The 288,358-nt window shown below is 42.8% G+C and overlaps 1 protein-coding gene and 1 pseudogene across 3 annotated transcripts; one reads left to right on the forward strand and one right to left on the reverse strand.

Moving 5' to 3' along the window:
* Nucleotides 1-2,642: 2,642 nt before the first annotated feature.
* CCBE1 (collagen and calcium binding EGF domains 1) lies at nucleotides 2,643-240,584 on the reverse strand. Of its 3 annotated transcripts, XM_023647906.2 has the most exons (11): nucleotides 239,337-240,584; nucleotides 238,780-238,860; nucleotides 42,271-42,323; nucleotides 35,231-35,365; nucleotides 32,972-33,124; nucleotides 24,293-24,396; nucleotides 16,595-16,715; nucleotides 9,408-9,547; nucleotides 9,275-9,310; nucleotides 8,499-8,534; nucleotides 2,643-6,809 (listed from the first exon to the last, which is right to left on the reverse strand). In XM_023647906.2, exons 1-11 carry the CDS (start codon nucleotides 239,465-239,467, stop codon nucleotides 6,576-6,578), a joined length of 1,224 nt encoding a protein of 407 aa, XP_023503674.1. In that variant the 5' UTR covers nucleotides 239,468-240,584; the 3' UTR covers nucleotides 2,643-6,575. The 3 variants fall into 3 exon arrangements, with proteins under 3 accessions (XP_023503674.1, XP_070131905.1, XP_023503675.1); XM_070275804.1 differs by lacking the exons at nucleotides 238,780-238,860; nucleotides 239,337-240,584 and adding an exon at nucleotides 46,997-47,128 and having other exon boundaries at nucleotides 3,917-6,809; XM_023647907.2 differs by lacking the exon at nucleotides 35,231-35,365 and having other exon boundaries at nucleotides 4,173-6,809; nucleotides 239,337-240,527.
* Nucleotides 146,419-147,686, forward strand: LOC102148614 (protein hinderin pseudogene; annotated as a pseudogene).
* Nucleotides 240,585-288,358: the final 47,774 nt, after the last annotated feature.

The following is a 288,358-nucleotide window of genomic DNA, read 5'->3' on the forward strand; positions in this document are numbered from 1 at the left end:
CCCAGCTAAAGCGGATACTCCCACCCTCCATCACTCTCTATTCCTCTACCCTAATTAACTTTTCCCCATAGCTCCTTTTAATACTGATATATATTGTGATGGTCAATTTTATGTGTCAATTTGGCTAGGCCACAGTACCCAGATCTTTGGTCAAACATTATTCTAGATGTTTCTGTGAAGGTATTTTTTTAGATGAGATTAACATTTAAATCAGTAGACTTTGCATGAAGCAGATTACCCTCCAAAATGTGGGTGGGCCTCATCCAATCAGCTGAAGGCCTTAATAGAAAAACACTGACCTACCCTGCAGAAGGAATTCTGCCAGCAGACTGCCTTTGGACTCGAACTGCAACATCAGCTCTTCTTGGGTCTCCAGCCTACCCTACAGAGTTTGGACTTGCCTGCCTCTATAATCACATGACTGAATTGCTTAAAATAAATCTTTGTATACATGTGTTTATATATACACACACCTATATCTATTTATCCACATACATACAGCCTATCGGTTCTGTTTCTCTGGAGAACTCACATGTTTCTGTTTATCTTCCTGGACCAGAAGGCATATTCCACAAGAACAGGGTTTCATACTATCACTACTCTACTCTTGGCCCTCAACAAATTTTTACTGAATGAAGTGCACAAGGATTTCAGATTGGAAAGCATGCTATTAAAGGAAATAAGCAGGGTGACAAGAGTCAATGGACAGGGAGAAAATTTCCTTCTTGTACTGGGTTGAATAGTGTCCCCCCAAAATTCCTACCTACCTAGAACCTCAGAATGTGACCTTATTTGGAAATTGGATCTGTACAGATACAGTTAAACTGAGATGAGGTCATGCTGGATTAGGGTGGGCTCTCATCCAATAAGTAGGGTCTTTGTAAGAAAAGACAGACACAGAACACACAGAGGGGAGATTACCGTGTGAAGACATGGAGACACAGACACAGAGGTAGAGTGGCATGTGACGTTGGAGGCAAGCAGCACCAAGGATGGCCGGCAACCAATGGAAACCGAAGAGAGGCATGGGATGGCTTCTGCCTCAGAGCTTCGAGAAGGTACCAACCCTACTGACACCTCTTGGACTTCCAGCTTCCAGAACTGTGAGGAAATAAAATGTCCGTTGTGGATGCCCCCTTGTTGTGCTCCTTTGCCACGGCAGCAGGAGGGACCCACACACCCCTCTTCCTCACGTCTCTCCCAGTCCCCCAGAACCCTGCAGTCCACTGCAGTTGTCCCCACATACCCTTGAAGAGTTACCTTTTCCTCATGGACCTCCCCAGCGGCTGAGTGCAGCTGCCACTTGTAACCGGGTATCTAGATGTGAGCAGGTGGTAAAAATCTGCACACACAGTTGAGGGTGTTTCAAAAACACAGTGAGCTTTTCCAAAACTTTAGCATCCTGGTTGGAAGAAACCAGCCTCAAATTCTGCTGGGAATTGAGACCGGAGCACATGAGGTTACCATCCAATCACACAAATGGGATGTCCAAAGGAACGAGGAGTGTTCATCCTCATTCCATCAAAGCTGGAGGGAACCCAGCGTTTGGTTCATTAAGCTGCTTTTTAAATTAAGACGACTGGAAAAACTATACATGAAGTGGTCTCCCAGATTTCTATCGACTGCTGTGTCACCCAGGGGATTCGTGATGCTTTGCCCTTCAAAGGTCTTGTGTGGCTCTGGGGCGACCGGCCGCGGGGGGGCTTCACGCGGGTGTGACTTTGGGAAGGAGCGCACGGGGAGCGGAGGGTGGCTCCTCCTGGCACGAGCTGTCATTGGCTCCTGCAGCACTTTTCCTTCACAGCACTTATCACAGTTTGTAATTGCATATTTATGTGATTAATGTATTTTGCCTGGAAGGATTCCTGTCTGTTTTGCCAAAAATCCCTTGGAGGATGGGGATTTTGACATTTTTGCTCCCCATCGTGTCTGCAGTGCATAGCACAGTGTGCAGCTTACAAGCATGTGATAAATATTTGCTAAAGGAAAGTGGGATGTATACATATGGGTTAACCTCCAGACGCTAAAGGCACCCTGCTAGAGTGCGAAAAATCTTAGAGGCATCCTCCTTTTTATTGTATGACTCTGCCTCCCGTATGGCCCAACCGATGAAAATTCCCTTCCTCTCGTGTTCACACAGAGGACTTTGGCTACCAACTCATCAACTCCTCGGGCTTCCTCCCCGCAGCTCTATTTAACTTTTTTAGGTAGTCAACTTTTTTTTCCCCTCCAAAAGAAACTTTATGCAGAATTCTAATCTGAAACCATTTGAAAACTGAGTTGCTTGTGGTGCAGTGGGTACCAGGTGGAACCCTCACAGGCCTCCCCTTCGTGAGCTCCGAAGGCGCCTCCAATGATCCTTAGAGAGTTCTTGGTTTGGAAACCCCATCCTGAGGGTTGCAGAGGATCCCCCCAACTGGGCACTTGGGCCTCTGAGACTGCGATTCAGTGGAACATGGGCCTTCAGACCTTGACTCAGACTCAAATATTGGGGCCACACTTGGCCCCAGGAAGTGGTCTACCCAGAATGCAGGTTCTGGATCTTAATCAAAATCTCTCTCTCCATCTCCTTATATTCATCTTGTGAAAAGACAACTTGTGCCACAGGACTGGGTGTCAGGACAAAATACAGGACAACCACATATAAAAAATAACTTTGTTATTAAGCATATTATAATCTTATCAAAAGTACTTCATAGTGTCACATCCATGACTATTTGAATACTAGTTCAGCCGTTACATGGACCTGTTATCAATAACGAACGTAGCTACTGAAGGATATGACTAGTCACTGGCAAATAAAAACAGCCACAACACATGAAATTCCCCAAGGCACTTGCTCTGGGGATCTCATAAAGAATACTGAGGTCCCTGGGGGATGTGTAAAAGGGTCTTTTTTTCTATGAGTCCCTAAAGCAGTTAAGATTTGTTGAAGGAGCCCGTGAAGTTCAACATTTTATTCAACAACAACGGTCACGGTTTTTTCTTTTTCTCAAATGGAAAGTTATTTTTTGATTTGTTGTGAAACATACATGCTGACTGTGCCAGGAAAAATTTCATCTATTTCCCTGAATTCATTATTAATAGCTTTAGATGGCTCTGTTCTACTAATTGTTTGGCCTGGATTCCTGCAAATAATTTTCCTTTTCAGGAAGGTTATCTGAAAGATGTAAGGTTGCACAATGAGGCTGCTGTCTCTCTCTGTGACAGGCTGCAGTGGGGGAAGAGAGGGAGAAGGTGACACCAGAGTATGATGAGGGATCTGTTGTCAACCCAAGGAGATGCCTGGCACCTAGCCATGGTGAATATCTTCCCTTGCATGCCTGGATACAGGGCTCACAGGGCCAACAGTAGTTATGAACCCTGGAAAGGCAGCATGACCAGACCAGGGTGCCCTTTGCCTGGTGTTTGGTGGGGCAACCCCTCCGCTCCCCATGCCAGTGTGCATCTATTATTTACCTGCGTGGCTATGGACACACTTGTCTGAGTTTATACAGTAGAAATTACGTCGGTTGGTCGATTCATTCTGTGGCAGGTGTCGAAATTATCTCAGGAGAGAGAAGACAGCATTCCCTTTGTAGCTCCGTACCCTTTGGCACAGTAAAACTTAGAATTTCTCCCTCTGGATTGGGAAGGGAGGAGGCATTTTCCTAAATTAAAATGCATGCCCTCCCGACACTACTTTCCACAGCAGACTTTTCTTCCCACTGCTTTCCAAAGACAGGAGCAACCCAGTAAGTCCTCTTCTAAGTTCTGCTTACCAGGGTACAAAAAAATGCACGTCCATATTTCTGCTAAATGGTTGAGGAGGTGTCCAAAGATCTTTTTCCCCAGGAAACATGAAGAGGTTTTGCAAAACTATATATAGCAAATTTCACACCCCAAAATGGCGTTTCTGTTAGGTTTTGAGCATAAGTTTTGTTTAGACAGTGAATCTTTAGTTTTTTTATCAATAACTAAAAGATACATTAGGAACAACAGTGCCTTCTTACGTCTTATCTTTGAAAAATATAATCTGGGCATACAGAGTACATATTTAGTCCTGTGGTAGTAGTCCAAGTTTTGAAAATATGATGAATAATTATTTTACAAATTGATCTGCTTTAGCAGACCGAGATAAAATACAAATTATTGTGTGTTTTGCTGTCAAATATTTAGAATAGTCTCAGAAATCCCAGATATTACTACCTTTAATTCATTCTGTTAATATATTACCCTAGCCTCTGGCCAAACGTGCAGTTTAGTTGCATTTTATGAGCATTTGACAATAAAGAAGATGATTATTTTTCTAAATACAGTTCACTGTTAAGAAATAAAATTCATTTAAAAAAAATCAAAGGCAGATCTAATCATTTCTCATACAGCCTGTACGTTTTTTTTTTTTTTTTTTTTTTAGCATTCATCCATTCACACCCTTTAAATACTGCCTTCCACAAGCAGGCGAACATTAAATATATTCCAGATGGGAATTGACAGTTTCTCAGTTCATCTCTTCCTGAAGCTGTGGTCGGCGAGGCCTTCTGCTGTGATGACTAGATTCTGGAGAGACTGGAGGGGCAGGAAGGATGCTAGAAAACCAGCATTGGGAAAGTGTTTGCTTTCAGCTCTAACATTTTGGTGGACAGACACTGGGGATTTTGCATGAGGAAGAAATAGTGTGGTAAAGTGTTGGTGAAAAACAGTCACGGATGATTGTCTGGAGTCCTGGGTTTCTAACCTGATGGGAACGTGGGAAGCAAGGCTGTTGTCACTTGAGATTCACAAACAGAAGCTCTTCCCGTCACTGTGAAGCAAGCAGATTGAAAGTGGCGTACAAACCCAACAGTGGTTCTCTTTAAAAAATGATGCAGGCTAAGGAGATAGAAAAAGAAAACTAAACACAAACTTCCCAGAGATATAGGGGGAAATTGCAGGATGGGAAATGGGAACCCTAACATGAGCAAACAGGAGTTGTGACAACGATCATTTGTGAAGCCCAATACAAGGGTGAAGATCCCTGAACAGGTAGATAAACAGCCATTCTGATGTCAAATGAGAAAGTGGACTTGAAGAAACCTGTAAGCTGCTCATTAAAACCAAGAGGTTCCCCAACAATATGACAAAGGAGCAGACGCTCCTGCTGGTCTCTGGAACACTCACTCTCAATCTCGCTCCTGTGTCTGTGGATCCAGAGAAAGCCTTTTCCAGAACATGCTTCCCTCTGGGACCCAGGGGTGTTGAGTAAACACTGGTTCGGTGGGAGGTTTGGGAAGATACCCCTTTCCCGATTGCTTCCCACTGTTGCTGAAGGGAAATCCAGGAGAAGTCCTGAAAGAACTAGAATGTGGACTAAATTATGGAAACTAAGGAAAAATGGGAATAACGGGAAGGAAATTTCTGCCAAACAAGGAAAACTTGGTTTTTCCCTCCCCATCCAAGAGAACTTTCAATAGTGTATGATTCTCTATGATGGCAAGCTTGGCTGGCCCCACACAAGGACTTCTAATTCCCAAGGAGCAAATTTACCTGCCTCTGCTGATTCAGTGGGGTCCCTGCTCCCGGCTCACCAAGAACCCAAGCCAGCAACCTCCTTCCAGCCCGGAGCTCCACTGTACACCGTTCAACCTGGATCACGGGCTAACGGCACCTTCTGGGTGCCCGGTCACGGCCTGGCCATTCTGCACCTCTCCCTAAGGGTCAGCCACTCTTAGTTAACAATAGTCTGTGCTTTACAGACCAAGACTGCTCACTTGATCAAAGAGCTTTAAAATATCCTGGCAAACCAGGAGCCCATTGTTCTAATGTGAATCAGGGCACTGTATCCACTTATTTTGTTTTGAAAAGAGGATTTATTCCGATAGCCAGAATAACTTTCCTTATAGATAAGCATGGCAAGAGCCTTAATAGGCATATTTGAATTTTAAAATGTGGCAACCTATATGACAGAAATATATGACTGTAATCTTCCTCTATCTTCTCTAATCTCCACCTCTTCTTTTCTCCTTTCTTTAATCAAAATTGGGAAACACAGTTGGACAAAAGGATAGAATATTTAAAATCTATTGGGTTGACAAGGAAAAAGAATTACCCACCAAAGTAAATATACATCGTGGTCTCCCCCTTTTAATTGAAGAGGCTTCATTGTGATACTGAAGAGTAATAATCTACTTTGGACACATATCTATTTTTCTTTTATAAGCAAACTCATATTTTCTTAGAGCTCCCCTTGCCATTTTCCCCTTTTGATATTCTGCCAAATTTTAAGACACTGCGAGACACTTAATTCAGAAATCCAGAAGTTCCTGACAAAAAAAGGAGTAAAAGACCAGTTCCAATGTAGACCACCCCACCTGGCTCTCAGCAGGAAGCATGCACATCAGTCCTTCACTCCCTCCTGTTTTTAGTGGGTGTGGCAGGGGACTCTGATGATAGTATTTGGAAGAAGAGAAGCAGAGAGAAGGCGGGAAAAGAGTAAAGAAATAAAAATCTATCTTTTCTGGGTCTCCAGTGGTGTCTGCTTTTTTCTTTAGACGATCTAACTGCAGGTGGAAACACTCTTCTCTCCTCTTCCTTTGGCACGAAGATGCTGGGATGTGCTAAGGGTAAAGGTCTCCGGGGGCTCCCAAGTCTCTTGTCTCAGTTCTTCTCGGGTAGTCGTCTCCAGAGCCGAAGCCCATGGCTTCTGGATAGCTGGAAGATCCCTGAGGTGAAGGGAACTCCTCAGCAGAAGAGTGAGTCCGGTGCCCGAACACCTTTTCCTGCAGCTCCGCGATGTCATTGCGGATGTCAGCCAGCATAAGCAGCAGGAAGTCGAAAGAACCAGGGGGTCCCTGTGCACATGAGAGGAATCAAAACCAGGACACCACAGACTCAACTCTCTGCTGAGTGATGGCTTCCATAGGCCCCATGATTTGCTGGTTGCGCAGCTTGCTGGCAATTATTTAGTTGATAGCTCTGTGTCCCAAACAGAGTAAACATAGGGACTACTGGAGTAGCCTGGGGGATTCCTAAGACTGCCTTCTAATTCCCTCCTCTCTCCTAGGAGCTTCAGTGACATATTCACCTCTCTTCCCCCCAATTCTAGGCTATGTCAAATCTGGTAGAATGAAAGACTATGAGAATGACCCTTCTAAAGTAACTTTCCAAAGAAACCTGGAAAAGACTCATGAAGGCCACAGAGTAGTTGTTAAGAGGTTGGGTTTCTGTTGGGTTTGAATCTCAACTGACTAGCTGTGTGGTCTCAGGCAAGTTAATTAATTTCTTTGGGTTTTGGTTCCCATTCTGTAAAATGGGGATATAACAGTTTCAGTTTCATAGAGTTCACAGCTGAAGATTCAAGTGAGTTGATACATGTACAGGGCTTAGAGCACGATAAATACTCAAAAATGTTATCTGTTATTTTCTTTAAGTGAAATCATTAAAATGTTTATAAGCATGGCTGACTATAACTGCAACTTAAATGAAGTTGAAAGTATGTTATAAAGGCATCCATTCCTCATTGACCAGGAAAGGTCCAAGCAGAGGTTTCCTAATTTTTCTATTGATTGAACACCTTTTATCATTATATAGTACTTATCAAGCCTTAATTTCTAGGTAGTACTGTGTGGGGCATGGTAATATAATGTGTGAACATGCATGTTCCGGGTTTGTTAGTAACCTGTAGTAAAATCTTTACCACCACCTCCTCCCCGCCAGTCCCCACCCTCTGTTGCTGTGGCTACCACCTTAGAAACAGCAGCGTACATCTGCAAAGCACTTAGTGATGTACAGTATTTTGACGTCATTTGACCCTCACAGTAACCACCTGAGTGTGGCAGATCAGATTCCACTTGGCACTGCACAGGTGAGGAATGGATGCCCCAAAATGCTAAGTGACACAGCCACAATCAGAGAGCCAACAGGTGGAAGAGTTGAGATGGGAACCCAGACCTCCTACCTCCAAGGCCAAGGCTCTGTGTCTTCCTTCAGAAATTACACTGACTTCTTCCAAAGCAATGGCGTTGTCGGAATTTTCTGTGGTTTTGAGTACTACTAATGTTCATTTTTAATCTCCCAGATGCCACACATGTACCCAACTAATTTCTTCTCAGCGGTCCCAAGTGGCCCTGCACGTCTCTGCATTTTTTGGAGGGGATGGTCATCTGACTCGCTAGGGTTATAGTAGCGGCTACATTCTGAAATGTTCAGAGTTATGACTTAACCCCATAGATTTCTTTTCTAGTCCTTTCAGATGTGTTATGACATACCTGGAAACAGACTCATGGCATACTAGGGTTTTGAATCTTAGGAGAAGACATTCCAAATAAAGATTAGCCATGATAAAAGAAAAAACAACAGAAAACAAGTTTTCAAAATAAATCCCAATGAGCTGCTAAAGGTCTCCATGACTTCTGTTTGGGCAGGCTGAGTGATGGCTGGAAGGGGCTGGCTTTTGCTAATAAGACAAATTTACAGGCTCATCAGGGTGGCATCCCTGAGAACGTTCCCACTGGGGAGGCAGGACAGACGGCGCTACTTACTGGAGACCCTCTGGGTCCAGGCGCTCCTCTCTCCCCCTAAAAGCAGAAAGGTTGGGTTAGCCTTCTGGACCACGTGGATGCTGCCACCAGTCTCTATTTAGACATCACCATAACCATCTCCCTGCATGAAACAACAAATATTTTCTATCGGAAACAAATGTAAGCTTGAAGCTGGATGCAGGGACCACTTATTTCAACAGATCTGCTTGGGTAAATAAACTCTCATTCTCATTTCCCCTGAGGCCACATATTTTCAAGCCAGATCTGACAAGAGGAATGCCTGTATTTCCAGGCAGCGTGTGGAATGACTTAGAAGCTTACTAAAGTAACTTACACTGACTTCTTTATGATGTAAGCAGCAGGCAGCTCTCAAAGCAAAACCTCCCACTTGCACAGAACGGAACTTCTCCTGTTCTTGACTTAAACATATCAAAGAAATGGGGACACACACAAAATAGCCCTACGAAAGAACACTTCCTAAAGAGAAAAACACGTACTAATATTACAACACAGAGGCTTATTTAAAATTTAAAAGGTACTCTTTCTTAGGAGTGGTTTTGGTTGTTTTTGTTATTACGGTAGTTGCATATTTTAAGAAAATTGTTTTTTAGATTTTCTTCCAAGCTTTGGGTATTCCAAGCTTTGAGTATTCATATCTCAATTTTGCCACATGCAAAATGGGGACAGTAAACAGTGCCTGAGCTTCACTTGATGCCTGCACAAAAGATCAAAATTAAGCAGCTGTAGGCTTTTAAGGAGCCCCTCTTCAGACTTACCTTAGAACCATCTCTTCCTGGTGCACCTGGTGGACCCTACAAGACAAAGATCTAGTTTAACAGAAGGAAAAAGCATGGGATGAGAACATGCTTTCCCCAACACCATTAAGTGCATCTTTGGTAAAATACTGACCACAGGGCCCCTCCGGCCTTGTTTAATGTGGGACAGATCAGGAGATGGTCCCATGGGTCCCATTGAGCCCCGTGGGCCAGGCTGCCCAGGAGGGCCTGGCACGCCGGGGAAGCCTGGGCTGCCCTTTGGTCCTGGTGAGCCTGTAAGCAAAGAACACCTCATTAGCTCCACATCCCATGAGAATGACAAGGGGCTCTGGCTGACAAGAGTCTGTGAGCCCCTTGCAGCCATTTCTGTTTGCGCTCTGCCCTTTGCCCTCTGACATCTCCACTGAGATGTCCCACAGGCATTTTAAATTTAACATGATCAAAAATTGACTTCCCCATCCTCCTCTCCTTTCAAGGACCACCAGTAACCCATCCACTCAGTCCAGAAACTTGAGAGTCTTCCTACAGATTTCCCTGTTTCCACAACCTCCTTATCCAATCAGTGACCAGGCCTATACATTTTGCCTCTTTAACGTCTCATAACTGTCTGCTCCTCTGTATCCCCTTGATCACAGGAAGGTGGTGGCTAATACAGCTGGATAGTGTTCAGAGCGTGCTTTCAGCAACAGAGAGACCTACGTCTGAACTTTGGACAAGTTGCCTGACCTCTTTGAACCTTAGTTTTTCATCTGTAATCTGGGTTAATAAAAATCTACCTTACAGAGTGGTTCTGAGTATTAAATGAGAGTTTAGATACACACACACCTCTCTCACTATCTCACACATGGAAGAACTAAAAACAAACTCTGCCAGGCCTTCTTTTTATTGACCTCAACTCTTGCTTCACAGCTGGGCCCTCTGTTTTCCACCACTCTTGTTTGCCCCTCACCTGTTCTTCACTATTCTATATGAATGTTATTTCTAAAACAAGTCTTATGGTGGAACTTTCCTACTTTCAACCCTTTGGTGCAAAAGTCTCAAGCCATTGGGATGGGGCAGCAAACTCTCCTGCAGGACCCAAATATCCACTACTACTGGGGTTGGGGCAGGAAACTCTCTCCTGTTCAACATCTGCCATGGCCACAAAGCAGAACTGGGCTGCCACAGTGGGGAGAAGATCTCACCTCAAAGTCCACGTGCACAGGTCATGCTGGGGACTGAGCTGGACCAGAGAACTGAAAATTTCCCCCCTCCCCCAACTCTACCGTAGAGTAAGAAGTAACAGCAGTCTACCACTGGAGGAAGAGCAAGAACGTGGAGGGAGAACCCCTCTGTGGCGGAGGGGTGTAGGGGCTGCCAAAAGCTGAGAACCACTGAGAAAAAACCATCAGCACCCAAGGCCTCCACTAAGCATGTAGTAACAGTACTTGATCATCGGAGGAATTTGAAAATTTGAAGACTGTGGAACACTGGAGGTAAAGATAGTAACAATCAATCCAAACCCAGCTCAAGGACTCATTAGATTGACTCAATTCTCCATGCCAGTGGCCTGATAAAAGAAGAGGACACCCATCTCCAGGAATAATTACTATGTACCCCAGTCTCTACTCTTCCTCTACAAACGATACCTGGCCTTCAATCAAAAATTTGGGGGCACAAAAGGAGTAAAAGAAAACAAAAATAATGAAAAAAAAAAAAACCATGCACACAAAACAAACAGCCCCCATTGTCAAGAGAGAGAGCAATCAATAGAATCGGACTCAGAGGTGCCCCAGATGTTAGGATTATCATACAGCGACTTTAAAATAACGATGATTACTATGTTAAAGATGTTAGCGGAAAAGACAGCTTGCTGGAACAGATGGGGAATTTCAGCAGAGAGACGGAAACTAGAGAAAAAAAGTCAAATGGAAATGCTGGAAAGAAAAAACACAATTATCAGAGACGAAAAATTTCTCTGCTAGGCTTATCAGCAGACTGGTCACAGCTGAGGAAGTAATCAGTGAACTTAAAGATAAGTCAATAGAAGTTATCCAAAATGAAACACAAAGAGAAAAAAGAGGGGGAAAAAAGCAAAACTGAGCATCCAAGAGAGGCGGGACAACATCAAACAGTCTAAGATACAAGTAGATGGAGTCTGAGGAAAAGAAGTAGAACGGCCTGCAGTGGGCCCCTTGGCACACAGAATAAAGTTCACACTCCTCAGCCTGGTGCACTAGGTCATTCCTGCTCCCTCTCTGGGCGTTGTTTTACCCCACTGCCGCCTTCCTAATCACCTCTTAGCCCCCATTCTCGAGAATAAACCACGCTACAGTGCACCACCCAGCCTAGATTCTTCTTCCCTCCTTTTCTGCTTTGCCTCCACCCTCATCTAATCACCATAGACCACATTTCTCCAAAAACATCTTGGCACTCCCTTCCCCATAAGAGAATTAACAGCTTACTTCATTGTGCACCATTATATGTATAGTATAATGTGTGCATATGTGTAATAGACAGATACATCTGTCAATATTAGATGTATAGATGCACACATGTACATATAGATATCTCTCTATACACAAACACATATACACATGTACAGACACACTCTGTACATGGATATATATACCCTGTTTATGTATATTATTATCCCCTGAATTTCCTAACAGTGAAAAATGGTGAGATTTCATATAAAAACAGAAGTTTCTGGCTTCTGTTTGAAAACAGGAAGAACTAAAATGTGGACCTCTCTCTTCCCACTGGCACAATCACCAGAGCTCTATGTAGGGCTGCCCTTTAAATGGGGCCACATGCTCTTGGGTTTAGTTCAATTCTCCTTACTCCCTGTTGCTCAAGCCCAGCTCCCTTCATTCATCTATGCTACCTGCCTGGTCCATGTAGACATTGAGGGTTTAAAAAATTTTTTTTAAATTCTTTTCAGAGGCCTAAATTGACAGAGCACTGGGAAATACTGAGTTTAAGAATAAGCAATATGACTGTTTTTGTGCCTGCTTGTAATAATCGTTTGTATGTATGCCAGAATTTGGTTGTACCAACCATCATGGGGGTTGATGGCGAAGAGATCTATAGGTCTCATCTACCTTTAACCACAGACATGGAGGGTTGTCAACAGCCACTTTGGCTGGGGCTGGGCTTGTGGTGGGGTTGGGGTATCCCCTCACTTCTGTATATCTCAGCTACACAGTGAGGGAATACCTCGCTGGCTCCACAGGGATTGTGGCTGCTAAGCGGTGGGGTGCAGCTTAGTGCAGACTCCAGCATGTTCACCTCTGCATTAGGCCTCGAACATCAGCGGTAGAGATGAGGTAAAAGAGAGTGGGCACTTTGGGAGTATTTTTTAAAAAATTGTGGTAAACAACATATAAACAACATAACATAAAAGTTACCATCTTAACCATGTTTAAATGTAGTTTAGCAGTGTTAAGTACATTCACACGGTTGTGCGACAGAGCTCTAGAACTTTCTCATCACGCAAAACTGAAACTCTATACCTACTGAAAAACTACTCCTCATCTCCCCCTCCCCCAGCTCCTGGCAACCACCATTCTCCTTTCTGTATGTATGAATCTGACTACCTTAGATACCTCATGCAAGTAGAATCATACAGCCTTTGTCTTTTTGTGGCTGGCTTATTTCACTAAGCATAATGTCCTCAAGTTTCACCCATATTACAGAATGAAACAGGATTTTCTTCTTTTTTAAGGCTGAATAATATTCCACTGCGTGTATATACCACGTTTCATTTGTCCATTTATCCATTGATGGACACTGGGGTTGCTTCCACCTCTTGGCAGTTGTGAATAGTGCTGCTATGAATATGGGTATGCAAACATCTCTTCAAGATCCTGCTTTTAATTCTTCTGATATCTACCAAGAAGTGGGATTCCTGGATCACGTGTTAGTTCCATTTTTAATTTTCTGAGGAACCTTCATACTCTTTTCCCTTGTGGCAGCACCATTTTATATTCCCACCAACAGCACATAAAGATTCCAATTTCTCCATATCTTCACCCACACTTGTTATTTTCAGTTTTTTGATAGTGGCAGGTCTAATGGGTGTGAAGTGTTATCTCACAAGTTTTGATTTGCACTTCTCTATGATTAGCGACGTTCAGCATCTTTTCATGTGCTTATTGGCTATTTGAATAGTATTATTGGAGAAATGTCCATTCAAGTCCTTTGTTCACTTTTAAATTGAGTTATTTGATTTTTTTGTTGTTGAATTATGGAGTTCTTTTTATATTCTGGACACTAACCCCTTTTCAGATACATGATTTGCAAATATTTTTTCCCATTCTGTAGACTGCCTTTCACTCTGTTGACTGTACCCTTTTATGTAGAAAAGATTTAAAGTTTTATACAATCCTATTTGTCTATTTTTGCTTTTGTCATCTGTGCTTTTGGTGTCATATCTAAGAAATCATTGCCAAATTCAATGTCATGAATGTTTTCGCCTAGAAGTTTCATAGTTTCAGGTCTTATATTTAAGCTGATTTTTGTATCTGGTGTAAGGTAGGGTCCAACTTCATTCTTTTGCACATGGAAGGATATTGGTTTTAACCCGTTTTAGACTGCCAACTCTGAGAGTGTGTGGGGTGTGTCTTAATTGTCAGCACACTCTCAGAGTCCCAGGTACATAGCAGGCTGCTTAGTAAATGTTTCATGTCAAATGACTGCACTGAAGAGGCTGGGCTGATTGTTGTGCTGTAATTATTCCTCAGTGACGTCTCTTCCAAATGCACACAGTAATTACTTTTTTTTTTTTAAAGATTTTATTTTTTTCCTCTTTCTCCCCAAAGCCCCCCAGTACATAGTTGTATATTCTTCGTTGTGGGTCCTTCTAGTGCACACAGTAATTACTTTTTGATCCTATCTAGCTCCCACTATAGGCAGAGCACAGTGACAGGACGGGATGACTTTGTTTTCACCAGAAAACAAAGAAACAAAGACTTCAGAGTTTTCATATTTGGGGAAGTCTTTTCTAGCTCATAGAACAATTACGCCAAAGTTAAAGGCAGTTAATGTTCCATCCAAACGTGTCTCACATCCCTACTCTCAAAGCTGGTTCCAGGTCACCCTGAAAGAGTTTATGTGGAAAGGGGACCCGAGCCCTCCTATAACTAAATACCTCCAATAGCACAATGACAGGCTAGAGATAATATATTACTCTCATTTACACAATCAATGAGCCTTAGGAATACTATATGTCAAGGACCTTTAAAATGTGGGGCTTTGATGTGCAAATGTCAGCAACTTCTATATAACAGTGGGGAGGGGGGGCAGAGAGCAGCAGCGAGCACTTCCCCATCACCAAAGCCAAAGGATTCCCACCCAGTGTAGCTTCGTATACTGGTACCCAGTCTGTGATTCGTCACAGGCCTCAGGGCTGGAATTTTAGTTAAGAGTAAGAGAAACCGTATTATCATTCTAGCTACCCTAACACATCTCAGTGGAGGGCATCACAAACTTTGATGCTGGATGTAAGGAGGGAGAAGGAAATAGGATTGGAGGAGAAAGCAAGGGCACAGTCCGTTGGAAAAGCTAGCCCTCAATCACGCGCTACTCCATCAAGGACCCTGGACAGCTCAAATCATGTTAGGAATCAGACAGAACTGGAAGAAAAGCTAGCAAATCATTCATTAAGAAGAAAGACAGCCAAAGGCTCCCTGTTCCTGGTTTGTCCCTGTTGGAGTGATATGTGGACTGGCCCGAGAGGAAGTTCCTCCAGGGAAGCAGAGCGAGAGCATTCTCTTAGAGAAGGGTGGAGAACACTGTGCTAGGAATCAGTTCTTAAGGAGAGACCTCAGTCTACTTAGAAGCAGCAAGAGGCTGCTTGTGTGTGGCATCTGCTGGAGAAAATACCACCATGACCCAGAGTAGCTCAGGCCACAAGAATGAACAAGAGGATAAACCAAACTCCTGGACCAGTTCCTATTCTCTGTACAGACTGAGACCCAGGCCACCTGTGTTTGATGGAAACCAGGAGATGAAAATGTATGTGAAGAAAACACATAAATAGTTTGAGAAGAATTTTGAGCCTTTGTTCTTGCTGACCTTTCAGCTAAAATCTACCCACTGTCCTTCCTGAGTGGACAAATCCTACCAGTCTTTCACGTCCAGCTCAAACCCCAAATCCCCAACCATGGAGGCTACGGTGATCTCTCCTCTTTAAGCTCCCACGCAGGAAGCACCTGTGTGCTTACTTGGGGCAAGCAGATACTGTTTTATTCTAGTTGCTTTCACTCTACGTGTGTTATCTTCCTGATTAAAATGTCAGGAGGTCATTTGCAACACCTAGCACACTGCTAGCTAAGCCATGATAATCAGGGATAAGATACTCCATGTTTTAGAATCACTTGCTAACCCTAATATCATTTCCTGTACTGGTGTGAAAAAAAAATCTATTGATCTATCTATCATGGAGAGACTCAAAATACAAAACATCTTGTGACTATTTTTTAAAGTTATCATAGAGTATTTTCTGACAGAATGACAGGACATTTGGGATTTTCTTCAAAGCAATAGGGTGAATCTCCAAAGCAGTATGCTGAATGAAAAGAGCCAGATAAAAAGAACACACACTGTGAGACTCCTTGCTCTGAAGTTCTAGAAGAGGCAAAACTGCAGTGAGAGAGAGCAGGTCAGTGGTTGCCTAGAGGTGGGAAAGGGGGAGTAGACTGCAAATGGGCACAAGGGAACTTTTTGGGGTGATGGAAATGTTCTCTATCTTGATATAGATATAGGTGGGTGGTTAGTAAATGCTTGATATAGGGTGCATACATTTGTCAAGACTCACCAAACTGTAATTTAAAATTTTATTTTATCTCAATAAGGTTGACTTCTAAAGAAAAATATATAGATATAAAAATAAATATTGATATAAACGTGTTGACAAATAATCAGGGAAGGAGGAAAGAGGATTGAGGAATAGCAGAAACGAGTCTGGCCGTAAGCTGTCAGGGCTGGGGGATGAGCCCACAGGAGTTCATTATACCAATCTATTTTTGTATATGTTAACATTAAAAAATAGTTTTTCATTTTGTTTCTCTGTAACTTAAAATGATCTTTAAGAGTCTTACCCAAACCCAGGACAATGACCTTTTTCTCCCAAATTGCTCTTGGTTATGAGAGTTTCTCAGGCTTCAGGACCCAATTTCCCACGGCCCTCTTCGCCTGCCGGTGTGGGGCCTCCCTGGACTCCTGCTTCTGCTCTCATCCATGGAAGCTTAGGAAGTCCATCCAGCCCCCACCAAACATGAGCTTTCCGCAGGCCTTGGCTGGGGACTATCACCCTTCTATGCCCTTCTCCACACTCACCGGGAGGGCCCTGGCCCCCAGGCAGGCCAGGGGGTCCTGGAAGGTAGGTGTTTGAGGCCAGCACCTTGTCACCAGTGACGTACTTGCCCAGGCCAGCAGCACTGTTGGGGAGCAGGGCAATCTGCAAAGAGAAGAGCAACCTTGGTCAGGAAGTGAAGGCTCCATTGCCAGGGAGATTCTGCGCACTTCTGTTATTTGCAGATGCTGCAAAGCCTTTTCATGGCAATTCCTCTTTATCTGAGCTAGTTTGAGCCCAAAGGGACTGTAGAGATCCTCTTTCTAAACGCAGAGGTCTTCTCGTGAAAACAGCTTGAATGTTGTTTTGAATGTTGAACTCCCTCCAGCTAGGTACTGGGTGAACATGGATCAGCTCCAGATTGCCTAGACATCACCATTAGACTCATTATTACCACTAATTAATGCAATCTACCTGTTTCAGACTTTCCATTTGTTATTTAATTACTTTATGTCTCAAATACTTGAGACCTACTATGTGCCAGGCGCTGTGCTTGGTTCTAAGGTGACCAAGACATGGTCCCTGCTCTTAAGGACCTCTCAGCCATGGAACCAGGACTAAGAATGCGGATTACAGTTACCTACACGCTCAGGTGTTTGGGAACTAGTGGGAGACAGTGATTTGTGATGGTTTTAACACATATTCATAAATTTTCTGACACTCGTACCTTCAAAAGATGAAGGCTAATTTCCCAGCCTCTGAGTGTGGGCCGTACTTAGTGTTTCTAATGCATAGAAAATGACAGAAGCAATAACCTGTGGATTTGTAAGATTTTCAGTAAGAACTGAATGCTACGAACCTCTGTTTCCTCACCGACAGAAGGGAACAGTAACACTCGCCTTTAGGACTGAGAGGATTAAATGAGGAAGTGTATACTGCGTGCCCAGCACAGGGCCTGGGACATACTAAGTGCTTAATAATTGGTCCTTCTAGTCTCTTTCTTCCAAGAAGCTGATTCAGGGACGCAAAATCTAGCAGAGAAAGGCACGTTTCTGAGGTTCAGAGCTATCCCCAGATGATTAACTCTGGATCCTGGAATCCCACAGAAACCAGATATCTCTGCAATTTTCTGAAGCAGGTTGCATCTGTCCCCACATCCTCCTGGGTGAGGCCCCATGTGGGGACCCTCTGCCCAGAGGGTAATGCAAGCTAGAAGGCCACGCATGGCAGATCGCACCCAGGCTCTGGGAGTGCTCCGATGTGCTAAACCCACCTTTGGACCTCAGCCTTCGAAAGAGGTGCCAACTATTTGCGTGTGATCAGAGGTGGCCAACTGCCACTGTGACCAAGCTGTGCCCTGTGGGGTTCAAAATCATCAAAGAGCACTAAATCAAAAATCGTGCAAAGTTGCCCCCAGAGGCTCCTATCAACCCTGAATTACAACGTTTGGGAGCAAGGAACATAGAGTTGAATGTTGATGGGAACCACCATCGAGTTTTCTGTACCTTCCACCTTCATGGGCCAGTCGGCATGTCTCACCTCTCATTTCCTCTCTCAGGGACTTCCTCCTGCCCCAAGAGACTGGAGACGCCCAGTCAAGTTCTGATGGGGCAGAGTGAAGCACACTCTGTTGACAACGTCACACAAATAACCCTGGGATTTCACAGGATCACGGCAGGGAAATGGAGTGAAAGATGATCACAAGATCTTGAACGCCCACGCCCAGGCCCAGGGGGTGCCTATGGAGAACTGCGAACTACATCTACTGAACTGCAGCTAAGATGCAGGCTGTGAATGGCTCCAGGGAGGCCTGGGAAAGTTTTGCTGTCTGAGATGACCTTCTCTGGCTTCAGAAGGTCCTCGGTCTCCTGCACTAGTGTCTACCTCTGGGCATGGAGGTTTAGGAATGATTGGCAGGCCTGTTACAAAACAGGATTCTGATGGTGACCTCTGGCCAAGATCCCCTTCTCCTGCCAGGTGGCTGCTGGGTTTGAGGCCATCTTGATCCAGCTTTAGAAACTGATGATTTTTCTTATTCATGGAGACAGATATTCTTGCTGATGGAAGAAATCCAATATTAATGAAAAGTGGTCATGATAGCATGCGGTTTGCACTTCGGCAAACAACTTTCACCTGTTACATCCTTTGGAGAACAAATTCTTCCAGCTCCTTGGCAAGGTGACTACCCTGGTCCCGTATCCCACCAGCCCCTTAATGAAGTGCTTGCAATACTTCTAAAAGGCAAAATCATGGGAAACCAAAGAGGGTTTCAGCTGTATGTACCCCTGCAGCCCGGCATGAAGAATGGGTAGAGCCATGAGGCCAAAGGCGTTGCTCGCCCTCCTCCTGCTCAGTCTCCCTCGTGGGCCCAGGGAGCATGTGTCAGGCTCTCCTGGGGTCAAGGTCCTATTGCCACCTCAGCTGCCCTAGGTGACCTATATGAGCCTGGGATGCTCCCCTGTCTGGAACGTCCTCCAGAGGTTTTTTTTTTTTTTTCTTCTTTTCTTGCAGTTCTCACTGCGGTCTATCCAGCTTACGGAGTGAGAAGGTTCAGAAGGCAGGAAGCTCAAAGAAGCAACAACACTGTCTTCCAAAGGTCCCTCGGTACCTGTAGCACTTCTAAGCATTCACTCCTAGGAAGCTGAGGGGCCCCCAGCTAGTATTAACATCCTTGGGTAAGGAGAGCCTCGTAGGTATGAGCTAGGAGATTCCTGACCACCCACTTTCTTCCAGATAAATGGTCTTCCCCTACACTTTGAGAAGACCTAGTGTTCCCTGAAAGATACAAGGAATGGCACTCAAGTCCCCCATGACCATTACTCAGAATCCACTAGGGGTGACCATAAGAATTAAAATCTTGTGCAATCTGAGTCAGTTTTGTACAATTTCAGGTCAGAGTTCACGGTTCAAAGTCACTCCCAGGACCCAGCTGCATTCCAGGAGTTTATTTACAATGGTGCTGGTGTCACTGTGTCGTAGCAAGAGACCACTCCCACCTGCAAATGTGTGTCTGCGGCCCCAGGGTGGAACTGGAGTGAAGCAATGAGGGAGGGAAATTTATAAGCAAATCTACTCCAACCAGGGGACGGAGCGTCAACACTGGCAGCTGAAGCCTGATCCAGTTATCTACTTCCAATAGAAATAAGCTACATAACCTGGATTTCCTCATCTACAAAATGAGGATTGTACCATCCACCCAAAAGGGCTGCTGGGAGGGAAAGTGATGACGTCTTCAACATGCCTGGCTCAGCCTCCAGACTAGTAACCTCCAGTAGCCACCATGGACACAGTGGAAATGCTCTGCCCAGGGCAGATGCTCTTGGCTCTGCTTCTAAGTAGCTGTGTGACTCTGGGTAAGTCCCTTCACCCTTCCAGATTCTCATCTTCACATCTACAGAACAAGAGGTTTGGACCAGATGATCATTTTTGGACTTAAAATTTTGTATGCAAGACTGGAGGATGGGACCTGCACGTGGATGGACTTTAGAGACACTCCCCCGTGCCCTTTCCAGCTCTCTCTGCTCCCTTGTAAAAGTCATGATGTGATTGAGTAAATGTTGACCTCAGTTTCCTGGCTGACCTCCTGTTGGGTGATTACATTCCAGCTCCCGTCAGTTCCTCCATGTGTCAGCAGGATGAGCAGGAAAGAAAGGCACCGGCCTTGTGGAGGCAGCTGTCCCAAATTCCTGCTTGACTTGCTGCACAAACTCAGCAGAGGATGAGCTTATGGGATGCAGGGGCTGGGGAAGAAGGCTGTCATAACTCAGAAGAGTCTATGTTTGTCTTGGCTTCCAATCAGTGGAATTATGAGTATCATTATCTCGTATTAGCCTCCATAGTGAACCATCTACCTCACAGAGCTGTTAGTACAAATCAGTTAGACGCTGCCAGTAAAGCACTTTGTAAGGTCATATAATTAAAGTTAATTACCTATTTGGTAAACATTTACAGAGTTCCTTCTGGGTGGCAGGTACTGTTCTAAGTCCTTTATAAATATTAACTCATTTGATCATCATGAAAACCCTATGTAGTACATATTATTATTATCCTCTTTTTATTTTTTTTTTTGGAGGAAGATTAGCCCTGAGCTAATGTCTGCTGCCAATCCTTTTTTTGCTGAGGAAGACTGGCCCTGAGCTAACATCTGTGCCCATCTTCCTCGACTTTATATGTGGGATGCCTGCAACAGCATGGCTTGACAAGCAGTGCGTAGGTCCACACCCGAGATCCGAACCAGCGAACCCTGGGCCGCCGAAGCAGAATGTGCAAACTTAACTGCTGCATCATGGGCTTGGCCCCTGTTATCCTCTTTTAATAGAACTGAGGCACAGAGAGGTTAATAACTTACCCAAGGTTACACAATCAGCAAGTGGTGGGGCCAGGATTTAACCTTAGCCAATCTGGTTCTGAAATCTGTGCTCCTAACCACCACACCAAGCTGCCTCTCTTAATATTACTAGTGATACTTGGCAAGGCAATCTACCATCACTTTAACATGGATTCATCTGCCCAACAATCCTGAGAAGATCCACTTAACAGAGCAACTAGATCAAGGTAGCAGAGGAAGTCACCAAGGATTGAGAAGCCACATATTTGCCTGGCATTAAAGGCGGCACCAGAGTGAGCAAGTGCAGCCAGCAGGTTGAACATCTGCTCATGCTTTTGAAACCTCCTGGACCTCTAACTTCTGAAGCTTCCATTGCCTGCGCTGCTCCACTGGGCCAGTGTTGGTTGACTTACATTGTAGGCGTGGTTCCCCAGAGAAGACAGCAAGCTTATTTAAGGTAGGACTCTCCTGTATACCGTGTTTATTTCCCCCTCTCCCAGCCCACGGTGGGGCACAGCAGGTGCTCCACAAACACTTCCTGAATCCTTCCTCACACTTCCATCCACTGCTCTGTGGCAATGACACTCTCACGTCAAACAGTCCCCACATGTCCCTGACCCAATCACAGCCTCCTCCTTCCCCTCCAAGTAACCGCTATCCTGATTTTAATCACCTCCTGCATTTAAAGAAATAATTTACCACCGAACTGTGCATGCCAGACACTATGGTTTAATCTTTTTTTTTTTTTTTTTTGAGGAAGATTAGCTCGGAGCTAACATCTGCTGCCAATCCTCCTCTTTTTGCTGAGGAAGACTGGCCCTGAGCTAACATCCATGCCCATCTTCCTCCACTTTCTATGTGGGACGCCTACCACAGCATGGCTTGCCAAGCGGTGCTATGTCCGTGCCAGGGATCTGAACCGGCGAACCCCAGGCCGCTGAAGCAGAACGTGTGAACTTAACTTAACCACTGGGCTGGCCCCTATGGTTTAATCTTGCCCATTTAAAAAGTGATCTTTTAAGTCTCTTTTAATCTGCAAGTCACCGCCCCACCTCTTTCTTTTCCTTATGATTCACCCATTGAAGAACCCAGGGCATTTGCCCTGTGAAGTTTGCCACAGTTGGGATCTTGCCCATTGTACCCTCAAGGGGCAATTCAACATTTGCAAACCATTTTACACCATGGGCTTGGCCACGGTCCAGAACACCAGGTCCCTACTTCTTAGCCAACGTTTATCTGGGCAGATGTCCTACGTTCTTTTTTGAACAGAACAGATGGCATCAGCAGTAGATGAAGTTAAAAACCAACCGACAATCCCAACACCAGCACAGGAGCAGAAGCGAAGAGACCTGGGGTGGGTCTGGCCCGCCTCGTGGGCAGTGACTTCACCTCTAGGAGAATATCAGCATCCTTCTCACAGGGTCATGGTGAGAATGAAATGAGATCTTGGATACAAAACTGCTCGAGAAACTGCAGAATGCAACACATTCTAACAGGCACCTTTAAAAATGAGCTGCTTCTCATAACGCTCCCTGAGTGTCAGTGTTGGCTCAGACCTGCCCCAGGGCACTTGTAGGAGAATGAGTCTAAGGCGAACCAATTCCAGTCCAGCCCAACTGCACGAGAGTTACTAGCGTATTAAGACGTATTTGTTGTCGGATTTGTATGTGACTCTATGGCAGGGCCATTAAGGTGACAGGTGCTGTGACACAAAATTTTCAGCTTTTTAATATTTCTTCCTTCATGAATCATAAAACACTGCAGGGAGGTTAAGGGAATGCCAGATGTTTACTTAGCAACTGAGTTTCTGAACAACTTGTGAGACTTAGCAGCACTGATCGGAAAGATCATCCAGGCTGGAAGAGCTTCCCTCTAGCTCTCGGATTATTGACCATCCAGGGAAGGAAACTGAGGGCAGCTTTAGGCCCTGAGACATCGATCAACTGCCTCTCCCAAGCCCTAACCCTCTGGCCTCTGGAATACAAACCTACTTCTTCCATCAACTCTTTTTTGGATTCACTCAATAAATACTAATGTCAATCCAAGCTTGGCCTGAGGACATTTGTGTGGGATGCACTTATTTATATCTATGTTTATACTGATATCCTTACAAGGCTTCCTGCCTGGGCTCCCTATTGGATCACAAATTATTTAAGATCATGATTATGCATCGCCTATATATATTTACAGTCACGTTCCTTAACGATGGGGAGACATTCTGAGAAACACGTCATTAGGTGATTTCATCTGTGTGTGCACATCAGAGTGAACTTACACAAACCTAGATGGTATAGCCTACTACACACCTAGGCCATATGGTACTAATCTATGGGACCATTGTTGTATATGTGGTCCATTGTTGACTGAAACGTCACTGTGCAGCGCACGGCTGGACACGTCTCTGTTAAAGTTGACAGATCCTCCAACAACGTACAGAAGGCCTGCAAAGCCCTTCCTCTTCTCAGCCTGTTGACCTGCGCGTTTCCCTGGCAGCCGTGGTTCTCATTAGGGGCTGCCTGCATGTTTGCTGAACACCGAAAAGCAATGTTGTCTTATGCGCACTCTTTTGTCCTTTAGAATAAATAGATGCCAAAGTTAAACAGATTCTATACGCCTTTCTGACATACTAACAGCCTTGAGTGGAAGCAATGAAAAAACAAACCAGTAAGTTTATGTGTTACCAGCACAGCGCAATTTCTGAGTCACTGACAAACTGGTGAATTGACTGACCTTAGGTATAACAAATACCACCGATTTGGGTCCAGGACAGTTGTTCCAGAAATCAGGCCACTGGATCCATCACGGGGCATTACTCACAGCATAACAACGTTACCAGAAATCTGTTCCTCCGTCCGGCATGCGTGGGAGCCTTTTACAAGGGGAGTCAGGGATCTAAATGGCTGCTTTCTGAGGTGCGGGGAGCCCAGACAAAGCACAGGCTGTAACTTTCAAATGTGCAAAATAAAGCGGCTGCAGAAACTCATCACTAGCATATGGAAGTTTATGGAGAGGATGTTCTCTATCGATAAAATACAGACAAAATATTAGGTAAAAGGGAAGTCTTTAAGTCTGCCCCAGGGCCACGTGTCTGCATGTTTATTTTCCAAAAAGTCACACTAGGCACAGCTCATCCTCTCCACAGCTTCGCCAGGTGCCTCTTACCCAGCGGTCCATTTAACAGTCACCTTATCAACCCCCGCCTTTGTCGTGTTCTGTTGCCCTTTAGGCGGTCAGCGCTGAGGGCGGGTGGGCAAAGCATCCAGTCCAAACCTAGCCGGCACCAACCTCAGCGAATGCTCAATGAGGTTGTGGATGATGACTGATTTTCTTATTGTATCTAAACATCTTTCCGCTTTCTCTCTGCCAAGTCCTCCTCCCATTTCACAGGATGCTTTCTGACACACTAGGCACGTACCTTTTGCTTCAGCTGCAGCACCGTCTGCTTCATCTGGTGAAACTCCTTGCACGAGGCACAGCAGGTCCCAGCTCTCACCGCGTTCTCGGACTTCTCCTCGTGCCCTGAGAGGGGAGACGGGCTCGGTCCATCTGGGTGGCCGGAGGACATCCAGACCCAGAGGGACAGCATCAGGAAGGGCAGGCCCAGGGCAGAGCGGCTGACAGGGGAACGTGTGAGGGATAGTTCCCAGGTCACTGACAGCACGCCAGGGTCAGAGGACAGGGGAGGGGCCCTGGCCACACTTTGGGCTCAGATGTTCCCATTTAGCATCCCAACGTCTTCCTCCTCTATGTGTGAAAATGTGAACCACGGCCCTTTTATCAGTGCCTTTCCAGGAGGCAGGCTCTATCAACCTGACGTGATTTATACTCCCCTCCGAGGGCCAAGGATCATACGCTGTAAATTATCCCCCCAGCTCAGGCAACGGGTCTCGGGCGCATGGCTCATAAAGCTGGCCTTCATCGCTTCTGATAATCTACTGTTTAAAGGGAGCATGGCCAGGCCGGGCGGGGTCAGAGGCTGGGCAGAGATGTGAAGCCAGGATAGAAAACATGCCAGACACTCTGGACACACCCATCTGGGGCAAATGGGGCAGGTGCTGGGAAGGCAATCTGGCCTGTCCACTGTGGAGGGCCCAGTGCTGTCCTGTAGAGCATTGGGAGCTCCAAGGGCTTTTTGTAAAATCACATTTTGCTAATGAATGAATGGGTAAGTTAAATGTGACATGGCCAAGAATTCACACAGCTCTCATCTTACTGGCACTGAAGTGGGCTACACAAGCCTGTGTACGGGGGAAACTAGATACCTGGGTCAGCTTGCTACTGATAGGTAGGTGCAGACTACCCAGGCCTGTGCAGAGGGTGGGGAGGTGTAGGCCCAGGGTGGGCGTGAGAGGGTGTATGAGGGTTTGTTGGGAGGCGGGGGGGCAGGACAGTCTGACACCCAGGCAAGTGCAAACTCTCCTAGCTCAGAAGCCCTTTGGTGTCGGGCCAGGGGAGCAGACAACCACTGCTACCTGGAACGTCACCCGAGGACAGTCAAGTAACACATCTCCCAAGTCATTTCTTGGGCTTCTTGGCTCACATGCTTTTCTTACTCCTCCTCTGTTCTGGGAAGCCCTCTTTGCTGTCTCCATTTGTGGAATCCTACCAACTGTTAAGACCCAGTTCGAATGTTCCATGAAGCCCACTCTTTCTATCCATAGATGCTGCAGTCCTCTGAGATCAGGCAGCATATACCACGTGTCCCACTCAAATGGCGGGTATTCCAGGCTTCCCTGTGGAGGTGCTACTAGTGTACCTGCCAGCGTGTAAGCCATCTAAGAATCGGAGCTGCTTTTTGGTATCTCATATAGCAGATGCTCAACAAATGTTCATGAGATGGGGTATCATAGGTTGAAATGTCCCCAACCCGCATTCATACATTGAATTCCTAACCCCCAGTGCCTCAGAACATGACCTTACTTGGAAATAGGGTCATTGCAGATGTAATTAGTTAAGCTGAAGTCATACTGGAGTAGGGGGGCCCCTAATCCAATTTTGACTGGTGTTCTTATAAAAAGGAGAGATTTGGACACCAACTTCACACCAGGTAAAGATGAAGGCAGAGATCAAGGTGATGCAGCGGGAGCCAAGGAATGCCAAGACTGCTGGCAAACCTGCAGAAACTAGGGGAGAGGCCTGGAGCAGATTCTCCTCCACAGCCCCAGAAGAAACCAACCCTGCTGACACCTTAATCTCCGATTGGAGTCTCCAGAACTGAGACAATACACTTATGCCCTTTAAGCCACCCAGATGGTGGCACTTTGTTACAGCAGCCCTAGGAAAGTGACACATGGATGGATGGGCTGCGCACTGGGAGTGCTCCACGCTCAGGTGCACCTTCCTCGTGCAGCCCAGCCGCTCTCTCCCACGGGGTCAGTCCCCTTCCTGGTGATATACATGGTGACCGGCGTTTCTGCTCTTTGGGAGGTGAGGGGGCCCACAGGCGACTTGGCAGCTGAGATCTCAGACCATCACCTGCAGCACAGCGCTGGGCATTCAGAGCTCACTGGCCACACCCCCATCCCTGCACCTCGTGGGAGGCCTGTGGCTTGGAGCACACAAGCTAGGAACACATGTCTTAAGCGAGCAGACTGAAGTAGTGAAGCAGTGCTCTGTCTAGCTGAGATGCCATAAACCCTTCTCTCTCATCCACTTATCCGTTCATCTGTTCATCCATCCATCCCACTCTCCCTTCCTCCCATTACGGAGCATCTGCCATTTTCCAGGCCTTGTGTGAGCCTTTGAGAATGCAAAATAAATGAGGACACCTGCTTAGCGATTTGTGATTGACCTTCCTTTTAAGGAACCAGTCCTGCTGGCAGAGCCACGTCATCATGAACAAGAGTTAAAAACCCATCTTTCCATTTCTACTCTTCCATACTCAGCTGAACTTTCCAATTGTTGGTGTCATTAAGGCAACTTGATAGTTTCATGATGATAAACCTCTTTACCAGGTTCAATCTCCTTTACAGATTTGGGGAAAAAAAAAAAAAAACTAAGGTCCAGAGAAAGAAAGTAATTTGCTTTAGGTCTCCCAGATTGCTGTGTGCAGAGAAGTGCACTTACAGGGTCTGAATCGGGCATTGTGGGGCCGCAGTGAGCCCACTATTGGGAGTTCTGTTGGGGATCCCTGAGAGGCATCTGCCAGGCACGCTGTAGGTGAGCGGTTCTCCAGTGTGATCACTAGACCAGCAGCATGTGGGTGCCCGTGCTCAGAAACCAGAAACCCTGGGAATGGGGCCTAGTGCGGGGTTTTGAGAAAGCCCTCCAGGTGACTGAGGACACGCCAAGTTCAATGATCCCTGCTCCGGGGAAGAGGCTCCACTGAGTGACCTTTTACCTGAAGGTGCCAGGCCCGTTTGCTGTCCCTTTCTGAAATGATCAGAACACAGAGATCAAGATTAACTTTGTCCAAGAGCCTTTGAAGCTTCCACAGACACAGGAGGTAACACAAGAGTGAGCAGCGAGGGCTCTGGTAGAGTCAGACCATCAGGATTCGCATCCTGATGCTGCCACTCAGTCCCTTTTAGGTTGGAAGTCGCAGCTTCTGTGATCGTCTGCTCCTCAGGCAGTAAAATGACAACAGCACTTGTGACCTGGGTCGCTGTGAGGCGTCAATAAAATAACACCTGTAAGTTTCCAGAACAGTGCCTAATACACGGCAAGCGCTCCGTAAATGTTAGTATCATTGTTATCGTTGGTATTGCTAAGTTCTCCACAAAATTATAGATGTGGGGTCGGGTTCTTTACATCATCCTTTGGAAGGAGCTCTCAGAGGGCCTGAAGATAAATAAAAACACGTGATTCCTTTGTGTGTAGACCTGGAACAGTCTCTTCTGAACTGGGCTTCATCCACTCTGCAATTTGTCTGCAGTAATGTCAAACGTGGAGCTAAGATAATCCTGCATATGCTACATTAATAATTCACTTAGAAATCTGGGTAGACATCTCTGACTCTGTATGTTTTCAGTCCCCTCAATTCATGCTGTGCTCATGGGTCTCCAAGAAAAGCTGGGCAAAGGATCACATTTTGCTCCAACCCACCCAGATTTAAAAGTTGTAATATTACAAATTAGCCACATGGGGGCGCGTAGCTCTAAATTTGACTGGTGTTGAGCAGGATCTCCATCCTAAGCATTAGAAATAGAATTCCTTACATACCACATTAATAATATTTAATAAACTCAGAAAAACTAAAGAATGTTCCCAGAATACTTCATGCGGGTAGTGTCACAAAGGAACAAAATATGTTTGTTTTTAAAATTGACAGTGCAGGTCTGTGCCCTGGCAATAGTTCTCAGTCCTGTGTCACATTACAACCACTTGGGGGTGCTTTCAAAAATCCCGCCGACTAGGCTGCACCCCACCCATCGGGGGTCACAACAAGGGAACAGCGCCAGCATTTTTTTACAGCTCCCTAGGTTGAGCACCACGATCTATGGATTAGTGGAGCTTGAAAGTTATATGAAACACCTGGCTGTCCCCGGCACTTTGAACTGTAATAAGTGATCTCAGGGGCTATGGTCACTTTATCAGAAAATAAACAAATGTTGGAAAATAGAAACCAGCAAGCTAATTATTGTGGAGCCAACATGTCCTTAATTTGTCTCCTCACTGGTGCTACAAGCTCCCTGGGATGACTGAACTGGCTCCAGCCACATATTTGCAAAGAGAAAAAGGGACTGTGTGTCATTCTTGCCTATTAGCCAGACGGCTGTGTCACCATGTCTGTGCGTGCACAGCAACCTCTCAACTGTCAGAGGCAATGCTCAGGCCGGCCCCTTCTGCTCTCCGCCCGCCTTTCTAACAACTAGCGGAGGCTGTGTTCAATTTTAAATTCCTCTAACTATAACGTTATAGACATTGGACAATGCAAAGTTTAACCAAAAAAACAGGCCGAGGGAGAGGAGGTTTCAGATCCCATGTGTTTGTACTCAATAATTATTATCTCTTCATCAAAAAAAGTGATCTTGATGAAATACTGGGCTTATTACCCTAAAACAGATGACACCACTTAGCTGACTCTGTTCCAGAGGCAGGCTCACTAGGCCCCCAACTTTTCTTATTGCTGAGCTGACTATCTGATGTTAATTATTCATCTTCTAGATGCTGTAAGGAAGGTTTTCTGTTGAGAAGGTGTTGACGTGGGGCATGTCTTCAAGGCTGGACACTCCCTTAGATGGAGGATAAAGGAATGAGGGCCACATGGGGCTCACAGGGCTGCTGGGGCTTACGTCACCTATGCTAAATCACACCCAATTGTGAAAAAGGGTGAAGGCCTCTTCGGAGCTCATCTAGTTACGGAGGAGGAAACTGACGCCCAGGAGCTTCCCAATGTCACTCAGCTGGTTCCAGCTACCAGCTCTCCTAACTTCCAAGCCAAGGAACTTTCCGCGGCATCACAGCTGTCAGTGAATCCAGGACACTTGCTTTTGCTGCTAGAACCATCAAAGCCAGCCTCTGCAACGCTTTCTCAGTGGCCCACCACTTGAGTTGTGCCTCTAACTTTCAGGGCATACAATGTGCCGCCTGTCCCGTCTCGTAATCTTAATTACATGTATGAATTACTCCTCTCAGTCCCTACCCCCCAATGTCCTGGGTTACCGGTGTTGGAATGTTTTTCTTAGTAGAATATTAAAACCAAGCGCTAGTCCTCTGTGCCTATGTGGTGAACTCAGGAGACACTGAATTGTCTCCTGAAAATAGTGACTGAATAGTGACTGAAAATGAAATACCGAGAAATTCCTTTATAATTCTGCTGCTCGGGGCCCAGTGGGGCAGGGTGACAACAGAGAGGTATTCAGTTTTTTAAAAAAACTATTTGTAGTTGTTATATTTGGAGGAGGAAGAGGAGAGAATGTGCAACCTAGGCGGATCTGCGCGGTGAGTTTTGTGTTACAGTGGAGCTCAGCGGTACTACCACCAGACAGTTCTTGCTGATTAAAGAGAAGGACATCTCCCACCGAAGTCACTGTAAACATGAGCAAACTCTCTCCCAGTAGGGCAGAGCGGAGGAGGACCGTCCTGTTTTTGTTCATTAGATGCTCGGCAGCCCGCAGCATTTAACTGGCTCCCCTCTGGACCTCCACTGCTTCATCTGGCGATGAAAACATCGTCGTCTGAAAGTTGACTGGAGGACCTAACCCAGTTCGGGGGAGGGGAGTGGGGACTGCCAGAGCTCAGCTCTTCAATGCTAATAAGTTAGAATATTCCTAACTGTAATCGTTGAGATGTTTACAGGTGTTTCTGAAGAAAATAATTCTGGGAAATGCAGATTTAATCAAAATTAACATTCTTTCTTCATGGCAATCTCTCTCAGAGCATTTAATGCACTCACAAGGTGGATCCTTAAGAAGTGGGTGCAGTAACATCTTCCCCAAACATCTGAATGGCTGAGACAAAATACGTATTTACATGAAAGTAATACTAGGGAAAGAGCAAAAACAATTGCACATCTATGTCCCTTATAATTATGACAGCTCAAGTTTTTTACTGAATTCTCAGCCTTAGAAGTCAAACTGGTTATCCCTTAAAGTTCTCGATCTCTTGTACTGGAACTGTGCTTGAAAATCTTTTTCCTTTTTTTTTTTTTTGAGGAAGATTAGCCCTGAGCTAACATCTGCCACCAGTCCTCCTCTTTTTCCTGAGGAAGACTGGCCCTGAGCTAACCTGTGCCCATCTTCCTCTACTTTATATGTGGGACGCCTGCCACAGGATGGCTTGATGAGCAGTACACAGGTCTGCACCTGGGATCTGAACCGGGGAACCCCAGGCTGCTGAAGCGCAATGTGTGAACTTAACCACTGTGCCACTGGGCTGGCCCCTGAAAATTTTTTAAGAAGTATAATTCATCTCTCAGGGAAGCAAAGAGAGGAGCATGGTCTCAGGACCAACTCAGCACAACAGACGGTTCATTTCAAAGATGCACTGAGACCTTCCTGCGCTCCAGCCTCAGCCTGGGCCCCTCTCTGGGTCCACACTCTCAAAACAAGAGGCAGGAGGTGAGCGCCTCCCAGCAAGGCCCGCCTTGTCACTGCATTCTGGCTCAGAGCCATCCCTAGGGTACCACAGAGCAGGGCGACTGTGGGTGACTCACTGCCGTGGGGACAGAAGAGAGATGTGGTTGGAGAACCTAGGAATTACTGCAAGAGATGGAGGCCGCCTGAGAGCAAAGAACAGGTAGATCCAGCATGTACAATCTCATCCTTGCTTCTGGAAATTCCATCCGACTCCTCAGGTCTCCGCTAGTTAAGGTCAGGTCTCTGGGGGGACCACTCTACCCCGCCAGGTGGGAAGTACTCCTGGGCAGGGCTGGGTCCTATTATTTGGAGATGCACCCTGACACTCAGCAGTCTGCGTTTGTTGTTGTCGCTGTTTCTGATGGTTACACTAGCCCGGGTTGCTCAAGGCTGCCCTGCATGCCCATGTAAACAGGATTTCACCCGGATAGAAATGGGACATAAAGACACAACCAAGTGCCCGGCTGAGCAGCCCACAGCCCGTGGGCTGCCTGGCTTGGCGCAGAGCTGGAAATCCAATTCCAAAACGAAAAACTTCAAGTCAGCCCACACATTAATATATCAGTGGCTAAAAGACTGCATGTCATTTTCAATGAGATTCCTCCTTTCAAAAAAGGATATAATCAGAGAGGCGTTACATATCCTGCCCCTCCCCCCTTCTCCACCATGGGACAAAGAGGAAGTGATTTTAATTTTGAATAAAAAAAATAGTCTGAAATTTTTTTCTCCATCAACCCTTATGACAAAAAAGGCTGTTTCCCCTGCTGGAAGCACCTCTGAGTGTAGAGAGGCCCCACATGCTTCAGGCTTTAAAGAGTGTCACCAAGCCCTCTGATTCATTCAAACTATCCCAAACTGCCCAATCCTGAGCTGGCCCCAAACCGATATTTTGCATCTACTTTTAAAATATGGTGGCTTCCTCATAACTCAACCCAGTTGTTTCTTAGGATGTCGCTTTACGGTTTTTCCCTGTGAGGCAACTGGTCCCCAGCTGTTTGCTGTCCTCAGCTGATGGCAACTGCCTTCCCCCCTTTTTTGAATCTCAGCCTATACTCAAGGGTCACTGTCTCTTGAGCTCCCAGACAGTTCTAGACTTTTCATCTCCCTGCATTTCTTGGAACATGGGATTGCCCTAGGACCCCCTCCCCACCCAGAGATGGCCCAGGCCCCGCTGACATCTCCTGACAGATGGTGTTCCTGCCACTTTCTTGTCCCAAGGGAGGGAGAGAAGAGCCGGGCGCTGAGCTCGGGAAGATGACAGCAGCTTCCTGGCCTACAAGTGTAGGGTGCAAGAGCACATGGTTTCTTCCTGTCTTCATTCCTTCCTCTCCAGACTTAGATAAGGCAGGAACCCAACATTCAGGCTGATCCTGTCCCTGAGTGATCGGACATCTCTGCTGAATCTGACATAACGTAAATCAGCTTCTCCACCTCTGGGAGGAAAGGCCAGCCTCAAAAAGTTTTCCACTTCACTGTGGACTGTACTTGCAAAATACAATAAAAATGAATTATTAGAAAAATAAGACATAAAATACAAGCATAAATCTTTGGATTTAGACAAATTTTTCTCTGTCAAATTGGTATAAAAGTTTCTAAACACTCTCAATTTCTGCTTTATCCAATCGTGAATCAAATAAGAAACAGTTCCTGGGCAGGCCCAGGGCCATGGGCTATACACTTGGAGCGGCATTGCCTTACATGGAAATGTTTCCAATGTACATTCAGTGCATTTTCTTTGTGAGAACACACCGTTTTTGGCCTCTCTGCTCCTCGTCGTTTGGTATAAGCATGTAACCAGGTTCTGGTGATTCACCCATGAGCATACCCCTCTGCTTGGTGGAGTGTCCTCAACTGCACAGCAGCTCACAGCCCTGGCTGCTATCAGGCATCGCTCTCACTAGGTCTCTTTAGAAGCGGCCTGACCTATATCCTACCTGTCTCTTATCCGGGTCCCACCTCCCCTTTGTACAAAGGCCCCTTCCTGCTTACTGCTCCCTGAGGGACCCTGTTGGGCTCCCAATTGTCTACCTACTTACCCATCTGATGAGGAAGATAATTTTACTTGCCCCACTCACCGGTGTCATTGGGGTATTTGTCTCCCTTGGTGCACGTCCGCCCATCGTCCTCCTGGATGTAGCCCTCCCGGCATTCACAGCGGTAGCTGCCCAAGGTGTTGATGCAGATGTGCGCACACAGCGTCTCGTTGCTGGTGGCACACTCGTCGATATCTGGGTTTGAACCAAAGACAGAGAATGCTCAGACAGCTTCAAAGAATTCACTTCCAACACAACAGGTGACATTGGGCTTGGCCCTTCCGTCAACGTTTACAAGGACACTTTGCTAGACCTCTATCGGAGAAGCCTGAGATAAAGTAGGAAGCTAGAAACCTGGGCCATCACATGACAGGAGCACTTCAGGCAGTGTCACCATGGTTTACAAATGGATCAGTGATGGGGTTCCTGGTTGTGGCTCTCCCACCGCCAAGTCACGTGGCTTGGTGCAAGCAATGCTAGCCTTCACAGTTCTCACCTATAATACAAGATAATGAAGCCTGCCCTAAACACTTCACAGGACTCCAAAGAAGAGAAAATGAGAGAACTGACAGCAACATGCTTTGAAAAGCAAGCAGCACAGAAGTGATTTTCTGCAAGGACCCCAGGGTGCCGAGGGGTTTTATGTTCCTCTTCATGGCTGTGGGTTCCAAACAGTAGGACAGTGACCCAAGGTCATTTAAGAATGGCTCCTTCCCAGTTACGAGTTGTGACGGTACTTGAGAAAAGCCACTTCTGAGAAAAGAAAATAGTCGTGATGAGTCTAATGGAGAAAGTTTTCCCCAGGAAGTTTCAGCTTCATCAAGGACCCAAACAAACCCCTCCTGAGCTGTGGAAATGAGCCATGAGCCCATCAAACAAGTAACCAGTAAGAGCCCACGTGAACTGTGCACATCATGGACTTGCTCCCCTACGGAATAGGGTGGAAGTAAAACTCTCTCCCACCAGGCGAGGAGAGGGAGGCCCAAATCCGTTTCCTGTTTACTGGCTGAAGACTCTGGGTGGCAGTGGGAGGGAGCCATGACACACAGCCCCAGACTGCACATGTGGCAGGCAGACAGAGCCCAGCCCTGCGCTTCAGGATCCCGACAGCATCCCAGTCACTCCCTGGACAAGCCACCCAGGACCCCCTCTGGCAGGCCTTCTGTGTGCCAAGGGAAGCATTGTCCTCCTGGATTCGGATGTCCTCCTGGCAGTATGTCCTATGTCATCTGTAGCTAAGATGTCACAGCTGCAATTCCTCAGGCTGACCACTTTTCTCCAGGGGCCCCTGCCCTAAACCTAAGCATGAAACTGCCTCTACATCAGAGTAGGAAAGAAAAGGTTGAAAGCAGAATGCTAGCTTTGCGTATCCCCAAACCCCCAGATGAAAAGAACAGGGTACTGTGGCACCAAAAATGGAAATACGAGACTTTGTGCCTGGGTGCTCAGTGGTACAGAATGGCATACCACGCTGTCTGTAGGAGAGGCTGCCGGTTTCCTCTCCATTCACTTGGTGGTCTCAGTTTCAATCTTTGCCAGCATGGGGTGCCACCCCAGGTGCCACTGGGGAGAAACCAGGGGACCTAATGTCTAGACCTTCTCATAAATGGTGTCTCTAGGATCCCTGCTGGGGCAGCAGAGGGGGCTGCTCATCACAACTTGTTTGCTGTCCACTTGGGTTCACGCGCCAATCTCCTCAGTTCGTCCTCCAGCTGATGCTCAAACTTGACTGTGCGTGGGACTCGACAGAGACATTTGTGTAAACGCAGCTTTCTAGACTCACCCTCAGAGTCTGGAGGGGAAGGGAGCAAGCTGGTGGTGATGAATGGTGCTGGCTTTGCTCAGCTGCAGCCCAGGCGGCCGCCTCAGCTCCCTCTGCCTCACTTCCAGCCTGTCTGCCATATGCATACTTCCTCTTTCCCTGTCTCTCTTCCTGGTCGTCTTTGGAGAGAATGCTGACTCTTGTTTCACTCTTTTTTGCATTTTTACATTTCTGCCCTCTTATCTTCCATTTTACATTATTCTCCTTTTCCTTTAGTAACCTTCCCCTTCTCCTGCTCCTATATCTCACTGCCGATCAGGATCTGACTGGTGCCAAGTCCCTGAAAAATTCCTTGGTTATAGTTTGTTCCAATAATCACTGCGAAAGGCAGCAACCCCTAGGATAATGCCAATGCAACTCCATCTAACAAGCGTCAGGACATAAGGGAAGAATCAAAGATCAAAGCAACTGAAAGCAAAGATCAAAGAAACTGAGGTGTATCCCCAGGAGCTAGAAAATAATGCGCAACGCCCACACACCCAGGCAGTACGGTTTCTCCCGCTTCCGGTGTCGCTCCCGGTCATAACGGTATCCTGGGTAGCAAGTACACAGCACTCGGCCGAAGTTGTCTGTGCACTGCTGTTCACAGGGAGCCTCGGCGCACACATCATAATCTGAAAAAGAAAAGTGTGAGCTCCTGTCAATTACAGCCCTTTCCAGACGGAGGCAGGGTCTCCAGCCCTGGTCTGGAACAGACTTTCTGGGCTGCACTCTGCTAAGGGCACGTGTGAAGAGTGAACAGCTATAGTTAGAGGAGCATGAACTCTTCAGGCCATCGGGCGTCCTCTAAGAGTTCTTTAATGGGTAAGAATGCCTAGCACTGCAGTGGTTAGAAGCAAACATTACTTGGGATTTTCCCCTGGTCACCATCCTTTGGTCTTTGTTACTCACACAGAGAGCAAAGATGCTTTGGATGGCCAGACTCTGCAGCATTACCTGGGGGCCTGATTCCTCTTTCTCATCAACTGCTGGAGAGACAGGGAATTCCTTCCAGCTCATCACTGAACAACAGCCAGCCCTGCTGAGGGTGCTGGCACCGTAACGTGAGAGCAGGGCTAGAAGTCAGGCAGCCTCGGAGGATTGTGAGAAAGGCCTTTGAACAGAGATGCACATGAGTTATTAGAGAGCTGATACATGTGTGTGTGTATGTGTGCGTGTGTGTTGTAGGCGTGCATCCGGGGGGGTTGATTCTGCATGCTGAGAAGGTGCTGGGTAAGGTCAAATGGCTAGAGAGCTTATTCCAGCTCTCAGCTTGTGCAAATTAGGGTGGATGCTCTATTCCTCAGAAAGAGTTAGGGCATCTCAGGCCCTATGAACAAGCTGATATTTAACGAGCCTCTGAAGGGACCTTGGCTATAAGTCAGGAGCTCAGGCTGAACATTTACTTCCAGACTAGATCCAGCATCTCATTCATCACCACACTATCTTCCCCAGGTGCTGACAGATAAACCGTCCTTAGACACGGAGTAAGCCTGGCTTTGCTCTGCCACATATGAAGGTGGAAGGGGTGGGCTGTCAGCCCCCGATGCAGGCAGAGTCAGTGTGACAAAGATCATGCCATTCACATGATGACCTGGAAGGCTGCCCTTGCTGATACCCCTCCCCACAGCTGTGATTCCAGGCCTGTTTTGCCTGTGGGTGTCCCTGGTCAAATGTGTTTTCTTTAACTAAGCATCACCTCCAGGGAACCAATGTTCTGGGCTCTTTTTGCTCAAGAGCAAGGGCTCAGCCATGATGGGCTGTGGGCTGCCCTGCTCGGCCAGCTGTAGCCACCATTCAGCAACTGCCAGGGAGAGGAGGACAAGGGCAGAGAGGCCATCAGAAGTCCTTGTGTTGACTGTGGTGCCCGACGAGGCTTGTCTTGAAAAGCAGCAGCCTCTGATCTCCTCCACCACTCCTGTTCCCTTAGGTACCACCTCCAACTCCTCTAGCTGATTCTCTTATTATTTCCTTCTGCATCTCTAAAGAGCCAGCTTGCGTTGCTGCTGCTTTTTGTTTTAAGTTCTCTCCACTGATTTCCAGCCATGGAAGGGATGCATTCAGCTTTTTCATTGTTCCCCCCAACCATACCCACACTTCCTAATGCCTCCCTCTTGCCAATATAGTTATAGTGAAATCTTGGTTTGACAAATTTTGAGTATTTGCACCATAATGACAATACGAAAGCTATTCTTTGCTGAGCCTAGGAACATGCTCTAATTGCCTATTCTTTCCTGAAGCGCCTTTTGTTTTCCCTGGAATTAAAATAATTATCGTGTCTATTTTTGGGTGCCAAATATTGAGCTTTTTCTCTTAGATTTGAACTCCCCCTTCCATGAGCTACTTTGTGACTCTTCATGTGGGACCAGTTCAATCTTTGGTGGGCCCTTTTTATCTAGAAATTCATACCTTTCAATTCTGGAGAATTTTCTGGAATTCCACCTTTAATGATTTTCTCTCTCCTCTGTTCTCCGTTTTGTGTGGGCCCTCAATGACCAGGATGTGGCATCCCCTGGACCACCCTCTAATATTCTCATCTTTTTTTCGTTTTTACTGTTTTTCATTTCTTTGATCTTTTGCTCTAGTTCTTGGGAGATTTCCTTGCTCTGATCTTCCAACCCTTTTACTGTTTTCATTTTACGTTTTTAATTTCCAAGGGTTCTTTATTTCTCCTTTGCATGTTCCTTTTTAATAACACCATGTTCTTATTTCATGGATGCTATGTCATCTTTATAGCTCGCTGAGGTATAAACGGTAGTTATTTCGAAGTTTTCTTCTCTCTGTGTGGTTTGTGTTTTCTCTAAGACTCTTTTTTTCTGTATGTTTCTTATTGTAGGTTTTCCCCTAATGTCTAGTGACCTTTTTCCTCTTGGATGTCTGCTCTAACTGATTCATGAAGGACTAAAAACAGCCAAATAGAAGCTCTTTGAATGCAGGTGACTTGATAAAGCCTGGGCTTCATTTAAGTGATTTGGCTGCTGCATTCCAGCCTCAGTTTCTTTAGGACTTTTTCCTGGGTTGTCTAGAACGTCCAGAGGAGACATTTCCAAATCCTTGCCTGAAAGTAAAAGCATCCTGGAACGCAAGTGAAGAAGGCAGCTCAGTGTTTCAACATTTAATGTATCATTCTTTACTAAATCCCTCCATTTTCAGCGTTGGATCCCTCCCTTCATCTCTGACTGGCACCCGTCAGCCCCAAGAACCTCTGGGTGCCCTCTCAGAACAATTCATCTCTGGTCGTCTGCTCGGCTGTGGAAGGGGCAACATTCCGTCCACGTGGAGTGGAGGACAAGATGGCAGAGTCGGACTTCTTCATAAACAGACTTTCAGTCAATCCTTCTGTTTTTGACATCACTTTCACTACTTCTAGAACATCTATTTCCGGAGACTTAGTTTTTCTCATTGTTGTTCGTTTTGGTATAAATTGGGCTGCTCCTTCGTTTTCCCTCATGCTGGTCAAGGATTCACCTTTCCCATTTTGCTAAGTTGCTTACAAGCTCTCTATCTGTTCTCCGGATTCCAAAACTTGTTGCTGTTATCCCCTCTTTCCTCTTTTTTTTTTTTTTTTTTGTCCTTGTGGGTTTACGTCTTTGTGAATCCTCCTCCCTTTTTTTCACTTAGTGGGGTTTCTGGAGGTAACAAGGTTAATAAATTTCTTTTTTCCTTCCATTTTTGATGCCTGTTTTCCGGAGCCTATGGGCTTTCTGTCATGCAGAATCAGCTCTACAGTCCGTCCGTTTTCTATCTGTCCTATTCCCTTGCACCATCCTAGCTCAGACCTTCAGAACCTCCCTTGTAAAGAGCATCTTTATCCCCAGACTCTCCCCACTTAAGTCCATTTGACACAACCCTGTCAGGCTGGCTAACAATATTCCCAAAGCACAGCTCTGTGAAAGTCACCACCTTGCCCAAAAAACCTTCAAACTCTATACTAATCAACATTAAATGTAAATGGCTCACTCTTGCATTTGAGGTCTGGCATTATATCCCTTGAGACTACACTTCCAACTTCAAGATTCATCTGTGAGTTCCTTATACTTCAGTAAGACTATACTCTCTTTCCTGCCACCCCTTATCACACCCATGGCTTATCTTTCCTGTCACCCCTTATCATATCCATGGCTTCTTATCTTTCCTGTCACCCCTTATCACATCCATGGCTTCTGTTTATTCTGTTTTTACTTCTTGTAATGTCCACCCAGCTCCCCCACTCTTACGCTCAACACTTTATAACCATTGATACCCTATCTACTTTCTCATGTGCCAATGCAAACGGCACTCCTTCCAGAAGCCTTCCTTGGACTCCTCAACAGTTTGGTTTCCCCATCCTGTCAACCCCATGGGACTCTATACTTCTCCTGCTCAGAACTCTGCCATGTTTATTGAATGCCACTTCTGTGCCAGGCTCTACTCTTGCAGGCATGAAGCATTTTGGTGGACAGTACAGGTTCTGGAGCCAAGCCTCCCAACTCTGCCACTATCCCTGCGACTTTGGGGTCTTTAAGCCTCACTTTCCTTGCCTATAAAATAGAGATAACAGTAACATGGACTTCATGGTGCTTTTACGAAGATTAAATTGGAAGATGCATTAAGTACAACAACTGACACGTAATAAAAGCTTTTCCTGCTCTTCTGCTTCTTTTATCACTAGTGTTCTCATAATTGGTTGGTATCTGGCAGGAACTGTGTTCCCTGGAGTAACCAGCACCGCTCTCTTCTTACAGTGTGTACTCAATTAATAATCAGTGAACTACAACAAATCAGCTTACCCTCTTGCCCGGCCAATCAAGATAACACTTACAGCAGGGAGTTTCAAACTTATTCTATAAAGGGGCCAGAGAATATTTTTGGCTTTGCAGGCTTTTGTTGCAACTCTGCTGCTGTGGGGCAAAAGCAGCCATAGACAATATTTAAGTGAATGGGTATGGCTGTGTTCCAATAAAACTTTATTTACAAAAACAGGCGGTGGGCCAGATTGGGCCCAAAGGCCACAGGTTGCTGACCTTTGACATAGAGCAACAAATATAAGGCAACAACCTTCTTTTAAACTGTAGCTTCTACTCAGTTAGAATTCTTTTTTAGAAATTCTAGTCTTTTTGTACTATCTGTGATGGTTAATTTTATGTGTCAACTTGGCTAGGGCATAGTACCCAAATATTTGGCCAACCATTTTTCTAAATGTTTCTGTGAAGATATTTTTTAGATGAGGTTAACATTTAAATCAGTGGACTTTGAGTAACATAAAGCAGATTACTCCCCATAACGTGGGTGGGCCTCATCTAATCAGCTGAAGGCCTTAATAGAAAAAAGACAGACCTCGCCTGATAAAGAGAGAATTCTGCCAGTAGATGGCCTTCAGACTCAAACTGTGGCTCTTCCCTGGGTCTCCAGCCTGTTAGCCTACCCTGCAGATTTTGGACTTGCCTGCCTCCATGATCTCTTGAGCCAATTCCTTAAAATAAATCTCTCTGGAGAATCCTGATGAATACACCACTTTTTCTGAAATCCTACATTTATGCTTTGCATTTTTGGGTAACAGAAACCTTTACGACTAAAGATATCTTTAGTAAAAAACACACACTCACACTCTGACTTATTTCCACAGATTAAAACAAATCAACTTGAAAAAGTGTTCTGGTGAAAAGCAATCGAGTAGACAGTTAGTTATGGCAAAGTAACTTTCAGCACTTGACACCCTTCCTGGAAATACTCGGGTCTTGGGCACCTTAACCACAGGTGCTCCAGGCTCACCGTGGGGTGAAGGAGACCGATTTTAGGCTGGATGTTTGAAACCACAATGCCTAACGTTTAAAGAAACTTTAGGCATGTGGCATCCACGTGATGTGTTTTTAACTAGGTTGAGCAAGGTCCTTAGCTGGGATCTTAAATTGATTGGCCTCAATTTTCTTTCAGTATCTGCCAAATTGAAATATAAAGGACACATCTGAAATATAAAGAACTGAGAAAAGTCAGCTTATAAAAGAATGCAATTTTTTGACCTTTGTGGTTTTTCCCGCCAAGCTCTAACCGATGGAATTGGCTGGTCGTGAGAGAGTCAGTCTTGGAGAGACCCAAGGCCACATAAACCATCATATATGAAGCGATTTCCTAACCAACCTTCCTAGAGCAGCTTTCCCAAAGGTCAGCTCTGGCTTAATGAACTCTTCCATCCTTCCACCAAAGAAAGCAATGCACAAGAGGGATTCATGTATTTCTAACTGATAAAGCAATTGCTCTCGATGAGATAATGCAGCATGAATTAGCTTGGCTGGGCTCCAGGTCCTTTGTAGAGACCTAGCTTCTTGGGCAACAGCGAAGAAAACTCTCTCATATTCCCCACTCACCTCTCCCCAGCCCTGGGCGGACCAACCTCATGCTCTTCAAATAGTTCCTAGTGTCTTCTGTGTGCTCTGCCTGGAATCCTTTGCAGCTCTCTTCCTTCTACTTGTCTAAGTCCTGGGCAGCCTTCCTTGACAATCTAGCGCCTTCTTGAGACCTCTGACTGCCCTGCTCCTCTGTGCTATGCGTCTCCTGAAACACTTGCCGCACTGAGTGCCTCTATTGACATATTGCAGTTACTATTAATAACAGCAGCCACCATTTATCAAGCACTTAATAAGAGCCAGCCTCTGTTCCAAGTACTTTACATGTGGTAATATTCTGAAAACAACCATTTGAGTCAAGTATTAATACTTTCCTGCAAAAACTAAGCTTTAGGAAGTAACTTGCCCAAGGTCATAGCTAGTGGGATGTATGTTATGGACTGAATGTTTGTGTCCTCCTGAAATTCATATGTTGAAATCTTAACCCCCAATGTGATGGTGTTAAGAGGTGGGGCCCTTGGGAGATGAAGGAGAAGCCCTCATAAATAAAATTAGTGCCCTTATAAAAGAGGCCCCAGCGAGCTCCCTCACCCCTTCTGCATTGTGAGGACACAGTAAGAACATGGCTGTCTGTGAACCAGGAAGATCTCACTAAACACTAAATCTTCGGATGCCTTGGTTTTGGACTTCCCAGCCTCTAGAACTGGGAGGGAGAGATGCCTGTGTTTAAGCCACCCAGTCTATGGCATTTTTGTTATAGCAGCCCAAATGGACTAAGGCAATGGGGAGGCATGATTAAAACCCAGAGCTCTCTGATTCCAGGCTATCCACATCCCATGTCACCAGCTCGAGAGGGTGCACCCCGAGGGCCAGGTCCACGTCTCACACGGCTGTGTCTCCTCAGTGCTGGGCTGAGTGTGGTGTTTGCTGATGATCATATGAAGGGGCTTCGAGTTAGCTCATGAAAAGCAGGTGGTAGCCTCTCCAGCATAAAAACTGAAATATGAGAATTCCTCAATGCATGTGTACATGATGTGTAATGATTTAGATAGAGTACGCTACATGTAACCAAACTGGCATTAGAAGAACTTGCTGCCAAAAAATAGAAATCACACACACAGGTAACACACATACACTCCACATACATCTGAACTCTATAGACACCTCATGATTAGTCATGGATAAGGTGAGAACACATCATCTTTTATACTACCTACCTTCTGGGATGCACTGTCCAAGAACAAATTTATACCCCTTGCAGCACTTTTTCCTAAGAGACAAACAAACAAAAGCACATTTTGAATGTGATAGGTTAGATTGAAAATATAGTGCTTTTCCGTTATTGGTTTTGAATGAAATAACTTGTGCCCAGGAAAAACTGGGGCATAAGGGAAAGTGGGGATGGAGTATTTTTAAAGGAATCTGACATAAAAAGGAAAAATATTATCAATACCACATGACCATACCGTCTTCCAATAGCAGGATATCCTTTTCACCACATTTTACATGAAATTAATCCTTTGAATCCTACAAAGCCAATTAACTTGGAGACTTCAAAATACTGAGATAATTAGAGGCCTATGGGATATAAGCAGGAAAAGGACCTTTGAGGCTGGCCGGGCCCCTCATCCTACAGGCCAAGCATTCACATGACTTGCTAATTATGATAACAATTAGCAAAATATAATAATAATTGGATAATTATAACATAATGGTTTCTAATTACAATATAATGATAATTAGGCAGCTAATTATCATCAACAGAAAGAAGGACCTGGCCACCACTTCTGAAAAATAAAATTGGCCATGAAAACCCTGTGAACAGCAGCAAAGCATTGTCTGATTCAGCACCAGAAGATGAGAGGATGAGCGAAAAGATCAGGCAGGGTTCCGCTCTGCTGCCCACAGGGTTGTCAGCAGTCAGAATTGACTCGAGGGCACTAACAACAAAACTATCATCAAGCTTGGGGCTGGAACCCAAGCATTCTGACTCCATTCAAGTGCTTTTTTTTTTTTTTAAATACCTGTAACACATAAGGTACTGAAGGGTACCTAAATTATCTGAATTTAAGAAACAGCCAACAGGCAATTCCTAACATAAATACCCAAGACTAACATCTCTGCCTGAGGTAGAGAAATGGTGCCATGAGTTCAAAACGCAAACCTCCACTGGAAAGATTATGTCTGGTATGGAGTTCTGAGCTCCTAACCAACATAAACTCCAGACCAAATAGAAGCCAACGACTGCCTGAAGGTTCTGGAGAGTGAATAAAAGCAGGCCGATTAGGAGGAGAGATGAAATTTTGAACAAGGGACCAACACAGGGTAAGTCAGCTGCTTTTCAGGGCTTTAGCCTGAGCGCAGAGCACAGGTGCATGTGGGGTGGGAAGCTAAAACTCAGGGAAAATTTGGGTATTTTTTTGGCTTGATCAAACGGAGGACAAAACCTTGGCAACCAGAGACCTGAGAAGTTAAGAAGGCATCCTGAAAAGGACAGCGCTCAAGAAGGAGAGACCCAAACCCTGTATAAACCCTGCCCAAGTTCTGGTAAGCCCTGCACCATGTGTGTGAGGATGGACCCGCAGCAGCCCAGCTAGAGAATGAGGACTTCAGCTGCCACCTACCGCGGGCCAAAGACCACAAGTTAACTGCCTGCTAAAAGAAAAATATCGACACTCTTTGGATGAACATAACAGAATCCAGCGTCTCCACAATGTAACATGTACAAATGTGAGCCATTCTCAAGGGGAAGACTGTCGATGGTGTCAATTCCAAGAAAACCTTTGGAATTATTGGAGAAAAACTTTAGAGCAGCTATCACAACTATGTTCAATGAGATAAAGGAAAATAACACTTGTAATGAATGAAAAAGTAGGAAAATTCAGCAGAGAAATAAAAACTACAGAAAGAACAAAACGAAAATTCAAGAACTGGAAAATATATCTGAAATTTAAAAAAAACCCATCTTGCTGATGGGTTTAACTGCAGAATGGAGTTGTATGATGTGGAGTGAATTTGAAGACACATGCATAGAAATTATCCAACTTAAAGCAGAGAGAAAAAAATGATTTAAAAAAAGAACCACACCTCAGGGACTAGTGAGATGGTTTCAGGAGGTCTACGGTATGGTGTCTGGAGTTCCAGAAGGAGAGGAGAGAGAATGGAGCAGAAAAAAATATTCGCAAAAATGGTTGAAACATCCCAAATTTAGTAACAGATATAAATTTACAGCACACTCCAAACAGGTTAAATACACACACATACAAAAAAAAGTCTAGAGACATCATAGTCACACTGCCGAAAACCAAAGAGGAAATCTCGAAAGCAGACAGAAAATTACACATTATATACAAGGAAAGGATGATTTGAATGACCACGGGCTTCTCATCAAAAACTACAATAACCAGAAACAATGATATGACATCTTTTAAACTCTAAGAAAACAAACAACGCCGTCAACCCAGAATCCTATATCCAGTGAAAATATGTTTTAGGACTGAAGGTGAATAAAGATATTTCAGATAAAAGAATTCATCACTGGCAGACCTGCACAAGAAACACTCAACAGAGTTCTTCAGGCTAAAAGGGTATACCACAGGGAAACTTGAATCTTTAGGAAGGAATGAAGAGCATTATAAATGGTAAGTAGGGTTCATAATGTGTGTAGACGCAATAAGTATAACAACTGTAGAATAAAAAACAGCAGAGGGTAAATGGACCTAAATGGTTACAAAGTTTCTCCATTGTGTGGGAAAGAGTACCACAGTGACATTTCCACTGGAGCAAACATTCCCTTTACTCTCCATCTCTCCAGCCTCCATTACTTTCCCCTTCCCTTCTCTCCTAGCTGTTTCCTTATAAGCTTCCCTTTACCACTGCCCACATCAGCATGTGTTAACTCAGAAGCCAGGAATTAACCAGGGTCCAGTGAATCTGCAAACCTCAAGAATATACCCCAAGGTATTTCTAGTGAGTTGACTACAGTGGTTAAGCTATCATTTAAAAAAACTATTTCCTTATAACCATAAGAGAAATCAGATTCAAAGTTATTCCCGGTGCAATATCACTCACATTTGCATTTGGATATGCATTCTACGTGGAAGAGAAAGGGACTAGTCAAATACGGTGCACCAGCTCGGAATTGCACATCACCTGCAGCCTATCACACCACCTGTGTGAACACAGCATTTGTATGTTATAGTGGATACAGGGGCACAAACCACTGACTTGAGAAATCAGCCATTATTTGTGTCCTAAAGCAAGTTCCCACCTTCAACAAATGGTCAGAACCTTCAACCAGGTTAAAAAAGGGTTTCTGTCTGTTTAAGAAGAATTTGATACCCTTGAATGTATTGTTTCCATCATATAGTAAAAAATAATTTAACAGCATTATTTTCTACATCTGCAAATTAGTATAATCTAACTATATTATAGGTCAAATCAATTTCTGTGAACTGGTCTGCTAAGTAGATTACTACCCACAGCAGAAACTCCAGCAACTTCTTCCTAAGGCTTTTGCAATTTATAAAAATTTTATTAAATCCATCATTTATAAGTTTTATATGAAATTTACTAAAAATGTATACAACTTATAAACATCACATCTGGTAAGAGAACATTCTGAGATACAATCAGGTACCAATCAGGTACACCACCACCACCTGATGCCTCCCTGCAACATCTCTCACGTGCAGTCCAGCTGTGGTAGATAATCTTACTTCAAAATCACAGTAAGTGGGCTTCCATTATAAAAAACAGTGGCATTCGGGATGCTCCCGAAACAGACTTGAATGAAATAGCTAAGGGTCCCCCCCCTGCAGAGAGCACATTTGCCTACCTGTACTTGTCTACTCAACATAGATCATTTTGAATCTTTCTTCAGCGTATTTTATATTAGAAGGATATATATGAGTAGATATACAGATATATGTAATTTACCGATACGAATGATGCGTGGCAACATCCAGAGTTTTCCCACTAATTTCCCAACATCTCCAACGGCATTATAATTTTACATGCTAAGAGAAGCCCGTGGGGCATAATTTTATGATTATTATTACTTCTAACAGAGTAGAGGATCTACCTTTAGATTCAATGAAACAAACTGTGCCTAGTTTTCTACGGTTTAAGAAAGTCCAAGTTCCTAACAACCAAAAAGAAAACTGGCTTAATAGAGTATTCATTAAAATTTTACGGGTCTTACTTACTGTATTACTTGAAGCTGTCCTACAGAAAACTATTAGAAAAAGACCTGTGCACCAGATGATCTGAAACTGACTGATTCATGAGAAAGTTGGATGGAGGAGGAAAAACATGTGTTTTTGATACTCATGTCTCAAGGGTAACACCACATTTAAACATATGGTTCTATTTGTCTGTTTCTATTTAAATGGTGCAGCTAAGGTATAGCCTCTGAGATGTTCGATGGCATTTTAAAGTTCACGAAATGGATGCAATCTTTACAATCTTTCTTTCCACATCCAAGAGGTTAAACTTGGCATTCTGACTTTTGTGAACATTTCAAGGGCTCAGAATTGTCCACAAAGTGGAGCCAAAAGCAACCTGTCATTTACCTTTCTATGAAATTAAAATGATAACATGGTGATTTGATATGCTTTCAAAAGGCTACGGAGCTCTGTCAGAAGAGCTGAACTTTGGGGTGGGCATGCTTTATTTAAATTCCTGCTCAGCTAAGAATGAAATTCCCCTTGACTGTTTTTTCTTAATTGCATAACTAACATCAGCTCTCTGCTCCAGGGAAGGAGATCCACCGTAACCCCCACCCCCCGCCCCTCTTCCCCAGAGTTCCTGCAGATAAAGCATTATTTTGCATGTTAAACACCCAATCATAAATCACCATTTAAAATAAACAATGAAATATTCCGAAGTATTAAAAAAATAAACACTGGCTGCACACATCATACCTTTTGAAAGATTACTTACACCATAATTTACGTATAATGAAGCTGAGACAACCCAAGTGAAATTGCCTTGTTATGCCAGCACGGACACTCGTTAGACCTCACTACAAACACGGCTGTGTGGTTTTTATCTTGAAGAAAAACAAACTAAGATGGGGAAAGCTCATGTGGATTCAGAGGAGGCAGTCCTTAATACGCTTCACATGTCATAGCTTGGTTTTCCAAATGGAAATACTTTTCTCATTTCTTGGCAAAGGGAAGTGGTGATTAGATGGTTGTTACATAGAAAGGGCGACATCTGGCAATCAGGAAAGTCTGTGGAGGTTTCCCTTGGGTGCCCCTGAGTATTAACACACAAAAAAATCATAAATAAAAATAGTACAGCCAGAAATATATCCCACCAACCAAGTGTGTGCGAGAGCTTTTGGAAGGGAAAACTACATCAGGAAAACAAAGATAGAGATACTATCATCCAACTGTCTGCTGACTGTTAGTTATCAGGTTCTAGAAAATAATTTAAAAAAAAAATCCGCCTACAGAATTAGAGGCCTAGAAAGAACCTGGAAAGGTCAAGGGAGTTAGTAGGCAAGAAATATTTCAACACTTGCTCCAAGGCAACAGTAAATTTTCCTAAGATTTACTTGGGGTTTCCTTTGCAGACCTCCCTAGACAGGCAGCAGATATATCAGATTTTTTTAAAGAATGAGATGGAACTGCATTTTTTAGAGTATTTTAGAGTTGGTGCCAAGATATGTGTAGTGGATGGAGCAATGGCTTTGAGGTCAGGCAAGTCTGGTTTATAATTCTGGCTCTGTCATTTAAAGAGCTCAGGGTGTGACCTTGGACTCATTTCTTAAACTTGCTGAACTTCAGACTCCTCATGGACAAAATATGAATAACAATATTTGCTTTAGAGGGTTATCACAAGGACGACAGATAATATAATAAAGGTGCCTCGCATGGGGCCCGGTTTGGGGTCAGAACAGTGTTCTTGCTGCAGCTTTATGAACACAGCAAGCAAACAGCAACAGCAACTCTACCCAGATGTTTTCATCTTATGACTCATCTCTCTTCCACTTCTTATTCAATGGCAGATGTCACCTCTTCTTCCAAGAACAAAAAGAGACCGAGAGGGGAGGGAGAACAAGTTCTCATTTCCAGATGATGGAAAAGTAGTATTTCTGTCCTCTTCTTCTCTCGCAGAAGAACCCCAAATAATGAGAACACGAGATAAAAATGCAAGCTCATATCCCACGGATTTAGGAGATCTCTCAAACTCTGAATCCCAGTAGGTGAACATGGCCTGGGGAAGGAAGGATTGGAAGTGATTTTGCAGAGTGGAGCAACTTCCAACGTAAATGCCTCCAGAGGAGGTTACCATGGAGAAGAAGCAAGCCAACTCCTCCCAGAGAGCCTCAGCAAGCCTTGAAATGGATACACCGGGTATTGAGGAAAGTGGAGGCCAGAAGACAGCAAGCTGGACTTCCAGGCCCCTCCCAAGCCCCAAGCAGCTACCCTGATACCCTTTGCCTACTGCCACAGGGAGCAGATGGTATATCCTTTTGGCAAACTCTACCCAAGAAGTTCAAGACTGGGACACCACGCCAGAGAACCCAGTAGAACGTGCCCAGAGTAGATAATCCTGCCCAGGCACACAGAGTTTCCAAAGGTTTTTTAAAGAACCTCTTCGATTTAATATTTCATCCTCAAACAAGGAAGCCCTCCCGGTGATGGCTTCTAAAGACAAAGGGATGGTGGCTTTCTCACAGCTAGTCAGTCCTAAATGAAGACAGATGAGATTAGGACACTGTGGAACCCAGTTGGCATGATTTATTTTCACAATTCCAACCACGCTGTGGCATGCCTGAGACGGGAGTCCATAAGAAACTTCCGCCAGGAAGAACACAGAACACGAGTCCCTGGGGGCTGATATTAAAGGGCTGAGGATTTAAAAGCGGGCCTGAATTTCTTTGTAAAGCTCTGCAGAGGGAGGAAGCTTTCCTCTCTTCCTTTCAATCTTCCTGCCTTGCTGAAACTTTTACTGAGCTTTGCATGGCTTCGCGTGAGCTCCAAGAATTCCTTTTACACCAGATGCCCTGAGAACTGAACCCAGTAAAGTGACTCACCTCCCATCTAGGCATGCTTGGCTTCAGCCTTTTAACCAGAAAGTGCTCCTCCAGGCAAATGCAATAATCACATTTACTACAGCAATCAGTAAAGGAAAACTAAAAAACAAAACAAACCTACCTATTTATTCCTCTCTATATAAGGCTTTACTGATAAATCTCAATGACAACGTTAAGAGACTCTTAAGGAGTACGTTAGCTATACCCTGTTCTTATACACACAATTACTGATGGTCAAGATCAAATGAGGAAAACAGTTTGGTGGTTCCTCAAAAAATTAAAAATAGAGTTACCACATAATCCAGCAATTCCACTTCTGGGTACATACTCAAAAGAATGGACAGTAGACTCCGACAGATATTTGTTCAAAGAGCATCATTCACGATAGCCAAAGGTAGAAACAACCCAAACGCCCATCAACAGATGAACAGATAAACCAAATGTGGCATATATTTACAATGGAAGATTATTCGTCCTTAAAAAGGAAGGAAATTCTGACACAGGCTACAATATGGGTGAACCTTGAAAACATTATGCTAAGTGAAATCACAAAAAAGGACAAATAGTACACGATTCCACTTAATCATAGACAAAGTAGAATGGTGGTTGCCCGGGGCTGGGGGAGGGCGGTGTTGTTGTTTAACGGGGACAGAGTGCCACTTTGGGAAGATAAAGTTCTGAAGATGGATGGTGGTGATGGTTGCACAACAATGTGAATGTACTAACGTCACTGAACTATACACCTAAGAATGGTTAAAATGGTAAATTTTAAGTTATGCATATTTTACCACACATACGCAAAAAGGTCAAATGAGGAAGGAACGATGCTGGAGTCACTCCTCTAACCAGTCACACCCTGGTCATGGTATCATCTGGGTTTTAGCTGTGTGAATTATAGAAAAAAATTAAGAAGTGTGTGTGGGAGGGTTATTCTTAGATAGGGCTAAGGTAACAAGAAGAAGGTATTTATCGCTACAAGGCTGCAAATGATGATAATTTATTCATTCAACAAACATCACGCATCTAGACAAAAGGCAGCGAAGTCGGTGGTTCGAGTCCTGGGCCTTGGAGATGTACCTTCTGGGTTTGAATACAGGCTGTGCTGCTTTCCAGCTGTGGGACCTTAGATAAGCGACTTAAAGTCCCTCTAACTTGATGTCCCCATCCGTGGGCCCCTATCTCACTGGCTTGGTGTGAGCGTTCAGCGAGTTAAAATGCAGTCAGACCTTAGTACAGTGCTGACAAACATTAAGTCCAGCAGAAAATGTAGAAAGAAATGTACTGGTTTTCCTGCCATGTCCCCGCACGGACGCCCATCTTCAAGGACCCTGGAGTGTTGAAGGGGGGAGCGTCAGGACATCAGCAGCCCCACCACAGTTGACTCCCTGTTGGCTTGTAAGGGAGAAGCAGCCGGTGCTGACTGATACAATACAAGGGCTGGTATCTTGGTCATATTTTTTTCTGTGGTCTCTCCTGCTTACAGACGATTTTATCAGATAGCAGAAGTGAAACCCTCTCAGGCTCCTGAGCATTCAACCTTCCTATGATGAGCGCAACATCCGTTCTCAGCGATGAAATGCACATAACTGGCTCTCCTACTGTTTACTCAAAGCTGGCTCAGGAGCACATGGGACGCATGGACAACAGCCTAGGCTGCAGGGCTGAGAACTGAGGTGTGCGGGCACCTTCACACGACGTTTCTTTCAGCTCCTCCCATCTCCCTTGCATGTCAGCGTTCCTCAGACTCAGGGTCAGGGGTCTCTGCCGAGGGCCGGCCGGAGCACAGAGGGGTTCTGGAGACAAGAACTGGGATCAACTTCCCTTCTGCAACTGTGCCAATGTTGGACACTCCAGCTTCTTCCCACACAGCTTTTTCATCCTTCCTTGCAACCTCAAACGAGTTTTCTATCTCATCAACCCTCATTGTCTTGTTCGCAGGCTGCCTCTCCCTAATTCAGATGAGAAGTTGATCATTTTTGAAACACACACGCACAAAATTTAACACATTGAAAAAGGGAGTTTGGTATTATCTTTGCAAAAAGCAAAATAAAATTCTCTCTCTATATGTAGGGAGATATTTTTACATTAAAAAACAAAGATTAGGCTGGGTATTTGTGGTTCTCTTTATGTGGGTGAGATAAAAAATGTACCTTATGTTCTTTTTTGTGTGTTTTCTGATTTTTATGTACGGAGCACATACTGATTTTGTAATAAGAGATAAGAAATATTGTAACAAAATAAAGGGATCTTTAGGGATTTTCAGGGTGTTTTGGTATATTTCTAACACCAGGCTTGGCAACAGTTTCAGAAACTTTCGGTTTTGAAAGTTGGTTAAGGAGTAATGTTCATGAGCACGTTTAAGCGTAACTGCACACAGGCCCCCATCAGGATTTACTTCACCTAGAAACTGATGATTTACATTTTGGACAAACTTGGCCAAGTAGATTTCAGCCAAACTGCTTTTGATCAAGTCACCTGGAACCAATATATGGTATTCATTAAGAAACTGCTTTCAAGATTTAGTGTAACATTTAGTAGAATGTTCATTCTTACTTTTTTCACCTCAAATAACCGGTTTAGTAGGAGTCTGCCTTAGAATGTTAATAGAGCAAGTTTCTCCATTTGTGAGACACATTTAAACCAATAAATCTGGGCTCACGTTTATTCCCATGGTTGCTAATCTTCAGAAGTACTGAGAGCTGTGAATCATGTCTTACCCTCTGGGTCATCATCCATGGACAGTGCATGGAAAATGGAGACATCCTTGCACCACTATGGTTCACCATATGCAGGGACATCGTGGGACCCAAAGTCCTAGTCACTGGTTTATTTTGATTCTATCCTTAACTCTCTAAGCATTCCAGGAACACCTGAATGGTTATTAATAATACGCTACAATGGCCTTCATCAAGAAAATCCTATCTTCAAGCATCGTATTTATAAACTGAGCCATACAACAAGTCATCTACTGTGGCCACCGAGGTACCCCTGGAAGTCTCCTGCCAGCTCCTCTGCCTTCTCCTCCCACTCTGGGTTCTCTCTGCAGCTCAGCCATTGTTTCCTCAACTCCGTTCTCCTCCAAAGGGTGGATCCAGCCTCAGGATTTCAACTCTCACCTCTCTGCTTGTGACTCCTAACCTGCAAACTTGCGAGCATCTTAATTGCCTTCGCTTTGCTTGCTCGTATCTTCCAAGTTTTCTATCATTACCAAGTATTCCTTTTATAATGAGAAAACATTGCATTTAAAAACTAATAGAAAAGATTAATTTCTGACTACCAAAGTGGAATAGAATAGCATCCTTAACTGAGCCAGGGCTCAAAGGCAAATAATCCACAAGTCTGTTTTAAAATATCACCTTCTATTTTTTTCTTACTAACTCCCCAAATTGCCCACAATGGCTGCCTTTTCTGAAGGTCATTACTGTGGCAGAGACAGCTAGCTGTTCCCCCGTACCTACTTTCCCTTTTTATCTACTATAACAAAAACCTAGATTATAGCTGGGTACACAACCACCCAGAAAAATGGAAATATTTCCCAGCTGTCATCCACCAGGTAAGGCCTAGCGAATAAGCCTGGCCAACGGGATGTCAGTAGCTGTGGTGTGTGCAACTTTCAGGTGCCACCCTTAAATGGAAGGGACACATACCCGCCCCCCTTTCACCTCCCCATGAGTGGGAATGTGAACATGATGGTGGTGAGCCATGTTAGATGATGAGATCAACACCTCAGCGATGGGTGGGTCAACATACAAGGAGCTGAGTCCACGATGCTGTCCAGCTACCATACGAGCTAAGGATGCCTGACAGTTTTGTATAAGAGAAACAAACTTCCATCTTGTTCAAGCTATTACTTTTGGTTTCAGTTATAGGAACCTAATACAGCCCCACAGCTAAAATAACTGAAGGAAATTAATCCCTGGGAGAAAGGCTACTGAAATGTAAGGTTGGTAAGCCAGAGGGGCCTGGAGAAGACCTGGCCTTTTATTTTGCTCAAGTAACAACTGAGCCTGGAGCTCCTGAGGCTTATGAAATGCTGATCCTTGACATATAAATGTGTGGAACCTTGCTTGTAAATTATCCAAAGCTGAAGAACTCCCTGCTTTGACAGGGCTGCCATTCTCCTCTCCACACAGTGGGAAGAGATTCACTGGCACTCAGCCCCTTTCCTGCACTTCACCCTGTAAATGAGGCATTTCCAGAAAGAGCTCAGTACAGGAACATGTAAATACAATTTGCTGATTCAGATTTTCACCCACAGGCCAGCTACTTGGGCATTAAATGAGGAAGTCTTAGAGAGTCTTCCTTGTAATGACTTTGAAAGAACGGATCCAATCTTAGATCTTCTTTCTTAGGTTAATTAATCAGAATGTGACAAACATATCTCATTCCTCACATGCATAAAACTCTTATGGAAAACGAAATACAACTGATAGTAATTCAGGTCTAAGTCACCGGAGGGAGAAATTCATACAACACTGAAGTGGGATTTCTACCTCCAAATCACTTGCAGATGAGAGCAGGAATCTTCTATTTGTTTTAGATACCAAACTATATAAATAATGATGCAATATCACAGTACAAATTTCAGTTCAGATTAGTTAAGAACTGGAAGCATTAAGTTTGACTTAAATTCAACCAACACTTAATTGAGAGCTTACTACAGGCCAAGCCAAGCATTTTCCATAGATTATTTAATTCTCATAACCACCCTTTTTTACAGATGGGAAAACTGAAGCACAGAATGTTTAAGTAACTTGTTCAAATTAGGAGCTGAGCTGGACATGAACCCAGGCTACAGGACTCCAGAGGCCACCTCTTCCCTCAACTGAGTGTTACAGGAGATAACAGAGGTGATTCAGGTTTGTATTTGGTCCTTGAAGACAATCAACGTGGGAGAAATGTATACACACAGCTACGGATAACACAAGACTGCATTAAAAGCATCATCACACAAGTACAATGTGTTCTCAGAGGAAAGAGCATGAACTCAATTTTATGGGCTGCAGAAATGTGTGGCCCATTGGAGTTGCTCCTGCCCCAGAAAGATGCATCAGGCCGCACATAAAAGGGCGCCCACCCTCACTACCTACCAACCTGGCCCCAAATCCAGTTTTTCTGTCTTGCATTTGCAGCTTCCCTCTGGGGAAAAATTCTCTGTCCTTGGTTCAAGATCTCCTCAGACAACCTATAGGACGTGTCTCGTAAGCCTGAACCTTATTTAATCTGTGGCTCAGAGAGCCTCAGCATAGGCCCAGAGGAGAGGTTTGAAAGAAGAGACTGCAGGCAGAGCAGTTAAAAAGCCTACTGAAATATTTCAGGCAAGAGATTAAGGGGGTCTAAAATAGGGCAGCAGGAACTGAAAAATGAGGACAGATCTTAAAGAAACTTAGAGGCAGACTATATAGGATTTCCTAACACACTGGATGTAGAGAATAAGAAAAACAGAGAAGTCCAAGACTAGAGATTTATTTTAGTGTAGCTGCCTAGAGGATGAGGTCACCATTAACTAATGCAGGTTACAAAGATTTTTACAGAAAAGATTTTTATAGTACAAATTTGGAGATGACTGGAAGGTTATCAATTATATTTGGTTTGAACATAACATTTAGGGCGAGGCAAAGGTGGAGGTGTGCTAGAAATGTCTTCAGAGGGACAGGTGAGGCTGAGCATTGGATAAAAACCCCTGGGGAGGGCATGAGCCAAGGACATGGTTTGGGGAGATGTTGTCCTGAAAGAACTGGGCTAAGCAAGGAAGCCAGAGAGAAAGGACAGAAGGACCAGTTGGAGAAGCGATATCCAAGAAGCCAACCAACCGGCTATATGACAAGCCACTGTCCTACTCTGGGACTCTGCTTTCCACTCTGGAAAAAAGTGGCCTTGGGCTAGGGTGATGCTTAAGGTCTTCGCCAACTCAAAAACTCCGTGGTTCTTGGGGTGATGAAAATGTTCTCTCTCTTCACTGTGGTGGCAGTTACATGAAGTTTACTTTGTGAAAACTCACTGAGCTGTACAATTAAAACTGGTGCATTTTATTGGATATAAATTATTCTTCATTGAAGTTGATTTTAAAAATTCCTTGGCTCCAGGTTAATAATTTTCCATTTCATGCAAAATTATTGATAGTATGAAATATTCCGTATATGAGTATTTTCTCATCAGAGAAAAAGACAGGTCAAAAGAGGCATACCCTCAATCCCCAGGGGAAAGAAAAAAACGAGATGAATGAGAAGAAACTGTTTTAAGAAATTAGTCCCTGATCATTCCACACACTGATGTGAGTGAGCAGATGTCTTGAAAGTGTTTTGCAAGCACACGGGGAAGTAATGAGAATGTCTGGTGGACTCTCAGACATGGCACATGCGGTAGGTTCTTTAAGACAGCCCAAGAGCCACAGGGAAGCAATGCAGCTCCTGGGACCTGTGCTCACAGGTGGTAACGACCTCTAGACAATTTGCTCAAGTGGTGCTGCTCAGGAGTTTATCACATGTCAGTCAATACATGGCTAAACTCAACAAGGATTTCTAAGGTGCAGGAGTAGATGTTTCTGGTGCAAGGTATACCCACTTTTAAAACAACTTAAGCTCCTTCGTATCTGAAGCATCATTTAATTAGGAGGGAGAGGCTGCCCACCTCTCTATATTGAGTCTACTATGAAGTCTGTCATTTATCATGATTTTTTGCCCTTTTGCAAATTTTAAGAGAAAGTGCCTTAGAGTAATAAGTCTGATCCCTGACAACAAGGTATAGTTTGGGGCTCTATGATAAAGAAAACTCTACAGAAAATCTTACGGTCACAGGAGGACACGCACATTTCTACCATCATACATGCCACACTCTATCTCCGCTAATTGACCATGAACTCCTCTAGGGCAGGAGTCTTAGTTATCCTGAGCACCTAGTCCAGTGTCTGAAAGAACACAGATGCTCAAAACAGTTTGGGTGAATTGAAACTTGGCTAGAACTCTTTCCTTGGGAAGAATCTATCCAAGATAGTATTTACAACTATACAGATTATGACTATCTTCTCTTTCTCTTCTTTTTTTACTTTTGTTTTATCTTTTCTGACCTCCTGTGGTCATTCTTCCCTTCTTTATCCTTTTCTGTATTTCTGATTTTCTGGAATCAGGGACTGGAAGGAGTAATGGACAGAGAGTAAGGAGTGTGTAACCCCAGTAATGTTTCTTGCAAGAAATGATAACAAATTGATGGCCTTTACCATGTTCTGCCTTCTGAGGCTGAAAATACTCAACTTTATCTGCAGTAAATAATATGTGCTCTGCCCTTTGTGATGAAGAATGGGAGATTCAGGCAGTCTAGGCAAGTTGTTTCAGACTGTTCACTGGTGAAGCTGGAGCCAGAATCCAGGGCTGGCTTGGCAACTCAGCCACCTTGTCTAGGCTAAGAAGTTGTCCTTGGATGTTAATATTGGATCCTGAGTGGCAACACAGGCCTCTACATTTAGGAGACCTGGATGAATCAAAACGGTTAATAAGAGTGATACCAGCATCATGGCAGAGTGAGCTCTTCCTTTAAGACTTTCCCCACTAAGACACAATGAAAAGGACATTCATAAACCAACAGAGGACATTCACACAACACAAAAAATTTCAGAGAGCCACGCAGCCATACCTCTGAAGGTGGAGGGGCTGGACCCCCCCAGGAGGCAGCAGAAGGAGGTAAGGGGATCTCTTCTCCCTCCCCGAATGGCAACAACCTAGGGTGTGGGACCACATGTGGCTCTGAGAGGAGAGGGGAGAGAGGTCAGCCTTCCATGGGAATGCCTTTGCTCTGAGTTGCCTCCCACCCTGCAGGAAAGCTCCACGCCGAGGAGGCTAAGCAATCACAGGGGTGTATTCACCAAGCCAAGCAGCCCGGGGGTGGGGGGTGGGCAGACAGTGAGGACAGAGGGGGAGCACCCCTGGGATCATGCATGCGAAAAAAAAGTGCCACTCCTTCCAACTGGTGCATTAGCCCAGCTGGCAGGCCAGAGCAAGGGACTCCTGCTAGAGCGCCAGCACATACATGTGTAAAGCAGTGGCAGCCAGCAGGCAAATGCAGACAGACTTTCAGCACAGCTTCCAAAGGACAGGTACAGCTGCCAGGGATCGCAGTGGGCTCAGAATACATGGCTTCTTCCCCTTCCCCCCCAGCAGTGGCAGGTAGAATCTGTGACCAAATACTACCCCTATGCAAAGGCACAAATCCACCCCATCAAACAGTATGAAGAGGTCAATCAATACTCCAGACCAGAAGGAAATGACAGGCACCCAGAAATTAATCCTGAAGGCACAGAAATTTACAATCTAAATGACAGAGAATTCAAAATACCTATCATAAAAAACTCAGTGAGTTACAAGAAAACTCAGAAAGACAGTTCAATGAAATCATGAATAAAATTAATGAACAGAGGGAATTCTTAACAAAAGAGAATGAAACTATAAAGAAAAACCAATCAGAAATGTTGGAGATGAAAAACACAATGAATGAGATAAATAAAAATCCAGAGTCCTTAAATAACAGAGATGATATTATGGAGGACAAAATTAGCAATTTAGAAGACAGAAATATAAAAATGCTTCCAATGGAGGAGGAAGAGAGAACTAAGACTAAAAAGAAATGAAGAAATTCTCTGAGAAATAGCTGACTCAATTAGGAAAGCAACATAAGGAGTATAGGTATTCCAGAGGAAGAAGGGAGGGAGCAAAGAGTACAGAGCTTTTTCAAAGAAATGATACCTGAGAATTTCCCAAACCTGAAGAAGGAGCTGGAATTACCAGTAAAAGAAGCTAATAAACTCCTAATTACATCAATGTAAAAAGACTCTCTCCAAGGCATATATTAGTAAAACTGACAAAAGTCAATGACAAAGAAAAAATATTAAGGGCAGCAAGGCAGAAGAAAATAATTTACAAAGGAACTCCTAACAGGCTTTCAGCGGATTTCTCAGCAGAAACCTTACAGGCTAGGAGAGAATGGAATGATATATTTGAAATTCTGAGAGAAAAAACCTTTCAGCTAACAATATTCTATCCAGCAAAAATATCCTTTAGATATGATGGAGATATAAAAACTTTCCTGGATAAACAAAAGCTGAGGGAGTTCATTGCCACAACACTCACCCCCTACACGAAATGATTAAGAAGTCCCTCATACCTGAAAAAAAAAAGAAGAAAGGGTTTACAAAGCCTTGAGTAAGAAGATAAAAACACAGATAAAATCAGAAAATTGCAGCTCTCAATCAGAACAGGTTAGCAAATAACTGTATCATTAAAGATAAAGGGAAGGAAAACATCAAAAATAACTATATAACAACAAACTCACAACACAAAATGGAATAAGTTGTGACAACAATAACTTAGATGGAGAAGGGGAAAGGGACGGAACCTGCTTAGATGAAGGAAATAAGAGGCTATCAGAAAACGGACCATCTATGAGATCTTTTATACAAACCTCACAGTAACCACTAAACAAAAAATCAGAACAGAGACACAAAAGATAAATCAAGAGAAAACTGAGAAAACCATCATAGAGAACCACCAAGCTGAACTGGTAGTCCAAAATACATGGGTTGAGAAACAAGGGAAACACAGAATAACCAGGAAACAAGTGATAAAATGGCAGTATTAAGGCTTCATATTACCAATACTCATTCTAAACGTAAATAGATTGAATTCTCCAGTCAAAAGACACAGAGTGGCGGGATGGATTAAAAAACAAAACCCAACAATATGCTGCCTCCAGGAAGCACATCTCAGCAATGAAGACAAACACAGGCTCAGAGTGAAGGGATGGAAGATGATACTCCAAGCTAATAGCAAACAAAAGAAATAGGTGCTCCCATACTTATCTCAGACAAAGTAGACTTCAAGATAAAAAAGGCAAAGAGAGACAAAGAGGAGTAGTATGTAGTGATAAAAGGGACACTCCACCAAGAGGACATAACACTTATATGCACCTAACACAGGAGCACCAAAGTACATAAAGCAACCATTAACAGCAACATAATAATAGCAGGGGACCTTAACATCCCATTTACATAAATGGATAGATCATCCAGACAGAAAGTCAACAAGGAAATGGTGGAATTAAATGAAAATCTAGACCAGATGGACTTAAGAGATACATATAGAACACCCCATCCAAAAACAGCAGAATACACATTCTTTTCAAGTGCGCATGGAACATTCTCAAAGATAGACCATATGTTGGCAAACAAGGCAAGCCTCAATAAATTCAAGATTGAAATGATATTAAGCATCTTTTCCAACCACAATGCTATGAAACTAGAAATCAACTGCAAGAAAAAAGCTGGGAAAGTGACAAATATGTGGAGACTAAACAACATGCTACTGAACAATCAATGGATCACTGAAGAAATTAAAGGAGAAATAAAAAAATATCTGGAGGAAAATGAAAATGCAACATACCAATTCACGTGGGATGCAGCAAAAGCGGTCCTAACAAGGAAATTCATAGCAATACAGGTCCACCTTAACAAACAAGAAAAATCTCAAATGAGCAGTCTTAAACTACACCTAACAGAACTTGAAAAAGAACAAAAACCCTAAAGTCAGCAGAAAGAGGGAAATAAACAAAACTAGAGCAGAAATAAATGAAACTGAAACCAAAAAAACGGTAGAAATGATCAATGAAACTAGGAGCTGTTTCTTTGAGAAGATAAACAAAATTGACAGACCCTTTGCCAGATTGACTAAGAAAAAAAGAGAGAAGGCTCAAATAAATTAGAAATGGAAGAGGAGAAATTATAATGGATACCACAGAAATACAAAGGACTATAAGAGAATACTATGAAAAATTATATGCCGACAAATTGGACAATGTAGAAGAAATGGATAAATTATTAGACTCATACAACCTCCCAAAAATGAATCAAGAAGAAATAGAGAATCTGAATAGACCAATCACAAGTAAAGAGATTGAAACATTAATTAAAAAAACCCCTCCCAAAACATAAAAGTCCAGGACCAGATGGCTTCTCTGGAGAATTCTACCAAACATTCAAAGAAGATTTAATACTTATCCTTCTCAAACTATTCCAAAAAACTGAAGAAGACAGAGTACTTCTTAACACATTTTACAAGGCCAGCATCACCCTGATTCCAAAGACAGACACGGACAACACAAAGAAGGAAAATTGCAGGCCAATATTGCTGATGAACATAGATGCAAAAATCCTCAACAAGATATTGCCAAACCGAATACAGCAATACATCAAAAGGAACATACACCGTGATCAAGTGGGATTTATTCCAGGGACTCTGGGATGGCTCAACATTCGAAAATTAATCAATGACAAAACGAGAAATAAAAACCACATGATCATCCCAATAGATGCAGAGAAAGCATTTGACAAGATCTAACAGCCATTTATGATAAAAACTGTCAATAAAATGGGTATAGAAGGAAATTACCTCAACATAATAAAGGCCATATATGACAAACCCACAGCCAACATCACACTCAACAAGGAAAAACTGAAAGCCATCCCTTTGAGAACAGGAACGAGACAAGGGTGCCCACGCTTGCCATGCTTATTCAACACAGTACTGGAGGGTTTTGGCCAGAGCAATTAGGGAAGAAAAAGAAAGAAAAGGTATCCATAACATGAAACCATAAAACTCCAAGAAGAAAATATAGGCAGTACACTCTGACATAGGTCTTAGAAGGATCTTTTCAAATAGCATGTCTACTGGAGCAAGGGAAACAAAAGAAAGAATAAACAAATGGGACTTCATTAGACTAAAGATCATCTTCAAGGCAAAGGAAACCAGGAACAAAACAAAAAGACAACCCACCAAGTGGGAGGAAGTATTTGCAAATCATATATCCGACAAGGGGTTGATCTCCAAAATATATAAAGAACTCATGCAACCCAACAATAAAAAAACAAACAACCCAATCAAAAAATGCGCAGAGAATTTGAACATTTTTTCTAAAGGAGATACACAGATGGCCAATGGGCACAGGAAAAAATGCTCAACATCACTAATCATTAGGGAAATGTAAATCAAAACTACAATGAGCTATCACCTTACACCTGTTAGAATGGCTATAACTACCAAGACAGAAAACAAGAAATGCTGGAGAGGATGTGGAGAAAAGGGAACCCTCATACACTGCTGGTGGGAATGCAAACCGGAGCAGCCACTATGGAAAACAGTATGGAGATGTCTCAAAAAATTAAAAAAAGCAATACCATACGGGGGCTGGCCCCGTGGCCGAGTGGTTAAGTTCGCGTGCTCCGCTGCAGGCGGCCCAGTGTTTCGTCGGTTCGAATCCTGGGCGCTGACATGGCACTGCTCGTCAGACCACGCTGAGGCAGCGTCCCACATGCCACAACTAGAGGAACCCACAACGAAGAATACACAACTATGTACCGGGGGGCTTTGGGGAGAAAAAGGAAAAAATAAAATCTTTAAAAAAAAAAAAAAGCAATACCATACGATCCAGCTATTCCACTACAGGGTATTTAGCCAAAGAACTTGAAATCAACAATTCAAAGAGACTTATGTATCCCTATGTTCACTGAAGCATTATTCACAATAGCCAAGACGTGGAAGCAACCCAAGTGACCAAGAATGGATGAATGGATAAAGAAGATGTGGCATATATATACAATGGAATACTACTCAGCAATAAAAAAAAGACACAATCATACCATTTGCAACAACATGAATGGGCCTTGAGGGTATTATGTTAAGCAAAATAAGCCAGACAGAAAAAGACAAACACTGTATGATTTCACTCAGACATATAAGCTAAACAAATACATGGACAAAGAGAACAGATTAGTGGTTACCAGAAGGGAAGGGGGCTGGGTGTGGGAATAAGGGCTAAAGGGACACATATACATGGTGACTGACAAATAATAATGTATAACTGAAATTTCACAGTGTTATAAACTAGTATGACCTCAATGATTTTTTTAAAAAAACCTGTTAACAAATACACAAATGTGGAGACATTGCATGGCATCAGAGTGTGGGCAACTGTTTTAAAGTCAGGCAGACCTGAGCTTGAAACTCGATTTTGCCACTTACTCGTTTCATGAATTGATGTAAGTTATATATAAATTCACATTTCAATTTCTTCTTCTGAAAAATGAAATATCAATATAGACTTTGTTAAGATTATTTTGAATTAAATGAGATGGATAAAGCATTTGGTATAGTACCTGCTATACAGGAAATATCCAATAAAGGGACATTAATAATGACAGCAGGAGTAATAGTAACAGCAGTGGTAGTTAATGTTGTTATTCTCTTATTCTGTCTGCCCTCAATGTAGGGGTTAAAGTATATGTTAAATGAATGTTTATAATAGTTATGATGTAGCACTGTGAAATACTGGAATGCTTGAAGATTAAACAGTATGTTAACTTACATTGAATCAACAGATAACTGAATGCTGACCCTGGGCAGGTCACGGATAGATACCTTGGGAAATATGAAGAATCATGAGAAAAAGTTTATACAATCATTGAGGACACACAACATAAGAAATGTTCAACCACAACATGACCTTTGAAAATAAGAAAATACTCAAGATGTCAAAAGTCACTCCACCAAAAATTACCAAAAGATAGGGCAGGCCCGGCCTGGCCTGGCCTGGGAATGCTTTGTGGAGCGGGATTTGGATCTTACAGGATGGATAATTTGTATCTAGACAGAATGGAGAATGGAAGGGCACTGAGGGCAGAGACAAGGCATACAGAAAAGCATGAAGAGGTGCTGGTTATCTTGGCCTTGGGGACACAACACTGTTTGATTTGTTCTATAGTAACAGATAGCAGTGCCTTATTAACTAGAACCTTGAATTGCTCAGGTGTCCCCTGAACCAGAGATGTCAGTCACTGCACCTTGCTGTCCACGACCCCTTCCTATGGAATACTGCTTAGCCCATAGTTGCTTCTGATTGGGTAGCTTGGATGGCCCTACTTTGTACCAAGAGGCAACGCTCCTGCCCCTCTTGGTTGCAAAGTCTGGGAAGGGGTACTTGAACAAGGGGTAGCCAATCCAGCCACCTCTCCTAGGACAAAACAGCGAGCTGCACCATCACACACTCTGGTCCAGGGCTCTACTCTAACAAACGCCCAGTGAATAGCCTAGTTAGTTACGGCAGTACAGGCAAGGCTCTAGCAGTTGAAAAAGGTCTGGAGAGACCACAATGAGCTCAAACTTGGAGTAGGGGGAAGAAAATGGGTGTTGCCCATGTCCCTGAGAGAAGCAGAGGCTTCAGAAGGGAGACAGGAAAGAGTCACTCCCTGGCCCCCCATTTTCTGACAGCTGCTCCATTCTAATCCCAGGCATCCTAACCACAACTCTTTATTCTTGAGACTCAAGTGGCATTTCTGTTCTTTGCAACCAAGATCCTGTTCTTTTCCAGTTACTGTGGTAACATACAAATGCTCACTTTTGGGGGAAGTAATAGTATAAAAGGCTTTTGATCTGGGGGTTGATCCCAGGTAGGGTTTCCATGATTGTTGTGTGTTTTACCAAAAACACAAATTTCCATTTCATGGGGAGAAGTCACTCATGGATGGTTCAAATATAAATGTTTTTATTTAACCTATAGACACAGCACTCATCACGCTGAAAATTGTCAATAACAGTTGAATGTTCAGCTGTTTTGGGCACCAGTGAACTATTCACTGGTAACCTTGAGAAAGAGCTTGAGTTTAGACAAGAAACCAGCTGTACCAGGCAGAGCAAAGCTAGCCAAGGAGTGAGCGAATGTGTCTTATAAACATGAGCTTGCTTTAAATAACATGGAAGTTCTAGTGTCTTGGTGACATGAGCGCGTAATTCACTGGCAGTGCCTCGGTGCTCTCTGTCTTCTATTTGGTTTCCCTGGGGTCTGGTTCCTTCCTCCCAGCCACAAGAATTTCTCCTGTGGGTTCCATTAGAAGTGATAAGATTGGTAAACAGATGCATCACCGTTGCTGTTATATTATTAACTGACTCTCCTCCCCCAGATCTTTGAAATGCTTTCTAATCTGTCTCATGATGTAACCTTAAGGCCAAGTGGCTCTCAGAAGTTGGACACGGCAGTTTTTCTTCCCTCTCCCAAGAATGGCATTTAAGATAAAGAGCAAATAGTGCCATGTGATTAAGTGATAGAAGTAACTTTGAATACTTGCCACAGTGGCTTTAGCCTCGTTTACTCAGACCTCATATGGCCCAAGCACTGCCAGAAAGGCTAGTGATAGAGGATTCCTTTAATTCGAGGGGATAGTTAAACAAGAGCCCATGAAGACAATTGGGCTCCCTAAGAAGATATCACTATTTTAAGGCATTAACTCTATAAAGCATGGTGTTCAACTGAGAGGAGTTTCTTCGGTGGGATTTCAACCACTACAATAAAGTGAAGGATCCCAGATGATGTGCTGGGAGTGATGCTTTTTGGTGAGGGAAGGAATGGAGTTGGTTTCTGAGTCTAATAAGTGGTAGTAGGTAAGCAAATGGCTTCTCCGTGCACAACAGTGGCCCGCTAGACCCAAGGAACCACTTCAATACTGGGAGATTTGGAGATCTCTCCAGTTTGCATGTGGTGGCCAGATGGGGCAATGTTGGTGGGAAAGCAGGTGCAGAAAGGCCTTCCTAAGGCGGCACAGTCACTCTAGGGCCTCCCTTTAGGGCCAGTATCTCTGGGGGCTTACAGACAACTGTGAAGAAGGCTATCACAGAGGGGTGTATATTATGGAATTAGGGTCTGCTCCTAGATGGCCCAAACCTTAGCCCTCCAGAAGGGGCTGCCCTGAGTCAAGAGATTACTCCTAGGAGAGTGGAACAAGACTATGCTGAGGACCACCTGGACCACCCTGAGCTCCAAGATGTCCCATCAGTGCCGGCCTGAGCACAGCCCTACTCCACGATTGTGTTGACCACCTGAAGTGCCTATTTCTCACCTTGTGACTCACTCTGGGAGACAATCTTCCCCACCCTCTTTGTGTTTCCTCTGTCACAGAGAAGGTGGCTCTGACAGCAGTGGGGACTTTCAGAAGAAGGTCAGAGAGGTCCCGGCTGTGGGATTTCCCTTTGGCCTGTTGGTGTCTTTATGCTGAAAGAGACCATGAGTCTGGTTGGCCCTGGCCTCCCGAGTATCCTTCTAGGAGGAGCCTCCCAGCAGGTGCAGGTCTAGGGATAAGAGCTAGCTTTACCCAGGAAACTGCCAATGATACCCATCTCAGTCCCCATCCCACCTTCCTAACCAGGCAGCTCTGCCTAGATCCACCATCTGATAAAATCTGGAAGTCAGGCTGGGGGAGCCTTACCTTGGAAGGGTAGACGTGGTGGAAACAGCAAGAACACCGCTAACATTTATGGCTCGCTCCCTGTGCATGGCCTTGGGCCACTGTGCCCTCCAGCAGAAGCCAACAAGCCAAGGAGAAATCACAGCCCCAGGATCTGTCCACCCTTCCTCCAAGACTGTGTTCTCCCTGCTATCTGAGGCTTCTTCCTTGTGACGGTGGAAATACAGAGTGGGGAAGGGTGGTCTCACAGAGCGAGTCACGAAGTGAGAAACTGCCACCTCCTGTGAAGTTTCAGAGGATCCTCACCAGGAGGACCAGACAGGTGTTCTGATTAGTCACACTTTACAGGTGAAGAAACTGAGTGCCGGGCAGTTCAAGAATCTTGCCCAAGATCATACCGTGAAGCATAGTGTCTGGCTCAGAACAGTCACTCATTAAAAAGACCTGAATGCCAAGAAATGCAGATGTGGAAATGCTCACGCCATCATCAGCAGAGCCAGCTTCTGAGCCCAGGAGAGCCAGGGCTGCTCAGCTGCAGCATCACTCTGACAGCCCTTTGTGGGACCGTGTGCTGGGGCTGCTCTCTCCTCCCTGGGGAGAGCACCTCTCCTTCCACCCCCTGGCTCTAGCGGGGCAGTGCTGGACCCATGGTTACTGAATTAGGACAGAAAGGTGGACAAAGTCAGTTTAACCTTCCTAAGACATTGGCCAGCATTGTGGGCAGTGAGCAAAACTGAGTGCCAGGCTGAAAGGGAGACAGCTGAATTGTTGGGAAACCTGCTCGGGGTGCAGAGGAAAGCCTCAAGTCTCCACCTGTTGAATTCCAGTGTGAAGACTCTTCCGTGCCTGATCCCAGACACATCCAACCTACTCTTTCTGGTTCAGCTCAACTTGCTCCTCCTTCTAGAAGCCTTCTCTCAATTCCTGCCCACCAGGAAGGGATTTCCTCTAAATATCCTCACTTCTGCTGAACATGCACATTCTCAATATCTGTGCCAGTTTCAGGACATATATATATATAAAAAAAAATCAAACCAAAACAACAGAGGTTCTCAATCCTGTCTGTATGCTAGAATCCACTCGAGAACTGTTTAAAAAAAATTGATGGAAAAATACTTAGGCCCAGACTCAATCTCTGAATAATTAAATCAGAATCTTTGGGGCTGGAACTAGCGAATCAGCATTTAAAATAATCAGCCAGGACTGAGAACCAGGGCTATGATGCCTTGAAAACTGAGCATGTCCTTTTTTCTCATCTAGCTGGGAGCTCCTCAGGGGAGGCCCCAGTCTTGTGCAGTGCTGCCCTTAGCACGGAGCCCAGGCCTTGCACATAGTCAGTGCCCATCAAGTGTTTGTGGAGTGACTGGATCTTCCTCTGAAAATCTAAACAATCCCCCGGTGGGATATGGGAGCATGTTTTGCTTTTCTTGTAAGGTGAGAGTCATGTGTGTGTCATCCTCTGATTTGGGCAACCCAAGAACACAAATTCCAAAGAAAATAACCCCCCCCAAGTTAACATCTCAAGGGAGGAACGGGCTGTGTTGTTGGTTATCTCCTGCTTTCCATTAAGGATTCTTCAGTCAGATTCCTTTATGCATCTCAGAGGCTTGAGTACTGTAAATGGCACACTTTCAATTATTTATCTAAACAAAGGTGAACCAGAGGACAGCGCTAAACACTCGCCTGATGAACCTGAGCCCAAAACCCAGCCCCTGGAATTCTCAAGCTTACATGACTTGGCTTTGTGGATCCAGTTTCCTTAGAAAAAGGGGGGAAAAAAAGGCACAGTAGATACAAGGCCATAAATTCCATTTCAGAAATGAAAGGGATGCCAGAGTGGAGCTGCAAGGACACTGGGCTTTGTGGCTGGCGGCAGTTCTGTTGCTAGGCTGCTTAAATCAAACAGTCATAACTCGCTGGCAAGGAAGTAGACCGCTGTATCCCTTCCAGTTTTGCGCTGTCTTTCCCATCAAAGGACGCATCACTTTCTGTGTCACCACTGAGTAATAAATCCTATTGAAAAGGAACAGAGACCAACCAACGGTGATCTTAAAATATAAGTAAAGGAAAGGCTGCATGCAAAGACAGGCTCCTAGTTTGTTGTCAGCAAAACAAGTGTTCTGAACTGTCCTTCGTGGGGATGGGTTTGTGACTCTTTCTAAGCACTAGCCTGTGATGCACAGATGACATAGCCTGCTGTGCTCGGGTACAGTTGGTGGCCGTGGAGCCAGCAATGAGAATGCCTCCTATGGAAATCAAGCACCCCTTTCCCGCTCACTTGCCATAAAGTGTCAGCTGCAGTGAAAGCATAATTTGGGAACCACAGACCAGCTGGAAGTCAGGATGCCTGGGCAAAGAGCAGCAGCAGTATTAGTAACAAGAGCTACTTACTGAGGGCATATAATGTGCCCAATCTCCTCTGAGTGCTCCACTGTAGGCCCACGGAGAGGCACGGTCCTTACTTTACAGATCAAGAAACTGCGGTCCGGAGAGGGTAAGCAACTGGCCCAGATCACACAACCAGTAAGTGACAGGGCTGGAATCTGCACCCAGATCTGCCTGATGCAAAACCATGGTTTCCCAATCACACCGTTACCCAACCTCCCTCATGCCAGGACTGACAGTTGAAATGTTCCTGGAATCCACCAGTCTTCTCCATCTCAGCTGCCAACTGCCTTAGTTCAGACCTTAAGATCTCTCACCCTTGGGGCCGGCCTGGTGGCAGAGTGGTTAAGTTCCAGCACTCCACAGGCATCCCACATACAAAATAGAGGAAGACTGGTACAGATGTTAGCTCAGGGCCAATATTCCTCACATAGACACACACAAAATTCTCTCAACTTTACCATTTTTATAGCTTCTAATTTATCTTCCTGCCTCCAATCTTGTCCTGCATCCCATCAAGTCAATATCAAATATCTAAAAAACATACCTATTTATTTACCCTAGGTAATATCATCTCTTGGTTCCCACTGCTCCAAGTCAAGTCCAGATCCTTTGCAAAGCACAAGTGGTCCCAACTCCACCTTTTCAGTCTTTTCTCCATCACTCCCCATTGCGATCCATCACACAAAATGTCCAACTCAGAAGAACCCTTCTGTAAAACATTCTGTCTCCCCCTTCAGCTCCTACTTACCCACTTGTACATCTTTCCTCCAAACTGTGAGCTCCTAGGAGGCAAGAGGCCTGTCTTGTTCATCTCCATCATTTCCCTAGGATCTGCCAGAAGGTAAGTGCCAATACATGTTACATAGCTGACTTACTGAGATGAACAGAATCTCAAAGTTGGAAAAAAAATTAGCAAAGACCACTGAATTTCTGATGGGTCTCAGTACAATCAACCCTAATAATTCCCATGCTACAGTTTTATAGATTTTACTTATTTCTGGAATAACAAGAAATTAGATTGAAAAATTAAATTCTAGCTAAAAACATGTTTCCTTGACATTTTAGCCTATTTCTATTCCACTCCAAAAGATTTTCCTCAGTAAAGGTTAGCTCTTAGTAGTATCTGATCCTAGATTGTCTACCCTTTTCTTTTTCCTTAGCTCAATTGTAAGTTTCTTGATTACTTGAGAATTCTGGTTGACCACTACTGTTCTCATTCATTTAAATAAAGAGCTAGTGCCTCGATTAAGTTGGCCAGCATATTAAATTGGGTGTGCCTTAGACATACTGGACAGTTGCATTTTACATCTTGAACTTCGGGGTCACACAGACTCAGAGGCAAATACACTCCAATGATAAGCTGTTGGAGTCTTTGATGTCTTCCTGCCTTCCCCATGTGAACTGGAATTTAGCTAACCTCTGCCCACACTTCAAGGTTTATCTCGATTTCCTCTTCTTCTTTGATGCCTTTCCTAGCTCTCTGAGCCAAGCAGGAAGTGACTTTCTCTCCTTCTGAACTTCCATACCACCTGCTCTCTGTGCTACTCAGACCCTGTCAAGGTCACACGTAGTAAACCACAGGGGGAAAGACAAGCGCTGTGGGAACGCCCCGTCCCTGCTGTAACACGAATGCATCATGAGGCACTGGGTGGTGGACTCATCTCTCTGGGCCTTTGTTTACTCATTGCAAAATGAAGGAGTTAGACTAATTGGATTACATGGCCTCTAAGCTTCCTTCCAGCTCTACAATCCTGTGAAAAATGCCAGATATCCTGACACTGTTTGAAAGCTCCCCAGTAGGGTTGAAGGTGAAATGAGAAAGTATAGAACTTTGGGCCACATTCAAACTAATAAGAGTTGAAAACAAGGATCTGGATGTTATGTTTCTCTTCATCTTCCAAAGAACTGCATGATGGCATACTCACACCAAATGTGAAACCAATAGATGGCCCAGCAGGGTAAGAGTTGCTGTCATTGGATCTGAGGCTGTAGGTTGTATTAACTATGCTGTGAAATATTCATCATGATAAAGTTGGGTTATCGCAATTATATATAAACTCAGAATTACACACAGAGGAAAAACTACTAAAACATTCCTTTGAGTCATGATCAACCAGTGAGAATTCAAGACATAATACTTTAGATGAGCCAACTGTATCTCGCCCAAAATGTGAAAAATAGATGCTCAAATTTGATCCCTCTGAGGACGAGCTTTAAATGGTAAGTGATTTGGCAAGAGAAAGGAGGACTTGGAGAACCAGTATTTTTCCTACTAAATTACACAATTTCATATCTCCTAAAATAATTTATAAAGGCATGTTAAAATGAAAATAAAAATAACAGAGTCACTCAAGAGAAAAGATAAATCCAGCAGAAATTTAGGTTAAAGAGAGCTTCTACAGTTGAGCAGTGTGTTTAGGGCTAATTTTTTCTGGCAGCTAACCCCAAAAAGGGAGCTAAGAGTTAATTCTGCTAAGGGTTTGCCCAAGAGGTAAGAAACTTACCAAAGGGATGTGCATCACTCAGAGTTCCAATGGGAAACAGAAGGCCCATTAAAATTAGGATAATCCAAGGAGGGGTCATTTACAAAGGGACTAAAGCACAAATATGTGTGCAGGGGGTAGGGGAACCACAAAGCCAAGTGCGGAAACTCAGGGCTGACCACAGAGGAGCTGTTGCTACCTGTAGCATGTTGGATAGCATCTCCCCTAAAATTCACATCCACTCAGGAACCTCAGAAAATGAATTCGGGAATCGGGTCTTTGCAGATGTAAATAGAGTAAGGATCAAGAAGAGATTGTACTGGATTAGAATGGGTCCTCAATCCAATGATGGTGTCCTTGTAAGAGACAGAAAGGACACACAGAGACACAGAGATGGCAGCCATTTAAAGACGGAGGCCGAGATTGGAGTGATGTGTTTACAAACCAAGGAAGACCAAGGATTGTTGGCGACCACTGGAAGCTAGGAGAGAAGCGTGGGGTAGTATCTTCCTTAGAACCTCCAGCAGGAGTCAACCCTGATGACACCTTAATTTCAGACTTCTGGCCTGAACTGTAAGAGAATAAATACCTGTTGTTTTAAGCCACCAGTTTGTGGTAATTCATTGTGGCAGCCCCAGGAAACTAACACATCACCCCATCTCTTAAAGAGGTGATAGGAGGAGAATAACTGAGCCCAATGGGGGAAAATGTGGTGAGCAGACCACTGAGCTTCAGTCAAGGGATAGAGCCAATCCGAGGCAGCCTTGCAAGAAGGGAGCCAGAGGAATATGTCCTGACCTCAATCTCTTTCTTCCCTCCCTCCAGTCTCCACCTGAGGGCTCCCCACTGGTTATACCCAATGGGAAGCCAGAGGATGTGGGAGCCCTGCTGACATGGCCCACACAGGCCAGCCCCCCCGGGCAGAAAGCAGGAGGTAGAAGAGTGGAAAGCGAATCTGGAAGGGGAAAGAAAAGCTACCATGCAATGAAATCTCACAATGATCACTTCCAGGTTGATAAATCTGAAAAGTTTCAACCTAAATCTTTCCTTCCCATTAAGTGACTGTTACTCCCTTTAGAAATAAAAGATGTTAAAGACCTAGTTGGTCTCTTTCTCCTCTTCTCTTCCAACCCCTTTTGGCTGAGGTTTCTCTAACTCAAGCTGTCTCTTTGGCCCCTTTGCTCTTTCCTTCTGTCTTCACACTCAGCCTGCATCGTGGTTTTTACTGTAACTGAAATTCTCTCTTCTGCGTGATTAGCCGAACCTCTTACTCCAGCTCAAGTCCCACTTTCCAGGGACCCCAGGAAATCTTCACCAAAATACTTCATAAACCGTTCAAAGTCAAAACATTTGAAAATCAACCATATCATCTTCTTTCCAAAACCAACATTCCCTTTGAAATTCCTCCTTTCTCTAAACCATTTAGGCTTGAATTCTTCGATTCATTCCCTTTACCCAAACATCAAGGCATGTCAGTTTTCATAAAGACATTGTGCTTCTGCTCCCTCTCTCTCTCCATTTCTACAACTGCCACCACTTGCACCTGAGCCACCTCCATCTTCACCTGGATAATGGCGAGCAAGCTCTAAGCTGGTTTTCACAACTCCAGGTTCCCAGGTCTTCCAATTTTGCCCTGGCCAAGGCAACACTGCCTTCCTTATGCCACACCCCTGTCCACATTCTTCAATGATCAATGAGAAGGTGGGCCTCAGGTCCTACCTTGTCAGGTCCATAATCCTCTCCCTGGCTTCTGAGGATCTTTGTATTCCAACTCCATTCTATTTTTCCAACTTATTTGTCAAAGAGAACCATGCGGTGGGCCAGGCAGCTTCCTGTGCTGTCCCCCCCTCACACTGTGCTTATACCTGTCCCTTTATCACCTGTTGACAGTGGTTACCTATACTTTGTATACCTGGGTCCACCACGAATCCCACTGAACTGAAAGCATTTGTCAAAAATCTTACCTAATGATACATGCAGTCAACATTTCCATCATGATTAGTAAATACATACCTGATCCATAACACTTTACATCTTTCTTTGTGTTATTTTCCAGATTAACCTACAAGCAATGTGTTATGGCAGTTCGTGTTTCTCTGGGCCAAGGAAGAGATTATAGCACAGTGAGTAAGAGCTTCAGCTTTGAAGTCAGGCAGACCTGAGTAAGAGTTCCAGTCCATCCATATGCTATCTGTGTGACCTTCCACAACGTATTTACCTCCTCTCTGCGCCTCAGTTTTCTCATCTGTTAAATGGCAACTTGAAACTTTCCGCATAGTATTATTGTGAAGGTAAAAAGAGCTGATTTATGTAAAACACTTAGCACAGGGCTGGCATCAAGTTAGGCTGTTAACAATGAACATCAAAGTCACACAATTTAAATTCAAGGCCAATAAGTGAACGTAGTTTTTAACCACATGCAGCCCAGATACAGACAGTTGGTTGCTCAAAGCTGGCATTTTTACTCAGCCATGCTGGCTCTAAGAACAAGCAGAAATAAGCTTCCCGGTGATGGTTTTTCCCAAGAACCAAACCAGCAATCACTGTTTCTGTGGATCCCAAACTGTCCTGTATCCTCAGCAAATAGACTCTTTGAGAAACTGGCCACAGTAGGCAGTGGCTGTCATATTATTTCCATATTTATCAAGGTCAGCTGCCTTTTGGGCATTGCTTAAGAATCAAAATCAAAAGCTAATCGAAAGGTTATCTATGTAAAGATGCAAACACGAATGAAAAATTGTATGTATGTATTGCAGCAGCTGCAATGGATAGTATCATTAAAATTCTTGATCAGACTAGATTACTATCTATAAATTATTTGCTATCGTTGAATACATGATGGAAAATTCTGGCAATTCTATTTTCTCTCTATTGTTGTACGTTCACAAACGCATGGTAAACACCAAGAAAATGCTAACATTTTTATTTTGAGCACAATTAATAAAAGGAGACAAAAAAGGAAAAACAACAAAGAATCTGGTCCTTAACCAGAACCCCTCCCAGGCACACACGGAAACCATGAGATTTTTGGACACATTTGGAATCTAGCACATTTCTTAAGTTTGCAAAAGCACACCACACAAAAGAGGAACTTCAGGGCTCAGTGGAAACAAGCCAGATTCATACAGGAGGGGATTAGGAAAAAATTATTTCATGTGTGCCTTCTAATGACCTTCCTGAAATCCAGATGGCTCTTTTGCTCTGAAAGTATTTTTAGATAGGGCTGATTTATTGAATGTCATTATTAATGAGTTGGGTGAGAAAAGGAGTAATTGTTTAAGTGACCCAACTCGTTTCCAAAGCAATGGAATGGCGACTTTCTAATGGGCAGGCTGGGGAAGGGAGGGACTGTGCAAACTGTGGTGTACAAGGATGCAGGGCTGCCAGAGGCGGGAAGCCAGCAGAAAAATCCGTGAACCCGAACACCAGGCCACAGTGATGCTAGGAGTTCACGTTGTGAAATGTGAGCCACCATCAGAATGGGGCTCAAAGGCTTCCAACACAGCAAGTCCAGCCTGGGAAACCTTCTCTTCTTTGAATATGGAAGACAGCGATGCCTGGGGAGCAATGCCACTTGTCTTGCTGCTGGGACCATGTGTCATATTTTGTTGTGTGTGTGTATGAGTTCTGAGGGAGAGCATATGGTGATATATTTATTAGGAGTTAATTATATTTTCTCCATGTCTGCTTTGACTCTCTCCATGTCTTTGGTTTTAAACCTTTATCAACCTCTGGTCTCTCTCCTTTCTTTCCTTACTACCTATCTGGCATTGCTTTCCTAGTAAATGGGATGATCTTTAAAAAACGTCAATCACTCTCCTGCTCAACAACCCCCAAAGGCACCCCACTGCAGAGAGAATAAAATCCAAGGTCCCCACTATGGCCTATGGAATCCTGTGTGATCAAGCCCCTGGGTTCCTCTCCACAGGAAGGTCCTCCCTGGCTGCCTGGGCTGTAGCTACTGGGGCCTGTTTCCGTGCCGCTCTTCATCTCATAACCATGCCCCATCACTCCTGCTGTTCTTCTCTGACACAATTAGCTGAAATTTTGGCCTTCTTCCATAAAGTGTGAATAAAAGGATTCTTCAAGAACGTGGCTGTATTTATGGACTGGTCACATACGATTTATATAAAGCTATGCTTACTAGGCAAACCCAGCCTCAAGACCAGCCCACATCATTCCTCCTCCCCAAACCAGCTCCGTACTCCTAAGCTCCTGCTGTTTGGAATCCTGCAGCCTCTCCGGCTGATGACATTACCACGTGAGACATCAACCACTGGAAGGTGCACCATTATTTTATGTAACACAAATAATTTTTTAAGTGGCCAATTAAACTCTGACACAATGTTTTATCACTGAAATTCTTTTACATTTGCTAAAATATTTCTTTTAATCCTAATTAGACACAGAGTGTCATATGTCACATGTGTGGATATCCATAAAAGAAAATAAACAAAAGAGATTAAGATGGTCTTAAACATCTTCACATATGGAGTCTGACTGTTTGGAATCAGGCTTTTAGCTGAGAGTCCTTCATGCCATTGGGAGCACTGGCGATGCGGCATTTTTATTTTTCCCTCCTCAAAGCCCCAGTGCACGGTTGTACATCCTAGTTGTAAGTCCTTCTAGTTCCTCTATGTGAGCTATCACAGCATGGCTAATGACAGACAAGTGTTAAGGTTCTGTGACCGGGAAATGAAGCTGGGCTGCCGAAGCAGCGAGAGCGCCAAACTTTAACCACTAGGCCATCCAGGCTGGCTCTGATGTGGCATTTGTAAAGAGAATCCACAAAAGAATTCAAGTCCTTAGCACCAGACCTGAAGCTGGCTCTGTGAGTACCTACAGCCTACTTCTGACTCCACTCTGGACATGCTGCTGATGGCATGGGATTAACTATCTCCCTACCACCTTTTGGTTCTTAGGAGTCAAGTCAACTGTGTAAGTCGAATGATGCTTTACTGTGCCTCCAGGACTTTTTTCCAAGCAGCTGAAGTCCTTGACAGTGGCATGCTTGTTGTCTGTGGACTCGCAGGTATCCACAAAAATATCCCAACTGCTGCCTGGATGCAATGAATGAAAGATACACCCCAATTTCAGAGATGTTAAAATGCAAAGAAAACACATATCTTAGAAATGAAGACATTTGATCACTATCATGACAAATGTTAGTACATTCTAGTTCTGGGGAACTTGACCTTCTTATAGCTCCTGAAAGGGACCCCCAGTGCATCCCAGTTCAGAACCCCTCCCTCCCACCATTAACGGACACCAGCCTTGAAGGGTGTCCATAAGCTGGCCCGAGCCAATCGAATTTGCTCAGGAGTTTTGACTGAGAGATAAGAGACTGAAGTCAGCAGTTGGCTCTGGGAGCAGAGCTGAGCATCAATTGCCTCTAAGGTTGGGGTAGTCTTTGGGGGGCCCTGTGCATGTTGAATAAGTACAGGAAAATGGTCAAATGGAAGAGGCAGAATGAGCAGACTTGGACAGAAGCCATATGAGAGAGAACAGCTGCTTAATGACACAGATAAAGGAACCTTGGCGTCCGACTTTCCAATTCCAGATCACGCAAGGCCCACTCATATTTCATTTTCTGTCCTTGGGTTTAGTGGTTCCTCTAGAGCCTTACAATTAATTCCCGTCTTTGCCTGAGGTAGATTTATGCTTCTGGCAACCAGAAGAGCTGTGGCTGGAGGAGCTGGAAACCCCCTGCTGCTCACACTCACCCATCAGAGACAGAATTCAAGATCGTGCTGGGCACCATGACATCCCGTGAAGCAGGCAGTGCAAGTGTGAACAGCTGGGTGTCCTCGTGTGACTCTGGCAGGTCCGAGGCATGGAAAGGAAGAGCCCAGGGCTCCTTAGCCTATCCTGTGAGCCCCCTGTCCCAGATTCCTGCTCATAGGAACAGCATGCCTTCTGCTGGATAAGATTAGACTGGGCTGTTGATGAGGGAAAAACATCAGTATTCTTGAGAGATATGCTTGGGGAACAGGATCTCTGGTAAGAAAAAGAGCAGGTCCTTGGCCTTCCCTGGAGGGTGAAGGAGTAAGGATACGAGCCATGCCCTCAATCTCCTGTCCTGGGGCCCACCCTCCACCCAGCCTGGGCAGGGCAGACAACGGGGCTCTTCCAAGGTGAAGCCAGGGCACCCCTTTGTGACAAAAGATTCAGGAAAGAAAAAAAAGAAATAAGACCTCCTGTTTTGGAGAGTGTGTAGTTTTCTTGAAGCAGAGGGCGAGGTTTTTCAGTTTAGGAAAACTGAGATGTGTCCTGGGTGCAGGAAGTGGCGAGAGTTTGAGGGGAGCAGTCCAGTCAAGAGGGAAGGAAGCAGCCGGGTAACGCAGTGCCTTCCTGTCCAGCTCTTCCCGAAAGTTCCAGTTGCAGTTATCTTCTTCCTTCCAGGTGATTTCTTTCTAAGTCACTGCAGTCAGGCGTGGAGCCTGGTGGAAGGTGGTGGGACAGGTGGCCAGCATTAAGTTCCATCAAGGACGAGGGAGTGCGTGGTCTTCTGGGTGGACTGAGCAGAGAGCTAGTGGGAGTTTCTGGTGGCAGAAGCCAGCCCGTGAAGGTAGAGGTCGCATAGAAGATACCCTTGGTTACTCTACAGATGGCAAGGGCTATACTTTGAGAGAAAAAAAGGGGAGAGGCTGGGTAACATTTAGGTGAGAGCCTTCTCTCAAACTGAGCTATGAGCCCTGAATTAGAGTTGAGGAAACTGAAACTTAGAGCTGGAACTCAGACCCATGTCTGACTAGCTCCAAGCCCGAGTACCTTCTGCTGTCCACAGTGTCTCCTAGGAAGCAGGGAGAGAGCAGACCCCTTCCCGCTCTGGGACAGCTGCATGCCATCTCGGGCCACCATGGACTGGCTACTGGGGGCACGAGGGACTTGAATGGCTGTTCTGACCTATATTGGACAGCTGCAGCTTAGAGTTTGGGGACACCAGTAACCATTACAAGAACAGCAGTGTGACCATCACCTGGCATGAGGCCACTGCTTTATTATCCTTTTCAAAGAGCTTTCACACACCACACCACTTGCCTATCCCAAATTTGTAAGATCAATAAGCTCTTCAAGGGAGGGGCCACTTCTGCACCTTTTACAGCATCTAACAGACAGCTGCTAGGCAGTACCGTACACAGTGGCACTTAATAAGTGCTGATTACCATGCTTGGACTCTTGGGAGCTCCCCCTTACTTGGCTCCTCAATCGACAAGTGGCCCTCCCAGTGAGTCGACTCGAGAGCGCAGTCTCGCTGCTTTGATCTTTGTTTTCCAAAGTTCAGCCGTTGGTGCAGCCAAGACCAGCAACCTCACGGGCTAGACTGACTTGGAAAGGCACCGGTGACATTTTCAGCTGGCTCAGACTTTGAGGTTGCAGCCCTGTGTGTGTAAGGGTAGCTTCTGGCTGGGGCTTTATTTGCTATGGAATACAGACTTCCCTTGGGGAATTCAGGCATGTTTTCTTCTTTTCTTAAAAAAAATAAAAATATAGGGCTGCAACCCTAATCTAAGTGGCATCTGCTGACTTTAAGAAACACACACTTAATCCTTACCCCAGAGCACCTTTGCCATGACACAGAATGCCTTTTGGTTTCAATCATTAAAACATAAGGAAAAAGTCACCTGTTTTAGTAGATACATTTTAAGTGTTTTTTGGCCACAGTTCCCTCAGTTTTTCAGTGGTCGTCGATAAATCTCTATAATTCCAATTTCTGACTCCCCTGATTCTAGCTGGATTGTACTTATGGATGACTCCTGGAATTACAATTAACCGGGGACCAGGTTCAGATCCACACAGTTTTATTTTTCTGTTTGCAAAGCTGAGAAGCAGGAAGCTCTGACATTTTACTTTGTAAATTTATGCGTGTTGTAGTTTTCTCCAAAAATGATACAAAGTAGTGTAAAGGGATACATGAAACACAAGGGAACAAGGGTAAAAAGTGGAAGTGGGAGAGAAAGAAGGCTAGGAAGATAAAGCAGAACTAGAATGAGGCCCAAAGCAGGAAAGACACAATCATTCCAACCTACCTACTGGCCACAGGGAGTCACACATTCACTTCTAGGGTTTTCAAGCTGGCCTCATAGGTACGCCAACAGCAATGTTTAATACATCTTTGTAATTAAAAGAGCAACTACTTATTAAGTGCCTACCACGTGCCGTGAATGGCACTAGACACTTTCTCTACAAACAGGAGAAGCTATTTCTAAAAAAGGCTGAAATTTGTCCATAAATGGTGTCATTTCAAAACTGGGCTATTAAGAATCTCCTCTGCCCATGTCTTGTTAGAGCTGCTGCGTTCCGAGTTTCTGAGACCAGGAACTCACTATCTCCAAGCAGTGGTTCATTTGGGTGGTGAACACAGACTCTCCAGAAAGCCTGTCTTGGACACCATTTCAGCTTAGAAGGCCAAAGTCATCTTCAGGTTTGATGAAAATTAATTGAATAGTAAGAAAATATTTGTTTTCCCAAAGGATCATTTATTTTAAAAGTTATGCTAGCTCTATGGTGCTCTCTTCCAGCCCTTGTAAAGTCATCTTTGGAGGGAGGCAGGAGAAGAGAGAGGCTGAGGTGTCCAGCTGCCTGAATTCAAATCCCACCTCTGCCACCTTCCAGCCATGTCTTGGACAAGTTAACCTCCCTGAGGCTCAGTTTCCTCATCTGCAAAATAAGCACAATAGGATCTACTTTATAGGTTTCAGGGGGGATTGAGGGGATAATGCCAGTCATGCTTAAGCACGGGGTTTGCCATATCTTGGTGTTCAACAAACATTTGTGTTTTTTCTTCTAATTTTGTAGTGCACAATTGCCCTTATTCATAGAAGCCATGCTGCCAAGGAAAGAGAACAGGGACAAAGATTTTCCTCTATAAAACGACCTCTACTTTCTCTCTTGCTTTGGCTAGAGATGCAAATGTCTACAACTCTTCATTAAGGCCGCAGGAAAGAGCGAGCCAGTGAAAATGAGAAGGGCCAGCAAACATGTCAAGTGGCCAACATGTCAAGATAGCAGCTGCCAGTGTTTGCTGTTGCAACGGTACCTCGTGGATGGATGTGAGTCATTAACATTCCACTGATAGGGGGTAAAATGATCTGTGCTGAAAAGGAAAGTTGGGGGGGTCACCAAGGTTTATCTTTGTTTATCCTCCTGTTATGACTCATCTTTAGGGTCTGTTTCTCTTCTTAGGAGATGATTCGGCTCACTACCACAGACCTTCTTGGCTTGCTAACCAAAGTTCTATTTAATTGGTTTCCAGTTGCAAACTAGTTCCTAAGACTCCAGATGCTTCAGAGGCCAGTCTTCAATCCTCTTGGGCAGGGTTACAGTGGAATGTGGTAGCAGTGGGCAATAAACTGCAAGGTGGCTGCCAGAATATCATGGCAAACACGGAGAATGTTTTGGTGAGTATTTGTAACGGCAGTCCACACCACTACGTGCCATAAGAGTCTTTGTCCAAACTCAACTTTTTCACCTGGGTCTTCCTTAGAAAGCACTGCGTTACCTCACATTTAGGTCATTTTGAAATAAACCAAATATTAATTAAGCTTTCTAGTGCCAGCCAGACCACTTGACAGCCACTTTTCTCCTGGTACTTTTGCCTATATCGTACATTTAAACTACACAAGGCAGAAATGTCTAAACCAAGAATCCACATGTTTCCCATGGCTGGTGGGATAGGTCACTGGAGGTAAGGTTTTGGTACTAGTCATTTAACGTCTATGCTTCTATTTCCTCATTTTTGCAAGAACGGGAGTTGATGAGATTGCTAAGGCCCTTTTGAGCAGAGGATGCTGAGCAAACAATCCAATTGAATTGTAACACTGAGAACTAATAAACAAGCTGTTCTTTTACACTGTTGCTGTCCAATTGTAAGGAATCCCAGAATTCCGCATTTTTGGAATATTCTCTTTGGCTACCTTAGGGGCAAAGTTCCCTTTGTTGGGATAGGAGGAATTTTTACCTGTTTTGGTGTGTTTTCACAAGGGTAAGCCTCAGTGATGGCTATTTCAGCTCTACTTCAGGCAAAAAAGTCATTTATACACATATAAAGGATATAGTGCCACTACATATATGGAGGCACTATATAATCTACATACACCCTAAACTGAAGCTCACCAGCTCCCCTATGATGCACACATTTACCTTATTTTTGACCTGTCAAGTATCATTGGACCCCAGAGCCTCTTGGTCATATGGAAGTCCTATTTTAAGATTGAGTGTGTGCACACTGATAACGTGAGCCCATCTGATAAGTTCTGTTCCTTTCTTCCTAGAGTCACTTATAAGCTGTGCTTAAAACCAGATGCTCCTAATAGCAAGATGCAAAAAAAAAAACAGGCTCTCAGAGCACTCAGTTCTTCTACTGAGCCATTAGCTTAGGCTGGCAGGTACTTTAGAACCATAGCCACCGAGAGTCACCTGTCTTGAGTTTGGAAGAGATAACATTTTCTTCACCACACAACACACGTGGTCACGGGGGTGGGGGAGTTTCAAAGATTAAAAGAGATGTGTCACAGGATCAGCATGTTCAAGATAGTTGGGTGGCAGGGGAGTACTGCCTCCGATGACACTGTCCGTGGTTCTGAACCTGGAAGGGCACTTCTCTAGGAAGTTGGGGTGGAGGGAGCTTACATCCTGGTTGCTGGCCTGTGATTAGTGTTATGATAAAGGAGGAGATGAGGTTCTGTGGATTTGGGTAGAAAACAGTTGGACCAAAAGAGCCTCAGAACCTCCTGGTGACTCTGAACATTTTTCTGAGGATACGCTCACGGCAGCAATAAAAACACCAACTCTTTAAGGGTGTGATAAGCTTCCTCTCCAGGATGACTTTTCAGGATCTTGGACGGGAATCAGTATGCAATAATACAATAATAATATCAAATAGCTTTAGTGCTTACTCTGTTCCAGTCACTGTTTTAATCACACACACGGTATATATGTATATATTTCAAGACTTTAAAGAGGTTCAACCCCTAATTCCTTCCTTGACATGAAGAAAAGGTTAGATTACCTACTTGGGAAGCCAGATTTCAAAACAGAGATATCTTTTAAAAGGTTCTTTCTTCAGAACCATTACCATCTCTCTGGTGGAAATCTTCTGAATTTCCTTTCTTTGCATCATTTATGTCTTTAATTTGAGTCAATATGTTTATATGTCACAGGCCAGGAAGAGGAAAAGAAATCCATGAATTATTAGTATACTAATATCTTTTTTTGGAGCGGGGGAGAGGGGCACCAACGGCAGCTTAGCTTCCAGCAGCCCAATCCCACAGATTTGCAGATTAGGAAACCAAAGCTCAACTCTGATGAGTTGCTGATAGCCTGAGATTCCAGTGCATCTGACCAGACTCCCAACTGGGAGTCCCTCCGCCCTCTCTGTGTGTTTATCATCACTTCTTTAGTTCCCACCCAGCAGCAGGCACAGTATTCAGTTAGTGCTTACACACATTTTGTTATAGGGTCATGATTAAGACAACAAACCATTCATAATATAAACAGAATTCAAAATCACGTGTTTGCTAATGGGTCTTCCCTGTTTGGCCAGCATATTCACTTCATATAACATATTCACATCATATAACTGTCTTCAGTTCATACTTCATGTAGTTTAAGGCCTATTAGACTATTTAGTTAAACTTGCCTATTTGCTAATCAGTGGGTAGACTGGGAGGAGAAGGTGTAATTCCCCCTCAAAAAGCATAAAAAGAAATATCGGCAGCATATGGATGGTATGGCCATTAAGTTACAGGAAGATGCACTGAAGTAGCTACTATTGGGGCCCCACCCAAAGTTTGCGGGGCCAAGTTGGAACAGCCAGCATCTGTATCACTTTGCCTGAGTGCCTTCTCTGGCTATCAGAGCCTGTACATCTGCTGGAGGGCTACCCAAAATGAGGAAGAAGTAGTGCTGGGGAATTAACTTCAACCAATGACTGGCAGCTCCTTGCCCTAGGCTCTAATTTTGTACTATTGCCAGTGTTCCCAGTAGAGCTGAGCTCCAGGACCCACCATGCTGACTTGGATTAAGCACATTTTCTACTGGCTGCCTTCCCTACCCTGTCTCACTTCCCTGCAAGTGTTCACAGGGATCACCTCCCAAACAAACCACACACGCTTAAATCTTGGTCACAGGGTTGGCTTCTGTGGGAAACCAAACTAAAACCACCACCAGGGACACCTATGTCATCATAAGACAGCTCTCAGAGCAGGCCAGTGGCAGACAAACTCGGGTCCAGCAGGCTGCACCCCATTTGCTTTGAAAGTGGCTTCTCAGTCATCATCCAGCTCTTTAGCCCCTCCACCACGAGGCTCACCTCAGAGCAATACCAGCTCTGAGGCCCTCAGCCTTACTCGGAAAGGAGCAGCACTAAGAAGAATGAAATAAAAGAGTGAGGAGAAAAAAAGAGAGATACCATGAGGTTGCAGACTAATCTCATACTAAAGACGAGCATGACCAAGTCCTCTGCAGGCAATGCGGTCTCTGAAGGCAATTCTGAATGAGCTAGAAAAATGTACCCTGCCACAAATATGAGTCTTTGTTTCAAATTAAAACCAATTAAAAAACAGCACTATTTTGGTTGTAGGATTGTTAGAATGGCATGGAAGGGAGAGACGACAATAGGAAACAGACTCATAACTTTATAATTAGGCTCCTTTTCTCTCTCAGAAGAAGCTGGGCTGTGATGACAGTGACATTCCGTCACCACTTAGCAACATGCAGGGTTTGTGATTGAAATGGCATTAATCTTAGTTTTATGGATTCAACACTCTGAAGTTTTGGGAGTTTGTCAATAACCTAACACAAAGTCTTAAGGCTCATTGAAGTGCAAACTGAAGGCGATACAGATACATACACACACACATATGCATACAAATACATACACACATATGTACGTATGTATTTTTTTTAACCCATCCATCCAAATAATGATTTGCTGAGAGCCCACTCTGTGGCAGGCATTGTGGGAGGTACTGGCAGAAAAGATGCTGAGCCTGTCCTCACAGAACTTACCATCCAGTGTGGGAGAAGGATGTTAAATCTAGCAAAACTGCAAGTGTGAAAGAGATTTTTTTCAATGATAATAGCCTGAGTAAGTGAGAGTGCTCACACTATGCTGGCTGAAACGTAAATTGGCATAACCTTCCCGGAGGACAACTCAGGAGAAAAGTCTCAAAATTTGGTTCTCCCTACGACCCAAGGAAATCCAATGTTTAGGAACTTATTCTAATAAAAGGATCAAGCAAAGTACACACATTCAAGGATGCTCTTTGTACTGCCATAGAAGAGAACAAAAACATTGGAAACAAACTAAATATATACTGGGCACTGTTTAAATAAGTGATATAATTCATAAAATGGAGTACTGTGTGATTTTTAAAATAACAGCATTGTAAAATATGTAATGAATTGGGAAGAGGTTAATGATACACTAAATGAAAAAAGACTATAAACAGAAAGTACTATATAATCCTATTTTTTAATATCCATAAAATCTCCCAGTTTAAATGTTAATCTAGGATTTCTTTGTGTGATAGGATTATAGTGATTTTCACTTTTTAATTTTGGATTATCAGTGTTTTCTAAGTTCTGTACAATGGTATATAACACTCTTAATAAGAGAAAAAGAACAATTATTTTAAACTAAGGCTTTTTAGTTCAGTGAAGAATAGTGAGGAATCAAGGATGAAATTCCACATACGGACTGATTCCCACACTTTAAATACAGATCTGCCTTGACAAATATGAGGTCAAGGCGAAGCTGCTGGTGGTAGGCGGCTTGACAGAAGGATAAGGATGCAGGACCACTTTTTGCTTCTCAATAGAAATGGTAATTGGGTCCAATAGATTTGGATCTCGAAAGCCTACGGTGTTATAACAAAATTTTAAGTTAAGAGGTAAACTAGGCCTCCCAGGACTCCTGTTCCCAGCGCACTCAGAAGGGATCTCAGCAGCACCCCTTTCCAAATATTCAGATTCTCTAAACACTTTCTGGTGAAGCTGCGCCTTACCCTGTAATGTCCCCCAGCAAAGGCAAGAAAGATAAGGACTTCTGACGGTGCCACACTGTGTGGGGTCAGAGAAAGTGTTACAGGATCTGCCCAGTTATTGCATTTTCCTATCTAGTTTCTGTACCATTTAGTGTTCGTTTATTTAACCCAAACTGGAGTAAGCAGCAAGGGAACTCACTGGCTCCGACAACTGGGGAGATTCAGTGTCAGGGATGGCTTAATCCAGGTCGCAAACACCACCACTGGGATCCATTTCTCAGCATTGTGGCCCTGAGTCTGCTTCATCCTCGGGTTGCTGAGTGGCTCCCTGCAGCCTCAGGCACACAGCTTCACAATACCAGGTCCAAAGGTCTGATGTTTCTTAGGACACCACCACCATACAGGCCCTCAGATTTACTCCCTCCCACTGGCCCAAACTGGGTCACATGCCTATTTCTGCAGCAATCATTGTGACTTGAGGGCTAATGCTTTGATTGGCTCATGCCACATCCACAGGCTCTGACCCCGGGACCAGCACGGAAGGTGTACTCAACTCGATGTACTCAGAAGGGGAAGGAACAATTTCTCCAAAACAAGAGTAATATTATTAGGAAAAAAGAATGGATGCTGTGCAGTGAAAAAAATGCATTACTCACCAAAATTGATCATACGTTTTAGAAGGAAAGAAAAGTATATATATATATAAATATTTGGTTAACTGTATTCCCTCTGGTTATTTCTATTTCAAGTTCACAGGCATTTAAACCAATGCAGGAATATGTCCTTCCCTGTCTTAAGACTTCGATTTTAACCTAAAGCTTACATATAGAGGAACATAAGTGAGGATGGGCATATTTGTGCAAATGTGCACCCACATACACATGATGCAAAGATTCACATTTTTACGTTTTATTCCTATTTTTAAAATGTTTAAGAACTTTGTAATTTTTATTACCATTTTAAGATTATCAAGTAATATGTCCATGAATCCAAATATACAAATTTTAGAAATTATACAAAGAACAAAATAATCACTTGTAATTCCACAACCCAGAATATTTAAGCTTTTGGCAACTATCCTTTCACTTTTTTATATGCATTTGATTTTTTTAAATAGTTGAGATCACACTGATACACAATTGTGTATGCTGCTTCTTTCACTTCATTTCACAGTCTAATAAGCATTTTATCTCAAAATCTTTAATGTAATTTCTGATGGCCACAAAATTTTGCTATTTTTAGATCAAAAACAGAGCTTTTCATAACCTGTGGCTTCATCTTTAAGATTTCCTTAAATTCAATTTGTCCAAATTTTTACATATTTAAGGCTCTCAAATCACAGCAAAAAATTTGAGTGACTAGAAAAACAGCTTATTCATCACATTTCCGTTTAAAAGTAACACCCAAATCTGACCTTTTACCTAAAATTAATAGCTTTTACTAAATATCCAGGAGAAATGGCTTCTACAGGAAAGATCGTGCCTCTTCCAAGGGCAACATGCCCCACATTATGTAGCACTCATACCATTAGCAAAATTAAGGTGTCAAATATAAACTTTGGGTCATTAACAAGATGAGTTTTGGATGAAGTAGAATGATTTGACAATAAATCAACGGCAGTTTTTAAGTGAGAACACATGTTCCAACTTTCTCCAAGTAACTTCTTGCAATGAGGACTTCTCAGATAAATGTCAAAAAGTCCATACAGGGAGGGGCAACATGTTCCAATTTTACACGCACACACAAAGAGTAGCTGACAAAATCCACATGAAGGAAACAAGGTTGACTCTGAGAGTCGGAATATCTGAATTTATGTTTCCTGATAGGGCAGTGTCCCCCAGAATGACATGTATCCAATTTCCACATTGATTTTGAGTTGAGCTAAATTTGGTTGACTGCAAAATAAGCATCATGCTTACCCACATTTCCTTCTCTGAAAAATGTTTGCTCAAGCCTTAAGATCCTGACACACTAAACACAAATATAAATTAAGCCAATTTGGCACAATGCTTCTTAACTGTGTATACAGTTGGGTGGTTCATTGAAATAGTGATTTTTAAAAAGCAATAGATTTTTGTTGGGTTTCGTCCCTCACAAAAGGACCATAAAGCAATTTTTCTGGAATGATATTCTCTGAATGCAGAACTTCTCCCGTTACTATATCTATGCGTCTTCACCCCTGGGCCAGAAGTGCAGATTTTACAGTCCAGAGTGGAATCTTTAACTTTGCCTGCCAACATCTAGTGCCATGTTACCTCACTTTCAAATATTGCTCCATAAGAGCTCAGATGGCTATTTTAAGCAAACAAGAATTTTTACTAAGTCGAAAATTAAGAGCCAAATTCTAAAAAGCATTACACACATAAAAATCCCCCAACTCTGACTTCGGTATGACTCAGAACTGTGATTCTGGAATTATTTCATGATTTCAACACCATTGGTTTTTTTTCAACACAGATTTCCTTGGTTCTTAGTTGTGGTGACAATACGTTCATGAGTTATGCGGACTGCAGATGAGTCTGGGTGGAATACACTCTTCCAGGGAAAAAGAAATCATTTTTCTTTTTCGGGAAGCATTTCCCAAAAATACAGGGGTCAGCAGGGAATTCCAGTAGGGAATTTATAATCGTCAGTGGATCCAAGGGCTTTTCTGCAGAGTCCATTCTTACTTTCTAGCCCACATCTCCGGGCATGGCTGCCAGTCAAGGATGCCCTCCCTCTTCCTGCGTTTACCTCACTCCAGGCTGAGGTGAATGAACAGGTGACCTAAAAAGGAATCAGATGTCCCCATTGGCCTCTTCTCACAAGCCAAGCCATCAAGCCACTTGATCCAGTTTTGTTGTATTTGTTTGTTTTTTAATGCGGAGAAAGTGCTACAGGGAATCTGTAGGCTTTGCAGAATGAAAAATTTGTAAGAAATTCTACTTTTAAAAGAGCAAATTCATTGGACTTAGTGAATATTTTCTTGAGAAAAAATTTTAAAGTAATGCTTATTTTTTCTAAATACTAAAATACTATATGGTGATTATATAAATTTGGCAAATGTAAAGCATGAATAAATGACAAACATTCCATAATGCTACCCCTCATATGTAAATATCATTTACATTTTATTGTATAATGCATGTACACATTATACAAAATTACAACTGTACTTTTATACTATTTCTTTTTTCTGGGATAGATTGGCCCTGAGCTAACATCCATTGCCAATCTTCCTCTCTCTCTCCTTTTTTTCCCTCCCCAAAGCCCCAGTGCATAGTGGTATATTCTAGTTGTAGGTCCTTCTAGTTCTTCTATGTGAGCTGCTGCCACAGCATGGCTACTGACAGACAAGTGGTGCGTTTCCACGCCCCCAAATGAAGCTGAGTGTGCCAAACTTGAACCACCAGGCCATCATGGCTGGCTCTATACTATTTTAATCCTAGCTTTAATTTGAAAATCTTATATTTTCTCTGTCATTAAAGGTTCTGTGAACACATAGTATTTATTGGCCACATTATATTTTATCAGATGGATAAACCACGGTTTAACCTTTCTCTAATAATTGTATATTGGTATAGTCTGAAGGTCTATGCTAACACATACAATCCTCTAATAAATATCTTTTACATGAATCCTGGTTATTTCCTTAGTATATCTCTAAACAGGACTTAAAGGCTCTTGTTTGCCAAATCACGCTCCAGAAAGCCCTATCAATGAACACTCCTGTCAGCATGACTTTCAATGCCCATCCTCTGTCACCCTTATTAGCATTGAGTACTGAGCTTAAAAACTTGTTTGCTAGTTGAAGAGACATGTATTGAGGATTCATTCTGGTGCAGAAACAGTGCCGGGAATCAAAGGGATTAAGACACATCCCCAGCTCACAGACACTGCTCGTGCAGGAAGCAGCGGTGGGCAGGCTACTTCAGTAGAGAGGCAGAGCGTGCACTGACGAAGGGCACAGCCCCCAAAGGCAGACATTCTGGATTCAAAACCTGCACATGTTACTTACTGGCTGGGTGGTCTTAGACCTTTCTGCGTCTCAACTTCTTCAACTGTATAACAGAATTGTAACAATAGCCATCTCAAGGGCTGTGAAGTCTAACTTAGATAATGCATATAAGCTACTGTAGTTTTTAGGACTGTATTTTGAGCCAGACAGTCTCTGGCTCATGGCAAAGGCTCAATAAATAATAGTTACCATTCTATGACAGTTGTTATAAAACTATAAACTGTAATAATTATATTTTATAACTATTAGCACATTAGGGTTGTCAAAGTGATTTCATGTACATTTATTAAACTTTATTTTGAAGACAACTGTGAATGGCAGTCAGGGCTGGGTAGTGTTAAGCCCTTTTAGAGATGAAGAAATTGAAGCTAACGGTCTGTGGCCTATGAGTGGCAGAGCCAGATAAAGTCTTGGATCCTGGGTCTCCTCCCCCCGGGTTCTCTGCACTGCACCGTTACACCCGTTTGCACAGGACAGCCTTCAGCATTAGTGATGTGATCCTGAGACATTTGCACTTCTACATGCATTTGATTTCAAGAAACATTTCTGTGACTAACTCAAGTTCTCCACCAGGAGTAAGGTAGCAACAGTCCACCTTCTTTACCAAGACAAATCCTTACAGTCATTTTATTGCTTACTTACAAAGTACCTTCAGACTTCCCCACTACAAAGCCTCAGGAAACCCGGGTCCTGAGATGCCTTCCATAAAGGAAGCCATGCCACTGGGTGAGTAAAAAGTCTGCTGTTGAGGTAAATGGTTAAGGGAGCACACAATACGGTGACCAAAGGCTCCAATCCCGAATCCTGACCGGGCGCGCAGCTTTTGTTCACCTACAGGTAGTGTGTGTGTGCATCCCTGCGTTGGGTCCTCCATGGAGCCTTGCCCTGTTGGCTCTATTACGTGCCCATTTCAGGGCTCAAGCTCCTCTCCTTATCTAGCAAAGCTGTTTAGAAAAGGAAGTCTGTTTGTTTGGGGGGTGACCGAAGGCCAGCTTTAGCATCTGCCTTATGAGTTAGAGATAAAGGCAAGGAGAGGCAAAACCACACTGTGCTGGCCCCTGGCTGGAGAATCTGCCTTTCAGATCTCAAACAGTGACAGGGTCCTTAGCTTCAGCCTCCATCTAGACTGTTGGAGTCAAGGGACCAAAAGTCGATTTTTCTCCTTTGCATTGAGATGGCTATGCACCAAGTTGGTTGGTGAGCTATTAAAACTCCCTTAAAGACATCTATACTACCCAAAAAAACCAAACCAGAATAAAACAACTCAAGCCCCAAAATGTCTAATGTAACGACGACCTGGTTACCCAATAAACAGATTTAATCGGTTCCAGTTCATCATTAGGTTTTAGATATCTTTAGTTCCTGCTGTGTTTTCAGCCACCAGGTGTGGGCTGTTTTACACGTCTGTGAGGGGCTCTTCTGAGTTAACCCTATGAGGAAAAATCAATCAAATGTTCAGTAGGTTTATGGTACCAACTTCTGAGGACCATAGCTGTCAAACTGGGACAAATGATCAAGCTAGATTGGTGCCAACAAATGGAACTTTCTGGAAAGAGTTGAAAGATTAGAAATAGGAATAGTCATAGGTAAGCTCTTTTATCCTACACACGCATTCTCTTTTGATTGTTTTCTTCTTTCTTGTGCACATCAGATTTGCTAAGTCAGGGCATGGGGTCCCTCCCCAACCCCTCTCTCGGAAGGCCAGGTGTAGTCAGGGTGAGCCCAGGGCACGTGGGAGGGTGGTGACCTTCTCGTAGGTCTGAGCCCTCAAAGCAAATACAACACTCTAAAGAGACATTCTCCTTCGATAATTAGATCTTCTTCTAAATTATTTGAAGTCTGTAGGTTATAAACACGATAGCATAATTTTATTAGCTCAGAATTGTTGGAAATTAGGCTTAAACACCATGTTTGAAATACAAAGGTATGAGTGATTTTTAGAGATGTACTTGGAAATGATTGGTGAGACACTGTGCATTTACTGTCTGGCTCCAGAAAGCCCAGCCACACTCCACGAAAGCCCCGACTTCACCCAGTTGGTGAAAGGAAGAGGCCTTTGCCTTCTTCTCCTGGACAGGCTGATTGTGCAGGCAGGAACTCTGGTCCATGCTGCTGCTGTAATACCCACTGAGGGAACTGCTGCTTCTCCCAGCCCAATTAGGCTTACCCTGCCCTCCTCGGGGATGACTATATCCTCCCACCCCTTCACCATGTCCCCTCTGTCGGTGCGTGCCACCATCGAGGAAAGGAGCCCGTCCCATCCTCCCAACATGAAGGTGACAATAAAACTTAGTTTTGTTAATCTCTCTCTGCTCAGTCTAGGTTCTCTATGCTAGGGCCCACTGGTTAGAGGAAAAGAACTGTGCTTTTCCCTCTGGAACTGGGAAATTAGTCTTCAACTGAAACGGAGGGGAGGCTTGGACCTCTTTGGAGCTCAGAGGAAACAGACTTCCTCTTGTCTTCCTGGTCTCCTCCTCAAGGTTATGGTCACATAAAGGAAACCAAGCCCAGAGGGAGGGCCTCATGGGAAAGGGAGCACAGAGCAGTACTCAGATCTGTTTCTATCCTGGGCCTTCTGTAAAGTGCTCTGATGGTTTTAAATATGTCCACAAATTCAACACTCCTTCCAAAAGGTAGAGTCTAATTCTCTTCTCCTTGAGTGTCTGCTGGCTGTTAAGACTTGTTTCCAACAAACAGAATATAATGGAAGTGACAGAATGGGACTAGATCATAAGAGGCATTGCAGCAGCTTCTTGTGCAATCTGAAGCTAAAGGAAAAAGTTAGGGTCCTGCAGGTCATGTTGAAAAGCCTAGACTTAATCCTATAGGCCATGGAGAACCACTGATGTCTTCTAGAGAGGAGAATGTCATGACCACATGTGAGCTCTGAAGTGGTGACTCCATTTGGAACAAAATAGAAAACTCTGATGGGGACAAGACTGAAGTCAGAGGGACCCAGTAGGAGGGGAGGCCATCCCAGAAGTTCAGGAGACAGAAGACAAGGGATAAATGTTAGGGGATAGGTTCCAGAAATAATTACTTAGAAACTTAACCCAGAGGCATGCTGATGGATCAGATGTGGGAGACGAGAAAGAATCAAGGATGAATTCTGTGTTTCTAACGAAGCTGTGGGTGGGCAGTGTTGCTAACAATGGAAACAGAAGAGGAGGAGGAAGTGGTTGGGGGCAAAACACGGAATCTGAAATTCTTCTGAAATATGAAGTAAATGAGTTCAGCCATCAGTGAGCCTGAAGTGGGCAGGAAATTTGGGATTTATCAGCCACAGAGGGGAAGTGACCACTGAAATCCTAAGAGAAGTGCTACCAGGACGCAGAGATGTAAGAGCAGTGAGCTGAGGATGGAACCCTGGGGAATACCACTGAGTGTACAGTTGAGAAGTGGTCTCAGAGAGAAGAGGACCAGAGGAAACATTCACAATAAAGTTGAAGGAGTAAAAAGCTTCAAGGAAAAGCAAGTGCCTCAACAGAGAAGAGTGGAAAAATGGACACTGCATTCAATAAGAGGATCACTTGTTGATCAAGAAGAACAATTTCAGAAGAGCAGTGAGGGAAAAGTGGGTCAGGGAGAAGAGGTGAAAATGGAGCAATGGAGAGAGTAAATATGGACTCTTCTTTCCAGAAATTTGGAGGCTAAGTGGGGAGAGAGAGAGAGACTGACAACTGCCGGCAGAGTGTTACAGTATTTTTTAGGTGAGAAGTAGCCAGAAAATAACTGAGTGAAAATGTAAGAGAGAGAGATGACCAGAAGAGCAGGTCTTTGAGGAAGCAGGAGAGAATGGGGTCAGGTTTGGGGTTGGCCTTGATAAGGAGGCTGGACATCCCATCCTCTGATGCTCATTTTCAATTTCTCTCCTGTCTGTTTATTAGCTGGCATTCATGAAAGCAACATAGCTTCTGGAATTCTCTGGAAAATCTGGTTTACGCTATGATTTATGGCACAAAACAAAGGAAGAAAGAATGAGAACACAGTGATAAACACACACAGAGAACAACTTCCACAAAGCACCACTTTCCCATTGTTCTAAATAGTTTTCTTCTCCAACGCCTTATTAATCAACAGCACTAGGTATTGTTGTAGATTACAGCTTTCCAAATTACTTTGACATTATCTTATTCTAGTATCAGATCTAGTTATTTCTTGAATTACCTATTTCTTTTCTTAAACACAGTATTTTAATTGAATGCTTTATTACAATGAGCAAATTCTTCCATTCCAACTATACCAGCTGTCTAAGTGATGGCCTTGAATTGATGGGTTCAAAACTGTTAAAGTAAAATACCACAAGTCCAGCTGGAACATCCTCCAGAGAGGGTCCTGTTAAATACATCCGAGTATTCAGTGTTCTTCCAACATAACAAACAAGAGATCATGGGGTGAGCTGAATGATCTGATATCCCTCAAATCAACTTGCTGGCCATGCAATTATTGAACAAAAAGAACTCCCAACATTAAAAAAGAAATGACCCAGACACCGGAAATACTGCCTCATCAGTGCTCCCGCCAGAGTGAAAGACAAGAAGGGGGACACAAAAAAAACCAAAAACCACATTTACTTTCAACCACATGTGATCTTTTTCCTTCTTCTGTCCAAGACTCTTATGCGCTATCAAATCAGGCTTCTTATTAGAGAGAATAAAAGAAAAATGAGTAAGAGATAGAGGAGCAAAAAAATTTTGTCCTCAGGAACAAAACAATCATTAAATATCTACTAAGTGTTTAAGGGACTATGTATAAGATGGTGATGCCTTCAAATGGGAACTCATTCACAGACAAAGACACACAAGCATGAAATAAAAAGGAGCCATTCAAGTTAGCATCTAGCCAGTACAAATAAGCAGCAGGGACCTGAAAGTTGCAGGCTTTCTGAGAATGTGATATAACTGGGGCAGCAGCCAAGGAAGATTTCTCAGAAGACATGGGAGTACAACTAAGTCTTAAATAATGAGTGATTATCAGTCAGGTACATGACATTTCATAAGCTCAAGACTGTACAAAGTTTCTTCAGGGCCTGGCAAGAGCAGAAGATGCAGAGGAAAGAGTGATGGAGATATATCTAGAGAGGAGAGTGGGGGACCCATGGTGAAAGGGCCTTGGATACAACAGTTAGGAAATTTGACACGTCTGTGTGTATAGTAGTGGTAGTTAATATGTACACTCATTTTCCTTTGTCATTAAAATCCCATTTTGTCCTAAATAGGGTCCCAGAAATATATAATAGCACATTAACTGAAGAGAGGGAGAACCCAAAAGATAATCTTAAGGACAATGCAGTGTAATAGAAAGAGCACTGGAGTTCAAGTTAGGGTATCTGAATTCCATCCAACTCTGTCAGTTTATTCTTCCGACTTGAGACAACTCACTCTTGCCATCTGCCCACTGATTTCTTCATTAAGGCAATGTGGAGTCAGATTACCACAAAGTCTTCACCCCACAGTTCTAACATCTAGGATTTCACGTAATAGCACTTACCACATAGGGTTGCTGTGAGCATAAAATGACAAGGCATGTAAAACACTTATCACAAACCTGATGTGTAATCACACAAAACAATGTCAGTTGCCTTTGATGTAGTATTAATAATTATTTTAGCATTTACTTGCTTCATATGATTACATGTGACTCAAGTTAACAATTCAATAGACAGCTGTCCATTTTGGGATCTGAGTAATAAAGTTTAATAGTTGGGAGTCTACCTACAAAGCTTGCGTGATAATGCATATTTCACCTTACAACTTCAGGATACACTGTTCTAGACTTCCCAAGGTTTCACTGTTTCCTTAAAACCTGAGAAAAGTCCATACACTAAAAAAATCTAAGGTGCTTAGCAGCGTGCCTGGCATGTAGCAGGCACTACTGGTGTTTAACTATTATTCTCGGCTGGTCACAGCTTTGATAATGGATGGCCCTCCAGTTCAACACAGAGGTACTGCCCATCCACAACAAAGACAAGGCACGGAGATGTTCTACGCATCCTTGTCTCCTGAAAAACTGAAAAGCAAACAAGAAAAATCTCAGTGAGTCAACTGAAAAGAAACTGAAGTAGGCAAGGACCCTGGACATTGTTCTGAAGAGCTCCACAGTCCTTCACTCAGCCTCCAGAAACACAGTGCTTCTCTGAGAGTATTAAAATACCACAGAATATAAACACGTACGCTGGTACAAACCCATAGGATGTTCGTTCACTCAAATACAGGTGTTTTATTCACACAACTAACAGCTGCTGTGCCAGGCACTGGGAGTACTGAGAACGAATTTTGGACACTAAAGATGGGTCGGGGGAGCACTCAAAAGGGAAGGATATAGACCCATCAATTACTGTGCAGGCCAGCTCAGCATGGCCTCTCAAAAGGACCCAGTGGACGTGGCATCACTTCTCATTCTGGTCCCCAATGTGAGCAAGTGCCATACCAATTGAGTTTGCTTTGAAAACCTATTTCCATGTCATTTTCATCTACCGGACAAAGAAGAAATACACTCATGGTTATCTATATATCTCTTCATTTAATGTTCCCATGTTGTTGCCCTTTTATGTAGAGAATGTCTAGAAGGCAGGACTTGTGTCAAGAAACAAGGTCTGTATCACATTAAACGCATTCCTTTCAATGATGGGGCCAGGCAATGTGGACCTGGACCAATAAATAGCCTGCTTAACCCACAAAGCTGCCGGTTGGGAGGGCTGAAGGCACTATGCTTTGAAGACCAGACTTGGGTAGGAAGAAATGGGTATTAACATTTACTAAGCATCAATAACTCGCCTTACATTTTCTCATATGTTGTCTCATATCACCCTCAAAATCCTGTGACTTATGATATCCTCTCCACAGAGTGAAGAGGTGGTCTCACAGATGTTATGGTTAATTAACTTGGATTTATTATAACAAAGCCAGGGAGAGGAGGGAGGGAAGTGTGTATAGCTGATTTCAAAGTTCACGTTCTTTCTATCATGTTAAGCCACTTTAGAACTCCGAATGTAGAGATTTCACACTAAATTTTCCTCCTGAGAGAACAACTATATAAAGACTATCGTGGAGGATTATCTAGGATCAGGGGCACACAGAGCTGCTGCATCTGCCTGGTAATTGTAACCTTCTGTCTGGCAGGTCACCAATGCCCACAGGCTTCAGAACACTTCAGTGAGGGTGGAGTGTGAGGAACCAGAACAAGAAGATCAACATAAAAGGGAAGTGTTACATTTGATTATTTCCTTTTCATAATATTTTGAAAGCTTGATCCTAGTTCTTCTTTTCTTCTCCCCAAGCTATTCTTGGTTTTCATTCCATTATGTTTAATATATGTTCAAACAAAATCTTTAGAGACAAGAAAGCAGAAAGTAGATTACATGAAGAAAAGACATTCTATCTTCAGCAAAGTAAGTACAAAAGGAATGGACCATTAGCATTGTTGGTTAAAATGAAATGCGAGTGACATCAGAAGTACGTACATGTGATTTCCCGTTCCTTCAGATTATGAATCTATATTTGTCTTTTGAAATAGAAAATAAAAATTGAAACTTAAATCAAGGTAAACTTTGTTAGAACTTAAAATAACGAAATCCTCTTGTATAAGACCAGTTATTTATAAGAATACAGATTATAAAGAGAATAACACTTTATCTTCTTATATTGCTTTTGAGTCCATACGTTTCAAATTTTATAGTCACACATGCTAATATATAAATATACTTTTTTATTGTGGTAAAGATGTACATCATTATATATTTCAATTTCTGTGTAGATCACAACATGTTCACCACCGAAAAATCAATTACCATCCATAACCACACACATGCGCCTCATCACCCCTTTCGCCCTCCTCCCTCCTGTCCTCCCCTCTGGTAACCACCAATCCAGTCTCTGTTTCTATGTGTGTGTTTGTCGTTGCTGTTATCTTCTACTTATGAGTGAGATCATACAGTATTTGACTGTCTCCCTCTGACTTATTTCACTCAGCATAATGCCCTCAGGGTCCATCCATGTTGTCACAAATGTAAGCTAACTCTTAACTCTTTTAAAGAAACATAAGCAATATGGAAAGAAGATAATTTGGTTTTAACTTTATTCATATTTAAAGCATTTTATTGTCAAACATAAAATACATATTGAAACCACAGCATGAAAGTTATATATTCATAAGCAAATGTTTATCAAGAAAGACCTGTGTAAATATCACCTAGGTTAAACACAGACCTTTACCAGCACCCTAAAATTCCTCCTACATAACATGCGTCTGCTCACAATTGTTATTTTTTTAAACAAAATTATTTTGCTTTTCCATGCACAGAAAGATTAGATTACCTTGGTTGTAAGGTCCAAGTTATTCAGGTGATCCCCATATGGGTTGTATGTGTGTTCATAAACACACATATGGGCAAAAACACATTTATCCATTTAAATAAATAAGTCATAACTGCACTTTGTAAAGCCAATCACCAACTGTTCCTACTGTCACATGTCTTGTGCTCTTGTGAATTCATGAACCTTGGCTAATCCATTTCATGGAGTAACTCCCATTTGGGAGATCCCAAATAACAGAAAAACTTTGATTTGGAGAATCATTGTAACCATCCTGTTCTTCCTTTTAAAAATTGCATGCTTCAGCTTTCACGCAGCAATCACTAAATGTTGGCTAATGATAAATGAGTGCATGAGTATTGCCATCCTAGAAATAGTTTGCCCAGCCATACATTCCTAAAAGTCTATGGACCTAAGAATAACATACCTGTAACATTTGTATCATACAGTAAAAGCTTTGCCAGAATTTTAAAAATCCAAATTCAAAATAAGAACCATCTGTAATTTACTGAATCCATAATCTGCGAGGCCCTGAGGCTTCATTTAGTTTTACTTAGCCTTGTCCTTAATATTTAAAAATACAAACTTATTTTAAAAGTAGGATATGATGAAAAGCACAAAGAAAATAGAAATCCACACACCCACCAGCCAGACCTTTGCACTGTAACCTTACACATCAGCCCTACATCTGGATTTGACCTTCAGTCTGAGAGCTCTCTCCTGGGCCAGTATCTCTCCCACTTCGAAGTAAATTGCTCTGAAATTGTGGTCCCCAGCATCAGCATCACCTGGAAACTTGTTAGAAAAGTAAATTTTGGCTCTGCTCCAGACCTACTGAATCAGGCACTCTGGGGGCACTGTGTTCTAACAAGCCCTCCTGGTGACTCTGATGCTCACTGCATCTGAGAACCACCGCTCTAAAGAATGGGGCTCTACCCAGATCCAGTTGGGTTCCGGAAACCTTCCTGTGCTCCCTTGGAAACGCCTCCCAGTAGAAGTTCTGGCCCAGAGCCTAGAACCGCATAACCTGGAGTTCACAGTCTGAACGTTTTCTCAAAAGTTACCAAATTGACAATGCACATAAAAATCAAGCACTCATTAGTAAGCGGGAAGGAGAAAAAATGCCATAAGTAATGGCGCTAAGGTTTAGAAGGAAAAAATCTCATTTTATCCATTTTTATTCCCCAACTAAAAAAATGATCCCTAATTTTTAGAGGTGAATAAAATTTTACATCATAGTTTCTCCACAGCACAATTTCTACACCACAGTTTCTTCAGATGATCTCTTAAGTCTATGTAATAGACATATGAAAACTGTCCTATAATTTCTCTGATCTTAGGGAAAGCAATTCAGAACGCTGTAGTCTTGCCTTCAGTCACAATGAAATCAGTAGCATAATTAAATCGATGCTGACAAGGTAATAAGAAATGTTGAGAACTGTCAAAATTGAATGGAGACTGTGTTGAGATTTGACAAGATGATACTCAACAAGCATTAGCTCTCTTTTGTAAAAAGTAAGGTTTTCCTCAGAAAAAAGTCAGATTTTCCAGAAACTGAGTAGAGCTGAAGAGAAATGCAAATTTATTTCACACTCATCAGACTGGCAGAAATCCAGAAGCTTCACATAACTAAGTGTCGATAAGCATACGGAGCAACAGGAACTCTCATACACTGCTGTTGAAAGTGAAAATCAGCATAATTATTTTGAAGAGCAATATGCAATGCCTAGCGAAGTCAAAAATGGGCAAATTACCCTAGCAGCTTTAGTCCTAAGTACATCGAGAACTGGAAAACCGGGAAATTCAAGCACATGAGTACAAGGGCACACGTACAAGAATGTTCACTGCAGGACTGTTTTTAATAGCTAAAAATTTTGGAAATAACCCAAAAGTCCATCAATAAGAGACTGGATATATAAATTGCGGTTTACTCATACAGAGAAATATCATGTTTTGACAATGTAAAATACAAAAGGCAAGCTGTGAAAGGATAGGTACAGTCATGATATCATTTATGTCAAACTAGATACTTGAAAATAATAGTATTTATTGACAAGGAATACATAGGTATATCAGTATAAGGACATTTCTGAGCAATAACAATCCAGGTTTGAGATAGTGTGCACTTCTTTGAGGGGGAAAAGGAGACACAGTTTTTATTGTGTTTGTAATTTAATGATATTCTCTAACATTTGTAAAGGTCTGAAATATTTCATTAAAAAAAGTTATGCACCTAGAGAAATAAGAGTACCAACTCTAGTCCTTAATAGTAGTGAGACTTTGGTCAAATTAACCTCTATGATCCTTGGTTTTCTAATGTGGGAGAGTTTTAAGGGCAATGACGTATCATTTGTGAGGTGCTCTATATTTTGTAAAGGCTGGCACATAGTCTTCGGGAAATCTATGTGTCCCTTCCTTGGGCTCACTGTCTTCCTTCTCTCTCTTCTGCAACATGACCACCATCTCCAGCTAGTCTTCTTTCTTGTCAACTAGACTCCTTCAGATTCTACAGCACGTGCAAGAAACTGATCTGTAGTTGGAAATACCCAAGACAATGCAAGGGGGCAGACTTGTATGTTCAAAGGGAGAGAAGGTTGTCTTGGACTGGAGAAACATCAACTTTCCCAGAAAAATGGAAGTGACCATAATGAAGTGTCTGGAGAACAACTGGTTAATGGTGATAGTGCAGAAACAAATGAGAAGAATAAAGGACACAAATTCAAGGAGTGAAATTGTATTAAATGGGCATCTATTTTCATTTCTTGACATTAAATCAAGAAAACAAAAGAACATTTCGTATTTTTCTTGTTTTTGCTAGCTTATAAACTATAAAAAGCAAAATAATCCTCAAGGTACAGTGCCTGGGCATATCTGGGAGACCTCTGATCTCATCAGCTAAAACCCTAAAAACTATCTTTTGGGTTGGGGTTTTCCAACAGCTACTCTCCATCCATTTCATATTAGCTCTCATCTATTTTCAAGGCTGCCATTTTCTAATTTTTCCCCTAAATTTCAGACTCAGATTCTGGAGTGCTCTGTTTTATATTTATAGTCTCTGTGGCACAAAGCCAGCCAAACCAAGGTGACATATACTCCGAGTGAAGCTGCCAAGTTTCTTTCTTTTAGCAAGCAAATAAAGTACACAGCATTCAACGTGTCTACTCATAAGGAACTTGGCTAATCCTTCTTCTGTTTTCAATACATTTTCCATCTCACCTGTCAAACCTGAAGTTGAACTACGTGACCTACCTTAAAGGAATCTGATCCACAGCTCCACCCCTTCCTAGCTATGTACCCTTAGGCAAGTCGCAACCTCTTCTATGTCACTTTCCCATCTATAGAATGCAGATGATAATAGTGCTTACTTCATAGGGGTGTTATAGGAACTAAATGAGTTATTTTAAAACACCTTGAAGAGTGCCTGGAACATAGTAAATGCAACATATATATTCTAAATGAATACAGCTATAATTAAGCTACATTGGCAAGACAAGGTGGTATTGAACAAAACATCTTGCTTTTCATTAAATATGTCCAAAAGACAATGCATCTAAAGATGTATCGTTTCATATACCAAGAATGTATATGTCAAGAATGACATGAGCACATTTCAATATATTATAGCTTAGCTAGAGTAAAAGCTATGAAGCAGATGAGTTCATTCTCCAAAACTCCATAGTAAATTTCATATACTTCCCAAACTTCAAAGAAACGTTCATCTTCAGCTGCCAAAATACACACACACACACTTGTCTTCTCTTACTTTCCATTTCTAAGTGTCTTCTAAAGCCATTATTCCTCAGAATGACTTAGCTGTTAATCAGAAACAGGTTCATATCTATTTTCAAGATACTTTAAAAAGGAACAAAACAATGCTAAAAAAACAAATATTTCAATGGACATCTCTCAAACCTCACTCCTGCCTTCTCTCTATAGGACATACATGTTTTCCTGGCTATCATACTAAACAACAGAAATTCCCAAAAGGACAATTTAAGGGCATTGAAATATTTGTAGTTAACTATGGGAACTACTAGCCAAACATGCTACACATGACAACCGGAAAAATCAATGCCTAACGGAAGGACAAGAGAAAACAGCCAAGAATGAGCCACATGTCACGGAAATATTAGTGACACCTAAAGGCAATGTCTTTACTCAAAGACTGGATCAGCCTGATGGGAGAGAATTTAGAAGTCCCTGGTAGGCAGACTTCTACAATGACCCCAATGATTCCCACCTCCCGGTATTTATGTCCTTGTATAATCCCCTTCTCCTGGGGGTGGGCTGAACGTGGTGACCTGTTTCTATCCCATGGATCCAGCAAAGGGATGTCAGATGTCAGTTCTGTGACTAGGTTATCAAGACTGTGCCCTCCATCTGCTGGCTGACTCTGTAGTGCCTCCTGGGCTTGCATGCTTTGATCAAGTACATTGCCACATTGAAGAGGCTCACTTGGCAAGGAACTGAGGGTGGCCTCTGACCAACAGCCAGTGAAGAACGAAGGCCCTTTGTCCAACACCCCACGAGAAACTGAATCTTGCCAACAACTGTGTGACCTTGGAAGCAAATTCTTGCCCAGCTAAACCTTGAACAGACTACAGTTCAGCTGATACCTTATTATTAGACTCTGAAAGAGAACCTAGCTAGGCAGCGCCCAAATTACTAACAGAAGCTTAGGTAATAAAAACGTATTGTTTTAAGCTGCTAAGTTTTGGGCTATTTTGTTACATAATACAAAGTCTGTCGACTAATGGTGACAATCAGTCAAGGTATAAAGCTATCTACAGTATCATCATTCTTTTCTCCAGAGCTGTATGAATCTGACTAACTTCTGGTTCCTCAAAACCTCTAAACTTCTATTTATCAGTTTGGAAACTAAAATAAGTCTTGTTCTCCCAAAATTTGTACTACTGAATATGCTTTAAAACCCACATAATAGTCAAATAATCATGACTTCCAACTTCTTTTAAAACATAGTATACCAGACTAAGAGATTTATGTTGTTTTACTTTCTGTAGTTTATATTTTGAGCACAGGAGAGAATTTAGTAAGAATGTATTTTTGTTTTTTGAGATATAAAATTTTGTAATTTCAACAGCCTTTTTCAAATTCTTACACGCCCTTGCCCCATGGGGGATCCTGTTTGATAAATTCTCCCTGGGGGTCATGTCTCACCCCTTACCTCCAGAATCCTCTTCAATGTACTTAGTTGACTTTAAAGATTAGTGCTTAATCTTGAGGCCAGAAAATTTTTAAGATAAACTCTCATAGGAACTAGGAGGCATTTATAAATGATTAGGGTACATTTAATCCATTGCTGCTATCTTTGAAAAATTGATGAACTTACTCTAAGTGTTGCTTAGCATCTCCTCCATAGAGGAAGGCAGTTAAACAGTAGGATTGTATTTGTTTGTTTGTTTTGGGTTTTTGTGTTCTTCATATTGGCTCTAAACCAAAGGAGCTAACAGCTCAATTTTATCCACTATCTGAGAAAATTATATATAGGACACAGACGTGGAGTACGAGTCGGGTCTCATAAATAAGTTGGAATAATTCAGGATCAAATATGTTCCAGGGAATTTGAGCACTAATTTTGTCCACGTTACAGTTGGACTGTGGCCAACCTTGGTATTAAGTAGATGTTAATGAAGAGCAGGAGAAGGGAGGCGCTGTTGTCATTCTGTGTTTTTAGGGAGGGTTTCTTTTTGACTTCTTACAGTTTCAAACTCTAGTGGTTTAGGTTAAAGTGTCAATACAGTTCTTTTCCCCCTGTTGATCTTCTTAATATAACCACTATTATAATATAACTTAATATAACCACAATATAACCATAAAAATTTACATATTTACATATTGTCTATGGCTACTTTCATGCTACAAAAAGTCATTCTAACAGAGACCAGATGGCTTGTACAGCCTAAAGTATTTAATATCTGGTTCTTTCTAGAAAAGGTTTGCCGACTCCTGTTCTAAAAAACCATGATAGAAACTCTAAGAAATAGTGTCTGTCCAGCCAGTGCTTTACAATAAAGTAGAACTATTAGAAAAACAACAAATCAAAGACTTAGGCTAGCCATCTCTTCTCTAGAGGTGGGGCTGAACTTGGAGTCCAAAGAATCATATTTGCATCTTTACTTCATCCCTCCTGACGCGGGAACTTTGGGCAGTTCATTTAAGCTCTTTGAGGCTGTTCCTCTTTACACAATGAGATGAATCTCTCTGACCCATTTCTCAGAGTTGCTTAATGACGATATAATTTCTATGCAGTAACTCAGTAAAGCACTCATCTCTTTCTCATTGTTCTCTAGTATGGTGTCTACTATTCAATTTGAGGAATTAAGTAGAATTATCTTGACAGCATTTTTTCACTTAAATTCTGTTCAGTATTCTTGAAAAGTCAGAAAAGAAAGGAAAGTCATGATAAATGTACTGATAGGAAACCAAGAATAAGGTCAAACAAAAAGGTGAAGTTCACAACCGTATGTCAGGGACCTTTACCACAATTACAGGCAAAATTCTAAATTAAGTAATTTAAATGGAGTTCTATAATAAGACAGGGATGTAGGGATTACTTGGAATCAAAATGCATTTACTAAGAACAAACACTTTCAAATATCCTCGTTACTTTCTTGGAGAGGGTCACTGGCCTAGCGGAAGTGGAGGCACTATGTTGTGAGCATATCTGGATTTCAACAAGACATTTAACAGTCTCTGATGAGCTCCTTGAGGATGAGCTGGAAAAATGCAGTATTGAGGATGGAAGTCACCATTAAATAAATTGGTCCAAAGAGCATCCATGGCCTGGAATTGTGCTACATACTTAATGACTTGGACAAGAATTTTGACAAAAACTTGCTCCAACGTGCACGTGACCTGAAAATGGGATGGATAGCAAATGCACAGAATATAAAATTTTCCATAGTACTTTACTGTTTAAATATATTTTCATATTTATTTTATGAGCTCTGCATCTCATTAACTACCCGTTAAATAATCTGGGCACTACAAAACCTGGTTAGGTGGGTATCATCACCAACTTCATGTTACAGCGGAAGAAACTGAGAATTCAGCTGATAAATGACAGAACTTGGACTTAAGCCTGTGTTCTGGTGACAAGTCCTACTTTCTCTCTACTATGCACAGGGTGAGGTAGGACCTCAAAGGATAAACAGGATGTAAAGAATAAGCCAAATCTAATAAAGCAACAAGTCTACTGGAATCTAAAATCTAATTTCAGAAGATTAGAGTGGGAAAGAAGAGGTTTGACAGCAGTCAATTTGCAGAAGAGTTTAAGTTCTCAGCTAACGTAAGTTAACTGTGGGTTGCTCTATGGTACAGCTGCTGTTAGAGATGAGCCCAGATAGGCTCCTTCAGATCCCATCTGGAGGAAACTCTGCCATGTGTGACAACACAGGTGGACGTTTAGGGCATTATGTTAAGTAGAGTAAGTCAGACTTAGAAAGACAAATACTGCATGATCTCACTTATATGTGAAATTAAAAAAAAAAAAACCAAAAAATCCTCAGGGCCGGCCCTGTGGCTGATGGCTAAGTTCGCGCGCTCCGCTTTGGCAGCCCAGGGTTTTGCAGGTTCGGATCCTGGGCACGGACATGGCACCGCTCGTCAGGCCACGCTGAGGCGGCATCCCACATAGCACAACCAGAGGCACTCACAACTAGAATGTACAACTATGTACTGGGGGGCTTTGGGGAGAAGAAGAGAAAAAAAAGAGAAGATGATGATTGCCAACAGTTGTTAGCTCAGGTGCCAATCTTCAGGGAAAAAAAAACAAACTCAGCAACAGATCAGATTGGTGGGTGCCAGAGGCAGCGGGTGGGGGGTGGGAGGAACTGGGTGAAGGCAGTCAAAAAGTACCACCTTTCAGTTATAAAGTACATAAGTTCTGGAGATGTAATGCACAGCCTGGTGACTATTATTAATAAAACTTTATTGTATATTTTAAAGTTGCTAAGACAGTAGATCTTAAAAGTTCTCATTACAAGGAAACAAATAAGTTGTAAGTATGTGAGGTGATAGATGCTAACTAAATTTATTTTGGTAATCATTTCTCAATATAAACATATATATCAAATCATCTTATACACCTTAAACTTACACAACGCTATGTCAATCATATCTCAATAGAACTGGGAAAAAAGATAAGGCTACTTCAGCAGACATGTGGTATCCAGGAAGGTAATAACAGTTCAGATGAACGCTGTTGTTCAGGCTTCCTAAAGGACAGGATTCAGTCTTAAGGACCACATTTAAGGGTCACCGATAACTGGAGCTGTCCAACAGAGATCAAGAGGAGGAAGGAGGGGCCATGAACCTGGGCCAGGGGAGGAAGCACTGAAGGCAAAGAGCTCCGAGAGGGAAGACATAGGACGATACATTCACTGTGTCCAAATAGGTGAAGGGATGTGACGGAGAAGACAGACTTCTTCCAGCTGTTCTCACCAAGCAAGGTCAGAATTAAAGAGCTGAGGTGCCAGGATACAGATTTCTGCTTAATTAAAAAAATCTTTCTTACAATTAGAGCTCTCTCTAAAAGAATTGCACTTTCTCGGTGCAGTTTCAGTCCCCTATTACTAAATAGCATCTTGTATGCGCTGTTATTGAAAGCCTCGAAAAATTTAGGGGGTGTTGGACAGTGTGAGATCTAACCACCTCTCCAAACATGAGATTCTAGAATTTCTATGAACAGGTTGCCTATGTAATGTGATAAATTATTAGTTGTCATATAAGGGCAGAACTGTTTCTCAGTGTGAACCCAAAGCACCAGAGATGAGAAATTACATAAGCTGAAGAGAATAGATTTTTAAAATTATATATATATATGGATGTTCAAAAATAATACTGTAAGGCTCAGGAGAAATGAAACTATCCTTTTAGTGGAAATAAGAAAGTCATTCTTAATGTTCTGGTGCTCTGTGCTCATCCGAAAAATGAAATATACTAAAAAACGCAAGCACTGTTTTAAAGAATTTATGTAATATTGCTGGGAAACTAGTAGCTTTGCTAAAAAGTGCTGTCCAGCCAAGACAGTCCAAGAAAGGCAGTACTGAAGGGTGCTTTGGAGTGGCATCGAAGCATCACGGTCCATGGGTGCCCCCTCCTCCCCTTGGGGGGTAATTCTGGCTCACTCTCCTCCTGGTGCCCCAAGTGTCACTATGGAGGTGCCCCATGTAAGAACCTCCTCCAAAGCTCTGACCTGCCAACGTCCCTCTTCTCTGGCCACAGTCGGTTTTCCATCCCTGTTAACCTCTCGAACCCCACTAGGGAGGAAGACATTCTTCCCACATCCCGCCAAACCCAGGCCACCCAGAAGTGATTTTTCCCCTCTTTCTGAAAAGTTCTTTTAAATTAAGGAACAAGCCAAAAAGCATAACCAGAATTCTCCTCAGAATTCTGGCTTCCTTCTCAGGAAGTCCTAGACTTTTCTAGTTTAAGCCTAAATGTTTCATACTTCACTGTACACTAAAAATCACCAGAGAGTAGTAGTTTAAAATGCAGAGCCCAGGGCCCTGTCCTTGATGGCAGGGTGTCTAAGATTTCTCCCCCACCTGGAGAAACCCTGGAGAATCTAGAACTCTGTGCCAAGCCTATGCAAACATTCATTAAGCACTATTTAGGGAAAGAGTTCTAAATGAAAGATGCAATATTAAGCTATTTTTATTTTTCTTTCCACCTAGAAAAAGACTTAAAATAAATTTCCCTATGGCTAATATTTTAGATCATAAAAAGAAAAGTTTCTTTATGAATATATGATTTCCAGGTAAGTAAAACAACTTATCTTTGGAAAACATGATAGGGGTGGAGCTAAGGTTTTTTAAGACTGAATATTACAAAGCTTGTACCCATAAAACCAATATGTGGGAATCTGAAAGCAATAACAGAAATTCTCACAGTTCTGGGATTGCCAGTTTGTGCTGACATAAGCAGTATCATCTTTCCCACAAAATGTCACTGTTGGAACATTTCATAATGTCATATGTTGGAACACAGGTATTCTGGAAGCAGGTCTTTTTTTTCAGTATATAAAAATACTTTCTTTAGAAAATAAAATATTGAGTGCTCTGTTTAAATTTTACTGTTTACATTGCATAACAAATTAAAACAATGTATAAAATATCTAGCAGAATAAAGATGATAATATACAAGCAGCTAATTTCAAGGCATAATAGGAACTCTGTCACTTTAATAAACTGTATCAGCTATGTATAAGGTGCTTTACCCAACTCCCAGAAAGTAGTTAAACATTTTCTGGGCTACCCTTTGTCCTCCTTGAAGCTTAATGGATCCCTTCAATGTAACTAAAAACCAAGAAGTAATAGTTCTAAACGTATTTGTCTGTTAAAAACATGTTGCTTTAAGTTGCTTTTTATTAATAAAGAAATTTTAAGGAAATTAACCCTTCCATTATGAAATAAAAACTATCAGTACATTTCTACACCATTGCTTTTTCCTCACAAAAATGGCAAGATACGTTACCACCTTGCAAATAATCTTTTCAAACTAAATGAGACTTGACTCTTGCAATTCATGCACACCTGACTTTGCAAAAGCTCTGAGAAAAATTCTCTCTCCCCCAGCCTGCTCTTCTCCATTGGTGCGACTTAAAAAGCCTCACAGCACCGACAAGAAGGGAATGCCATTGTTCTCTTCCTTACTGAGCAGGTGAGGAGAGAAGGGAGGAAGGCCCCAGTGATTTGCTCATGTATCAGAGGAAGGGAATGCATAAAACAAGTGCCAGCCTGGCTCACTGCCACAAAGTGGGCTGGGACATTAAAGGGTCCATTTTTCCACTGCACCTTCCAAGGAGAAGCCCCTGGTTTGACCTGTACCAATTCCACATTGGTGTTAGAGGACTCAGCGAGTAGTTTATGATTCATCGAACATCTACCTGAACAACAGGTACACTCATTTTCGAAAACCCCTCATTCTTAATATGTATTCCAGACACTGAAAAAAGACAAGCCTTGTAGAGTTTTATGTTAGTAGAATCAATATACAACTTAAGCTCAAAATTAAATCATAAAAATATGCCTTTAGTTATAGGAATTACAAGCAACTCAGATTTTTATTTTTCCAGAACAATAGAGAATAAACTGGACGGCACTGAGAGAGAACAGGGGTCAAGAGCAGCTCCACAGGCATTAGATCTCCAGGGATCCGAGACTTCCTCCTACCTCCCCTTATACTGTATCTTGCTCAGTCTCCCCTCTCTCTGTGTCTACATCTGTATATGTGTACACACACACACATATTTTAAAGGAGCCTACATTTTTTCCCCCCCATCATGAGAGCAATACTCAGAAAAAATTCCAAATAATCAGAAATACATTAAAAAAACAAGCAAAAATAGACTCCCAACCCAATTCCACTTCTCATTCTAGACTCTTTTCTCCATGTAGGTGTGTACATACACAAAATTTTTGTTTTCATGAAAATGGTGACCGTAGTGTGTGTTTTTCCACACAACAACATATCTGGATATCATTCCATATTAATATGTACAGATTTAACTCATCTTTAGCTAATACGGCTGCTTAAGATTCCACAGTACAGATTTACAGTTTACCCATCGTCTTACTGCTGGACTTTCACATTCTAGTTTGCTGCCACTATGAATAAGGATATGTAAACATCCCTCTATAATACATCCTGGGGAACTTGTAGGAGTATTTTTACACGTAGAAGTGGAATTTGCTAAGTCATGCACATTTTATATATTGATATGCACTGCTAAATAACCCTTTAAAAAGACCACACTAATTTTCACTCCCACCAAAATGTATGGGATTCTCCAATAAGCTTGTCGACACTAGATACTAACCAGACACTGAATATTGGTCAGTTTCCTAATAAAAACAGCCTCTCGTTTTCATTTGTATTACCTTGACTACTAATGAAACTGTGCATTTTGCATGTTTATTAGTCATTCCCATGTCTTCAGTGAATTGCCTGTCATATCTGTAGTAGACGGTCATACTACAGTGAATCACACCTCATGTTCTTGCTCTCATGTTATCACCTCCTATCTTAGTCCTAGTCTTGGCCAAGTGATTCGCTCTAACTGATAGGGTATTAGCAAGCATGACCCAGAGGCTTGGTAAGTGCTCGCACAGTAGGGCTGTTCCTTTTGGAAAGCTCACTCTTAGAACCTTAAGCCATCACTCAAAGGTCCAGCTTTCCCACAAGAAAGACCCCATGGAGAGAGATGGCTGGCTGTTGTGGTCACCCCAGCTGCAGTCTCAGACACACTAGTGAAGAAGCCTTCTTGGACATTCCAGCTGCAGTGGACACCATATGAGGAACAAACCAGCTGAGCCCAGCCCCTGATGGCAGAATTATGAGGCATAAGTCAGTATTCATTCAAGCCACTATATTTGGGGTAGTTTGCTCAACAGCAATAGATAACTGAAACGAAGTCCTTGATCCATTTTAAAATTTCTTCTTATTTGAACTTGTTATATTTGAGGAATATTAATTTTTGCCCCCTTATATATTCAGGAAATATTTTTCCCAGTCATCATTTTAAACATGTTAATCTCCTGTATGGCAAAAGTTATGTAATCAAATCTGTTGATCTTCTAGGTTTCATGTCTATAGAAATTTTAAAACAATTTATTATTTAAATCAACAGAACCTTGAGTTATCAATAGCAAGCTCATTTTATCCAATCTCTAGAGCTTGCTCCTTTCTTTTTCTTCTAGGAAAGAAAATGTCTTGAAAGGATTTAGTTTATACTCATAGAGGAAAAAAAGGTATTATGATTTTGAACTCCTGTATTTATCTTGTCTGGACTAGACCAATAATTCATTGATTCAAAAACATTTCTATAAGATGACAAAAGATCATAACTCAAGGCTGGAAATGGTGGTGGTCAAAGGAGAGATGAGGGGGCCGGCCCCGTGGCCAAGTGCTTAAGTTCACGCGCTCCACTGTAGCAGCCCAGGGTTCAGATCCTGGCGGACATGACACCGCTCATTAGGCCATGTTGAGGCGGCGTCCTACATGCGACAACTAGAAGGACCCACAACTAAAACATACAACTATGTGCTGGGGGGATTTGGGGAGAAAAAAGCAGGGGGGAAAAGAAAAAAAGAAGATTGGCAACAGTTGTTAGCTCAGGTGCCAATCTTTTAAAAAAAAAAAAAAAAAAAGGAGAGATGAGGCAGGAGACTGGAGGAGAAAGAACCAGGGTTCTAGAGGTGGTGCCATGTGGGCTGAGACTCTTAGAACCGATGGAATTTGGACATGAAGGTGGTACATTAGTCATCAGGCAGAGGGAATTTCACGCACGTGGTCCCCAAGCAAAGGTGTGTGTGTCACATCAACCTGTTCACTTTGAACATTGGAAAGGTCACTGTGGGCCAGGTCAAGAGTGGCATCCAACGTCAAATTAAGGAGTTGAGACTTAATAGGAAGTAAGCCAAATGAGATCTGGTCTGCAAATAAAATGGATTAAAGGAAGAATGTAGGTTAAACAATCAATAAAATATTGTAAATGCCCAGGTAAGAAGTATGTGAAGCTTGAAGTAGGAGCACTAGAGCTGTGGTTAGAAGAATGGAAAAGGCAAGAACAGGGAGGGAGGGAGGGGGTAGGGTGGAAAGAAGAATTTCCATAATAGAATCAAAAGGACTTGGTAATGACTAATTACTTGTGACCTCTGAGATAGCTGAGAGGAACAGCAGATAGAAATCTCAGGAATTTCCATCTGTGATAAGAAATCACACATCTGGTTTAGCCCATAGCTTACATACCTGCAGGAAACAGAGCAGTTTGATTTGAAACTTGGCAACAGGAGTCACATGATGCTATTTTAAAGTCGTGGTATCTAAATGTTAACTTTGGGGGTTATCTACATATTTTGATACTCTGATTATGGAATTCTTTTATTTCCTTCAATTCCTTCAGGAGAAAGTAGGCAAGGATGCCTAAAGAGGAAACCTTGAAAATCCAGCAATTTAATTAAGGACAGCCAGTATGGATTCAGGCAAAGAATCATGCCGACTTTAAAAGGTGGGAATACACCATGCTCACTAGTCTCACATTTCAATAGACATTTTGTCTTTGTCTGTAGAAGACTCTAGAAGCAAAAGGACAACTTTTCATTTAAATGCCTCATGTAAGAGAATACTCTCGGGGGGGTTACTGCTCCAATACTCTGAGGCATTTCCTGATATTAAATCTACATTTTTTCCCTTGCTTCGAGCTCTGTCCTCCCACCAACACCTCCCTGGTGAAATGGTTAGGTCAAAAAGATCAGCTGGGTCCACAGGAGAGTGACGGCCACCCACAGGGGAGGTGGTCCATGTGGACTTTAAGTCTCCAGATGGGATGGATGACAATGGGTGGATGACCATGCTTGCTCCCATGGGGCTTTTCTTGGGAACATTTGATTAAGCCAAGGAATGGCCAAGACTTTTTGCTCAGCTCTTGTCTGGAGGAAACAGAACAATCTATTTATGCACCAGTCCACATTCACCTCCAAGAAACCTTTCAGGCTGTGTGAAGTGTCCTGACTGGCAGCTGGTCATTCTCCACGTACAGCTCATGAGAAAGAATCACGAGGAAAAATGACACACTAGTAGGGGGACTGAGGTTGCCTGGCCACTCTTGCTGTGTGTTGTGCTCTTCACTGCTCATCTCCCACGTATCACCCCTTTTTCTTTCTGTCTCTTCATCCTACTGTCTCTGGCAAAAGATGGTTCTGTGTGTACGTCAATTTTCCATTCATTTCCAGTATGAACATGCGGGATTATTAAAATATCACTCACATTTTCCAATCCTAGGGGGCAGCTCCTTTTGCCAAGTGTGTACTCTAAGCCCAAGACAGAAGGGTCTTGAAGTATCAGCCTCAATGCAAAGACAACAGAAACAGGAAACCTAGGGGGACCTTTGACCAGCAGAAAATCTATGGCTCTGCGCCTGGTAACCAAGATCAGTGCAATCCAGCTTTAAAGGTTCCCTTAGGCCAAGGAAGGGAAAATTGCTCTCCAGACGAAGTTACAGTTTCATGATTGTAGTGTGTAGTCTAAGTGCCTGACAATTGGCTTTTTTGATTGTAATGTAAGTGCCTGACATTAAGCTTTCTATTGCCGAGGCATCCATTTCAAAGACATCCATCTTGGGTAAACATGTTGCCAGATAAAGAGCCAAGCCACCCCACCCAGAAAGTTCCCCTTTTAGAAAGCCCTGAGTGACCCAAATTACTGACCACTTGAGTGACCTCGCCCTTCTCTTCCTGCAATGTAATTCCCACTTTTATGCTTTAAATTCACCAATCAAGAGTGAACCAGCGAAATCCTAGGCACCCCACCCTCAACCCCACTAAAGGCAGAATGCCAGGTCCACACTTGCTCGCTCTCTTGCTGTGTGGCCCCAGGCATGCCATGTACCCTCCAGGACTTGTGAGCAGTAAATCTTTCTTCCGAGTTCTCTGATGGTTGTTGCTGAGGCACAGCTGGCAATCATAAGAAGCACAACAGCCAACGCAGCCACGATGCTGGCTCTGGTGGGAAATGTCTGCGGGGACTCACTGCAAGTTGCTGGGGCTCAGGTCAATGCCCCAGGCATTCCTAGCCGACAGCATCACCATCAATAGGCTGAGATAGACACAAACCATAGTGTTGCCATGACAGTTACTGGCTTATAACCCAGCAAGGGAGGGAACCCTCATTCATGTGACATAACCAGTAATAAGACTAGCCAATGTAGGATTTATACTATGTGACGAACTAGAAGAAATCCAAAGAACAGCTAAGCTAGGGAGTGCTTGCGAGAGTGAAATTTGAGAAGACAGGTTGGGGTGGGGACATTGGAAGGTATATCAGAGGAGGAGGCCACTGTGAACGAAAGCACAGAAGCAACAATAAAGGGTAACAGTTTGGAGATTGGCCTGAGCAGGCCCAATCATGTTTCCATTCCAGACCATGAGTATGAAAACATGCAAGACCTTAGAAACAAAACAGAAAGGTTTAGATTTATTTAGGTTGGAAATGAGAAAACCATGAAGATTTTTTGAGCAGGAAGCCTGGGGAGGGTTGAAGAAGTGAAGACAAGGATCATTGCTGTACTGTAGGCATGTGGTAATGAGGACTCCCACAGCCCCTGACCTGCACAGGCTGTGTGGAGACTGCCCAGAAACATGCCAGTGGAAGCAGTGCGCTGGGCTCACCTGAGGACTCTCCCTGGCTGGGCTGCTGCAGCTGTTATGGCAGGAGATCTGGGATGATCCTACTCCTGCAGGGAAGGATAACCTGACCGAAACATGAGAATTGGGCATCTTGGCCAAGATTTTGAAGACTTTTACTTTAATACACTGTACTTTTATTCTCCTTGTGGATGAAGAAATGGACATTAAGAGGATCTAAGTGCTTTACTAAACTGAAAATGTGTTAGTCATCATTGTGCCATCATGTGATGCCAACTATCTGACGGGTCAAATGTTCAAAAGTGCTGGAGAGGACTCTGGGTTCATTCAAGGTGGTCTTCTCATCTAACGAATGATGAAACTTGGGGCCAAGACCATGTGGCTGGTTAGTGGTCCATCTGGGCCAAGATTTTAGGCCTCTTTACTCTCAGCCCACTGTTCTTTCCTTGAGAAGAAAGGTATCCTTGTTGTGAGAGCAAATAGAAATATTTGCACTCATATATATATAAAAAAATTATATGGATACTTCCAGATTGCTCTGATTTCCATTATTCAAAATAGTGAATTACATCTGCGCTAGTCAGTTTGGGCTGCCATAACAAATTACCATAGACTTGGTGGCTTAAACAACAGAAATTTATCACAGTTCTGGAGGCTGGAAGTCCACGATCAAGGTGCTGGCAGATCCAGCATTTGGTGACAGCCTACTTCCTGGCTTGCAGACGGCTACCTTCTTGCTGTGCCCTCATATGGCTAAGTGGGGGGAGGGGGCAGGAGGAAAGGAGGGAGGGAGAGAGAGAGACAGACAGACAGAGCTCTATTGTCTCTTCTTATGAGGGTAGTAATCCCATTCACAAGGGTTCCATGCTCAGGATCTAATCACCTCCCAAAGACCCCCCCCATGCCACCCCAATACCATCATATTAGGGGCTAGGATGTCAACATATGAGGACCCAAACATTCAGTCCACAACATCATCTAATGGAAATCTTAGGAAGAAGGCTTTTATTTTCCAGTCTACAAAGGAGGACATGGCCAGGTGAACGCTCAGATTCCTTTCAGCTCTGGCAAGGAACAATGATATAAGGAAAAACCCAGGAAGCCCTCCTGACCATCCCAGATAGGGTGAAGGAGCTGCTGCCCCAACAAATGAAATCATGGACTGACAAACTATTTGCAGAAAGCCCTCAAAACTAAGAGCATGAGCAAAAGAAAGCAACTTAGCACTGCGAGCCTCTTCATTTCATTTGGAAATACAGATCAGTCTGTTTTACGTGTGCTTTAAAAATATAAAATAATCCACACTTCCAAATGGCAACATCTGACTCAAATATAGCAGTATTCTAGAAATGTACCGTTGGCGAAAATATAATCTACGTGCACCATGATGGATTAAATAAGCTATTCTGATTCTACCTCCAAATGAATTCCAGGAAAATAAATCAAGCAAACTGCAGTGGGAAGGAGCAGACAATACTAATGGGCACCCCCCAGAGGGACACAAAAGAGTCCCAAAAAGTGAATTAAGTGCTTGTAATATTTGATCTCACTGATTGAGGCTGAGTTTAATAATCAACTCCATCTGGGACAGCTGGGCGCAGCAAAGTAACCTCTCTCAATCAGCTACTTAAGCCACTGGGAGCAACAGGCACCCAACCCCTACTTGCCCTGATGCCTTCTGTCACAAGTTGAGTGAATGCCATGAGGGAGATGCCATTGGATGAACAAGCAAGGCCAGCAGTCGACACTGCTGCAGTGACAGTGCCTGGTTGGGCAATTAGCGTGCTCCTAGCAAAGCTTGTGTGCAATAACTACCTTAATGATCTACAGCTCCTCTCCACACTGGGTAATGATAGCACCGAACTTGATTCCTCTGCAAGAGTATGGGGGTGAAGACCACACGAGCGTGGCATAAGGAGCCCACCCATTTTGCAGAGTCTGCGCCTCATTATCCTCCCACTGTACGGATAAGCATGCTGAGATGACTCAGAAGGAGAAAGCAACTTGCCCAAGAACACAACTGAGGAAGCTTCCCTGTGCCAGATGGCTGGCTGTGTGCCATGTCCATCTACCTGCCTCCTGGCTTTCTCAGGAGTCCAACGGGATGACGGCACTATTGGAAGGGTGCTTCCATGAATCCTTAGAAGGTCTCTCTCGGTCTGATCCTGTTGGCTGTATCTACTCCTAGTTTCAGCTTGCCTACACAACACCTACCTGTAAGCTATGTAATCATTCAAACCCTGTGGATACCCAGGCCAGCAGCACAGCCACAGGTGGCCTCTTCGTGGGCAGGCTTCCTCTAATTCAGGGGTCAGCAAACTACGACCCACAGGCCAAATCTGGCCCACTGTCTGTTTTTATAAATAAAACTATATTGGACCACAGCTATGCTCATTTGTTGACACACAGCCTATGGCTGATTTCAAGCTTCAAGGGCACAACTGAGCAGTTGTGACAGAGACCCTGTGGCCTACAAAGCCTAAACTGCTATCTGGCCCTTAACAGAAAGTTTCCTGTCCCCTGTCTAATTGACGACATAGCTCTTCAGAAAAGCCCTCACCCCTAAAACACTTCACAAGCCTCAGAACACCAACTTCGGCAGCGGGCTGACTCCCCAGTAAATATTTTCCTTCATCAAGTGGATTGGACTAGAAAGTCCTGATGAAAAGGGCTATCCCCCTCAGATGAGTTTGCTTGCTCAAGCCCTGTGATGTTAAAAATTAGCAGGTGAGGAATCCTGTAAGCTCAAGAATCCTGCTCCCAAAGAACATCCTCTGAAGGTGTTTTGGAAAACACTTCCTAATAAATAGTGACGGAATAAAGAAGCCTAAAACAAGACAAAATTATGTCTTAACTATTCTTTATTTTCATCTGTTTATAAGATGTTAAAGATATAGCCTTTTAAAATATTTGACATTTCTGGGCCAGCCCCAGTGGGATAGTGGTTAAGTTCAGCATGCTATGCTTTGGCGGCCTGGATGCAAACCTCCACCACTCATCTGTCAGGGGCCACGCTGTGGCAGCAGCTCACATACAAAAAGTGGAAGACTGGCAATGGATGTTAGCTCAGGGTGCCTCTTCCTCAACAACAACAAAAAAAGAGAAAATGTGACATTTCTGACAATTCAGGACTTTTTCACTGAAGTGAAATAGTTTTGACATGGGGACAAATAAAGGAGAATTTGAAGTCAAAGATCTAGTTCAAATAATGATTCTGCCACTGATTGCTTCTATAACCCTTGGGGCAAGTTGCTTAACCTTTCCGATCCTCAGTTTCTTCAACTGTAATGTGGGGATACGTATCAGTTATCTATTGCTGTGTAACAAATCACCGCAAAACTCAGTGGCTTAAAATAACCACCACTTATTTGATGATTATTCTCCATCTGAGCTGGGCAGTTCTTGCCTTGGCTCACTTATATGGCTTTAGTCATTTGGAAGCTGGTCTGGGGCTGGAGGCTGTGAGATGGCCTCATTCACACGGCTGGTACCTGGGTGCTGGCTGTCATCTGGGCTCTTCTCTCTCCATGGGCCTTGTGTCGTTGAGTTGTCTAGCCTGGGCTTCTTTCTTGGTGCAGGAGCATTCCAAGACAGAGAAGGCAGAAGCTGAGAGGCCTCTCGTAGCCTAGACTCCCACACTCGCACATCAGCATTTGTCACATTCTATTGGCCAGAGGAAGCCACAAGGGGTGGAGAAAGGGACTCTACCTCTTGATGGTAAAGAGCTGCAAAATATTGTGGCCATGTTTTCCCTCCGATATTTATGTTTGTGATTACTGCATGAGGGAACACTTGTAGAATGTTTCCTCGGAGCATCAGTTCATGATCTGGGGCATACAGAAAGAACTTCTCTACCCTTCACCCAGTTTTTGGCAAGACTGTAAGTCTTAACAAAGACATTCCTCCTGTTAACACGCATCCTGACTCTGGCGGCGTCTGGAACCAATCTGACAGCTCCCTATGCTTCAGCTATCCTAAGCTTCCATTTGCTCACTTAATAATTTACAAGAAGTATACGTCAAAGTTGGCAATAGTTCCAACATCATTTATTCTATCAGGAAACCCGGTTTGGAAAGATTACTCTGGGCAGCTGTCTAAATCAAAAAGGAAAATACTTGGTCAAATTCATTTAGTATCACAATAAATAACGCTAAGTGGCAGCCTAGAGAGAACGTGTTGGAGTATTTTCACTTGCCTCTTCAATGACAGGACCCACGTAATCAAGCATTTTGCAAAAAGTCACTCTGTATCTATGCCCATGAAACGAATGTTTAGACTTGGTTAAGGGTGGAGTTTTCCCCCTTGAACTGACACTGGCCTTCCTCTGATCACACGGTTGTCCCATGTGTCCAGTTGCACCAAGACATAAAGTAGAAACATTGGGGAGATACGGTGGAGATAGAACAGGCACATGCCTTTTGCAGGAGATCATCTCTGTGCAGGCGATATCTCCAGTAGCCAAAGCTGGTTGCAGCCTACATATTGTCAGAGAATTGACCACCTTAATCTTGGGATCAATAAGCGACAGCAAAGCCCTGGCCAAACTAATGAGACAATTTAAATGGCCCCTGTTCTACTCATCTGAAGCCAATCTGCTTATTTAATCACAGTCTTTACTTTGAGAAGGGGTGCAGGTGCCTTACAGCTCAACTAATGCAACTCACTTCTCATCTGAGCAAAGCCCACATAATATCCCAGACCTCAGAGGCACGGGGGACCCTCTTATTTGACAGATGAGGAAACTGACGTCCAGAGAGGTTCTTACACACAAGCAGAGAGTTTATTACACACACAACTACTACAAAAACCAGGCATATGTGACCCAGATGCAGTGACAGCCCTGCCTTAGGAATCAACAGATGGGCTGCTGGGCCCTGACTGGGTACGGAGTCACAGCTGCTGGGAAATGTTGAGTGCGCCTTTTCAGCAGCATCATAAACTTAAGCCATTAAAACCCTTCCTGCTCCAGTGGCAAAGAAAAAGGGAGAAAGTTTGGGGCAAAATCCAGATCCACCACGGTACCATCTCTATTTGGGACAAGCACTCGTTTTAGGTGGCACATGCTGCCTTGTAGGCAGTCTCCTGCTACAGAGCCAAAACACTCTTAAAAGACAAGAGGACCTGAAATGCCACCACTCTGTTTTCAGTAACCTGGGTCAGCCAGACCCCAAGCTGTTCCTCCAACACTGCAGCCCCTGTCATCAACGTGGTGACTTGGAGGCCTGAGTATCCATTCCCTCTGGATCTGGAAGCATAAATAAAAATCGTCTGCAGTATTGTAAAGTATGGCCAATGATGGAGGAGCTTTCTATTCCCTTCCAGATTTTGGATAAGGCACTGCTGTGGACAACCAGCATGCAGGAGAGAATTCTCGTAACTGTTCAACGTTCAATGAAAAGAGTATACTTCTTTCCAGATTGGAAGCTTGACCTGGAATAAAGGAATTAGAGAGGGATGCTGATTTATTATTTGCATAATTTTCTGCCTCTTACATCTGATCATCACGTTCAATCATACCAGGCAGATGATGGCAAGAAGCTCCCGGGGGTGCAGATCATGGCCCTCCTCCCCTCCCCCAGTCACTGTCTGGAAACGTACTCACAATGAAGCGGGACCACAGATCTCCAAAAGAATGCCCCACTGTCTGGAGAGAATAAAGCAGCTTCAAGGTGCAGTGGAAAGGGAGCTAGAATGGGAATTCAGAGAATCAAATACTAGTCATCTAAGTCAGGGACCTTAATTAAGCCAGGCATTGGTTTAAAGTCATTTGCATAATAAAACAGTTGGATGACGTGATTTCTTAGACTCCTCTGGCTCTGATGTTCATTTTACTCTCTGAGCCAACTTGACAGGCCTGTGTATGTTCTTCATATTTTAACACATAAAATGGAAAATGTTACCCGTTCTGCTTTAATAATGAGAAATACAGTGATAAATGATTTCAGAACTTGAAACATTTTCTTGAAATGACACGTTTTAAAAGTCCTTCAATAAGAGGCACTGTTGATTGTCCCACACGCAAAGGTAAAAGACTAAATGTTCAGAAAAACATACGGATCCTTGGCTTTTTCTCTTGTGGCAGGGTGGGGAGGGCGGGTGAATTTGATGACAAGTTTTAATTGGTATGTTACAGTCAATCAAAGCTGTGCCAAGTACCCTACAACCTACATCGTCAGCTCTTGCCATCTCTTCTATTATGTTTGCCAGCAGGTGATGTTCAGCTTCTGATGCTCCAGAAGTCCAGCTCCAGCATTATATTTTGTTTTTTTTTTTTTTGTGGAAGATTAGCCCTCAGCTAACATCCACTGCCAATCCTCCTCTTTTTGCTGAGGAAGACTGGCCCTGAGCTAACATCCGTGCTCATCTTCCTCTACTTTATATGTGGGACGCCTACCACAGCATGGCGTGCCAAGCGGCACCATGTCCGCACCAGGGATCCGAACCAGCGAACCCCAGGCCACCGAAGCGGAATGTGTGCACTTAACTGCTGCACCACTGGGCCGGCCCCCCCAATATTATATTTCAAGAGCCTGGTTCTTGCGCCAGCTCCTTGGGTATCTATTTCAGAAAGACTGAAATAGACAGTGACTGAAGCAGGCTGTGCGGCTGCCTTAGGAAAAAATAGTATAACTAACTTACAGCGGAAGTCTTCAGTTCCATTCAGAATGTGCAAAAGCTGAAAAGAAATGCTGCCATATCATGCACAAATGCCAATAGCCTAGAGTCATCCTTCGTATGTTATGAAGTCAGTGTTATAGTCACAGCTCAGACATCCTGAAGAAACAGACTAACTGCATCTGTTATAAATGATAGTTCCGTTTTGGCAGCAGAACCACAGCTCAGGAGCTTGGGGGGGGGGGGGGTTTCACAGAGAGTTCCGGAGGGAAATTCTGCTGCCTGCAGCCTTGATAACAAAATGTACTTTCTACGCATCTCAGGGCATTCAGATTCTCATCATTTTTAGAGTTTGCTCAGAAGCATAGTATCCAGGTCTTAGCTATGCAAACTCCCAAGAGAGCCATCCCTGCCCCAGGACCTCTGCTCCTCCTTCCTCTGATACCCAGACTCTTGTTTGGTTCCTGCCTTGAATGACATCTCAATTGACCTACCCACTATAGCTTTGGTGTGGGCTGCTCTGGGAAATGTGTGAAATGCAGACAAGGAGTCTTGTCCTCAGAAAGTCCCTGAGATCTCAGCGGAGCCAAATCCCAGCTGTGGACACGTCCCTAGGGTGTTCAGGCCCAGCTGTGTTCTGTCTTCCAGGAACAATTAAAGTGGGGACCGTGATCGAGTGCAGAGCATGAGGAGACCACGGATCAGTGGGACGGGAGAAAGTGACCTACAGTAACATTTGCCTCCCCGGCATTCTTTCCTGCAGATGATTAACGGAAGCTCTGCGAGTGACCTTCATCAGATGTGCTGTAACTACGTATTGAATGTGACCCAGCTGCCAAAGACAAAGGTTTATGCAACAGTAAAGGCAGCTGGAGGCAGAGCCCCTGCAGCAGGGAACAAGCAGAAGGCCGGGCAATGACCTTGTGAGTTGGAATTTAATTAAAAGGCTCCTTTCTACTCAGAGAACCAGCCATTTTTTAGGAAGATACAATCAATCCTGAAATTAATAATTATTTGGAAAATCAATACATCATCATAGTTTGTAACTTCTCCCACTCACACTGAGACTTTTTCTGCTTTTCTGGTTGTTGCACCAAAGTGGTAGTATCCAAAGAAAGAGGTATTACATGTAAGTCCATTTGATGGCTAGCCTAAGCTTAAAACAAAGATAAAACTGCCTGCATTGTTTACAGGAATATTTATACAGTTTCAGATTCTGCTGCATCCGCTCAGCTAAGCTAGGACTGTGTTTCTCAGAATTCCCAGCCCTTCGTAGTTCTATGTTAGCGCTGGCCCTGAGGGGCAACGTGCACAATTTGGAAGGCATAGGACAGCAGCAGGGTCCCCATTTCTCCAACTCCACTCTCTCCTTCAACTTCTCTGCATCCTGGCCCAGCGCAGGCGGCTCTGCAGCAGAGGGTCCAGCGTCCCCTGCAGGTCAGCCACACGTGGACTTGGAGGCCTAGAGGCAGGAGACAGACAGATTCCAGCTCATCCTTGCTCTTCTCCACTTCACGTCCATCTTTCTTTCTGACTACCAGGCCCGAAGACCTCTGGTTCAGCACCACATACAGAATCAACAGCTTTACAGAGACTATTCAACCAGCACCCACCATCGCGTAAGGTTAAGTCCCTATAACAAATCTCTTATTTCAAAGTGTTTCTGCTTTTCTAATTGCCTAATTCCCTGATTATCAAACTATGCATGGCTATAATTGAAGATTTCTTTTTGATGACCATGTCATTTTCATGACCACGCCTGCGTGTCAAAGATGAGACATGCTAAGTGTTGGGAAGAAAAACCGCCAAAACTCTCCCAAGGAAGAGAAGATCGCGCTGTATTTCGTGACTCAGGTGTATCTTGTGGCTCTCCTTTCCAAGTTATTTTTCTATAGTGTATGTATGTACATATTTATTATTGTGGTAAGAACACTTAACATGAGCGATACCCTCTTAAATTCTTAAGTGTACAGCACAGTATTGTTAACTATGGGACAAAGTTGCACAGGACATCTCTAGAACTCATCATTCATCTTGCATAACTGAAACTTTATGCCTAATGAACAACAACACCCCTTTCTTAACACCATTCCCAGTTTGCTAGCTGAAGGAAACATGCTCATCTGGGTTTATGAAATCAGAAAATTTCACAGAAATCCAAGTCCACTTTGCAACAAAGTAGGAAAACAGTTTTTTTCAATTCAACGGTTTCCTTTGATTCTTTGCGGTTCTGCAGTTAGCTGAGGTTGCAGAAGAACAGGAGTCCTTGCAGCGTTAAGCTGCCCCAAAGCAGAAAATCAAAGAATCTGGGGACAAGACTATTATGATCTCTCATAGATGCACTAGCGAATTCTTAGGTCTATAAAATACGTAGGCAGAGAAGATAGAGCCTTAAGCCAAGGTCATAATTTGTAAACTTGAGGTATATTTATTGACTGACTTAAATACTTATATATAAGAGCCAAAGATAGCTTAAAATGATGAAATTCTCTCAATAACCTACCTCCCTTAGTCCTCTCACCATGTTCTTTTATGTGTGTGCACACGTGAGCATCTGCTGATTGGCTTGACATGAGGAAACCAATCCTTTGGCAAACCAGGAACCAATCGGAATCTACTTTTCAGAATGCTAATCAGGAAATCTAGAGAAGTCAACCTGGTAGAGTTGGGGAGCCACTTTCCAGAGTGGACAAATTGATGTGTGTTCAGATACAGGCAAGAAAATCAACCAGAGGCAGAAAGAAGCAGGGACAAGACCCTGTGGCTCCAGAGATGGAGAAATGGACACAGAGTAGGCCTGAGGCATTCCAATTCCCATGAATCCAGCACAATTCCTGTTCTTATTTCCATGAGAGTGCCCTGATCTTTTCAATAATAAAATGGCTTTCTACCTGAACTACTTGGAGGGCACCTGTTTCTTATAACCAATGAGGTCTGACCAGAATCCATCTACACAGGGCCAGCTCCGGCCCAGGGGTTAAGAGGTTGACTGATGAGACTCAGCTGTTCCTACTTCAACAGCCTTCCCCCCGAGGCAGTGTGGAAAGCCTTTTGCATGCTGTGGTCACATATCTCTGTGGGCAGCTCTTTGTGTCATCACTGAGCCTGCCGTGAAGTTTCCTTAGATGTTTCAACCTAATTTCAGCTACGTTGTTTCTGCTTGCCCAACTGAGCAGCAGTGTTCAAGGAAAGAGGTCTTCCATATAGATCAACTGGATGGATTTCTTAGGCTTAAAACAAAGATAAAACTGTCGGCATGCTTATGAGAATATTTACGTATTTTATTCTCTGGGGGATCTGCATCCATGAGGAGGCCAGGAGTTGGGGGGATGGGGAGCAGCGCCCCTCAGCCCTGCCCAGGTAGATACGGCACAGAGCCACAGGTGGCAACTGGAGAGGCGCATGCCCTACAGAGCATGGACTGAGCTGGAGCACACAAAATGCTGCTTTGTCTGTTTCCAAAATAAAACCCCAACCCCGGTGTGTGTGTGTGTGTGGGGGGGAATCAACCTGCTAAAATAAACATAATCAGCTGTTTCTGATTTTTTCCAATAATTTGTTTGTTACTTGTGCATTCATTCAGCCATCTGACCAACACTCATAAACAATCAGTACTAAACATCGAGGGCTTTTTAAAAATTATAGGAAAAATACAAATTCAGAAAATCCTGCCTTATCATTTCCCCCCTGTGAATTAGGAAAATGATGCCACCATTTGATTTTGGCTGTGGACCTCCTCATACGGGCTCAAAGGGCACAGAGCCTTGAGAAGCACTGGCTCTCCTAGGGTGAGGCCTCTTTAATGGCTGGTTAGCTGGTTCACAGGGTGAGCCAATTTTAATGGATGCTTGGAAGCTAAGCTCCCCGGGCTTCAATTCAGTCACCAAGTCCTTGTTGAATGTCTACTAGGTGCACAGAATTCTCATGCTACTGAGGACATGAAAGGTGATTAGAATCCAGTTCCTGCCAACAAAGAAGTTTAAAATTTGGGAGTCAGTAACCAGTGCAACAGTTCCATAAAGGTACAAGGTTGCTCACAATTATAACCCTAGTCAGTGTGACCTCAGCATTCAGAGAAGAAACAGTAGTGGCTGGGGAACCCAGGGCAGGGGATGTGATAAACAGCGGGTCTAAGTAAGTTAAGAGGAGGAAGTGAGGTTGCTGAGGGAGAAAGTAGAGCATGAACAATGGTGCAGAAATGGAACAACCATCTGGAGTGAAGAACCTGTGCTGGCTGATGTGGAGAGTTCCAGAAGGTTGGGTAAGCAGAGGTGCACAAACACCAAAAGTGGGACAAATGGAGCCACATGGGGAGACAATTTTTATAACAATCAGCAGGTTGGGTCTTAATTTCCTCTGAATTCTTCTAACACTTGCCTTTTGAAAATGCTTCATTTTTACAATCGCAACAAAAAGAATAAAATACCTAGGAATAAACTTAACCAAAGAGGTGAAAGATCTGTACATTGAAGACTATAAAACATTGTTGAAGGAAATCGAAGACGACACAAAGAAATGGAAAGATATTCCGTGCTCTTGGATTGGAAGAATTAACATTGTTAAAATGTCCCTATTTCAAAATATACTACAAAGCCATAGTAGCCAAAACAGCATGGTACTGGCACAAAAACAGACACACAGATCAATGGAACAGAATTGAGAGCCCAGAAATAAACCCACACATTTATGGACAGCTCATATTCGACAAGGGAGCCAAGAGCATATGATGGAGAAAGGAGAGTCTCTTCTAGAAGAAAACATAGGCAGTACACTCCATGACATTGGTCTGAGCAGCATATTTTCAAGCACCCTGTCTGACTGGGCAAGGGAAACAAAAGAAAAAATGAACAAATGGGACTACATCAAACTAAAAAGCTTCTGCACAGCAAAGGAAACCATCAACAAAATGAAAAGGCAACCTAACAATTGGGAGAAGATATTTGCAAACCATGTATCAGATAAGGGGTTAATATATCCAAAATATACAAAGAACTCATACAGCTCAACAACAAAAAAACCAACAATCCAATTAAAAAATGGGCAAAAGATCTGAACAGAGATTTCTCCAAAGAAGATATACGGATGGCCAACAGGCATGTGAAAAGATGCTCAACATCATTAGCTATCAGGGAAATGCAAATCAAAACTACAATGAGGTATCACCTCACTCCGGTCAGAATGGCTATAATTAACAAGACAGGAAACTACAAATGTTGGAGAGGATGTGGAGAGAAGGGAACTCTTGCACACTGCTGGTGGGAGTGCAAACTGGTGCAGCCACTATGGAAAGCAGTATGGAGTATCCTCAGAAAATTAACAATAGATCTACCATATGATCCAGCTATCCCACTGCTGGGTATTCATCCAAAGAACTTGAAAACACAAAGGCATAAAGATACTTGCACCCCTATGTTCATTGCAGCATTATACACAATAGCCAAGACTTGGTAGCAACCTAGGTGCCCATCAAGGGATGAATGGATAAAGAAGATGTGGTATCTCTACACCATGGAATACTATTCAGCCATAAGAAATGAAATCCGGCCATTTGTGCCAACATGGAAGGTCCTTGAGGGTATTATGCTGAGTGAAATTAGTCAAAGGGAGAAAGTCAAATACTGTATGATCTCACTCATAAGTAGAAGATAAAAACAACGAAAAGCAAACACATAGCAATGGAGATTGGATTGGTGGTTACCATAGGGGAATGGCTGGGAGGGTAAAAAGGGTGATTTTTGGGTGGGGAACATGATGTAATCTTACATAGAATTTGAAATATAATATGATGTACATCTGAAAGCTATATAATGTTATAACCCAATATTACTGCAGTTAAAAAATAAAAAAGTGCTTCATTTTTAATAACAAACACAGCACCAAGTTATACAAAATTCAACCTGCATAGAAACACACAATGGAAAAGGATAAATTCCCTTAATCCTATCCAGCAGAGACAATTATGAATATTCATTTGCTGTAATTTCCCCAACTTTATTATTTCCAATGTACAGACTAACCTAGGTAATTATTTATGGATAGAAAAATGAGATTATATACACACTTCTGTGTTTTTCACTTAGTACGTTATATATTTTCCAATATCAGTATAATTGACCCATCTACTATATGAAATAGCTGCATGGTACTCTATTGTATGGCTATATCATGGTTTATTTAATCATTTCTATATCTAGGTCATTTCCACTTTTCTCGTGATATATGACAATACTTCTAGCACTTCCTCTGTACCCTTCATAGGTACCTATTACTAGCTGCGTTGTATTTCACTGGTGATCTCACCAAGCACATTATGAAATCTTTGGGACCTGTCTGAAACTTCTTTGTTTCCTCCGAGGCACTTGGCACAGTTTCCTGCACAGTGAGCACGTTCAAATCCCACAGTCAAAATGAAGGGTAATGAACACTGAGGCCACAGGAGGTTGACTGGAAAGAGAAGAAACCAGAGACCATTTAGAAAGGCTTTGTATTGGAGAACCCAAGGACAAAGTGATACAGGCCTGGGCTAGGTCCATCATAGCGGAAGCAGAAAGCAGACAATAGGCCCAGGAGCAATTTAAAGGCAGATAACAAGGGGACTGCAAAATGTACATTCCAGCGTCAGTCACATGAATCACAGCTAAAACCCAAAAACGTGATGGCTTTGACAATCCAGCAGGACCCCTGGAACAGAACTGAAAAATTAGTTCTCTTCCCTTATTCATGACAGGCTTGGCTAACACAGGCCTCTACAGGAGGAGAGCGAGAAAGGGGAGCCAGGCAGGGGCTGGAGAGATCCACTGGGGGAGAAACAGCAGTCCAGCAGAGTCTGTCGAGATGGTAGTCATCTTGGGGTGCCTCAGTGTCAAAATTTAGGGAGGTGAGAGGAGGAGGAGGAGAGTAGGAAAGAAGAGCGCTGGGGTTGGCATTTAGTCAGGTGAGGGGCTGTGTCAGAGTTCCAGGAAGTCTCTTTTGTTCAGCACAGGATCCCAGCCAATGATGCCCACTGGTGGGGGCAAGACCCAGTCCCCAAGGAGAGTGGCTGAGAAGGGCTGTCACAGGCTGTGTCGGGGCCACAGCAGGGACCACAGGCCGTCACCCAGTCTCCCAGGCTGGGCAAACCCAGAGGGGTGAGGAGCAGGCTGCGCCACAGTGTCTAGACTCACTCTACACACTGACCCCGTACACCAGGCTACAGCAGGAAGACTCTGATGTCAGGGACCCCCAGTGGCCTAATACATGCCTCCCGAGCCCGAAATCAGGGTTGGGGTGAGACTGCAGGCGGGGCCAACTACAGAATCTGCTAGGCCCAATGCAAGACAAAAATGCGGGGCCCTTGTTCAAAAATCATGAAGACTCCTCAAGATGGTGACAGCAGAGCATTAAACTAAAGCACAGGGCCCTTCCGAGCACGGGCTCCTGTGCAAACGCAGCATCATGAGGCCAGGAAGCCAGCCCTGCCTGGAAGTGAAGGACAAACCCAGACCTGCAGCTAAGAGGGGAAGACGGGCTGTCAACACGCTTTTTTTTTTTTTTTCCCCACAGCACGGATAAAAAGCCTGTTAAATTCTCAAACATACTGTTGGGTTTTCAAAATTTTTTCTCCTCAAAGAAAATCAAATGCAAAACCCAACCTAATGTGTAAAATAGTCTAAGGCAGAGCTTTCGGGCTGCTACTTCAGGACTCTTGTCCACAGCCCCCTGTCCCCAATTCATCACACCACCAAGCACCTGAGTTACCAGCCCTGACCTCTGAGCTCCAGAAGGCACAGCTTTAGGACCACTGCAGTAGGCTCTACTATGGGCCAAGACAGAACACGTCTCCAAGAGGCCTTTGATACCGAAACATCCAGGACACGCACTGCAGCCTCAGTTACAGCCACCAGGGGCCACAGAAGCAGCAAAGCCAGTCAGCAAATCGTTCTACCCACAGAAATCTAGTTTCTTCCCACCCACATGCTGCCTCTTCCAGGCCCACTCATAACGCGTCCATTTTCCATTATCAAAAGGCCCTTGAGTCAGTCACTTGCCTATTGTGACCAATTTGAGAGGAAGTTTCTGAGGGGAGAGAGGGGACCCTCCAATACTGGTCTTGCTTGCTTAAGGCTTCCTTGTGTAATTTACAAGTAACCCTAATTAAACTTGTCTGCAGAAATGCTATGAAATTTAAGCAAAAGCATCAGAAATTAACCTAAGAGGCTGGAAGTACTAGGTTACTAAACAACTGTAACTTGAAACAGCCAGTTAAATCCTTGTACAGGCTCTTCGGGCACGTGTTTGGAAAAAGCCCTGATAACAGAGAACATAGGAAAGAAGCCCTTGACTGTTAGAGAAGGATCAGAAGAGTTCCGCTCTGCTGTACGTGGCACAAGATCGTACTTGCTGATGCTGTTAATCTTATCTGAACGTATTAATAAAATCCCTGGATTCCCTTATTAAGAAATACCATCACTGACATGTGGCTGGCTAACATTTGCCTCTTAAGAAATATCGCTCCCTCTCCCCATGCCTTTTTTCAAGAAAAAACGATAACTGCTTCCTGGAATGTCTAGATACCAAAAAATCCTTAAAGCCTCATAGGACATTAAGAATAAAGATGAAAGTTAGGGTGAAAACGAGCAATTAAGATAAACTAACTAGGTCATTTCCAAGGTCTCGCCCTGTTCTAATGTTCTGGTTTTATTGAAAAATATATTAGACACATTTTCTTTCCTTCACTATCTCTTTCATTCAACAGTTCTTGCTTGTGTGCATCTTTGAGGATACCTACTCTTCAGTTAGCTAATGGGGAAACAAACAGGAGGAGGTGGCGGGGAAGCAAATGATGGAGACTGTGTTTTTTCTTGACTCCACCCTAGGACCGTCATAAGCTGCCACCCAAGAGGATCCTGTGATAATGTAGTGATTCTGTCGGTGACCAATGCCTCTGCCGGTAACTGACGCCCCTTCTATGCACCATTCCCACGGCTGACTTTGTCCTATGCTCTGCCCAGAACTGTCTGAAACTGTATCCAAGACTTGCCAACCAAGTGATTTCGCTCAACAACAAAACACTGTTCTGCTGCGGACAGGGATAAAAGCCATTGTCAATAACGTGTAGGTGTCAAGCAGATCCAACTCATTCCAGGTTCTATCAATGGACTCATATTTCATGCACCAGAGCATTGATCCAAGACAGCCCTTCCTAATGCTATTTTAAAACTGTTGTATTTAAAAAAAATTTGCGACTTGTTTTGAATGTTAGTTTTGTCTACTTACTCATAGGCTTTTTAAAAATGGCTGTTACGGCTATTATTTTTCTAATTTTTGAAATCTGAATTCGCACAGAAAGAACCACAGTGAGGACAATCCCGCTCAGGACAAAAGTCATTCCAGCACTTTCCAAACTTGAACCCTCCTATGTTAATCTGCTCAGGCTGCCATAACAAAATATCACAGGCTGGGTGGCTTCAACAGCATAAATTTATTTTCTCATAGTTCTAGAGACTGGAAGACCAAGATCAAGGTGCCAGCCTGTATGAGCTCTCTCCTTGGGTCACAGATGGCTGCCTTCTGTGTTCTCACCTAGCCTTCCCTTAGGGCCTTTGCTTGTGGAGATAAGGCAGCAAGTTCTCTTGTCTCTTCTTACAAGTACACTAATCCTATTGGATCAGGGCTCCACCCTATGACCTCATTTAACCTTAATCACCCCCTTCCTCCAAATGCAGTCACGCTGGAGGTTGGGCCTTCAACATGTGAATTTTGGGGAGATACATTCAAGTCATAACATCTCCCAATCCTGACGCGTCAATTAAATTATCTGGTAGAAATAGGATGCCAAGATTTTCTGCAGAATAATGCTGAACTCTGCCCTGCTGTCACAGTGTTGTCTTCTTACAAGCTATTCAGTTGGTTTATAAGAAGAGAGTTGATCCAGAATTCCTGCCTCCACTCTATCCAGTGACCAGTTACGACTCAGGTGTGCAAATAGACCAGGAGAGCCAGAGAGAGGTGGGTGAGAAGTTCAATACAAACACAAAAGACTTCTTGAAAGGAACTCACCCAGAGCACCGTGAGGAGTCTTCTGAGCTCCTCTGTCTCCCAGCTGGCCTCCCACAAAATCGATCCACTACTTACTTTTCTTCTCAGTAGGGTTTCAGTTAAAATTTTACTAATGTAAGGCTTCCAATTCTCTCATTCTTAACCATGAAAATTAAGGTGAAGATGGCTAAACTTCTCAATTGGTCTTTTAGAAGCCAGGCAGCATCTGGCTAGTTTATCTGCACAGAGAAAAACTGTGCACGCCGTAGGCAGCCCAGTCCACCTGCTCAGGGCTACAGACTCCCCTCGGACGGGCATGTGCTCATCCCCGCCTGCAGGCCTCAGCCTCCCGGGATGGAGTTCACTGAGCCTGGGGCAGCTGTACACCTCTGCTCACCTGTTCAAGGTGGACAGGACGCTTGCTGCTGGGGCAGGCTGGAGTCGAAGAGCAAGCTGACTGACATGCAGGACACGGGCAGGGCATGAATTCTCTCGACCCAGTGACATCCTCGCCAACTAACCCTCTCACTTGCCACTTCCCCCCTCCCCTACCCCGAGGACGCACCTGCTTGGGCTCTCATCGACTTCCTCCATGGACCTTCCCCACTCACTGCCTGTTGCTAAGTGCTTTCACAGCTGCCTCCCCTTCAAACTCTCTCTCTGCAGAGAGGTTCATCTCCAGCTCTGTCTCAACCATGTTTGATTTCCCCTCCCCTCCCTTTATTCTGTAAGCAATTCTCCTCACTGGAGTGGCTCCCCCACAGTCCAGCTCTCCCTCCAACAACCCAGTCTAGAAAGCCGTAGAATCCACCCTGACGGGAAGGGCTGGCCTGGCTATACTTCCAATAAAAAGGTATGAAGCAGCTCACTGCCACCTGTTCGCCAAGAAGTTCGAGACTCCCTCCAGTCTTGTTGGTGCTTCACTTTATGACTTTACCAGCATTTTACTCCAAAATGGTACATCTGACAAGACTATTAACAATAACAATAATATAAAAAGTAGATATTGTTCTCTGAGCACTCACTACACTTCAGGTGCCAATAGACTCTCCTTTAGTTGATTTATCTTTTGCATATAACCATTGACTCCTCTAATTTTTGCAAAACCCCAGCAAAGTAGACATAATTCCCATCTTAAAGACAAGGAAATAAAATATCAGATAGAGAAAGTAAATTAACCAAAATAACACAGCTAGTAAACTGAAGAGTCAAAACAAGGCAAAAAGCCCAAATTCGTCTTTAAAGAATGTTGTAAACAGGTATCATTTTTAGCAACTCAGCTCCCATGTTGTAGGCAGATATCGCCACCAGGAAAAAGTCAGATTCTAAACTCTCCTCTCATCCTTAAACAGGATTAGCAAAGTCATTTTCTGCTTCTTTTAAAAATCTGTTGCTATTCATTTATTCTTCCATTCAACAAACACTTACTGAACACCTGCCACCAGCCTGGACTCAGCGTAGTGGGAGATATCAAAGGGTCAGGTGTAACGGCTTCCTTTGGGGGCTTCGTCTAGGCTGGGGAGAGGGAGCTTCCCCTGATCACCCTGAGAGAAGAATCAGACAGGAAGCTGTGTGCTACTGACCATCCTGCAATCCAGTGCAATTCATAAGGGAGAGAACAATAGAATATCCTGCGGGACATGAACCCACACAAAGGAGGGACAAAATGTTCAGTGGGACCAAGCAGAACTGCCCTCTGAAACAGACTATGTGCTTGGTGGGAAGGGGCTTTGAAAGCCAGCCTTCTAAGCCAGAACTTAAAATAGCTGGCCGTGGGTTTCTGATCAGCGGAGCGCAACGGCATTTAAGGAAGGTGTGTCTGGCCCCGAGCATCTCTGGCTTCTGTGGGGCTTTGCATAGATGTTCTGGATTTGTCTTAAGCTCCAAACAGCTGGGAGCAAGAGTAGTTGCTAGGGCAGGGTCCCTGAGATCACAGGCAGGGAAGAAGAGTCCTCTGTGATGTGGCCAGGGCAGTGACCTCCCAGAAAATGAAAGGAAGTCACCCTTGGGGATGTGCTGGGGGGCCAGGACCTCCCACAGGCCCAGGGCAGCTCATCAACAGGATATTAAAAGTGCTGTGTGTGTGAGGTTTCCAGAAAGGACAAAGGGCAAGACTGCTGCTGGGCAAAGGAACTGGAGCAGAATGCCAGCATAGCGGCTCCAAGTGAGCCAGACGCCCACTCGGCTGCCCACCAACCAGGATGAAAATCAAGGCATCAGAGCCTCTGTCATTCACGCGGTCCCCGCAGCGCCCTGGGCCCGGATCCCACAAAGCTGGTCCTTCAGCTGGGGGGCCATATTGCTTCAATTTCATGCTCCATCAGAGGAGTAAGTTGACTGCTGAGTTGAAATATATGAGCTTGAGCCAGAAATTCACCCTACCACTTCTGCCTACAATAATAGTCAACCCCCAAAAGTGAAATGCGCTTTTTTTATTATTATTATTCCAAAGTGGAGCAAGCCAAGATTAATTTATTTCCTTTTAAAGGTCAGCTTGCTAAGGGCATCAGGAAAGACTGAAGCATTTGGCAAATAGTATTTTGCTTTGCATCATCACATGACTTTTCCTTAAGTGTTTCTTTTTGCTCTCCTTTTGTAACATCTTTGATGACAATTTTTTTTTTAAAGATTAGCACCTGAGCTAACAACTGTTGCCAATCTTTTTTTATCCCTTTTCTCCCCAAATCCCCCCAGTACATAGTTGTATTTTTTAGTTGTGGGTCCTTCTAGTTGTGGCATGTGGGACGCCGCCTCAGCATGGCCTGATGAGCGGTGCCATGTCCACGCCCAGGATCCGAACCCGCAAAACCCTGGGCCGCCGAAACGTATCGTGCAAACTTAACCACTGGGCCACGGGCCCAGCCCCAACAATGATATTTTAAAATATCTACCCATATAGTAGTCCCACTAAATACTAAATAAATGAATGAATTAATATATAGATGAGATGGACAATCTGTAGAAATACTTGAGGCTTATAACAAGGTTGATTTAACCTAATATATTTTCTCTCTGATACACTTAAAAGAGTGATTCTCAAAGTACGGTCTGGATATGGAAACCTGTTAGAAATGCACATTCTCAGGCCCCATCCCAGACCTACTGAATCAGAAATTCTGAGGGGGAGGCCCAGCAATCTGAGCAGGCTTTAAATGTCTAAACAGCTCACTCTTTTGACTACTGGAGAGTCCAGTCTGGACTTTCTACATCCTGTATCTTCCTCAGAATAATCTAAGATGGATACCAAAACGGGTCTTTGCAGGGGTTGTTTTGGCAGAGATGGTATCTGGGGAAGTAAACAACAATGAAAAGAATGTATTACTTGGCATCACCTTGGCATTCATTGGCATTTTCATAGTTACCGGGCGTGAAAAGAATAAACCGTGAAGGCTGTAACAGTGAGTGAAAGAGTGTTTTTAAAAAAAATGTCTCGCAGCATCAAATCAATCCTCTGATCAGCTCGCTATTGAGTTTAACCTAGCCAAGGCAGTGTTATTGTAGCTGTCACAAATTTTATTTTTTCCCTTGCCGTGTGAAGCTGGAACCAATTGTTGTTATAAGGAGACTAAATAAAAGAGGTCCCGGATTTCCTGTTATTACAGATCGATTTTTTGAGATGTTAGAACAATATTATATGGGTGTTTTGGGTTTTCTTGTGTAACATAATTAAACCCATGTGAAATGGCACTGCACGGTGCCATGGATTGTTTTGACAATGTTTCCAAATGAAATACCTCAAGGAAGAAAAATGACTAACACTTTTTTTCCCCTTAACATCTTTTATCATGGTTTTATACCACATTGTTTGGGGGAAAAAAATCTGCTTTATGTGAAATGTCAAAATACATAAATCACTCAAGATAATTTATATTGCTTGGGTAAGCTCGGTTGGATTAACTTCATTTACTTTCAAACATCAGCAAATATAGATAAGCAGGGTGATCCAGAGTTCTTGGGACAGTCCTCAGATGGCAGGAAGCTGAAGGTCAATCCCACTACAGTTTAAGAGAATGACCTATGACCTCTTTGAACACTTGTGCTTCACTCAGGATGCAATGTCTTGAGGACATTGAAGACTACATATATCTGTGCCCCTGAGATGGTTAATTCTATGCGTCAACTTAGCTAGACTACGGTGACCAGCTGTTGGGTCAAAAACTAGTCTAGATATTGCTGTAAAGTTACTTTTCAGCTGTGATTAACATTTAAATCAGCAGACGCTGAGTAAAGCAGATTACCCTGCATAATGTGGGTAGGTCTCATCCAATCAATGGAAGAACTTAAGAGCAAAGACTGAGGCTTCCTGGAGGAGGAGGAATTCTGCCTCTAGATTGCAATGCGGAAAATCCGCCTCAGTTTCCAGTCTTCCGACTCAAGACTGCAACATCAACTCTTACCTGAATCTCCAGACAGCTGGCCTATCCAACAGATTTCAGACCTTCTAGCTCCTGCAATTGCAGGAGTCAATTAACTTAAAATAAATCTCTCTCTCTAGATGTACATCCTATTGGTTCTGTTTATCTGGGGAACTCTGACTAATACAGCCCCAAACCCTAACTTTTGACCCATGGTCTCCATAACATTTACACTACTCCTGTGTTACCATTTTAGTTGACGTAATTTGGTCAAACCTGTAGGGAAAAAAAAAATGAAGGAACTTCCAAGAGTTATTTTAAATCCAAGTGCCATGCCTTCCTAGTAGAAAATGAAGTTATTGCTGCACTATGGTGACTACAAATTGGAGTAACTCTCATAACCATCTGAAATCCTATAGAACTTTGCCTATACTTCCATTATTTCATTGACTATATAATGTAATTCATCTATTTTCATGCTTGGCTTCCCCGATTCCTTGTGAGCATCCTGAGGACAGGGAGTGTCTGAATTTTTAAAAAATCTTCACATGATAGGTGTTAAATATATTCTTTGCTAAATGAATGGTCAAAATCTTCAAAATAAATACCATTCTAATGCTCCTCTGCTCCTTCACAGCTTCCCCACCCCTCAAGCGGAACGCGCTCTGTCTGTGCCAGGAGCAACTGGAATAGCAGCTGGCATTAAGAGATTACAGAGGTGCCAAGTAACTCCTGAATAACCTCAGTTTAGGAATTACTGGTTCACACCAGTGCTGCTCATGTGATCAGATTATAGTAAGGTTAGACGGCATTTTCAGTGAATCTAGATTAGACCACAGTGTTTTTGATACTGAATTTTTGGCATGATGATTTGGCCAAAGCCTTTTTGCTTTATACTTCCAGAATTTGAGTTGAAGTAAACTGATGATCTGAAATTGAAGCTTAAAGTCATACCATGAAATATATCCTTACTGAATAACAGAATTTACAAACTTCCTCCCAAATGGTGTTTCATGTTAGCTCTACACATAGATTTCAAGATAATGTACCTTTAAACTTCTATGCTCTATTTTTGAAGAAGAAAGATTAAATCAAAAGGCTGTTTCTTGATGTAGCTTTCATGAAACTGAGTCATAGGAATACCCTCTGTTACGTTTACTGCAGTCTGGCGAGAAGTTTAACTTTGCTACATAGGTCTTGCAGCATCCATGTGTTTGCCCAACTCGGGGTGAGGAGCAACTTTTCAGCTTATATCCCCAGGTAACTGACTCTTCCTCCTGTCAAAAAGCAGCAGTTAATACACTCTGTTTATGGGTTGAATTGTATCCCCTGAAAATTCATATGTTGAAGTCCTAACCCCCCAGAACCTCAGAATGTGGTCTTCCGTAGAAACAGGGTCATTGTAGATGTAATTAGTTAAGATAAAGTCACACTGAAGTAGGGTGGGCCGCTTACCCAAAATACTGGTGTCCTCATAAAAAGGGGAAACTTGGACATGGACACACAGACAGGGAGAATGTCACGTGAAGATGAAGGCAGAGATTGGAGTGACGAAGCAGAAGCCAAAGACTGCCAAAGATTGCCACCAAACCACCAGAAGCTAGAGGGAGACGCGCGGAACAGATTCTCCCCGACATCCCTCAGGAAGAACCAATCCTGCTGATACCTTGATCTTGGACTTCTAGCTTTGACAACAGTGAAACAATAGATTTCTCTTCCGTGAGCCACCCAGTTTGTGTTACTTCATCATGGCAGCCCTAGCAATCTATCCACACTCCTACCTGCAGTGCCACAAATCTTATGCAAGACACGCAAAGGGGCAGACTGCATAAGGTACAGATCACAGTGCAACAGGTTCAAGAGCAGAACAAGGTCAGAAGAAGAGTGCACATCTTCCAAAGGTTATACATACAGCTGGCAGCTATTACCTTACTGAATACATTTGGGACAACTAACCTCGAAGGATAATGATTATACATTTTTATGAAAGTTACCTCAGAGACTGAGAATGTTCAACAAAGTATTATCAGGATTTTGAAACCAGGAATTAGCAAAAGGTAACAGAATTTGAAAGTGAGGAGAAATGGAACAGAGACCAGACAATCCTTGTAGAGTCTTGTTGTATATGTTATGCTCGAGCTAACTGTATAGTTCTCACTTCATTCACGCGCCTTCAGTCTATTAACTGATGCTGTGTTGGTCATTCACAGAGTCCTGTGTTAAAGTGGCTAGAGGTAATCTGGAAACCTGGACCCAATCCACTTTGGGAGCCACAATTCTGATGCCCAGGGTGGCAATAATGGGTAAAAGCCCCTCCCCACTCACAAGTGGTTTCGTCTCCCCACTCTCGTTTTCTTTGTATATATTAAGGCATAAATTACATACAGTGAAATTCACCTTTTCAGGTGTACAGCTCTGCAAGATTTGATAAATGTACCAACTACTATCACAATCAAGATATAGTACAGTTCCATCGTCCCCAAATCCTCCCCCAATATCCCTTTAGTTAACCCCTTCCTCTCCAGCCCCAGGCAACCATTGATCTGCTTTCTGTTCCTATAACTCTGCTTTTGCAAGTGTGTCCTATAAATGACATCATACAGAGGGTTGTATCCTTTTTGCCTTCGGCTTTTTCCACTTAGCCTAATGCATCCAAGATTCATTCATATTCCTGAGTGTGTCAGCAGTTTATTTCTTTTCATTGCTGAGTAGTAGTCCACAGTATGGATGCACCACAGCTTTATGCATCCCCCGATGAAAGACATTTGGCTTCTTTCCAGTTTTTTGAGATTACAAGTAAAAGCTGCTATAAAAACCTGTAGACGTTTTGTGTGAACATAGGTTTTCATTTCACTCAGGAGAGGAATTGTTAGGTCATATGATGAATGTATGTTTAACTTTGACACTTTCTTATAAAGTGCCGTCCAAAATGACTGTGCCATTAAGATAGTTGTTTTTAAAATAGCTTTTTTTTTTTAAAAAAAAAAAGTACATGGGCTCCACCTTACACTTGACATTCAGGAAAAGATGAAAGGAAGTCAGTAAATATATTTTTGTCAGTGAGAAGCTTCAAAAAAATGTCCATATTCAATGGGGAAGATGTCTAAGACGCGTCAAAAACCTTGATATTTGTGACTAAGGCAAAAAACAAACGGAGCAAAGCTGTGAGGAGACAGAGGCATAAGTGAAGACTAAAAGCGACTTCTTTCTGCCTCTATGTTGCTTCTGATTGATTCAGTGTGGGATTAAACTGCTTTTGCTCGCCCTTGTGGCAGTGAGCTCTGGGTGGAGCCAGGACATGGTTTCCAACTTGTCATTCTGTCCACTCACCCTCCCCACCTGCCACTCCCACCGTGGCACGTCATCAAGGCCTCTGTTTTGTACCAAACAAATGAACAGTCACTTCAAAAGTACTGAGACAGTGAAACGCACCCGTTTGTTAAGAGTTCATGTGTGTCTCACCCAGACTACATCTTCCTCTGGGATCGGTTTGCCATCTTTTGATGGGAGGATGCCAGCAAGTGTGCAGAGTAGGCTCTGCCCACCTGAAAGAGGCCTTTTTTCTGACTGCTCCCTAATCCCTTTTCTCTCTCTCAACTTGACTCCAATCACAGATGTGCCTCTATGCCGAGGACCAGGAGAAATCCTGGTAGTAAGTCTGAAGGCCAGCTGGCTCGCACATAAAGCAAATCCAATACTCGAGTTCCTTCTCTGACAGGTCCTCGTGCAAACCTGTGTTTGTGGGGAAGCAGGAGTGTCTGGGAGTATTTGGCTATCTTGGATCTGGACATAGATGGGAAACGGATGGCGGAGTTTTAGACAGAAAGGCATGCACGTTAACATACACTTGCGCCAACGCACACGTAGGGAGGGCGGCGTTGATGGGGTCACTGGGGCGGCTTTCAGTCTCCGGGCAACGGCTCCAGCTGGAGCTGGTTTTCTCTCCAAGAAAAGTCTGGCAGTGCAGTGGGGGTTTGAAGATTAATTTAATAAAAGGAAAGCCCCCTGGAAAGACACGGGGGACCAGCTTAAGCTGCCCCTGATTGACGACACTTCTGTTATTCCCCAAGTCCTAAAGCTAAATCATTAGAAAGTCTACCCCAAATGTCTTAGATCATATTTGATGAAAATATGCTCAAGTTTGTTTGCCATGCAGAAAGAAGTGTTAATAAGATTTGTAGAGTTTTAAGGATCAGTTTTATAGGTATCTATGAACAAATGAGCACATAAGTTATATAGAGAACACAAGCCTGTGCCCATACACACATCATGTATCTTATTGGGAAAACACAACCAAGACAGGAGTTGTAGAATTACCGTATCAAACTAATTTTGAACAGATGTAAAGAGAAAAAAAATCAATCACGTGATTTATGTAACTGAAGTGAATTAGTCACACAGGAAAGAGCTAATCTACAGAGCTGAAATAGCTTCAGTAGAAGATGCTTGCCTTTATTATGAAGAACAAGAAGAAAATCAGGTTACAAACATGGATGCTTGTCATGTTGCCAGCTTAAAGACAGATTCATTTCAGCCTCATTGGCTGAAGTCTAATCACTAGCCTCTCAGAGACAGAATATTAGAGGATTTCTCACTCAACTTCTCTCAAAACCCAAGAATCCCTTGACAAAGGCTTGACAGGCAATGCATCTTTCCTGACAACTTTGAATCTTTGACAAATACTATAACTGCATACCTGGCAAATGCACTTATTAGCCTCTTGATTTGTTAAAATTAGCTAGATAAGTGAAAGGAAATATAACAGGAAGATGAAATAAGCAAGAGTTTACAGTTTCATAAATGCACAAACAAGACCTGTGGCTGATGAGTATCTCCCAAGAACAGCTTTCTCCACCTCGGCTGCACACTGGAATCCCGCGGGAATCCATTAAAAAGACGCATTCCTGGGTCCCTCTCTTGGAGATGCTAAGTCAAATGCTCTAGTGTGTCACCTGGCAATGAGTGCTCACAACGCTCCTCTCTTAATGTGCAATAGAGGTTGAAAACTATTATCATTATTGTGGTTCCAGCCAAGGACAATTTTAATTGAACTACCCTCCATAATACATTTGTCCACATCCTCTGAGAATAATGAGTTCCAGAGGATGCTCATTATCTCCCACACTGTGTGTGGTGGTGCCCACCTGGCTGGAGCATCCCAACAGAAGGCAATGTTCAGGCTCTTACTGCATTAGTGGCCCCGTCAGTGAGATCTTCACGGATGTCCCCAAATAGCAGCATTTTATTCCCTGTCCAGGTCTCATACTGACCTGGCTCTCTCCTGAACATGCCTTGTGTGTGCTGAGCTACCAGCATCCGCCTTCACTGTCTTTACTAGAACAATTGGTGATGCTGAGTGCATGAAGAAGAGAGAGATGCCTCGGGATCTGAAAGCAGGAGAATAACGACATAAAAAACAATCTTCCTAAAGCTCCTCGTTTTCCATAATTCAAGGAGAGCAAATCACATCTGATGTGAATAGAACAAAGAAGGGAAATCCTTTGGTTGAAGCTAGTTGTCAGTCTAGTAGAGAAAGTCTTAGGGTTAGAAAACCCTGGAAATAATTTAGTTCCACATTTCCACCTGTGATATGAGGTCATGGTGCCCCGAAATGTAGGAACTCATCCAAGGTACAGGGGTGAGGGGCCCTCTGACTTTTTCCATTTCTATTTACTTGCTTCCAACTTGTAGTCCTTGCTGTGATGCTGTATGACTAGTTGGGGACCAGAGAACACTGAAGAGTCTGCTACGTGCTGGCCAGACTCTGAGCCTGACAGTGATTTTAATCTGCCTCTGTGCGCATTCCACTTGAAGCTGCCTTAGGATGGATGAGAAAAGGCACCAGAACTCTGCACTGTTTCCTCTGGTTAGTTGTATTTATTTCCTTTAATTTGAGCAACAGTTGCCAACACATTTGAAACCCAAGTGACAACTTTTCATACTGTGCTTAACGCTGAGAAGGAGCCAAGCAGAACATACGTTGACAGGAGAAACATAAACCTATTTGACATGCTTTCTAGTTCTTATGGAAAATGTCCAAGGCACTCCCACTCGTATCTCCTCAACTTTCAGATTTCGGATACTGGGAGTAAGAGTTATGGTCAAGGGTAACTAACAGAACCCAGCTTGGAAATGCCCAGTCAACTGGTGACAAAGCACATCCTGTCTTCCTATGCTTAGAAATGTCCCATGGTTGCTACCATTTTGGGCATTCTCAACCTCAATACTACTGACATTTGTGGGGCTGGGAGGGGGCTGTCCTATGCATCATAGGACATTTAGCAGCATCCCTGGCCTCTACCCATTAGATGCCAGTAGCACCCACTCTCCATTGTGACAACCAACAATGTCTCCAGACATTGCTTAAAGTCCCCACCATCCAGTTAAGAACCACTGCACTCAAGCATCTTATCAACCCCATCTGCAGTTCCATTTAATGTTTTGGGTTTTCTATCCTTGTCTTATTACTAATAAAACCCTCCTTTCGCATGGGCTAAGCGTGAAGATTAAATGAGATAGAGAGGAAAATTAGGGGTTACTATCTGACCCTAACACATCTTCTGGGTTCAGGGCTCCCCTTCCTCTCACAAAGCCTCTGTACCCACTTACTGGCCTGCCCCTGTTCCTCTTGCTATGACTCTCTCCCTTTGTCTCCACTAAGCTGAGTCCTACCCTTCCTTTAAGAGCTAAGTCAAAAGCAGCTTCCCCAGAGGCCTTTCTTTTTAGAAATTGCATCTATTGGAATATTCCAGCTTGGTCCTTGCATTTGATGCTTTTTGGTAAGGAAGTTTGGCTGTGAGCTAACATCTGTCACCAATCTTCCTCTTTTTTTTTCCCCCTGCAAAAAGCCCCAGTACATAGCTGTATATCCTAGTTCTAAGTCCTACCTCTTCTATGTGGGATGCTGCCACAGCATGGCTTGATGAGCAGTGTATAGGCCCATGCCCAGGATCCAAATCGGCAAACCCTAGGCCACCAAAGTGGAGTACATGAACTTAACTACTACGCCACCGGGTGGCCCCCTCATGAGGCCTTTCTTCACCATCTCTCCTTCAACTTTCTGCTGAACTCACATTCTTGTGAAGAATAAAACAGAAAGCTGTGTTGTGACCCAATAGGATGCAGGCTCCACTGACTTTCACTGTAGGATCTTAGGGTGTTACAAGTCCGAGCTTATGTTACCCAAGCCTGCAGCTTTACTCAGCTGGGCAGGTCCCAGCCTCACGGTAATCACCAGACGACTGCTAATGCCAAGGACTTGATAAGAAAATGCTGGAATTTAAATACGTTTTGTGCAAACAGGCCTTGCGAGTTTGTTTGGAGGCTCTCAGTGGAGGAGACTGAGTTGAGGGACTCTTGGCTTAAGAAGCCAGGCTCTTCTGAGCACCACACACACCCCGGAGTGGTGAGGGAGGAAGTGGGCGCCTGCTGACCTACAGGGCAACAAGGTCACCCCCAACAGCCCAGGGGTGGCCAACAGCCCTGCCGCCAGACATCCCCACACCCACACCCTGGATAGCACTCTCCTCAGGCTTATTTCCCACCACGTTCATCAAAGAAAGCGAATTTTCTGTTACAACCAAGTAAAAACTAACACGAAACTTGCTAACTGTAAAGTGGTTGTGTATTTCTGTAAAGGGAACACACTAACCATTTTTTAGGTTTAATTTTAACCCAGCGTTGGGTTCATCATTTGGGCACCTATGTGCTGACTTCTCCCAATTAAATATCTTTATTAACTTGAAATTTATGCTTTCAGCTTTCATTGTAAGTCCATGTGAAAAAATCAAAGAACTTTTCCTAAACATACTGAAGATACTAAATTAGAGATTCTCACAGTAGAAAGGGAACTTCAAAGCAACTCTCTAGCTGTTCACGTTAATGCTCACTCTTCCTGAAATTTCGTCCATACATCTAACCCAAACTTGTCTCCCATGGGAGTAGAGGGAAAAACTGCCCCCAGATGAGAAACACAGGAAGACAAGAATGTCCTCTGTCCTTCAGTTTGGTTTTTCATTATCCATCAAATAGCCAATGCCCATTTTCTAAAGAGCCATGTAACAAACTTCCCTTAGGATTTATTGTTTGGGGGGAGGCGGGGGGAAGTTTCTCCTCTGTAAATAACAGCCAAGGGCTTTGCTCCCTCATTGCTCCTTTTGTGTTACCGAGTTGAAGCAGAGATCTTCCCACACAGAGAAGAGCAAATTTTTCGTCCCAAGTGTGTGACCGGCCTTGTGCTCCTCTGGAACCTTCAAACAAACTCAGGGCCTTCTGTATGGAGCGTGAGAGATTTACTCAAGACAACTTTGATTCTATTACGCTCCTCCCTAAGACCAGCAAATTAATGGTTTCCCATCACTGCAAGGCAAGGGATCAAAACAGCATACACATTCTGCCCTCTGCCCGTCTCACAAAGATGCACTTGTGGACCACGCACTCCTCTCAGCGGTTTGAGTTTGAGCCACGCTGGCCTTCCTTCAGCTTCTCCATCATGCTGCATTCCTTCCAGTCACATGGCCTTTAAACATGCCGTTCCCTTCACATAGGACACCCCTACTCACCCTTCATATCTCATAAATGTCACCCTCTCCAGGAAAATTTCTCTGATGCTCACTCCACTCTCAAGGTACGCAGGTATTTCTTAACACTCTCATACCCAGTAATCATCTTCCTAGAACTTCCCACAATAGTAATTTTACACTTATTTGTTGATTATTTGATTATTATTTGCCCCTAGCCTATACACCCTTGAAAACAAGGAGCCACATGGATCTTGTCGGGGAAAAAAGACCACGTTAGGTTTTGCTACTACTAAATCCCCAAGACCAAGCTCAGGGCCTGACACATCCAAGAAGCTCAGAAAATAACTGGTGGATGAGTGACCCCTGAGTCAAATCCATTAAAATCTGCAGAGAACCACTCTCATATACCTCAAATTCTAGCTTCTCCCATCAGAGGTGGAAAAGTGGTAAAATGTCTTATTTTGTTAAGTATCAGCAAAACAACTTTTTAGCTATCATAAACCCAAGTGGAGGTAAAACTATAAATAGACACTGAACATGCCTGGCACCTTAATCCACTCCTCGCCCAGTATCACATTCCTCGGTGTATGTGTCACATGCATACCTTTTTGTTAAGTCTGTACAAAGAGCTTATGCCACACACGTAGGCATCAACGTTCTTTAAAAATTGAGGCAAGAGGCGTCGTTAGTAAAATCAGCATACACTATTTAGATCATTATATCTTAATTGCATATATGCATTTCAACTGCTACATGTACAGTCATGATTTTCAATGTACAGCAATAAAATTTTAGATAACAGGAGTAAACTTTGGGTCTTGAAAAATATTTGCTACTAAGTTGCTATCAAAACCAAGGAAAGTCTCTGTCTCTCCCTTAATATTGACTTTTAGTAATAATTTGACTCAAAATTTGATATACTATTTTATATCTAAAATGGCACACAAAAATTAATTTCACGGAAAAGGCAGTGCTCAACCTAACTTTAGAGCAATGTTCTACTTCAATCATAAGAGGTTTCTCATCACAGCTTTGGGTCCAATAAGGAACCAAAAAGTTGAAAAAGAAAACTCGCATGATAACCATTGGTAAGAAGAGAGAGTGAGCTCTGAATTATCCTTCTCCTTCCATTTCAAACACACAGAGAAGCCAGATAACATATAAATAACATGGGGGAAAATCAAATTTACAAAGGCACACTTGAAAACTAAGAAAATCTCCAAGTCTGGGAATGGAGAGAAAAGCATAGCGGTAAGTGGCCGAAACCCTCTGGTCCATGGGAAGTGGTCCTCACTGGATTTAGGAAATGCAGCCAAGCACGCCTCACTAGAGCCAAAAATGGGCTTGGACTAGGATGACATTAGGCCTAAAATGCTTTTGCACCAAATCCTAGATATGTTCAGAAATGTAATATTATCCTGCGGCCAAGGAGGAAAGAGCAGCAGCTATGTGAAAGAGAAGATGCCCAGCTCTGCAAGTGAGCACGGCATCCAGAAAAGATCTCTTTTTGGGTGACAAGCCCAACATACTACAGAAGTTCAAGACTCGTCCAGTGCTTTGCAATGCTAGTGGAGAGGCTGAGATCACCAAGAGAGTACATAAGATGAGTCCACGTAAAAATCTCAAGGCTTAACAGGAAACCCAGTAAGAAACACGTGGCAGACACAACAGAGAGAATTCAGCTGATGAAACATGATGAAAAAGAAACAATGAAGCATTCTGAAAAGGACTTAAAGTATTCTTTACTCCTAAAGAAAGAAGAAACAGCAAACTTCCAGTGAGTCTGGAGATTAGAAAAAAGCAAAAGGCAGATATGAAACAGAAGCAAATGAAAACTATGCACATGAAAATAAAATCTTCAAATTAAAAAAACAGATATTCATTTCATCAGAAATAAAAACTGGTGAACTTGGAGAACTGAAGATGGCTTCACTGCAATACTACCAACTATGAACAGGACAAATAATTCCAATTTTACAAACTCTCACAGAGTATAGAAAAAAGACAAACTTCCCAATTCACTTTACAAATCTTTATAACAAAGCCCAGTAAAGAAAGTACAAGAAAGGAAGCTAATCTCAGTCATGAACATCAATGTGAAAATCCTAAACAAAATATTAGCATTCCAAACACAGCAACAAATAGAAGGAATTATATGTTATGACCAGTTTGGGTTATTTCAGGAATGGTAGTTTGTCTTGACATTGGAAGCAATGAATATTATTGGCTACATTAACATATTAAAGAAGAAAAATTATACAATCATCTCAATGGACGCCTAAGAAGCATTTGAGCATCAACACTCACATACCAGGAACTGAAGAGAATTGCTTTAACACGATTGTATTAGGACAGGATATGCTATAGGAACTAACCAACCCAACGCTTTTAGTAGTATAACACATAAAAGTATATTTCTTGCTCACAAAACATCTGCTTATGGTCTATAGGCATTTCAAGGTAGCTGTCTTCCAAGAAGTGACTCAGATCCAGGACGGGTCTGACTCATGGTTCTTATCATCACTTCCATTCAGCATTTTCCTGGAAGTCTCAGTCTGCTACTGAGTTAGCCAAGAAATAAAAGATGTGAGCATTGAAAGAAACAAGTTTTGTTAATTGTTGATAAGATTGCAAAACAAAATCCGAAAGAATCCTCAGATCAATTTCCAGCATCAAGTATTTAAGTTTGCTAATTTTATTTTTTATAGAAGTAACAAAATAAAATTTTTTAAAGATACCATTTTTAATAGCATTAAAATGTCAAGTAACTAGCAAGAGGTTGAACTCTACAAAGAAAGCAAAAAACTCATATGTTGAAGGCTAAAAGAATTAGAGGTTCATAATAATGAATTAGAAGATATAAAGGTGTCAGTTATCAAATTCATATATAGAGTTAATGAAATCCTAATAGATTTCTTTGGTGGAATTTGACACTGATTCTAGAATTTACATATAACCCCAAAGGGCCAAGCATAGCCAAGATTAACTTTTTTTGAGGTATGACATATATAGTGAAGTCTGTACTTTGCATTAATGTAAGTGTACAGCTGGAATATTTTCTACAGGTAGAGCCCCTGTAACCGCCACTCAGATTAAGTTGCAAACATTTCCAGCACTCAGTAAGGTTCCCTTGTGCCATTTCCAGATTATAATTCCCCAAGAGGCAATCACAAATGCTGATTTCTATTACTTTTGATTAGCTTCATCTAATATTAATCCTTATATAATTGGAACCGTGCAGTATGTTCTCTTTTTAACTGGCTTAAAACAGGTGAAGAATAAAAGGCAATTTGTCTACCACATAGCAAGAAATACTCCTCTACTCGGTTCTGGTGTGCTCCTCTTGCTAGGATACTGCAGCACATAGTAACTTTAGCAAAGGGTGCTAGCAATGGTAGCATGCGACTTTTCTAGCATCTGGTCCTGCAGTGGTTTGCTTCTCGGCACCAAGCTCCTGAGGTGCTAAGCGGTGAGCAGTGCCCAGCATCCATCAGCTTCCCTCAGCATCCCCTCAAGCGGCCGTGCAGTGGAAGGCGACCTGTGAGGCACCTTGGAAGGGCTTCCCTGACACCGCCTTAGAGTGCTGCGGGAAAGGAACCACCCTACAAATGCCTTCCCCACTACCTTCTTGGGTGGCTTTGCAGTGATTTTCAAGGTATGGTGCTTCCTGATGGATGACTTCCCCCAGCACCCCAGAGGGAGGATTTCCAGCATACCATATTAACTTCTCCACCCCTCACTGAGCCATGGCCATGTCCTTTCCAGCAAGGTCTGGGTCTCACCCTGGGGGAACCCTGGAGATGCAGGGGGTGGTCTCTCTCCTGAGCTCTCTGTCTCAGCCCTAGGGGTAGGAGCTATTCCATGTATTGTCCATTCACAAACCTATATGAAATGCCTAATTTCCTAGGAAAGTACAGTTCATCAACACAGACCACATTAGTGATAGAAAGCTTCCACAGACCAATTTCTTATAAGAAATAGAGAAAGTTACCCCTCACAAAATGCTTTCACCAAGGTATGCTACCAAACTGTTAAAGACCAGATAGACTATTGATCTAACATTGGACCTATCATTGAAAGCACCAAAAAGAGTATGACAACGTCACATAAGAAGATTGATATAAAATTCCAAAAGATAATAGCAAATAGAATCTAGTATCTCATTAAAAAATAATGCATCACCCACTGGGGTCTGTGCCAGCATGCCTGGACCAGTTCAGAACAATGGCCCCCACCAATGTCTCAGTCTCCAGAGAGGTCCCTCCTCTCATCAAGATGCCCCCAGAGCCCACCAGGTGTCCAATAGGAAAAGCACTCTCCAGTCTTCATCTACAGAACTGGATGGTTCCTACTTGAGTGTAGCCAAACCACAGACCTACCATCAAACCAAGCAAAGACCTAAGTCTGCAAATCAGGACCCAGCTTCAGAATCTCTTGTGGAGTTTAGGAATAATTCTTTGAAACCAGCAGCCCTTCATTATCCCAAAGAGGATCCAGACAGGGTATAATCAGAGACCAGAACATGTAATTATGGATCCCCAGGGAGAAAACTAGTAGATGCAGTCCCTACAGAGAAAGCTCCACCAGAGGAACTGAATATGAAGGAATGCCAACACCTTAAGCCTACTCTGTTTACTCAGTGTTGTGGTCATAGACTTTCTGAAAATGCAGACCATGCTCATGATAGCCATCCTACAAACATGGCCCCTCAATATTCCAAGACACATCTGGAATCATGCAGTTATTGTGGTCTTTCCTGGGCATCTCTGGTGCATGGCCAAGGGGCACTGCATCCTAGTGAAACTGATATCAAAAAGCAACTGTCAGAAGATAGAAGACAGCAACTTATACTTCAGAAAATGAAGCTGGAAAGTGAAAAGGAGTGCCTTCAGCATCTGCTGGCCCAGCAGGAGACAAAGCTTCTCCTAAAACAGCAGCAGCTTCTTCAGTCTCGACTGGATTATAGTTGTTTATTGAAGTCAAAATGCGATGGCTGGCTGCTTGGAACATCACCATCCATCAGAAAGTACCCAGAGTCCACTAACAGTGGAGAGAACAGAAGTGAGAAGAAGACAGTTGGGTTTCAGTCGCGTATGGGAGATGATGCCCTGTGGACATGTCAAAAGAAAGATACATGTCGAACCCAGTGAGGGACAATGACAGGAATTAGAAAAGATGCATCCACATCTTCTATGACAACAGGAAACCAAAAGGAACTTGTAATCATACCACATCACCATTCCAACACAACTCCTCCCAGTATGAGACATCTCTGTTGGATTTGGTTCAATCTCTGAGCCCAAAGTCTGCTCCCAAACCTCAGCCCCATCCCTCCAGAGAAGCTGGGGCCTGGGATCACAGTACTCGCTGACTCAGTCCTCTAAAATCCACCTGGAACAAGATGGGGGCAGACAGGACCGCTGATGACCTGGAGGAAAAGCAAATTCTGGAAGATATCTTTTTCATTTGACACTGAAGCACATGCTGCAAAATTACCATCAGAAATATGTGGGTTTCTTTATATACTTGTCTAGGATTTTAAATTATTTGATTGCAAAGTAATAGTGCCTCTCCTTTCACAGGGACCTATCTCACTAGCATCCTTTTATGTACTGAATATAGAAATCATTCTAACAACCCAGGGTGTTTTTGATCAGACCAATCAGTAGACAGTACATTACGGGGAGTGGAGGTGGAAGGCAGTATCTTTTCTATGCCAAGCAGAGATTAGAAAATTAACATAGGACACTTGCTGCATGGCAGAGACCACTGCATATTCAGCCTCATTTCAAGGGTGTTTCCTTTTCAATATTTTACTGGAAAAAGTTGGCTCTCTTTTGCATATAAGGAAAACCTTTCCTCTGACAGAACCCTCTAATTTAAAAGTCACCCTTTGTAACATAAACAATTTCAAGAAGACAGGCCCTTTTACCTCTCCACCCTGTTCTCTCACCACCTACCTCTAAGTGTAGTCATTTAATTCTGAAGCTGGAGTTGGTGCCCCTACCATAACAAGCAACACTGAGGACCAAGTACAAGTCAGTCTCAGAAGTCATCAACCTGGCAGCTGCCCATCCCATAACCAAAAGGGCTCAAGGAGCTAGAGAAAGGGACCCAACCAACCCCTGGAAACCAGCATTAAATCACACAACAGAGTGACTGCCCTAGGGAAATCCAGTGGAAGCACAAGCCTGAAACAATTTTCCTTCCATCTTCCCATTTCCCAGGATAAATAAGAGCAATCTCAGTATTGTTGGTTGACCCAAGTATCTATTTTATTCACCATTGAGGACTTCCCATGGCTATGTCTGGCAAAGATGCCACTAGAAGGAGAGTAGCATCCAGCCACTGCAGGCTCATAGGCTTTCCAGGGCCCTCCCTCTCACCCCATGAGGATCAAAGGCACTGGATTAACCAGACCTTACACATGTCCCATGGCCCCAAAGAACCATCTCTACTTGCCAGATTATGTTCCACCACCCCAAGCAGAGTCTCCCTCAACCCTTTCCCACTGGGCTCACTCTGACCCAGGGAAAGCCTGTGGAAGAAGCGCACTTGAGGCCTCCTCCTCTGTTCTCCTACTTAGCAGAGCTCTTGAGATGGGTCCCTCAGCTTAGAGTGGGCTCTAGTGGCCTCTCAAGCTGATGGGCAGTATGATGAGCCTAGAAGAGCTGGTGAGTTTAAAACTTTCCAGTCATTGGAAGCAAGGGGAAGATGTGTCCCCAGATGTGTATTGCTTGATGACTTTATCTGATCTGAAGAGCGTTGCTTTTTCTCTCTCCCCTTTTCACCAACCTCTGGCTTGAAGTGGGACCAAGACTCTGTCAGTCAGTATTGGTAGCCAGGGTCACTTAGTGAGCCTACATGGCTTCCCTGAATTCTTTATCAAAACTGGATTATTTCAGCCTACAAAAGCCTTGTTGAGCAGCTTCCTTGTCTGGATAGATCTAAATCTTATTGTCTCTTCAGGCTGAGGCCGGTCCCTTCCACCCAGCCTTCCTTCTCTTGGGTCTTTTTGTTCTTTAGAGGAGAGAAGAAAGAAGCCTACCAATACCATATTCTTCATCTGAGGTAAACATAAGGTCAGGACTAACTAGTTGTAGTCGTGCATTTGAAAAGTCGAAAAATCATTGCAGATTACAATATCCTTTTCAAGTTCACCCCTGTGAGAGTAACCAAATCAGTTTCATCCCATTTCGGAAAGCTCTGGGAAAACACAGCTTTCTTTGGTGTGGCAAAAATGAGTAAAAGCAAACTGAGACCCTCAGCCATTTTCTCAAAGTTAGGTTTCCAGAACTCTCTTTTCCTTGCTCCATGTGTCATGACCACGTTAAGTAACCCAACTCCCTTGGATCAGCCATCATCACACTCACCCATTCTGGACACCAGTGTCTTTACTGATCTCTGGAGTAGGAGGATGCCAGAAGGACCAAGGAAAAGATTGATTTCTTTAGAAGCATCATAACCTGGATCTAAATATAGCCTTTTGCAGGGGTCACATGCCATAGAAAAAAAATAATACTGTACCATGGCTAACTGTATTTAGGAAATCCCAACTGGGACGTACTCGAGGGACGCATGTTAGGTTCAATAGTAGGAAACAAATCAATAAACATATCTTATTAACAGATCTAGGAAGAAGAATCAAAAAATTATTTCCATAGTTCTAAAAAAAAAAAAAAAAGTCTGACAAAATTCAACACCCATTCTTGATTTAAACACACACACATACACCCATGCACGCTCAAGAAAATTGGAATAGGATGGACATATACCTTAGTCCTAAAGTCATCATCTTACTTATTTCCTGTTTTCAATGGAGAAACTTTAGAGGCATTTCCACTATGGTCAGAAACAAAATATGGATGTTATCTCCACTACTATTTATCATTATTCTATTTAGTCAACTCAGACAAGAGAAATCAATGAGAGGCATAAAAATTGAAAAAGAAAGAAAACTCTCCATGTGCAGATGATATGACAGTATATCTAGAAAGACTAAGAGAAACCACAGAAAAGTATCTCCACAGTAAAAGAATTGAGTAAGGTAGCATATAACATAGCAACATAGAAGATAAAACACTTAGGAATAAGCTTAAGAAATTTGTAAAACCTATATGAAGAATATTTTAAAACACGCTTGAAAGACAAAAAGGTAGACTAAAACAAATAGATATCTCTTGTTCTTGGATAGGATGACTCATAAAGATGTCAGTTCTTCTTAATTTATAAATTTCAATAAAATTACCAACTCCAATAAAAATATCAACAAACATCTGGCTTTTTATGGAGCTGTTCACATGGAAAGACAAACATGCAAGAATAATTAAGAAAGCAGTAAAAAAGAAAAACTGGGACAGGGATGAGGGGAATAGCCTTGCCAGATACTAAAGATACAGCAAAGCCTTCTAGAATTAAAACAGGGTGGTCTGGACACATGAAGAGGATAGACAGACCAAAAGAATAGAATAGAAAATCCAGAAATAGACTCAAATACTTTGGAAATTTAGTATATGAAATGTGGTATCTCAAATCACCGGCATAAAGATGGCCTTTTTTAATAAATTGTACCATGACAACTGGATAGCCATTTGCAAAAAAACAAAATCAGATCCAGACCTCACTCCATACAAAAGAATAAACTTCACATAGATATGAGACGTAAAAACTGAAACCACAAAAAGTGGTACAAGAAAACATCGTGGAATTCCTCTATAATCTGTATCCAAAAAGCAGCTTTCTAGTTATTAGCAGATTCTAGATACAATTTAAAAAATATTGACTACATAAAAATAAAAAACTTTTACATAGTGAAAAATATCATAAGTTAAATGACAAACTGGGAGAAAATGTCTGCAACACATACCACAAGTAGAAGGCTAATGTTACTATATATATTTATTTATTTATTTATTCAAAAAAACAAAAAATTCATCAACAGACAATTCATAAGATGTCAATGTCCAAATTTACTCATAATAAGAGAAAAGCAATTTAAAATTACACCGAAACGATCTTTTATCTACCAGACTGGCAAAAATCACGCAGACTGGTACATCCCTTATGGAGGGGAAGTCAGTGATATCTAAAGCAACAACAGATGGATAAAAACCTACATATGCATTAACCTCTTGACTTTAGCAATCTCACTTTCAGGAATTTGCGTCTTAAAATGAAAATAGATGTGCACAAGTCTATCCATTGCAGGATTATGTGTAATTACAAAATAACAGAAAGAGTAAATACTTACATAAGAGACAAGTTGAAAAAACGATGGCATATCCACATAACGGAATATTTTGCAGCTGAAGAAAAATAAGAGGAATGAAGAAGATCCCAATAAACTGACATGGAGCAATCTCTACAATATATTGGTAAGTGAAGAAAGCAAAGTGCATATACAGTATACTAACTTTTGTATAATAAAGAAGAGGATGGAACTATACATTTATATATGTGCATGCATCTATTTGTTTTTGCAAAAAGAAACATAAGGATAAACTAATGAGATTGTTGGGTGAAAATGGAGTAAATGGATGAGGGTGAGGAGTGATACTTCTGAGTATACTATTTTGTGTAGTTCTGTCCTCTAGAACCACATTAATGTTCCATGTACTCAAAAAATGCCTCAGTAAGGATAAGGTGCAATCAGCAAAAGCCAGACCATGGGAAACTCTACAGACCAAAGGGCCCAGGATCTTTAACAAACTGTAAGGAAAATAAAGGGATACAGGAAAACCCATAGGTTCAAAAAGGTTTAAAAGACAGTTTTGAACTGAAAAATGGGCACATTCTCGAGTTCAGGGATGCACGTGTGGGTGATAAAACCATGAAGAAATGCGAGGAAATACTGGTCAGGACAGTGGTTATTTTGGAGGGATGGAAGGTCTGTGTTTTAGGACTCAGTACGTGGAGAGACTTCTCGGTGGCTGACACAGTCACATTCCTTGACCTGGGTGGTGTCTACAAGGCTATCTGCCTTATATGAAGCTGCGCAACTATTCTGAGTGCTATTCTATATCTGTATTTCATTTTAGAATAGAAAGCTTTTCGGAAAGACTAAATGCCTGGCCATTTCTGAGCTGTCCATGTGATGCTTATCTGCAAGCATCCTTAAATCTTTGGTTAACATTTTTCTGCCCCTTAGTATAATTCTGTAATACGGTCCCTCCATTAGATGCCGTGTCATCAGAGTACGTATTCTAATTTTCAGATTTGCTTAAGAAAAACATGACTAGGAGGCTTTAAGTATTGCCAACAATAACATTTGTAATGCATTCCACTACCAACTATAAATTCTAAATTGTTTGCTCTCAGCTGTTTTAGATTATCCACATTGCCATCCTCCCTCAATAGCATAGACAAGGAAAAAATAAAAATTTAACTCTTATTTTATTAAGAAAAATCTAAGAAAATGGAAAAGAGATCTAGTGTTCTTAAATAAGACCTGAAATTCTGTGAACTTGCTGGACACATTTATCTTTACAATCCTGACTGCAGGCAGTTTTGGCTTAAGTATCACCAAGATTCTTGATTTGTGCCGACATCTGAACACTTAAAACATTCTGGAGATATTCAGGAAAAAACAAAATCAAGGCTGTTCATATTACACAACTGACTGATAGAAGTTGGACAAACTGTAACTATTAAGTCTGGTACATTGGTTGACAATTCATTGATCACTGGAGGTGGCAGCCTCTGGTCTACGAAAGAAAAGTCACATGACTTAGCGGGTATCTGCATGGGCGCCATTTCCTGAAGGGGCGATCTTGCCCATTCCAATGACAATATCATATTCATTTTCACCTTGCACATTCAAGAACCATGTTCCCCTCACAAACCCAGGTAGAAGTGCACAGTATCCCTCTAACCTCAATGTCCCAAAAGTCTAGATGAAGGTACAGGAATTGTTTGCTTCAGCACAGATCACTAAGCCAAGGCAATCTTGTAAAAAACAGATTCTCTCTCCCTTCATGGTCCTGCCATCTTGGGCCCCCAATACAGGCAAGTTGGATTCCCTCTCCTCCTCCTCAAGGATAAAATAGCCATTTAAAAATCATCCCAATGTTTTCCCTATGTGTTTCTCATATTTCTGCAAGTGAAGACCCTACAGATGGGTTCCTGAAAATCTGAGAGTTAAAAAGTGCCCCACTTCCAGGTATTCATCCAAAAGAATTGAAATCAGGATCTTGACGATAGTAGCACTCCTACGTTCACTGAAGCCAAACCTCAAGGTCCATGAGAGAAGAATGGATAGAGAAAATGTGGTATATACATACAATGGAATACTATTTAGCCTTAAAAAAGAAGGAACTCTGTAATATGTGACAATATGGATGAACCCTGAACACATTATGCTAAGTGACATCAGCCAGTCACAGAAAGACAAATACTACAATGATTCCACTTACATGCGGTATCTAAAATAGTCAAATTCATAGAATCAAAGAGAGGAATTGTGGTTGCGGGGGCTGGGGGAAATGAGGAGTTACTAATCAACGGGCAAAGTTTCAGTCAAACAAGATGAATAAGCTCTAGAGATCTGCTATGCAAGATTGTGCCTATAGTTCACAATACTGAAGTGTACACTTAATTTAAGAGGTGTATCTTATGTGTTTTCACCACAATAAAAAAAAAACACAAAAAGCCTAGGGAATGTAGTTACAATACTAAGAACACGGCAGGGCCCGAGTAGTCAAATTCAGAGAGAAAGAAAGTAGAATGGCGATTGCCAGGGGCTGGGAAGGAGGGAGCGGGGAGTTGGCGTTTAAGGAGTACAGAGTTGCAGTGGGAAAAATGGAAAAGTTCTGGATGGTGGTGGGGGCTGCATAATGTGAATGCACTTAATGCTACTGAACTGCACACTTAAATAGTTAAAATGGTTATTTTTATGTTATAAATATTTTACCACAGTTTTTTTTTTTTTTAATAAAAAGCAAAAGACATGCAAAGTATCCTTAGGCAAAACAAAATTCTTTTGTGAAGTTAATCATCATCCTTTAATTGTTCTGTTTAGAAAAGTCTGAGTTCTCCTAAGGGGAACAGATCTCCAACTAGCTAGCCTACCAGCTAACTTCTTTCCCCAGTGCTGCCCACTTTGTCAACGGTTCATTTTGACCGGAGGATGCACTGTGTGTAGGTGTGAGAGGCTGCCCACTGGTGCCATCCCCGAGGCAGCAACCTGGAAGTGACGAAGAGCCTCAGTTCTCGAAGGAGGGTTGTCAGGAAGCCTAATGAAGCTGAAGCTTTTAGGTTCTTCTCTTGCACAGACACTGCCGATACCTAGCATTTTATTCAAAATTTTGCCTTTTTTTCCTTAAAAACGGACCCCCCCTTCCTTCCCCCAGGCAATTTTATAAGCTTCCACAAAACTTGGGCTCACCCCTGCAGGTCCAAGCATTAGAAAGACCTGATTTTGATCGCAATCCTGCCCCTTCTAGCTGTGTATTAACAAGCAAGTTACCTAACCATTTTTTTTTTAAATCATATTTAAAGAGTTTTTCTTTTAGAGAAGTTTTAGATTCACAGCACAACTGAGACAAGGGTCCAGAGATTTCCTGTGTACCTCCTGCCTCCCCCATTATCGACATCCCCCACCAGAGTGGTACATTTGTTCGACTGATGAACCTACACCAACACATCATGATCACCCAAAGTCCACAGTTGACGTTACAGCTCACTCCTGGTGTTGTACAGTCTATGGGTTTGGACAAATGTATAATGGCTTATATCCATCATTACAGTATCACACAGTGTATTTTGATTGCCCTAAAAATCCTCAGTGTTCCACCTATTCATCCCTCCCCATCCCCCAACCTCTGGCAACCACCGATCTTTTCACTGTCTTCTACAGTTTTGCCTTTTCCAGAATGTCACATAGTTGGAATCATATATATGTAGCCATTTCAGATTGGCTTCTTTCACTTATTAATATGCCTCTAAGTCTCCTCCAATCTTTTCATGGTTTGATAGCTCATTTCTTTTTAGCCCTGTATAATATTCCATTATCTCGATGTACCACAGTTTATTTAACCCATTCACCTACTGAAGGACATCTGGGTTGTTCCAAGTCGAAGCAATTATACATAAGGCTGCTATAAACACCCACGTGCAGGTTTTTGTGTCGACATAAATGTTCAGCTCCTTTGGGTAAACACCCAGGAGCTTGTGCTGGCTCACATGGTAAGCGTACGTTTAGGCCTATAAGAAACCGCCGAACTTTCTCCCAAAGTGGCTGCACCATTTTGCATTCCTACCAGCAATGAATGAGAGTTCCTAGTGCCCCACATCCTCACCAGAATTTGGTGTTGTCAGTGTTCCGGATTTTGGCCATTCTAGTAGGTGTATCACGTTATCTTGTTGTTCTTGTAATACTTTTGTTTCTTTTTTCTCAGTTTCCTCATCCGAGAAACAGAAGCAATTGTAGAATTGATCTTGATTAACTATAATAATGCAGGAAAATCACTTAGCTTTGAGCCTTCTCATTACAAATTCTCTATAAATGTCCTCTTTATCATCGTCACCTGAGTTTCTCCAGAAACTAGGGTAAATTTCTTTGAGCAATAGTTTTTCTCCCTCTCTTTTGCCTGTATTGCCTTAAATTGCTACCACTGGTGACTATGGGCTCTCAAATTCACAGCCTTAAAAAACAACTTAAAAGGTAAATGTGTGGGTAAATATAGTGTAAAACATTTCCAAACACTAAACTGTTTTGCATACCTCAGTGTAATTGAATATTTCACTTCTTTTGCAAGGAGAGCCTGGGAAAGATGCTGGACCTTTATACATTAATACTAAGACAAAGGAATTTGGGTCTTATCAGTGGGATCCCACAGTGGTGGTCCTCTCCACTGGCTACCCCAAAGGCTTTGCCACCTCTAAGAAATGACCAAAAAGTGAAGTTTAGGTGCAAGGAGACTTTTTATAGATTTCCTGTAAGTGTTATCCATTAAAATCTACATATTTTAATTTAAAAATATCTACAAGGTGGTCTACATGGTAATGGTGGTAGCTGTTCTCTAGGTCTTGTAATTCTGTAACAAATGCCCACGTGAACAACTTTGTTGAAAATAAACGGCAAAAGGATGGGATAAATAAACAGAAGTTCTGAATATAGTGGCTGTTTGACCTACACCTTTCCTTCCATTTCCATAAGGGAAGCAAAGCCTCGTTCTCAAAAGCACAGCTCAAAGCCTTTCACTGTTTTACATACAGAAAGGAGTGGGGAGAGAAAGATGTTGAGAAGGTCCAAATGTCTGGGTCCACTGGCCCTAGGCCAGCTGAGAACAGATGACAATGACAGAAGTCTACTTTTCAAAAATAATTTTATCAAAGAATTGTTAGTTTTAGTATTAAGGAAAACTAAGATGGACATGGAATCATTTGTGTGAATAGACCCTTTTTGAAATGTTTCTGTTTCAATATCTGGATCATTTTCAAAAGTTTTAGATGAAAGAATGCATTTCAGAAGCATGCTAGGTCTAAGCTGACAGGAAATCATTCTTGGCGATGATACATGACAAGGGGGAAGAAAGCCCCAGGCAGCAAACACCTTCAGTTTTACTACAGAAGCTAAACTCCTGTGTCCAATTTCCCCTCCCAAGGCCTGGTTCTCACAGTTGACAGCTGAGGAGAGCATGCACATCCTGTCTTCTATTGTTTTATACTATAGAGACAGCAAGCATTCGCCTGTTGTCTGTTTCTGACAAGTAGCAATGGTTTAAGTGTGAGCCAACCATTGATAAAGCATCGAAGTGAGAAGACAGTGTGGTTCTTTTGGTTAAAACAGGACTCAAGTGGAACCAAAGCCACAGTTTTGATGTCTAAGGAGACCAACCAGTATCATGTGGGCAAAACCTGTTCCATAGCCAAAAGATGCACACATACAAGCTCATAAACGTAAACCAGTAGATACAAAGACAGCCACAGAGCAGCATGTGGATATCTCAGTGCAAATACATCAGCACAGCAAGATAAAGAACCATAAGTTCTGAAAATGTGTTAACGGAATCATCTTCAAAAAGGAAGGGCAGGGGCCAGCCCCGTGGCCGAGTGGTTAAGTTCCTGCACTCCGCTTCGGTGGCCGGGGGTTCGCTGGTTTGGATACTGGGCACAGACCCATGTGTTGCTCACCAAGCCATGCTATGGAGGCAGCCCATATAGAAGAACTAGACTGACTCACAACCAGGATTTACAACTATGTACTGGGGCCTTAGGGAGGAAAAAAAAAAAAAGTGGAAGATTGGCAACAGATGCTAGCTCAGGGCCAATCTTCCCCACACACACACAAAAAGAAGCGTAGTACATTTTATTCAATTATTAAAGGCCTTCACATTCACTTAACATTTTGAGCTGGCCACGGTGCTAGGATTAAAACAACAGCACAGCCAGTGATTATGAGTTGGGCTCTGGAGTCAGACTGGTGGGTTTAAATCTCAGATCTATCACTCACTAGCTGTGTAAACTTAGGCAAGTTACATAATCCCTCTGTGCCTCCATTTCCTTATCTGGAAACTCAGGATAATCAAAGTACTTGTGTCAAGAGGGTGTTGTGAGGATTAAATGAGATATTCACATAACATGGCTGGGCATAAAATAAGTTCAATTAATATTAGCTATCGTTCAATGTAATGTGGAGTCAGAAAAGGAACAGATGGGGAAGAATCAGGCTTAAGGAGGAAAGAGGCATTTACTGGAGCATGCACTGAGCGAAACATTTACACATAGTATACCATTTAAGCCTTACGGCAAACCCATGCGATCTATTACTATCCACTTACAGACAAGAGAATGTAGCCTCGGAGACACTGAGCAGTTACCCAAGGTCACACAACCAGTGAATAGAGAAGCCGGGAATATGAACCCAAATCTGACTCCATAGTCCATGATATTCCCACTAACACTGTCTTTCATTAGGAAATGTCCAGAAGAGCACAGATAAGTAAGCTTAAAAGGGACTTTAAGAGCATTGCTAGTCCACTCCCTTATCTGCACAGATTTCACTCAAGCACCTTAGAAATAAACTATCTACCTTTTTCTTCAAGATTGTTGGGAAGGATAAATATTTTAGAAACTTTCTTGAAGAACACAATTTGGAGCCTCCTAGCCTGAATTTTAAGCGAATGGAAAGAATGAAGTAAAAGAGGAAAATAGAGAAAGGCAAGAGTAACGCAGGAGGGAAATGGAGGTTAGGGATCTTGGTGGACATGCGTTGTGCAGCTCACCCAGTATCTATGCCCTCATCTTCCAGTGACAGCACCATATGAATTAGGGATCAGTGAAGCCAAGCAGAAACCATGCTAGCTAGTTTAAGCAGAAAAGGATTTATTAATAGGCATTAAGTGATTAAGCCTGAGTAGCAGGCTCTAGGTTGAATTGCCAAAAAGTCCCCAACCCTGCAGAATCACACTGCCTCTGCCATGACACAGAAAGTCACCCACCACTGTAGGAAGCCGCCATATTGTGAAGCTGCTGAATGCCGCGTCACACTGCCATAGACCTGGTCTGAGCCAGCCAAATGCTCTGCTTCCTACCTGTCTAACCCAGTTCTAAATTTAGGTTTCACTTGAGTGCCCAGCGACTGGCAGGACCTAAGTCACAGCCAAAATCCCAAGTACAAAGAATGTGAGAATGCTATTTCTAGCTCTCCACCCTCGGAAGTATGTGAAGGCACACAAGGTAGACATTGGAAAGGGTGCTGAGGTAACCAACCCATAGTACCACCTCATGCCCCAGTTTTCTTTGAATCATCACTCCTCCCACTGTTCAGCCATGTGGCTGAGGTAGAGATGGCTCCACACCTATAGCCAAGGGTAGGCACGTGATCCAGACCTGGCCAATCCAAGTCCTAATTCCCATAGCCCCAGTGATGGGTTCTTGGGCAGGCATATGACCCAAGCCAGAAATCAGGCTCAGCTCCAGTCTTTTTGAAACCAGTGAGAAAGAGAATACCTTCTGATAGATCTGAAGCTACAAGGCTGTGAGCCTGGCATTTCTGGAAGCTGTTGAACCAGCACGTGGCAAAGTGTGCCTGAGAAAGAAGCCAACGCCAAGGTGAGCAGAGGTTAAAGATGGAGAAACATCAAGTCCTGGTGACACCGACTGGGTCCCTGAGTCCAGCCACAGCTGATGTCAGACCACTCCTTTGGACAGTGAACTATTATTTCTACTACTACTTCTCCTGCTCCTCCTTCTTTGTTAACCAATCTACTTTTCTTCTTGCACTTTTACTTCTAATACTTTTCTTTATGTTATATTTCTTCCCTCCGCAACCAAATGAGCACTGAGTTCTACAGAGAAGATGAGATGAAGCAAGAAGGAAAAGGAGAGGAGAGAGGGATAGAGGAAGGCTTGGGGGGGGGGGTGGAGGATTTATAAGTTATATTATGAAGATTCATGAACTACATGCCAGCCACCATGCTGGATGCTACGAACTCCATTATCTCATTTAGAACTAATTTAAGAGATAATAAATGTGCCAAGTACTCAATTGAGAAAATATGCAGTTTGGGATCCAGCAAGCATCTAAAACTAATATAATTACCAGACCTGGAGAGGACAGAAGCAGCACTGAATTACATAAAGACTAAAATTGAAATAACTATTCTGCTGAACTTCATTTTCTTAATTCTCATCACCACAGTGTAGTAAACAGAGTTAGCTAAATATGGTTTATTCATATAAGTCACATTATCCCTGGGCATTACTGAAGTATTATATCACTATGATTGTATGCCTCATGGCATGGTGGCTTACAGCATAAAATTTAGAGTCATATCTGGGTTCAAATGCCAGCTACATCTCTTCCTGACTGGGAGATCTGAGCAGCTCACTCTGTGCCTTAACTTCTTCACCTGTACCACAGGTCTAACAATTCCTCTGTCCGAAGAATTAATGTAGGCAACTCACATAGTCTGCAGTCCATAGACATGAAAGGCTATGAAACGGAATAAGGCATTTCTAGAGAATGGAAACTGCACTTAGTGGCAATTAAATCAAATTCTTGGTCAAAAAAAGACAGTGTCAGTCTTGGCTTGTTCCTATTCCACCCATCATTTGAGAACAAACCCTTCTTTTTCATTGTTGAAGAGCAAAAATTCATCCTAACCACAGAGTGATTGTGTTTCCCAATAAAACAGGTCATTCTTGAGTGAGAACCTGTAGTCTCTAAGGTGTTTTGGTTTTTTGTATGTCAGAAGAGATGTCAGGCATTTCTGTTTATTTAAATGAATAATGTAGGTTTCACGGAAGGATATGTTGGGAGATGAAGGAGAAGATTACAATACACCCTGGTCAGCAAAGTCCCCTCTATAGCCTCAAGGTCCTCACTCCAAGGCAGTTGCTTCACAGCTTTCTCTTTCCAGCCATCCCCATCACTTCCAGCCAGAGGGCTGGTTACCACCAACTCCTCCCCACATAGGTTCTTCCCTTCTGAGCAGTTTGCTCCCTTTTCTTATGTAGAGCAATTTGTCCTCTCTGGATTTCTCTGGTTAGTCTCCTCAACCCCCAAGACCTGGAATTGATATGCCTCCTAAAAGGTTTCAAGCTTGGTAAGGGGTGGCAGAGAAGAGAGTGTAAATAATCATTTCCCTTTATTATACTTCACTAAACCCATTTCCCCTGCTTGCAGGAGAGAAAAAGGGGCCTATGTTCTCCTTTAAACAGGAGGCTATTTTTATTAGCAATGTCTCGGTTTTCTTTTAATTGCATTTATTACTTATTGTCCAATAGCAAAACTTGTATTGAAGAAGCATATGTATAGCCCAGAACATTATGGAATTGGAGGAGGCAGACATTCTACTTTTGTTAAGCCAGATATTTTAATTAAATTAAATCTTTGAAATTGTAGAAGAAACTGTGCTTTCCCTCATACCTACACACCCTTCATTCATCTCTGTCCTGTTAATTTTTCCCAAAGGTCTTTTCTTTTCCACTTTACCCATGTTTTATTTATTTATTTTTGCTTGAGGAACATTGTCCCTGGGCTAACATCTGTGCCAATCTTCCTCTATTTTGTATGCGGGATGCCACCACAGCATAGCTTGATGAGGGATGCGTAGGTCCTCACCAGGGATCTGAACCCACGAACCCCAGGCTGCTGAAGCAGAGTGCACGAAATTAACCACTACACCACCAGGCCAGCCCCTGCCCATCTTTAAATAATTAGCAAATTCGACATCTGATCAGCTTGCTTATAAAGTTAAAACATCCACAAATTTGAAACATTTTTAATACAGACATAAGATTAGAATGAAAAATAGTGAACGGGATGCACCACAATTCATGTGAGTGCTATTTACAAGCGACTATTTATATTATAAATGTGAACTCTACTCGCTTTCCTTTATTAACACCACCACAGATTGGGTCCCACAAAGCTAATGAAAACCTAAGAAAAGTACAAGCTTTTGGCACCAAGACCCTTCTTTAGGATGACAGGAGGGCAAAGAGAGGCTGGAATAGCAAAATGAGCTAAATTTTTTCATGACTTTCTTTCATCTGTCCTTATTCTGCTTTGCCTTTCAATAACCGTGTCAAGAGAGACCGTGAGGTTGCAAGCATCATCATCATCTTTACATGATCCTTCCTTCCTCCCTCCATCAGGATTTATTAGCATTGCATTATTCAAAACACTGACCTTCCCCTTAGAATTCATTTGTATCCCTAGAGCTCATGCACAGAGTACAAATTCGATATAAAACCACTGGATAGATAAATGAATGAAGACCTAGACCCAGCTAGGACAAGACCACGCTGAAATTGAAAATACATACAGTACAGAAAGGATGTGGGAGGGGTGTGTGCGTGTGCGTGTGTGTGTGTAACAAGGCACTGTATAAAGAGAAAAATCCTCCAAGTTCCAAGTGGGGAGAAATCTCAAGGAGTGATCACAATAAGCTGGAATAACCACGAAAGGCTTTATAAGAAACCCTGAAGCCTGAGGAGGACTTGGGGAAGTGAGAGGAACAGAACAGGGAAGGGGACTCCACAGAGAGAAGCCAGGCCTGAGCAAGAGGGTGATCCCAGAGGCCCACGGAGTGGGCAAGGCAGCCCCAGGAACTGTGGGACATAAATTATCTTGCCCAGTAGCAGTGGGACCCTAAGACCATGGAGATGAGGATATACGATGGTCATAGTTTCTAATTTCAAATCAGAACATGTGGTCTGACAAAACGAGAGACTGCAGCCAAATGGTAAAAAGCTCACATTTGAAGTTGGACAGACTCGAGATCAAAACCTGGCTTCCCGTTTATAGGCTTTGTGCCCTTGGACAACTTGCTAAACCTCTGTGTCACACTGTCTTGCACTATAAAATGAATAATACCTACTGCATATGGTTATTGTGGGGACAAAGCGAGATAAGACTTGAATTGCACTCTCATGCTCCCAAGAACACAGAAATCTCAATTTCTTAGCTATTATATACACAGAAGACTAGGACAAAGAAGAGGATAAAATATTTCGTTTTAAACTATCGTTAAAAAAAAAGCCAGGGTGTGTGTGTACCATAGCCAAATGCTAACCACCCACTCAGAAGATCCTGGAATGACCACTAGAGGAGAAGCAGCTATGCCTCCTGCAGCCTCAAATGTCAAGGTACAGAATTTATTCCCTGGGGCTTGAAATTCTTCTTTAAGAAGCTGAAGAAATGGGAGAAGATGTTACAAGATCCATCAATTAATGTTAACTAGGCCCTCCGGGTCCTTGGCTAAAAGGTATTCATAAATAAAGTTTTTATTATTATTTCTAAAACAATCTTTCTCCCCTAGCCCTGCGAAGAGACAGAATTTGGCATTTACAGATGATGATGGCTCACTCTCTGTAAAACATCTGATTTAAATATAGTCTTTGGCTTTCCCCAAGGAGCACATCTTCTTGCTTCAAAACCTTTCCCATCCTGGGTCACTTTCAAGTTTTTGCTCATCTTTAAGTAAATAAAGAATTATCCACTAGGTAATTATACATTCCTATGTTGTTGTTAAATTCAACAAGAACACAAAATAAAATTAGTATCCTTCTCCTACTGCAAAGTTGCTCTTTTCTCCCATCCCAGAAAACTGTCCCTTATCTTTCAAAAGGAAACACACCATTTTAGAGGAGAACCTGTTATCCTTGTTAAAATATTGAAGACTAAGCAATTAAATTACTAGATAAGAGAGAGAAAAAGCAGTTCAGACATCATAAAGGGGATCCGAGGTAGCGCCTGGAGCCTGAGGTGCACACTGAAAGTTCTCCTCTGAGTTCCTCAGGCTGAAAGGGGCTCTCCCTCTTTATGCCTCGGTTTCCACATACAAAAAGAGATGACTTGTAGGGCTGTGAGAAGATGACGTGGAGAGCCTTACACCAAATACATGTGACCATTGATACTGCTGTTACTTTTTAAAAATTGAAACTGGGAAAACATCCCTCCTATTTCTCTCTGGTACTTTACCTCATCTCAGGCAGGCCAATGAGAAAGGACCCAATGGAGAAAGTAGACAGAAGAAACTGGAAAACCTATTCAAGCAAGGCTCCTCTTCACTCCATGAAGAGGTTCAGAGCTACAGGGCCACACAAGGCCAAAAGAGATACTGGACTGAGCCATGGACTCCAGCCAGAGGAATACTGCTCCTCTTCTTAGAGCTGGCGGTGGGAAGACACACGAAACAAAGATACTTATCCAGTGAAAAGCAGAAGAGGGTCTCAAACCGACCCTCTCCATAGGCCACTCTAGCAGACAGCTGACAAACAAAATCAGCACACTTCACCATTCCTTTGATATAAACTACACTTATACTAAGTACCTAGCTACAATTACCTGTATTCACAAGGAGACTTAATTCTTCTTCATCTACTTGTCTAACAGAAAAATGTTGGTTAAACAAGCAGATACTGGAGACTTCATAAAGAAGAATCAAATTCTACTGTATACGATTGCTTCACTAGGGATTTTCATTGATGCCCAATTTGAACGACTTTTCATAATTTTACCATGCACCAGACCAAGACCTCTGATTCTTAAAAACTTAATGATGTACAGCCCGTTTATCAGTTTAGCATTAAATGTATCTTTAAGATTTATTCCAAAATCTATCACATTCATTCCTTGTCAGTTGTTGCTAAGATGCTTGATAAGCTGAGACTGGGGACAAGACCCTTGGTCTTATCTGGTGACCAGCACAGATCCTAACAGCCCCAGACCTGCCTCAAACTGACGATGTGGGCTCAGTCTTTGTGCTCACCGCCACCTACACTGTGTTCATCCCGCCTGAGGATGAAAGCAGTCCCCTCATTGAAGCAGCTGGGGGAGTTACATTGAAGCAGCAGGTTCTGACCTGATTTGATGGCAAATGCTGGAAGAAGCAACCACTCTGGGAGCCTCAGCTGCGCTGTAGGACCTGGTGGACCTGCCCCAGCAGGGGTGTTGCCCTTTGTAAGGCAAAGTAGGTAGAAACAGAGAAAGAGCAGGAGGGTCTGGCAGCAACGTGAGCTTTGGTCTTCTTAATAAAACATCTTCTGGAACACGTTACAGGTAAAAGCTAAGCTCTTTAAGAACAATAAAGCCCATATCAGGAATCTAAAAAAAACCGAGCTCATAGATACAGAGAACAGATAGGTGGTTGCCAGAGGCAGGGGTGGGGGCGGGGGAAATGGGTGAAGGGAGTCAAAAGGTGCACATTTCCAGTTATAAAATAAACAGGTTCTGGGGATGTAATGTACAGCATGGTGACTATAGCTAATAATACTGTATTGCATATTTGAAAGTCGCTAAGAGTAGACCTTAAAAGTTCTCATCAGAGCCAGCCCTGATGGCCTAGTGGTTCAAGTTCAGTGCCCTCACCGCTTGGGCAGCCAGAGTTCGCTTCCTGGTCACAGAACCACACCATTCATCTGTCAGTTGCTATGCTGTGGCAGCGGTTCACAAAGTATTAGAAGGACTTGCAAGTCTGACATATGACCATGCACTGGGGATTTGGGGAGGAAAAAAAAATTCTCATCACAAGAAAAAAAAATTTTTTTTTTGGTGAAGATTAGCCCTGAGCTAACTGCTGCCAATCCTCCTCTTTTTGCTGAGGAAGACTGGCCCTGAGCTAACATCCATGCCCATCTTCCTCTACTTTATATGTGGGATGACTAGCACAGCATGGAGTGCCAAGCGGTGCCATGTCCGCACCTGGGATCCAAACCAACAAAGCCCGGGCCACCAAAGTGCAATGTGCGCACTTAACCGCTGCACCACCGGGCTGGCCTCCCCCAAAATTATTTATGTATGGTGAAGGATGTTAACTAAACTTACTGTGGTGATCATTTCACAATATCTACAAATACTGAATCATTTTGTTGTATACCTGAAACTAATATGTTGCATGTCCAATTTACCTCAAAAAAATTCCAAAAATATTAAAACATAAAAAAATAAAGATCATTCCTCCATTTGCTGAAAGCCAGTCAGTATGCCAGACACAGAGGTGCTGTAATGAAGACGACAGGTTCCATCCTTAAAGACGACAGATGGGTAGACGGCTGGACTGGGGCACGGACTGGGCTCTAGTACCGTCTAAGGGGAGCTCCTCGCTGCCAGGGAAAGACAGAGAGGGCTTCCTGGAGGAAGCATTCCTCAAACTGAGCCTTGGAAGACAAAAAAGTGGTCCAACTGGATGCTAAGGGGTGGCAAAGGGAGACAACTCCAGGCAGAGGAAACCATATCCTGTGGCTAGCTCTTCAGCTCCTCAGCATCCCCATTCACCAGCCATTGTGGATCATTCCCCAGTAGATATTTCCTGCCTTTCCTTCACGTGCTAAGACCTTGCTGGGAAACCAGGGACCTAAAGATGACACGGAGCCTCTTCTACCTCCAAGCAGGCACTCCTTACCTAGTGCTCTCGGGGGTCCCACCCCTGCCTCTCACCCCAATGAAGCGTTCCTAGGTGGATGATGAAGCACCTTATATTCCCAGGACACCCCAAACTGAGGGGTAAAATGTACCTGGGCTCTCAGAGAGGAAAGCCAGAGGAAGGCTTGACTGGCCCAGAGCCAACTGGACAACTGTCCAGTGAGGCAGCCTTGGGATAACTTGTCTTCCTTCTGGCAGTTCCCATGGAAGACGTGAAGGTGGAAGTGACCTGCTCCACTTGAAAACTGCATAGGCCAGGCCCCAAGAAACCAGGGTTGGAAATCAGCTAAGGATACGAATCAGGGTGCTTGAACCTCCCAGCTATAGCCTCCTGCCAGAAGCACATTACCCCTCCCAGGCAACCACGATGATCTCAGCTCCTACTGTGCTTCAGGATAAACTCCAATTTACCCCAAACTTGAATCGGACAAGTATGGTTTTCTTAGAAATACAAACTTAATTGTTCATTAGCTGTTTCAGAAAAATGCTTTGTGGAGCTCTCAAAGGGCAGGGATCACACTGACATGTCTTTTGCACGCTCCATGACAGAGCCTAAAAGGCATTAGAACTCCCTCAAATTGATGTTTTTAGTTACTTAGAGTGAACTTTCTCAGAGGTGAGAGATAGGGACACAGTGACCCTTTCAGGGAAAGCAGAAAGGCATCTGTGACTAGGAAAACGCCCACACAGCCAATCATACAACACACACATGAAATGCTGACTTCTTGAGTCTTTTTTTCCTGCTTTTGTTTATAAATCAGATTTTGTTTTAATTATCTACATATTAACAAGCCTGTTATGACATCTATTACAAATTGTCTTCAAATAAAGTAGTAAACATGACTTGCCTCCAAAGATAACGTCCACATGTGATTCCCTGCCATCTTTGGGCCCTGTCTTGGAGCCAGCGGAGCATTTGTAAACCAAGTATCTCCACTGGGCTACCGGGTGACATAAACAAATCTTAGACGGTGTCAAGAAACACACCAAGAATCATCTCTGGAGGCTGTACTCTATGTTGGATATTTTGTCATTGACTGTTTGACAATGATAAGAAAAACCAGTTAAGTCTTTTTATACAAAAAATCTGACTTTGAGCATGACTGCTTTCTTAACCAAAATGGGTTATCCTTCCATTTGTAACACAAATGCTAGTTCTCTCACTTTACATTTGACCAGCTGCTCAGAGAAGCCTTTTTCCACGGACACCCACACTCCAAATGAAAACACATGAGCACACTTGTTGCATCAATCAGACTGATAAAGGGAAAGAGTGGTACTTATTCTTGAAAACAAAGGTTAACCCAAAAATCCTGTCTGGTACACACCTGGACATACACAGTATTTTTGCAATGGTGAATTTAGTCTAGTTTTTCTGTGATTTGAACTGATATTTATATAAGCACATACCAATCGGCACTGGATGATGGCAGCTCATGAGCTCATGTATAACATGAAGATCCTCCTTACGTCCAGAATCTGATAACCTGTGAACCAACTAAAGGATGGATTATTTACATGGACACCGATATGCTACACTGGAGACCTAACTACCATTTATAATATTGTTCAAACTGTATAACCTGTATAACTCCAAATTTCAATTAACTGATATACAATGATGGAGCACAATTCATTTATTATCTGGGGACTGCCTGTAAAGATAAAACTGTGAGGCATGATTGCTACAGTCCCATAGACTATCCAATGCAAAAAGGAAGATGGTCTAGCTAGATTTCAACATTCATTCTTTTCCTCTTGTTTCCTTCACTATCCTCTTTCCATGCACTCCAGCTGCCCTTGACAACCTCAGATTTCATCCCAGAACATGGTACTGGGTCCTGGAAGCTAATGTAGCCCAGTGGTGAAACAGGTTCTTGGAGTCTACCTGAGCTCAAATTCTAACCACTTACTGTGCAACACTAATGTTATTAATCTTTTCAAACCTCAGGTTCTTGGTTTACCAAAATCAAATGGGGATAATAAAAGCATATATGTGTGAGAGGCTTACATTAAAGAGAAATGTAACAGGCTACTCGGTACAGTGTTTGACCCACATATAAGTGCTCAATAAGCATTAGCCATTACTGTTATTTATAGAATTTCTTTGCCAGCATTTTTCTTTTTACTTCTCATAGGTTAACACTACAAATGAACTTTCTAGTGTTCCCGACTCCCAGAGTTCCCCTTGTGCGAAGTAGAGACTATTCAACAAACTTGGGCCAAGCAGTTAATGGGAAACAAAACGATTTTTTGTTATTTCTACCAAACAGCACCCTAGCATTTTTAAGGAGAGGAGCTATTGTGGTCTTCCACACCTACTTAGGAGAAGTGTTCCAGGGAAAGCATAGGAATAAGGCCCCATTTTGGTTTCCTTATCGGTAATAGAATGATCTGGGGAAGGGTCTTAGTCTGAAGCTAAAATTTGTCAATCACTCAAGAAAGGTAAGGATTTCTGAGAGGAAACTTGAAGACTGGACTGGGTGCATTTCAAATGAAGCTTTAAAATAAATAATACTAAATAAATACTGTGAAGGGATAAGCACTTCTCCAACCCCTATGGGACCCCAAGCTTTCTGCCTTAAGGCCCAAAGACTTAGGCCAATGCATCCACTCATTCACTTTTCCTTTTGTAACTCATTTGCACTTTCAACGACCATTTATGCATTCCCTGTGAACCAGACACTGATCTGGCTACTGGGATATAAGCTTTTATATATTTTTTAATTGCCTTTTAAGTAATTGACACTTGAGGTGAATAAGCATCAAATATCCTTAGAGGATCACAGAGGATGAATGCCAAATCAGAAGGAGGCTGATGTCTTAGTGGAGGAGTTTTCAGGGAAGCCTCTGGTGCAGCACTGGCCACCAGCACTTTCTGCAGTGATGGACACAGCTACAATTCCAGTGTCCAATACGGTGGCCACTATGTGGCTACTGCATCCTTGATATGTGGCTAGTGTATTTAGAAACTGAACTTTTAAAATTGTATTTAATTTTACTTAAATTTAAATAGCCACAGGTGGCTGGTGGCTACTGCACTGGACAGTGCAGTTCTTGAGGAAGTGATGTTGAAAGACTCTTGTAAAACAGAAGTTTCTCAGAATTGGTGGTAGTGGACAAAAGGCATCTGCAGAAGTATAGTGGCAGAAACATCAACCTCCTGACCTCCCACTTTACAAATGTATCCACATCCTTCTGCTAACCTGAGTGAGAAAGGAATCTCTGCTCTTATCCAAACTTGATCTTTCCCCTTTTGTTTTCGATCCCATCCCTTCCATCAATTATCTCCTCTCTTGTTTATCATCATCACGTTTTCCTTCTACACTAGATCTTTCCCTTTGGCATATAAACATGTTCATGCCTCTCCTATGTTCAAAACAACACTTTCCTTGACCCTACATTACTCTCTTGCTGCCATCTGTTTCTCTCAGGCCCAACCAGATCTTTTGAAACAATAGTCTATATCTGTTGCCTGTTTGCTCTCATTATCCAGTCTTTGCTGATAGATAATCTGGCTTCTACCCCTATCCTTGCACTGGCATGGCTCTCCTGAAGGTCACCAATGTCCTGTTTCATGCTAGATCCAATAGGCTGGTCTGTTGACCAATTCCTCCTTCTTGAAACTTCTCCCTCTGTCTTCAGGGAAGCACTTTTCTCCTTGCCTTTTTGCACTCTATACCTCACACTGCCTTTTAGGCTCCTCCTAGTTTTCTGATGGGTTCTCTCTCCAGCCATTTTCCCTTCTCCTTGCTCCTTGGAGCCTCATCTACTTCCTTGGCTTCATCCACCAGTCACAGGCCCAGCTCACATCTCTCTCCTGTTCCCCAGACTCATATGTGCAGTTGCTTACTGGACATCTCCTCTTTCATATCTCACAAGTATCTCAAATTTAACAGGTCCAAATCTAAGTCATCATTATCCACCTCATCATCATTAAAATGGTTCTCCCTAGGTATTCCATATGCTAGAGAACAGTTCCGTTATTCATCTAATAGACAAAAGCTGGAGAGATCATTTTTGTCTCCTCCCTTACATTCAATCTCCAACTCTCTTCCATCAAGTACTATAGCTTCTACCCTCTTACTATTTCTTAAATCTTTATACTTCTCTCAGTCCCTCCTGTCATGTTTAGTCAAGGACTTCACGCTTTCTGGCCTAGTTTACTCTAAAATTATCTACCTCATATCACTTTTAGCCTTGTCCAATCCATTCTCACATGATGAGATTTGATCATATCAGCAAATCTGCAAAGCCATTTTCTATAGAGAGTCTACTCCTCTCCCAATAGGAAACATTCCCAAAGCACACATTTTCCACATCATAAGCTATACCAGAAAATCTACCCATGCAGGCAATGATCCAGTTATGTGGAACGGTGTTTCAATATGATTGGGAAAGAGAAAGGTTTTCATTTACTACAAAGACAACATCAATGAGACATTTCTGCATCCATAAATACTCTTTCTCCAACTTTGGTATATTCAAGCAATTGGGTATCATAGAAAAGTGGAAAAGGGTTAAGTAGAGCTACCTGGGTCAAGACGGATGTTCCACACAAACTGAGTGGAAAAGAGTCATACCAGAATAAACAAGATATTTCTTTTATATGAAGCTTAAAGACATGAAAAACATTACTGTATGTCACTTAGGGGATACATAAGTAAGTAATAAAAGTATAAGGAAATATGTGGAAATAAATATTAAGTTCAGGTTAAATCTCACTGGAATGGAGAGGGCTGAAATCAGGAAAGGTTGAACGGGGGGGCGGGTGTTAACGTTATGGAGATGTTTCATATCTTCAGGTATGATGATTTATGCTTTTTATATATATTAAGTACTATTTAATAAATTGTTTAAAAGTAGTTTCTAAGAACAGATGTTTTCATGCAAAGACCATCTAACATTGCTCTAGGTTCTATTTGATCCTTACCAGTTCCTCCCAAAAACCACTCTGTAATGTTACAGATCAATATACCCACTAGCACCAGAAAGGGCTGGAGCCTCTAGCCAAAGGAAATCTTATCTTCAAGCAATATTTGATCAATTAAAACTTCAGAACAATAAAAGTTTTTGGAATCTCTCAGAATTGGTGTAATGTGCTTTAAAAGGATTGTTGAAGTGTGTGTTTTCGAAGGGATTTTGTTTTATGCACATTACATAATTACACTAGCTTGACCTGTCTTTGATTGGGAAAGCAGCATCGGCGCCTGCAGCTACTTCTTGAGAAGCCTCCAAAGGTCACTCAGAAAATCATCCACCAAACCCTAGGTGGATACATGAGCCAAGACAGCGACCAAAGATGACCAGGTGCCTTCTCCACAGAGCCAGCTAGCAAAGTGAATTTCAGCATACAGCTCTGCTCTTCTCTACCAAAGTCCCTGGGGATTCATGGGCTGTGAACAAGTCAGCAGCAAAGTTCAACAGGGGCACAACCCAAAATGCCTCTATGCAAAACAACTAACTTTGGAGATGCCCTCAAGCCAACGCCCTTTGAATCAGGTTCACTCCGCTTTCTGAACTGCTTTCACTGTGTGGGCCTTATGCTCTAGCACAAAGAAAATGAGGAAATGAAACTGCAGCAGCATGCTTGTTTGCAAAGAATTGGAAGGTACTGAGACATCAATTGGCAGATCTCACGGCTGGTCTGGCTCGTCCAGCGTGAGAACAATGTAGTCTCGAGCTGTGCTCAGACTCCACATGGCTGCTCTGGCATCAGTGCATGGCCTTTGTAATTTAATAGACGTCACGGGGCTGGTACACTCAACATCAACACTTGCTTCCGGCTGAGGGCTGGCAAGCGTGCCAGTCTGGACAGGAGAGTGATAACAAAGAAAAGGACCGACTCCTAGGATGTAGGTAGCCTTTCTGACCCTCTGAGCACAGCCCAGAAGGAAAAGCACAGCAATAAAAATTTCAGAAAGCAGAAAGACCACAATTCAAAACTCTTTTTAGGAGAAGTCCACACTTAGGCAAAGCAGAAGGTTGTCAAAACTCATTTCTCTGTTTGAGCGTAGAAAAATAGCATTCATGACACTGAACTAGAGGCTTCAAAACTGAGCCTGAGGCTTAAGCACAAAGTTCAGGTGGAAGTATACACTGACAGAAGGATATAATCAACTGAGAAAAGAGATGGCTAAAAAGTCTTGGGAGCAGGGCGGGGTCTACGTAGTTTGCTGGTTTAAAGCAATTCAGGCTGCACGCTTTGAGCCCCGCTCAGATGTCACGGACTGCTGTGGCTTTGCATGGTTATTCATATCCCCGAGCCAGTGGAGTCCCCTGCTAAGAGTTCCTGGAATTCACAGGTTGAAGGAGGAAATCTACAGTGTGGGCTTAAAGGATGGTGTCTTAACAAGTCTTTGCTCACCTTTGAGTGGGTTAAGAGTGATTGGGGCAAACCCTGAGTGTCAAGTAAGGTCTTCACACAGCTAACCTGTAATGCAGCCAAGATGGGGACCACTGTTCTGAAGCCCCAGCCCGTGCTATGCTCTGGGAGTCACCCAATGTGGGTGATTCTTAAGATGTGTCTCTTATGACTTCCTTTTACCTAAAAGTAGTTGAGGAAGGGGCCAGCCGGTGGCATAGCAGCTGAGTTTGCTCAGTCTGCTTCCGTGACCCTGAGTTCACCAGTTTGGACCCCAGGCACGGACCTATGCACCACTTATCAAGCCGTGCTGTGGCAGCATCCCACACATAAAGTAGAGGAAGATGGGCACGGATATTAGCTTAAGGCCAACCTCCCTCAGCAAAAAGAGGAGGATTGGAGGGGGATGTTAGCTCAGGGATAATCTCCCTCAAAAAAAAAAAAAAAGTATAAAGTATTGAGGAAAAGAACCAAAAATGCAGTCAACCCAAGAGACGTTTTTTTGCTTCTTCATTCTTTTTTTTTTTTTTTTTTTTTTTAAACATCTCCATGAGACGGCTGGCTGGAGCTAAGATGTAAGGAATAAAGAAGAGAGAATTCCTGCTCTGGCTGGGAAGACAAGACTCACACACACTGAAAGAATTAGAGACTGATGAGAGGGCATACAATTAAGTGCCTAATTGCACAGTATGGACTTTAAACCCTAAAGGAAGTCAGAGAAGGCAGACCTCAAGGAAGCTCAGGTAGGGGGTGGGGTGAGGAAGAACAAAGACCTGTACTTCAGGGGAAGTGAATGGAGCAAAGACCGGACACATGTGTACACACGTGTGTGTGTGTGTGTGCGTGCATGCACTAGCACCTGCACGTCCATGTAAGGATAACTACACAACCACAGAGTGGCCGGTAGGGCACAGGAATCATTTGTCACTATTTAAGCAGAGTCAAAATACAAACTGGAAATTGCATTTCCTATCAATTCGTGCTTTGTACTCAAGGGTGGTTCCTGTATACAGAAAAGATCATTCTAAAGTTACTTTTGAATTTTTATTAATTTTAAAAATTAATATGCAATGTATTCAAGTTTACAAACTCAAATCCCTCCTTAAGAATTGAATTCAACTTACAAATCTTCTACAAGCACATTTTAACACTTATTCTTAAGGGAGACTTTACAAATTACACTCAATGTTTTAAACTGCATTCGGAAACTTTAAGATCCATTCTCATTAGAGTACTTTGTCTAAAAGCTTAACTCTTAGAATTTAAAAAAATGTCAATATGATTAGTTCTTAATGTCTACTGTTTTCCCATACTTGTAAAAATAGGTCTAAACTTCTTCCTCAATTATCTACTTTATACATAAGCACAAGGATAATGTTTCTCTCATGGGCAACATTTTTATCAATTTTAAATATTAGTGATATTTTAAACAAACATGCAGATTGGTCTTTGCCAAATGATAGTAAGTGCTTGATTTACTTTTTTTTTTTTTTTTAACAGTTTTCACTTTAAAACATTTAATCCACTAAAGAAACAATCATGCCTTCCCTAATAGTTTGAGTTGCCTTCTCAAGCTAATTTAGGGGGATATTTTCTCAACTGGCTGGGTTTACACATTGACCAGAACGCGAAGTAGACATCTGGGGCGATTTTTCTCAACACCCTGTGATGGTTATGTCATCAATGCAGTCCAGAAGGAACGGCCTCACAGCCCACAGCCCTAGCACTTAAGTACAGGTTACCAGTTTCTCAATGCCGATGAGCCTGAATACTGGGATTGCAGCCAAATTCCTTCAAAGCCTAGGTTGGAGTTTTCATTTCTCAGGCTCTTTTGTCCACCTCTGTGGTCACAGTTTTAAAGTTGAGCTGATGACACAGTTCTGACTTCTGTTAACTTGGTATAAAATGGGGTGACATTATCCCACCCACGTCTGTCTTGGAGTTGATTCCAGAACAAATGTTAACATGTGAGAAAGAAGTATGTGTCCCAGTCACAATTCATCATGCTCCTCAACACTTTCACCCTAAACCATAGCATAGTCCAGCTCTAGTTAATGGCACATCCAGACGTGCAAGCCAGAAACCCCAGTCTTCTGTGACGCCTTCCTTGCCTCAGCACACCCAATTACAAACATCAGACAACCAGTTTCCAGTTTTCTTTGCATCCTTCCCTCCTCTCCACTAGTCCTGTCCGTGATGGGGACCAGAATCCCATCGTGTCCTGATTAGAAGACTACCCATAGCTCGGCATACTAACCAGTCTCCCCTGTACACATCCTCCACTCTACCAAAGTGACCTTTGACACATATTCTGATGGTGTCAACCACTAACCTTTAAAACCTGAATGGTTTCCTATTATCTACAAGGTCATCCCTTAGGATTTGAGACTGTTCAAAAGTCTACTTCCAGTTTCATTCCCAGACAGAATCTCTTGCTCTTCTTTGTTCCTTAACACCATGCTCATCCATGCTCATCCACTTTCAACCACACAATTCTTCCTGAACAGAACAGTCTGCTCTCTATCCACTCATCAAATGCCATTCCTCACTCCAGGGTCATTTCCAATGTCATCTGCACTGGTCAAGGCTTTCCTGATCAGCTGTCAGAAAAAAGAGGATGATCACCTCTTGTATGTGTTTCCATCACGTTTGTTATATACCTCAACCATATTAAACTATAAGACTAAGTTTATCTCCTAAATAGGTTGTGTGCATAGGACCAGGAGCTATTCTATTCTTTATCAACATTGTACTTGGCATTTATTTAAACTGCTGCCTTGTTCCATAAAGTTTATGAGGTTATCCTTGGCACAAAGTAGGTGCTAAATAAATGTCTTCCCCCACCCGATGCAGACACCACCTTAGAAGGCAAGATCCACACACGGGAATGTGTTTTGTTCACTGACATAGCTAAGACAGTACATGTAGTAAGCATTTGATATTTGCAGAGGAGGAGGAAAGGGAACGAGAGAGATGAAAGCAGGCAAGCAAGCTCCTTTAGAAGAGAGGGGACACTTTCCAAGGGGACAATTAGTAGTAGTAAAAGGTTACTTTACAAAAAGAGCCTACTACCATGTCCATAGCAGGATCAAGAGGAAATTCTAAGGAAATCCTAGAAGCCAGAGTAACGAAGCCTGACCGTGGTCCTACAACAAGGCACAGATCACACGAATGGGTGGCTTGGCCTCCTCCCAGCGAGCACACACCTGGTGCCTCCCTCTCGCCACAAGGACCCTCTCGAGGGCCCATGGGAGATGAGCTCGAGGACCCTCCAGAGCTGGAAAATGTGGGCGGCCTTGCCAAACAAGTGAGGGCTGCAGGGGGCTCTGTGCAGGTGGATATTGGTACTGGGTGGAGGAAGGAGGGAGGATCGACAGAAGACAGATTTGGGGAATGCTCATTTTAAACAAAAGTTGGTAAAAATGGAAAAAGAAAAGACAAAAGTAAGCCAGAGGAGGCCCTGAAAAATGATTGCACCACGATGGATGGGAGACCCCAAATGTGGTTAACACAAACTCTGAGGAAAAAAATTTCAGGTTAAGTAGCGTTATCTAAAATATTTGGAAGGCTGGATCCGTTTCAAGTCTAGATCTTAAGAACATGACAAACAGAGAGCTGCCCCTTTCCCTTGTTTGGGATTATGGCTCCTCAGGGAGGAAACAGGTCCCCCAGGCTGGAGAGAGGTAGTGCCATCTTGGCTGGAGTTTGTCTCTTGTGAAACTCCCTTAGAGGCTTGATGCCAAATCTATTTCTTCAGTCCTGGCTCATCGAAGGGGCCGGTTGCCTTCATCTTTCCCCCGCCCAGCACCAGAAGCTGAGTGCATGGGGAGAGAGTCCATTAACACTGGAGGGATTCCAGGATTAAACGAGTTGCATTACATTTCCCAGAAACTGATTCTTAATGTAATAACCAAAGAATTTCACACAACGGCCACAGTGTGATAAATGGATTGCCAAATTTAATGTGAAAGTCCACTACGGGGAAGCTTTTTTTTTCATCCTAATTCTGCCACTGACTAATTGGGTAACGTCGGGCAAGTCAGTTCATCATTCTGAGCTTTGGCTTTTCACAGGGTTGATGTGAAGCCATTGATTCTCAACCTTGGCGGCACAAATCCAGTTGTTCAGGTTTTAGGATCTTTGGGAGTGGAACTGAAGCATTGGTAGTCTTAAAAGCTTCCCAGGTGATTCTAATGGGCAGCCAAAGTTGGGAACCAGTGCACTACAGCAATTTACAATACAATGATCAAGATAATCACTGGATCGTGGCTTCATGTGATTGGCGAAGTGAAAGAATCATTCTGGAATCTCCTTAGAAACAGGAACCATATGTTTCTCTTGCATTTCCCATCGTCCCCTGAACACTTTAGGCATTTGGTCATTCTTTTGACATTGAAGGTAATTTTGAAATGCTTACAGATTTTAGTCTGAGATTCTTTGTTTAGCAAAACCACCTTTGAAGATGGCACCTGCAGTGCCATAAGTCCAGACTATGGCAAAGACATCACCTGAATATATGCTCCTTAGCCCAAATGTCATCAGGTGAGAAAAAGGACAGGGAACGTGAGAACGGTGATTTTATTTAAAACGGAGAGAAACTCAATTTTCCATCAGAGAGATGAGTGCCTGTCTTTGGCCAAGAGCAGGTCACAGGGCCCAAGGTGGGATGAAAGCCAGAAGCAAACACTGTTCAGGGTACTTTTTCAGAGATTTCCCCTGATGGACTGGAAGCAATGCCTGTGTTGCCCTGGTTGACCTTTGACTCAACCCAGCACCTTTTCCAGGAGAATTTCACCATCAGGGTTTTCATTTTTAGGTTCAGAAGGCATCCATATTAGCCAAAACATTATGAGACAATTCTTCTGACTTGAGGATTACTAAGGTCAGACCTGAGTCATGCTGACCTCAGGGTCTCCACTTCTGAAAGTGTTCCTATTTGATCATCACCTCTGCCCGCTGAGAACAAGGGACAGTGCCTGAATTAACCGAGTCAGTAGCGACTTTCACGTCATGCAGGATTAATCCGACACTCCATAAATTAACTGATGGATCATCTCACTTACCTCAAAGTAAGATTTGTGTAAGTGGATCTAGGATCCATTTATCTTTTAGAGTCAAGTAATTAAAAATCTAAGAAATCTATGGGATAATATTTTATATTAATTTTGTGGTGCAATTTAAAGATGTAAAATTTGAGGAAGCCAACTCTTGTTCACTTAAGTCCAACAGTGTAACTGTCAGAAGTCCACATTTAACATGTCCTCCTTAGAAAAGTCCTCCTTTGAAACTAACCTTGAAGGCTATTAAAAGATGTCTGTGTCTCTACTTGGGATGAAAGGAAGTGCTCAGAATTTATCACAATGTCCCTGTGAACTACCCAGATTGTTTTTTTAAAGCAATAGTTTAATTACTTAATTTGACACTGAGAAACTTTACATAACTGTATTTTACTTTACAGAGTGAGATGGAGAGACAGAATGAACATATGCTACTTCAGGTATTATGTGAAATAGTTACTTGATTTCAATGTTATGCTAGGATTGTTAAACCTTCATAACGATAAATCACACAAAGGTTTTATCCTGGCTTTTAGCACTCAAATTATTTTTTCTTCTATTATAAATACAAAAATATTAAAGGAAAATAGAAAATAACTTGAAAATCTTAAAAAATATATATATATATATCAGCCCCAAGTACCGCCATGCATCGCTTAACAATGGGGATATGTTCTGAGAAACGCATCATTAGGCGATTTCATCATTGTGAGATCATAGGGTGTACTTACACAAACCTAGATGGTATAATCTACCGCACACCGAGGCTATATGGTACTAATCTTACGGGACCACCATCATATATGTGGTCCATTGTTGACCAAAACGTCATTATGCTGCGCATACTACTATATATATATATATATGTATATATATATATATATATATTAGTGAGGAAGATTCACTATGAACTAACATCTGTTGCCAATCTTCCTCTTTTTGCTTCAAGAAGATTGATCCCTGAGCTAATATCTGTGCCAATCTTCCTCTATTTTGTATGTGGGTCGCTGCCACAGCATGGCTTGTTGAGCCGTGAGTATATTGGTGCCCATGATCCAAACCCACAAATCTGGGCCTCCGAAGCAAAGCATGCTGGGCTTAACTACTATGCCATGGGGCCAGCCACCATAACTACTACATTTGGCAGGATCCCAGGTTGGTTGCAAAATGGGAAGGGTTTCCAGAATAATGTTCCTCCACTGGCCAGGCCTGTCGGGGTAAATATACTTCAATTCACAATGGAAGAAACCACATAGGGGTGGTAAAGCAGGTATGAGGAGGAAGGGATGGTGGAGTCCAACTTGGAGCTGAAGTCATGGCAAAGTGTTGCATGTATAAAAGGATCTGAAAGACTGCACCTTTCTTAGAAGGGCTTCCCAGAATCCTGGAACAAAACACCATGGAGCTGCTGAGAAATGGTGCACCACTCACTGGTGGACCTATCTTCCTGCCATTTAGCTGAGACAACCAACCAAAAACAGCCAAGGTGTACAGATGAGTGGTCCACCAGGACAAGTTGAATCAGCCCCTCATTCTTCTTAGACTCCGGCCTGGCTAAAGACAGTCCTATTCCTAGATTTCTCCACTGTCTGACAACCTGCACTGGGGCCATTGGAGTCAAAGATTTTGTCTGCAAAATCACTCGGTGAAGCTGCTCGCTCATAGACAGATGACATTGCTGGGCCACCCACCCTTGCATATGGAGGAGACAGATATACATGCATAAATAACCCTCAATAATGATTGCTGTAATTTACTAAATAAAGCAACGACTGCATGCCTCATACTGCACAGGTTGTAACCAAATTCCAAACCAACCCTCCAAGAAATATGGAATTATTTCCATTTCAAAGGTGAGCAAAAAGAGGCTCAGAGAGGTGAGAAATCTGCCAGAGTCACACTGCTGGTGAGAGAACTCAGATCTGCCTGACTCCAAAGTCTGTCCATCTTCTGTCACTTGCATGGCTCAAGCCCTCAGATGAAAGGAAGGGAGGGTCTGTGTTTGGAGGGCTGGGCACAGCCACTGTGTCTTTATTCTTTGCCTTAACATCGGAAATACCAGCTTATCTCCACGTGGGAAACCTGCCATACAAGTGATAAGCAGTAGGCAACTCACAGATGTCACCCTTGGTTACAGAGTCTAGTCATGGACTCATCAAGACTCCAGCACTATCAGACACCCCCACAACTGGTACACAAAGAAACCTGCCTGAAGGTGTCCTCTCTGACTCCCAGCCCTGCCACTGAAATAAATCAAAGCCCGCCTTCTCTTAGCATCTTTCCACCTCATCCGCTTCTGTCCACCTTCTTCCCAGGCAGATTTTCACTTGTTATTTTCTCTTCCGTGGCAATCTCCAAATGTGCTTCCTCTCTGTTATCAAACTGTTCAAGAGGGCCTCCATTCATGGGGCCACCCATCTTTAAGTCCTGTATGGATGGAATAATGGGCACAGACAGTCCTTTAGTCTAATCTGCCCAAATGAACAGCCTGCCCTTCAAAGGAGCCACTCTAAGCAGCTGCATATTTATTTCAACAATCCTGCCATTTCTCAGAACTTTGGGGGAACATATCTATTGAAATTATTTTCATAGTCTGCAACATATTCTTTTAAATATTCTCATGAATAGCAACTCTTTCACATTGGTTTAGGTTTTTGCTAAGAGTCAAACATTACCCAGGGCTAAATCTGATGAAAAAGTGATAAAGAACCTGAATACTGTTTGGGATTTACAAGGTGTACAAACCACAGGACGAGACGGGCTAATTTCGCTGGTTACTGCTTCCACCACCAGTTAACAGTTGCCCTTTGGTGAACACTAGATCCTCTGAAGATTTTTCTCTACTCTGGAATCAACTGGGAACACTATTATTGTCTCCCATCTTACAAGAGGAAATGGAGGCATGGCAAGTGGTCAAGGCATCTGTCCAAGACACAGAATTATGAGATGGCAGAGCAAATACTCAAACCTGGTTCTCTTCTATGCCACCAGCCATGTGCTCTGCACTGGCCACTCTGCTTCTTAGTGAACAAAGTCTGCATAAGGACAGGGTGTCTTCCGGGGTCATTACTCTGAAGGACCAGACTCATGGAACACACAAACCCATGTAGCATGTAAATGGTGTTGGGCCTTAAACTCTTATAAGTCTCATCCAATACATGCTAGGAGGCAGTGAAATACAGCCACACTTTGGGGGCTACACCGTTGCCTTCAAGCTGTAGGACCCTTGGGGCAAACACTGCTTTCTAATTATTGTTTACCATTCCCTTCATCCTGAAGGACAAACACATCCACAGCCACAGAGAGGGGAAGAGTTTGTGCTATAGAAAACATGGCTGTTATGTTTTCAAGGACACACATGAATTCAAAGGAATGCTCGATTTTGCAACTGAAAACACACAAACTGAAAATAGAAGAAAGTCACGAGCAGCTCCTCACTTTGGGAGAGATGGGCCAAAGCTGTCAAAATGAATTTTGTGGGTTTTATTAAACATGTTCCCCAGCGCACAGAGACCCAAACCACAAGGCCACTAGGAATAACTCATTCCAAACGACAAGGGGGTGATGGACTAAACCTAGTAGCAGAATTACCTTTCCGCATAAAAAGGAGGGTTGGTCTGGCCAGGCCACAGCTGAGGTCACTAGAAAGTCAACTTCAGATGACTGCCTGCCTACTTCTTGGAGCTTCTGGTAAAGAAGGGCTTTGCAACTCGAGCTGCCCTTCTCTTCCACTGCAAGGCTGGAAGAGAACATTATTGATCTATCCTTCTCATTGGCCAGACCTTAACATTTAAGCCTCAAATTCTCTTTGGCCTATGCCATAACCATTCCAAGGCTGTGACAGAACATTTGGGACTCAGCTGCAAAGACAAGAGCATCTTGGAGTTGAAATGAGAGGACTTGGGGGGGTAGGAAGAAGTGGAGAAAGAAAGTAAGCATCACTTCTGAAACATGCAATAGATTTAAATTGTTTTTTAAGTTTTGAAAAATATTATCTGTGATTGTTGGAATACCAACATCTAGTGAACACAACTTTCCAACCTCGATATACTCCAGAGACTAAGAACAAACTACAGTCAGGCTTCCTGACGCTTACGCAGCAGGCACAGTCAAGTTTTTAAAGATTGTTATGGAACTGGTGGCCACAGAACAGCAGGACGAGGACTGAGCGGCCTCCGCTTCCCACGAGCACAAGCGCACAGTCCTAGCTGCTTCCAGTCTGAGAGGCTTTCGCACAAAGCAAAAAAGAAAAAACAACCGAGGCTCAAACAAACTCAGAGACAGTCTTGCCCCTAGGCCCCTGTGGTGATTTTGGCCAGGTCACTTGACCTCAACGGGCTTCACCAGTGTTTACCAAACCTCAGTCACTCCTGTAACCACCTGGGCTATGGTTCCTTAACTTTTATTATTCTTATTTGTTGACCTTGAAAAGGCACACATCATCATGGCTAAAGAACACAGCACACTGTGATTATAAAGTGATGGTTCTCAACCACGGCTGTGCGTTATTATCACTGGGGCAGTTAAACAGCTCACACAGACAGCTGAATCTCTGGGGATGGGTGTGGGGGGCCAAGGCATCCATTGTTTTCAAACTCCCCAGGTTGAACACCAGCGTCACAAATGGAATCCAAAATGGCATGCTGTAAATAGAAGGTCAGGTCAACACTGTGGTGTAAAATTATAGCCAGATACTAATGTCCACAGGGAGCTTTGGAGATTTGCTGCCTTGTTTGCAAAGGAGACCGAGTTCCAGAAAGTGAACCACCTTCTCACCAGGTCAACATTCTTGAATGCAGAACCAGCAGAGGGTACAATACGGGGATTTCTTTTTTGGTGAGGAAGATGGGCCCTCAGCTAACATCTGTTGCCAATCTTCTTTTTTTCTTTTCTCCCCAAAGCCCCAGGACATAGTTGTATATCTTAGTTGTAAGTCATTCTAGTTCTTCTATGTGGGATGCCACCACAGCACGGCTTGATGAGCGGTGTGTAGGTCCACACCCAGGATCTGAACCAGCAAACCCCAAGCTGCCAAAGCACAAACTTCACTCAGCCACGGGGCTGACCCCCACCAATGTGGGGATTTCTAAGTTTCCTTTCAATTATGACATTCTGGAGTTCTAAAGTGAGACACTGTCACCTAGGTAGAGTTAAACAAGAAAATACTGGGGGCTAAGATGTTGCATAGAAGCATCAAAGCACAGAAACAGACACCCCACGGATGTGTGGAGGACAAAGAAGAGAGGGCGTTAGTTCATCCTATCTTAATACTGATTTCACTTTATACAGTAAGTTCCTGAAAAGGTGGCCTACATAGAAATTAATTTTGTAAATAAAGTTCTACCTTTAAGTGCTAGTTTATTTAAAGATTCCCACAGTAAGCTGGGGGGTAAGTCAGGCCATTTTTCAGTGCATCCGTTTCCAAGCTCCAGCTTTTCTTGAAGTAAAATGCCCCACAGAGGCTTGTTTTCAGCACCTAGAAGAGGGGGGGACACTACTTTCGGGGGCAGGATGAGGAGAAGGCTATGACAAATTTCAATAGCATTTATTCTCTACCAGGCACTGTTCTAAGTCACGCAGGGACTAAGTGGGAGAATAGGACCATCCCTCAGGCCTTCTGACTCCAGAATCCACGCTCTTACCTGCTGTGCCATGCCATCTCCGTGAATCAACTCACTGAATCCTCAAAAGAACCCTCTGAGGTGAGCACAGCCCAAGCCCCCATTCTGTGGATGGAATATCAAGGCCCAGAGGGGTCAAGGGCCAGAGTTAGCTCTGCGCTGGTCCTGAACGCACGCTCTCAGTCACCATGCTCTTCTGCCCGCCACGTGCCTCCCAACTTCGCCCCAGCTTACTGTGGGAATCTTTAAATAAACTAGCACTTAAAGGTAGAACTTTATTTACAAAATTAATTTCTATGTAGGCCACCTTTTCAGGAACTTACTGTATAAAGTGAAATCAGTATTAAGATAGGATGAACTAACGCCCTCTCTTCTTTGTCCTCCACACATCCGTGGTCTTGGAAACACATCTACATCCTGTTCCTAGAGCTCAACCCCCTTGTCACTTTTCTTTCCAATACTCCTCATTTCAGAGAGGTGCAAAACAGACGGATTCCATTATTTATTTGTTCAGCAATTCGCAGGTGCTCTGGGTGAACACCTCAAATTTCAGTCCATTCTTTTTCATTCTAAGTCTCCTAGAACAACACATGCACCAAAACAAACTCGTCCCTACTCTGAGTATACTTATGTATAACAAATCTCAATTTGAAACGTCAAGAATTAGGGGGGGAAAGATAAAACTTATTTGAAGCAATCTAAATTTTTACGAAAGAATGAGCAACACAAAATCAGTTACTAAAAGAGCTATTTTCACTGAATTATTTTGACAAAGCAGTATTTCCTTAGCTCATATAGCACTTTACAGCCAATTCTTCTGTTGTCCTTCAGCACTGTAGTGGGGGGAAATGGGTCCCCCAAGAAGATATGTTCAAGTCTTCATCCCCAGCACCTGGGTTTGTGACCTTATTTGGAAATGGGGTCTTTGCAGATACTATCAGGTTAAGATGAGGCCACACTGGATCATATAATGAGGTCATCCTCAATTAGGGAAGGCCCTAACCCAATGAGTGGTGTCCCTGTAAGGAGGAGGAAATTTGAACATAGACACAAAGACACACGAGGAGAAGCCACGTGACAGAACAGGCAGAGACTAGAGTGCTGAAGCCGCATGTCATGGGACACCAGGGATTGTCAGCAGCCACCAGAAGCTGGAAGCAGCAAGGAAAGATTCTTCCCCAGAGCCTGCCGACACCTTGACTTCAGACTTCCGGTCTTCTGAATGTGAGGAAATAAATTTCCGTTGTTTTAAGCCAACCACTTCATGGTATTTCATTACAGCAACCCTAGGAAATAGATACAGGTATATGGGAAACTACAAGTGAAAGTGGATTAGAAATGCCCGATTTGGACTTCCATCTTTTGGGATAATGCTTTCAATTAATAAATATTACACAAGGATCAAATAAGTGGAAACCACTATTTTTTGTTTGAAAAGAAGAGAGAAGAAATAAGGCAGAACAAAGTGCTTTTTCCTTTATTGGCTTTGATTCTGGGAGCAAGAAACTGTCAGTGCAAAGGCCTTAAATTGGTCGCAGGAAGGAGGCCAGAGGTTTCAGAACATGCTCCAGCCCGTCAGGTGGATGACCAGCATCTCTCCCACAAAGCTGTGGACATTGTGGTGACAGAAATACAAGCTGTCTTGGGGCACCATCCAGGATTGTCCACAACAATATCGTAAGCCTGGAACACAGATTGGACTGTTGGCATGATCAGATAAAGAGCTGCCTTCTCTGATACTGTGTGTATTTAAGTTTGAAGAGCGTTTTCCATGGCCTCATGTCACTTGCAGGTAGGGGAATTAGGACAAGAAACAACAATCAGGAAAAAGGCCATTTTATTCTGAAAGTCTTCCCCGAGAGATCACATGACTGGCTCTCTCATCTCCTTCTGGTCATCTTCTCAATGAAAGTAAATCCCAAACCACGGGAATTTTTGTCCATTTTGCTCGTGAATATATTCCCAGAGACTAGAACGCTATATGGCACAGAGGACAAACTTCACGATACTGGTTTAGTGAGGAGGGAGGGAGGAGCAAGAGGAGTTGTACCACCTTCAGGACACACTTTTCAGCAAGAAGTCACTGCTTTTGCTACCTGAGAAGTCAGGAACAGAAAGCAGTGCTGTGTCTGGGAGGGGTCCCAGGGAGCCTGAGCTGGGAGATGACCTCCTAAGGAGAAAACTGTGGGTTCTCCAGCACAACATGCACCTGTGCCTGGCAGTTCTGAACAGCTTGGTGGGGAGCTGGGGGTGGTGCCTGCAGGTGGAGGGAGAGGGAAGGCCAGGAGGGCCCATGGGGCAGGCAGAAGGGGTCGGGTCAGGCCTATAAAAGATGTGGGTGGGGTGAGTCCTCAGGCCCTCCCAAACTTCACCCTGGTTCTCTCCTTGCCCAGTCGTTAACAAGGCTCTGGGGCAAAGAACAGGCTGCACGCCTGCCGGGAGGAAAATAAAAAAATGAATCAAAATTCCAGGAAGGGAGACTCCTGTTTATTTTGCAATACTGCTGATGGAACTCCCTCTACTTGCCCGCTGAGATCCATCTGCATGAGCAAACAGAAGCTCTCCAGGCCCCCAGGGACCTGAAGCCAGCCACCAGGTGTAGCAAAGCTGTGACAGCAAGCAAGGCTCTAGCCTCTGCTGCCTCTTGCTCGTGCTGCATGAGGGTCCCCGAGATAACAGGAGGCAGGTCGCCAGCAAGCTGCTGACAGGAGGAAGACATTTATTTATTCAAATGTTATTTGAAACCCTTTTGGGAAAAAATCATTTCATCTTTCTTCATAAATAGCTCTTTTTCTAGCACATTTGTGTTGAGATCATAGTCAATGTGAAATGTGTTTGGTCTTCACTTTCTTGTTAAGGTTATTAAAGGGACGGCAATCTGCTCCAGTAGTGTATTACTGGGTCGCAGACTACCCCAACTTCGTGGCTTCAAACAACCACCGCTTTATTATATCTGACATTTTGGTGGGTCAGGAGTTCAGGCAGGGCTCAGCTGGGTGGGTATTCTGTTCCATGTGGCAACAGAGGTGCCACAGTGTCACTCAGCTGGCAGATGAGCTGAGCAGGAAGGTCTGAGCCAGCTTCACTTTCACATCTGGTACTTGAGCAAGGATGACCGGAAATCTGGGCTCAGCTGGGAGAGTCGACCAGAGCACTTACATGTGGCCTCTCCAGCATGGGGGAGGGTCTCATGTTCAGTTTCTTATGTGGTACCTCTAGGTTCCAAGATCTAGTGTCCCAGTGAACAAGGCCGCATGGTCTTTTGTGACCTCTCCTCGGAAGTCTCATAGCGCCACTTCTGCTATATTCCATTGAATGATGCAATCATAAACCTGTCCAGATTCAAGGGGAGGGAACACAGACTCTACTTCTGGAAGGAATTTCAAAGTATTTGAGGCTAAATTTTAAACCCACCACATGGTTGTTCCTGAATTCACCCACACAACGTATCCTTGGTTTTCTACCCTTCCCCCAGGCATCAAGTGGCCTCATGGTGCCCAATGGCCTCCATTCCCACCTATTCCTCAGTCACATGGCCGGTAACATTAAGCACATATCAGACAGTCAGCAATGTGCAAAGGCTGGCAGGTATCAAAGCAAATGACAGGCTGCCTGTAATGGGCTAACAAATACAGTGGCCAACATCATGGACATCTGTTCTTTTTGTCTGTCTAGCATGAAATCCTCTTCCTTTTGGAAGTGGTACTTCCATTTTCCTTTGGGGAATGACTCCTTTCCTCCTTTCAGCTCACGTGATTGGGGTGGGCACATGACCGAGACCTGGCCAACCAGAATTCATCTTCTTCCTATCAGTGGATAGGGTGCAAAAAATAAAAAAGGCACTTACGCCATGAAACCCTAACACTAGACACGAAAGGCCACTGGGACAAGGACCTTTGAGCAGTAGAATCCAGATCAGCTACCTTGCAGACTTCAGCCTACTGTACTGTGTGTAAGAGCACAATCCTACTCACATTGCTGCAACTCACTCCAAAGCACCCACTGACCTCTGGGCCTCTTGACCTAAAGAACGCGGGGGAAAGGGCATGGCCACAGAACAGCCTACAGTTGCCACCTTTTCCCACTAGGTGGCAGCCCTGCATCAGGGAGGCAGAAATCTGGGTTTAAACAAATCAACTGACTAGAATTAAGACCCTTAAAATTAAGTATTGGTGGTCTGGATAGGAATGTTAGTGTGAAAAGATAATAGGAAATGTGAGACAGCAAAAATCTAGACAGCCACCAGTTATTTAGTACCTACGCTGTATTCAGCACTGGACTGCCATATTTTGTCCTACGGCTTCAAGTAAAATCTGACACGGATGACCAGAAGAACTTAAAAATCTCGTTGTGAAGCCATGACCAGCCTACAAAAGCTTTAAGGTCCAATACAAGAGAATAAATAACTAAGCAATGAATTTTGTGCCATAGGCTAAAAGGGCAGTAGGAATCTCCACAGACTGTGTTGGAAGAGCCATTCCAAGCTATCCATTTCACTGATGAGGAAACAAGGGCCCAATAAGGTTACACAAGGACGTCAGGCTCACAGAGAAATAACCGAGGGCTAGGGAGTCAGCGAATGGCCCACTGTAGATGTAGGTTCTGGCTGCAACTTGACAATTGGGAATGATTTTACAAAGCAGAAGGGAATGGAGTGAACCAAGGAGAGGATCACAAGGAAAAAGCTGGGCATCCACTCTTGAGGCTATATAATTTTTTTGAAATTGGCTTTAAGCATTTCAGCATTAAACGTATGATCCAAACTACCTCCTCCTTTCCTTAGCACATCTCTCAGTTTGTATTTCAGGAGCTCACCAGGCAACTATCTCATGAAAATCCCACATATGACAGAAATAACCTATGGTGATGGATGTAAACAGTAGTTTCAAAGCAGTAAAGCACTCTGTAAGTATGTTATTATACAAAGATAATTTTTTATTAAGAAAGACGAAAACTTCCTTACTCCCTGTTGTTAGGCTAATGACCAATTAGCTGGAAATCACCACAGTGCAGCTCCCCATCCCTTGCTCTCACATTTCCTCTCTGGATCCAATTTTCCCTCTAGGATCACTGCTCTGAGAATCACTGCAGATCATTTTTCTGCAGATACATTCATTTTCTCTAGTCTAAATTCAGGCATATTCTCTCGTTTCATTATTTATTGCTTACAACATTAGTTTTTCCTCTTGCTATTGAGCTCCTGTCCCCACTGAGAATGGAACACTTCTCTTCTTTAGCATCATCTGTACATTTCATTAAACAGGGTTTCAAGGATCCTTTGGAGCCCTGATGTTGTTATTGAAGGACACTCAGCCAGCAACAGCCCTTGAGGCAAAACATTGAGAGCACTGTCTAGATTGTTAGAGGACATGTAGCCAGGAGAATGAAGGGCAGCCAACCTACCCAAAGACAGGCTGCTTCTTCCTATATTACACACACCCCACCCACACCCACACACTCTTATATAATTTAGATGTTTCTTTAAAAAGATTTTATGCATAAAATTTTATAGTGAAATATTATTTTACGGTATCAACATTCCACTTGACATGGGGTCCAAACATAAATGATAAATTTCATAACTGCACAAACACCAAAATAAAGGGTCATAGTTTGACTTAATACAGGAAAACATTAATCAAGTTGTGAATGAATATCCGTGACCTTGAGGGAGACACGGCCAATACGGGAAATAAAACAGCCCTGGCAGATGTGCCTGAAAAATTGTAGGAATTGCAGAAAATGCGTGAAAAAGAAGGGAAGGACTTCTTGATAATTTGGGCCTCAATAGCCTGAAAATATTAGGGACCTGAACCCAACTGGAAGTAACATCTAGAATAAACTCGATATGCTAAATTAAAACCAAAGTCAAATACAATCATTTTGCAAAATGGTAACAGGACACTCAAAAGGCTACACTCTCAGTGAAACAAGCTGGGAAAAACCTGCTGACCAGCAAGGGAAAGCAATAGGGAAACTTGTGTTTTGGCCTCAGCTCAGACAGAAAGAAAGAGTTTCCCCTGTGAATCTTTAATTATAGATCCATGTTCACACAGCATCCAGGTTTGCATTTATCCTAATTGCATGATCTGGGATCCCCCAAGTTGCAAAATTAACTGAAAGTGGTCCCAATTCGAAGGCACTTTAGGATACTGGCAGAAGCAAACCCAAGGCTCAGTGGAGAAGCACACCTTCAAGTCAAGCTTTTCAGGATTCCCACAGATTACGATGGCTAAACATGGTTCGTAACAAAAAAATTACAAAACACGGAGGAAACAAAACTCCTTGAGGCAGAATCAGTAAAAAATAAAAGCCATCAAAATAATTAGAATACCCAAGATATCAATTCTTCAAATGATAATATAAAATAACCAAATTTAAAATGTCATTTATTTAAATAATACGTTTAACTAAAATGTGAGAAAGGAACAAGACTTAAATGATCAGGGAGATATGAAAAACAGAATTCCCAAATATGCACAAGATATAATCACTAAGATTAAAGACTCAGAAATGAGATGAACAGGTTAGACACAGGTGAAGACTGAATTAGTTAAGAGGAAACATCCCAATACATAGCACAAAAATTGCAAAATAGAGGGATTAAGAGACAGGAAGTCTATGAGAATGAGAAAGCCTAACATACACCTCATTAGAAATAAAAAAAAAAAAAGAATAGAAAGACAGTCAACATTTGAAGCCATAACAGCTGAGAATCTCCCAGAATCGAGGAAAGACAAAATCCTCAGATTCAGAAGCACAACAAATTCTAATTAAGGAAGGAAAGTAGGAAGGGAGCTAAATACAGCAAAATAAAAATATAGACAGCAAAGGCAGTTTACAGGCAGAGAGAAAAGACAGATGACTTCAAAGTCATGACAATTTGACTGACATCAGATTTTAACAGCTGTAAGTGAAAGCCAGATGACAGTGAAATAACTTCAAAGTGCTGTTAGGAAATAATTATCGGGCTAGAATTGCGTGAACAGCTAAAGTGGCATTCGAGAAATAAAGCAAAATAGAATTTTCAGCAAACAAAAAGGAGAAAGTTAATTATGAATAGGACACCACCAAAGGAATTACCAAAGGATGTATTTCATCAGAAAGGACAATTATCTCAAAAGGAAGGTCTGAGATGCAATAAGGAATTGTAAGCAAAGAAATGGATAAACGTGGAGAAATTTAAAAAAATAAGCAACTGTAAAAAACTAATAACAAAAACTGTAATTTGGGAGATGACGACAAAATCTATCTAAAATATTGATCAAAACTTAAGGAAGGTATGATCAAAATTAAAATATTCTAATAAAATTGTATTATTCAGAGAAGAAAAAGGTGTTTATTAACAATAGACTGAAAGGTGAATTGCCTACTGAAAATTTAACAGTAATCCACTAAATCACTAGAAAACGAATGTTTAACTTTCAAAAAAAGGTACAGGGAAAATATTTTTAATGAAAAATCCAAAGGAAGATAGGAAAATAAAAAGGCAGCAGCCACACAGAAAAGGAAAAACAAAGCACAAAAAAACATGGCATAAACAATTTTTTTTTAGTATCAGAAGTCACAATATATTTTTAAGAAGAGTCAGATTAGATCTTAAAAACTCAATCTTGCTGTGTGCTTAGAAAAGACAGATCTAAAATACAATCTTGTGCCACGTAATGTTTCTGCCAACCACAGACCACATATACGACAGCAGTCCCACAGATTAATACCATACAGCCTAGGTATGTAGGAGGCTATACCATCCAGGTTTGGGGTAAGTTCACTCTATGATGTTCACACAACAACGAAATTGCCTAACGATGCATTTCTCGGAACATGTCCCCATCGTTAAGCGATGTATGATTGTATAAAGATGTAGAAAAGGGAGGCAGGATGGAAGATGATAAAAAAAAGAAAAGTTATATTAAAACCCAGACAAAATAGACATGAAGGTAAAAAGCATTTAGGATAAAGAGTTGTTTTGATCCTGGTACTATGTGAGGAGGAGAAAAATAAAAGCAGCACTTTGTATATTTTAATCACAGAACTGTCCTCAAACAGGTTTGCGTGAAAAGCAGACAGCAATAAATTTCTTCTCAAGCGGTCTCAGGTTTAGGTATCTTGAGATGGGGTCACAAATTCTCTGAAGGAAAATAACTTTCTCTCATCTTAAGGATTCCCACAGATAAAGATCCAAGAGGCAAGAGGTCACGGTCAAAGATGACAAAACACAAAAGGAACCCAGACAGACTAGGACTAACCATACTCGGGAAATAAAATAAGAACATTTAACATTTCAAGAAATGAGAGGCCTCTTTCAAAAATACAGTTAAATATCAACATTTGTAGAGAAACAAAACTAAGAATATTTACCAGCAACAGATCTTCACTAAAAGAATTTCCAAAAGACGTACCTTGGACAGAAAGAATATCATCCCACATAAAAAGTCAGAGATACAAGGAGGAAGAGGGAACACTGATACGGGGTATGTGGAGACATCTAAACAAACACTGGCTGCAAAATTAACAGTAATACCTAACTTGTGGGGGAGGGGGAATAAGACAGAACTGAAATACTGGATAAGAAGGGAATTTACATTGGAAGTAGTGATCCTAAAATCGGAGAGGAGGGTCAAGATACTGATCACCATTATAGCGCCTTAAGTTAAATGTACAAATAACACCAATCTTTGGTGTGACATCTCCCAATGATCTAATGTTGGTGCACATATTCCTCAGGGTCAAGCTCTACAATGCAAGACCTTTTGAAAAAAGGACTTTCTATGAATGCTAGAACTATGTAATTATGCGTAGTCCTCTCCTTCATGCACTTTTAAAGGTGAGAAATGATCAAGAACAGAGGTAAGTAAGGAGTGTAATCCACACACTAAACTCAAAAAAGTTAAAACCCTAGCAGCGTATCTGGAATTTATACGGGCAATGGTCAAGTTTACCCTATCTTACACAAACAACTTGAACTAATCTTAATTTTTCATGTTCTTCAGTATTTCTACCTTTGGTGCCATAAGATGTCTCCTTTCACAATTACTCTCTCACATTTTAATGTTTAATGATTCCACAATTTTTCAGGACAATGAAACTAAAAGTAGCACAGGCATCACTAAAATAATACAGAGAATAGAGCTAGTCGAAGAAAAAAGATAAAACTTAAGTGTTTGCTTTATCCATCAATTATTGAGAGAGGTGCGTCAAAATCTCAGTCAATCCATGGGCTGGCCCAGTGGCATGGTGGTTAAGTTCGTATGCTCAGTTCAGCAGCTCAGGATTAGCAGGTGTGGATCCTGGGCACGGACCTATACACCACTTATCAAGCCATGCTGTGGCAGCATCCCACATATAAAATAGAGGAAGATTGGCACAGGCGTTAGCTCAGTGATAGTCTTCCTCAAACAAAAAGAGGAAGATCAGAAACAGACGTTAGCTCAAGGCCAATCTTCCTCACCAAAAAACACACCTCAATCCAAAAAAAAGTAAAAAAGAAAAAAAGAGGAAGACAAAACAAAATTAGACTTTGGATATTAACCAAAGTAGTAAAAGAAAGGAAAAAATCAAGAGTACAAAGAAAGGAAAGAAAAAAAAATTTAAGCAAAATTTGTCTTTGTCAAAATAGCTAAATCTTTGGAGAGACTAAAGATAAAAACAGTATTAGGAATAAAAAATGGGGCATAACTTCGGATGCAGCAGAGACTTTTTAAAAAAAAAAGTCTCAGGAATAATTTCAAGCCTATAAATTTTTTAAACTATGACAAAAGAATCATGAAAATATGAATAAAATCCTAGAGAAATACAACTAAAAAGTGAGTCAGGAGGAAATAGAATACCTGAATATTTCTAGAACCATTCAATAAGTTAAATCCAATTAAAAATCTTTTCACAAAATAAAAACCGGGCCGGATGGCCTCCCTAGCAGGTCCTACCAAACACGCAAGGAACAGATAATTCCAATTTACACACACTCTTCCAGAAAACAGGGAAAAAGGAAACAATTTCCAACTAACCTTATGAGGTTGGCATAACTCCGATGATGAAACCAAACAGGGACACCATGAGAAAAGAAAATATCAAGAAAATCTTATTCATGATCAGAAATGCAAAAAATGTTAAACTGAATTTAGCAAAGTACAATAAAGGTAAGGCACCATGAACAAGACATGTTTAACCTAGGAATACTGGGTTTAAAATTAGAAAGTCAGTTATTTCACAATCTGAACAGATTGAAGGAGAAAAATGTTCTCTCAAAAAATGAAGAAAAGGTGATTAATAGAATTTGACATCAATTCTTCAAAATACACTCTTAGCAAATAAAGAATTATACTTCTTTAATCGAGAACCCTCACACACATATACACGAATAACCCTTGCAAACAACATACTTTACGGGGAAATATCTAAAGCATTCCTTTTAAGATCAGAAGACAAGGATATCACCTTTCACCAATTATACCGCACACTGTACTGGAGCAGTGGATCTTGAAGGGTAGTTCTGAATCAACAGAGAAATGCAGGTGCTTCGCCTCACCCCAACCTACTGGGTCAGAAACTCTGGCAGTTAAGCCCAGCAATTTGCATTTCGATAAGCTCTCCAAGTGGTTCTCAAATTTCACTGTGCATCAGAACCACTAGAGATTTCAAGTAAACTAATAAAGCAAGAAAAATACATACATATTATGTAATCTGTAGATTATTTTGAGTTTTTTTTAATAAAAGCAATCTACAAATAATGAGGTTTTTTTCCAATAAATTTTTATATATCATAAATATATCACATACGATTGCTCATGTAGAAAAAGTTATCTCCTGATTATCACTGTAGGATACAAAAAATACAAATCAAATTCTCAAACGCATTTACAAATACCTCCAAGAAACAGAAAATAAAAAGATTTATAATATAAAAAGATTTTTGGAATAAATATGAGACCTACACACAAGCTTTTTACAGAAAATTAGAAAACTTTACAAAAAGATATTAAAAAACTCCTAAAAGAGTGCATAAATAAACATTCGTGGATATGAAGACTCATTAATAGCTGCTTTTTCAAATTTTCATCTTTAGAGTCAATTACTTTTGGTAAAACCTTTTTTGGTAGAACTTACACTGATTTTAAAATCCAAAAGGAAATACCAATGGCCAAGAAGAGCCAAAATACTTTTGAAGAACAGCGAGGTAGGGATAACTTTCTACCACATATCAAGACACATAAACCTATAGTAATCAAAATAGTTTGATATTGGTGCAGAGATAGATAGGTGAATGGAACAAATTCAAGAGTGCAAAAACATACATGGACATAAAAAAAACTGATTTATGAGTCAGGACATGGAAGATCAGATGAAGTATTAAATAAGTGAGGCTTGCACAAATGGTTTTCCATAAAGGGAAAAATGCAGTTGGACTCCTATCTCACACTATACGTAAAATCAATTCCAGGTGGATTTGAGAAGGTAAAACCATAAAACTTTAGGAGACAATTCAGTTGGATATTAAAATAAAAAGTACTAATCCTTAAAAAATGATAAATTCAGTTACATTAAAATTACAAGTGTTTCATCAAAAGACACCATCAGAAGTTTCTGCAGCACATAAACTGACAAAGTATTAGTATTCAAAAATCCATAAAGAATCAATCAGTAAAGGAGAAACAATCTGGAGAAATGAGTGAAGAGCATCTCACCACGGAGGAAACACAAACGGCCCAATAACTCATGGGGAGATACTCAATCTCAATCGAAATCAGAAATGCAAATTAAAACCACAAAGATACTATTCACACCCACAATATAAAAGCTTCAGAGTCAGACAATGCCAACTGGGAAGGTGTGAATCAACAGGAGCCCTCATCCTTTGCTGCTGCTGGGAGTATGAACTGATACCACCACTGGGGAAAACAGACATTCTCTAGCAAAGCTAAACAGGCCCCTTCCCCATGGCTCTGCAGGTCCACTCCTTGGGACAGCCTCTAGAAAAACTCTCACACAGGTACACCAGGAAGGATGTTCATAGCAGCAGCACTGTAGAAGCGAAAACCTGGGAACAACCCAAATGTCCATCAATAGTAGAACAGATAAACTGTGATGTTTTCATACAATGGAATACTATACTGCTGTGAAAATGAGTCAAGTACAGAGAAAAAGAGTGATTCTTTAAAACACAATGTTTAAGGAAAAAAGCAAGTCCCAAGGGGAATATTGGAGAGAAAACAGTTTAGGAAGACGGTTATCCTTTTAAAAATTAATGAGTTTGTGAATGGTTGGGTGGGTGGCACCAGTCCAGACTGATGACTTACCACCAATTGCTTTTCCTTCCGCCTCCTCCCAGATGTCCGTTGCTGTTACTCTAATACAGTTCTCAAAAAATCAGGTACTCTAGCACAGGGACCAGCCATGGCTTCTGACCTAGATGTCTTAATTTAAAGCATAGTTATAATATAACTGGACATATTAAAATAGAAGACTTAGACCAACTGTTTCACTTTAAGTTATTTATTTTCAGCGTCAGTATTAAAGCCCTATCTGAAACATTTTTTGTTAACTGCATTCAAAGTCTATATGTATGTCTCTGTGTGTATACAGACACACATAAACATTTATGTGAATTTTATCTAATATATCCAATTATTTCATGTTGTTTAGCCCAATCCAGTTTATACTGTTTATCTTTTTATCAGATCGTAACTTAAATATGTGATTCTAACTTCAAACTGACCCTTGAGGTACAGAAAGCAAGCCACCATAGAGGTTATTCCAGCAAATGCTCTTCTGGTTTGAAGACAATTTAACTGGAGCTTGAAAAGCATCTTGAGTCCTAACAGCTGCTTTGGAAGCTTAGAAGCTTCCAAGGAGTGGGACACTCAATACCCCAAATGCACAAGTCCTCACACTCGGGGCGGAGGGTGTTCCCTGGTCAAGTAATTTAGGGAAATGCTTCTTGAATCCAGCTAAACAAGTCTCTAAATGGGAAGTCCTCTCAGAATCCTTAATATGCTCAAGTTTACTGTGGATGCCCAAGTCAGGGATAAGTAGTGCTTCCCAAACAGATGTGACCACAGACCCTGTCTCCCCCTCTGAAACATCCCGCAGGATAAGTGTCTGTGGAACACCATGAGACACACCGACCTGACTCATCTCTAAGAGGTCTTGATTGATTGAACATATGAACTACGCTGGTCCTATGCTCTTTGGCTATAGAAGGCACCCCTCCCAGACCCTATCCTAGTAAGCCATTTTAACCTGTCCTCAAGCAAAGAGCTGCACGCTCTGAAGTTACTATCCCTCCAAGTCATAATTATCATTTCTTTAGAACCACCACCCTCAGAACAGTTTGATTATCTAATTGAATGCCCATGTGGTTAATCCTTTCAAGGCCCATTTGCTACTTCCAAGAACTTGATAAATAAACATTAAGCTCCAATTGATACGATGTGTGGGGAAGTGTTTTGTGTATAGACATCTCCCTAATATCTCTCATCCTTCCCTCCATATTAATCACTAGCTCCCACCTTGGGGGGGAGGGAAAGTCAGAGACTCCACCCACATCCCCTCTCCCCACATAGGAATAGCCTTGCCAATTCCTAAATAAGAGTATCATTTACAAGTGAATTAAAGCTCAGAGAAAAGAGACTTTCCTGCTTCCCACAAGGTGTCAGTGAAAAAATAGATATTATCTCAAATTCTTGTTCTCAAATCTCTGCTTTTTCTATTAGATATAATTATACCCATCATATCAAAATGCTACATTCCCTCCCAATGTAAGTCACCGTTGGTTTAGAGATCCTAGGAGTGTCACAAATCCACATACAGCTTCTGAGAAACAGGATTATACATCTGGATATTTAACACATTCAGTATGACAGGTTACGGAAAATGTCAGGCTGATGTTGGACAAGTCGCCCCTGCTTCTCAGTGAGACAAGAGAAGAGCAAGACTTAAAAACTACCTGTTTCCTCTCAGAATCACTCGTGTAGAAGCAGATCCAGTGCACTTCTTTCCGAGCCAAAGGCACTTCCCTGCTATAGCCCATTCCACTGAAGTCCGTACTCTTAGCCAAGGAAAGTGCAATCTAGGTTAAGATGGTAAAAAGGAACCCTTTTCTCTCCTTGAAGCTTGGCCCTGAGCTACCATCTGTTGCCAATCTTCCTCGTTTTTTTTTTTTTCCTCCCCAAATCCCCAGCACATAGTTGTATGTCCTAGTTGTAAGTCACCCTAGTTCTTCTATGTGGGACGCCACCACAGCATGGCTTGATGAGTGGTGCTAGGTCCACACCCAGGATCTGAACCCATGAACCCTGGGCCACCAACGCTGAGCACGTGAACATAACCACTCAGCCATGGAGCCAGCCCCATAAAGGAGCCCTTTCTGTCTTAGATTGTCCATAAGCTAGGACAAGATAATCTGCGGCAAAGACCCTCCCCCCTTATTCTGAGGAAGCTGTAGACACACGCTATGCAAGTCATACTAAGTCGTTTTGAAACCAATCCAATTAGGCTTTGCCCATCACCTACCGTAAGGGTATAACAAGAGAGCTTAAGAGAGAGGTTTAGAGAATCTCTTTGGAGAAGGCTAATGGAGTCCTCCTTGCCTCAAACCAAGGGAGACGGGTTTCAGGAAACAACTTAAGTGTAATGTGCTTGCTGGAGTTTGTAGGGGTGGGGACTAGTGCTGGAATCACAATATAACAGCCTAAAAGTCTGCCAAAATGGACGCTCACTCTCAGAATTTGTCAGAGCTAAGGCAGTGTGAATTTTTTGTGGGCCAGATACGGACCCAGGGAAGCGAGCAGGACTGGACTGTCCTGACAGGAACCCCATCTAAGAGGACTGCCTGGAGGAAGAGATGATCCCAACAAGAAGTGGATGGCTGAGAACCACTGCTAAGAGGGGAACCTGCACGGTCACCTAGGAGCCGTGGCCAGTGCTCAGGGAATGCTGGAGAGAGGGGGGCAGGGGGGTGAGGGTGTGACAGACAGACAGAGCGAGCGTATTTAAAGGAAGACTTCTCCACTTGGGAGTAAGCTTGGGTTTGAGGGGAGCACAACGCAGTAGAATTAGCACAGAATTTCATGTGTACACGGCCTGTTGTTTCAAATCTTAAATGGGTCTGTGACCAAATATGGTTAAGAACAGCTGCCCTAAAAGACGTAAATATCCCTCATAAAAGCTCTCAGCAGAGGTTTTTGACGAGACTTGTGTGGCAATAATTTCAAAACTGTACTTCCTGATGAGGACCTGGTGTGCAGCGGGTCTGCTGCTGACCAAGTGCTCATGCATCTGCTTTAACCATCAGCCAAGCTGTGAATGGGACCCCCAGTGCCATACGAACCCCCAGGAACCTAGGACGACGACCAGGGCCCTGTAGCACTTCCTCCCAGAAAGTCATTCTCAGTCCATGCTAATCTCTAACCAAACACTAGGGACCACCAACCTTAACAAAACAGTGCAAAGACTGGTCACTCTGCGGTCCTAAGGATGGCATAAACTCCAGAAGGAATTTGCTGCACTGATCTTATCTAATAATAGAAATAGTAGCTAAAGCAAAAAGTTGATGCTGATGCTGGACTCCTCAAAAGAAAAAACACAAAAACCTTGGTAATACAGTTTCCCAGGCTTTTCTTTAATCTCTATTTACATTTGGTTTCATTTCTGCCTAAAAATATCCACCATGTATTCAATAACAGAACAAAGTCAGCCTTAAAATGTTCACAAAATGGAGTGTATTAAAAGTCATCCCCAGTATAATTATCCCATATTATTTTATGGCTGTATAATTCATGGCATATGAAACATTCTTAACTATATATGATCTCAATAAAGAGAAATGTACACTCACACACATATCTACAGAAAAACACTGGAAGAATATGCACTAAAACATTAATAATGCTACATCTGATGCAATCATGGTTTGACTGTTTTCATAATTTTATAGTTTTCTGTATTTTCTAAGTTTTATACAATGAACATGTTGCTTTTATAATCAGATTCTATAATAACCCAACTTACTCTGCAAGGCTTGCTCCTAACAACTGGGCTGCCAGAAAACTCCTGGTGTGTTCATTTCTTCTCTTTAAAAAGTTCTGGCCACTTTGCATAACTGGGTCCAGAGTCATAAAAGTAAATGCCTGCATTGTACTACAGACCTGTCCCTCCACCTGCACAGTTTTCAACTGGATAATTGTGAATAAGGGCAGAATTTTCATAATTTTCAGTTATTTGGTACACATTTCGATTGTTTTCATAAAATAAATATGAATTCAGTTCTGAATAAGTATGAAAACAAGGATTTCAACCTCAAAGAGTTTTAAGTGAACAAAGTTACTTTAAAAAGTATTCTCAGGGGCCAGCCCTGTGGCTTAGTGGTTAAGTTCAGCTTACTCCACTTAAGGGGCCCAGGTTTGGCTCCTGGGTGAAGACCTACACCACTCGTTGGCAGTGATGCTGCAGTGGCAACCCACACACAAGAGAGAGGAAGACTGGCACAAATGTTAGCTCAGGGCAAATCTTCCTCAGCAAAAAAAAAAAGTATTCTCATTCTGTGTGTGTGAGAGTGTGTGTGTGTGTGAGAGAGAGAGAGAGGGGCAAAATTAGGCAATCTGAGTTACTCCTTAAGATTGAAAAATATTTTGGATTTTGCAAATACTATCATCTCCAGACTATCTCAGAGAGCTACCATATAAGAGCAAATATGAGCAAGTCCCTACATCAAAACTAAACTCTATGACAAAAAGGAGCAGACAGAACATAAGTAAATGAAGTCAAACAGGAAAAAGGTAGGAACATATAATGAAAAACCCAGGTTGACCTATGTCAGGTCTCCCCCCATACAACCTGAGGTGCCGTGGGCCCTGACTGAGGGCAGCTCCCTAGGTGGACCCACAAATTAGAAGCCTACTCAGCAAGTGTGAGGCAGCTGGTGCCACTCCGGTCACCCCCTCCCCTCACGTACACGTTTCCCACACCCCTCAATCCAGTGATAGAGCAAAGAGAGAAGGACTGAACCAGACAGAACTAGCTGGTTGTCTTGAAGACCTGGGGATACAGAAATGCCTGGTGAACTGGGTGGCTGGCCCTCACAGAACCCTTGTGAGAGACTATCCAAGCTCAGATGTTTCCAGAACCCCTATGAATGATGGTTTTGTAAACCTAGGTCTTAGCAGCTGGAAGCGGGCAACTTTTGGTGCCTACAAACCAATTCCGCTAGTGATGGGACAACCTCCACAACAGCCCAGAACTTGAACCCGCCCTGACTAGTCAGGCTCCATCTACCCTCCTTTCCTCTTTCATCTCCTTTTCCATCTTCTTCAGCCAAGTTCAGCCCCCTCAGAGATGCCTAGGTTAGAGCTGCAAGAAACTTATATTAATTGCTGTCACTTGCTGATATTGCTTAAATCTATGTCTGATCTCTCCCAACACATACTTCAAATGCACTGCAGGACTTTCAACACGAGGGAAGGGAGAGAGCCTGAGAAGGGGACAATTCAAAGTGGTCCGTCAAGACTTTTTATAAAGCTCAATGTGTTTTTCTAAGAGTGGATAGGAAGCATCCCATGACGTATAGCACACTGTTTAGTTATTAAGACACTGGAAACTTCAGGAAACTTCTATCCCTCCCCATATCTTCCTGAGAAGAGCAGCCACCAGGAGATGTGTGCACTGCCCCTTTGAGCCTGGTGGTCACGCCTCTGGGCTCGGCCCCTCCAGTCCCTCCCCAGCCTTCCTCAGTCAGCTACACAAGCCCAGAAAATACACTCCTCGTGTTCAAGAGCCTGAGGCACAGTCTACATTCAACAATTGGCATAGACTGAAATGCAAGACAAAAATCTAACCCAGTCCTCTTCCCAGTTATCAAAAAGAGCCCTTTACCAGTTAAAGCTTTATGCAAAATAGTGGTTACTGCTAAGAGAGCTCTTTTAATAATGCAGGACAGGCATTTCACACGCTTTAGCTTATTTCATCCTCATAACAGTCACTTTACAGATGAGGAAACTGGGCCTCTGAGAGGTTAAGTAAAGGGCCCCACAGCCCTTGTAACTAGCCAGTGACACAATCTGGATTCTATCCACATCTTGCTGATTCCAAAGCGTATGCTCTTTCAACCACCTCAGCTGCTGCTGGATTTTAGTCGAACACACACCCTTCCATTCCTTTCTCACAACAGAGAAAAGGGGGGGCTCATAAACCTAAGCCTTCATAGGGCATGTGCTCAGGGGCAGGGGCTACTCCAGTCTAGGTGTGGGAGCTCCAACAGGGACTAAGCCAAGGCCCTGGTCAAGGAGCTCAGAGCAGTGTCCAATGGCAGAAAGTGACCACAAAAGGGTGGCTTCGAGGGGCACATGGGAAAGGGGGGAGCTCAGGCAGGCTTTGTCCACTTGTTCTGGCCCCAGGCTGGTAGGGCAGTGGGAGCCATCTTTACCCAGCTGGGGAGCCACCTCCCACAGCCCTCTCTTCCTCCTCTGCACAGTTATCCCAGCTTCAACGCTATAGGGGTGATTTGAAATATGACAGAATGCATGGAACTACTCAGAGAAAGGCTTCTGCCCACGGAACCAAAAATTCCCATAGAATTATCTAAGACCTGTTCAAAACACAAAATAGAGGCATAGCAGCAGAGACTAGATTCTAGGGTCCACCCTCTGCCTGGACACATTGAGCGGGATGGGGACAGACCAAGCCCAGGGCACCCACAGGGCAGAGGCCAAGCTCTCCATTCAAACAAAACGAGGCTCCAAACCTCTACAAAGCGCCCCCATCGCTCCCCAGGGTCCTACTTGTGAGTGACATTTAACCTCCTGTTCTCTTCAGCTTTAGCATCCCACGGGAAACCTCTTAATGTGACCAGGTTCAGAAAGCCTCCGACACATTAAAGTGTGCCTAATCCTTTCAGCGTAAGGGATCATCATTTCAGAGAAAACTTCAGCACCAGCTCACACAAGTGCAATTTCCTCTGAAGTTATTATCCCAGCTGGAATTTGAATGTTTGAGCATTTCAGATGCCCCGGGAAAGCTCCCCAAACATTCAAGAACTGCACTTCTCCCTCTAACCCATTCTCCGCTCGGATCTTACAGTCACCCATTTCGGCTAATGAGCATCTTTGCTTATTAAGAGTTCTATTCCCACCGCTTTGCAGGTCCCCCCTGGAGGCATACTCCCATCTTCCCACCCAAACTGCCCCTGGGAAAGCGACTCTGAAGTCAGAATTAGGGCTAGCCGTCTGTGGTCAAGCAGCAGCAGAAGCAGATGAATTATAAGCGAATGAAGATTCTCTTCCTATGCACAGGGAGCAGCCACAGAACCTCTAGAAAGAAAACGACTCCAGCATAGCTTGAAAAGTACAGCACATAAAGCTCAAGGTGAATTTTCTGAAGAGTTTAAGAATGAACTGTTTCCAGACCATGGCCAGCTAATGAATCTGGATATTGGGTGGGATTTCTTAACCTCACCCAGAATACTGCGGACTTCTCTTACCCCACTCTCCTTCAACAAAGGCATAAACAGAAGCTGCCAAGCCCAGGTTATAGAAAGAAAAGGACCTAGGATCCCACCTGCTACGGTGTGTTCCGGGGGAAATGTCCGGCTGTGTAGGTGATTCTCCTTTGGATAATGAAGCAAATCTTGGGAGAGGATTTGCAGGCACCGGGGTCTGCGGCAGGTGTTCAAAAATGAGTACACACACTGCCTTGTGAGGAAACAAAACCAGGCATTTCTGAGTGAAAAAACTACCACAACCTTTTCAGGACAGGTTTTGCCAAGAGTCCGTGCTAAATGCTGGTTCTTTCCTTTAGACTGAGTTTACATTCTTTAAGTGATCAGGCTGGCCATCATGCACAGAACTAAACTGAGATTTCTCTGCACTGTTCTTTTTTTCCTGAGAATCAAAGAACGTGTTAGTAATGGCTGAGCATCCTTTAGCAAGGATCTTTTTTGCGGTGGAGAGCGATTGACAGAGACTGGATTAATCTTCCGCAGCTCTAAGTAGGGCATTTTTCTAGGCAAGATCCTCAGGGAAAAGAGAGGCACACAGAAAGTGCATAATTTACAGAGCACAGCTGGTAACATCACTGTGCACCTTCAGACTCAAGCCCGAGGCTGGGACCCATCTTATAGTGCATGTAAATGTCAGCTTTGGGGAAACAAAGTGAAAAGCCAGTGCGATTCTTTATTTAATATGCTTGTCCCAGGAGTTTCAGCCTTGGAACAAAGAATCAAGGAAAATCAGCCCTCTTCCATTGCTGATGGGTCTGAACAAGTTACAAGGACCCCAGCTGAATCTCTGTCCATAGGTGTTGCCAACCAGCAACAGCAATAGGTCTTTTTCTGTCATGCAGGCAAAAATCTAGCCTGAGCAGGAAAGATAATGGGATGGTTAGATTCGTTCTACCTCCTTTGTTTCTATGATTGGTAAAGGTAACACACAGCAAACTGACTCCTTTTTGACTTTTTAAAAAATGTGAAATCTACAGCCCAGAATCAAATGCTATAATCCTCGAATGAAGCTTGGTCCATAAAAATAACATTTTGTGACAATAGGGGAAAAAAAGGAAGAAGGAGAAGCTGCCACTGCCATCCTACTCTGACTCGGAACCAAGTGACAAAGACATTTCTCCAGGTGCAGAAGGGAATCTCAGTTCCAATATAATTTGATGCCAAGTCCACTGTAAAGATGCTTTTATAAAAAAAAAAACTCAGAAAAGGAAGCAGCGTCAGACTGCTCTAACGATTTCACTACTCAGCTCCTCTCTCACCCATCACGTTGCACAAAAATATCATCACGTACTTGTGGCCTAAGCCTGAACAAAGCGTTCTCGCTGGCATCTCACCCTTTCCTCCTGCTCTCTCAAAAAATGACATTGTTCTTGCCCTCAACCCCACAGAGCTGGCCAACATCCCTCCTGTCCCCAGGGGCCTGGTGAGACTCAAACTAGGCCTTCCATAGACACTCTGAACACGGCTGAGGGTCACTCCCTTCGGGGAAGGAGACAGATGTCAAAACGCTTCCTACCCAATTAAAGGTGACCAGATTAAGTCTCCCTGCCTATCAAGACCAATATACTTGAGGGTTCACCACTTTATCTAAATAGAAAACCATTAACAAATCACATAGCTTCAAGGCTTCTATTTGGAGTGCCTACCTGGTGCTAAACACAGTACTATGCGCTTTTCACTCATTCTGCCAATTTTCTTCTCACACAATCCTAGGAGATCGGTATCATTAGTTCTACTTTATAGATAAGGAATCTAAAGCTCAGAGAAGTTAAGAAAATTACCCATGGTCATTCAATAAGCCCCAAAATTCATTCTCAACATCAATGCCGCTCTATGCTGCCCAGAGAATAAGAGATCCCATGCTGAGAGTGAAGGGTGAAGAAACTTGGAACCAGGCATAGTACTGCTTTTCACTGGGCTAACCTTTCATTATAATTCCAAATCAAATGTAAGTGTAAATATAGCTACTATCCAATTTAATGCTGATCTCTCTGATGAGGAGAAAATAGGAAAAACACATCAGAAGTGGATTACTTGGTGACCACTGTCATTTGCAAAATTTAAACACTTAAAACAGACACATCATAAGCAAAAACGTCAGCTCAGAAAGGAACATTACTACAGAAAACTGCTCTTATATATGCAGCCAGAAGGCTTCAGGCATTGCTAAAACAGCACATTAAAGAGAAAGAAGCCTCATTCAATGGTTTAAAACTAGGCTGGAAAAAATGGTTAGCATTATAACTACTGACAAGAGTTAAAAACAGTTTATTCTGTTTGATGGCTGAGTACTGATCAAACAGTGAAGAGGAAAACACTGCACATATCCAGCACTAACAAGATTTTTGCTTTTCCTTCCGAGCACAAGTCATTTCTCTCTGGCCAACTGGTATAAAGTCACGTATGGTAGAAATGAAGAAAATGTTCCCATGAAACAAAAGCTAACACAGCACGTGTTTTGCATGGGCGTATGCGGCTGTGTGGCAGCAACATGGTGTTTGTGGGAAGACTATTTGGAACAAGGGCCAAGAGGCCCAGAGTAGACTCTGAAGGCCCCTATCTGAACTGTGTGACCGAGGGCAGTCCCCACTAGGGTTCTCAACATCGTCATCATCTAAACAAAGGAGGAGCTTGACCATGAGGGACTGGTCTCTGCTAAAATTCTGTTTCACACTTTCAGATAATGTTAGTTTGTGGCTGTAACATTGATGGGTTCCATTCCACATAGAAATCCCAGGACAACGTCTGCCCCCACGGGTTAGCAGGGCAGCCAGTCTCCAAGCACAGCTCTGCAAGAGTGGTCACCCATTGGGAGCAACATGAGGGAAATCAAGGAAGTCAAGGCTGAGCCACCGAGCAGAAAGAAGGTGAGTACCATGAGGCAACAGGAGACAGGTTTCAAGGACTTGTTAAAAAACAAACTGAATATAATGTCTCTTGGCAGCTTTTCAGTAAAGGACTAGACAGTACATCTTTTTGGCTTTATAGGTCATATGGTCTCTGTCACACCTACTCAGTTCTGCAGATATAGCAGGAAAGCAGCCACAGACGACATGTAAAGAAATGGATGCAGTTATGCGCCAATAAAACTTTATTTACAAGATTGGGCAGCAGCCAGATTCAGCACATGAGCTGTTTGCCAAGCCCTGAGACAGAAGGTGATTCCTCTAAGTCAAAACAACCCACAAAACGCTAGCAGCGCCTGCAGAGAGCCCACAGGCCACTCCTGTTGGCCAAAGCCCAGGGTCTCCACATGAGGTCGCTGTAAGGACTGCCACTCCGCCTGACATTAAAGCCCCATCTGAACACGCCAGGACCACACGCACCACCGCTCAGAAAGCAAGGAAGAACACCATGTTCACTTTTTATGAAGCCTGCCTGATAGCAAGTCTGGGATGTTTTCACAAACCTGTAAGCAATCCGGTCTGGTGATTTATTCCAAATGTTGACTCTCCTTTGAATGTGGTGCCCATGGTTACAGAACATGAGGGGGTGGTGGGAGGAAAAGGCAGGGAGGATGAGGTACCCTAAAGATAATTTCTACTTTAGAGTCTTTCAAAAAGACTGATGACCATTTCCAAGGAAGTGAGCTTACAAACTATAATTTTACAACTAGATTTTCAGTGAGCAGGTCCATTTCAAGTGAATCAGAGAGAAGCATGTTCGTTTCAATGAGATGGCGTAGGATCTCAGAGGGCACAATAGTTGACTTTTTATACTTAACGAAAAAAGAAAGCCAATTATATCCTGTACTGCCTAAACAGAGAATTTTTTAAAACTCTACAAAGCATTCACAGTTGTGGCTCATTTCACTGCAGAACATCTGAAAGAGTATTTTGTTACATTAAACGTTAGGAGAGCAACTAACTACTTGAGACTAAATTATTTTCTTGGGTATTTGGTAATTACTGGTTTGCAATATAAGGAAGGATGTTAATTTGCCTTCCAGAGAGCCACTGCTTTAAAATGGTTTTAACAAAGGGAGAATTTAAGGACTCTGCTCTGAGGACATGAATTCTAGGTCATTAGTTTTAGTTCTTGATGGTCAAAAACGGCATCTGGGCCTAATTATTCACACGTGTATCTAGTGGGCAACTGTTTGGCTAATATATTTTAAGAGGTCGGCATTTTTAGTGACGGAGCTGTAAACACAAGGTTTATTATTTTGTCTCAAGAACAAAGTTTCTTATATACCAAATGCTAATTTCTCAGGCTTCCTCTACTATAGAAACTACTTTAGGCTCAGCATTATTTTATACTAATTTGACCATAAGTTTTGGTTAGAGTGTAAAGAGGGCCAAAAGCACCTATCTCTGGGTGCTCCAGCACCCCGAGGCCACCAAGGGAATCTGCAACTAGCAAAGCCCAGAGATCCTAAAAGGCGGAAAAAGCCATTACAACCAGGAAGATGAATCGAGGGTCTCAAAAGATTTACCGGCTTCCTAGATCATTCCCCGGGGCCAAAGAAGGGACAGGCCAGGGTCCCAGAATGTCTCCACCCCTTGTCTTTCGCAGCCTGAAATTCTACCGTCCATTTCCTTGGTCCTATTATCTCTAACATCTTTATATAGTAATGAAATTACTTTCAAAAGCCACCAGTCACATATCTATGTTGCAACACAAAGTGGTTCAGATTTAGCCAAGCAAAGCGTCTAGAGAATAAGACCTACGACGAGTTTGTATGTAAGTGGAAGGGAAGGTGTCAAAGCTTGGAGGCACACTGGGGACAGAGAGGTTGTTCCATAGTGAGGGGTGCTGAACAGCCAGGAACACCAAGAAGATGAGCGAACTAAAACCTGAAGAAGAGAAAGGAGAGAGGAGGATAGAGACCCCAAGACAAATGTCATCTCCTCTATTTGCATCCTGCCTGATCAGGGCAGGGCATGACACAGCAGTTTTCACCACATGCAAAGTGCACCAAACTCTCAGAATCCTCCTTAACAAAAAAGGCTTGCTTTCAGTGATCCTTCAGCTTATCTAAGTATCAAGATTATTGAAGATACCAATCTTTAGGATTAACAACGTAATCTGTTGTCAAATTATAATGTAATTTTTAAAAATTCTGATGAAATAAGAATAGCTACATTAGAGGCCCTATACCAACTTGATTGTCAGGAGGCCACATTACCACTACCGGCGGCAGGACACCAAAGAAGCTAAGAGTAGGGGCTGCGAAGGCAGATGGCCCAATTTTGAAACTACTCTGACGCATATGAGCTGTGTGACCTTGCACAGACTATCTAACTTCTGTATCAGTTAACTCATCTGTAAGACACAGACAGCAATATTACTCACCTCGTATGGCCTCTGTGAAGATTCAAGGAGTTACGACAAAGAGAGAGCATATAGTGGTACCTGGCATATTGTCAGTACTCAATAAACATTACCTGATACCACCTACCCTTTACTGTAAATAATTATGTTCCATGAAACAAGACGCGGTGCTCAGGTCTGTATGGTCAGAAAGGCTCAACCCATTTATATTTCCATCAGCAGCATATTGCAGCCTATAACCCCACAAGTAATAACTGTTAAAATAGAAAAGGCAACCCAAGCCCAGGCATGCCACATGTTCCTTTGCATGGCTTCCACACACACTACAGAGCTGTCAGGAGTCGCGAAATGATGACTACAAGTACTTTGATCTCCTTGGAGAAAGGTTCCATGTAAATACTGAGGATTACGTTACTGGAGAAATTTATAAGGAAACGAGGCCTCCTACACTGAAGTTGGAGCACATTCCATAAATACATTAAAAGAATTACGTTTTTAATTTTTTAACAGGAGCCAATTTTGAATATGAGAAGCCGGTACAGACACTGTTAAATACAATGGCACAGATTCCTTACATAGCTTTCGACTAACCAACTAATTCTTAACAGTTTTGCTTCATGCTTTCTCTCAGGCACCAAAAGTTGGGGAAGCGGGCAGGCAGAAACTTACCCCCAGCATTTCCAAGAGTTTACAAGAAATGATCTGGTTGCACTTTTAGCAATTTTTATTCATTGCATGCCAAAATGAAAGAAAGAAAAAAATGACATGAACCAAACTCCATCACGTCTATCTAGTATATAGCCAGAAAGGAGAACTATGCCAGGAATGTGCCTGACCACAATATCAGGATTTCTAGAGAGCCAGGGTCCCAGGAAACATGGCTAGGCCTGACCACAGTGTCCACTGACACATGGCTGTATCATGTGTATGCAGAGGAAACAGAAGGTCCATTCTGAGTGGACTGATGCAGAAACTTTTCCCCCTGCCAGCAAAGAGCTGTATGATCAAGCACACAGACAAAAGTCTCCTGGCCCACAGTATGCTCATCTGTAAAATGAGAGAGTTGTACAGATAAAACAGAACACAGAGGTCCCTCCCAGTTCTAAATTTCTGTGACACCGAGTCCCTTTATTCTAGCACCTCCCTGCGGAATATTTTCCTCTTTTCTCTTAGGTGTGTCCTTAAACTGGGTGATAGACAAAGCCTGAGTTTATTAGAGCCCATGCAGAATTCGCCAGATGTCCACCTCAAAGGCCTCTCCAGGACTCTCTATAGCTTTGCCCTACACATGGGCACCAAAATCCAGCCTACACTGCCCTGCGTATCAGCCTAGAGAAAGGGATGCCTTCTCCCAGTTCAAACGAAAGCACCCCACATCCTAGCAGCCCTGCCCAGAAATGCGAACTTTTTCACAACCACAAAAAGCATAAAACTACCTAAGGAAGAAAATGATCATTCAATTCAACACATGAGGGGGAAAAAAAAATTAAATGCCCTTTAAAGAGAAACTCTGACTTCTTATAGCACCCACATCTTCATTTTTCACTCAGTCTTATTTATTAAGGAAAATAGTTAAATATTTCATTCTCAGTGACTGTGATCCCATTTCCAAACACCAACTTCGGCTGCTCTTCTCAGAGTATTCTCCTCGCAATATCCTGGCTGTGTCTGTACAGAGGGCAAGGGCCTCCTGAGCCTAAGATCAAGCATTTGGTGAATATAAACCGTGTGAACCACACTATAAAAATAGCTCAGAAGTTCTCAGCTTTGACATTTCCATGTCTCCTTTTCATTGCTTCCTTCGCAGAGAAGTTTATATAAAGTAATGTCCACCTAAGATAAAGACTCTGTCCCCATTTTCTGTCTCTACAAGCAATAAAAACCCAATCCAATTTGTTTTTTAAAGAGGAAGTAATCCAAAAATTCCTCCTAAAATGCTTTGAAAATTAGATTCGCGGAAGTAATCAGCGAGAACTATTCTCTCTCATTGGAGTAACTTCATAATTCTGTGGCCAAAAGATCACTCCCAGATTCACAAATGCCTTTTTTGCCCAGATCTCTCAATACCTGGTAGACTCTGGGACTAAAAGGAAATGTACAAATACACATTTGTAAACTATTTCCTCCCGTGACTAATCTATGATCATGGATTGGGAATTTTTTTGATGTGTTTTTCCCCTTTGACCAAAGCTATTTTCCCTGGAGAAGTTCCAACAATATACTGCTAACATACTCCCATTGTGGAATTCATCTGGAAAATTTTGCAACTTAATAAAAAACATCTCAGCTATCTAACGGGTGTCTCTATGGACCTGCAGATTGGAGACCAAAGACATGCAGTAAATATTTTTGGTCTAGCACAAAAGGAGTTTGGAGATGTGTGCGACTGAGTTTATTTGTTTGTAATAATTTACTGAAGAAGTTGGGACACTTTGTTCACGTACATTTGGTTTGGGGGTTAAGGATCTGGAGATTCAAATGTACATAGTGCCTGACTCAGTAGGAGCTCAATAAATATTTGCTGAACGACTGAAAGCTTCCAGTCTTGGACTTACTAGCTGCTGCCGTGATGCAAGACAGTGAAATTCTTGGAGCTTTAATTTCCACAGTTAAAGAAATGGGGCTTGTACGGTCAAGTCTCATTATTCACAGTAGATATGTTCTATAAGGTCGCCATAAATTCTGAATCAGCAAATACTGAAGCATTGCTCCTAGGGGAGGTTCGGGGGTAGGGTTCCTGCAAGCCTCTGGTCACAACATATTCGTTAACTGATCAATACATAACCTTGTTTTATGTGTGTTTCTGTTTAAAGACACCTTATTTAACAAATATTGGTTCTTTACCATGGAAGTCACAACCAACACTATAACTCCTGCCCGAACAAAGCTTATCTAACACGTATTTTCTCCATAAGGCACATCACAGCCTCAGGAACACTAGACAGCACTTCAGCACTACGCTTGAGGGCCATTTTAAACAGTGGAATCACCAAGGAAAAAAAACACAAAAATGCAAAAAACTTGGTGGTAAGTAGACCACAAAAAAGGACACGTGTTGACAGTATGAGAGCTGAAACAAGAAGGCAGAGCCTCGCCTTGTTCAACTTCAGCTGGGAATATGTGCACTGGGATGCTCAAGTTTTTCACTACTCTGCACATGTCTGTCAATGATCATGAAAGCCCCACACATACTGATTTGGGTGTTACAAACAAATGTTAGCAAGCAGGTAAATTCACAAGTATGTAATCCACAAATAATGAGGATGGAATGTACTTTATTCATTCTCCAAATATTGAGTGCCTCAATGCTAGCCACTGTGGTCAGAAGGTGACCAGAAAAGACAGGTTCCTTCTTCAATGTGCTAATAGTCCAGTGGAGGGAAAAATTAAATAATCACCCAAATACACAATTGCAAAGTGTGATAACTGCATGATTTAGAAGATATGGGGGGGGCTGGCTCCATGGCTGAGTGGTTAAGTTCACGCGCTCTGCTGCGGCGGCCCAGGGTTCGGATCCTGGGCACGGACATGGCACTGCTCGTCAGGCCACGTTGAGGCAGCGTCCCACATCCCACAACTAGAAGGACCTGCAACTAAGATATACAACTGTGTACAGGCGGGGGTTTGGGGAGATAAAGCAGAGAAAAAAAAAAAGATTGGCAACAGTTGTTAGCCCAGGTGCCAATCCTTTAAAAAAAAAAAAAAAAAAGAAGATATGGGGATGCATAAAAGAAGAACCATAATCTAACAGCAGGTTCAAGAGGATCATGACACTTAAGCCCAGTATCAAAGCACAGGTTGGAGTTATCCAGGTGGAGGGCAGGGAGAGCTGGCACACAGAATAAATGCAAGAGCCCTAAGGCAAGTTTGGGGGCAAGTAAGTCAAGTCCCATATGTTAAAGGTATACAATAGCAGAACGAAGCCTAAAGAATGGCTCCAAGTTCAATGTGCTTAATATTTAAAAATGAATGACTTTAAAAAAAGACTTACTGAATATTTCCCATGAGCCAGGCACCAGGCATGGTGCCAGGGACACAAAGAGGATAAGATATTGTTCTAACTGTCATGGAGCCCATAATCATGGGGAGAGTGGGGGAAGACCCCTTGTGGAAAGTAGAGCAGACACACGCTTTATTAACAACACGAAAAAGCAATGTCAAGCACAGAGGAGGAGACTAGTGTTTTTCTCTGGAGTAGTTACGGAAGGATGCACAGAGCAGATAACATCTGAGCTGAGTTTTAAGGATGGTAGTGAGAATTTGCTGGAAGAGTGGAAAGAGCATTCCAAGACAAGAGGGAACACCAAATGAACATATGTCCTGATTTGCCCAGGACAGTCCCTGTGTTTGCTTATTATGTCAGTAATTATTATTAGTGGCCCTTTCATTCTCAAAAGTGTCCTGACTTGGATGACAAAGTCTTCACCAATGTCGCCGAGTTCAGTGAGGCTAGGACTTGGGAATGGGGAAGTGGAAGTGACGGAGCTATGAACTGATGTCAGTGGGCCAGCCAAGCAGAGCTGGATACCTTCGGATTGGCTGTTTTAGGAAGATGACAGTCAGCAAAATGGAAAAGAGTCAAAAGGAAGACAGGTCAGAGACTAAGACCAGAGGCCATTATTTAGGGCAAGAGATGAGCTGAATGGCAATGGGGCTAGACTGAAAAGATCTAGTTCATGAGTCACATGAGACAGAAGGGACAGGCCTTGATATCAATTGAGTGAACTTGGAGAATTCTGAAAGGCAGGGAAGAAATAATTGTGGTTAACTCCCAGAATTCCAGTCTGAGAGACTGGGAAGTTGGTGGTGAAGCCACTAACTGAGACATGAACACAGAAGTGGAGGGGGAGGAGCAGCAGGAGAAATGATTTCTGCTTTGAACATATTGTGTTTGTGGAGCCTGCAGGACCTCCAGGGAGATAAGGGCAGTGGGCAAATGGAGCTTTCGAGAAAAGAAAGAACTGTCCATATATATTCGGCATTTGAGGATGAAGTACAAGAGAATAGATGAGATCACTCTAGGTGGTGATGGGATGGGCACACAGAGAAGAGACCCACTGTAAGAACCCTAAGCATTAATCCACCCCATCTAAGACATGCTCAATAAACACATGACTCTGAAAAGAACAGGTGTATTATACAAACACTGCTTTAACATAAATCCTCTACCCACCTCCACTCCCAGTCTTTGATCTAGGCTGCCACAATTAAGTACCCCCTCCTCTTTAGGAACTACTGGCCCTCTAGTGATCTGAAAACACCAACACTTAAAAGGTGAGTTAAGGCAGAGGCAAAGTGAAACACTGATAAGAAACAAGAACAGGGTCCGCCTTCTTAAATACCTTTCCACTGGCTTCCTCTTAGGAATTGCATTTACTTGTATAAGCCAGTAGCTAAAGTCAGCCTTGACTTCAAGACGCCACTGCAACGTTCTCATGATCTCCTCACGGTTTTTGCAAAGGAGTAATCATACACAAAGGCCAAAGCAGTTATATGCATCAGCTGGCATTCTCCTCTAAGTGCGTTTGCAACCATCTGAAAACCCAGAAGGCCCAGCTGTGCTGCTGTCAACTAGGCGCTCCTCCTGAAACAGAAGCTCACACATAAGGACAGAAGCAAAGATCTCAGTTCACCAGCTAGTAACCATCTTCAGGAGTCAGAGGATGTTCTCCGTCCCAGCATTTTAAACCCGATTTTGATTATGGTACAGAAAATGTGTTGACTTCTGCTCGGTTTACTGGATTTAAGACCCCCGATGGTTAACAGCAACTAAAAGGCCCGCTTAGATAGCTGATAATAAGAAGGAGGAATCCACAGGAATTTTTTATCCCATTCTAAATAAGTGTTGAATAGTCATTGTTAAGCTTACCAGATGAAGCAACCTATTGTGCAAATTCTTCAAAAAAGTAGGGGCATATCACACCATTTTTAGCCACCAATTTATCTGGCTATGCTCATATTTTACAGATCCAACTGCAAAGACCTCAATCTCATGGAAATATTTGTGTATCACTTCACGACGTACAGACAATAGGAAAATATGTGATTGTCTTCTGAAGGCAAAATAAAAGCTACCCCCTGGATGCTGAGGGGGATTGCAATCAAGAGCAGCAACATTTACAGGTCTGAGTTCATTTATATACTCCAGGCCAAGCGCGTCTCGGTTAAGTGTTTCCCACTGAAAAACGTACCGCTCACCAGGAGACAGAGCACGTGGGTCTAGCGAACACAAACATCTGTTTGCTTTGTGGCGTTACTGTCAGCTGAGGAACGTGACTGTAACGGAGCAGGAACACTGGGAGGCCTGGAGTTAATCCATCAAGTTCACCAACATGTGGAGGATACATCATGTGCAAAACACTCTCATGAATATGCTGGGGGTGATGCCAAAGCCACAGAGAGCGAAGGACGCAGACTACCCTCAGAGGGATTGAAGTCTTTTTACAGAACAAAAGCATCAATATTTTAATGGCCTGTTGGGAAAGTTCCCTCTATTTTTGAGAAAGCCAGGAGCAAAGGACATTCTGCATGAGGCTACAGCCAGGTGACATGAGCCAGCAACTGTGATCACCCAATAAGGATGCAGAGCCTGTGGAAACTGCCACATCATACACATGGACAGGGTTTGCTATTATCATAAAAGTTACAACAAAGCTACAAGGCACATTTTTAAAGCTACAAGTCACATTTTTCTACTTCGTGAGGAATGTATGCTCACTCCAGAAATATTAGGATCCACGTATTCCTCCAGGGTCCAGGAGAAAAATTTTATGATGGAGGTATTTACAAAGATGTGCACAGGGTTGGGGAAACCAACCCAGGACGTGAAGCACCGAGGGGCTAGCAACAGCAGGAAGCTGGCACCCCCACGGGCCAGAGGGGGGTTGTGGCCCTTTCATGGGGGCACACAGCCAACATCAATACACAGCATGGGAGGAAGGAAGCTGGGGAAGAAACATTCCAACCCCTCCTTCCACCCTCTGCTTCGGATGCTGGTGCTGTCATTGGCTAAACCCAACAGGAAGCCAGAAGGCATCTGATTCATCCACAGAGTCAGGCTCTGGAACCCAGGACACAAAGCAGGATTGAAAAGGGTAGACAGTGGGTCTGGAGGGGCAGAGACTACCCAGACAGAAAATCAGGATGAAAACAGAAAATTACCAATAACCCCACTACAGTATATACAGTCACTTAAAAATTTAAGATTGGAAAAAAATTCATGTATTATATATATACACATGCTTTTATCTATAAAAATGGATACACACTCTTCATATGGAAACATATATTTCATAAAATATTTAAACAGCATTCCATCGTATGAATACTTTAAATTACACCTCCATTATTGCATTTTAGGGTTTGTTCTCAAAATTTTTATATTAACAAAATAGATTCAACAGGTTTACAGCCCTATCTTTCTACACACCCCTAATGATTTCCTTAGGATAAACTCCTAGACGTAGAGTCTACAGTTTGCTAAGGCCTCCAACGTGTACAGCCAATTTGCCAGGCACATTATAAATATGAAACATAGTGGTTGTGCTGGATGCTGGTTTTATAAACATGATAAACCATCTATAAAGATTAAGTATTGCTTTAGTTGCACTTATTTTCTTTCCAACTTTATTTTCCAATAGTGTATGTCGATCTCCACTTCTAACCTGCCTCCTCCCCCCACACACACACTCACAGATAATGATAACACACACCAAAAGACAGAGGCCTTCGACAATCATACAAGGTTCCCTCAGCCCCAAGTCCTTTGCTCCAGGTTGATGCTACCTGTGCCTGTGCCCTCCCGTCTCCCACTGGCCATCTGGTTTTCCCTGAGAAGACAGGTTTCTGACCAACAGCTCCCTGCAAGTCCCAACCCTTGAATCAACATGATACCCCGGCCATGACCACAGCACCGGAGGGTGGAACAACAAGGAGTATCCTGGGGGCTGAGAGGAGAGTCAGAGTCAAGGGAGGGGAGATTTGGCAGCATCGCCCCTCCAGGCCCGTGTGGAGTGGTGGTGCCCAGGCCTGTCCCTGCAGCTGTAGGAAATCTGCCTTCTAACCCAGGTCTGCAGCAGAGGCTCATGTGCCCAAAGGCTTAGATGAGACGAAAACCCATGATGAGCTCATGACCTCACCCCCAGACATCACCAAGTGCCAGAAGTGACCAGCCTGGGGGTCACTTCAAGCTCCCTCAAGTCTCTCCAGGAACTTCTGGGCGGATGTGGGAGTCAGTATAGTACAATGAAAAGCATCTGAGCCTGGGTTCAGGCCAATGTGGACGGACCCCAGCTTCAGACGCACCTCCCAGTTGTGGGAGCTCAGGCAAGTTTATTAACCACATGCAGCTTCTGTTTCCTCAGGCAGAAGATGAGAACTAGTAACCTTGCAGGGTCATTGTGTAAAATGCACCCACACAGTGTGTGGTCATAATAACTGTCATTATGGATGTTACACTGGCTTGAATATCTAGTTGGCTATTACAAAGGCAAATAACAATGACTTAAGGTAGGTGTTTATTTTTCTCATTTGTACGACATGCATGAACAGCACAGATGGATGAGATAGGTGCTGCTTCTTGTTTTTCCATCTCCAACATGTGCTTTGGTTTTAGCTCCCACACCATGTCTGTGTTCCAGGCAGCACCCACGTAGGACGGGATAAGAGGAGGGTATGCTCCCTCTTTTTCTTTTTAAGGGCAAGACCCAAAAGTACTGTTTTTGATTATGATTACAGTATTTTTATTACTATTTTTTTATCCTACAACTAAAGAAATGGACACTTTCATAGGAATGATTTCTGTCTTAGTCCATTCAGGCTGCTATAACAACACCAGAGACCGGGTGACTTTAGCAACATAGACTTACCTTCTCATAATTCTGGAGACTGGGATGTCCAAGGTCAGGGTACCAGGAGATTTGGTGTCTGGTGAGAGCCCGCTTCCTGGTTCACAGACAACCGTGTTCTCCCTGTGTCCTCACATGGCAGAAAGGGTGAGGGAGCTCTCTAGGGTCTTTATCCGGGCACAAATCCCATTCATGAGGGCTCCATCCTCATGACCTAATCACCTTCCAAAGGCCCCCACCTCCTAATACCATCACATTGAGGTTTCAGTCTATGAATTTGGGGGGATACATCCAGTCCATTCAATTTTCAATCAATATATAAATGGCAACAGATTCTTTCCTCCTCAAAAGAAGGGAAGGAATAAGAAAGTGAAATATCAACACGTGTCTGAGATGAGGAAGAGTGGGCTTAGGATGGGAAGGATGATCGTAAGGAAAGCTGTATAAGGCTGGAGATGTTATCAGCCTCCATCATAATTAAGACTTGCCTCATGGTCATGCGTGTGTACTCACAGTAACAGGATGGCTCACATCCTATACAACTCCCATACCTGGTCCACGTCCTGCACAACTCCAACCATGTAACCACCTCCACAGGGACACTACTTTGAAGTAGACTGGCTTATCTCTTTCTTAGTAGAACATTTATATACTATCAATCTCCCTCAGTTTTCAATCCTATCACTCCTTTGTACAAAGCATTTCAGAAGCCCTTCAAAATAGAATCTAAACCCACGACTGACACTCAAAGCTATGCCACAATTTGGCCTCAAGCAGAGCTCTGCAGAGAGCAGTGGAAGAATACACTTTCATGATGACATTAGAATGCTCACTTAAATATTACTGAGTTTGGGGGAGGCTGACAGATCCTGAACACCAGGAAAGCAACTGGAGCAGCCAGCAATAAGAAATGACTGGTGGGAGGGGAGGGTCCTTGAAGAGGGAAGTGACAGAATGTAGGTTTCATTAACAGCCTTTCCGAAGACTAGCAGCTGCAAGAATGGGGGGAGTAGCAGGAGATAAGGCAGGGAGGGCAAGCACTTTGAACACTGTGTCAAGTAAGGGATGGGGTGATGCAAGCCTGAACATGAGTGGTGAAGGGAAGAGGAAAAGGCATGTTCAAAGGCTATTTTTTTTTTTTAAAGATTTTATTTTTTCCTTTTTCTCCCCAAAGCACCCCAGTACATAGTTGTATATTCTTCGTTGTGGATCCTTCTAGTTGTAGCATGTGGGACGCTGCCTCAGCGTGGTCTGATGAGCAGTGCCGTGTCCGTGCCCAGGATTCGAACTAACGAAACACTGGGCCGCCTGCAGCGGAGCGCACGAACTTAACCACTTGGCCACGGGGCCAGCCCCTCAAAGGCTATTATTATGAGCTGGATTACATAGAGGAAAGGATGGAGGGAAGGTAAGAAAGAGATCAATACCCACTCCAAGATAGCAGGTTTAATGAGCAAGGAAAATGTTGGCCCCCAATGGCAATAATGAGAAGGTTGGCAGGATGCTAGTTTGGAGATAACAGAGAGAATGAATTCAAGCAAGAGATGAACGAGACTGGAAGATTCAAAGCGACCGAGAGAAGTAGCAAGACCTTTAGCTGTGGACATGGGGACCGTCTTCATTCACATAGAATAAGTGTATTAATGCAGGCATAACTAGACTAGAACTTGGGGCCAAGGGCTCTAAACTGTTATTATATACAGAAATAAAAAGGGAATATCAGATGTAGCAAAGAAGTGATTGGTGTGGCTGTTTGGAGAATCATAGTAGCCACATGAGATTAGATGTCAAGAGAGGAAAAAAGATGTTACGTGAAGAAGGATTATGGTTCATGGGGTGGTGCTCAAAGACTTGCAGTGAAGCTTGTCTGTAATCGCAGCCTCCAGCAACCCTCCCATTTCTCTGTGCAGGCCACCTCCCTTGAATGCGGACTGGCCCTCTCCCTTGCTTTAATCAACAGCATACAGTGAAAGGGACCCACGCTAGTTCCAGTCTTCAATAATTTAGGCCTTCAAAGCTTCTACCTCTGACTGCTTCTATCCCTGTGCTCTTAGAATGCTTGTTCCACAATGAAGGGAGGACCCACCTAGACTACTGACTGCTGAGGGAGCCGGTGGAGCGAGGTCACGTGGAGGAGGACGGAGGCACTCCAGCTGCCAGCCAGCACCAAGGCCCCCACACAAGTTAGGCCATCTTGGTCCTGCCAACCCAGGCTGAGTCTCCCCAGCCAACAGCACGTGGAGCAGAGCCAAACCATCCCCACTGAGACTTGCCCAAACTGCAAACCCACACAACCACGAGCAAGAAAATCATTGTTTTAGGCCACTAACATCTGGGGGGATTTGTCATGCTGCAATAGATGACAGATATGGGAACAAAATTCTGTTGAAATTAAAAATGAATAAACTACCGAAATTGGAAAACTATCAAAAATTCCTCCACCAGGGCTCTACCACTTGTAAGCTATGTGACTTTGAGAAAGCTGCTTGCCAAGCCTAAGCCTTAATTTATGTCATCTGTAAAATGAGAACTAAAAATAGTTTGTTACTTGTAAGATTGCCGAGAGGGTTAAAGAAAGGATATATATTGCCTGACAGGGTAAGTGTTCAATACATATTACTTATAATCACTATTAAAAGCAAAGTCAAGAAGAACATATCTGAATTAATCAAAATTAATATGCTAAATGTGTATTTGGCACTGTCCCCCCAAAATTAACACAATCTCTTCTATTACATGATATTTGCATTTCTAAGAAATTTTGGGTAAATCAACAACTGTGTTATAAAAATAACTGCTCCCATAGGGAAAAGAGGGTTAAGGTCTCTAAAGCTTCAGATTTACAATAAAAGTTACTTTCTGTAGGAATTTAGTAACCATAGTTTACAGTTCTAAGACCTACACATCCCTGAGCAAACCCAGCATCTAACTATACCCAGGTTTTCCTCAAAAGGCCTTTTTCTATTGCCACCAAGATTACCACCTGCACTCTCTTGTACACATTCTTATCTTTACCACCTACAGCTCTTCATAACACACAAAATGGAATAGGAGGGTTAACAGAACCCCCGAAGTTAAAGTAAATTGCAACTCGGATCCTAAGAAAGAAGGTGGAAAGAATCCAAAACCAGTCAGTCAGTTGCCCAAACCAAGTGTCACCAACAACTTTTGTTGCTATGAGCAGTTCTCGTTCCCAGTGAAGAAATCTTCGTTACCAAAAGTGACAGCTCGTCAGGCAAACAGCGTTATCTGATTTAGCTATTGCATTATATCCAATTTGTGGCATTCAAATGGATCCTACAGGACAAATTTCTGGATTGTATCCTAGCCATGGTGCTAAATAAAATCTGTTAATTCTGCTTATCTTCTAGAATAATGATTGGTATGTTCAATGCCTGGTTTCACTTTGAGCTATTCATGGGGAGAACCAAGCAATAATAACTAAAGTCCGCAGCAACCTCACCTGCCCCCCGTCCCCCCCCCGCCCCCACACACACACACAGGATTACAGAGCTGTCATGAAGACTTCTCCTCAGAGTTCTGCTCTGAGCAGCCTCACTCTAGGTGAACAGCTCCCACATTAAAAGACTTCACTCTTCCACAAAGCTAAAGAGAATAACCTCCTGGGTCTCATCTCCGTTCTCTTTAGAATCCCAGTGACTGAGAACATATAAGCACTACTGAGTTAAAGGAAAGCCCCAGAGTATTCAGGAGATAGACGAGAAAGCTGGTCCATCTCGAGTGAGGACACGGTTATCAAATATAAAGAAGGTTCAGACATTCTCAAAGTATTGTCTGGGAGACTAGCACTGTTTAAGCTAAAAGGTGCTGCTAGAGGAAGTATACATCAGAGCTAGGGATGGGATAAAAGGCCAGAAAAGTCTGGAAGGAGAGAAGCAGGATCTCTGAGACGTTGAACAGGAGCAAGAAAGAAAGAGAAACAAGGCAATGGCAAAAGCCAGCAGCATTTGGTTAGGACAAAAAGAGGAAATTACAAATAATTAAAGGCACAAGGTGTACCCTCCTGTCCCCACCCACACAGGTAATCTCCCGAGGCCGGCAGTGGCGTAAACCAAGGCAGCAGCGGCAATTACTATATGGCACTTAGAGCCATCACCAGACAGCACGTAGAGCCCGGACAGCATCACACGGGGCCCACAAATGGGCCTTAACTGAACTGCGCTTGGCAGGACAGCAGCAGTCAACACTTGAAGGTCATTATAAGAACTGTTCCTATGAAACTTACCATGCCCATTATAGGGACGATCTTCATCACGTTATGTATTGTTCTTTTTACAGTGACCCTTGGAAGAAAGTTCTCCTTGGTCTTAACACGAAGAACAGTGTGGTTCTCTCGGGCACTGTTCCGTTTTTACCATATGGACTTGTATAACTGATCTTTTCTCACTGGTTGCTGGGGAGCTCAGAGCCAAATGGCCCACCCAGAGCAAGTTTAAGTGGCTTTATGGTATACATTCTTAGCCTCAATCCTGGCTCCATTTCTTAAGTCTCCAGCCATTTTTTGTCTGTCTTTTTAATTGATGCTGTCTTCTCCTATTTTATGTATTGTAAACCACCTTACATATCTGGAATAGACCCAAGTATGAATTTAAATCCACAAATAGTAAGCATGGCTCTGTTTCAAAGGATGATCCTACTACACAGTAACCATGTGTATTCATTCACCTTTTGACAAACATGTGTTCTGGATAGAAAATGGACCAGGCGCTGTGCTAGGCACAGGGAATTAAAAAAATAAAACAGGCATGGCCCACCCTTACAGCTAGTCAGAAGAAGACACACAATAAACTACAAGTTGTTTTAAGTACTGTAACAGAATAAAACAAGGACCTAAAATGGAGAATCACAGCGACAGGGGGATATACTGGGATGGGGGGCTTGAGGCATCTCACCGAGGAGGTGACACTATAAATTCTGAAGGATTAGGAGCTGGAGTTATGGTTTGGTTCATCGGTTTTTTTGTTTCAAGCAGAGGAAGACCTTTTATCCAGGGAGAAGGAACAGAATGGGCAATTGCTTGAGATGAGTAAGAGTCATTCAAGGAAATGAGACTAAGCCAAACTGAGGAAGGATAACATAGAATGAGGGTGAACAGATGAGGGACAGGGGTCAGATCATTCAGGGCCTCACAGGCTAGAGTAAGGAGTATAGGTTTTATTTCCAGGGCAATGAGAAGCCACTGGGACATTTTAAGCCTGGGTCAGATACCATCTGTTTTAAGGTTCAGGATCTCACTTTCTGCTGCGTGGGAATGGAATGTAAGAGGCAGGACAGAAGCAAAGAGAACAGTTGCAATAGTCCAGGCCACAGATGATGGTGACCTGGACCAGGACAGTGTTAATGGCGAGAGAGCGCCCAAAATTTGGCAATAATTCATGCAAGATTAGACACAGAGGATATGTGACAAGGAATGATCTAAAATTGTTTCTGGATCTGTCTAGAGCAACTCACTAGGCATCAGTACCACAAGTGAGGCAGCAGGGTTTGTGTTGTGAGCGGGGAGGGAGAACAGAAATCAGTCTCTGTCTGGACGGGTTATCTCGGCAACGTCTTAGACACATCCAGGGGAGTCAAGTAGGCAACTGGATCTGTGAATTGCTGAAGCTCAAAAAACATCGCTCCAACATCCTTTCTCAGGGAAGTACCAGACTATATCCTCCACCAAAGTGGAGTAAGTCAGGAAAGGGGGAGATATGGGATCCAGGGAATCGGACACCAGAAAGAGGCCACAGCAGGCTTAGCAAGAAACCAGCCCGGATGGGACCAGGCCTCCGGTTCTGGGAGGAATTTCCTCAAGAAGGCTGAAATGATAGAACACTAATAAGTTTGAATATATTGAGAGGAACTTTATCCAAACGAGAGTGACTTAGGAGTTAGAGTCATGATTCTATATTTTTAAAAAAGGCAAAAAAAAAAAAAAAATTAAGACAGTTATGACCTACAGGGAAGGCAAAATACAGAAGGAGGGAAAAGCATTCAGTGTTTGACAGGGCTTAGATGTCAACAGCATTCCCACAGTCAAAATACGGACAAGGAAACTGGTCTATCCAAAACCAGAACCGTACTGGGACAATGCGAGGATGGGAAGTGGGTGTGTGGATGGTGGCAGATGACAGCTGAATTCTCTTCTCCCAGAGAAGGAAGGCAAAAGATGACATCAAAAATTAAGTTGTAATATAAGCAAGTTACTCAGAGCTGTGGGTGTAAAAATCAAAGGAATAAGTTTTAAAAACTGAAACGGAGCTGCTGTGGTGGGATCACAGGGGCTGGGGACGGTGGAGGGCCCGCTGTTTGTCCCACCAGCTGTGGAGTTATTTGATTCTAAACTCTGTAATTCAGGTAATATTTAAACCTAAAGTATAAGACGTTAACTAAAAGCGCAGAGAGTAAATTATACCATTGATTTTACTCTAAATATGTAAAACACTGAAAATGCACATAAGGAATAGATGACATCAGAATATTAAAAACAAAAGGACTACAATCACAGCTACCCTTCAGTCAGAATATCTAAGTTGCTTTTTTGTTTTTCGATAGGGAAGCTAATACATTGAGTGTCAATGAATACAATTTCACTACCAAAAATAGTGAAAAGGCCAGTTCATTTGGGTTTAAAAGGACCCTAAATAAAATATAAATACAAACATAAGTCTACAATTAAAATGTTAGCTTTCCTTTTGAAACTGCATTTTCATCTGCTAAGCACACCCCCCATTCATGATATGGTATTATCTTGAGGGTCAAACATATGGAAGTGCCTTTGAGATGAAATAATCTCATACTTGTGCATCTTAAGCAAATAACTATGGTTGGGCCACTGCCTCCCGCAGAGTTCTGCTCAGCTAACAGACAGTGCTGCAGTGTAGCGCTCCAGGTACAGTACGGGATTTCTACTCCAGAAACTCCAAATTAAGCCACACTCGTTAAAATGAAAGAGCACTCATTAATGGCGACAGAAGTATACTCATCCATGACTTAATTCAAGAGAAATAGCTCCACAAAATCCACTTCCATTTTATTTTGGGGAAAAAAATGTTTAAAGAACATACTGGATCTTTTTTTTTGTTTTTTGAGGAAGATCAGCTCTGAGCTAACATCTGCTGCCAGTCCTCCTCTTTTTGCTGAGGAAAACTGGCCCTGAGCTAACATCCATGCCCATCTTCCTCTATTTTATATATAGGATGCCTGCCCCAGCATGGCTTGCCAAGTGGTGCCATGTTCGCATCCAGGATCTGAGCCGGCAAACCCGGGGCTGCTGAAGCAGAACGTGCGCACTTAACTGCTGCGCCACTGGGCCAGCCCCCATATTGGATCTTTTGTGGTGTGTGATATGAAAACTACATTTCTTAGAGATAAATATTGAAATATGTAGTGGTAAAATGTCATGTCTGGGATTTGCTTTAAAATAATTTAGCAAAGGAAAAGGGACAGATAAAGCAAATGGTGCAAAATCTTAATTACTGATGTTGGTGATGAGCAGATAGGAATTTTCTCCTTACTATGGCATATTTGAAATTTTCATAGTTAAAAAACTACATTCTGGAGGAAAATACGATCAGCTTCCCTTCACTTTCAGAAAAAGGTAAATTTGTATTTTTTTTATGATGATGATGCAAATACACTAAAAGCAAAGGCTGCAGTGGAGATGTACTTTCATCCCTCTAATTACAACCCCACCCTAGTTAAAACTCTTTCAAAAGGAATATGGGTTAAAATGCAGACAAGACAGGCTGGTGTGCAAAAAGAGAAAGTTGACAAAAGAATCAAGTGTCAAACTGAGGAGCCAGTTGACTTAACACGCAAGTGGGATACAATTTGTTAAAATGAGACAGCCTAAATACGGAAAAGGACGTAAAAACAAAATAGTCTGATGATTATCTGACTAAATCAAGAGAAGCCTCATCCTTTTATGTGAATAATTTGGCTGAAGAAAAAAAAGGTGTTGGTCTCAATATGTAGCTAACTGCCCTGCTTCACCATTTCCCTTGGTGTCTCTAAACAGACCCAAATATGGAACCAGAACCAGGGCAGCAAAATTATGTGCAACGGGGCTACAGCAGGCAAGCTAGCACGTGAAGTCTTTACAAGGGCCCTTAGATAACACGCTGGGCTTAATATTTGTGTCTTATATTTCCAAAAAATTTTATTGCAAACTTACATTTCAACACGGGTGGATCCTTTTGAATTTATTTAAGACAAAAGACGCGAAAGAAATATTATGACAAAGTCTTCATCGGATGTCACCTTTTCTTCCTGCTTTATTCACATGAGGCTCCCCAAATGAAAATTTCTCCTCTCTAGGAAGGGGAAAGTCTCCATGGGAGCACAGCACTTCCGAGTGAGGAAACTGATACCTCACCCTATTCTGTGGGACAGCACATCTTGAAAGAAAACAGCAAGAAAAGCAAGCCAGTGGGGGTGGGGGTGTCCTTAGCACTTTCGCAGAGTAAAATGATGGGTTTCTGTGCTCACACAGCATGTGCTCACAGCAGAGAGAGGAGCTCGCTTTCAGAAGGATATACCTACGGAGTAAAAAGACATTCTTTTTTCCTCTTTAAATAACTGGGCCAAGAAAAACAACCAAAGGCATTCAAGAGATTCAGGTGACAGCTCACGGATGGCTACCCTGATTAGAGATAAGTATCCAGAATGCCCCGCAGTGTCTTCACAGTCAAGAATCCTTCCTTATGTCAAGCAAATCCCCTGGGCTGTAAACTAAGCCCTCTTCTGTTTGCTCTGCTTTCTGTGAAGTAGGGAGTGATCACAGTTGCAGACTGCCAGACCTAGCAGGAACTCCATCAAAGCCCTACCTCCCATACCCGAGGACCAGAGGGCGCCAGAGGGTTACGGGGACCCACAGCCAGACGTTCTACAGTGGGAGGGCCCTACGCCAAAGGCCACGTCTTGCAGGTTCCAGACCAAAGTGCTATCTGGTGACACTATATTTTCTTCTGATTCATTTTGGTAAAACTTGATATATTGAAAATTTGCATCTTAAGTTTAAAACCTGAACCCACCAAAACATCAGGAAGGGCCCCCTTGGCATCTGCTAATGACCTTATAAAGAGCTCTCCAATGAAGAGATGAATTATGATACATCCATACAATGCAATACCATGCTATAAAAGAATACCATGCTGTAAAAATAAGTTAGTGCTCTGTGTAATGACGAGGAAGTGGTCCTTACCCATTAAGTGAAAAAAGCAATTGTAGAACAAACCCATTTCTATAAGGAATAGCTTCAGGTATGTCTGCTAGCCGATACATAGAAAAGAAAAAATACTCTCTCATCCTTTGGCAGTCATTATTCTGGAGGGGTGAGATTACAGAGGGCCCACAGTTCTAAGTCATAGTGTTAGGATAGAAAACGTGCAAAAAGTTTAAGTATTGCTTTCATCATCATAAAAAAAGATTTCTTCTTTCTTGTGTCCCTTGCCCTGCAGAACTGCAAAGCATGATGGCCCCTTTACATACTTCCCTAAAAGAAAATAAAAGGGGTTTTCCCTCATTATTATTACAGCAGCTTCCTTTGGGAGCCAAGCACCTCAGTTGTGGAGTCCTAAGAAGTATAGGTGAAACCCTCAACTCTTCAGGGTGTAGGAAGTTAAATATGGTCCCAGCAGCACCCCGGGCTTCAGAAAATGAAGGCCACACCACATCACAGGTACACATATGAGCACATACCAAACGTATCCAACAGGACAATCCGACAGGGTCAGGCTCTGTAGGAGTGAGGAGATCAATACACATCCTAAGATGATAAAGTCATATTTTAGATGATGGCCGGGGCGAACTGTGTTTTCAAGAACAGCCAAGGAAGGATTCACTGAAGAGGCGGCACTCAGAGGTGCAGTTTCAGCAAATGGCTTGATGGCTAAGAGCTGCAAAGTCGGGGGTAGTCTATGCAGGGGGTTCCCATTGGGGGAGTGTGCCAAGACCTCACACCCTCCTCTTGCCCTAGGACAGCAGGGTGGCAGCAGGACTGCCAGAGCCTCCAAAGCCAGATGTCTCCAGCCTTGAGCATCCTTTGTCATTGACCTCAGTGTGCCCTACACAGATGATAACTTTCATGTGTGCCACAACTTGAACATGGGCTTCCTAAATACTAGGGGTCTCTGGGAAAAGACTTGAAGACAGAGGGCTGGCAGAGGTGCTGAGTAAATTGTTATGATCCTTTCATGCCTTGAGATTTTAAACACCCATTCCTATTATATCCTAACAGTGTGCCACACTCATCATGCTGTCAAACTCTGAAAGTGTATTAGAAACCAACAGAGGTCATTTACGAACCACTTCACCTCTTGCAAGCCTTCAATTCAAAGAAATCGCTCGTTAAGAACCTCAGGAGCACATCCACCCATGAAATGCAATTACATCTCCTTTATTTCTTAACTTACAATAGTTTCTATTTCTATGACTTAATCAGCACAATTGCTGTTATAATACTCAAAAAAGATGCAGTTATATATACTTACACATAACTATGTATTATATACAGACATATTTGGGGACAGCCTGGTTTAAGACCACATGGTAAATACAGGGCTTGGGTGATAACTATGCAATCAGACCACAGAGCACATTGTTTCCTGTTGCATAAAGTTAATGCAAACCTATAAAAAGCCTCGTGTTTGCTGAGGGTTGAGAAATTCTTTCAGTTATTGGAGGGGAGGACGAAGAGTGGAAGACAAACCTAAAAATGGAATGGGAAGAGACTCTGCCAGCACACAGATTTCCTATCACACCATGTGGAAAAACGAGTGTTTGTGTTTGATGCTTACAAGGAAAGAAAAACACAGCTTGACACTGAAATGCTTCCATTTATAATACACTGAGCCATGTTTACATCTTGGGAGAAGGTTCATGCAGCGCAGCAAAAAAGCAAAATATTGTTTTTAAATGCACCAAAGCTCACTAAGTAGCTCCAGACACCAAGCTGAGAGCCTGCAAAAGGAAATAAAAAGTGATGGAATTTGCACTATGGGATTCAGAACTGATGAGCTTGAGAAGAACTACTTATGAGGAATGGTCTACCCTTCTTGATCCACTTCTGCCCACTTCATAACTCCCCTCACTGCCCTTGAATCATCCCACACTGAGAAGAGAGGAGATGCCAGGAGAAAAAGAACAGGCCCCAGCAGATAAGGGATGGGAGACACCAGGTTTGTTGACAGTCCACCAACACAAGCTTCGGCTATAAATTTCCCAGTGGAGGAGCCCGGACCTGCAAGTGCAAAAGACATGAGGGTCCAGGCTTAGCGGCCACAGAAGATAGAAACAGAGATCATTTATCCTCCAGCAAAGAACCAGCTGCTCACCCCCTTTGGCTTTTTGCTCCAAGGTTTTCAACCTTGGCTGCATTACTGGAATCATGCAAGGAGCTTTTAAAAATTCCTGGTGCCTGGCAACCACCTCCAGAGTTTCTGATGTAATAGTCTAGTGTGCCATCTCAACACTGGGATTTGTTTTAAAGCTCATCAGGTGATTCCAATGTGCAGTCCAGAATCAGTGCCTGTGGCTTTACAAGTAGGAAGCAAAGAACAGCCACGTGAGAGCGCAAGCGCTGGAACAGATGCAGTGACGATCAGGACAGTGCTTCCCAACTTACTGTGCATAGGAAATACCCAGGGACCTTGTTCAAAGGCAGATTCTGATTCAGTAGGTCTGGGTGGTGGGGGGGGGGTACCCTCAGAATGTGCATTTCTAACTGTGATGTCTATAAGGGATTAGAACAGATGATGGCCTCCATCCTCTGGTCCCATCCTAGAGAGAGAAGTTCCACAGGAGTGAACAGCACAGATAACAAGGTTTATGCCATTTTAGATGAAGTTTAATCCTCTTCCTTCTTCAGTGGTATTGGTAAAGGCATTAAACTTCATTAGATAGTTCAGGGTCACCATGGCAGACAGTGCTACCCGTGGAAATTATAGTGTGTGTGAAAAATATCCCCTTTATTACACAGCCCCATTGTATGCTGGGCTTTTTGGTGGGGAGGGGATGTTATGGACTGAAGTGTGTCCTCCAAAAATTCCTATGTTGAAGTCCTAACTCCAGTAACTCAGAATGTGACTGTATGTAGACAGAGGAGCTGCATAGAGGTCATCGAGTTAAAATGAGGCCATTAGAATGGGCCCTAATCCCATATGAAGTGCTGTCCTTATAGGAGGAGGAGATTAGGACACAGACACATACAGCGGGAAGACCTTGTGAGGACACAGGGAGAAGACAAGCCGTCTGCAAGCCAAGGAGAGGTCTCAGAGGGACCAATCCCGCCAATACCTGGTCTCAGGCTTCTAGTCTCCAGAATTGCGAGAAAATAAATGTCTGCGGTTTAAGCCATCCAAGCTTATACTAGTTTGTTTAGGCAGTCCTGGCAAATACGGGGGGGGGGGGGGGGGGGGTTCATGTGCCTACTTTTGATAACTTGTCCAACAGAGGCTTTCACCAGTCCTTACAGTGGAACTCGCATCTCTATTTCTAGCAGTCCTCCTTCCCAATTCTAAAAGCATCTCTTCAATTTGTGGTTGGCAGGAAAGCGAGGTCACCACAGTCAGGCCTTTAAGAGCAGCCCAGTGGTTAGAAGAATACAGGCTTTGGAGTCAGACTGTCTGGCTTGGAACCCGGCTCTGCCACGCACCTGCTCTGGAACCCCAAGTGAGATCCATTTCCGAAACAGCAAGCCTTCCCACCAAGGGAAATCTGAGGGACTCATCAAGGAAAGAACACGAAATTTGTGATCTCTTTATGATACCGGCTTTGGTATTCAGAGCCCCCTCTCCCCCCCTTTTTCCAACTGTATTCCAGACAAAAATTGTTGACTGATTAAGTGACCTCCACATCAGTAAGGGATTCTCATGTAAAATTTATTTGCTTTTGTCCACCTAGCTAAGCCAGAACACGCAACAGTGAGTTCCAGAAAACGCTAAAATCAATTTTTACAGAGTTCTTAAAAACTCCTCAACCAAACTCTGAGATCTCAGATAACCCCCATTGATGTTGCATTCTAGGTTCTTCTAACCTTTCAGAGTCTTTCAGAACTAAACTCCAGCACTTTTTTTGGAAGAACCGTGCCTCCAATGAACAGTCATCATGGTCTTGGTGGGGTCCCAGGAAGGCAACCTCCGCTCTGCTGTGTGGTTTTTCACCACAAAAATCATGGGCCATTTCTCTATAGGAAAATTCCAAAATGAAACATGGACACATTAGCAAGAGCAAGGCCAAGTGAAAGCAAAGGGAGACAACAGTTGGAGGGAAAGCCAAGGCATGGTCTCCACACTGGCTATTAGACGGCTCCCGACCTCCGAGGAAATAATGCCGGACACACGCAAGACGTTACAAACACTGCATTTGTAAATCTGTCAACCTTTATAAACTAGTCTGCCTCTCTCTTAATCTCCATTCATCTGAATCAGTACAAATGGCAGTTACCAAGGTCAGAAGCTCACACATGACTTAACCATGTTTTTCACCCAACTCCATCTCCACAGGATGCTGTTCCTTATTTTTCCTCTTTGCGACACCCTACGGCATTTTCTTTATTGTCCTAATATGTCGAGTGGTACATATATTTTCTTTCTTTTCCCTTCTCCAAAACACCATTCACAGACTTTGCTTCTCCTTCCCTTTTACAAGAAAGTATTTCTTTCAAATAGTTCTTTCTCCTTTCTCCACCACTTTCCCCCTATACTCAGTGTCAGAAGGCATTGCTATTTAGGAGTCTCCAAGAGTTTTATGGAACAAAACAGTCAGCATTATTAAAAGGCAGCTCAGAGTTTAAGTTCAAAAGTTTAATTACTGATACATGGTGCATAGTTCAACTGTGTAACGGTATAATACTTCTTAGCCATATAAGGAAAAACGTCACGTCGTAACTCTGATTTAGAGTACCCTTCATCGAAAATGGCTGTTTCTACATGTGTGTTCCTCAGACGAAATATATACTATTTATTATATAAATATATACTATCATTTGAGTTTTGAATGTGAAGTTTTATGCCGTAGAAATGCAAAACTAATGTGTTGAAGTTTATGGAGGGGTGGATTCAAGTCAACAAAGCATGTGATGATCAATAGGCAAGTCAGGAATTAAAGGGGCAGATTAGTAATGGCAATCCAAGGATTACTCGACTGGCACAGGAAGGCTTGTCTTGGAAACATGTAGAAAAGCAGCAGTAAGACTGTACTTAACTATTTGCAACAAAACCAGCTTATTAAAAACACCTGACAAGGTACACTCATTTTTGAGTATCATTTAGGGATGATGACTAAAAGTTCCAGCTCGTCAATAACTATGATTGATTCCTGGAGATCAGGAAACCAAGTCACAAAGATGCTCAGGCCAGGAGATCCAAATACAATAAAATGAAGTAATACAAAGGCAAGGACCCAAAGAGGAAGCTGACTAAATGCCCCCAAAGTCACCTCTTCGAGGACTCAGACCTTGGACAAGGTTATACATAGATGGAAAACCCCACTCCTGGTCTTTGTATTAAGAAGGCTCTTCAGAAGTTGTACAGCTTTTTCTGTAAAGGGCCAGATAGTAAATATCTCAGGCTTTGGGGGCCAAATAAGGTCTCTGCTACATGGCCTTTTTTTTTTTTTTTTTTTAACAACCCTTTAGAAAAGTACAAAGCATTCTTACATCAGTGGTTGTATAAAAACATGCCACGGCCCTACTTTGCGAACTCTTCTCTATACCAAACTCCCAGAGCCAGATCCCAGTGCAGAGGGCCCTCCTGGCTTCCCACCTGTTCTCTGTACAAGCAGCCGCTGGGCTGAGAGATGCCCCTGCCATTCCCAGAGACTGAGGATGAGGGGCTTCACTCCAGCAGCATGACCAGAGAACATCCCACAGGAGTGGCCAAGAGGGAAAGGTTGAGAATGGATTTGAAGGCTGAAAATGAATGCCCTCCAAGTTTCTGAAATCCTAATGGGCAAAGAAATATAATCTAGCTCATGTTCTACCCCAAGGAACAAGGTGGCAATATATACCCTCATCCACTCTTTCACACCTGCTGGTGACTCATATGCGTCACATCCTGAAGCTGGGAAGATGCACTTCTTCGCTCAATGGGGACTAAATGTGTAAACGTAACACCACTCCATGGCCTACAGGTACTTCAGGATGAAAACAAATCATCCAGAAGGTTCACATGCACTTATGATGGATCTATGATGGATTATTAGGAGAATCAAGGAATGTTAGAGGAGCATGCACTCTTACTGCACTCTGCTTAAAGTTACTGTTGGAACATGTCAGGTGAACTGGACCAAGGTATTTGTCCCTGGGGGCCAATTCCGACACTGCCATCTACCTCACAGAGTACACGGCCAGAGAATTCACCACCTCTTTGTAATGCTTTCACATGCCAATAACTCTCAGAAGAAACTTGCGGCACATGCTAATTCCTTGCTAGCATCTCTGCAGAAAAAGACTTTGGTTACCACCATCCCTAGGTTCTTGTATCCCTGCTTGGAGCTGTGGCATTCCCAGATTCTCTTGCTGAAAGGACACAGCTGGGCCACAGGAAATTTCAAGCTCTTAGTCCCCCAAATGTGACATTAATCAGACGTGCGTCAAAAGTATCTTAAAAACGTCCCAAAAAGACATCTCTGGCTCAAAATTCCCTTACCGAAAGAAAAATTGAATTAAAACCCATACATTTCATGAGGGTAGAGGTTTGGATTTTCCTGCCTCACTCACAGTATTCTAAGTGCCTAGAACTGTGCTTGGCACATAGTAAGCTTGCAAGTATTTGTCAAATAAACGAACGGAAATTTTTGGTAAATTGGTAGACGGCTTCATGGACAAGAAAGAACCTAGCTTGGCAGAAGAGAAGCTGCAGATGTTACAGCTGTTTACTTTCCCATTCTCCAAACAAAAACAAATGGAGACAGAACAGAGACCTTTGTTCTGAGTATTCAGCAATGCCCCAAATGCAAGCAGACCCCCTAACTCACAAACGCAGTCAGGGTCCTGCAGAGGAGCGGGATGGCAGGCCTGGGGAAGCTGAACTGGGCACTGACACAAACCACTGATTGAAATGCAACCTTTGTCCTGAGAAGACAGTGTATCTAGAAAAGAGAGGGCTCCTGCTTTTTCCAGGTGCACCCAACCCCAGGCTCCCTTAGAAAAGACGAAGTGAGTTAACACAGGAAGTCAGGCATCAACAACTCCAGGGACAATGACGAGAACTGGACCCGGTCCCAAAGGACACACCAGTGAAAGCACAGTCTTTAGCGGTGAGTTCAACTGTTAGTTGTTTCCTATCACTTCGTATTGTTTCTCTGAGAATAAGTGGAAAATGATACAGAACCTTGGCTTGGCCGACACCCTCTACCTTCCCACACTCTAACACCTGTTCTTCAGCTTTAAAAATAAAAGGCTAGGGAAGGGAGCCAGATTCTCTTTAAAACTGCAATCGTTCACTTCAAGGCCAGCGTCTACAGGGCAATTAACACGCAGGCAGGAATGCACAGGTCCTCTTTGGGGGTAGTTAAACAGCAAGTTCACAGAGTTAGCTATAGCTGCCAGAATCAGCACCTGTAGCACATTAGCTATTAAAGCTAAGCAGGTCAAGCTGGCAACCATTCGAAGACAATGGCAGCATCTCACAGAGGTGCAGGTAACCTCTGGTTTCTAAAAAGGCCTTCCCCTCTCAGCTGGAAAACGAGGCACACTTGGATAGCAACAGAAGCTCTGGAAGGCCAACGGATTTAAGTCAAATCTCGTCATTATTTACTTGTAACGTTAACATATTCTTGGCTCAGTCATTCCACAATGTGTATGGAGCACTGTCCAGGCACGGGGCCAGCCTCTGAGGATACAGCGGTGGATGAGGGGACACACGATCCCCGCCCTCAGGGGGAGGGAGCGTCCGGCACAGCGAAACAGAGGCTGCCTGCAGCATGCCTGGGACTCAGGCAGTTCTGCACAAAGCCACCCCCACGTCCCCTGTTCTGTCCTTCGCAACATGCACACCACTTCCTCCTTATCGTTAGGATATGGACAGTTGTAAAGATACAGATGCTGTCTGAAAGGGGGAGCCGCGAGCCCTGAAAAGAGCCGACCACAACCCACAGAGCTGCCCCCGGTGCCTGTCCTAAGCTGTGCTGCCCACGGGAGCGGGAGGCAGCAGCGACAGCAGAATGGGCTGAGCACCTGAGGATTTGACTTTTAGTCTCATGTCTGCTAAGAAGACCCTCCATGACCCCAGGCAAGGAGGAAACCTCTAAGAGCCTCTAAAATGCCTAACTATGCCTTCTGGTCACAAAGTAGGGCACCTTGTGTATTCAGGCAGGAGGCAGGGAGCAAAGATATGCTCTAATTTTCCCAAGGCTCGAGATTTCTGGGCTATGCTACATCTGGAAAAGCATCTAAAAACAACTGATGTGGGACAGGTGTGTAAACTCTCGCTGTTTCTGGTTGTAGTCTGTATTTGCTCTTTCAAAAGTGTCTACTGTAAAGCTCAGAACTCAAAATTCAACGAATGTCCTGAGCATCTAGTAGGTACACTCAACCTGCCAGACTTAGGGAGACGCAGCAGTGACGGGGAGAGGTGATATTCAGCGAGCACTTCCCTCTGTATATCAACTCATCTAATCCTCACAGTGACCCTGTAACTCCAGTAGGAATGTGATTTCAAAAGAGAACTAAAGCACCGAGATTAAGAAACGTTCAAGGTCACAAAGCAATTAAGTAGCAGAGCTAAGATTCAAACCAGGGCCAAGTTTCCATTATTGTGGTGTTTTGACATCAGTAAAGCCCCTGTAGGAACTCAGTGACCTAGTACATTCTACCGTCTTTCCTCCAATGCAGCCTTAGCTGGAGCCCAGCTCTCTCAATCTGGTGGTGCTGCTCTCATCAACTGACCTCCTTAATTGATTGGATGTTCTCTCCAAATTCTAAGTAGACACATTTGCAGAAATATCATGTGAACTTTAATGTTTTAACAGAATTTGGCAACACTGTTGCATTATCTCAAAGACAAGTGGGAGTTTTTGCATCCCCATGTCATTTCCCATGGGAATGAACACTAAGCAACATCAATGTTTAATTAAAGACATCACTGACCCAACAAATACAGCTGAGGAGCAGATGGGGGCCTCCACTTGAAGGTCCATGAACCACAAAGCTTAAAATAATAGCTAATGCAGCTTAAACATCTAACATACCATGTCAAACAACCACGTTGAAAAACAGTCTTCTCTTGCCCATCAAGCCATTCCTAGCCATTTCCAATCTCTCCTCCATCAGTGACAGTCAAGATAAACTATATGACTTTGTGTACCATTGTGTATTGGTACAATTTCAAAGACCTTGGTCTAAAAATCAAGTCTGGAAACATCTGGGACCTGGGACTGTAGCTTATTCTCCCATGCTCAAACGTTTTCTAAGCCTAGTTACAGCTCATAATAGATGTTCAACAAATTCTTCAGTGGATCGGAGTTAATTAGGATCTTTACTGGACACAGCCTTACTCAAAAATTGGATTTTCTTGGCATTTCCTGTAAACAAATGTATTCCTTTCCTCTTATTAAAAAGCTCTTAACATGTCATTTTCTTGATACGAGACCCAATAAAGGAAAGGTAAGCACAAACCTTTTGTTCAAACTACACGATTTGGGAAAGAGGGAAAAATCAACTTGTGAGAACAACTTTAATAGCCACAAAATAGGTAATGCTATGAAAACTTTATATGCTTGGTTTGGCTATAATAAATTCAGAGTCTAGATAAGTCACACACCAACTTCAAAATCTTAACTACTGGTAAAAGAGCACACGCTACACCCCGTTCTAATGCTGAGCAAATATGTGCTCTTTAAGCTTGTTAAGCTGTCACTGGCATTCATTCAATACATGTTCATTAAACTTTAGGTACTTGACACAATGCACATTGGGGTAGGCAGGCTCTTGAGACACAGACCCTGTGATTAAGATGAAATCCTACAAGAAAGCTATACAAGTAGGAACCAATTTTATATATAATATGATAAAGTCAATTGTTTAAGACAGCTCTCAAGAGCAATGGCAATTCAGAAAAGCCACTGTGGTCACGGTGGATGTTGGAGTTTTCTATCAAGCTGTCTTTTGAATTTATAGCCATCTGAATTTATAGACTTCTTCCTTACTTAGATCCCAGGATCTAGAAAGTTCGGCCTTATCGGCAGACACCTCGGGGATGATGAAAGGGCCCAGGCTTTGAAGTCAAACAAACCTGGGTTTGAATCTTGACTCTCATTTATATTAACTTTGTGACCCTGGGCAAATTTACTTAATCCCTCCGAGTTTCAGTTCCCTCCTCCGTAAAACCAAGATAATACAAACGCCACTGAGTGGCTTTCAGGATTAGAGAATGTACGTAAAGTGCACAGAACAGTGCTGAAGACAAAGTCCTCAGATTGTCATTATTCAATAGATAACATACGAGGCTCAAGCGGAAAGGGTTGCTCAGGTGAAAACATGTAAAACAAATGTACAAAGGTTGGGGGGGTAGGTCCAGACCAAAGATTATTCCAAACTCGTCTTTTCTCCCTATCACTTTGGTCTCCAGATACCTCTAGATATAATGGCAGATTAGATTTATTACATCTACCACACTCATTTTAGTGTTAAACAAATTCTCAATATTAATAATGATTTAAAAAAAACACTTTCAACAAGCTCAGAAGCTACTTCCGGCATTCTTTCACTTGTCCTTAGGGCTGTTCACCGAAGGCCGTCTGCTAAAGAGTGGGATTCCATGCAGTCAGCATTCCCGGAGCAGTAGCCCTGCTATTTTACTTACAGCTTAATTAAGGGTCATCCGAGGGTTGAAGAGTCTGGTTTCCTGGAAGGCTGGGCCTTGGTCTAGTTATAGGTTAACATAGTAGAAGGGGTAACTCCTCCCTCATCCACAGGGGTCTTCGAGCTACCCTGAGGACCGGTCTTAACGGGTTTGCACCATGAGCAGGTTGAGGACCCTGGTCTCTACAGCAACTCTTCTCCAGCTTTAATGCACATCTCATTAACACACAGGCCTGGGGAGGGCCTGAGACTAACAAGCTCCAAGAGGATGCCCTTGGGAGCAGCAAGGTCTACAGGGCCAGGACAATCAGAACCCATAAACCAAGGAACACACAGTATCCTTCCATTCCTGAGGTTCAAAAGCAAAATGGGGACAGTAACTGCCAGCCAACTTAGTCTTTAAGAAATTACTAAATTATGGAAGACATATAAGACCAATGGAGTACACACAGAACTCTTGACTTCCATAAAGGAAGTAACAAGACAAAACCAAAAAACTCTTACTATTCACAGTGACCATTACCACTTTCTCCCACTGTAAACATTCTCTCCCATTCCTTTCATTTCCCAAAACAAAGTTCTTTACTCTTCTCCGAGATACAAAATAGCCTTTTGTCAGTCATCATAAACTGTTCTTTGGATAGCTGTCAATGAAAACATGTCAAGACACTGTTAGTCTCTCTAGTTGAGATTCTTGGTGTAAAGGAAACCACGCTGTTTTAAAAAATCTGGAAAAGATGACAGCAACAGCATAACAAGTTAAATCAGCTTACAACACTAACTGGGAGCCCACGGACTCTGAAAATCCGATACACATTCTCCAAATGTCCCCGATTCATGTGCAGTCTGACCTTTAAGGACCAAACACATAAGCAAACCATCTCAAGGACACTCTCCACGTTAAATTAGAGGCTTTATACTGCGGTGATAGGAAAACGATGTGTCCCAAGAAAATATTGTGGTCCTGTGGATGAGACACAGGGCTGGCGGAATGACCTGGCTTACCGGGTTCACCTCTTCAAGTCCTTACCTGCCAACTGAACACACTCCCTTCTCCCGTAACTAACCTGTTTTGTTCAGTGTTCATTACCAAGCCCAAGGAGTGACTGCTGATTCGCCTAAATGATCCATCGCAGTCATTCCATGGCCAACAACAGATCTTAAAGCATAACTGATGGGACCTGTGTACCACTAACCTCACCAGCCTTGGAACCACTTACACCTGATAAGCATGCTAAATAACATTTCTTGCAGCTGAAAGCATTTCGACTGATTCATCTTCTATAGTGTTATGAATAGTAAGACTTCCTTCTCTTTCAACTTCGAGAATTTCCCTGTTTCCTTGTACTTCCCAACATTTATCCTGGCACCCCAGCCAGAGCGTAGGATTCCCAAAAACAGAGTGAGTCTGGAGTGTGTGATCCCAGCACCTTGAACAGTATCTTTAAAAAGCAGGCAACTAATAAATGTTCATGGGCACGTGCCTCCGTCCAGTGAAAGCATCAGAACAGAGGCCAAGAGTATTAAACAAGAAACGGACCCTCACACCTCCAAAGGGCTGCCAGCAGGGAAGTCATTCCCTCCTCTTGTTGAGAATAAGAACTACCTGGGGAGTTTTCAAACTACAGACCCCCTAGCCCTGTCCAGGCTTAGCTCTAACAAGCACCCAGGTGATTTGCGGACTGCACTTTCAGAAAAACTGTTCTCCTTGCGGCTCAATCTTGACGTTTGTTTTCACTCAACACAAAAATATCAGCCGCCCGCAATCCTCCCCCATCCTTTTGCCCACAGAGGCCGTTAGAGTATTACACTGTGTCCCAGCAGAAGGTCAAAGACAGCCAAGGGCCAAGTATTTCCTTGTTGTTGACTTGAATCTTCAAAACAAAACGCAAATGGAAAAACATCTTTGCTGTGCCGCACTGTTTACACCCAGAATCCAGTTCACTTTCCTTATAGATTTTCAACTTCCCCTACGACCCCCCAACCAAGTATTCCAGGGAGTGGTAAACAACTTCAGGACCTCAGGGCACAAACTCTTGGTGCAGGCTCTCGGTTGCCCGTCGTTGCTCTGGCCCAGAAACAAAGGTCTGTACCTGGAGAGCTCACCCAGCACTTCCCAGCACCACCATGGCCCCTGGTCCCCAAGCGCGTCTCCAAACCCCTTCTTTGCGGCGCCGCCTTCCCAAACACCCAGGATGCGCAGGGGCGGACTCTGCGGAGCTCCGGGTCTTACCTGAAACACGTGGTGAGCTCGCCCGAAGGCTTCAGACACGGGTACTTGGTCGTGGCGATTTTGTTTTCTGAGCAGACTTCTCTACGAAAGAGTTGGAGAGGCAATGTCGTTGATTCTCCCCGGAGTGCGGCGGGCAGTGCGCTGGGGGAGCCTAGCGCGCGAGGACTGCAGGGATCTGCGTGCCGGCGCGCCGAGCAGCCGCTGGTCCCCGAGCGCGTACGCCGAGCGGACTCCGGGGTCAGGGGCGGGCCAGGCGAGAGCCCAGCGGAGCGAACCCAGACCCAGGAGAAGAAGAGCTGAAGATGCGGGGCACTGGAGGGCGGCAGGAATGCAGCGCGGGGGTATCAGGGAGCCCTAGACCCACAGATCGGGGGAGCCCGGGCTGACGGTGGAGACTGTTACCCGGGAGCAGAGCTTAACGTCGCCCAGGACATCTGAGCACTCAGCCCGTGCCCGGTGGGGCGAGGGCGCGCGGGTTGCTGCAGGGGTGGGTGATGGGGGCACCACCTGCACCCGGAGAGCCGAGCGCGCACCAAGCAGGGGTTGGCAGCGCTTACCTGTCGCCGTCTTCCGACTCCTCTCGGTAGCTCCACGTGTGTCCCAGCGCCAGGAGCAGCAGCAGCGGACCCAGGCTCCTGCTCAGCTGCCCCCTCGCCGCCCCTCCCCGGCTCGGAGGCGGCGGCACCATCAGGGAAGCTCCCGGCTTCTTCCCGCCGCCGGCGCTCTCTCCCGGCCCTGGGCCCAGCTCCTCCGCAGCGGCCGCCGCCTTCCCTCTCCCGGCAGGGGGCGCCGAAGGGCAGGGGCGTTTGCACCACCTGCGCGCGGTACAGGGGTTGCGGGCGTCTTGGGGCTGGGGGGAATCAAGCTGGGAGTTGGGGTGCTGGGCGCAAACCCCGCAGAGACGTAGGTAAACGGGGCGCCCGGACGGGGCAAGAGTCGTGGGGTTCAGGTCGTCTAGCTCGGGATGTTCACGCTGGGGTGACAGACTTGCGGCTTTGGGCTACGCCCTCCCCTCGTCCCTCTTCCTCCGCGGGGAGAGCAGGGCAGGGTGCGGAAAGCAGGCGGTTGCTTGCATTTTACACCAGGGTCGCGCGACCAGGAGGAGGAGGAGCCGATTCCCACCCCGGGAAAAGGGAGGGGGAGCAGAGGGGTTAATAAGCTTCCTTCCTGTTGTCAGTTGATTTCTAATGACCAGGGTCAGGCCAACGTTTGTCTTTCACCCCTCGAGCTCCGACACGGTGCTTTCCCGCTATCCCAGTCTTCTCTTAGAAGAATAAGGGAGGAAGGAGGAGTTGGAAGGCTACAGCGATTCTCCCAAACTGCCTTCTCCAACCTGAAAGAGCACAATTTAGAGAGCGCAGTCTGCGAGAAAATCTCTTAGAAGAAAGTCCTCCGGTTGTTTCATTTGTTCATAAAGCTGCTCTTTTCTTCATACCTCGAGGTCGATCAAGTAATGAGCTCTGATTGAGTCTTTCTGGGAGTTTTAAATCCTCTTGCCCTGAGCGGCTTTAATGCTGTTTCAAAGCACGCACGTGAGAGCTGGAAACTCCTCGAAGATCAGGTGAGACCCTAAAGGGGGCAGTTAGTCGCCAGCCCTGCCCCCTGCTAGTTAACGCAGCGGTGTTTATGGCTTGCGTGAAAACCCGGGATGGGATGGCGGCTGGTAAAGCCGCTCATTTGCTGGTGACCCAACTGTAATTCGTATACGTCTGCATCTTAACACTTTGTTGCACATTAGGGGCGTCTGTGGCTGTTAAAGAGAAGCTCGTGACATAAACGTGCCCAGCAGAGCCCAGCAAGTGCTCGTGGCCCAGAAATAAGCAGGGAGAGCACGAGGTTGTAATGCCTAACCTCTAAAAAATGCATGGTTCTGCAGCTCCCAGGGCAATGCAGTGAAGAGGTAGCTTGTTCACAAGTTACCGGTGTGCTAATGGGTTAGGTAAACAGGCGTTTTGATTGAAAATATTCTGGTCCACCGAGGATTGCCTTGGGTATCACAAACACCTTGATATTTCTAATAGCAATGGCATCCTCTTTCCTCTGTAAAATGCTTTTATATTTTCCAAAGGTTTTTCACATTCATGATTTTGTTGATACGATATCCCTTGAAACTAGGAGTCCAACTTCTTAGCTCAGTGAGGTGGTTTTTTTCTACAAAACAGACATGGCAGGCGGTGAAACAGACTTGTTATTGAAATATGGTGTTACACAAAAGAAGTGAATTTTTCACGTGGTAATTCAGAAGACACTTCAGAAGCTTGCAAAACCTGGGAGTGACCATCATGGGGTCAGAAAAAAAACCAACCTGGATTCAGAGTCAGGCTGTGTGGCTTCCTAAATGTCTGACCTTGGGCCAATTAACCTTTCTGAAACTCAGTTTTCCTATCTGTAAAATGGGGAAACCTCCCTCCTAAGTGTTTGTGAGTATTAAATTAGGTAATGCATATGAAGCATTTTTCACAGAGCCCAGCATATATTGAGTGCTCAGTAGACATTATTTTTGACAAATTGTACAGAATTTTGAATTTTAACTTTGTAACTTTCCACTTTCTAGATGAAGAGTTTATTTCAGCACAGCTGTTTGGGTTCCTAAAGAGATACTTCTAAGTACATGAAAAATAAACCCATTCTGGAGCTTGTAAAAATGGTATCACTTTAGATTGTACCACAAAAGTGTTTAATCCCCATCTCGTAGGAAAGACGCCATACCTTGCCATCTTTTTTCTCATCTTTACTCCTTATATTTTTCTACTGTTGCGTTATGGATGTTAGTTCTACAAATTATAAAGCATGATGTAAGAGATTGGTTATCAGTTTCATTAAATAGTTAATAAGCCACATATGGGGAGATGCGGCTTTAAAGAGAAAGTAATTCAGGCTGCAAAATGATAAAAGCTAAACCGTGTCCCTTATGCACAGCTGTGTGGCAGAAGATTGGGGACGGGGCCAACCTTGCCGCCTCCTTATTTTCAGCCCGGTACACTGAGCACAGATGAGAATGAGGCGTCAGAGGAGGTGCTGGGGTCAAGCAAAGAACCCAGGTTTGCCTGGGGAGGCGATGCGAGGGTGGGTGGTGAGCGCATTTCGGGAAGAGGTGAGCTGGAGCAGAGACCTTGTGAAAACCTTTGCCTGGAGGCCTGGAACTGAAACTCATCAGCAGCTACTGACAGCAAGACATTTAGTGTGGGGCTTGCGGGGCTGGGCTGGAGGGCAGAGCCAAGCGGAAGGAGATGGGGAAGGCCATGTATGGACACCAGCCCCCTGAAAAGTTAAATACTCCTGTAAAAGACAAAACCTGCATTTGCTCAGGCTGCAGCCTGCATGGGAGCTGTCAGAATGAGGCTGAGCGCCCTGGGGACCTCCAGGGTCTTACTCTCTCCTGATACTCGAACTCTCCCCTGCGGCGCACAAGCTCCCCCTCCCCGGCTTGCCCCCACTGACCTGCCCCGTTCCCTCACTTATGAAACACTGGATGAGAGGACTCAGCTCCTGCCTGTTTCCTCGGAGTGTTACGAAGATTAATGATATGGATCTAAATGCTCCTCAGGGAGGCTCTGTATGATTATTTCTTTTCAACATACCACTCTCTGCGATGTTTTCCATATAGACCTGTCAGCTGCCCTGAAACAAGCCAGAGAGTGGATAGTTATACAATTTACCTTCCTAGGGAGGCCGGCCTGTGCCTGGGGCTTCATAGTGCAGACTGTGCTATAGGTTAGATTCCCTAGTGGACCAGGTCTTTTTAAGGACTGCTGAGTGTTGCCTGGGGGAGGGTGGACGCCCCACCCCCACCCCGGGGGGCGGGGTGGGGGGGGGGTCGCGGAGGGGAGTTGATTAGCTGGAGAATGTAGAGGCCAGCATGCAAAAGCAAAGTGAAAGGAAAAAAGAAAAGTAAAAACTAGGTCATAGCGCAGAGAGTACTCTAAATAAGACCAACGGCCTCTTCCACTCATTGTTTTTTATTTTTACCTTTTATTTTTTATTGAGATTGACATATAAGATATTAGTTTCGGGTGTATAACATAGTGATTCAACAAATGTATATATTGAGAAATGATCACCACAGTAAGTCCGGTTAATGTCCATGAACATATATATTGATAATTTTTTTTCTTGTGATGAGAACTTTTAAGATCTCTTGTCTTAGCAACTGGCAAATATACAACACAGTAATATTAACTATAGTCACCAAGCTGTACATTATATCCCATGACTTATTTTATAGCAGGAATTTTGTACCTTTTGACCACCTTCAGCCATTTTGCTCAGTCATTTTTAAGGGACTCCAACGTCTTATTTGGAGAGAATCAACATAGCATTAAAAAATATCAATAAAAAAGATAAATTACTATAGGGAACAGAGCACCACCAATCGGGGGCACAATTCATTATTATTTGTTTCAAATTTCACTTATAAAAAGGATTTGTGGTAGCTGAAAACAATATGTGCTATTTTACAGTGTATATATTTATTATATGCATTGTGTAGAGCATATATTATGTATAGTTACAGCAAGATTAGATAAAGCAAGGCAAAGGAAAAATCAGGATTGAATAATAAAATGAAGCCGAAGGGAAGTGAGCTGGCAGGATTGTATAAGCAGAAAGTCCTGTGCTATGTTTAAAGCGGATCACGGATGAGTTCTCTGATTCTCAGACGTCAGTTCAGGATAATTACATGATCAGTTACAAGATTCAAGGTAGCCGTAAAGGAAAAGCCTATAAATTGCTCAAAAAAAAAAAAAAAAAGCTCAGATTTTTCTGGTTGGTCTCCCTGAAATATAGCAAGTCATCTAACCGTCAGATAAAGATCTCCTCATAGAAACAAGACTTAACAAGTGTGGGTAGTGTTCCTACTGATGTGTGAGTGATATACAATGTAATATCCCTAAAAGAAACAGGTTGCCCTGATACCTATCCTTCAGTTTCAGTTTTGATTGACATATGGCCAAGTCAGTTTAGAGAATTAGGATTACACTTTAGAAGTGTTAAAGTGTGCCAATCTCCAAGCCATTGTGAGGAAATGCTTGAGGCGAGAAAACTGGAACATGTTAATACAGTAAAAGGATTTAAAAGCCCTGGTTTGGGGGTATGTACTTTATCTTTGCACTTAGTCTGCCTTTGTTTTCACTTGCACAAATTCTGAAAGTATTTGATGCCGTGGGTTTCTGGAATTTTCTCCCAAGACAGGAAGAAACATCTGATTCCTATGCCCACGACCGACTCATACAATTTGTGCCAAACTTTAAAATAAAAGCAATTTTAAAAGATTAATTAGCGTTGTGTGTTTATAACCTGCTAAAAGAAAAATGTACAAACAATTAAAAAAAAAAAAAGGAGAGACCCTTCTTGTTACTTGGTTGAAAATCTCAAAAAAATCAAGAAAAATTAGTCATGTGATTTGGGTGTCATATATTCTTGAAAGTTCTAGTACACAAGCACACCGAGTCCCTGTCTGGGGTTTCTGCCAAAGGAGGAGCTTGTTAAGACAATAGGAGTTGGCAGTCTCCTTGACCAGTCAGAGCTGTAGTGTCAACCCCAGGGTTTCTAGGAGGATAAATGCATTCTAACACCACTCAGTTCTGCAGCCCCTTCTGGGACAAATGGAGACTGCAGGATGTGCAACTGGGATGGCCCCATCTCGTGCAGTCCCCACAAGCATGAACACCGAAGGATAAGAGGCTAGCACTAGAAGCAGGACCGCAGGTCTATGCTACGAAGTGTCTGGTCGAGAAAATGGCGTTAGAATTATCCCAGGATTTCTGAGTGTCAGCCATTCCAGTACCACACCTTCTTTGCTTTATTTTTGTAGAGCTAACTCTGTTTCTATCCCTTACCTCCGTGTGAGTAAGAGTTCTTATTGAATATTTATTGAGAACTGGGAAATACTCAGCTCAGGAATATGGTATGAAGCCAATTTGACAGGTAATAGGAATGTTGACTTTAAAAGTGTTCTGACCTGAGCCAAGATAGCTTTTATAGTAGAATAAATATAACTATATTACCATGCTAACAGAGCATGGGTACTTACTATAATTAAAAATATTTTTTCCCTCTGAATGTGAGGTTGACTTTACCTTCCTCCTTTAAAAGATGGACTTAGAAAAATAGCATTGGGAAGTGGAAAAAAATTAAACTTAAAATTCTTATTTACTTAGATTTTTATTTATTTTTTTAAAGATTTTACTTTTTCTCCTTTTTTTCCCCAAAGCCCCCTGGTACATAGTTGTATATTCTTCGTTGTTGGTCCTTCTAGTTGTGGCATGTGGGATGCTGCCTCAGCGTGGCTTGATGAACAGTGCCATGTCTGCCAACGAAACACTGGGCTGCCTGCAGCGAAGTGTGCGAACTTAACCACTCGGCCACGGGGCCAGCCCCTTATTTACCTAGATTTTAAATGCAGCTCTACAACATAAAACCTCTATGACCTGATCAAGTTGTATAATCTTCCTGGGACTCAGTTTATTCATAAATAATATAGGAACAACAATCTCCAATTCTTAGGATTGTTGAAAACAGTAAATGAGATGTATAATATGCCTGTAACATCAGAGACAAGAAATGATAGCTAATATTATTTTAATTGTTTTTCTTCAAAAATTTGGATGCAATTTTGGTGGGCCATCCACCCTGACGCATCTAATTTGCTTTTCATAAGAGATACTTTGTGAACTGGATGGCTAAGGCTAGAGTCGTGCTGTCACAGAACAGAGTAGCTGAGTTGACACTGGTGTCATTACCACAGTGTTTTAGTTAGATGTTAGGGAGTGACTAAGGCTCTGGGTAGTCAAATCCATTAATAGTTGCTAGAAATTACAATGTACATACTTTCCCTTGGAGAATAGCTATACTTCTGAGTACTATACTTGTCTGATTTTTGTATGTTTTAAATCAAATCATGGTTTAAATGTGTTGGAGGAACTGGCTAACTAAAACTCAGCTGCGGTCAATTCTAGAGAATAGTCTCTTCAAATCTATGCACTGGTAAGATTGCATTATTTTTTCTTGAGCTCTTCTAATTGGGTCAGGCCTGGAAAATTTGCAACAACGTAAAGGGCCCCTTCCTAAGGAGGCAGCAATCTTCCTGTAGGGCCATTATGTTTCAAGAAAACGTGGCAGTCCAGACTGTGTAGAAAAATCTTAGAGTTCAGGTTAAAAGTTGTTAAGAGTCTCATAGAATTTGGGATACATTTCTTAACCAAAATGGAGACCTGTTCATGATGTAATACCAAGAAAGCTATAATCCTGCCAGCTTTTAATGAGTGATGCTAATTTTCCAAGAATTTGGCACAAAAAATAACAAATGCTTATTGAACATGTGGTACATGCGGACATTTTTAAAAGCACTTTACAAGTATTATCTCATTTAATCCTTATTATAATCCTCTATCGCTGATTCTATTATTGTCTGCATTTTACAGATGAGGAAACAGGTAGAGATTTTCATCAATTTGCCTAAGGTACAGAGTTATGAGTAGCTGAGCTGGATTTGAATTGGAGCATTTTTGGCACCACTGCCCATGCTCTCAACACAACACTAAACTGCCCTTTGGAGAAGTAAGCATCTGGTTACTTTTCTCCTAAAAGACAGACACATCCAGGATGTTTTCCCAGGGATGTAATGAGAACCAGGGAAGTCCCCAGCTCCACCACCATGACCAGTGACCCAGGGAATCTATCATGGTTCATGCTCACAACCCATCCTCTGCAGCTCTGTGCCAACCAGCTGGCCCCGTAAGTTCTCACCTTTGTTCTCCCCTAACTGACTTCTCTCTGCAGCAAAGCTGAGCTATATCCACTGGACCTGCCCTCTCGGAGCCAGATAGTCTCCTGATGTACGTGAGAATGCTGGCATGAGAAGAAACAGATGAGGTTTCCAAACTCTTGGAGCTCTGGTACTTTTGCAAACCATGCAGTTCCATCCCTGGACCTGAGACAGGTCTTTATCAGACCTAGAACTCTCATGGAACTTGGAGATTATGAAAGTGTGGTGACCATTTTTGTAGTCACTGCAAAAGAAATACTGAGGCAAAATGTTCCCCGAACTTCAGACTCCAGCATAGTCCCATGGAATCTCCTTCCAATCAGAAATTGAGTCCTTGAGATCCAGAAAGAGTAGAGGAGGGTAAGCAGTTACAACCGAGGTTTGCTCAAGAAAGTTGGAAGATTTTTGGATCTCTCTCTCTTCCTCCTCTCTCTCCCCCTCACTCCCACACCCCACTCTCAGAGGTTGTTGGCTTGTCTGTAGTGGATGTTTAAGATCAGCATGGGTTTGCATTCTTCGGTCCTAATCTTTACCAACAATGCAGAATCCCGAAGGAATGCAAGATAAAATAAGCTGCTTTGGTTTAGGTTCACTTAATCGACAGGCATCACTTTCTGGAGGGTGTATTGGGGCACTTGTTTACTTTCTTTCTGCTTGATCGGTGATGTTTAGACTTGAGTGTATCTTTTAGTGTTGTTTATTTGTTTGATCGCTGATGAGTATCTTGATAATTCATCAGATAGGGAATTGGGACCTTTCCTATCCTCTTTCAGTTCCAGCATTTATCTGTGGCGTAATTATAAAGAGCCTGAAAGTTATGTGTATGCAATTTGACATGTATTTGGCTCTGCATCTTCATGTCCTAATACAAGACTAATGGGCCCTGACCTCCCGTGTCAGTAACCCATCATTAAACCCCCCAAGTGACTGGCTTTGAAGTCAATTCCTTCTCAGGCTGCATCCTTCCTTCTTAGCCAGTCATCCCCACTTTCCTTTTGGGTCTTTTTCTCTCCTATTTCTGCTTTTTGCTTGCCTCTTGTCCATTCTTGTCTTTCATCAATCATTTTGCTGTAATTCCTCCTTTGGTTAGATTCTATCCTTTCACCCACTAACTTTCACTTTCTGTCCTCTGGCTTCATCGTCTCTTCTCTGTTATTTTCCTTCTGCTCCTCTGCTCTTCCTTCAAGTCTGTCCTTCCCCAAGAATATAAGTATAAGGTATATTCCTTCTCCAATTCTTTTTCTTCCTCAGAATCATTGGTTCTCAACTGAGGGGCCATTTTGTCACCCAACAGAAATTTAGCAATGTTCTGAGACACTGTAGTTGTCACAGCATGGAGGGAGGGTGCTACTGGCATCTAGTGGGGAGCGGCCAGGATGCTGCTCAACCTCCTACAATGCACAGAGCAGCCTGCTCCCCACTGTCACACAAAAAAGAATTGCCTAGCTCAAAATGTCACTAGTGTCAAGGTTGAGAAATGCTGCCCTAAACACGTATCCATCTCTCGACTCTAATTTTTTTCTCTCTTTTTTCCAAATCTTAGGGCTTCATCCTTTCCCTCCCCAAGCCCGCCCTTTAGTTGTATTCCATCTTCTCGTTATCACTTCCTCCTTGCCACGCATCCTTCTTGGCTGAGTCTCCTTTATACCTTTAAACTTGGTCGGGTCTCACCTCCTAGGCTCTCTCTCACTTCCTGCCTTTGTGTTCATGTGTTCAGCAGTTACCTTCTCTCTCAGCTGTCCTGCAGTGACTGGAGGCTCTGTGAAAATATTTTTCTTAGAATTCTGTTTATTTTCTAAGTTTCCACAAATCCAATGCAGCTCTTAAGCTTCTGGTTTCAAAGTCTCTCGGGCATATCACACGTGCCTGAGGGTGCAGCCATGCAGGCCCTCTGCTCTGCCCGTTCTCGCTCCTTCCTACCAGCCTCCTACAGCTCACCAGCTGCAGGCCGCAGAGGCTGCTCCCGTCATTTCTTCACTACATTGATGCTTATGTGTTGCTTGCATTGGCATGGCATAGTTCTGCCAGCTCTTCTCCTGCGGCCAGAGATACGCATGCTCTTTTCCTACCTTCACTCATTCTTTAAAAAACAAAAAAATCAAATGTTTCCTGTATGGCAGGCAATGCTGAGTCTGTTAGTAACTAAAGTACATAAGAGAACAACTGTCTCCAGTGAGCCCCAGCTCTAATGGGGAGACAAGCAAGGCAACTGACCACACCAAACCTCGGAGCCGCACACTCTCATGGAGATCTGCCTGTAAAGAGAAGGGGCTATAGGAGCAGAAAGGAAAACGCACCTTGTATTAGTTTTCCATAGCTGTTCTAAGAAGTCACCACAACTCAGTGGCTTAAAACAACGCAGATTTATTATCTTGTAGCTCTAGAAGTCAGAAGTCCAATACTGGTCTCACTGGGCTAAAATCAAGGTGAGAGCAGGGCTTCGTTCCTTCTGCAGAGCCTGGGAGCAGATTTTGGTGGTGTGAGGAGAAGAAAGAACTGGAGAGTTCTTCATTTCCTTTAAAGACTCTAGCAGAGATCTTGTTGGCTAAATGTTTGCAGGCAGTGCATGGTGAATGAATACGTGAATGAAGGAAGGGTGGGCAGCCCTCCATGGAGGGGGTACAGGGAATCCGAAGCCACCGGTCACCAGTTTCCTTCCAGCCTCTTCGTATCTCAGATTCCTCCTTTACAGATGGATGGTCTGTGAAGTGCAGCCACCCAGTTGGACACAGATAGAGCTTAGTGGAATCACCGCAAGAATCTAGCACACCTCATTACTTCCCCTCCCCTAATAACAATGCTAAAGCTCAGCATTCTGAAAAAGAACACTGTAATTGGAGATTCCTGTGTTTGACCCCAAAGCATGAAACACCTGTAACTCTTCAAGGAGTCCCTCTACAACTTGTGACAGCTCCGTGGCTCCATATTTATTTATTTCTCACTTCTTGCAAAAATACTATCAACGTTCAGTCAGGTCTCAGAGGAAGAGGTCAGAAGACAAGTGGTTTAAACTACCTACACTTGACAGCCCCTTCCAACAAAAATGATGTTCTTTCTCTTAAGGTCAAACTGTTGTTCTCTATACTGTGGCAATTAATAAATCAGAGCGGGCCGAGTTGTGTTGTCATCCTAGGAAACTTGACCCGTCAGGAAGCATTGGGCCTCATCTCTGGAAATCCAGACATTTTTGAAAAGTGTGACAGTGGCCCAGCTCCTTACTAGGATGCCTTCACAGCAATATGAAGTGTAGCCAGCAGTAACTTTTGAGGCCGGCTTTATTTTTCTTCTGGACTGAATTCCCTGAAATACAGGGTCAAGGTTAAGAAAACTTACAGCAGCAGTTTAGGGGATTGAAGGAAAACAGTAAGATTTAGCATACGCCGTCAAAATGCTGTCATTTCTGGGAGGGGACTTTGGTACAGAAAGCTCGGTGTTAAGGAAGACATTTTTTTTTCCCTGAGATCAAACTGAGACCAAAACACGTTTGAAACCTCTTTCCCTAAGCGTTATCACCTTGTATTTTTCCCATGAAGAAGGGCCCTTTCCTTTTGTGGATGTCTCCGGAAGGGCTGTAATCCTGTCTGTGATACCACTATCTATTGCCAGGCTGGGGTGCTGGTACCAGCCTGGGGATTACATGCATATTCTTCACAGCTCTGTGAAATTACTGTGCTCATGGTGAGAACACGGGCCTCGTAGTGTCCCTAGCAAGGTTGTGCCCCATTACGCCTCGATAACAATCCTGGCAATCCTTTATCAACTGTCATTCTTCATTACATCCCAAGCACTATTCTAAGTGATTTACTGATGGGATGTCATCCAGTCTTCACAGCAAACCTGCCAGGTGAGTATTATTATCCCCATTTTATAGATAAGGAAAACTGAGGCATGGCAAGGTCAATCACTCATCTAAGGTCACCTGACCAGCGGTGGGGCCTAGAATCCCACACAGGCTGTCTGCCCTGGGAGAGCACATGCTTAGCCACTACCCTATCCATCTCTGGCTCTTATCTACAAAGGCTATTTTGCATAAGGGGTCATTGTCTAGGCCATGTTCCCTACAGAAACCTCGTTTGGGTCTGTCACCATCATTTCCTGACAGGTCTGGTCTCCATCAAGCCCTAGGAAACCCTTAGTGGTCTGAGTCACCAGGCCGGGAAGCCTGGGCTTTGCCTGCAAACAGGGTCTGGGGTTCCCAAAAGGAAAGAGGAAGTGAATCTGAAGTTGATTCCATACAGTGTCCTGTGGCAAGTTCTTGCCATGCATGATTAGTTGGCCAAGTTGAGTGAGTCATGGTACCAAGTTCTAAAAGCAGACCCTGTGTGAGTCAGACAGCTCTGCTGAGTTCTGAGGCTGTGTGCATGATTCCAGGCTACCATCTTGAAAATTCATAAAGAGTCAAGAGGGGTCTTGGTGAGGGGTCTCACATGGAAACGGATGACTACAAATGTTACCACAACTGGAAAAACAAATTCAAACATGTGTGAGGGTGAGGGATGTATGTGGAAACAAAAGGAGGACATGTTACTACATTATTTACAAGAAAAAATTCAGGATCACTTAGGAATTATCTAGAGCCTGAAGCCCAAGTGTAGGACTTAAGACAAGAAATCTTATACATCTTTGAATATTTCATTTAGGCCTCATGCATAATATGTTTCTAATAAAAGATTGTTAAATAAAGAAGAAAAAGGATTTCTTTGGTTCATCATTGCATTCTTCATGTAGGACATATGTCTCCTATTTGTTAAATGATTCCACCATGGTTGAAGGAAGGGATCTCACATGTCAGTTATGAAGCCATTTGCAAAGTTTTATCATCGTTGTCATCATCATCATCATCCTCCTCCTCACTGTCATCTTCATAGTAAGGAAAATCAGCTGCACTGGGTATGAAAACTGAGAGCTGGTATCCAGTGTCCAGATGGGCCCATCTCACCTGACCACATGCACGTCTCCCTTGCTGGGCTGGAGGCTCTAGGATAGGTTGGCTGCCTTGCTCTGCCTTCTGTTATTTGGTTTTCTGGTTCTTTTCTATCAACTTAGCTTCTGAGGATTTCTAGCTATAGTTAGCATTCCTGGGTGTAGGTGTCCTAAGACAAAAGACCTAACAGAACCCCAGAGGTAGAAATAGGTAGTAAGCTAGATGGAAACCTGACACCCAGCCCAGCAGGGGTGGAGAGCTGAAGCAGAGGCATCTGGATAGGAGGGTCCTAGGCTCTGCCTGCAGCTGGTGAAAATGAGACCTGGGACTGGGATTCCTTTTCCCTCTCCATGAATCTGGGTGGACACTCACAGCTCAGTCAATTATTATTATTCATGTAATTAACAGGTAGTTGTGGGTTTCTAGATCTCTAGATTCCAGTTCTCCCTGAAGTTCTTCACTGTTTAGCCACCTCACCAGACCTTCACAGTCTGGGGAAGGAAAGGAAATAGAATTAAAATTCTATCAGAAGCTTTCCCTTTTGGCACAGTTCTCCTAGCAGGCCGAGTGGGAGAGGTTGGAAGGTATGGTTGGATGAGGTGTTGTGATTGTTGGAGGTGGCCTGGTCCCTGCTGGGCAGCTGCTGTAATCATGGTGAGGTCTGCCAGAGGCAGTGGTGAGCAGACAGCATGAGGATGGGGTCGGGCAGGAGACATCTGTGAGCTCTGCACTGGACATGCCCTGTTGCAGGCGGCTTCACTGTTTGCAGGCTGTAGTCAAAGGAACAAACATTTTATGAGTACCACCAAGGAACAGCGTCTTCTCCCATTCTCCATGACCAGCAAGTCATTGAGACGGAATGGAAACGGCCTTGTCATCTCCCCCCATGAAACATTAGGAAAAAGCCCTGTAAAACAATTTGACGGTAATGGATTGGTAAGCTGCTCTTCCCCATCTCTTGCATTCCCCATCAAGGAATGCTATCCAAGCCATTTTCTAACACTTCATATAATTCAATCATGAGAGTCAGCTGTTTGGTTATTTTGTTTAGGTTTGTCTCGCTTTGGGGGGAAGTGTTTCTACACATAAATGATACGTTTTAGAAACAAATCAGAGAGAAAGGTGGTCCTCACGGCAGCTCACAGTTGCGGAGTTAAATTGCAGCTCTCTAACCTCAAAACGCATGTTTTGGCACATAGTCACAGCTGGCCAAGGTTGTTTCTACTTACTCATCTTCCTCTAGGCTCCCAAAATATTTTCCTGGAATATGCTCATGGCGGGGAGTTGTTATTTATAATCTCACATAATCCTCATTCTCATGCTGAAGACATCCAGTGGTTGCTTTCCACAGGAAGGATACCGCTCATGTGAGTAGGGAGGAATGCGAAGGAGACACTTGGCACTCCTGACACTTCCAAGCTGCGTCCAATTTGGAGGAGTCTTGGCCTTCTGAGGAGGGCTGAGAAATGATGGCCCCTCACACAGACTTGCCTCAGCCTGTGCTTCAGTGCAGCCCGACCTTCAGCAGGGACTTCTGGACAATCTATGACAAGGGCAATGACAAGAATAGTGGTTCTGATGAGACGCAGAGCTGCTGGTTGCATCTTTGATCCTTAACTTTGCTGCTCACACAACTAAGCTCACCCTTGAATCAGTGATAAATTCTGGACCAAGCATTGGCTGCAAACACGGCTACAGAATGTCTTCAGAAGAGACAACTTAAGGATGCGCTTTAGAGGAATGGGAATAAACCAGACTTGGAAAGAGGACAGTGTCAGAATTACCCTATGTGTTCATATCCACACTGTACCTTACTAGCTTGGGGCCATAGTCAAGTTACTTAACCTTTCTAGTCCTCAGTTTCGCATCTTTAAAGTGGAGATGATAATTCCCACTGCATAAGGTCACTGTGGGGTTAGATAATGCATTAAAGTCCTGCACAGGACAGAGTACTGGGCATATAAAATGTGTTCGGTAGACATACTGTATTCACGTTTCTGTGAGTGTGCTCTTAGTGACTGTAGAAATCATAAATAAGCATTCTAATTTTATCCAGTACTTCGGATCATAAGAAAGCCACTTAGTTATCTCTCTGCCTCAGATTTTCCTCTAATAAAATGATGTGCCTACCTCAAGGACAGGGGCAATTAATTAAATAACATTTAGACAGTGTTTTAAATTCTACTGAGAGGCATATTATAAAAAAAAAGTCATTCTGCTGTTCTTCATCAGTTCTAATGTAAAGAAAAATTATCTCAATTTTTGTAAGTTTCTTCGTTGAACTTGCTTTAGGAGTATTTTGTAAATCATTCCACCAGCGATCTTATTTTATATTCTATACATTCTTCATACCACCATAGGTATTCTATAAGCGCGGTTGAATAAAGCATACACAGTCTGGCTACAGACAATGTCTGTGTGTAATGATTTATTACATGACAAGCAATTAATCAGTGAACTTTGGGGTTTACATGAGTGCTTTCTGAAAGATCCTAGTGGCCAGTAATCATCAAGAATGATGAGGAGACCAAATATGAGGAGCCCACATTGCAATGCTCTTCTTGATGATTCAGTTGGCCTGAAGCTGGAAAGTGCTGAGGCAGACTTTTCTAATAAAGGCTTATTCTGGGAAGTATCTTGTTTTTTGGCTCATCTGCAACTGAGATGGAATCAATTAGCCAAATGGCGAATCATATGAGAAGTTAGGAAAATTTGTCCTTCCAGCCATATCGTCCCATAGCTCACAGTACTGTTACACTGGGTCTTATCACTCATGTTGAAATTCAGAGATATCTGGGAAATTCCCAGAAAACAGTAGTTTACTCAGGAGGTTCCCTTACTAATGTCGTGACCATTATACATAGAGATGCCGTGCTCTCAGAACGTTCACGTGATACTCTTGAAGTTTGGAACTTAGAGTATGTGTTGGTAAGTGACCAAAGGGGAACTTTCCATTATTCTTTTAATTAAAGCCATCCCACAATTGCAGAAACATGCTTTCATTGCTTATTCACTCTTCCCAGCTAAGCAGTAGGAACGAATCCTCATATGAGGTATTTCAATTACTCAGGGCTTTTACTTTCCATTTCCTGGTATTATGGCTTGAACTGTGTCCTTCAAAAAGATGTGTTGAAGTCCTAACCCCAGTGCTTCAGAATGTGACCTTATTTGGAAATAGGGTCGTTGCCGATGTAATGAGTTAGGATGAGGTCATACTGGAGTAGGATGGGCCCTTAATCCAATATGACAGATGTCCTTATAAAGAGGAGAAAAGGCATACAAGCAGAGATGGCTATGTGACATAGGCAGAATTATAGCGATGCATCCACAAGCCAAGGAATGCCCAGGATTGCTGGAAAACACCAGAAGCTAGAAGAAGCAAGGAGGGTTCTCCCCTATAGGCTTTAGAGGGCACGCAGCCCTGCCCGCACCTTGGCTTTGGACTTCCGGCCTCCTGAACTAGGAGACAATACATTTATGCTGTTTTAAGCTACCTAGTTTATGGTGCTTTGTTAAGGAAGCCCTAGAAAACAAACACATCTGGTTTGTACATTTCAACTCTATTTGATGTTAATTCATAGTGTATAAAGGGATAGTTAGGTTAAATACTCAGAACTTAATCCTTAAAACATTTGCATCTGCTAACACTTTAAGCCTCGTCAATACATAAGTCATGTCACACCCTAAGTGGTCAATCAGAAGCGTACCCATGGCTCCTTAGAACTCTACATGCAGCCCTAAAAGTCCTTATAAAGAAAAGCAACTGACGTTGTGAACTGTCAAAATTCTGTGATTTAAAGCCTTAATATGTCTGTTTGTCTAGTTATATAATCACCAAATGGAATATTTATCCTACTGTCAGTCCTTCGAAGAAAATCACTAGAAAGTATCATCAGGAAAGCATATGTTAGTATTAGTTGCAGGGTAATAAATAAGCCAGGTATGAACTTCTAAAGAATTATCGTGACTTTTGTTGCATTAGTAAATTTTGGCTCCTATCCTGGTTAGCCTTGCTGGAAATAGTTGAGTTGTTTTAATTGCTAAGTCTACTGATAAAAGTTGTGTGAAACCAGCCTTTGTTCAATGTCTGGGATATACTCCCTTGGTCTTTAGTTGTGTTTCAAAGATGTGCTTTGTAAATAGTGCAGAAAGCACTGGCTGAAGAGAATGGACAGGTGAAGATAAAAATACTTTAAATAAGTGATGGATAGAGGACGTGTATGTGCTGGAATATTTGACTGATATTAACAACTTGTTTGCAAAATATATTTAATGACATGGAAAATGCTTAATATATGTTTTGGTGAGAAAAATCAGGATGAAAAATTCATATATAGTTTGATGCCAATTAAGTAAAACAAAATCTGTGCATAGAAAAATGTTAACAGAGACGATTATTGTGTGGTGGGATTTCAAGTGATTTTTATACGTTTTACGATTTAGCAAATTCTCAGCATAGGCAAGAATAACTTCTCTAATCCAAAAACAATTAATGCTAGAAGTTAATGTGCTAAAACATTAATAGTCATTTGCTGTGGATTGTAATATTGAGGATGATACTTTTCTTTATTCTAGTCTTTTGTACTTTCCATATATTCTAAAATAAGTTTTTTATTAATTTAACAATGAAAGAAAATTAAATAAACTTTAAAAAAATTATGTAAGTTTATGGATGATCTAGCCACAGTAGATGTCTGCAAGGTGTCAGAGCTGCTTTAAAATGACCCATGGAACTTTTGAGATGATGTCACAAGGAATTACCATAATGCCTGTTGTGGATTGCATAATGATTCCCCATTCTTCTCCTGTTTCCACACTCTTCACCATGTGACACTGCAGTTCTTTCCACTGATGGCAGACAACATTCCTCTGCCCTACTGACGCCAGGCTACGCCTTGTGATTTTCTTTGGAATGTGGGCCAAAGTGACAGTGTGCCAATTTTGAGCCCAGATCTTAAGATACGTCACATTTCTGCTCCCTGACATGCACATCTGCCATCCTCATGAGCAGATCCTCCCAAGAGTAGCTGCTGCTCCTTCAGCCCGGGCAATTCCGAGTCCAACCCCCAGTGAAGAGCGGAGCCCAGCCAGACCCACAGCCCAAGGCAGAACCACCCAGCTGAGCCCAACCTAGATCAGCCATCCCATCAACCTATGGACCAAAGAGCATGAAAGTAAACGTCCATTGATGAAAGCTATTGAATTTTGGGGTGGTTTGTTACGTAGCAGAAACTAACTGATAAAATCTCACTGACAAAGACACAATATTGGCCTGGATGAACAATGACCCAGTATGACGATTGACAAAGTATGTCAAGCCAGTATGATAAAAGGTCTTTACATGGTAGCTTAAAAATATAAACAGCCCTGAATCTTGACGAAGTCGGTTTTGTGTGTACATATGTGAGTTTCCAATGTATGTTTATATGGATGTATTTACATATGTATGTGGTAAAATTTTTGAATGCTATGATATACCACTGTGTTTATATTTAATTGTCTTCTCTGGTTTTCAGTTAAACCCATTAAATATACAATTTTTCACTTTGGCATATTCTGGTTCCCATTGAAGAATGGTATTTTGAGTTATAATCCTCAATGTTTATTTAGCAATTTACTCTAAGAATTCTAAGAATATTAACCATATTGCACTGACCTTTGGTGTGCAGAATCCCTCTTTTTAGAGCAAGGTTTCTCCGCCTTCACACTACTGGCATTTTAAGCCATATAATTCTTTGTTGTGGAGGGTTGTTCTGTGCACTGTAAGATGTTTAGCAGTATCCCTGGTCTCTACCCACTAAAAAACAGTAGCACACACCCCCGCCCCGTGCTGTGACAGTCAAAAACATCTCCAGACATTTCCAAATGTCCTTGGGGGCGGCAAAATCACCCTTGATTGAGAACCACTGTTTTAGAGAAAATTTGGGTTTGTTTTGGTTGTCAAATTTACAATGGTAGGCATCACTGGCCATTTTTTAAAAGTCTAGGTTTGTAATAATTCAGACTGTAACAAAAGTAAAGCAAGATTGTCTGATTCTTATGATCATTGTAAGTATATTGTTATTGATGAGTGGGGGAAAAACCAAAAATGTGTTAATAGCCTGACAAGTAGATTTTCTGAACCTGCCTGCACCTACTCTGAAGTCAGGTTAAGACTTCCCCATCACACATGAACAGGGATAAGCTGTACCCCGGGCATTGTTTTTTTAGGGTACAGCACCATGACCAGCTTAACACCTCATAAAAGTATACAGGGAATAGCAAAATTCCAACTATAAATGAGGAACTTCAAATACCATCTTACTGAAAGATTCCATTTCTGTCAGACAAAGGATGAAGCAAAATGTAATTTCCTGACAGTTACTATGCTTCAGCAGGAACGTGAGCAATCACCAGTCCAGTGCTAAACCTGACTATGGGACATGTGGTTAAAATTAACGTCAAAGCGGAACTTGCATTCATGCTTATAGCCTTTTCACACCTCAACATTGGGAACTCTGGTATGAGATCTTCAAACTTTCCATGCAATTTGACTTTGATCTCATTCATTAAAACTATCTGAATCCCTTAGGCCAGCCCAGTGGTGTAGTGATTAAGTTCGTCCACTAGGCTTCCACAGCCCAGGGTTCGTGGGTTCGGATCCTGGGTGCAGACATACACACGCTTGTCAAGCCATGCTGAGGTGGCATCCCACATAAAAAATAGAGGGAGATTGGCACAGATGTTCAGGGACAATCTTCCTCAAGCAAAAAGAAGAAGACTAGCAACAGATGGTAACTCAGGGTCAATCTTTCTCACACACACAAAAAGAAATAAAGAAAACTATCTGAATGCCAGTTTCTTTGCCTGCAGGATTAGAAGGTTGGACTATACAGAGTCTACGACCCCTTTCAGCTAAACATTCATTGAGCTACATAATAGTTCATTTGTTAGAGTGATAGTTTACGCAACAAAGGAATTGGGGCAGTATTGGGAGTTTCTTATATTAAGATTTGACTTATGCTTCAAGCAATTTGCCCAAGAAGATTTTTACATAAAGCAGAAGAACATGTTCAAATCCAGTAAAGTGAATCCTACCGTTCTCATTTGAGGCCGATCAAGAAATCCAGTTTAAACCAATACGGGAATAGGGAGAGAAAGGTTCATTGATTTGTCAGTGAAAACAGATTTAAGAAAATTATGCCCAAAAAAACTATCCCCTTTAAGATAGAGTAGAGGAGGACTGCACATGTGTTAATGTCTCTAAATACCTAAATAAAATGGGAAAGAATCCCATCCCAGGGGAATATGATGGGTGATCAGCACTGATTTCTAAAACTTCTAACCCATCAATCGAATTTATTGGATGAGAATATTTGTGATCAGGTTAAAGAATTTCCATAACGTGTACAGAAAAAAATGATGGAAAAATTACATTTCTACTCAGAGGCCTTCCTTATTCGTTCTAGTATATGCTGGGAAGAGAGGAACCTCCTGAAGGGTAAAGAGACCGAAAAAAATTCTTTCCTCTGTGGTTGTTCAGTTAAGAGCAAGGGAGCCTTTGAAACTTAGCTTTCTTGAGAGAAAGGAATGAAGAGTCCTTGAATTAGATGAGGAAAAGGGCTAAGTTGACAGCCTCAACTATGCTCACAGCCCCAATGCTGAGTGTCAGCGCCTGACCCTTATCACATCCACTGCTGACAGACCACAGCACAAAAGTGACCAGCACCTCGGCCCCTATCCCACGCTGTGCCTCCCCCCAGGGTGGGAGAATCAGGCTCACTATGTGTAAGCTCTTTGCTCACAGACATGATGCTAGGTTTGTTTGCTTCCAAATGAAGATGTAGTCATGGAATTTCAACTCCTAATTTATTCATTTTTTAAAGTATCTTCCAATTCTCCCACAAGGGAATTAGAATTTGTATCCAATTTGTGTTTGCAAAGATTTGAAAAGAAAACAAAATGCAAATAGGCCAATGATGGGGAAATGACCTGAAGGAGGCATTGCAGATCCTTTGTAATGCATGCTCTATGGTTCTACATTCTTGCCTCCTATGGACATACCAGAAATACTTTACTTAATTTAAGTGAATGGAAAGATCCAGCACTTGGAAAGAATTGTTACTAGCCTTGTTTGTTCCAATAAACAAGTAACTTCTTGTTGCTCCATAAAAATCAAAACTGACAGTTTGTAAAAACCAGAAAACATAAAATCTTGGAGAGTGTTCAGGACTGATTGATATTTCCAGACTCTTAATGATGATCCTGAGGGAGAAGCCTATTTAGGTTTCCACAATGTCAGTGAAAAATAGTTCTCTGGAAAACCTGTTACAAACCGGCCAAAAGTTTTTCCAATTCCGATTCCAATTTGTATCTATTGAAAGATTTTGGGGCCCATGGAACAGCATTAGATGGGAAATAAGCTGACATCATCGTAAGTTCAAAGACTCATTCTGCATAATTCTGTAATTAACAATGAGATCAGGTAAAGTAGGACGAATTTGAAATTGAATTGTGATTTCAAGTCTCTTAACACTGGGTCTGGGGCATAGTTTAAAGATTCACTTCACTTAGACTTTAGCTACATCTGTTCAGGCCAAATAAGAGAATTGAACTAAGCAATTGTCTGAACAAGGTAAGCAAGAAAAGCTTACTCTCAGAAGAGGATCCTCTGTGAAAGATACTGGTCCAGGCACACTGGGAGATAGGAATGAGTAAGATACATGGATAACAATGAGGGCGTGTGGTACACAGGATTCCAAAATGGACCTCCAAGATTAACTGCTCTAATCCCTGGAACTCTGAATATGATGAGATTATCATCATATGATGAGATTAACACACTTCAGAAGCCGTCAGTGAGTGTGAGGGTTATATTATCAACACCAGTTCTCTTGGCCTACTTGCCAAATCCATTTATCTCTTTCAGTCAGATACTACATAAAGTATTCCAAGTGCGTGCCTAGAGTCAGATTTAAAATTCCAATTAACTTATGTTACAATAAACAAACCTGCTGAATTGAATATCAAATTAATTTTTTTTGGCTATTGTAACTAATCTTAATTGTACCGCATTATTTATCAGTAAGAAAATACTGTTCTTAAAATTGTGCCATAGCTCTCTCTATTGTGTGCCTGAACAAATTGGCTAGGGTTTTATATAGTGCATGGATATATTTGTTGTTTTTCTATAGACAAACCCGAACTCGCTGAACTTTTACAAATAATCATTGGATTTACTTGCACATGATAATGTTACCATACATAATTCCTTTGGATAATCCTCTTTTGAACTGTAATGCCATCAACGGTATATCAAGTTCTTTGTGTTCTGTTTGTTTGCTTTTCCCATGACCCAAGGAGGAAATACTCCTGAGGAGGAAATTCTACCTAAATAATGTTTAAATAAATTGGTTTAAAGACACGTGGTAGTCTTGGTGATGACATTATTACCAGTATGCTCACTTGGGTTACTTTGCTCTTTCATGTCTCCTGTTCAGCCACTCATTCATTTATTCGAAAACGTGTATTGACAGTTTACTATGTGATATGTTAGGAAACAATGACAGACAAGACAGAGTCCCTACCCTCATGGAGACTAAAAAAATATAAGAGCTAATATTTATTGCAAGTTTACAAGTCCAGGCACTGTGCTAGGTACTTAACATGGGTTGTCTCTTTTAATCCTCACAACCTGATGGAGTAGACAGCGCCATCTTCCAGACGAGGAAATTGAGACTCGAGGTTAAGTTACTTGCTCAAGGTCACACAGCTACAAGGAAATAGAGCTGGGATTCAAATCTGACTTCAAACCCATGTTCTTAACTGCTGTACTTGCCATCTCTGTTTTCCAATTACTCCTCAATACCAAATCTTCTCTTCTTGTTAGGTGGGTCACTCTGTGCCCCACATACACAAATTCCCTGCCTTTGCCCTGGCCAGGCAGATGGATCCCAAATACAACCCAACCTTAAATACCTGACACAAGCCCTTCTTCTCTGTGCCGTTACTGCCTCCCTAACCCATCTCACTTCTTCAACCTCTAACACTGTATCACATCCCACCTCTCTCCCACAAATATCAGGTCATTTTGTATGTTCCTCTCATGTTCCAAACTAGATCATAAGTTCCAAATGAGATTATAAAGTTCCCCAAAGACCTGTATTTTCTTTTCTCTCATCCTAGCCACAGGACTTAGGCAGAGAGTTAGGTAATAAATTACAGTTGTCTTTTCCATTACTAAATTGGTCCTAAAAACGTTAATAGATTCATAGAAAGAAAAGGTAGGTGACCTATTTAAGAATCAGTAAATAGAATGCGCTCGCTTGGCTGATCCCCGCTCCTTCAATTAATCACTGCCATTGTCAGAACGTTGCCTACATCCTACAACTGTAGACTTTGCATGACTGGTTTTGCAATGACCACACAATCCTGGTTTACATAATGTAGACTGGGCTTGTGTCTCTACTTTAAGTCTTTGGCACAAGGCCAAAGCTAGAGGTCACTGGAGCACCCACTTAGCCTGAAATTGAAAGACAGAAACTCTGGAGTCTGTTATTGGTGTCTCCTGCTCTGAAAACTCACAGACCTCTCTGTATTATCCCTTCGTTACTTAACACTTACAGTCTTGAGGTGTCATTTTTAGTAGCTGTGTATTCTGCAAGCTCCTGAGCAGCGACATGGCCTAGCTCAGCAACTTGAAGCAAGTGCTCTCCGAGTGACTGTTGACTGGCCCTGGATTTACGGAGGGGATTATTGCCGGGACCTCTAGTATAGAAGCTGCAAGGGCTTCATGAGGCATTGATAACCACTGCTCCTCAACAGGCTTCAGGGCAGCCAGGAAGTCTTTTTCACTTTTGGATGTTTTGGCTGAACTCTTGATTTCTATGCTTCCCCTTTCCCATTGCTTCCCTTTTGGCGTATCAAATGCTGCGTGTTTGTAGTCATGACATCGTAGAATTGCCTCGCTAGCTCATGGGAGGAGAAAAGTCTTGAGACAGAGATAACTTCTATGGGCTTTCACTCATTCTCAATGCATCTTTATATTGCCCGCCATGTCTTAACCTCAGCTAGGAGAACTTGCATATGTCTTCCTTCTGGGGAAGAGGAATAGAAGTGAGTTACAGGATTATCTGCTCCTCTGGGGGACAGCTGGAGTGTTGTCCTGTAGAGTAAAGCAGCTCTCCCAGAGATTCCCTCCTTAAGGGACCTCTGGGAGCCATTTTCCATTGGGAGACCAACTGGGAGCTAAAAGCTTGTCATTGGCTGACATTTTGCCTCCCTCTCGCCTCTGCCAAGGCTGTTCCATGTCACGTGCAGACTGCTTTAGGGATGATGTAAAATCAATACCCCACGCCCCACTTTATCCTCCATGCCCACACGAGTGAATGAGAAAGTATATCTGTATTCCATTGGGAAGGGCTTTGCAATAAATTTTCTTTTCTCTTCTGTGTCTTCATCTTCAGACACTTTATTAGCATTTATGTCCACTCTTAGGGAGGAGGATTCCAAGTGATCACATGGGAGAGGGATTAGAATTCTCTCTTCATGGTTTGCTTTATTTTGAATGCGTATTTCCCATTTCCTCACTCTGGTTTTTCATAGATTTGTGTTCCTTGAACAGTCTTGAACCACTTCCTGACCACGTATTTCCTCATTTGGAAAATATTAACAAAGCCTGCTTTAACCTTTTGCCTCATTTATCAACTCTTTCGCTCATCTCTAGTTCAGCCTTGGGGCTTTTTTAAAGATTTCTGCAGTTGGTGGTCATTATTTTCTGAGCAGAACAGAGTTTGCTATATATCTCTGGGTTCCTTTCCTTCCTGGTCTCTCTCTCTTTAAAGTTGTTGCCTCTAAGGGGTTCTCAGGAATCATATTTAACAGTTTGGCCTCATACGCAAGTGGTCAGACAGGACATTAGGTCACACTCTTCATCATCATCAGAATAAAACCTGTTGAAGATTTAACGGAGACCACCACCAACTCTGTTTGCCTTGCCAAGAAAAATAAACTCTTCTAGGTAAACCAAATAGGTGTAGTTATCCAGCAGACCATCGAGGAGGGATGGTCTGAAATTTTAAGTAAGAAAAAAATTGGACTCAGTAAAAATGAGATGTCAGTTCCCTCAAAAATGCTCCCAGTTGAGTAGTTCTGCGTATACTCACCATTCTGTGGTAAATGTGAACTGTTTACAGGACAAGATTGATGACGCATAGGTTACTTAGTGGTGAATAAATGTGTTAAAAAATGCTTCAAGCTCTGAAGTGTGTGTTAATGTTTTGCACCACATGTATAAAATGCATCATATTTACTTGAAAACTAACATGTTCAAGACTGCATAACTCAAGAGTTATGATCAGCTAAGAACTGTTGCATACCACGCTTTCTGTAGGATGCTTTCTTGGTCTCCATTTTCTTTGGCACTGAGCAGGGAACTCAGTGAGAGTTGCTCAGACCTAGGTGATCTGCAGCTTTCTTCCCCATCCTTCAGACCATCTTCACAGTCACCCTCTACGGGACATTTGTGTGAGTCCCATAACGGCTCGCCATGGGGTGAGTAGGCAGAGACAAGAGCCACAACCCCTTTCTCTTCATTGAGCAGCCCTAAGATTAGTCTTGTTTTGAGTGAATGTTGATTGTTCTTTTCTTCCCCTTATCCCACCTTAACCTCCTGTGTTTTTCTCCAACGATGTCCTAAAATACACATGCATGAAGGGTCAAGGAAAATTTGGGGCAGTTTCCTTCTTGTGGTTAAAAGCTTTAGCTCTGTTTCTCTTATTGAGCAGACTGTACTTTTACTCATTCAATTTTCCCTGCGTGCCGGCACCATATATGAAAATGAGCTCTGAAAGGCTCTCTTGATGCTCACAGTGTTATCATCGTAATTGTGTCATCACCTGACATCCACAAAGCTAAGTCTTTTCAACTTTTTTCTCATACATTAGTTTATTTTTTAATAAAATACTCAGGACAGGTATAAAGAGTTAGAATTTCCAGGTTGAAGACAACCTTAAAGTTTTCCAACTGCACCTACCATTTGGAGCCCAGAGGCATTTGGAACATACATGGTCATTCATCCTTTATTTAGATACCTCTGGTGACAGGAAATTCACCATCACACAATCAGACCACACCATTTTAAAATACCTCTGACTATTGAAAAAGCTTCCTTGATATAACTCTTTTCACTTCTACCCCTGGGCCCAATTTTAGAACTTAATATCTTTTCCACGTAATAACTCTTAGGATGAAGACACTTAAGTTGCCCTCCAAAGCGTTTTTGTATTTGGGTTAACCATGCCTGTTTTCTTCAAACACTTGTTGATTTCCGTCTCCCTCACCATCCTGGCCACTCTCCTCAGTTTGTCCAGGTGTCTCTTCAGGTGGCATGCAAAGAGCTGAATATGCTTCCTTTGTGCTAAGCCTGTCACCTCCTTATCATTTTCGTTTCACAGATGAGAAAATTGAGATTACCTGATAAATGACTTATCCAAGGTCGTAAACCAGACCTTGAACTTGGGTCTTTATTTATTTATTTATTTAGTAGAGAAAAGGAATTCCCTGTAGTTTAATTCTGGTCTGTATTTCCTGATATAACATAAAAATCTGGCCAGAGGTCCCATTTAACACTGATATAGAACAGCCTGGGATTCTACTGGTTTCCATGTCAATGAGTTGGTGGCAAAAGGGCTGAGCCGAAAAGACTTTCTGGAGATGTCAGTTGGTTAATCAAGCGAGACAATAGTCTGAAGGTTGCGGGCTTGGGTTTTGAGAGTCCCTCCCTTCCTTCCTCCCCCTCTTCCTCCCCTCCACCTCTCCTTTTGTGGGCACCAGAGCGTGTTGTGCTTGTTAGTCATCAGTTCTGTGAGGCAGCCTGTCTGTGACTCAGCTCCCTCCAGCATGGCCACATCAAATGGGTGCTGTTGCTGGAGGACACCAACAGGAGACTGGAATTGAAAAACGCTCTTATTTATTCAAATATTTAGCTGGGCCCCATTCAAACTTTTCATTTTTAGTTATAAGAGCTCTAACAAGGAAGTCATTCTTTCTGGGTTATCCAAACACATGAAGTTTATAGAAAGGGATGCTAAACTTTAGAAGTCCAAATTATCTCAATGGTCACAAATTGCTCAAAGAAAAATAAATATTAATTCATTTTAAGAAATAAATGCATTCTACTGGGTGCTTTTAAGAGACCCAGGAAATCAAGGCAAGCTTTCTGTCCCAACTCCAGAAAGAGTTGAGTCAGAGTAATAAAGCCACTTACGATGGCTGGAAATCTGATAGACTTGTGGCTCAGAGCCTAGGAGACTTATTCCAAAAGAGAGTTTGGCTTGACTTGGGAGGAAACTGCTGTCTCAGGTGGTCAAGAAGGCTGGGTATATTTTCAAAGGAAATGAAAACATGATATCAAGGAGATATCTCCACTCCCATGAAAATTACAGCATTATTGACCATAGCCAAAGTATGGAAACAACATAAGTGTCTGTCAACAGATGGATGGATGAAGAAAATTGGGCATATATATACACCAGTTGCTGACAGTGAGAGAAACTGTCTTTCCTGCTTTTCCTTTGGAAAGTCATATCACTAGAGTAGTATTTGGGGCTTAACTATTCTACATAAGATAAACCATCCTTTGCTGTCGTGAACAACCTAATATACCTACTCTCATCCTACACGCTTGTATTCCATCCAGTAACATATTAAATTTTTTTTCTATCAGTTGTTTATTTATATTAGGGATCAGCAAGCTTTTTCTGTAACGGGCCAAATTGTAAATATTTTAGGCCTTGGGGGTCATATGGTCTTTGTTGCAACGACTCAACTTTGCCAATACATTATAGTGCAAAACAGCCATACACAATTCATGTATGAATGAGCATGGCTTTCTGAGTTCTAATAAAACTTTATTGATAGGCAATGAAATTTGAATTTCATATAATTTTCATGGGTCATGAAGTATTATTCTACTTTTGTTTTTTTTCCAATGATTTAAAAATGCAAAACCATTCTTGGCCCACAGGGCATACAAAAACAGGGCAAGTTGGCCTACAGTCATACATATCAACCCCTAATCTAAATGATTTCAACAGAATAGTTGGCTGATTCACAGAATATTTTCACCAATGAATTTATTACTTTTTAAGATATTTTAGGGCACCAGTATAAAGTTGATGTAGATAACTTTAAGGTTACATAATTTTGATAGTTTATAATACAGGTCATTGTGATGCTTAATTTTATGTGTCAACTTGGCTAGGTCATAGTACCCAGATATTTGGTCAAAAACTAGTCCAGATGTTGCTGTGAAAGTATTTTTTAGATGAGATTAACATTTGAATCAGTAGACTTTGAGTAAAGCAGGTTACCTTTCATGATGGGGTGGGCCTCATCCAGTTGGTTGAAAGCCTTAGGAGAAAAAAGACTGACCTCCCCAGAGGAAGAGAAATTTTGCTTAGTCTGCCTTCAGACTCAAGCTGCAACATAAGCTCTTCCCTGGATCTCCTGCCTGCTGGCCTGCCCTGCAGAGTTTTGACTTGTGAGCCTCCACAATAACATGGGCCAATTTCTTAAAATCAGTTTCTCTCTCTCTCAATTGATATACACATATAGATCTATGTATCTATAACTGATCCATCTATCTATCTAATCTACTATGGTTCTGTTTCTCTGGAGAACCTTGATTAATACAGTTATTAATCCACCTTTTGTGATGTTTAAGGATTATTTTTGGATGAAAGCATGATTATTTTCTTAATAGAAAAGTTTTTACTTCAACTATTGGTGGTATTGCTCCTCAAGTCCTTTTATTGAGATCCAGGACAATTTCTTTTGTCTTACATCTTTTCACTAGTTTAGAGTAATAACGCAGCTCTGTTATTCTCCTAAGAAAACTCAAAATGGTTTTGCATCAGTATGACCAACGCATAGGCTCATTCTGTACTTCGTTATTAACCACTGACAGTATTGCCAACACTCTGTTGGCAGTAGGCCCTAGTCTTCTACTGTATTTTGAAAATCAACACATTCTTTGATAAACCGGATTTAAATATGTTACAGCTGAGGTCTCTCAACTTACTCAAGCTCATTGATATTCAACAAATTACATAATATGCCTCTGTTGTTTCTTTTGTTCTTAGCCTAATTTTAATTTTCTTAAAGTGTGTTCTGTTGGCATCTAGCCTCTTTGCCTATTAGCTGGCTCCTGATAAAGGAATTCTAAAGAAAAATCAGTTTTGGAAGCCCTACGTGTTACATGCCATGGAGATTCATAACACAAACAGCATATTAGAGATTTGGGAAATCCTGTAGTAAAGAAATCTGTTTAAATTGGTTTAGTCCAATGTTTCCCAAATGTATTTGACCACAGAAAATTTCTCTTTTTTCCACAACATCTATTGGAACGCATTTTGGAAAATGCTAGTCTCATGTTGTAACTTACTATCCTCGTTAGAGGTCATAGAAAGGCTAGAAATAATATTGCCTTAGGCAAAGAATAAAGAAAAGCACAAATTATTTTATGAAAACTACTAAACAATCAAGGTACAAGTGATCACTGATAAAGAGAACAGAGTGAATTAAATAAACTATCCCTTATTATACACTAGATGTTTGTATTTAAATATAATGTCTCATCTTTAAACAATTACCAAGGCTGGCTAAGAGGACAGTCACTTACTTCCTTTGTAATGCTAAGCAGTCTAATATTTAATTCCAATTCTATAAAAAGGGAATGCAACATTTCTCCCTTTTGCCCGTTTTAGACATATCTAATAATGAGAAATGTAATTGGGCTACCTGAATAAGAAGGAAAAAGCCCGTATCTCCCAAGGGAGGAGGAAATAATGCCAGTTGCTTAGGTTTGGCCTTCAACTTTGGCCAAAAAACTTTGGAAAAAAAACTTCTTTCTTTTTTTTTCCAGCTTTATTGAAATATAATTGACACACTGCATAAGTTTAAGGAAGGTATATAATGTGATAATTTGATACACGCATCTATTGTGAAATGATTACTACAATAAGGTTAGTTAACACATTCATCACATCACATAATTAACATTTTTTTGTTGTGGTGATAGAACATTTAAGATCTATCCTCTTAGCAACTTTCAAGTATACGATACAGTATTGTTAACTATATCACCATATTGCACATTAGATCCCCAGAATGTGTCCACCTTATAACTGGAGGTTTGTCCCTCAGACCAACACCTCTTCATTTCCCTGAATCTGTGCAGAAAGTAGCTGATAAAGCGCCAAAATGATAAAACTATACAAATAGGAACATTCATGCAAAGCTGTAAATCGAAATTAAGAATGCATTAGAAGACCTGAAATAAGCAAATTCACTGAGACAGAAAATAGAAAACGGTTATCAGGACCTTTACGGAGGGTAATGGGAAATTATTGTTCAGTGGGTACAGACTTCTGTCTGTGATGATGAAAAAGTTCTGGAAATGGATAATAGTGAAGATCATACAACACTGTGATTGTACTTAATGTCAATGAATGGTACAATTAAAAATGGTTAAAATGATGAATTTTATGTTATGCATATTATATACCACAATAAAAAAATCTCCAAAAGACATTACAGAAGTAACTAAGACAGAAAGAGAAAACTACATATTCATACTGTGCCAATGTCAATTTTTCTGATTTTGATATTGTCCTGTAGTTCCGTAAGATGTAACCATTGGGAGAAACTGGGTGAAGGGAAGTTGGGACCACTTTGTACTATCTTTGCAACTTCCTGTGAATCTCTAATTATTTCAAAATAAGAATGAAAACAAAAAGAGTACGTTAAAAGAATAAACCACCATGACCAAGAAGCATTTATCTGGAAATAATAAAGAGTATTAATATTTGGCAGTCTAATATTTCACACCTATAGCTAAATGAGACATCATATGATCTTTTCAGATGCTTATAATGTTCCCATTAATTCTAATGACCTTTCTTGTAATAGATTTTTTCCTTAATATCACCATAAAGATCCATCTAGAAAACAATGAGGCTTAAGTCAAACATTGAAGGTGTTTTTAATAAAATCAGGAATAGTACAAGGATGCTCAATATCATTGTCACTTAACATCATTCCGGAAGATTTGGTCACTGCAGGGTCCATGGTTATAACTATGAAAATATGGAGACAGAGTGAGAGGCTACTTTGGACTGGGCCATCATCTGCTTAGGCCTTGAATGTCTTTTCACTTCTCTGCCTTATTTTCTCTTTTGTAACACTAGAGGATTAATTGAACTAAACCATCGCTTTTAATACTCCTTTTCTGTTTCTTTCCTTCAAATATTTTTTTTCTATGGAAGACTGAAGTAAAAAACTGGAATTTCTCTGATGGAAATAGAACAGGGGTACCCAAATCCTGGTCTATCCTGTTCCTTGCCTCCCTCTCTGCCCACCCTCAGCCACCTCTGCATGAAAGAAGCCCGAAGACACACTCAAGGAACCAGGCAGAGGCCCCTCTTGTGTCCCGAGTAATGTTAACATGCCAGGGCTCTTTGAAGCACGCCAGGTGAGCGCATTTATGGAATTTGGAATAGAACACAACATGACAGAGAAGCAAAAGAACTAACTAAGTCTAGTCTCTAGTGGAATACTTGATTCTACACCTGGTACAAATCTTGCTTCCTGACTCTGTTTCCCTCACTTCTCTCAGCTTCAGTTCCTTATCTGTAATGTGAGGAGGTTCACTTAACATTCATTCAGCAAACATCATGTTATTCTAGCCTTGTTGCTGGGTCACTGTTGTCAGTGGATGCTGATGTCTGAATAGACCTCCTTCTATTGGGAGCACAGGTAAAGCTAACTCACACAGTAGGTCTCAACCCTGGCTGCATGGAGAATCACAGGAAGAAGCTTTTAAGATAGGCAGATGCCCAGGCCCCACTCGGCCCAATTAAATCAGAACTCTGCCCATGACACCTGGGGAATCATTGGTTGTAGAAGTTCCACAGTCGATTCTAATGAGCAGCCCAGATGGAAAACCATTGTCATAGCAGAACCGTGGGATATGTTTTGGATAATTTCACTCAAAATCAGACAGCCTGCAAGGCCCCAGGGAGATCTTTTCATCATCTTGGTGGCTAACATGTAACACCTGCCCTTAGATATTTTCCGGTCAAACTTATCTTGCTTCATGGCACAGAAAGCTGAGCTCTGAACCAAATACCTGCCCACACACCTGTGCAGATTCACAGCTCTTTCTTGAGAAATAGCTGAACCCTGCCAGAGAAACTCTCCTCATCAATGGAGAGTTGTATTCCTCTAATTCCTTTCATACGGGCCACGCCATGGGCAATGATTCCCAAGTCTGCTGTGACAGTCAGAGGCAAATCCTCCTATTTTGAGTAATTAACTTTCCTCCCTCTCAAAGGGTGTCACATACACTCTATGTGAATATAGGAAGTGCATGTGTGACTTTGCCTGGTCACCGAGGCACTGCCTTGCTAATGTCAGCCTGTTTGTCTTCCTGCCAGCACTTATTGGATCATGAACTAGGATGACCCATTTCTGTGGTGGGGAGGCTGGTTCTAGCCTGTCTGCAGTCTGTGGGTGCTTAGAAAGGAAGTCAGCCTTTAGTGAAGTGTTATAAATCACTTAGACCTTTTAAGGTAATCCACCGTTTTTGGAGCAACCCTCCACCTATATTAGCTTTCTTATCCCATTATCTCACTGTTCCAGTTTCATGAAGGCAAAGCAGTATTGGAGATCAGAGTAAATTGCAAAACTCCCTAAAAAGAAAAGAATTGAGCATAGAGAATTTTTAGGGCAGTGAGACTACTCCGTATGATACTATAATGGTTGATGTATACTATATATTTGTCAAAACCCATACAATGTACAACACCAAGGGTGAGCCTAATAAACTGTGGACACTGGGTTATAATGATGCGTCCATGTTGGTTCACTGATTGTAACAGATATACCATCCTTGAGGGGGATATTGATAGCTGGGGAGGTTGTGCGTGGGGAATGGGCAGGGAGAATATGGGAACTCTCTACTTTCTGCTCAGTTTTGCTGTGAACCCAAAATTGCTCCAAAAAATAAAACCTATTTGAAAAATAAAAAAGAGTGGAGTTTGAAGCTTTGCTTAAAATTCTTTTTTTAATCTCATAAATTGAAGAGCAGCAAGACAAAACAAAACCCTGGGAAATAATCTCGACTTTACAAAACGCTCTCTTCTCACTGACCCTAACTGATATTCTGTCCTCCCTCCTTTGCTCTCATACTCTCTCCTCCCTGCTGATGACTTGCAGATATCCTTATCTAACCCAGAATTACCTCCTAAGCTCTACACTCTTCTGTCCAAAGGCATCCAAGAACTCTATTGGAATGTCCCTTAGGAACCTCAACATAACTTGTCCCAAATGGAAACATTAAATGCCATACCCCAACTCCTCCTTCCATATTCCAACGTTTATGTAAAAGAGGTACGATGAGATGAGATAGATGAGAACTCTTCTATATAGGTGAGAAATCATTGTCCTAAATTTTCATGCTAAAATAATAGTAGTCCTCACATCTGGTTGAATATAGTGGATTGCATACTTGTGGGTATCTGTGTTCCCTATAAAACCCCCAAAGAATTGAATTACAGTAAAAGTATTTGAAAAGAAGCATAAACCCACAAGGACAAAGAGATGGTGAAGAGAGGACAGCTACCAATCTCAGAAGGTGGAAAAGCACATGGATAATTAGCAACTGACTTGGCAAACCAAAAAAAATCACAACCTAAGTTGGCAGAGGGAAATACCCAGAAAGGAAGAGAAGACAGTGAAGACACACACTTCAGGCTGTTGTCGGAGATCCCGTCACAAACGATCTGCGGTTCAGAAACAGGCTGATTAAAGCAGATGAAGCCCCCGAGGAAGCGGAGGCTCCAGGCACCTCTTAAAGAAGCAGCCAAATAAACAAAATTTCAGACATGTGAGATGTCACAAACACAGCCTCTGGCTCATGTTTACTTTCTCGGAAAGTGTCTCGAGGACGTGTTCCACCAAAATAAAAGAGCAAGCCAAGAACCAAGCTGACATGAGATTCAACACAAAAGCAAGGCACCGGGCATCTTGGGCTGTTGAGGAAGGACCATCCCTGGACCACAGCTGTGCTTGTGACTTCTTAGTTCTTTTAATTCTTGTACACGTAGGTTTAGAAAAGTTAAATAATTCATTCAAGCTCATATGCAAACTAGTCTATTGAGTTTTAGAGCTAGGAAGCAAACCCAGGTATGTCTACTGTAATGGCATGAGAGAGCATTTCTATAATTGTGGAATTCTGAGGCAAAGAAAACCTAATGGGGACAATAACAGTTCCAAGACATAAGCTTACAATGAGAATTAAATGAGATAATCACCCAAAGCTTTTACGCAGAGTCTGGCACATGGGAACCTAAATATTACTGTCTTACTTCTAGTTGAAAACATAATCTATTATTCTCATTATCGCCTCTATCAAACGTTTCATGAAGGATTAGCATTTTAGCTGGACCTGGAAAGACAAGAAGGATTTTGACAGTTGCAGAAGACAATATTCCAGGTTAAAGAGACAATATTAACAAAGGAAGAGAAAATAGTGGAGACGCACACTTCAGGCTGTTGTCACAGAATCTCATCACAAACCAACTTCAGTTCAGCACTGGCCAAAAGTTTCCTGAAAACATCTGGGATCTGAAGGAAATTTGTTAATTCTCCATTTCTCTAGACCCTGTGAGTCCTGTATCCCTGAAGTAAATTAGATCGTCAGAAAGCAACAAACTTGAATTCTATTATCTCAACTCCCCACAGATTAACTTTCAGAGAGTTAAGATTAATGTTATGTCCTTGGACTTTGGAGAAGGGCGATAAATCATTAATTTGAAGAAATTCTCACATCTTTTGCAAAATCATACATACTGGAGACACTGTGGACCTCGAAGAGTCTGAAAAAGACTTTTTCCCTGGATACATTTGTACACTTGTTGTTATCAAGCAATGACAACTTTATAACCCAATGCCAGGAGTTGACTTAGTGCTCAAAAGTAGTAATTTAATTCATACCAAATGCTTCGGGACAGCTCTCTTCTTCCTATAAACATATAAAATAACTGTGTTTATTTAGTTATCTTCTTTCATTTGTTTAAAAATATTGTGCATTATCTTGGAACAGATGACTTTTAAACAAATAAAATTTAATATATTGTTGAATCCTGGTATAATACAAGTGTCAAGAAGTTAAGAGAAATATGCTACCTGACAGTGAGAGCGTGAGACATCCATATGTAACTGAATCTGTGTAATCCCTATAAGGAGGTGATTTAAAAGAGTAGATTGTTTGTTTCACTAAAATTTCAACAAATATATGAGAATCAATATCAATTGCTCAGCAAAATCACGTTTATCAGTTAAGGGACACTGCATTCTATCCATGAGGAAACCTTTTGAGATTTGAGTACCCAGTTTAAACATTTTCACCTACATTAGTTAGGTTATACTACAGTAACAAACAACCCCAACCTCCTAGAGCCTTGAAACAACAAAGGCTTCTTTCCCCTCAATGCTACATATCCATCTTGGGTGTGCAGGGCTCTCTACCCTGCATTGTCCTCACTTGGGGACTTGGGCTGCAAGAGCCTCTACCTTCTAGAACATCACTGGTTGCCATGGCAGAGAAAAGGGAAAATGGCAAATCAAGTACTGCATCTGCAAGTCTTCTGTCTGGAAGTGGCACATGTTATTTTCATTTGTTTCATTGGCCAAAGCAAATCGCACAGCCTGCTAAACATCCGGTTGCAAGATGTGTATTCCTTTCATGCTTTGAAAGAGAAGAACCAGAAATACTGGTGAACGGCCCCAATGACTACTAGTATTTGCCCTTTATGTTACTGAATATTCATTCAGTAACATAAATATTGGGATGAGCAGCTTTCTCAGCTTACTGAATATTCAGTTCACTTTCCTTTCTACATTCAAAATGCAGTCATCTTTTCCTCCAAGGAATACTGCCAGCAAGTGTCAGCCCAGCATGGCTTTTAGTCCTAAACCCAGGATTTGGGGAGATGCACAGCCATTTTTACATCAGGTTGGGTTATGGCGCCTACTGATTCAGGGACCTATCAGTGAGAAAGTCAAACTATCTGCCCTCCACACGATGACCCTTGGTGGGACCACCCAATGGTGGAACAGGGACAGGGTAACTGCAATAAGTATGCCCATTCAGAAATGGAGGAATGAGAGACACGAGGCAGACAGTGGTATACAGCAATTCTCGAACCCACTGGGCAGACATTTTGAGGGCTCCTACCTGGGGGTGGGGAAGTCCTTGATTATATTCTGGTCCTGCTTCCCGGGAAAAGCTCTCTTATTGAATCATCCTCCTGAAGCCTGGCTCCAACTTCTGAAAGCATCTTCCTTTTTCTTTATTCTCTGTGGTCACATTTGAAGTTGGCGATGAGGATATGTCCTCCTTGGGATGAGCAGCTTTCTCAGCTTACTTCCTACTCTTAGATGATTAGAATCCCAAGGTCATGGTAAGTCTTAAGCACCATCCCTTTTGTCCAAGCTGATTAATACTTCCCTTGTCAAAAGCATAGCTTCTTATGTATTTTCTTCCAGGCAACTCCATACCCCAATAGCTACAGTTCCTTTTGAGACATAATTCTCATATTTATTATATTTCTTTGTTTTCTTGCACCCATGCCTCTCTAACAGTTTAATTTCAATTCCTGAGGCCATCAGGCTTCCATGAGAAATAAGCATACATACTTTGTCTCTTTTCTCCTGGCAATTTTGTACAAGTGAAAGGATCTTTTGGACACCCCACCATTAATGGGAATTTTATTCAGATACATCTTAATTCATTCACAGGTTTTAACAATGGGTATGATGACTGTACCCTTAATTTGTCCTTTGATGCAAGGTTGTATGTGAACTGGTCCTTGCCGCTTTGAAGTTTCCTTGTTTTATCATTTGCTATTTACGACTAAGTCTTCTTTCAGTCTTTTAAATCCTTGAACTCTGGTTTCTTACATTCCTGCTTCAAAATGAGCCCATTTCTTTTTGAGCTCACCTCTCTCTTGTAATATCTTGCCAAAAGCAGTCATCAGCAGACAACACATGCTACTAATAAATTTTCCCCAATCTTTTCCCCCAGAGGCACAAGCTCATCAAGAATAGAATCTAGATCACAAAACTGCAGGCACAGTGTCCTGGCCACCCACGACTCGACCCAGGCCTTAAGTCGTTTGTTTCAGGTCTTTGCTCCAGCAGCAGCCCACTTCTATGTAGCAATGTTTGTGTTATCCAACATAAGCAAGGTTATGCTATAGGAAAAACAACCTGCTATTTCAGCAGCCTAGAGTAAATTATTATTTCCTCTCCTGTACATGTCCATTTCAGGTCACTGGGGGACACCTCTTTGTATTATCCTCACTCCTGGACCCACACTGATGGAATCTCTACCAACTGGAACATTACCAGTTGTCATGGAAGAATGAAGGGAACACAGAAAATTGTGCACTCACCCAAAAGTGGGACCTTTCATTTCTGCTCGCATTTCATTGGCTGAAGCAAGTCAGATGGCCACCCCTAACTTCACGTGGGCAGAGAAGTGAAATCTTTCCTTGTCTCCAGAAAGGGAAGCAGAAGTATTGATAAGTAGCTCTAGTGACTCCACACTCATTTAGCAAAAATATCGGTGTGCATACACTCACCCCTCATGTTGGACTTAGTCTCTAGGGACTTGTTCCTAAGTAAATTAAGGAGGCCAAATTTAATTCTCAAGGCTTCCAGTTTCAAGTGGTTGTCATTCTCATGGTTGACATATTACAGAAAAAACAGCTAAAATGGAGAGAAACATTCATAAGTTGATACCAGAATAGGGCAACTGAATGCGTGAATATTTCATTTGCCAAATGTCATAAGAATGCATTTGCTTCTCTGTGTGTGTGCTTCTCCTTTGCTAACCAAGTAGATTTCTTTTTCTAAGCTCCAAAGTGAAAGATGAGCATTACTGATCCCAGTTGGCTTAAGACTTTCAGGCAGATAGTATGGAATACAACATGGTCCAAGTCTAATTTTCCCATTGGTTGTCTGGTTACCCAATAAATATTTGATTGATTGAGTAATCCCATGTCCCAGACAAATATTGTGGCCACAGAAGGGAACAACAATAAGCCAGATGACAAAAAATAGTTTCCATTTCAAACCATTTGGCCACAAGCACACAAACTCGGTCATAAAGCTGGAAGTATTGCTCCAAGGTTGATGCTGGAACTGATAGCTAGGCGCTATTTATAAACTTTGGGAAGATTTTCTAGATAAAATGTTTAAACATGCTTTTGGAAAGTGAATGGTTTCATTCGGTTTGTTGTCCAAGGTCTCTTTGATCCATTAATTTCACTTTTTCTTTGATTTTTCCCAAACTCTCGAAAGGCGAAGTTCACCTTTTCATATGGCGAGCAGCAAATAATTTGCTTATGATTGAGACATCTTGTGGACATGTAAACATGTGTTTTGTGTAGCCCTAAACCCAGTGTTCTGTGGAGTAAAGGCATTGCCAAAAATGTCTGTCTCATATGGGTGCATAAGACAGAGGTTTCCTCATCATAGCAGAGCCAGCCCAACTCAGGATTGTGAGGAAGGAAGGACGTTCCTGGGAACATGGGCATCTTCTTTCAGAGTCTTTCCTGGATATCCACTGGGGAGACCTTCTGCTAAGTCAGGGCTCCAGTGAGCAGGGCATGGGCCTCTCCCTGCCGAGTTGAAGCAGTTTTAGCTGTGTCAATCTTTTTGTAAATTAATATTTAGGAAAGAAGTGGGCAGGCTGGTTGAGGGTCCAGAGGTCCATGTGGGCTCAGTTGAGTAGGGAATCAGCAAGTAGATCAGTTGTCAAACCAGAAAAGAACCAGTGGGAGGCAACTGTGGGTCGGGGGGTGTCCTGGAGTACAGATGGGGACTCCTTTGGGACAGACAGATAGGGAGAAGCAGAAGTAAGCTCCATAAGCCTTGCTGCAAATAAGCAAAGCTGAGTGGAAACCATATAGGGACCAGTCCACAGTGAGAAACCCCTACCAAGATTTCTTCCAGTGAGGCCAGGTACAGCAACATGGGCTCGTAGTCAAAGGTTACATTTACCAGAGCTCCTCAGGGCTCCCTAGGAAGTCTGGCAGGAGGAGGCCTTTCTCTAATCTTGACGGGGCACAAATATTTTGGAGTGCTCATATGAAATTGAAGGAGTTCTTGTTCAGTTGAGGAAATAGCATCATACCATTTGGTCCAAGATTCCTCTGTTCCTGACTTGGGAAAACAGCAGTTTATCAAGGCTTTGAAGAGGGACAGACTGACAGTTCCTAAGAGCCATGTTTCCCAACATGTGGTATGTGTGTCCCTGGAGGCACCTGGAATGACTTTAGGTGATCCAGAGGGAGAGAGATCAGACAGAGCAAGGCCAGACAAGTGGGCACCATGATTTGTTTTCCGGCCTCATCACTCTGAGCAGGCTCCTTCCCTGGAACCCACCAGCATCCATCCCTCTAAGCCAAGACTTGAGGTCAGCCAGTGGCCAAGCCAAGGGCTCTTGAACAGAGCCATCGAGCCAAGAGTGGGACTCTAGGGCTAGTCTGTGAGAACTCAGCATTCCTGCCCTCACCCCTCACCCCACTCCCAGATCCAGGCAGGAAGCCTGGGATCCAGTTCTCTGGAAAGATTAAGGAGGGGATGTGATCATCAACTCCTGCTCGGCCCCCACAGAGTCAGTGGAGCTCTGTGATTAAAAGAGTGATTGTATTTCACAGAAAATGAGGAGTGTTCTGGAATATAAAGGGAAGGGAAGACCACATTCTTCAAAAATATCAATGCCATAGTATCAAAAACATGTTTTAGGTTAAAGGAAGCCGAAGAGACATGACAAGTAAATCCAATGCCTGACCCTAGACTGGATCCTATACTTGGCTGGGAGAGGGGATGGGGAATGGGGGGCACAGAGATGCTGTGCAGGAAATTGCTAGGTCAACTGACAAAACTGTAACATGGACAGTAGATTAGACAAAAGTATTGCTTCAGTGAAAATTTTATGAAATTAATCACTGTGTTGAGGCTATATAAGAAGCTATACCTACTTTTATGAAATGTAGAGAGATTTTTCCATAGGCAATGGTGTAAAATGTTAACCACAGGTGGCAAAGTGTACTGTATTAGTTACCACTGGTAGGAGGGCGACCATATAAGTTATCACTCAAACTGGGACACATTTTTGTGTATGTGATTAAGATTGGCCTGAGCTAATATCTGTTGCCACTCTTCCTCTTTTTGCTTGAGGAAGATTGTCCCTGAGCTAACATCTGTGCCAATCTTCCTCTCTTTTATGCGGGATGCCACCACAGCATGGCTTGACGAGCTGTGCTAGGTCTGTGCCTGGGATCCAAACCTGCGACCCCCCAGGCCACCAATCAGAGTGCTCAAACTTAACCACTACACCACCAGCTGGTCCCAAACCAGGACACTTTTGAGAGTGAAAGGGAGCACAATTAATAATTATATCAGGACAACAGGTAAAAACCAGGACAGTCCTGGGCAAATCAGAACCCGAGTCATTGGAGACCTTGACTAGAACAGTTTTGGTGGCCTGTTGGGCGCAAAAGCCTGATTGATGGGGTTCAGGAGAGAATGGAAGGAGAGAAAGTGAAAACGGTGCCTATGAACAACTGTTTCAAGAGGGGTTCTTATTTATAAAAACAAAAAAGAGAGCAATGAGCAGGAGCATGAGGGCAAAGTGGTCCACATCCACCACGTCCTGCAGAGATGAGACAAAATGTCTTTAAAAATCTTCCCATCTCTGCATATCAACAGGGATGGAGGACAAAAATACACCGCTACTCAAAAGCACAAAGGAATTTAGTCTATAGTAAAAGCGGCATTTTAAATCACTAGCAAAAAAGTACATTATTGACAAATGATGTTGAGACAATTCAGTGATGAAAAAAATAAAGTGAGAACAGTATTTCACAAAGTCCAGATTGATCCTGTATTTAAATTTAAAAGACAAACTGTAAAAGTGCTCCGAGAAGTCATACAATAATTTTCTTTTGTAATCTCAGTATAGAGAATGCCTTTCTAAGCATAACACAAAAACCCGTACAGTAAGAAAATTTTACATGGCAAAGACCATCATAAACAAAGTCAAAAAACAAATGACACACTGGAAAAAAAAAGTAGTTGCAATTCATATCTCAGATAAAGGGTTAATTAACCTAATATGTAAAGAGCTCTTACAAACCAATTTTGAAAAATAAGACCAGGGGCCAGCCTGGTGGCATGGTGGTTAAGTTTGCACACCTCACTTCAGCAGCCTGAGGTTCGCAGGTTTGGATCCTGGGTACAGACGTACACACTGCTCATCAAAGCATGCTGTGGCATCATCCCACATACAGAATAGAGGAAGATTGGTACAGATGTTAGATAAGGGACACTCTTCCTCAAGTAAAAAGAGGAAGATTGGCTACAGATGTTAGCTCAGGGCCACTCTTCTTCACACACACAAAAAGAAAAATTAAAAAAAAAGGGACCAATAATTCCACAGAAAAATGGACAAACTATAAGAAGGCAATTTGCAGAGAAGAAAATCAGATGAAAAGTTACTCAACCTCACCCATAATAAGAGAAATGCTAACTAAAAATAGCGTGAGTTATGGTTTGTTTTGTTTTGCCTATCAGATTAAGTAAGAAAAAGACTGATAATGCACTTTGTTGGTGTGGGAGTGAGGAAAAATGCACTCCTGTTCATTACTCTTTGTATTAAATTGCTCAAATGTATAGTAGTAATTAAAATACTCCTTTATCTTGCTTATTAAAACTTGCTTTTTATATAATGTTTCAATATTGGAGCATTTAGTATATTATATTTTAAAGTATAATCAGTAGGAAAACTTGCTAATTTCTTCCTTATCTGAGTGCACCCAATGAACAAAGTCTTTAATTTTGAATTGTTACCACTATTTGGTGACAGCACACACTAATTTGATATTCATACCTTTTGGGTGATAGGTCAACCTCTTGAAAATGAGTTTATAGTACAAGCTGTCTCATGCACCAGAGTCTCTCATTTTTCTCATTTCAGGCCCGTCCTCTACACCTCCTTTCAAACACACACAATGGAAACCTAAATCTTCAGATATCTTTATCCCGTCAAAGGCCGCATCAAATGTCAACGGGAGTCTCACTGAATTCTCCAGATCTCACAAACAAATCTCTCCAGAGATCGGCCGGGGTTTTGTTTTATTGTTTTTGTTTTGCCCCTCCGTGGATCTGCAAGGGCTAATCAAGAGCTTTTACTCAAATGTCCTCATCACTGGTCCACTAGATGTCACTCTCACCTAAATTAATGGCACTCTGAATACCAACTCCATCTATAAAACCGGACCCTGAAGGGACACTGGGTTAGTTCCAAAGAGCAAATTATCAATCATTCCACATTCATGTGCACTCTGTGGGTAGGAGTTGGAAGAGGAAGGCATTCAGAAGCCTGGCAGGAAGGAAGGGCTCCAAATAACAAAAGGATGCTGTGAATTGGAATCTGAGATTATCACTCAGTTTGTGGCTAAATGTACCTGAATGAAGGGAGGGAGCAAAGCAAGCAAAGATTTGGGGAAAGAGCACGCCAGGAAGTGGGACCAGCAAGTGCAAAGGGCCTGAGGCAGAGAGAGAGCCAGAGCCAGTAGCAGGAAGCAGGGCCTTTTACGACTTGTTAAGTATGTAAATTTCACTCCAAATGAGATGGGAAGCCACTGGACGAGTCCATGATTTCTGCCTTTCTGTGGAAAAGCCTTCAAATCTACTTGAATGTAATTATGAGGAAACATCAGACATACCTAAGTTGAGGAACTTTCTGTAAAATAAGTGGCCTGTATTCTTAAAAACGTCTATGTCATAAAACACAAAGAGAGGATGGGAACCTGTTCTAGAGTAAAGGAGACTAAATGCCAGTTAAATGCAAACTGTGATCCTGGGTTGCATCCTGGACTGAATGCTCTAAAGGGCGTTATTGGGACAACGCACAATATTGGAATATGGATGAGAGATCAGACAACGTATGATGTTAATATTAAATTTCCTGAAGCTTACGAACTGTGCCGTGGTTATGGAAGAGAATATCTTGTTTGCGGAGTGAACACAATGACATATTAAAGGATCAAGGAATATGGCTTAGGGCTTCTAAAGACTGTTAGACGCGGGGACCTTGCAATCTGCTACCCTCAGAAGTGAGTCTGTCTCTAAGTGAGTAGAGATTTGACCATTGAGCCATCCCCGGAGGACCTCAAGAAGGCTGTAGATCTAAAATCAGGAGCCTTACAACCCTCATTTTCACACAACGTTGTTATATTTCTGTTAATTCTTTTCATTCTAACCCCAAGGCAACTTCTGTGGTTTCTAAGTCCCTAGAGAACCTTCAAATAGCACGCAACCATCCTTTTGGGAAGACCGACATCCGCTTCTCGTCTGAGCAGATGGCAGCCACCCTTTGATGATGTGATAAAAACTGTGCTCGAGTAGATAAAAGTCTCAAATTTCTCCAGAACTGACAGCCCTCAGAGTACTGGCTTTCATCCAGGAAAGTCACCAGTGACAACTCAATCCTTGTGCTTGAAAAACCGACTCAAAACTGTGACAAAAAATTAAGCTCTGAGTAAACCGCAGGCATAACGTGCGTTTGTTTAGAGTCCATATTTTGTCTGTTGGCTCAGTATGAAGGTTGGAGGACACGGGAAATGTACCGAGAGAGAAAGAGGGTTTGGGCTAAAATGGCCGTTCTTCAGCACGAAGCATCTTTACAAGCGCCTATTACAGTCAAGATAGATGGTAGGTGCGCTGAACAATACGAACATTCTTTAAACATGAAACCTGCCCCCGCTTTTGTGTCTTCGCGATAGAGGACTTTGGCAAGATTTGGGGAAGCTCAAGAAAGACGCTGTGATTCAGTTTTATTTTATTTAAAAGTTTAATGTTCTGAGAGATATCGATACCAAGCAATGGGCTCACTCTGCTCATGGCAATCTGAGCCAATTAATCACAACTAACTAGGGATGGAGAGAGGAAGTTTTAATTCGATTAGCTGGCGTAATCGAGAAGATGGCAGACTGTCTCAAAAAAAACTGTCTTCAAAAATTACAGAATCTTGAGGCAGTTTCATAGGGAAAATGGGCAGTAAGGAGGGAATTTCCTTCAGGCATGATGGACTCCAGGACCTTTCACTGTTCCATTCTTCTGTCAGCTGTGATGGATATCTTGTAGGTGTGTTTCCCGCTTGTGGTCAGCCTGTTCTTGGAGAGAAACTCACAGAACAAAGTTTTAATTTGTCAAACAATTGGGGAGTACACACGTAAGCGGAGGCCATAAATCAGGAGAGCATGTGAACTTTTTAGCACACAGAGGAGGGTCTGGGGCCATCTAGCATAACAAGATGGCCTCACTCTTGCTCACTTACAGTATGACTGACAGTGCCTCCAAGGAGACAGCAGGTCTGTTGACCACGGAGTAGGCTGCACCAGCCGTCAGCTTTCCAAGGGAAACAACAGCAGCAACTGGGCACAACCCTTGTGTGTTAGAAATTGTGTGAAAAAATGGAGCAAGTCCAGAAAAAGGGTATAACTGAGAAAGCAGCGCAAAGGGGTTCTTATTAAGAGAAGTCTAGAGAAATTGAGGTGATATTGCCTAGAAAGGATGAGAATTATTCACTGTCTTCAAGTGTACGACAGGGTGCTTAATGAGAAAAGTGACTGCCCCATTGCTCTGCCCCTTCACTGAGACATAAGCAGAAGAAACGAGTTCAAATTTTAAAGGAAGATTTTTTCGTTAAACATTTGGATTTATTGATCTTCAACCAAGAAATGAACTCCCATGGTTTCCTAGATGACTATCAAAAGAATATACAACTGTCTACTTTGGAAGACTTAGATATTGGCTTCTCACCCCACTGGACGACAGCTACCCTTTGATGATGTGATAAAAATGGCAACGGAGGGGCCGGTCCCGTGGCTGAGTGGTTAAGTTCATGCGTTCTGCTTTGACGTCCCCCGGTTTGCCAGTTTGGATCCTGGGTGTGGACCTACACACCACTCATCAAGCCATGCTGTGGTGGCATCCCACGTAGAAGAACTAGAATGACTTAGAACTGGGATATACAATTATGTACTTGGGCTTTGGGGAGGAAAAAAAAAGAGGAAGATTGGCAACATATGTTAGCTCAGGGCCAATCTTCCTCACCAAAAAAAAAAAAAAAGGCCATGGAAGCTCATAACCCACATCCCCATTGCCTTTCCCACTAGTTAGTCCTCCTATAGAGCCTGAGATTTTCACCTTAGCCTCTCCTTTTCCTTTTGGATTAAGGTATTCAAGGCCTCAGTTAAAATGTAAGTGTGATCTGATGGAGATGACACATTCTGCTATTATCAGCCAGTAACATCTTGTCTCATTAAGTTAGTGAGTCACCTATCAGGGACTCTTAGTTAATAAGAGACAAGACAAGTTTTGATGATAGAGGAGTTGGGAAAACTCTGGGAAGGGAAGATAAGGATTAAAAAAAGTAAGTGTTGATGGTAGAAAAGGAACTGGGGAAACTTTAGAATTTTTCTGGGAAGGAAAAGTCTGGATGAGTTGCCACTGTTAGTGACCTCAGGGATTCGCAAGAGAGAGCACTGAGCACATGGGATGGCTTCTCACGTCTTCTATTTTACATTCATCTCTCTCTCCCCTCTCCTTCTCTCCCCAGCCTCTCCCTTCCTTCCTTTTACTATTATTTCTGCTATTATCACTCACACTATGCTAGATGTTGGAGGCGCCATCCTAGGCTCTGAACACGCCCTGAACATATTTTAATGCCATATAATTTCCCAAAGGCGAATGCCATGCTTCATGTGCTGCACGGAATTAACCTGATGACTTAACCCACCTCGTTCACTAGGACTCTCAATACTGGAGCAAAGAGCGTGTGGCAGGAAAAGTCTTCATCCCTGAGAATCACACGCCAGCAGCAGCGTTGACTTGTGACACCTCAGGGCGCTGTGCCTTAGAAACACAACCATGTGACTCTTGCCCTGTGGACACTTACCTTTTAACTGTCAGAACTATGTGCAGTGAATACCTACTTTGTTCGATTCACCATGTCATAGTTTATTAACTTCTTTTTGAAGTCTAGAGAATCTATTGTTTGTTCTGTCAATTTGGCAATGGGGTTTGAGAATCCTTCTATTGTTTTCTAAGTACTCAGCGTGCAATTAATTTGTGAGGCCATGTGTTAACTGTTGCCGCCTCCTCTGTAGGCTTTCGTTAAAAAAAGTTACCTGTAGGTGTGTTTAACTCAGAAGGCTTAGCTCACTCAGCCAATTATTGTTGCACTATTTTTTCCAAAATAAAGTTTAATGCAATAGCATCGTGCTTAGAATATTAAAATCACTTTAGTAAGGGTTAAAAATAATATTCTGGAAGATATATAGCAAAGTATAAAAGATTAGACACAAATATTTACCATTTGAATTTTTTCCTCTCTGATTCCTAATTAATTCGGTCATTCCACACATTTTTCCTGAGTGTCCTCTGTACAGGCTTTGAGTTAGACATCGAGCACACAGTGTAAACAGAGCCACTGCCAAGGTCTGGCTCTCCTTTTTTCCACCCGGACTGCTCTGCTGAGCTTGAATAAAACGAGATTCTGGGAAGAAATGGTTGTATTCTAAAGATTCGGTTTTCAAGTTGACTACTGGAAACACCAACCTAATTTCTCCTGGGAAGCGTGACACAGGGGGCGTTGCATTCCAGCACTGCCCGCAGACGTGATGTACAAATCTGCCTGAAGTTCGCTCCTGAGGGATCTGCCTCAGCTCCCTCTAACCACCACCAAAACGCCAGTTTTAAGGAACACTACCCAACTCGGGAGAGGAGGAACACATCTGTCCCTGGGATCTTCTGGACAAGGAGGGAAACCCAGAGCACAACAAGTAGTGTCACTGCCTCTGTTGGCATCAGAGAAGCAAACAGTCCTCATTGTTTCCGTTTGTGGATCAAAAGGCAGCGGACCGCGCAAGAGGAAAGAAGGGTGAGATCATTCATAAATGTGTGTTTACTACCCTGGGGCTGAAAGTCACTTAGCGTCTTATCCAAGTACGCACCACGCAGCTCCAGGCAACCTCAGCAAGTGCGAGCTTTGAGGGTCTGGCCACTTTGGCTGTGCGTACTTGATAAGTCACCCCAGTGACTGGCCCCCTACAGCCTTGATGGCGAGATCATTGTCCACTCCGTTTACTGCTCTCTTAGCTGCACTGGTTCTTCTGTGCACTGAGTAAAGGGTAGAGAAACTACCTCACTGAGCCTCCACTGGCATTTTCCTGGATGCTCCATGCAGCTTAATCATATCTACACCATCCATGATGCCCTTCTCCTTCACTGCTCAAGCGAGGAGCAGGAACTAGTTTGGACATTTTCTTTGGTCTATTTTCTGACTCCTTCTATCCATCCTCCTTTCTGCCTATTCACCCACCCACCTCTTGGGTGGCGCGGCCCCTCCCTCCTGCATGCCAACCTTGCTGATATGTACCACTGCTAAGTACCGCTGACACTCCCCTACTTGTTCATGTCTCATTCTCCCACAAGATTGTACATTCACTGAGGGCTGCGACTTTGTCTCACCTTTGACTTTCCAGTCCACTATAGTAGCAGGCACTCAAAAAACGTTCCATAAATGAGTGAATATATTTGCTAGTGAAGGTGACTTCAAAAGAGAGGAGCCGGTGATAGCACCAGTTTCAGGCTCAAATTGCTCTCCCACCAAAATGCCGACTCGTGGTGGCAATGTGTATGATTTGGCATAGATTTATAGTCAGTTCTTTCTCTGCTTCTAAAAATACAGAGAATCATATAATGCTTCTCTGATACAGAATATCTTCTCAAAAAATTTTGGAACTATAATACTAGGCTTATAACAGAATTTAAAAAATAGATTTAAAGAAAATTGGAAGAACTTAAAGAAGATACAAACTGATTTCTCCACACACTTTAGAGCACAATTCTAAATAGTATTAAGTAAATAACAATCTTCTTAAAATTCGCATTCCAAAGCAAATAACCATAGATGTTCTGCTCTTCGTTTCTTTTACTTTTCTCGCTAAAGAGAGTGTTATCCGTACTGAATCTGTGCATCACTTGCTATGGTGCCTCAGTACTACAGTATTCAGTATCAAGTCCTTGTGCATTCATCATATAAGCCATGTAAGACTTTGCGTTATTTTAATGCTCTTTATGCATTAACTTAGAATATTATTTTCCCTGAAATGGACTGTGCTGAAGAAATCAATTTGAATCCAGAAATTAAAAAAAAAATAGTAGGAAAACTGTATTAGATACTGTTCATTGTGCATAACAACACACGTGTCAAGAGTGGACCAAATTTTATAGTAAAATGTAGTAATGAAATACCTTATGTAAATGTCTCCAACGTGTAGCCCTTTTTCGTCTTGGCAATACTGAATTCGGTAAAGATTCCGCCGTGCTTCAGTACTCATCAGTACATGTTCATACTCTGATAAGTTCAAGAAGAATTTATGGTTTAGAAAAACAGCCTTTGCAGCAATACCTGTGCATAAATGAATAGTGTTGACAGATCCCATGGGTGGAAATGATTAGGAAACTGACATACAGAAAATAAGCAATGTAATCTTTTCTCTGCTGCCCTGAAATAAATATGAATTATAAAGCAGTTGATATAGAAACAATGAGATCAGTTAAACATCTTTTGTCTCTTTCAACCACATGTGTTAGTTCTTCTGCTGAAGGAAAGGCTATATTGTATTTCTATGTTTTCCTTTTTTTGCAGAATGAATGTCAGAAAAATAATTCATTAAACCACAAGGTTTCGGTCAAATGGTTGATGTAGGGGTGAGTGCCTGCCCGGCCACCTTGGGGCTAGATGCCATACCTAGTCTTCTTGACCTCCTGTTCCTCCTTGCCGGCAGCCAGCCCATGTAGGAGCTTGGCATTTATTGATTGAAATGGTGAGCAAACAAATAAAAGCAAGAGAGAACTTTCATCTGTTTTCCCTTCTCCTACCTGCCATTATCAGGCACTTAGATAGTATGAATTGGAGAAATTGCACCACATAAAATTCTAATTCATAGTTGACGTTTGGCAATGTATAAATACTTGCGGAATGCCTGCTCTGTGCCCTGTATTTAACTCAATGAATGTTTAGTAAACTTCTAATTAGGTCTTGCCCAATATTATGGTTGTTGTTGATGGGTACAAAAGTAGAGCACAAAAGCTATTTCTTCCAGGAACATATAACCTGAGTGTTGATAGGTATATGTAAGACATAATTTTCTATTGTTTCATACATATACACACACACCCAGACACACTCTCATACATACATACATTTAATTTCTATATTTATGTTCTCTACATTACTCTGATTGCTTATTTTCTTCTCTTTTTCCTCATTTATTGTCTTTTTCATTTACTCTTCTAAGCCATAGAAAACATGGTAACTGAACGTTCCAGTTATGTATTATGGAGGGTTGGGTCAGATGCTGAATTGGATCCACCCATTTCCATCTTCACCATGCTCTTATCTTCTCCTATGGGACCAGCAATCCTGGAGTGTGGCTTCTCCTGCTTTGTGTAGAGGTTAGAGCAGGACCTCTGGCGTCAAAACATTGGTTTCCCATCCTGGTGCCTACAAGCCTGTCACCTTGGGCAAGATTCTTCAGCTCTCTAAGCTTTAACATTCTCCCCTGTAAGGTGGAGCTAAAAATAGTGCCTAATCCTCATGCGGCTACTGTCAAACACTCGAGGAAAAACGCTGTTATGACTGTTGATGCTACTGCTCTTTCTGCCCTCAAATCATTTCTCCACAATTCCTGAATTCCTTTAAT

This window comes from Equus caballus, chromosome 8 (assembly GCF_041296265.1).
Source record: "Equus caballus isolate H_3958 breed thoroughbred chromosome 8, TB-T2T, whole genome shotgun sequence".
In the NCBI taxonomy this organism is placed as follows: domain Eukaryota; kingdom Metazoa; phylum Chordata; class Mammalia; order Perissodactyla; family Equidae; genus Equus; species Equus caballus.

Coding starts and splice junctions, on each gene's coding strand:
- CCBE1 (XM_023647906.2), bottom strand. CDS start 239,467: ATGGTGCCGCCGCCTCCGAGCCGGGGAGGGGCGGCGAGGGGGCAGCTG. Junction 238,861..239,336: donor GAGTCGGAAGACGGCGACAG/GTAAGCGCTGCC, acceptor ACTCTTTCGTAG/AGAAGTCTGCTCAGAAAACA. Junction 24,397..32,971: donor CAAATACCCCAATGACACCG/GTGAGTGGGGCA, acceptor CTCCCCTCTCAG/GGCACGAGGAGAAGTCCGAG.